We start from the raw sequence: 251,934 nt of genomic DNA, 5'->3' as shown, positions 1-251,934 counted from the left end.
TATCATGAAAAGCCAACACCATTTTCATGAATTTCAAACACTTGTGGGAATCCTGCTTTGGAGCACATCTGCATAAAATATTCATATGAATGCCAATCCAGTGAGGCTTTCATATGACAAAGAGCATAGGAAATTGGCTAACTGAGCCACACGTAGTCAAAAAGGAGAATTGTCTGCAAAATATTCAATAGACTGCACATTTACAGTACAAAGACATCATGATAATACACAATATTGCTATGAGTACATTAGACAATTCAAAAATCAAGCTACCATGAGCCCCTTCCCATATTGCCAAGACTGCCTTAATGGTTTCACCAGCTAAAATGAGTTCATGCGTACTCTTCTTTCTTGTGCTTCTGGAGGTTCCTAAGAGGTAACTGGAATCATTAAATGTCGCCCCATGATGAGATCAAACCCGACCAGTGGGCCCTTGAGGGTTCCCGCTACCTGCCTTCTTCATGTCACAGACAAAAGTGTCTGCTCCTGTCTGACTAAACGCTCACAGCTTGGCCACAGCCGCTCAATAAAAAACGATATGCTGTGGAGTGCGTGTTCTTTATAATCTGCTTCATTGGCTTTGGAAAGATGTTATCACAGTATCTGTCCATTAAAGTCAATAGATTAGCTGATGCAGTTAGTCGTGAAGAAAATAGAAATAAAAAACTGGATACAATCTTAATTGATGCAATAAGACAGAGACAGCTACTTAACTTTATGTTTGTTCACTGTAGGCCCCTTCTTCTTGCTCCGTGGGTAAATTAAGCGGAGGAGCCGGTGGGCCACAAGCAGTCCTTCGTACCGTGGAGAGTCTCTCAAGCTGTGCTTCAGCTCAGTGGCGGTATGTAGACACCAGTTTTGTCTTGAAAGGTTTTTCTGTGCTCCCTGACCAAATGAAACCGCATGGTGCCTTTTGACTACACAGCACAAGCACCTACACTTCTTCCATCCTTGAAATGCAGCTTCCTTTTAGACATCATTACCTTTGTTTTCTTTGACAAATTGGAGTCAAGTCACACTTCAATGGGATGATGCTTAGGGAAATAGCAAAGCCTTTTTATATATACGTATATTTATCTTATACAGAATAAATAAAAATGCCTTCCATTAAAGTGAGAGGCCTTTTCAATTGTAACGTGTGCTTTATCTTTTGCACAGATTTCAAGTCTCAGAAAATCTCCATGTCCCATGATTCCAAACAACCTGTATTGTCTAGGAATCACGTCTTTGATAAGGCCACCTCCATTTAAAACGTAGAGTACGTGCGGTGGGTGTGTCGGGATTTTGGATGGGAGAATATACATACGTGAAAAGGGCGTAAGTTCAGACGCTTACAAAAGAAACCATGCATGAACGGGAGAATCAGGCCCGAAATGCTTATTCTCATGTGTCACTGACACAAAGTTGGCCATCAGTAAACTATAACAAACCATCGGGAACGCAGTCATACGGTTCTGTCATATTTAATGCTGACATAAATAAATTTAAGCCATGTGTAGGAAAATGAATATGTGGAAGGTTTAAACACAGGCTCAGACAAAGATCTCAAACACAACGCAGATGGATAGATGTACCAAAAGCACTTTTGTACTTACCTTACTACAAAACAACGAAAAAGACACAACAATGCCAAATGGGCAAAGGGCAGTGCCCCAATGGATCCACCGGAGGGCGCTGTATTTCTTTCCAACATGTATTTCATGTTTAATACAGAATAACGATTTAACGGTAACATCATGTGCCTCATAAGTCTCATATCCCTAATAGTTTCTTTTACATTTATACCAACAATAATTAAGTTACAAACAAGGCCGATTTTCTCAAGATGGCCGTGATGACATCAGCATTTAGTTGTCATCTGATTGGTTGTTACTTCATGATAGCTAGAGAAAGTTTCCTTTTTTAAAATAATGTAAAAATAAACTAACTGCATTGAAATTATGGGAAAAGTAATTTTCAGCGCAGCCATTTTCTGCGCACAGTATGCATATGGTGGCCATGCCACAGTGGCTTACTGTGGTTTTTGTGAATGCACACACAGCATGCACTGGCGCAATGATTCTCTTGCAGCTTGAAAATACTACAATAATAGATACAGTTGGGTCTTAAATCTGCACAATTTTCTTGCATAGAAATATATATGGAGCCCAGTACTGGGTTACGGGTCCGACCACACTTCTAAGTGAGCGCGTCAGTGCAGGAGGTGTAAGGTTACTATTGTTTGTGTTTCTGTGTCAGTGAAATATGCCAAAAGCAGGCCAGTGTGTTACTCCTGGCTGGGTGTAAAAGAAGCAATTTGTGTATTACTCAATGTTAAACAAAAACAAAAGTTATGACACGGAGCCACATCTGGGAAATAAAACACGCAGCATGGGACAGTTTCTTGGTTATTAAGGCCTTGATCGAATGATTGGGAAAAAAAGACAAACAAAATGAGAATCCGTGGGTGCTAAACTATGAATATCTCGGAGTCGACTGTAATTTTTAGTTGTAATATCACTAATCACCACTAAATGGCAGACATGTCTTACACCGCGTCTTATACTTTACTATTCATGAGTAGAAGTAATATTTATTTGCGGATTTGGAATGAGTAGTTTGCATACATGCAAGTATTTTGTCCACATTTAAATTAGCATTAGTCATATACCGTAATTTTCGGACTATAAGTCGCTCCTGAGTATAAGTCACCCCCCCACCCAAAAAAACGCGACTTATAGTCCGAAAATTACGGTAGCTGGTTAGGAAGTGCGCAGCATTGACTGAAAAATTGCGTAACCTCTCAGCATTAAAGTTACCCATCGCTAATATAGATGAACAACAAAGTGTAGAGAACAAAGAAATGGAGTAGCAAATCCGAAGAGGAAAAAGAGAGGCGCTTTTAACTTTCTGGAGAACTGGAAAAGGGGCCCTTTTTGGCAGCGTGCAGTGGAGAAACCGCAGAATGGTGCGACGCTAGAGTTAAGGGTTGAAGGAGGCAGGGGGGTGGAGGGGGGGTAGAGAACAGGGAAGCAGGGCAAAAGAAAAGAAAGACAGGAGAAAAGGGGTGTGTGTGTGTGGGGGGGGGGATTCAGACGGCAGGTTTTAATCAGCAACAGGCTGCTGGTAATGAGATCACTACCCCGCTGCTCTCGGATGGATGTCATGTGAAGCTGTGCGATGCCCAGAGAGGCACGCCGAGGATGACAGGCATGCATGACAAGCCCGCGAGCCGACTCGGACACGCGCTAACATACGAGCGCACGACAGGGCTACAAAGGAGGGGTTGAATCTGTATCAGGTCTAGCATATGTGTACGGGCCAATAAAGTAAGACTAGAAAGTGCACAAAGAACCTTTAACACACCAAATCTCCCTGCTGTTTTTTGCCTCCTTTTATTTCTAACAAGCAAAAGAGCTGACACAAACAATAATCACACCCACACATTCACCATAAACACTTTTCGGGTCCCGGGGCTCCTTTATGTCTCGTCCTCTAAAACGGCCAAACATGGCGACACACAAAGAACATACTGTACCGGCAGGCAAATGTTGGCGAGACGTGCGGGCGAAAAAATAGACCGAAAACGAAGGGGGGTGGGGACGAGGTAAACGAGGGAGCGAAAAGGAAACGAGTGACACTCTGGGTAGCCATTTTGGGGTTAGCAAGTTTACCTCACATTGCGAAATGAAAGGGGTCCTTTCAGTGAAGACTGGAGGCAAAAATCACAGTAAATCATATGCGCACATGGAAATACAAACGAGCTCAAATGAATATTAAAGCACCAAAGCGTATTTGTTGTTTCTGTGTGGGTGAAAAGGGCGTACATGTGCATCCAATGAACACTGAATAGCTCTTCCCGTACAAATGTTCCCCAAAATTCAACCATGATGTCACCATGAACCTGTTGTGAACTCAACACTGTCAACTACCATTACCGTCTCATCCCTCCTCCCAACTCCCCCTCCACCGCACTACCTCTCCGTCCCCATCTTGTTTTCGGCCTTCCGCTCTTCATCTTTCGCCATGCAACATTGTCTGGATGCATTTTTCTTTTTCAACACAAACAGGCGCATGTGCTCCCCCTCCCTCGTAACACCGCCCCCCTCCCACCCCCAGCCACCACCAAACCGCTCACAGCCATTTGGACTGTCTCTACTCTAACAGGGACAGTTTTAATCAGAACAAGCTGGCATATTTTGGCCAGGACCTGCACTTATGGTAATTCAATCAGAACGAGAGGGAAAAGAGGGGGGTAGTGTAAAGGGGCACATAGAGGGTAGAAGAGTGTGAGACGGGGAAATAAGAAAAAACAGAGGGAGGAAAAATGGAGACAGTGGGTGGATTGGAGGTTGGGGTGATTAGAGAAGTTTGATCCACATATGGGAATGATCGTCTCATTACGGCAAATACGTCGAAGTGTTGCCGCCTGGGGGACAGCGACTGATTGGAGGGGCACACCATGACAAAAATCAGATGATTGGATGAGAGAGAAATCATGATGGGTAATTGGAGGAGGAGAAGGACATGAAGACTGGTGGTTCCTAACAAGGAATTTTCCAAATTGAGGTCTTGGAAATTTTAAAGGCTTCCTGCCTGGCGCTGAAAGCCATTTCAGCCCGCGCCGCATCTCCTCACATGGACAGGAAGCATTTAGATGGTCACTACGTCATTTTGCTCAAAAGCTCCATTATGGGCAATGTGTTAAACAGTATTCTTATCTTCACAACAGAACCCATAAAGCACAACTTGTGAAACTATCTACATTTTCAAATATTATTAAACACTCAGGGGGCGTGGCCTGTATACAGCAAAAGAATATATTTTTATTATTTTAAACTCCTAATAAACAGCTCTTCTTATTTCTTCAGGATCAGGGTGTTAGACATTCTTGAGAGGAATTCTTACAGTCTGATTAACTACATTATAGAATACGAAGCGTGTTTTGTTTCTTGATCGTTGCACTTGCTGAAAAAGTACAGGTAAGCTAGAAATGGCTCGTGACTGACTGGTGACCCACATGCGCACAGGAAACACCTGGCAATGACGTGTACATTCTGTTTGTTTTTTGTTTTTAATTCCAACAGGTTGTCTTTTTAAAGATTTATTAGCTCAATTTGGGATGTGGGCGAATGCAGCCCTTGAGGGCCACAGTCTGCTTGTTTTATTGTCTACATTTTCATGGACTTCAAGAGGCTACTGAGGATTTGTTTGGATCTGGTTTGTTTAGATCAGGGGTGAGCAAACCGGCAAGGGACCGCGTAGAGAAAAAAATGACATTCTTCACTGTTTGGACCCTGGGCCCTTTTGGATGTGCTGTGCTGTATTTTTGTTGTGCTCTTGTTCCTCCCTGCCTGAGAGTGATGCTGCTAGCTTCGGTCCCTCATAAGTGGTGATAGCTGATTGGTGAGAATCCAAATTCAGTTCTATTTAATGCAAGACGAATCACATGAAGGAATGAAAATATTGGGAACAACACATGACGTGATGCCACGTCGAACACTGCATGACAGAGTTGAAGTCGTGCACAAAAATGAAGAATGATTCAAGCTGTAAGGTTTTGCATAAAGTTACAGTGAATGAATAATGGATGGTTCCCCCCTGCAGCTTCACCAAATATTAGAATTCCCTATCACCCTTTTGGGACAAAAGTAGATCTGTCAAAATGCTCCAATGTGGCGCTTCCCTCTCGGGATAATATGGCAGCTCATCACAAGAGGCTGCCTGTCAACAGATGTCAGCTTATTTTAACTACCTAGTGGGAAAGTCTGTTTGCCTGCCTGAAACCTTTTTTTTAATTTTTTTTTTTTTATTGAGAGCAAACAAGGACATCAGGCATTAAATATGCTGCAGTCACACTACTATTTTCTTTTTTTGCATGAGACTAATGTCCTCATGACCAACAGGCCTCAAAAGCAGTAAAAGCACACTGTTTTATTGTAACCATCTGTTCAATACATTCTCTTCATATTTCCTTCGGCATGCTAAATATACACTCACAAATCACAACATTGGGTACGATTGCACAATCTAATAAGATCCAAAACAACTTTTTTTTTTAATTGACATAGCAGTAGTAAGCAAATTTAGTATTTATTATTGGAGTGATAGAACTACAATATATCATACGAAGCAATGCATCTTAGGGCCGCATAATTTGGCTACACAAGGTCCTGAACAAAGATCCTATTTTTAAAAAAGCCCATTAACTTAATAACTGCAGAAATATCTCTAAATGATTTGCATAAAGAGATTTTTTTTTATATACATTTGTGACATTCCTGGCCTATTTCTTAGTGCGTGTCAAATGCTACATTACCAAGCTTTTGAAATTTAAGTAAACCACTTTGCTGACTTACATTGCCATTCAGCTCTACCACCAGTGTTATGCAAATACTCAGAAATAATTGGCTAGAATTAATAAGTGATAAGAATGCATTCATACATGACACAAGATTAAAGTACATGACATTACATACAGTATATGCCGCCTCACAAGGCCTATACTTTCTTGAAACATCAGACCGCTGGCCAATATTTGACTTGCTCTCAGAGAGCCTCATGAACATAAGAACACTTCTAATAGTCCCTCAGGGGAATACCTTAAAACCTATTTCTCCATCATGTGTGATGAACCTGCAATCCAAGCAAGGAAACAATGTGGCTCAAAGTAATATAACAAGCATGCATTGTTAGAACGGGCCAGTGACATGCGTATGACCCTTTTTTATAGGAATGATCACATTTTCATCTGTAATGACAAACAGACGAAAAAACGTATGCGAGGCCAAGTTAACGATACACCTCAAACAAGCACACACTGACACCTTGTGGACATAAATTGAAATGACACATTTGGGCATTTTGTGAACTTGCAGTGTCTTAATTTAACCACACAGAGGCGCTGCTGTTTCACTATTGCATCGGGGAAAAAATGTCAGTTTTGGGTTTACAGTTTTCACACAGGTCATTTTCAAGAAACCATTCATTCTGCTACAAGTTAAGTTACTTTTGCTAAATATAAATATTAGTGAACACGTTTGATAGAAATGAAACGGTCACAGCAGTCTTTACACATAAACACTTACGCTTTATAAATATAGTACAAAGTACAAACAAAAACAAGAAGCAACATTGGGATAAAATTGAAATGAAAGCAAATTTACTCGGAACACGAAAAACAGGATTAGGATGTTGCATGTTGGGATTGGTAATTAATGAATATTGTCTCAACAGACAAGGCTTCAGGATTTTTTCCCTCAGGGCTAAAGGGGTGTTTGTGAAAATGAATGTATTTAAAATATGAACTAAAATGCTGGATGAACCATATGGGGTTACTCCGATTTCTAATGGGGCTATAGCACCCCCTAGCCCTGCACCATCTCGGAGTCGAAAACTGCTACAGTAAAATTTGTACAATGACTGCTAAATCCATCCATCCATTCATTTTCTATCCCGCTTGTCCCAATTTAAAATATTGGAAGCAATATGACCCATATATGTAGTATAAATAAACCCAATTAGTGGATGATTTTTTTTATTTGAAATACCATTATGTCAGGGTGTCCACTATAGCCCAATAACGTTGGAGTGACCTTTAAACCTATTTTTTTTAAATGACCACATTCTTGATTGACTTCATCTATCAAGAATACATTCGAGCAGTTGAGAATAACATCACGCTTTGATACAGCCCGGCCATAAAATATGACCCACATTCAATCTCGATAAGCTTGCCGCCAAAGGGCAGCGTTTTCATCTTTTATTCTTTTTTTTTTTTCATGCGACGAGCCCACAATTTTGAGCACATTTGGTTGGTTTTTTCTTTCTTTTTTTTTTCCTTTATTCTTCAGCTCATGTTTCCGCAAGCAGCTTGTGACCTACATTCGGGCGGTCCCAGCCAATCTTGTGCTGATAGCTTGGCTGTGTGCAAACACAATCTGCAGAGAGCAGGAACGTGAGGAGGGTGGGGGAGGGGCAGGGGAAGTCACGCTGAGCACCGCCCACAACGCACGTGCAGAGTGTGACGAAGAGAGATCGTCCAAATGGAAACACACCGCTCACTCGGCCAATCTGCGGCGGACTGTTAGAGCACGGGAGGAATGCACGCAAGGCTGGAAGACATCCGCATTCACTGAAGTATTCAACCCATTCATAAACCATTTGAGACTGTTTTGGTGTGTGCTAACTTGACTTTTGTCACCTGTCCTTATTACACGACACAAGGGCATCGCATTGTTTCTAACTGAGCGAAAAGTGCTTTTTGCTAAAGAGCCAGTGACTCTAATTACCAGAGACACATTTCTTGTGTGTTTTAAAATCCTCAGCCCATAAAAAGGATTAAACTTTTCTGACTAAAGAAATCAAATTTGCCACAGTAAACCTGATGATCTCCCACGACAACACGAAGTGTTTGGGAATCACTGCTCTAGTGTGAAAGAGGCTACCTCCCTGCCCTCCAACAACAGATGGAGCGTTTCACACCGAGTGGGACATCTTGTCAGCTCTCGCTCGCCTCCCTCCATCTTGCTGCGAGCTCAGGCAGCCTATTTGCATAAAATGTGTGTCAGTAGGGCAGCGTTGGCTCACATGCCATGTGCACATGCAGCAGAGCTTTAAGCAGCATTCCAATGTGCAAACAGCCCAATGAGCCGTCTCCGACCGGGGGTTCTCAGCCAATGAGAGGCCGAGCACGAGCGAGCGGAGTGGGGGCGTGAGGAGGAGGCGGAGGACCAGGAGGGTGGGGGCGGAGAGAGAGAAGGAGAGAGACGCATCAACAAACGGACGGGCGGCGGAGGGGACACGAGAAAAGGAGAGAGGGAAAAAAAACGGTCACATTTGTCAGGCACCTGAAAACGTGCTGGTTATTTCAGGACGCGTGTTGCTTATTGATGAGCGGGGTGTGTTTAAACTACTTGCACTCTAATCGTGTTTTCATGGTGACTGTACATGGCAAGCAGTTCAGTGTGACAGAGGAACTCCTTTGAGCCGCACGTCCGTAGAAAGCCATTCACCTCGGAGTTTTTTTCTGGATTGAAGACAGTATTGCTCTATTCCTCCTACTTAAGAGTTTTTGCTCTGCTGACCGGATTTTCTCAAGAACCCCCCAGACCAATGCCCTGTGCACATCCCTGCTCTTTTGATTTGTGGGATACACTCTCTATGCCTTGGCAGTTCAGGACTCTTTCACCTGTTTCACCTACCAAACTCCTCGCCAGCGGCAAACTGAGGCTCTGAACAAAACCAGAACAACGGAAGCAACGTCTGCCTATCTACTAGGAAACATGGAGAACAGCCCCGGAGGTAAGCCGTCTTCTCTATCAACCCATAGCGACATAATGTGTTATAAATGATCGTAACTGTCATTAATGCGGTTGAAAATTGGATGTTGTGCGTGTGTCGTTGGTTTATTTCAAATGTATAAGGTGCTTTACGTGGATACGAAAATATGTGGATGAATAAAACTTGCAATAGTCTTTATTCATGTCCAGGTTCTGTTGCTACTTGATGATCAATCTGACTGACAGCTGCAAGCACAGGAAGCTGCATGCTCTCCATAAGTGACCTTTTGACACTTGACTTTCGAACAATTGCATGTAAACAAACTCACGTGGAGTAAGACCTAAAATGCCCCTCAAGAATGAGGATGCATCTCGCCCCTCCCAAAATGATGACCTTCTTATCGCTTATTTAAATGCATGCATGACACGGCGCACCCAATATGGTGATATCGCCTCTAAAATACCGTGGAAATCCCAACGGAGGCCCTTCTAAGTACGTCAACTTCCCCTATATCGTTTCAAGTGCCATGTCTTTTCCGTGCCCAGTGCATCATGGGTAGAGGCGGCAACGATAATACTTGCCGATCATGCGGCCGGTTTCCTACACGCGGCCCCGCCTCGCCCCACCTCGAGCACACAACACGTGTAACAACCTCGTTGTCCACGTGCCGCGCATGTTTCCTCTCAGCCTCGCCCCTTACGGATGCTCCTCTCCAAGCAGGCTCGTGCACGCTTGCTCGCTCCCGGGGGCCAGCACGGGGATTCCTCTGTGTTCTCAGTGAGTTTGGTCAGTGGGTCAGAGCGGTTTAAAAGTGTCCTTCAATAAGGATGCTTTGCAAATTACTCATTAGCAGTCACAATCAAGTGTACTTCATTGTATTCTAGTGAATTGAAACATATGTTCATCCGGTAAGACCAGCTTTTCTGGCCAGCCAGAGTCCTTAACACGAGCCTTTAATTTTCTTTCATTTAATATAATTTCATGAATCAGTTCTTTTGTGGCTTGGAGGGATGTTTTCCAGTACTGATGCTCATGAACTTTCTGGTCAGAGTCAGCAGGAGGGTTGACTAAGTCATGCAGCGCAATAGAAAAATATTATTTGTAAAAAAAATGTGTCCCCAGAAGTTAATTATTTGCTCTTTACAAGTTGAATATGAAAAGATGTCCATATTATCAACTGGATTTTCACTTATCCGATTCAGGGTCATAGTGAAGCTGGAGCTTAGCCCAACTGACTTTGACCGACCGACTACCAGGCAATCGCAGGGCGGGTGTTAACATGTGCGTACGCATGTCTGAATGCGTCACAAATGTACTTAACACCACGAGGAACATTCTTCTCGATTTCTGGAGGAGTTAAGATGACGCAGATATCAAAACTCTGTGAGTCACATCTGTGGTCTAGGTTACGTTGACAAGTAACGAAGTTATAGTACATATCGCTGGTAATGAAATTGGTACAACCCGCCTCTACCAACCGAGGTTTGTTGTTCATGAAGTTCGGTCGATCACTTTGACCTCCTTTGCCAAAACATCCCGTTCATAAAACATACAAGGCCAGCCTTTGCACGTGGGTTAGGGCTTACCACCCATGCACAACTGTAAATGTTCACACAGAGGTTGGGGGGGGGGCGGGTGTCTGTGAGTCATGACATGAGATTGATGTTTATACAGTAAGCTTGCCAGGGTCAGATGCCTAGGAGGCGGGAGTACACGAGATGGGAAGTCATAGAGAACTGGCAAGTGGGAGGGGGGGTGGTTTGTTTTGTTTATTCTATAGCTCTTCGGGCCCTGTGCGAGTCCACAGATCACGTGTTTCAACTTGTGCATGACTACAGCGCTGTATTCTCAGAGTTCACTGTGACACCCAGTCAAACTAGATTCCACGAAGTTGTTAGGGGGCCGACTGAATAGTTTTCACTGGAGAGGGCGGATGAGCAGCGTGTTGCTGAATGAAGTGAGGAAGTTTGTACCATGTGACGCCGGCTGTGACTCAGATGGTACACATGTTCATAAAACCTTGTTCACACACACACACACACAAACGAACAAGCAGCACATGGATCATCAGTGTGTCAAGTCACGGCTACCTCAGGCTCACTCGTAGTTGACACGTGTGAGGAAGGACAGGAATTAAGAAGGGAGGCACTTAAAGTCTCCAAGAAACACAGCACGTTTTTTCAAGGAGAGCACTGGAGCAAGAGGCTAATCAGCTTTTCGTGGCTGATTCAAGGTCATTAATGGGAAACGTACACAAAAAGAAATGATAGTGGGAATGAGCCAAGGGTAAACAGGCTCTACTAGTAATCTGGTAGACCAAATAGCAAATTATCTGTGATTAACACAGCAACGTGACAAGTTTATCTATATATCCTTTTTGACAACCTAACCCTCTCCAAATAATCTAACTGCTGCTATAAAGCGATGTATACTTGTGATAAAAATAAATCTAGTCTTAAAATTATTCAGTTGGCCCACAATTTAACACGAACAGTATTCTAAATTCACTGATCCAAAGTATTATATATTGAAAGCACAGTGACAATGTGGACTGGAGCCAATCAGTTAGCTTCAGTATTCCCAACGTGATCTAGGCCGAGCGCCGATTATGGCACTGCTGCTGTTGTCTACACGAGACTGCGCAAAAGGGCCTTGTGAGCCGGGCGGGAACTGTGTCAAGAGTCCATGTGAGCTGGCGGTCAGGTGGCTGGCGGATAGATGGGTCTGCGTGCTCAGAGCCAAAGAGAAGAGGGAGGGTGGGTGGCTGGTAGGAGGAGAGGAGGATGGAGACGAAGGGAGGGGTAGCAGGAGGCGTAAGGATTGTGGTGAAGCGAAAGCGGGCGGGCGGGGAAGGAGGGAGGGAGTTGGCTGGCTCAGGCTGCACGTGAGAGGGAGTCTTTCATCTTGTGGGAAGAAAACTGTCTGCAAAACAAGGGGGATGGCTGCGGGGGAGTTGCATTCAGGGGTAATAGGGCATTTCCAACTTGATGTGACATCTTTGAACAAAGGCCACGTTTATAGCTCATATGAGGCACATGGAGTAACAAAAAAAAAGCTGCAGATAGATAAATGTAAGAAATATTTATGTTGACTTTTTTTTTTTGCAGCACTATTATATTAAGACAATTAAATATTACATGTAAATGTGAGGATCTACTTTCATGGAGCAAAAGAAAAACAAATGATTAAAAATGTCACTCACCATTAGCTACGCTTCACCGAGCCGTGGCTGTTTGGCGCATTCGAACAATGATTATGACCCTGATTGAATAACAACTCACTTGGCAGTTTGTTATTGCAAAATGAATAAACTTGTTGGCATGCAATAATAATAATAATCCTCCAACGAAGCATCACTCTATTAAATCTATTCGGGGTCGAGTCAAGTCGTTAGCTTTCAGCTAATTCTGGACGTTGAATTCAATATTTAATTTCTCTGCATGTTTTTGTGTATTCCCCAGGTGGTGTCATCCTTTATGCCGGCTCCTCTGGCAGTGCCAGCCCAAGTCCTGGCAGCCCATCCAGTGGATACCAAACCCAGTCGCCCTCCTCCCACTCGCAACCCTCATCCCCAGAGGGTATCTCCTTTCAGGAGATTGGGGCCATGAAGCAGCGAGGGGAGCAAAGGGGAGGGACGCCTTCCCCGAAAATGGTCTTCCAATTTCCAGAAGTCAACAATGCTCCAGCTGCCCAAGTTACAACTGTGTCATCGGCCACCTACAGCCATCCCACAGTGGCCAAAAGACCTTGTGGCTTTACTAGCACCTTCCCAAGTAAGTACATACATAGCCTCTCGTCTCCCACCTGTCGTCTTCTTTTTCCGTCTACCTGCTAGCAGTTAGCTATTGCGTTCCTCTCATAAATGGTGTGCTTACGTCTTCACAGAAACCGGAGGGATGGTGCTTCTATGCAAAGTGTGTGGGGACATCGCATCCGGATTCCATTACGGCGTCCACGCCTGTGAGGGCTGCAAGGTGAGCTCGCCAAAGCGTTATTCCCTTTACCTGGCAAAATCGTATTTCTGCCGGAGATATTGAACGCTCCTCTCATTTGTCTGCAGGGTTTTTTCAGACGCAGCATTCAGCAGAATATCCACTACAAGATGTGCGTGAAGAATGAAAACTGTCTCATCATGCGCATGAACCGAAATCGCTGCCAACACTGCCGCTTTAAGAAGTGTCTCTCCGTGGGCATGTCCAGAGATGGTAAGAGATGTGCACGCACTATAAATGGAACGTGAGGCATTTGCATCGCAGGGCGAGTTGTTCAGTGGATCACAATGATCAATTACGGTGGATTATAAATCCACAGTCATCATTTTAAGAAGCATTGCTGCTTTTCACTGGTTCTTTCACTCTCCTCTATCCTCCCTCCCGCTTTCGTTTGCAGACTTCAGTTTCCTCACTCGTTGCCTTCTGATTTATGACTAGAGGAGCTTAAGAGTCCCAGTAGTCATCAATCACCGAGAAATTGCGACAAATATAGTTTATTTTGGGAAATTGGGACACCAGAATTGGTGATCATGCACTCAGCGTGATGCAGAGCCTAACCTCTGCTTTCAGGCAATCTTTCATTAATCATGCCAAAAGTGAGTGTTCCACTTTAGGTGTTATACATGTAATCTGGCCTTTATTGAAAATGTTCACCGCAAGGGGCTCCGGCCTCTTGGGAGATGGGCAAACTAGGTGACGATACATCATCTCTTTTTGGAGCAAACATTTTTAGTTGACCTCAAAAAGCTGGAATATAATGTAGGACTGAAAAATTGCCAGATAATTCAGTAGCTCACAGCAAAGGCAGAATTATAAGTAAGAATATTATAAAGGTATGCTTAAGAACCGGTTAATCGTTGGGATTTATGTTTGTTAATCTGCCGGAATCATTTTTATGTCATGTATTGATTGGCAACATTTGAAAATGTCTTTTCCTCACCCAAACTAATTTCTACCTCCCCTACCTGCCTCTTATCTTTTTTAACCTTGCCCTTGGTCAATTTATAAAGGACATCATATTTAGCACTGTTGACCCAGTGACCTAGTTCTTCAGCTCAAAAGAAAGGACGCGTTCAAATTTGAGACAGAATGCGAGGAGTGACGGGGGGGAGGGGGGCATTGTGAGAGCACGGACGGAACTATAAATAGGGCTGTAAGAGCAGGAGCGGTAAAAAGAGGGGAGGGCTGACCGTAATGTTGGAGGGAAGGAACGAGCTGTCCGATGAGGTGACGACTTTAGAACAACATTAATGTCGAGGCTTTTGAATTTCTAAACTGTGACTGTTTGTAAAAGCATCAAATTTGGGCTTTTGCAGAGTGTGCGTTCTAACAGAAGGGCTCTCTCTCTCTCTCTCTCTTGCTTCCTCAGCTGTGCGTTTTGGTCGCATTCCCAAACGGGAGAAACAGAGACTCTTGGATGAGATGCAAAGCTATATGAACAGTCTAAATGAATCCGCCTCCATGGAGATGGAGATGTCACCTCCCTCCGACACCCACTGCAGCCCAAAGAACCAGACCAACGAAGGAGCGGGCTCCGCAATGCAGTCGTACCAGAGCGACTTAATAAACAGCGAGAGGAAAACGCTCAAGAGACCCGCCAGCAACAGCAACATCGGAGCTACTTTCCACAACGCTCCTGCGCAGGTGCAGGACGCGGCCCCAGCACAGGCGCGCCACACGTTCCAGGGAGACCTGACATCGGGATACGGCGTCCCCTCCAAGTGTCCCGTCGCCCACAGCAACAACGACAACACATCCAATAATAACGCCAACACTTCCAAGTACAACTTCAGCAATCAAAATCAGTGTCCCGTTCGTGGCGGCCTTTCATCTCAGCACTTTGCGGGCAATCAGAAGACTGATTCTCAGAACCAAAATTCCTGTCCTTGGAAACTAAACGGTGGAGCCAAAGTCTTGGTGAGCCTTGAAACATTCTTCCATTTTTTTTCACTCCTCATAATGTCAGTACGAGGGAGCTCATGTATCTGGTCGTTTTGTCTTCTCCTAACAGGCATGTCCGCTCAACTCTTGTCCGGTGGCTCCGGCCAGTCGCTCCAGTCAGGAAATGTGGGAGTCCTTTTCGCAGTGTTTCACCCCTGCCGTCAAAGAAGTGGTGGAGTTCGCAAAGAGCATACCGGGCTTCCAGACTCTCAGCCAACAAGACCAAGTCATGCTACTCAAATCTGGCACTTTCCAGGTACATTGTGTAACCTTGTATGGCTTGTTTACATGCGATAACGGCGGCAGCCTCCGAAGTTCGTCCAATGACTCTTGTATTGATTTGCAGGTGCTGATGGTGAGGTTCTGCTCATTATTTGACCCCAAGGAGAGGACCGTGACCTTCCTCAATGGGCAGACATACTCCCTGGCATCGTTACGGGCGCTGGGCATGGGTGTTTTACTGGACGCCATGTTTGATTTCAGCGAAAAGCTCGCCTCTCTGGGTTTGGAACCAGACGAGATGGCTCTTTTCATGGCCGTCGTGCTTGTTTCAGCTGGTAAGACACAAACTTATCAAGGCGCAACACGTTCCCATTCCGTCCATGTTTCTAACTTATTTCCCTCCCGTTACCTTTAGATCGTTCCGGTATCGTGGATGTGGGAGCGGTCGAGCAACTGCAGGAGAACCTAATCAAAGCTCTGCGCACACTAATTACGAGTCGCCGGCCGGACGACAGCACCCTCTTCCCCAAGCTGCTGCTACGTCTGCCGGACCTGCGAACCTTGAACAACCAGCACTCTGACAAGCTTTTAGCGTTCCGCATTGATCCGTAAACGAGCACGAGGCCCGCTGAGATATCTGCTTCGGTGGGTGGGTGGGGGGGGGCTTCTTGGCTTCCTATTCAAGCCGGGCCCGCCGCAGATGTCGGCCCCTGCGTGACGGATGCTTGTTGTTGGAACTTGGCCGAGTGCGATGGCGTGAGAGAGGGGACTCTTAAAAAGCTCAGCAGGGGAGGCGGAAGCCCTTGAACTCAACCGATTGCTTGCTTCCAAGACTGTCAGTTAAACGACTTCAAACTATGTTCTTCCTGGTTGGTTCACCAAATGCTGACCTCTCCTCCCTGAAGTTCTCTGTCGGTCTATTGTCCTCTAATCCAACTAGGCAGCAAAGCACACACACACACACACTCCAGGAGCTTGTACAAACCTTCACCAATGACGGATTTTGACTGTACATTCTCACCTCACCTGTAAATGGCATGCTCCAGACATCAACAAGTCCTCCAACCCAGAGTAGATGAGAGCAATAGAGATGAAGCCAAGCTAAAAGAATGGTTCATATGTGCTCCCATCAGCTATTTTCACATCATGAGTAAATCACCTTATTGTGGAATGAGAGATATATAATGATGTATTTTTAAGAAATGGAAATAAGTTGTATTGTGTCGCTATGTGCTAATCAGGGAGAAATTATTGGTCGCTCAGACCGAGTCTGATGGGTTTTCACTGAATATGTTTTTTGTAAATTTTTGTAAATATTATGCTTGGTTGGTAGTATGAAGAGTCTTGGATATGTTAATGAAGATGTTAAGTATTGCATTAAGCCAGCATCATTAACAATATATTATAAATTGCTCCATAAACTGCATTTGAACCATGCACTCTGAATATAAACTTTTTATTTGAGAATATATGAACGAACTAAATGTCTTGTCAATTGACTGCATCACTTGTGTATATTTTGTAACTGTTTTGTGGTTACACCATAGAGTACTATTATTAAATAATGTTATAGAGAAATTCCCCCGTGCTCTTTTTCATTCTTAATTTTCCGAACAGGATGTTTTCATCAGCATTATCAATGCCAAGACACGACATGCACAGTAACCTAGCAACAGAAGCAATGTCTCCACTGGTCTAAAAGGCACGACGGCATAATCAACAAGGGAAATCGGAATTTTCTAGGGCGTGCTAATAAGTAAATATGCAAAAACAAATACGCAAAATAAATATTTGGGGTTGCCAAGCATCTAGAAGGAGCTATTTTCCCCACGTAAAATGATCATGGACATGGCGATTCCAAAATTGAAGAGCTCCCCAGACAGGCTATGAGACAGAACAAAGAGAATCGCCTCATTCATAAAAGTCCTTGGAAATTTGTACTTGGTTACGTTGAGGAATAATATCTGAAAACAGGAACTAATCTTTATGACCATAAAATTTGCCCCAATTTTAAAACCAGCCTAGAGTGGACTCATATGACCTCTGCCCAATTGTGATTGATGATAAAATGTCAAGATGATCTCATCTAGCACAATTTAGCAACATCCTGTGGGTTCCTTTCTATTTATATAATTATTATACTTATCATGCTCCCTAAAAGAGGAATGGAAATTCTATTTTTATTCTTAATGTGCCATTTCAAATAACAAACATGTGACAATGCTGAGGCAGCAGTGCACCATAAAATCATGAATTTGAGCAAGGGTCAACAAATCCAAAACGAGCAAGCCTAGTTCACAGGACCACACCTGTTTGGGAAGGAATAGCAGAAAGGCGGAGCAGGTGTTAAGTTTGACATTCAACACTTGCCCTGTGGTGTTGAAAGCAAATGCCACTGTCTAACAAGTTTTCGAAACGCTACAGCAGACAGTGACATCACACCTCATTTCGTAATTAAGTATTATGAAGGCATACATATGCTGTTATATACTTTGCTTGGTTTTGCATTAAAGGCACAGGCTGATAATGCATTTAAAGTTTAAAGGTAATCTGCTGGAGTTTCTTTGGAGGCAATGACAATAGGGGAGGCAATGGAGGTTTTATACACTATTCAGCATTTGTTTTCCTGCAGCCAATGGAGTGAATCTCACTTAAGGAGTTCAAAACTTTGCAGAAAAAGGCAAGAGGCAATGTGATCTTTAAGAACCCTGAGGATGTCTGAAATGCAGACACCCCCTTATTATAATCATATTAATGAAAGAAAAAAGATAATAAATGGCCGTACGTGTTTCACAGGTATTCTCTTTCACTTCCGGGTCTTCAAATAAATGAAGTAAACCAAAGCATCAGCTCAGCTAATGTTTTGATCCAAGCCAAGCCACTTCAGGACACCCTAATGTTCTGCTGGATCATATTTCACAGCTCAGGTTTAAAGGGAGATGAGCTCCAAACATAGCTGCAAACTGGTTGTTTAATAAATTGTGGATAAAAAGGGCTACACGTCACTATTTGTGACCATGACTACTTTTTGGGCAGAGACGCGCAAAATTTATTTGAAAATGAAACATTGAATTTCTTATACTGTCATCTCCTGCCATCTGGCGGAGAGACGATGGCATTGCATGCAGAAATATTAAATCCCAGAAATATAAGATTAGCAATAATTCAATCACTAGTCAATGCATGAATCAAATACTTGGCTCACATATGCAACAATCCAATAATGTACACAACAAAATGTTTCCTCACAAAAATAATAACTCAATTTCAAACAGTGATGAGGGGCTTTTTTCTTTCAATTTTGCATTATTGGGTACTTAGAATAGAACGGAACCACAAAGTGGAGAAAAAAAAAGATTGTTGTGATTTCCCATCATGCTCAGGTGCTTCACAGTCCAATGACTGCCAGACAAACGGCAGCTATAATTGCAAAACCTAAAAAATTAACTTGTGTTATCTCTTTGGCATTGTTATATTGGATTTATGAGTTTCTACTCATGTGACTTTAGTACTGATCAAGAATGACAGTGCTACGTGCAAGCAAGCCACCTAACTGAGCCCGCTACCTGCTGCAAAACGTCATCTTGAGGTGATTGTAACACAGATCGGGAATGCTATTTGTTGGAAAAGTAAAGTTCAGGATTGAGTACGTGCTAAATTGCACTTGCATTCGTGCAGGAAAGGGGAGGATGTGAGTCGATCGTCAACTTGCGATGCGATGGTGAGTCCAACATTTTGTCGAGAAAGTACATAAAATGTTTTGTTAAACATGCAAGTATTTCGCCTGGAGTTGTCGTTTTCACAAAAAGCATTATGCACAAGACAAAACAAAAAACACACACAAACAAAGTGGCTGTGAGTTGTATTTGTTGAGTTGTTTTTCCTTTAATTTATTTCACTGATTGAGGCAGAATTCGCCGATCTAGTGCTGTTTCATTGAACCATCGCACAAATATTATTTACATCAGAAAAAAATCACAGCATGTCACAGAACATGAATGTCACAGAATTGTCACAGTATATTGAAATATAGTCGATTCGTAGCGTGTATTTGCTGCTACAGGGTTGACACCAGGAATAGGTTTGACAGTCACTTTTTTTTTTCTTCAACTTTTAAAAATAATTGTACATCTTTGTTGGTTTGGGGTATTTTTTCCTTTTTTTCCTCAATAAAAAAAAAAAAAAAACATGTCTTTTTGTTGGCTTAGGATACTTTTTTAGGGGGACAGTTTTTCAATCAGAAACCCTATATGTGTGCCTGCCAAGGGAGTGATGTAAAGCTTGCCAGTAAATCTCATTATTAAACCATGTGACGGTCATAAGAGCATCATAATGTTCTTAACTTTCATCTTATTAGTCAGCAATTACCAAACCAGTCTCTTACACTAAGCATGAGGTCATAGGTCACCTGGTTGAAGATGGAGTTGAAATTAAGGATCATGTTTGTACTTTACAGGAGAAATGAATATTGTCTGTGATGCCAATGATGTTTATGGTCCATGATCTCAGAATTATTGAAGAAACCCAATGATACAATATAAATGCAATTCAAAATTTGAGTGATTTATTGTTTGCTCTTCGATGATGGAGCATCTCAAATGAAGGAGAAAGGCGTCATTGAGAGAATTAAACAACACATTTATTTATTTAAGAACAATGGTACAGTCTGGCTTTATCTGGATGTTTGGAGACTACCTGTACTCTTCTAGAACACGCTCGTTAGAAAAAGAAAGAGGGGAGGTGGATCGGGGTTAGAAAGAGATTAACCACATGGAGGATGGACGGTAAAGCTGCTACGTAATCCGCAGCGTCCAAACAAAATCAGGGCAACAACAACTCGCATACTTTGCATGACATGCAAGCGGTCAAGTGAGGAACACGGAGCTGAGAGTCTTCTGATTTTTGGATCTTTTTGGGAGAAACAGACTGACAACAAAACATCTTCCTCCTCCTCAACATCATCATCACCAAGGGAGAACCATGAAAAAGGCAAAGGTATGTTTTAATGTTGAACCACCGATAACTGTTTAACGTTGTTGCAAGATAGTCGTTAATCTGTAACCGTGATATAAAAAGTGTTCTCATATATTAGTGTAAAAGAATAAATGTCTTGATTGTACATTATTTACATTGCTAGCTTCTTTTAGATGTAGAGGCCGCACATTCAATGTAATATTTGTGTTTGTGTTAAATGCGCTAGTGACTTTGGAACATTGGAAAAATAATTCACTTCTCTCATTGTTGATTGTGAGCTACTCATTGTTAAAGTTAGACTGCTACGGGAACATCGTTTACTTCACTATGACACCGACATTGAAACAGGAGTTCAGAACAGCTAAAGAGAGCTACTTTCTTGCAGTTCAAGTTTTATTCCAGAAAAATCATCCACGTGTGTAGTATCAAACTCGATCTGGGCCACCACATCTTTTTTTATTTTAATTTTTTTTTGCTAACCACAGCAAAGTCAAGGTATACTTCCTATTGGACAAAAATTGGAACTTACTTAATACAGTAAACTCAGTGTGAAGTTGAAAATATATAAGGCAATACTTAAATGCAGGGGAAATAGCGTCTTTTGCAATATTAGTAATATGATGAGGTGATTATACAGTACCAGTCATAAGTTTGGAAACCCCTTCTAATTCTGTGTTTTTTTTCATTATTTAAAAAATCCTCAAATTGTAGATTGATCATTAATACTTTTGGAATTATATGGTAAACATAAGATGTTAATCAAAGCCAATAATAGGTAAATCAGAGTCTTCGAAGTAGGCACGTGTCGGTATTTTCTCACTCAGCTTTATGATGCATGCTTTATGATCTGGATTTACTTTCAGTTCACAGCGGCACATTATCAAGAGCTTGAATTTCTTAGCTTGAATTGTTTCAAAACTTTTGACTGGTACTTCCACATATGATTTCCACAATCAGGACGCCCTATAAGGTAAACCCAAACTACGGTTTGGTCCGTGATGACAAAATATTTTGACACTCTTTTTGACTATACGTGCAGTTCAAGTGATTTCAACACGGTTTATTTCAGCAGGTCGACAATGGCAATGAACCACCAACATATCAGGAAACGGTGGCAGGTAAAATGCTAAAAACATCTCGTTAAATTATTAAAATACACTTTTTTAATTTTTCATATTGTGACAATGTTAAGATCATATCTGTGTTTTCTCTCAAAGGCATTGAGGAGATGCAGGTCCAGTTTTTGTGGGATGACCAGACCGTCAGGCGGACCTTCATCCGGAAGGTAAACGTATTATTTTACCAGCAAGAGTAATACTTGTATATGACAACTATTTAGAAAGTAAAGGTGCTTGATGAAGACACAAACTTTCTTTGCAGGTCTATGCCATTCTCATGGTCCAACTCTTAGTGACTGTGGGAATTGTTGCCCTCTTTACATTTTGGTAAGATCTCTTCCATATACTAATACAATTATGCATACTGTGAACTCACTGACCGCAATATTAGCAAAACTGGTGTGCCGCTAGTCACAAGCAACCCCCACCTGATCATATCAACAGCTTTACCTAGACAAGTGCTATTTATCTCAAGATAACATGTCCAACAATACTAACTGCAGCTCTGCTTACCATTTGGCTTTGACATAAAACACTTGAAAGAGGCGGATCTTCACCCAGCCTAGTTCCCAAGTCACGGGCAGATTAATTTCGAGTGAGGGCCTTTATTATGTAAATGAGCACAACTGTGATGTCACCAGCCCAACATTAGGTTGTCCCTAATTAAGTGGCCAGTGATTGCTAGATGTCATGCACTCTTAACGTTCTCTCCATTTTTCTGTTTGTTTTTGCAGCGCACCCGTCAGGTTCTTCATCCAGACTCACCCCAGCTTGTACATGGCATCTTAGTAAGTGCAAGCGCATCAACTTGTATTCAAGTGTTACATTTTGTTTTTAATCTTGTTGTTTGACCTTTGTGCACAGTCTCCTGTTCTTTGTCACATACATCGCTCTGTCCTGCTGTGGGGACTTGAGGTAACGCTATTTTTCAATTATTAAAAAAAGACCCAATCCTGAGAATCTATGAACGGAATCATAATCTTTTTTTTTTTCTTGTTCCTCAACAGGAGGCAGGTTCCCTGGAACATCATTTTGTTAGTTATCTTTGTGAGTATTCCTCATTGTTATTATGAGTGTGTGTGTGTGTCTGGCCAGCGTGAAATATCTGCTTTCTCTCATCGCACAGACTTTAAGTATGGCCTTCATGATGGGATTTGTGTCGAGGTGAGTTCATATTTGGGTCACATGGACACTGATTTTGATTGCGTGTTCCGCTCTGTAGTAAGAAATATGCGACTGAGCTAGCTCGTCCTTTCTCCAGCTTTTACAACACCAAGTCGGTGATGCTGTGTTTGGGAATCACCGCCATTGTCTGCTTCTCTATCACCGTCTTCAGCTTCCAAAGCAAAGTGAGTCAAAGATGACTCTGGATAGATAGATAGATAGATAGATAGATAGATAGATAGATAGATAGATAGATAGATAGATAGATAGATAGATAGATAGATAGATAGATAGATAGATAGAGCACAATATGAGCTTTAAATGTGGTATAATTCTTTTTTCTTTTCCTATTTTCAGGTTGACGTGACTTCCTGTCAAGGCATCCTGTTTTCGTTATGTATGGTCATGTTGCTGGGCGCCATCGTTCTCACCGCCGTGCCGTTTGGATACGTACGTTCCCATAACGGCTCGAAAATAACAATGTCGTAAATGTGATGCCCCCGTGTGTTAACCAAAAGGGATTAGCGTCACAGATAATCTAGTCGTTACCTAAATTAGAAGTGCGCTATCCTTCTTAGCAGTGTTTTGTAATTAATAATGACCTAAATTAGAAGTGTGCTATCCTTCTTAGCAGTGTTTTGTAATTAATATCTTTGTTCCAGATTCCTTGGTTACAAGCCATTTACGCCGTCTTCGGAGCCATCCTCTTCACTCTGGTGAGAAGCACATTTACTATTTCAATTGCCAGCTAGACACAAAATCCACATTTGGATCACCAAAGTTTTGACACGCGTGTCTGCCCTGTGCAGTTTCTGGCATTCGACACGCAGATGCTGCTTGGGAACAAGCGCTTCAGCATCAGTCCAGAAGAATATGTTTTTGCCACACTCAGCATCTACCTGGACATCATCTACCTGTTCAGCTTCCTGTTACAGCTCGCGGGAGGAGGTCGCGACTGAAGCGCATCCTCGTATGCGAGCTCTGGTCGTCTTCGCTGAAGTCTGGCGGTTTGCAAATTTACAAAACTTTACCACGCTTTACCTTTGTGTCAGCCTTTTTAGAACGTGTGCACGTTGTGGGGATTTTGACTGGTGTGATTTGTGACATAATACCTGACTGTAATACTCCTTTGGTTGGACAGGAGAAGGAATTACAGTAATCTGTGATGAGCTGTCCTTTCATTCCATAAGGACAGTATGGGAGTGAGGACTGATGAAAGTCTGGTGAACAACTTGCACTTTTTAAATCTGGCGCGGTTGAGTTTGTGTTCATGACCATTTGTTGTATTTGATGCAGATCTTTTATACATGTTGTGACCGTTTTATTCATAAAGAGCAAGTGTGTGTCACCAATTATAGTTGATGTGATGTGTATTAATAATTAGTATATAATATAAACCATATAAATTAGTAGAATGTAATATTTTTCTATTTAAAAAAAAAAAAACTGATGTCGGGATTAAAAGACTTAAAATCTGAATTTGCTAGCCTCAGTTCATGATCTCGTTGTATGGGGTGTTGGACTGCTAACAATAATAAAATGGAAAATAGTTGGAACAAAGCTTTTTATTAAAAAAAAGTACAATGGACATTTTCAAATCAAAGACAAATCCAAGACAGAAGGAAAATATTAAAAAAAAAAAAAAAAGGCAAGTTACAGACAATTTTAAAAACTCTGGCACAGGAAGACAACAGTAGCCAAGTGGCTAGCAAAATAACCACATATCAAAAGCTCTTTCCTCTAACAAAACTGTACAAAATGAGTTCTTGTATAAATAAGAAAACTGTTCACAAGCAGGAAGCGGGAGGCAACCAGTGCATTTTCAAAATCTGATTCATGTTTTTTTTTTTTAAAAGATTACACTTTTACCAGTGAATATGCAAATGATAGCTTTGTCGATGTAATACCAAAACTAAAGATTCAGAAAATGCAGACAGGGCAGCAACCTACAACCTGTTGAGACGTCCTGTTTTAGCAGCAAAACATTTTGAAGCTATGAAATAAGCCATCAATCTCTTTTCAGATGACCATTTATCAAATTGGTGGAAGGACTTTTAAGTGCATGGAGAGAAACTGTGGACCATCCATCAGAATAGAGTTTGACATACTACCAGTAACTTTTCATGATGCAAATTCATTTTCCAGCATCAAAATAAACTTAACGTTAGGTTTGCTTATAATTTGGTAGAAAAACGATCAAATAAATAAACACTGCATTGTAACAAAGTCGTCATTTCATAGTTCCAAAATCCTTTTGAGTGTATGTGTGTGTGTTCAAAGTGGTGGCTAACACATCGAATACAGTATACCTTGTCTCTCATACGAACGTTTGCCATGACATAGTCCTTCATGGTGCGATTGATTCGGACCAATTGCTAGCCCCCTGTGTGATCTGGACAGTTTATCCAACAACAACAACAACAAAAGTCATGAAAACAAATTCACACGAGAAAAAAAAACAATGTCAAGAAAAGGTGTGGTACTATGTACAAAATGTGCTCTCAAGCTGCACAATGTGCTCCTCCTGGAAGCATGCTAAGCCCACTTTCATTTGGAGCGTGTTGACACGCACTGCAGCCTTCTCGCATATGCTTTATACAAAGTATGGTACTTTCCATTTACTTTCTAAATGAGAAAAATAACCCTACTTTAGAGTCAGAGCAAATGCTTTACAGAAGTATGGTACTTTCCATTTACTTTCCAAATGAGAAAAATAGCCGCACTTTGGATTCAGAGTGCATGAAAACGCCATCGTCCTTCTGAGTCATTCACTATCGACAAAAGCAGTTTGTCCGACTCGCATCGCACGTCTTGTTGAGAGCAACATATGAGCGTGAATGTGTGGGTGACGACAACATCTTTGGTAGCACAAATGAACAATATAGCAAACAGACAGGGAACAAATAAACAAAAAATAAAGTCAGCGGGGTTTTTTTTGTGTGTTTTTTTTTTTTGCTGGAGCCAAACCTGACGAACGGCTTTGCTCCGGCCAACCAAAATAATTGTTGACTCAATGGCTTCCCAACAAGTTGGTTGCTGTCATATGTAGTGACAATCCCATGGAATTTTGAGGCAGTTCACACAAAGAAAGAATATTAAGATTTCCAGATTACTTTGTATCACTAATTGAAGGTACTAATGCCCCTTTTCAACATGTTAACATTAACAGTCTTTGGTGCTGCAGATATATTACGCACTTTGATGAAGCGATTGCGTCCCGTCCCATCTTTGAATAAAAACAGCCAAACGCTGTGATGTAAAAAGAAAGCCTTGTGCTTCTTTGTCAGCAATTAGCATGTGTTGCTTCAACTGATGTTGCCATGTTGTTGTTTTTTTAAATCTTTTTTTTTCTTTCTGATACAGTGCAGTGGAAAAGGGGCATGAATACCCTCTCGAATGGCACTCACGGTCTAGTGATCAATCTTGTAAAGATGTTTACAGTTTGTAATGTGTGCATAAATGAAAACTTGTTTGGATACAATGGCTTGCAGTAGCCTCATTTAGAGCTACGACACTGATGCAGCGTCAGTATGAATGTTTCGAGTCAGCAAACAAAGTCAAGAGTTTGGTTCAGCTGTCCACTTGCAAAGGTTTCTATTTTTCGTTTTTTCCTTTTTTTTTAAATTTTTTTTTTACAAAAAGGCTCAACGGCACAAACACGGGTACAAAAGGAACAGAGATTCTCGTGAATCAAATGTTGAGCAAGAAAACGGCAAATCTAACACCTACAAACTAACATCTAACGCTATCGCGACAGCTAAAATGTCAACTACTTCTAAGATAATCAAAAATAAGGCAAGTTAGCTTAAAAGGTTTTCAAATGACAGTCAAAAGGAAAAAAACTTTCTACAACAAACCAATCAATGACTTAAAATCAGGTGACAACAGCAGCATTAAGAAAAGACCTACAGCTCCCTTTGCAAGCACTCACTCGGAAATCTTCGAGTTCCCTCAATTTAACAACTGCGGTCATTTCACTGATGCACGTCCTCTTTGCGGCAAGAGAACCAATCGAATGATGCTCGAAGAGTTGCTTCAGCAAAACCGCTTAAAAGCACTTCTCAATATGGCCGTGAGGAGTGTGAACAGGTGTCATGCTGATCTACAGCCTGTGCGCACCACATACACAGTACACGGATCACATTCAAACCTAACAAACCACCAAAAACAGTGTCCAATCCCTTTTGACCGTAATGTCAGAACCGTATCTTCTCGGTGTTAGCCTCAGCTCCACAAGTTAGAATGGAATATGATATAAATAAATGAATAAAAAGATAAATGTTTTTTTTTTTTAAATATCCTGCAACTACAAAGAAAATATTGTGGCCATAGGAAATTAGGCAATTTCACGTAATTTATTATTTTTATATCTATATTTTTGCAGATCTATGACATATAATGATAGATGTGTCAGCCGGTGAGACGGAAAAGCTGCTTTGTAACCGTTAGCTCGTTTAGCAAGCAAGTATGCGAGCAAATCCTCAATCTTCGTCGAATTAATTAAAATTATTGCTGAAGTCAACGCTTGTTTTTTTTTCACACAATTTGCTACTAAATTATAGATTACATGCTCAGCAGTTTTCATGAATACAAACACCTCGTAGTTTGAGGAAAAGCGAGGTGAACACAAGACAGCTCTCCAACCCCCAAGACGAGCTGGAGGCTGATTAATGCGCTACAATGCATCAAGAATTCTTAATGCTTGGGGAATTTTACTACAATCATGAACAATGAAGCATTCCACATCTCACTTAATATTCTTTTGTTTACATCTTATTCCATTAGTAGCAGAAATGTGGAGACGGAAGTGGTCTGACTGAAACGGGTCAAAAGTACAGATCCCAAAATGTCAGTTTATCACTCTGTGGCTTCTTTATAGTCTTTAGAGACGCCCCACTATTAAATAACGTCTTTTGTATAAAGGTTTAAATGGTCTAAAAATTCTGGAGAGAAAAAAAAAGTCAAATATAAATAGAAATAATTGATTGTCTTTTGTTCATTCATGCTTTAAAAAAACTAAGGATTAAAAAGTATAAATAAAATGGGTTTCTACCATCTGTGCATGAATAGAAATCTCTGCAGCAGTTAGATGAAGAAGTTAGCTTTAAATGGTTTGCCTCTCGCGGTTGCAATGACTTGATATCCAGCAAAAGTGTTTTTGTTTTTTTTATCCTGTACAAACTGTTGTCCCACTGCTGCAAATAGAATGTCAAACAACAGACATCGGGAAATAAAAAGTTTGCATATTTTACAAAAAAATAAAAGACACATTGTGTTTTAACTCTTTTTCCTTGAATCACTCTGAAACATCCAGAATGCACATTTTAAAAATAAGAATTTGTTATATTACGTGCATAAAAATAACGCTCTAAGTTTTTTTTCCATCCTCACGATTTTTTTCCCCCCCCTCTCCAACATTTTGTCGTGTTCCTCGTTTCAGTTATCAAAATAGATCAGATCTTCTCTGGAGAAGATTACCTCCTTTGGTAGTTCAATTTGTGAGCAGAAACTTTCAATGACGGACGTGTTGTATTGTTTCTTTAAAATGGAAGAAAAAACAAACAAACAGACAAAGAAAGACACACAAACACACACCCACAGCCACACCCACACCCACACACACACACATTCTCGCACACATGTACACGTTCCTTTTGTCATCCATGTTCAAGTTCGGATGCTTAGCGACGGTACGCAGTTCTCGTTCAGTAGAACCCTGATTGGTTGGATTCATCACATGACCTAGGCCCCACCCCATGGAGCTGGAAGAAACCATGCAGAAAAGTGATGTGATTTAAAAAAAAAAAGGGTTGACTATTCTATTGTCTTTATGATATTGTGCATTCAAGCTATCACGAGTCTTAGGTTAACATTTATTGGAGCCCTTTAATCGTTATTGAATTAACAAATTTTTGCCACATCTCTGTTGACCACTTGGCAGCAGCAAATTAATTCGTTCGGATATCTTCCATTAGATTGCAATCTCCCATGTGTCAAAATCCGTACCTTAGCTTCACTTGGTGTGTTGGTATGAGTAGTTTGTGTGTTCTGCGGGGGTTTCCATGGCAACCTGTTGCTGTTGGCCACCATTCTCCTGAAAAACAAATGACTAATGATTTAATGTGCAAATGCTCAAAAGCAGAGCTTGTTGATTACTGATGTTTACAATTCACACCCTCCCACCGTGCTACCATCGTGCTGCGCCCCATTAATAAACACGGCCCCCCCTTTTTTCCCCCTCCACTGTTGACAACGTCGCTCATTCTCCAGGTTCCCACCAGCATTTACACTGAATTAGATCAGTGACGACTCCCCGCGGGCACAGACGGCCTCATGCAGAGAACTTTTGCCAAGATGCCTTTCATTCAGCAGTTCATGTCTTGTTTTCTTTTCATACATTTGAGAAATGTGTTGAAAATGGACTAAGTAAGAAGTACGGAGACCTTGCGTGGGACAATATACAGAACATAAATTAAACCGATAATTCAATTCACATTTTCTTCATTTTGTACCATTTTAAGCCATTTGAAATGTATACAGTGCGTGTAAATCCATTAACCAGTATGGAGAGTGTTTCCGTAAATACCTCTACTGGGACATTGGAGGGAGGCACTGGGGTGTACTGAGGGATGTATGTCCCTTGCATAGTCGTGTTGGCCGGAATATACTGTACGGAAGAGGATAAAAAAATGATGTTAGTACCCAAACGGAATTATTGTAATTGAGCATTTTTACAAAATCTCAAACTGACCACGACCATATATTATCGTAAAGTATTACAGCATAATTTTGGAATTGTAACTAAGTTTTATTTCCTTGACTTGATTCTTGTACTTTCGTCCCTCTAAAAAGTGTTTGTTCAAGTAACATTACACTTTGTTTGATCAAAATGGGCAACGTTTTGGTTCCTATGGCATCGAGGAGTACATAAATATGGTACTTGTGTTCAGAATATGATAGGACTTTTGAAAAAAACTCTCCCTTGGAAGGGGTTCCTGGAATTGAGAAATTTGATAATCCCTTATTGCTATCACTGAGTAGAAGAAAAGAGTGTGTGTACTTACTGTGCCCGTGCTGCCCAGGGACAGGTGGCTTAGCTGCTGGGCGAGAGGTCCCATCATAGACGTGGGCTGGATGGACATAGCGTGATCCATTGCTGGGGTAAGAACTGTACCCTGCGGATGCGATCAGACTCTAGTTGCAAACACGATCCATGCTGTAAGGCTCAAAAGGATGGATATGTTCAAAATGGCTACTCACAGCTGGCTGCATGAGGTATGACTGATGGTGCATCCAGGACGGGCTGTGCACCTTCACGTGATGGAAGAAAGATAGCAATTGAGTTTGTGTATTTGATATTTGTGAATCCAAAAGTTGACATTTGAATAAAACACACCACCTGGTAGGATGAGACAGGAGAATGCATGTAAGGTGAGAGCGACGTCTGGGCGATCATCCGGTTGGGAGTCAGACTGTATGGCGACGACGAGTAGAAGCTGCCGAATGGAATGAGACGAAAACATCAAGCGTATCCGCAGTGTTCGTACTTCCACACAGGACGAATAGAAATTTCCACAGAGGTTGTAAAGTTCAGTTTGATTTGAGCTCATCGAAAATACATCACCTTGAAGCCGCAACGTAAAAAAACTCAACATAACATCAACATCCCAGCAGGGGGCAGTATTGCAGCAAAGTTGAGGCGCTGCTTTTATTTGCGTGTGGGTTGGGACTGTTTTTACTCAGGGCCTGCATACCACTCACCCATTTTGTAATGCTGTGGGGTCATACGCAAGCGTCATTCCTCCCTGGGAAAACAATGTGGGATTCAGAACCAGTGAGGTCATGCAAACAGCACTGCATTCACCTCAAAACTTTTACTAGTTTGGATAAAAAGCGCCAATGCCAGCGCTACTTACGGTTTCTCCGTCTCTGGCCCAGGGCCTTCCGTTGGGGAGGTACTTCCCCTGGTTCTGTCTTTTTTTCTGACCTCCGTCTGCAAACTTACATAATAAGGGCTCTGTGGGCACTGGGAAAGCAAAAGATTAAACAGATGAACACTGAAACAGACACCAAAAGTATTAAGAGCGTGTTGTATGAAAATCAAATTCCACATACCTGGAAGTCCCGGTGGAGTCTTGATGAATTTGCCATTGAAATGTTGAATTATGGCCTCACACTTCTCTGTGGACTCCATTCTGGAATTAGAATAAACAAATATTTTAAAAATATATACTCATATGCATTTTCGCTTTGTGTTTTTTGGTTAGTTGACATCTGACCTGGCGAATCCCACACCGCGGCTGGTCCCGTTGGCGTCTCGCAGAATGCGCGTGGAAATGACCTGGCCAAAGGACTTGAGCATGCTCTCCAGCTCCTGCTCGTCCATGGACACCGGCAGGTTGGAGATGTACAGGTTGGTGGGGTCCTGCTCTTGTTGCTAGTTGGAAAGTACGGGTGCCAAAAAACGCTTTTAGTTGACCTATTTCTTTAAATATTCATAGGGGAAAATCCCCATTAAAGTCTGAGCTCCAAACTAGAATGGCAAACTTATTCCAAGTTTAAACCACAAACAAAAACATTGCAGAAAAAAAGTAGAAATGTCAGAAAATAATGACGTGAAAAAATGACAGTGCTGGACGGGAGGAGTCCAATTGCAGATGAAAACAATATCCTCAAACATAAGTAAAAAAAAAAAAAGGGGGGGAATTCCACCAGAGGGAAAAATGAATCAATGGCTTGTATCCACAACTTGATCTCTTTAATGTAATGTGCCATCTCGCCATCAAGTTTTGTGAGAATTGGTGGTGATTTTGCTAACATTGCAACATGGAAGTTTGGCTTGGCTTACCGTCCACATTTCCAATGAAAAACTCTGGCCAGTTCTCCTTTTATGGATTTCAATATTTGCATCTGTGAACTTTTTAATGCATAAATACCAATGTGATGTGACCTAGTTTGGATGATTGTGGCAACCGTCTTGACGTATTAATCCTTTGCAAAGGATATTCAGTGATAATGCCCAATATGACACTTTTTTCAAAAATCTGCCAGATGTAAAAAAAAAAAAAAAAAAAGTGTAACCCTGACTAATTTGTCACTTACGCTAGTGGTGCATCACTGACTTGACTGAGCATCCTGTCACTTTTAAATACTCACACATGCAAATAAGAATTTGTCAACTCACAAAACGTCTAATTAGCAAATATTGACAGCTGCGAGTGCATTAAAGCAGAGAGATTATACATAAACACACAGTTCTGAGACTTAATTTTCGTGGCGCTCGCCGGAAAGTGAAACCTTGTGAGACTGCAGAGGAAGACAGGAAGTCAGGCATGAAGTTTAAGAGTTCACAGAGCAAGCGAAGCCTGGCAACTGGGAGCAAAAAGAGGCTGGGCGAAAAAGGAGGAAGGGGGAGGGTGGGGTGAATGAGTGTCTTCCAGCAGGATTTGGTATTGGAGGAGGAAATGACAGGATAAGAAGCAGTGGGAGGTTGGACTAATATTAAAGCAGCATGGCTGAAAAGACGATAGATGGCTCTTTTATCTATTTGTCTCAGCCTAATTGATTACGAGTGTCGAAAAGCAAATAACGTTTCTAATCGGATGCTGTCACATCAAAACAAATTCCATGAAAAAAAAAATCTTCATATTTGTTGGATTCGTTTATCATTTATCTCAAACTCCATTGCTGATAAAGCTTGCTCCTATTGTCTGCCATCTTTTCTCAGTGATTCTCATCGTTCTGGCTACGGCAATTCAGCAATAAGCTGATTGTGTAACCCGGCGGCAGAATGTTGGAGGTCATTGACAAACTGCCATTTAGTCAAAGGCAAGCTGAACAAACAAAAGCCCCACCTCCCTTTTCATATTTTATTTACCCATCGCCTCTGCTAATTTCATTTGCTGAAATACCGGACCTGTGAGGGACAATACAGTTGGCGCCGGTCCATCCTCTGTCGAGCGTCAGCTGAGGAGTGTCGCTCTATGTTGAGCCCATTTGCGCAGGGAGGGGCAGCACACTAAGGCTTCTGGCTTTAATTGTCTCATTGTTCCCCAGATCCTTCAAAATTGTTTGTGCTGGGTCTGCACCCCGGAGACCTACTTGGATGAGCACTCTGGGGACATTTAGGGAAAGGTTTACCTCTGGAAAAACACCACAAAACCTGCCACGGTGAAGGCGAAATATTCATATTAGCTTCTTCTGACAACCTGAAGTAACCCGGTCCGCTCTGAACCAGTTGCGTATATTTAGGTTTTTATTGTGGTTGTCATCACGTCTGCCGGAGCACAAGCTGTCTGGGTGAGTCACGGCGAGGTGTCCAGTTGCACTTGGTCTGGTATGGAGATGGATGTATGATATTGCGTGAAGTTAGGGTGCAGATCCTTTACAGTGCAGAGGGATACCCTGGTGTTGCATTACAGCGGATTCTGGGAGGGGGCGGAGCCAATTAAGTGCGGGTGTCAGCCTCAGGGCTTGAGCCCAGACGCCGGACAATGCCAAGCCATTGTAACTGACCCATTGACAGTGGCTGTAGTGGCACCCTCCCCCTGTGTTCCATCAATGGGGGGCCGGAGAGCCAGGGGATCAGCTTAATAGGCCGACAAGAGCTGCTTTGACTGCGGCGGACACCCGTACAAAGAGCTCGGAGCAAAAGAGCAAGTGCGGAGAAACAAGAGCGGCAGTCGTGAGGAGGCAGTGAAGACAATACAACACGTGACTGTACACGGGTGTTGTCAGGTAGATTTGGGAAGCTAGAGCGGTTTGCACTGAGGTGGAATTTGGAAGAAAGTTGATGGAATCTTACTTTGGCCATCTGCGCCTGGACGCCACTTGATTTCAGAGCCGTAACAGCTTTCTGAGCTGCTGCCGGACTGTCAAAGTCCACAAAGCCATAGCCTGTCAAATACAAAATGCGTGTTCATGACCTTGTTTCATAATTAAGGTTACAAGTAATGGTAGCATCCAAATTGTTTGGAATATTGGTAAATAATTATGTGTAAAATGTGCTGGCCAGGGACTGTGACAACTTACCTTTACATTTATTGGTAGTTTTATCCAAAATGGCTTTGGTCGACACAATCTTGCCATACCTTTAGCAGATACAGAAAACAACAAAAACAAACAAACATCCTGTCAGTGAGTGATGAGAAGGAATCCGCTCCTTCCACATGCACAACGATTCTCACGCATTTCTTCAGACCGCGTACCAACATAAACACATGTATCGCTTTTACGTCAAAGCCAACTATGTCCACATCCACCCTTCCTGCCGAGGGAGGATTTCTGGCTTTGTTTTTGACAGGTGTATGTTGGCCTCTCTAGACCAAAAGACTATTTGTGTCTTTAATATCCACGCACACACTTCCCCTGGAGACAAGTACCCTCTTGGGTGTTGTCACTACCAGAACTGGGCTTTCAAGTAAGCACAGAAACTAGAAAGATGTGTGACCAATAAAACGGTCTAAGCAGAATCATTTCCAGCTTGATTCATATTTTAATATTGTGGAGGGTAATGAGTAGCGTATCTACTTTACAGCATAATGGATTGTCCCTGCCTAGGTTATTTATCCAAAGCAGGAGGGCGGTCTTCCTCTGTTTGGGCGACATGGTGTCTGGGCGGATTGTAACCTGATGCTTGGCCCCTCCACTTGGCCTTCCTTCCCTCCATGTCCCTCCTCCTCCCTTTCTTTTTTTTTTTTCCATCCTCACATCAGAGCACAGCACACAGCTGGGTCTTACACGCCTGCCTTCTCTTGGTGGCCAGATGATTTGGATGTGTTCCATGACGTGTCTGGTAACACCTCAGCGAGGCATGTTCTTCTTGTACTACTGGGTCATGGCTCAATGGCGTCCGACTACGTTCGAGCAGTGTATGATTACACACGTCGTAGAAAGAATTATAGCTACGCTATAAAATTCTTTTAGTGCCTCCAATCATATTTCATCATCATGTTTGTTTATGACTTCTCCACTGTCATCAGTAAGTAGTGCGTGACTAAGAGCTCACTGACCTCATCATTAGCTACATCTGAGCATTGTCTCTGCCAGTTTTGCATTTTTCCCTACACCTAGGTTTAGTTGGTTTTGTGTGTGCGTGTAAGAAAGTGAATTCTTATTTTTTTCCACAAATGAATAATACATTATCACTTATATTACAACGGGGGCTCCCAATGACTCCCAAATTGAGATGAGATTATTTCATTATATTTTAATATTTCAGTATTTCTGTTTGGTGGTGTGCTGTGGGAATATTTTTAGGTAAAATACGTGCACCGTAATACTTTATAATGAAGTGGAGGGGGGCTGTCATACTTGCATCTATTAGATATTTTATGTTGCATGTATAGCGCAATACTGAAAAAAATGTGACCAACTTGATTCCCCCAAATGCTACATGCCTTTTTTGACACAAGCAAAATATTAAACAGATCTCAGTTCGAAACATTAAAATATTTCAGAATTATTATGAATGAGCAAGAACAAAAAACAACCCCTGATAAGTCTCAGTTTGAGGAATGACAAGAAAAACAAAAGCAACGTATCACGTGTTCATGTTTGCCGTGTCACGAACACCGGAGCAGTTCAAAAGTCCGAAGGCAGTGCTTTTGTGACCTCCCACTTAACCCGAGACCCCCTCGGAAGGCTGACAACACTGTCGAGGCCACACGCACACTTAAAAGACAGTCACGGGCTGCTTGACATTCACATTCTTTCCCAGCAGGCGGGCGGCCACTACTCTTTTCCCACTCATTCATGTTTCCCCCTCCTAACTCAGGGGGAACCGTCCCATCACGTCAGGCCCCCTCTCCACATTTCTGACGCCACACAGTGCCTTCTCTGTCGGCCGTTTTCTTTTACAATCAAAGTTCCGGTGTTTCACATACCTACCGCCGATTTCTGCTTGGCTTTGATTGCCGCGTCTTTGACATGCTGTGTTAAGATGACTCTGATGGTGAAGGCTCAAAATCAGGTCAGGTAAGGGGGTGGACCTCCTGAGGCCCATATATGTTGACGCTAACATTTTTTCAGGCTTAAAGTTGGCAAACAAGTCCTGTGACATAAAAGCATAGCCTTGAAGTTTAGCTTCACTCATGATGCTTATTGATCGCTGGGTGTTTGTCAAGCTTTCACGTCACTTCTGAGAGGAACGTGTGTTTTGAAACGATGGTTAGGAACGGGTATTTTACCTCGGCTGTCTACATGACGCACTCAAACAGAAAAGTGTTATTTGTTGAATATTCTAGTGGCGAATCATCAAATCTACTCAGTATTCTTACGATTGCTTGTCTTACTTGGGTTAAGGTTTGAGACGCAGTCTTTGGGTGACACCAGTTCTGGTTGCTCAACAAAGTGGACAAACAGCCGTTCAAACACACACAACAATGGGCAATTCAGCGTTGTTAATTAGTAACCCAACATGCATGCTTAATGAATCTGGAAGGAAACCAGCACGGGAAGAATCTGTCCGATGTTGTTTGGGCAAGGTGTGGTCAAATGTCTTCGAGCGTGTGACAGGCGTGTGTCATAATTATAATCAGTTTGTCAGAGTTGATTGGATCCAATCAGTGAGTTTCATCATTGCTTCATTCGTCACTGTACGTTTGGATGTCACAATTCACATGCCAGCTCCTCAAAACTGGATCCGGTTTTGTGTAGACAGAAGGCAAAATCCGGACTAAGAGTCATGCAAAGGATGTTCAAGAGAGTTGATAACATCTGCTCTGTGTTGAGCTCTGCTTTTCGTCTGTTGAAAACATGAAATAAAATTGTTCAGGCTACACTTTGATGATCAGAAAAAGGCTGTCGCTGGCCAAATGAATCATCAAATGAAATGCAATACAGGATTGCTTTGATTCAATCAACAGCCAAATTTATTCGTAAGTAGAATTTGTGTTAGGAAGGTGTACATTTAAGGTTTATTAATTCAGAAAGAAAAAAAAAATAGAGACACAGCAGTGAGCCAGAGAAAGATGGGTACAGCCAGTTGCTGTTTGTCCTCATCTAACCTTCCAATTCTGTAAGACTGGAAATGGCTCAGCGGTAAGCAACCGCAACACTAATGCATCTAGAGTGGGATGTACAACACGTACACAAACACACTTTGTCATGCTGGGTGATTCAGCTCATTGAATATTTCCCTTTTATATTAACCAAGGGGGTAAAAGTATCCCAGTGTTCCTGCGAGAACTGTTACCATAAAGTTCTAAGAGTGGAATCCACCAATACATTTGCAGACAATAAAAAACTCGGATTTGGAGTAATGTCACCCAGCTGGCGGTAGATTTATTCCATTTATAATAACCAAACTGCAATAGTAATTCCAGTGGTGAAAATATTCTGCATTTCACAAAGACCAATGGCTGCCATTTATGTCTTGTGCGTGCTTGTAACATTGAAGACAGATGGTCAAATATTGAAACTTACGGCTGGCAGAGCTTGACCAGGTCTTGGTCCGTAGTACCCGGATGAAGGCCGCGGATATACAGGTTGGTTTTACTTAGCTGTTCGCCACCGCTGTTGCTGCTGTTGTTGTTGTTGGGACTAGGGGGAGCCATCTGGTGGCCGAAAGACGCATAGGTCTGCTGTGGGAAAATCAGAATGTCAGAATTGAACAGGTTTTTTTTCGGCTTGACAAACAGATCATGGGTTCTTCCTTGAACAGTGCTAATTTCAGAAAACTGTTTTTAGATTTGTGCCTTGGTTCCGCTCTATGTATGCATGAAAATAGTTCATTTGAGCAGATATTAATTGGCCAGAGGGTATCGCTTTGAATCTAAGCGTAAAGAAAAGAAAATTACATGAGGTTCCTGTTTCAAGTGTGTTTATTAAGAAGGCAAAATCGGAGCCAACATGGCAGACAGCAAAGGGGTGAGCAAGAATGGGCGAATCATTTTGCTTGTTGTTGTTGTTGTTGTGTAGGTCTGTGCACCGTGAAAATAAAGCCAATTACCCCGAGGAAACCACTGCAGAGTCTCTGCACCATTATTTCGGCCTTGATGGGACAAGGGGATTAGCTGAGTCAAAGCAACCCTATTTAACCCGAACGTTTCTCCAACTGTATTTGTATGCATACACTGCAGTAGATATTAATAAGCCTTTAAGCATTATTAAGCCTAATATTTATAATAAACCAGTCAGTACCTCCACCACACGTGTCAAACTTAAGGCCCGGGGGCCAGATCCGGCCCTCCACATCATTTGATGTGGCCCGCAAAGGCAACTCGTGTGTGTCAACTCAATGTTTCTTGTTAAGAAACCAGAACTGTAAATTATCTTCCTTTTTAATAACAGTGAGATATTCCAATGATTTCTAATAATTAATTAGTAATTATTACTAATTAGTTAATACGACCTCACTTTCAAAATAAATTTGAAATTGTTGAACTAACCCTTAATTGGATTCTGTTGTGTATGCGATATGTTATAGTAAATATAATAACCCCCTGAGACCCTGAGAAAGAACTTTCTGAATTTTTATTTTTTTACACCACATAAATCTTTGAGTGAAAAAAACATTACTATAGCAAAAAAAACCCCCGAAAAAAACCCCCTTTTTTTTCCCTACTCTATGTCCTTTGGCGAGAACATTGGGACAAATGTGAAAAGCCTAGGATGCCCTCTGTAAGGACCAACAGGAACTAACTCAGTGGCATGTATGACTTCAGAGATACAGGCCAAAAAACTAAGTCCTCTACAGAGGACAAAAATGATTTGCTGGGTCTCAGGAGGTTACGTCATTAATGGCCCCACGAGGGAAACCATAACTACGGCGTGGCCCGCAACAAAAATAAGTTTGACACCCCTCTTGCCTAACTCTTCTTTTCTAAACCGTACACAGACAAAAAAATGCCTACAACTGTACCAAACTGAACCCAACCGCTTGATTTCAACAGAATCTTAAAAATGAAAAGTACTGTCGTAATTTTTTTCCCCCTTTCTTTCAAACACCTCAGCTACTTATTTGGGCAGCTGCGGTGCTGTTCTAACCGAGTACAAGGGAATGTGCTTTTATGAGGAGATAAAAAGTAAATCTGCAGGAGACAGATGTGCACTCTCTTCAGTGAAAAATGATATCACACAGCGCCCGTGTCAACACTCACCAATAATGCCTTCTGAGGGGAATGTTGGGCCTCTTGGCCGCTTGCGCCATATATGGGGGAAAAGGGGCCTCTGAGCTTCACTCCATGTTGGATAACTCCGACTTTACTTTGGAAACCACGACAAGTATCTTGCGGTGCAGAGCACAACCAGAAACTGGAAGACTAAAGACCAACATTTGGGTCGAGTGCGATTCGTGTTTTGTGATACTTGCTTTTGTTCTTTTCGGATCAAATCATCATAAAGAATAAAGCGCTTCAAGTAGTCTCTGGTTTGCAGAGGTTCGAGTGCACACCAGGGATTTCTTGCGGTAATACTCGCTGATCAATCCCTCTTGTTGTTTCCAACAACAATTGCCACCGCAAGTGACTTTACGAACTACGGCGGCCGACTCGTCATGACTCACCATTCTAACAGGATATTGCGCAACAACCAGTGAATCATGGATTGTGGCTCTCCGCGGAGATTGCGCAACCATTCATCCAAAACCATCTTGAGGTGAACAAGGTTTCATAATCTTGTCAAGATGCTGTGAAAAAAAAAAATGTCTTTCCAAGAATAGATCAGTTGGTGCTTTTATGAGTCAGGCGATAAATAGCAACACAAGGATTCACCGCAAACGACTTGTATTAAGTTTATTTAGCCAAATAGTTTTCGACATGTGAGGAATAGGAATAGATGTGGCTTCCTACTGGTCTCGCAGTTGGGTGAAGTGAGACTCCTGTCTCATTTGCGAGATCAATTGGATGGCGACGACGCGGCAACAATGGCTTCTTTTTAGAGACGTGAATGGGTCACTGATTAAATTGACGTTGTTTGGGGAAAGCCCAGCAGGCCGACAGATGCACCCGCCACATCAACCAATCATGCTAATCAGAGTCTTCGGAAAGGCACGGCGCCCCTTGATGACGCCCGACCCTGGCAGCATTCTCTTAACCAGCTGCGACAACAATGAATGATATCTCTTGATGTCGAGATTCAAAACTAAAACGTCTGACCTATCTGGTGCATATTTTTAGGATCCAGCTCAAAATAAAAAAAATAATTTCTAATTTAATTTGCAGCATGTTGGTGGAAAACCTCATAGTGGGGGTGTTTTAAAAAAAATATTTTTTGTAAAGGCAGAATTTTCAATGCACTGGACAGATTAGAGATCTCATTAGTGTCCCTAATGAAGTGTCCGGTGATCAAGCTTTTTACTGCACCACTTCCCAGCTTGTTCCTATGTCCAAACATTTTATTAGTTTCACTTCAACTCCCCTGTGGGGGTTCTCTAGTTGACCCTGGCTCGACCCTGAGAATTTCCTGGATTCCTGGCTGTTGGGGAGTTTTCCCGCTTTTCTGTGTCATGGCTTCTTTATCCTGACGGGACTGCTTGTCTTCTCGTCAGGAAGGAAAGCGACCGACCAACTGAGTGACGTACATGCTGATTCATGGATGGGCTGTCTCAAACAGGACCTTGGAGTAAAGCTACAGGAACACTACGTGACAAAATACGGTCGTGTCGCTCGGTGTGCGTGATATTTTGATCTTCAGATTCCAGGGAAAATCAATTTTAGCATTGAATATTTTTTTAATTCTACAAATTCTACTTTGCACGGGATATACTCATTTTATCACATTTTATTTGGGCCCGAATGACCCAAACATCTACAAGGACACGTTTGTTTGTATTTCCCACTCTTGCAAAAGATCAGACAAACAAGTTTCTGTTGGTGAAAGAGGTTTTATAGCCTATTATTATCACACACCTCTCTTAATTACTAGTCACGTTTCCTGTACAGAGAGAAAAAAAAAGTGGCAATATGAAAAAAAGCTTTCAAATTAGCTGAGCGTTGTGCGAGGAATGTATCTCGGATGAAGCTATAAAGTAAAGACGAGGACAGGAAATCCTGTGTGCCCGCTCTTGATCTTATCACGCGGCAATTTTTACGAAGCACTCCGCATTCCAACCAGGTGAGAGGGACGCAGAACACGCATCAAGACCGGTTTCTAAATCGTCCTCCTCGCCCTCTTTCTGCTTTTATAGGCGATGCGGCGCGCATATCACTCTTCAATCTGTCTGTCTCTTAAGGTACGATGGCACCTTGATGAGCAGATGCACAGGCACGTGTTTGCTTTCAAGCAGTTTCGGATGGCGCGAGGCGAGGGAGCTTTGAAACGTATACACCCACAGAGACGCTGGCCCACGGCCCAGCTGGAGATCTAACGAGAATGAGAGGCACAGCGAGCGTCTGGCATCATCGCCGTCGCGCTACTTTAGACAACTCTCCGTCTGGCCCCCGCCGCTGCCTGCTCACCTTGACCGGATGGCTCGGCGGGCAGACGCTTTTGGGACCGCCCCAAAACATCTGACACGTTAGACCGAGAAATAGATACACATACTTGGGCCGGAAGGTGAAACTCGAGTCACGGCGAAAATTCAAAGTAGCCCAGCAGACATCAAAATTTGATGTCAGATATTTCCCATTGTTAATACTTAATATGCTTGGTGTTTTTTCTGGTGCAGGCGCACAAGTGAGGACACGGATATTTAAGCTGAGTTCTTTTCAATGTGTCGACCAGACAGGTGAGGTGAGCTATGCTTAATCCCCACCCAGCCGTTTCAGGACATGAAGGGCTGTTGGCAGTCTGTCAGTGTGCCGTGCTCCGAGCTTAAAAGGCTTGCTTGGACTAAAAAAGAACCAAGTTATGATGTGGCGCATGACCGCCATTGCAGGAGGGCACACTTTAAGGGAAGCAATCGGAAAGTGTCAAAGATATTTCGTGACCCAACGTCATGTTGCGTGCGCTAAATAAAAGGCGGTATGGGTTGCATTTTAATTTATTTGACTTTTAAATGTGACCGGCCTCAAGAGTAACTAGGATTTAGCTTAATTGAAAATAAATCATTTAAATGATTTTAATTGTATTTTTTGGTTAGTTAAAACCATATTTCAACAATCTGCCTTTGTGTAAGACTCTACCTTTAAGTCCTGTTGAAAAATGGCTTATGATAACAAATAATATTCCATTTCAGAAGTCATGTCAATTTTTACAATTGTTTTCCTACAATAAACATATTGCGTATTTGCTAGAACAATTCCAATTAAATTAAAGGCGTGCACAAGTTACAGATTGTAAACATTCTTGTGGCACAGATTTGTGCACTCAAAAGGCCGTGTTTTGGGTGGGTGCTATCTGATGGACTGGCGCTGAGAATGCTTGAGAACAGCTGTCCGGTCTGCCTTTTTGACTCTGGCTAAATGTCTCGCAGACAAAGAGAGGAAGCATTTCTGCTCTAAGTGCACAAACAGCCCCTGTGTGCCCTTCTGAAATTTGATCCAGGATGGAGCAGATAGCTGTTTGCTACCCCCTTCTACTTCAATATGCTCTCACCAACACGTCATTGGGTACATTTGGAGCATCTAACAAGATCTATACCGATGCATATATTCTGTATGTATATGCATATATATATAGTACAGTCATAGATGCCATCATTTTGAGCACAGAGCAACAACTTCAAAAGCTACACATGGATTTGAGACATGCTGTATCCTGCATTCATATGAATCTAACATCAAGTATTTAGTCGCTAAAAGCGCCAAGCTTCGACATTCCATTGCGCGATCTTGAATATCGGAGCAGAACTAACTTGCAAATGTTTGTAACGTCACAAATTCTGTCCAAACCTGCCGCTTAAAATTAGGCTGTTGGATGAGAGCTGACAACGTTGATCAATGAGGGCCTTGAAGTCCCTTGACGCAAATACAATACAAACTGGAGGATTTTATTTTGGGGTTGATTGATGTTTGAGGTGGGAAAAAATAGGTTAGCGTCAAATGCTCAGTATTTATAACAGACTCCCATATAGCGTTCTACAATTAAATCCACAGGCAGTTTAAATGAGATCAAATATCTTTGGCTACTTTGTTGTAGAACTACTAAATGTTCCACTCCCCAAAACATTTTTTATGTCAGAAATCTTCGAGGACTTACACATGGCAGTACTGTAACTCACAGCCCGAATAACAATCGAGAAGACAGAGCTGCTCTTTTGTGGCGTGCAAATTAGCTTAATAAGCACTTAAGTCGATATTTACTGTGACCAAGAGAACCATCAAACCCCTAACTCCAATTCTCAACCTTAAAATATGCAAATGTACATTGTTACAAATGTTTAAAACCGCCACAACAAGCCATGTGTGACTGGACCTGTTTTTTTTTTTGTTTTGCAAGCACCGTGTGCACAGAGATTGTTTTGACAGTGTTGGCTGTAGAGCAAAAATGGGGGAAACTACCTCTGAAGTTCACTTTGCCTTGATTTCATCCCTCCAGTATTAAACCAAGATCAGCGGCACAGGGACTATGGTCTGTAGACTAACAATATGATAAGATGATACAATATAGCACACTCTGTGGTAATTAGATATTGGGGGAGGGGGGTCATTCAGATGACCCCTTTCATCCTACGCTATCCTCTTCCCGTATAAACATCTAGCCGTTCATTCCCGTTCTTATTATCCATGTGGGCCTGACAAAACTCGCTTGTATATAATACAAGTACATACATGTACTTAATACAATATTAAGACTTGAATTAATATTGTGACGACTAGACTCACTTTGCTAAATAAGTGTTCCACCAAAGTAGTGCATACCCAAACATGCAAGCGCATGTCTTTTCTACTATTTTTAGTCTTGGATGGAAATGATAAGGCTATTATTTTTTGAAAAATCTCCACCATAAACTTTTTGCAAACGTTTAAGATAATAATAAGCCTTTTGATTACCAGAAGAGACATTCAAAAGATTTAAACAAATAAATAAGCGCTTGTAAATAATTGTGGAGCATCTTGATAGAAGAAAAACACGGCTTAGATCTTCACAGAGTAGTGCCATAAAATTACAAGGTATTTTACATGTTAAACGTCATCATTAAATTCAAATGGCACCGATGCAAAAAAAAGAGAGGTGCATAGATGAAAAGGACTTTGCTCATTACAGGGTGGAGTGCAAGGCAGAAGGAACCGGCTCGAGTAAAATGACTCAATGAGCCTTTAAAAGTTTCAACTTAAAAGGCTCTGCTGTGTGAGCTGATTTTTTTTTTTTTTTCCTTAGTCTATCATATTCAGTTTGACGACGGAATTTAGTTGTGTTGTGATGCTGTTGAATGTCTGTTGGCTCATCTGGACAATTAAGTCGGCGTAATAGACATTGACATTTTTTTCCGATGAGCTCATCGCGAGATGAGAATTAACGTCTGACTGAAAAGAACACAAACAAGCCATTGGACGAGGCCCTGAGCGAACGAGACCTGTGGTACCTTGAGAGGCGACAGCCCGTCTCCTGTTATTTTTCCTCTCAGGAAGCCTTACGTGGAAAATGACCAAATTTAATTTGAGAACATTAATTCTATTTATTCGAAGGAGGAAATGAGGTGCTGAGTCAGGGGAGGAGCCGGCGGCTTTGCGCGCAACAGAAACCAAACACCTTGGAGCTGCCTGGCTCTCTAATCGCCGCCCCCCACAGACACACACAAAGAGCTTTTCTCACCCCTCTTTGTGTTTATTTTGTGTTCAGACATTATTTTTGTGTAATCGTGCGACTCAGATATGGCAGAATGTGAGCAGCGGAGGGAAACTCTACGAAGGCGATGGGAGGGGGGGAACATTTACACAGTCGCCTGACCTTTTGATGAACCTTTTCTTCACTAAGTAGGCCAAAGGAGGTTTGGAGATTCTAACAAATGCTTCTATTTTCAATGTTTGGCCTATTCCGAATCCTTGAGATTTGTTCGACTGCGAGGAGGTTTATAAAGACCAAAGGGGTCTCCCAAATATTCTTTCAATTGTGTCTGCATTTGATATACCACATCAGTTCCAAACCTATCTTGGCGGTATTCCGATACAAGTTCGACCCGTATAGTGATTTTTCCATTTGTAAGTAAATTAAGATGACATCATTCTTAATTATTGCATGGTGATATTCCTGGAGATTTATCTCGTGTAAAATGGGTGCCTTGGCGCGATAACAGTTGTCGTAATGCATCACTGTTTTATGTGCTGGATCCTACACATTAGCGTTAGCATCCTGCTGCATCATACTGCGGTATATCATCTCTGCCATTTTCTATGCCCACGGGGGTCACGTAATGCGTAGAAGAAACAAAATATTCATATAACCTTCTCTATTTTATATGTCACGCTACATACGTGCCTGGGGTACTTAAACGCCGCCCACTCTTGTGTGTTTGCGTCTCAATAGCGGCCACGCCGTAAGATCATTAGCTCCATCAATTTGAAACATGAATCACATGGGCCATCAACATAAACATCCAGATTATGACTTGAAAAACTGTACTTCTGTCGACTGTACATATATTGAACATGGCCCAAGTGGCTTTCAGACTCTGTTACAGAGATTATGACGCAATACTATTTTCAAAGTAAGTCGGCAATAACAGCACTCGGATTGTTGACACGGACTCTTATCTGTGCTGACGAATTGCGGCGCCATCCTTAGTATTTTCCATGAAAGCACGTGCGTCAAGAGCATCTGTGTTTTGAACAACAATCTGTTCTGCTGTTTTAATTGTCCCGATTCAGATTTGAATGAACCTTAAGTAACTCGTCATCACTCAAAAAGCAGCTTCGCTTTCTGTTGACTGCGCCAATGTTAGTTCAAAACCAAAGAAATTACTTGTTAACATTGATACTGTTATAAAGTGGGCATTATCCCAAATGAGCTTTTTTTTTTGCGCACAGATTTTATCATGGCAGACTGAACAATACATCTGATTGTTATTCATTTGGGCCCAGTCCATTTTCTTACAGTACATTGTCGACGGGATGTTTTGAAATGTGACCGCAGTCTGATTGACCATGTCGCATTCATCAGACCTCCACATCAAGAAGGATTTTCTCCAGTCAGCACAGCCCGACTCCGACGCAAAAGCTTAGCCATATGCGGGGCACTGTGTTGTCAAACAACTCTTGAGGAAAGGCGCTGACAGATGTAATCAAAAGTCAAGAATAAGATTAAATTGTTTCAATACTGTGCTTGTAACTCAAGACCATATCAAATCTTCTTCCCCCACTAAAATAAATTGAAATGACAATAATCAATTCCGTGTGCCCATAAAACTCCAGCAGGTTTTTTTCTTTATAAGAATACCACTCCACAGTATAGTGCTTTATAGAAACAGAGTAAATAAAATTGAACAATTTGTGTTACGATTTCATTATGGCACACCTTCTGGTATGTGCACCTTGGACACCAGGGGGCAGTATAGTGCACCCACAGGTGTATGCACAAATAAGAAGGTCACAACTGCTCAGTTAGCTGCAGCAATTAGTTAATACTCATTTTTTGCAAAGGATAAAAAAGATATACTGTCTTTTTTTGGCTGCTTCCATTTAGGGGTCGCGACAGCAGATCAATTGTTTCCATCTCACTGTCCTCTGATCTGGTGACGTTCGAGCATCTCTCTTCAACAAATGCATTTAACATTGCTTCAAACTAGTGCAGATTTTCTGTGTACATTACCCTTTTAATTCAGTTACAACACGAATATGCAATATTGCAAGCAGGAAACTGTGGAAGAAGTTAATCTGGCAAGTAAATGACCCCGTTTTTCAATGTGTTCTACTACAAAGCAGCTATTTTTAAACAAGACGTGACAATGAAAATCTGAAAATAATTCACTTTAATCATTTAGGGAAAGAAGATTTATGAGTTAACAAGTCTCACAGTGACGAATATTCAGTACAATATGTTGCGAGTGTGTGTGGAGGGGAAGAAGAAGACAATTGAAACCTAATGCTCATGCAGACGCAAATGTTGATATGAGTAGCCAGGCGTTGGCCTCTATCGCAGGAAGACAAAATGTCACTGTACATAGTACATGATAGGATGCATGCATTATGAGGGGAAATATTTTTTCCCATAAATATGGTCGATGGAGACAGGATGTAAGCAGCCTCTGGCTCAAGGGGAAATGATTCAAAGACTCCACAAGAATCTATCAAACAGAAACAGCTCGGCTTTCAATAACGTTTTCACACGAACGTCGGTGACTGCTGTTTTTGTTTTTTTTTTGTTAAGGAGTGGGCGTCTTCAAACTGGTTTCAAAATGTGACAATGTAAACAGTATCCACGGGTTTCTCAATTCTGGGAATAAAGCAGTCACCGTGGGCTTTTTTCTTTCCAAAGGGGTGGGGCATATTCCATTTCCACAAGGGAAACGCACGGAAAACAAAGTTTGCCAACTTAGCCAGGTTGTAACATTCGATGGAAAGAAGGTGAAAAGAGAAGTATTTATTTGCGATCATGTTAAACTCGCGCATCAACTCCCACTTTCACGCACGGCGTCCGCACACAAGTTGCTCTGCGCCGGGGACTTTTTCCCCCAAGAGCGTCAAATCCTCGTCCACAGCGCGCCCGTGTAGCAACCGCACGCATAATATACACACAAGGCTCGAGACGGCCGCCACTGAACGCCATCCCGCGATCGACCGATTCGGACCCAGACGGCTGTGAATAATGTCGGCGGTCCGCTAAAGTGCAAAAGTTAAATTCAAGTGGCCTCTCAAGGACACTGCAGCCAACTCACTGTCACCAACCAGCCTCTCCGTGGCGACGCGCGCGAGCGGGCGGGCGTGTTGCCCCGCAAGCTGAAGTCGAGTCAAAATGGTAGAAAAGCGAGAGAGATTTTACCTTTTTGCTGTTTCTGCTGTTAAAGCCGCTGTACGGGTTGATTCCTGCCCTTGGCGGTACGGAGAGCAGCATTTTTTCTCGGCGCTATGTCCGGAGCGGCGAGCACTGCCCAGGCTGCCAGCTGACGTCAGCAGCTGGGGAAGTAGTGCCTGGAGTCCCGCTGCTTGACTGCGAGTGGTGCTGCTGCTACGGGACGCGGCCGGAGGAGGGAGAGAAGGGGAGACGAGAGCAGGGGACAGGGGAGGGCCGAGATCGGGAAGGGGTGGGCAGTGCTGCTCCCAGGTGGGTTCCCTTGCAGCACAAGGTGGGATTACAGTGTTCCCTCGCTCCATTGTGGTTCGGTTATTACAGTGTTACTCACGGGGCTATTGTTTGTCACTATAATTTCTTTTATTGTGAGTTTAAAGCACTATTTTGCAGGCTGACTTGCTGTTTTTCTTCCCTTTACGTTGGACCAGTAAAAAAAAAATAATTCTAGGTGTCACAAACACTAAGATCATCAACATTCGAGATTGTCACCCTAGAAATACGCTCCGAGTACATTGCTGCACTTCACTTCAACTGAAATATGCATGTTTGTGTGTCAGCGAAGTAGGACAATGATGTAACTTGACGTTCAAGCTCTTGTGCAATGAATGCGAGCAATTGATAGCCAAAGGTCACTCATATGCTTCCATCTCCTGTCACCTTAAAATTTAAGGCTTAAATGAACCAGCTGCCATTCTGACTTTTTTTTAGCAATTGGTTATACAGCACAAATTGGATACAAAGCATTTTCACAGTGAAACAGCTCATGGGCGCTTGAAATTCATTACTAGAGGTATAACATTTTTTCCCAAATAATAGATTATGTCTTATTGCATCAATTGAATCGCCATTGTACTGATTTTTATGGTGTGCCCACCTATGCCACCCGAGGGCAGTGTAAAACATCGAGACATGTCAACTCCAATATTAGTTTATTTTTTTGCCAAAGATAAAGACAAGAGTGCATTTAAATTGTCTGCCTACATGTGCTACTGTACCATTTGTGTACGGTTAATGTTAGCAATGCCTAGCAGACTGGGAGGCTAAAGCTATGTGGAGGTTTTCCTTGTTTATCTGAGCAACATTTTGTTGTATTTTTCCACTCTCATTACACATTTATCATGAGAAGAATCAGTGAAGAACGTTTTTTTTTGAGAGGAAGAATGTGGTTGAGTGCATCTGGTGCCAACTCTAATGATGCCCTGTAGTTCCCTGTGAAGGTCACAGAGAAAGGTCGTTAAACATCAGACACACACACACATGCGCACGCACACACACGTACAGGGTACTAAACCTAAAAGACTTAGCGTTGGCTCGTGAATGTCCTCAAGTCACCTTTCCCACCGTATTCAAGATGCTTTTGTCAGAGACTCTGGAATATACTTTTACTTCTATATTTAAACGTCTTTTCACTTTCTCCTGTTGCTACAGATTGGCTGAGAAATGAATCCCTGGGCAGATGGCGGCAGAAACCTGATGCCTAAAATGCAGTGGCATTCAAATGAATGACCACAAGGCAATTAATTCACTGCATTGTAAAGACTCGTTGCTAGTTTGACCCAGAAAGCAATTTAAAATAATCATACGTTCCATCCGCATCACATCATAGCGTCTTTTATGACATTATGACGGCGCCATATGAATATGAAATACGCAGAACCGAGACGCTAAAAGCAGGAGATGGGGAAATTACATCTGCGGAACATCATTTTACGCGTAAATTAGTTCTTCCATAAATGCTGGGCATGACGCGAAACCCTGCAGCCTTTTTTACACCGTAGGTTTGACGCGGAACATTTGCATAATGAAGAAATATAACTTTTACAGAAACTAAATAACCTCATTCGAAAAGCATTTCAATCATTCCATACCACCGATTTATAGCGTTCATAAAAAGCCCACTGGCATCCTAAACTGCCTGATCTGCTGATGGGCCAACACATTTCCATGTCCACGCCCCCGACAATGCAACGTTTGATGAGTACAGTTTTGCCATGTAAGCAGTTTTTGTTGGCTTGTGATTCCTTCAATGTGTGCGTTGTTTATCATCTGTGTGCTCTGGAACACACCAATGACATTGCTGCACTGAGCACAATTTATAAGTCAAGCACAAGTGGCCTCTTTGACATCAACATTGTTTGCGTATCAACAGGCTCGTTGCTATGGAACCACGCCCCCTCCAAACTGAGTTTTCTGGTTTGGGAATCCATACATATTGCTGTTGAGATAAAGAGCTACAGTAAAATAACTCAGTACCGTTTTTTTCCGTGTATAGTGCGCAAAATTTTACTAATTTATTGTCCTAAAATCTGGGGTGCGCATTATACATGGGTACAAAAAAAAAAAAAAAAAATTTTTTTTTTTTAATTTTTTTTTTTTTTTTTTTTTAAGTCCCAATGATCGTCACACACGCAGGGAGGCAATGGGTCCCATTTTTATAGTCTTTGGTATGGTCTTAACTAGGCTGGATGTAATTTTTTTTGTTGGCGTTGATTTCTCCGACTGCCCGTAAACGCACCACCGCGCTTCGTGCGCGCACGGGACAGCAAACGAGCAGGTGATCGAGCAAGCGTCTGATACGAGAGCATTGCGGTCGCATGGAGCGTGTTTGAAGTGAACAGCAGAGAAGAAAGGCAAAGTGTTGTGAAATAAAATGCACAGAGCGGATGCGCAAGACACGTCAGCTATATAAAGAGCGAGAGTTGTTTTCTTCCTATTAGTTTCAATTCACAGTTTAATTAGCAGTTTCAATCAGCAAATAGCAAAATGCGTATTACAGGTAATATTTTATTTCACAACACTTTGCCTTGTTCCTTTGGTCTCTGCTGTTCATCCTAAAACACAAAGGCGCTCTTTAAGCAATGCGACAGTGAGCGCCCGGCGCGCTGCGGTTGCGCGACCGCACCAAATTAAGCTCCCTGCGCAGTGCGCACTGAGGTCCACTTAAATTTTAGAAAGTACATCAGGACTTTAAAAATATCTTCTAAATTTCAGCGACGGCTCTGTCACACTAATCGACCAGCCCGGTGCAGTTGGGCGGTCGGCGGCGCGCTACGGTTGAGCGTTCTCTCGCACGCTTTCTCTCTCGCTCTCTCTCGCTCTCGCACACACGCAAACCGGATATCATACGGAGGCCGCCATTACAGATGCGCAGAACGGATGAGCAAGACACGTCAGCTATATAAAGAGCGAGAGTTCAGTTCTCTACCTAAATCCGTATTACAGGTAATATTTTATTTCACAACACTTTGCCTTGTTCCTTTCTTCTCTGCTGTTCACTTCAAACACGCTCCATGCGCACGGAGCGCGGTGGTGCGTTTATGGGCAGTCGGAGAAATCAACGCCAACAAAAAAAATTACATCCAGCCTAGTTAAGACCATACCAAAGACTATAAAAATGGGACCCATTGCCTCCCTGCGTGTGTGACGATCATTGGGACTTAAAAAAAAAAAAAAAAAAAAATTCATAAAAATTGGGTGCGTATTATACATGGGTACAAGCTTTTTTCCAGCATCAGCATGCCATTTTTAGGGGTGCGTACTATACATGGGGGCGCACTATACACGGAAAAAAACGGTATTTCTTTTTTGTAGTTATTTTGTCCTGGTTGAAATGAAAATTTGCATCTTATCTCCAATAAGTCAAAGCCTGCACAATTTCAACTCCCACATTTTGCGCCCATCAACCTCAAGGACAAATGCATATGCACCGCGCCAAGTGTCGATTCTGTAGGCGTGAACCTTGGTGATCAAAGTGGACTATTGTTTGGGTGGGAGGATGGGAAGCTTGCGAGTGTGTGCGTGCGTGTGTGTGTGCGTCTGTAAATCGAACAAAACTGCCGTGGAACAGTTCAACAAGTTCATGTGTGGCTAATGAGACTGTCAAGTTGGGGTTCAAGGTCAAATGAGTGGAAAGCGCATGAAAGAAAGCAGAGTTCACTGGCGTAGAAATGAAATGAAATTGGGGAATGTTTTTTGAAAACTATTTCAAAAACTTCATGTGAACTTCCAAATCATACACAAATCATTTCGGGGCGCTGGGTAACTTTCAAATAGTTCAACTACAGGAATTCATTTTTTTCCAACCTTAAACTGGCACGATCATAAATATTGTAAAGCAATGTTTTAAATCTCATTTTAACAATGTATAAAAATAAATTGAAATCGTATTTCAAGAAGAAAACAAACAAAGGACGTTGCATGTTGTGTATGTTGCCGTAATTAATCGTAAACAGACCACAGGATTCTTTTCTTTTTTTTTCTTGTTCCACAAAGTATCCAAAAGTGTGCCAACGGCTAAACATCTGCCTTTGTTTCAAGGTATCTTAATATTTAGATGAAGTTGCGTTTTAATGAGAAACATCTGCAGTCGAATCAATAGCGAGGTGCAATTTGCGTTTCCCATGCAGTAAGTATGGCGCGTTGGAGATGTGTGCCAGCAGTGCACCGATAAAGTGATGGATGTGCTGGCTTCACACCAGAGTAGTCGGGTTACAAGTCTGCCCACCAGACCACACGCGTGCACACACTCACTCACTCACACACACGCACACAATCACTCAAGCCTTCCCTGTGGCTGGAATGTGTTTTGGAAGGCAAGTGTGAAAGAGTAAGTTTGAGAAGGTTTGTTGTAGAAGGAGAAAAGTATGCAGCTTGTGTACAAATGCAGTATTTGCATGTGTTTGTTTGCACAAGGAAGAATTCCAACATCATCTCCGGTTTTGTTTTGTTCATTTCATTTTACTCCTGACGTTTCTTGCAGCACAAGAGTTTTATAGTTCAAAGGTGTTAGTCAGGTGAAGAGAGAAAGAAATAATTTTCAAGGCATTAGGAACATATGACTGTTATCATTCATATAAGAAAATACCACACAAAAGTGACATTGCCAAGAACATATGTCCCATCCCGCCCAAAGTGATACAATAACAAGGAGAATATTGGCAGACAAGCCAAGAGGCAGACAGCACATTGATGGAGTTGCAGGAATTTCTGGCAAGTAATGGCTGTTTAGTACATGTGACAACAATCTTCCTCAACTGTCCGGGCAATGGCAGAATTTAGGCTTTGTCTTAAAAAGAAAAATATCCCCATCAGGGTTACATTTTGCAAAATGGAATTTAATGTTTTGGGGAAAACAACACAAGACAAAGACAAGTTCAAAAAAAGAATAATCCTTTTGAGTTTCACGAATCTGTGAAGCGGACTATTTAGTCTAACTGCAAGTAACATGAGCGGTGGATTTGGGAAGGCAGAAAGAAAATCCCAGCGAAGGAAGAAGGGAGGGAGGGAGGGAGGAAGGGAAAGGAAGGGGGCAAGGGCAGGCAAAGGAGAGAGAGACAAGCAAAGCGGATGGGGGATGGGCTGTTTGTGCATGCCTGGAATTCTTTAGGTGTTATCAGCATATCCCGCTGCATAATTGCTGGCTTCAAGGAAGAAGAGGAGAGAGGGACAAGAGTGCAACGGGGAAACATGGTCAAGCTTCCTCCCTTCAATCTGTCGACCACAAAGGGAGTCGGGGGCAAAGGGGGTCAAGATCTTTGAACTGAAATGCTGACATTTCCGACGTTGCTATTCTTGTCTCATTAAGACGAAGGACAAATTTTTCAGCTCCATGAAAACAAAGCCAATCCTGAAAAGACAGTTTGAGGGTTGAGCCAATAGCTATTTTCCTGCCTCTGTTATACATCGAGTTTAAAAGCTTTGCTATAAATTATTTCTATCTTATGCATCTGTAGAATACAGTGGTGTCGCTCTGGTTGAATACAGAATGGAATAATGAAATAATAATAATAATGTAGATAATAATGTAATAATAATGTAGTGTAATGTAATAATGGAGATGTAACTAATTAGTTCCAAGGTCAAACTAGCACTGTGCTAGCATAATAAACATTCCAGACTGTTTTTAATTGTCTTACAAGTGTAGAATTAAGTTAACAATACTCAATGTGTATGTTAAAAACAAAACCTAAGCGAATATTGTAAAGAGTAAAAATGAATTACCCATTGGCCACTTTTTTTCACTTAATACTTCCATCTACAAGGGCTATACAAAGTCTACACACCCCTGCTCAAATGCTAGGTTTTGTGAAATAAAACAATGAGACAAAGAATAGCCACCTCAAATCTTAACCAGTAACTTGTTTGACGCGATTGGAAAAAAACAGAATCCTTTTAAGTGGAGATAACGTATTTGCAAAAGTGCGCACACCTACTTATAACTGGGTTGTGGTTAAGTTTACAATTATTTTACAATTATTAACGTATTTTAAATGCATTAGTGCACAATTGCCACTATTTAACCTGCCCAAAAGTGCCACCTTGGTTTAGTCTTTTCTTTATCATTCTTCACAATCTTCTTCGCGCCAAAAGATAAAGAAAAAAATGTTTGGAGTTACACGAGGGCCATTTGAGGTTTTTCTGTATTTGCTCCTTCCCCTATTTCCAAACTACCATGATTACTTTCTTTACTGATTATTTTTCAATCTGAGTCATTCCTGCTGTTATCCAGAAACATTCAAATTGCAGTCTGCTCAAAGAGCACACTTTCGTGCCGGCGTAAGATTAGCGGTTTCCTGTGTGTTCCCCCCTTTCACAATGAGCAGATGGATAGGTATGAATAGTAAAAAAAAAAAAAATCCTTTTCCAGCATTAGTTTGCATTCCTTGCAAAATGGCTGCGGTGCATGAGAGAGTAACTGCCTCGGTGGGACGCGCACACACAGGATGTGATTCCAGGAACTTTGATTGATGAGATAATCCATCTGGCTCAGAGGCAAAGAAGAGGAGGAGCTGGGAAGGGCGGGAGAAAGGGAGAGTGTACAACATGAGCCATGGTGTTGCTCCAAATCATGATGCCGTTTAGAGATTTATGCATGTGCTTGCTTACAGCAGGCACACTTGTGGATCTCGTCAGTGGAGGGGGGGTGGGGGGCTGTTCAACAAAGTGACTGTCTGGATCTATCTTTTCCAATTACTATGCTTTTAGTAAACACCATATAAAGCTGAGGAGGGGAAGAGGGTAGGGGGGCTCTTTGTTGATTGTCTGCATTCAACAAATTGTTCCTGGCTTCTATCACAGCTCCAACAAAGTGGGTGGAGGTGCGTCGTGGATGAGAGAATGACAGATGAAATACTCGTCCCAGTCATGACATAAGCCAGATGTATGGTGTTTTCACGTTTCCATCCTGGACAAGTGGCCCAGTAGAGCAGGCCCAAGGATAATATCTAGCAGTGCAATTCAACATGAACACTTTTTCCCGCTTGTGATTTCCCAATGGGAATAGTGAACTTCTTGGTTTAAGATGTCTGTAATATACCTTTGTCACACCTTTGCTAGTAACTAGTGTTTATTCTAACACAAATGCTGCCTAAAGTCCTCTCTGGGAAAAAAACATCTTTCTATTATTCTGTATGGCATTAATGCTGGGCTGCATGACCAACTATGATTTCAATTTTTCTTTTTAGCAAACTAGGGGGGCAAAAGACTGCATGGTGTGCGGACTGCAGTACGGGTTGTGCAAAAGGGCATTGAGCTATTCCCCTCAGATAGAAGTATCATGTTACAACATGATGCTGCAGAGGCACAAATCAATACGCCGCAGCTACTCATGAAAGATAAATTAGCTCAAAGATGAATTAGAAGAGACATTTAATGGTACGAGGAAGTAGAGATGTATGCATTTCTTGGATTGATTATTTTATAATGATTTTTTGCAAGTATTACTTACACTGTGATGCGAGACTTGCTCTTTGAATTTTCTGAACTTTGAATGTTCTCATTGTTTTGACAGATGCGAAAAGAAAGACTTTTTGAAGTTAACTGATTATGAAAAAGGGATTTTGCCTCTTTTTTTAAAAATGTACGTTCCAATTGCTTTTACATTTTGAACAACAAAAGACTGCTACAATACTCAAAAGCTGCTTGACGATTCTGTTGCTGTCCAAGTTGCTCTCGTTCAGTACAACTTGGGCTTTGCTGCTCTCTGCTGGTGAACTGTATACGCTAAAAAATATTTACTGCCTATGTCGGTTCGGGTTAAAACAAAGAAATACAGTACTTACAAAAAAGAGATGTGTCATCATAACTCTGTGTTTGTGACAAAGGTACAAAATTATTCAATTGATACCCGATTTAACTTGAAATCAGCATTTGGTACACTATAATACATTACACTCGACATAATGGAACTTTTAAATCAGATAAATAAAACTGTGGCAGTGTAAAGCAAGAAACCAAAAGTACAACTATTCTTTTATCGTAAGATTTAATTTATTTGATCAGTATGTTTCCATTGCACAGTGTGTAAATGCAGCTTTCCTGTCTCTTCCACTGCATTTCAGATCGGGCAAAAACATCTGGCATGACCACATTTGCAAGCACCAATGAAAGTACTAAAATAAGCAAGCCAATGCCTGAGAAAAAAAAACACAAAGTCAAGAATGTGACGAGAAAGTGAAAATGCCTACATAAGCTAGTCATTTTTCTTTGTGTGATAGAATAACTGGCCACGGTAAAGTGGTGGGCTGGAGACATTTTGGTGGTGACTTACAGTATGCTCTCCAGCCAACTCTCCAGCCCCCTCACACAAAGAAAGAACCCTTTGTTCCTCTCCACATTGACATTAGAAAACCTGTAGATGTCGCTGTTGGCCCGCTTTTCACGGATCTTGAGCATATTTGCACGTGTAGTTTGTGCCTAAAGAAAATCTAACCATAAATAAGCGATTGTGTTCACTCTATTGGTACACACAGATTTTTTTTGTTAGCAACCTATACAGCGATACTAGACAAAGTGTCATCTCTTCACACTGGAAAAGAAACTGCACTGCTCAGGATAGGAATCTCTCGGGCATGTGAAAAAAAGTATCCAGCACGTCCCTCGAGCATCCTTCCCTCACGACAGGACATTTACAAAAAGCAGGGTCATCAGACTTGCAACGTCACCATCACCACATTCATAGAACATTGTCTTCACTCTGCTTCCCTCAGGGAAGTGTTTCAGGAGCGTGAAATGAAATTTGTCTGGAAATGATCATGTTTCCTCTTCGTTAGTCTATGCCAGTGACGGAACAATTATTTTTTTCCTTCAATTAACCTGCGTATATCTATCTACTGCCGTGATAGCATTATTTTTCAATTAAAACGGTTCAGATTGCATCATCATCTTCCTCATCACCAAGATGATGTCATGAATATATGAAGACAATAGTGTTATAACTGCACTTTCTGTTTCAGTTGCTGCAGAATTAATTGATTTTGTTTTTGTTTATATATTAAAAAAAAGGTGCCGTACAATATGTCAATTTTTTTGGATTGATTGAGGAATGTGCCTGGAGGAGACGTCAAAATATAAAATGTCTATATCGATTTGGATTTATGGGCTTGGAAAATGGCAATTATAGTGGGAATTTGTGGACTGGAAAATACTTTACGATAAATGTCACAGTTTGATGTTGTAATGGTTTGAATCAATATTTAGTGAAATAGCAAATGAGCTAAATCAGGAATGGCTATGAATGAACAACTTGGGAGAAATAAATGATCTCTCAGCTCAACATTCAAAGGAATTTGTGATTATATATGAATGAACAACTAATTTACTCAGTTCAGAGTTTTGAAATGGCTGGGTGAGGGCGGAGGAAGAGTAATATTTAACTCACCATTCTGGATTTGGTTATTCAATGAGGGAATTGATTTCTCAGTAAAAAGTTTTAAATTTCACATAGGTCTGCATACAAAAAATACATGGAACTGTCATGTGTTAATATTTTATTTGAACATGGATTGTTTACATTTTGTATACCGTTCCACTAAATCACCCAAAATTTCCGTAAACTCTCCGGAAAATTACCGTAAACACACACCGACCTGTGCAATATTCAATTCGAAGAATGTATGTGGTAATGAGGGGGGGATCGGAGGAGGAGGAGGAAGAAAAGGAGGAGGAAGAAGAGGAGGAGGAGGAAGAGGAGGAAGAAGAGGAGGAAGGCAGCCGACGTCACTCATCAGACCGCTGGCTGACGGCGCTCGGAACCTCCAGCTCGTCAATCTGTGGCCAGCGGCGACAGAGGCGACCGGCAAAGTGCTCCCAGCTTCTTGACGCACTCCACTGGCCTCCCTCCGCTGCCAGAACGAAAAGCACACCCGATCACCCTCGCCCACCCCGGACGAGTTGCAGGCAGCGGCGCAACTCGAGCGCAAAATCCAGGCTAGCTGCGCCCGCTAGCCTTTCGGGAGGGTGGCCGGGCTGTCCATGCATCCGGGGAGCCCCCGAGGCAGCCCCGGACTGGCTGGGTGAAGACTTGAGCCTTGACACTCAGCGCGCTGTTTCGCACGCAGCGGCAGTGGATGCCCTGCGAGGAGCATCTTCTCGCCTGCCTGCAACCAACCAGGGTGACAGCTCCAAGGGGCGATTGATGACTAATTTTCTCTTCGGATAAACCACAACAATGTTGCGCACAGCGGCCAACGTGCTGGCAGCAGGATTGCTCGTCTTGGGAATGTTGCACAGCTCGGAAGTCGTTTCACCATCCAGGGCTGTTGATGGTAAGCGATTTTGTTATGCATTCCCTATCACCTGTTTTTTTTTTTTTTTTTTTTTTTTTTTTACTAACGGTGCACGACTGCTTGCTCCAGGTTGAGGCAACAATTAAAATGAGTCTTTTGTTTGGGTTGTGAATATTGCAGTGTCACAGTGCAGCCTTCCTCTTTTTTGTGAGAGGAGGCACTGACATTCATTGAGAAAATGATGGCACAGGCCCCAGGAGCTTTTGCTTTTAAGTAGCACTTGATGTGTGTGTATTTTTAATGCCAGTGAGTGCTGGTGGTATGTCAAAATTAGAGGTCTCAAATTGGGTACCTTGAACCTTAGCTCCTATATTCGGGGTCCACAGTAATCATTTGCATTAAAGTCTTTTTCTTCACAGTTTTTAGTATAATCTGACATTTCTGTTTTGGAAAAACCTTCTTGAAATGTTGTTGCGGAATCCTGGAGGATTCCAGAATTTTGATCATAAATTCTAATTATTTGTCAATATATTTTAGAAGATCAAATCCGCTCTCATTTTCAATAGATTCAATAATGGACTTTCCAGTGGAACCAGTATGACTTTTGTGTTGCCATCTACAGACTAAAAGAGCCCACTCCCTTCTTCCAGCAACTGACCTTGCACACCTTCACAGTCTGGAACAACTTCTGGAAGCCATTAAAACCTCCCAATCTTACTCACGCACACCTCGCTGCGGTGGCAGGAGAAAAGTCTCAATTCTGCTCAGTTGAAAAGTGGAATTTGTTGCTTTTAACATTGAGCTATGTCTTTATTCAAACTTTTCATGAATACAAAGCGCTTCTAAAACTAATTAGCATTTGCTTGTGATATTAAATTCTGGAGGTCTTTCAAGGCTTGTCTGTTTTAAATCACAAGCTGGATTTTACGAGATTCATCGTCCAGCCAAAAATCTTTGAAGTCTTGTTGTTGCACTCGACAAAATGTAGCTCAATTACCACCTTGAATGTAGCCTGCAACCACCAACAAGTCTGTAACAAGCTTACAAATCTCACTTGTACAAGTAGATGTAGACATTTGTCAACACCTTGACTATCGGGAAAATTAACAATCTGTTCATCTGTTTTTAAAACCAATTTTTTTTTAAATACCCAATTCAACATCGTGTCATAATGATGTTTAATTGAATTAACTGTCTAGTAATTGTACAATACAAATTGCCTCATGTCAGCATGCCTTAAATATCACATTGATAATCACTTTTGCTTTCAAAAAGGTTCCAAGGAAAGTTGAATGTTTATTTCAAGAATAATCTGTTTCACAACAACTGTTTTACAATTAATTTGCAATAATGACAACCGACAGAAAAACAGTCAGACCTGAGGGCCCAAATAAGTAAATAAATAAATAAACTCCACGGGGTGTGCTTCAATCCTGAACTTCTGTTTCCTTGCCAGTATTGTTTGAATGCTGCCTGGAAGATTTGCACCATATTGGAGTGTATAGCTCAAGTCCCCATCATTGATGTCATATTGTTCGTCTTCATGCTGCAAAGTAGTTGCGACTGAATCTACAGCGCCTCTGCTGGTTGTATCCCAGTAGTGCATGCTCTTTTAACAATCTTACTTTTCCAAATTTGGCTTGTGGGCCAGAGTTTAACACGCCTGATTTAAGGTCACTGTGACTGAATTTATTTTTCCCCCTGAATAGTTTTATTAAATTTGAGTCATTATTTCCCATCAACTGAATACCAGCCCCCTTGCCAGCCTGGTCACGTTAACCTTTCTCAAACGTGGTAAATCAGATTCAAGGATTAAGTGGGGTTTTTTTTTTTTTCCTTTCTCCTGTCATGCATAGAGTTGTTTTGCCATGTGCCGAACCACCAAAGACTCTTAGTAGTGTAGCCAGGCCCCAGGTCACCAGCAAGCCCTTTGGTTTAATTGGGTCTAAACTGCCCTTTGTTTCACAGAGGAGACCTCAGCGAACAGTCTCAGATTGTTCCGAAAACTCTGCTAATTGGGGGCTTAGTGGAAAAGGCCCTAATGAAGGAATTCAGATTGCTTCACCGTACGACACAATGTCATTGCAAAAACACCCCAGCCAACTTTTGTCTGCTTGCTAAATTGAACTCTATAGTACATTTGCTACCTCTTTTCACAAACGTAATATTCATTATCCCTATGTGGCCTCACTTGTAACATTTGCTTCGAAGCTCAACGGGTTGGCCAACATCACATGGCCAAAAGGTTCCCATTTGACAGTTTGCTGACAACTCTAAGCAAGATGGCAAACGGAGTGCATTTGGCAGTTTAGTCTTGCTCACTCAAGTTGAAAGTGCATGTGGAAAATGCATTTCCAATTGTGCATATCTCAACTTGTTCTGTAGTTAAATATCGAATGCGACGCTGTAAAGTAGCTGCAATGTAATCCAGTCCTTTGCTCAGTGGATTTTGGAAGGAAAATAACAAGCGAAGCTCATTGAAATCCAGCCACATTATTGGGCTAAGAAGTATCATCAAATTCTTCACAGTTTAAGCTGAAGATTAAACAAGTCCATGGAGCGAGCCATGGATGTAATATTTTTCTATCACTGTAAAATACTACATTGCACCATTCTAATTCATACTCGCATGCATACATATATTATTTATACTTCATCAAAGCGCTTCAGCGTAGTTGTACTTAATGGAAAGCGTTGTAAATTGATTTCTTAACAAGACAGTTTACCACTATAAGCATTTGTTTGCTAACGTGGTTTGTATCAAGTGGGACTAGAATTTTAAAGATCGAATGGACTTACCTTGGCAATTGAATATAATTGGTTTGGTTGATAAGTTGTACCTCTGGGTAATGGTAGTGTTTAGTTTTAAACTTATTGACAGCTGGTCTCTTCTAAAATGAATGTTTGGTCCCTTTAAAAACAATATAGGTATATACAAACTAGATAAAGTATGATAAATATTAAAATAAATATGCACCGTATTTTGCGGCTCTGACTTATCTATGGATTTTTCATGATTTTTATGATATTGTACGATTTGCGCATATTCTCTTATGTAAGAAAATTGAACATTAGAACACCCGCGGCTTATAGTCCTATGCGGCTTGTATATGAACAAAACAGGATTTCCCTCTAATTTTAGCTGATGGGGTTTATATTCGGGTGCGGTTTGTAGTCCAGAAATGACGGTAAATGTGATTGGGAGAGGCTTGTCCATCTGTGCCCTGTGATTGGCTCGTGACCAGTCTAGCCCGCACTTAAAGTCAACTGAGATCTGATCTCGCTCACCTGCAACGCTAAGGATTTGTAGAAAAAATCAGAACACATTGAAATACCCTAAAACACATTTTAGTGCCGTATGATGTATTTCAGCTCGAGTTTCTTTTGTTGCAGCATTTGAATTGGAGCACAGGAGCCGCGTAATGTGTTGGCTTCTTTGGTGGCAGCTTTCCGAGACAAATGGCCTCTGCTTTGTTGTCAGGCTCCGTTTTATCATCCGGACCCAAATACGCCCAAATGGCGGCGGAGGCATTTTTCTTCTTTACAAGGCTTGTAGCATACTCACCTCTCATTGTTGTGGTCTTTCACTGCCTAGAGAGCAAGACAGAATGCTGCCATTGCCCCATGTACAGTATGTGGCCAATTAATTCAAGACAGCGGCGATTTGTTTTGTAATCATCTGATGATTTTGTTAAGAGATGATTCCTTTCCCCTATTGACAGTAAAATATGTTGTACTTTAAGCTCCGGCCCACGCATCTCATACTTTCATTGTCATCCATTTTACTCTTCAGTGGTATTTTCGCTCGCCCGACGTCCATATTTTCAGTGGCAGTTATGTGAGGGAGCCTTTGGTGGTGGCCTTTGTAGATGAGCATTCGCTAAAATCGAAGCAGACACATCTGACAGGTTGCGGCGATTCAGCACCCTGATAAAACCTTGTATTATTATAACGATATGTATTATCTGTCTGAATGGAACAACGAAAATGAGAATGGTTTTCACATTTTTTCACGGCGGCGCTTGTGTGATGTTTGTTATTTTGCCTGCGTGGCTTAGTAATGTAATCCAAATATCAACAGCACATTAGGACACCATTTGAATAATTGCTTAAGTAATTGTTGACTGGTGGACATAATTCGTCCTTCTGTAATTGTTTGAACGCACATGTCCACCTGTTTTAGTTTCTTAATAGGAATCTGAACGGTAAAACTCACAATAGATGTTTGATCTGTGAATCAACCAACTCATTCCTTGGTTTAATTACGATTGGTGTGTGAAATATGTTTGAATGAAAATGCCATTAAATGCCTCCTGCGTCACACATACAAACTTGAAACTTGCACTGATCTTGTGGAAAGGCACAGAAGAATTTTGTATAATCTCCTTTAATGTTTCCCTTGAGCGGCATATTAAGTAGGCTTAATTGTCATCGTTCTCCCTCTGCAGTTCCGTACAGCGTGCGCTTTTGCAATGGCAGCATGGCGGAGGGATTTGTCTAAACTGACTGTTGGTAATTGAGTATCACACCTTGGGGTTCTCTTAAATTTACCATCCTTACTCTCCCCCCACTGAATTTTATGTTGTCCTCATGTGGAAGTTAAAGACGCATAGTCGTCTTCCTCGGGGTTCCGATGCTGACCTGTCTTGGTTGATTACAGCTTTGGGCTTCAGTCGTAGCGAAATCTTAGCCAGACATCCGAGATGTTCTTAATTAAGCGCTTTTGTGATTACTCGGCTTTGTTAAGAGGTTGTACCTTTCAGTACCACTATGGCTTGTTTAGATCTACTTTGTGCTCAGAGCTGACCCTGTAAAAAAAAAAAAAAAAAAAAAATCCTAATTCCTTTGGCAACCGACGTCACACACAATGACATTCTGTATGTTAAGTCTCCTTCTGGGTTTTTGTTACACATTCTTATGTAGACCTATTATACACTACGGATCTGAGTTATGATTGCTTAATTGATGATTGAGACAATGACCAAATGTTTGGAATTGATTATCGCTTCCTTGTATTGGTAAGCAAAATAAGATTGCACCACATGGCTGCAACCAGCAGAGGCGCTGTTGATCTATTGCGTCAGTAGTAGACGCCAAAGCCTACGTCACAATATGGCATCAAAACAGAAGTTTTAAACATTCAGAGAGAATTATCCATTCTATAACAAATGATTGAGAGAAAAAATAATCTTAATCCACATATTGAGTTCCATTGGCGCTATTCAAACCATTGAAAGTCCCATATTAATCCTTATTTGCAATCCGCGGGCTCTCATTTCTCCATCTTGCGCAGTTCCTCCAAACTCTGTTGAAATGGTTTATTTAACAAGGAAGCACAGCTGGGGCCCCCTTCTATGTTTGCAACATGGCAAATTGGAAAACTTTTCCTCCCCCTTCATCTTCTCCGCTCCTCTATTGCAAAACCTTGGATGTCTTCATGCCTTTGTTGTGGTGGAGGATGAAACACTGCTAAGACTGTAACCAATCAGGTTTTCCTAATTTTGGCCCAAACCCTTAAGATTGTTCTTTATAAAATGTGATTTTGTTTGAGGTAAAAATACAAATAACACATTTTGAGTTGACTTCCTCATAATGGATGTCAGGATATTTATGAGCAGCAGTGTTGTCATGTTGTTTATCTGCTTCCCCTCAAATACTTGTGAAATCGTAATGGACAGTAAATTTAAGATGGCAGGATTATAGTCTCTTCTTGAGAAACTCTGTGTTTTGCTTGTGAAAGTACACCCTATCTTCACTAGACTAAACTCTGTGACTTTGTAACCCCAGGAGACATCGCAAGTGTGTGTAAATGTTTTGAATAAGCACGCTATGCAATTACCTCAGCCAACACGCCCACCCGGTGTTTTTGTGTGCCCTGACATTTTTATTATTCTCAATACTTGAGGCGGAGTCATTAAATCTTTAGTCCAGAAAGGAACGTGGACATAGTAGTGGTTAGCTCAGATTGTTTATGCTGTCGTCGTGGCGTCAAGAAAGGTTGCGGTGGACTTATTATCTTTATGTAAACAAAAGTTTTGTGAGTTCTGCGTGATTGTCCTCCATGATGCGGCCAATGCAAAGCTTTGTTATCTTTCGTATTCATGTCATAGACTGATGAATCAGAGTAAGTTTGCTACGACTTAACTTCGCCCTGCGGGAAAATTCAGTTTCCTTTCTCCTCTTAATATGGAGGTCAAAGAAAAGGGTCAGGAACAAATCCAGCCCCCTGGAGCGTTAGCTCTCAAGGCCGTATGAATGGGGATCATCTGGGTTGAAGACAGGTTTTCCTTTTATAATATAATTTCCGCAGTCGACTTTGAAGAGTGGACGTTCACCCCTGTTGAGTCTCAGCTGCAACTTTGGAGTGCCCTCGCTGATCTCCAAAGGCAGACGTCCAACTTATTTTTAGCCTTGTCGTGGGCACAAGGAAATGGGGCTGTGGCTGGAGGAGTGGGTGGTGTTTGTCTTTGGAGAAGACGTTTCCTAACTCATCTTGTCGGTAGCGCGGTGAGTGTGGGGCGGCATATGTGATGCTGCTGCCCAAATGGAGATGACCCAAAAGTAGCTTCTACTTTGGTAAACACACGGGCTAGTCATGTGCGACATTCCTCCATCTCATCTCAGTATCCCACTTGAGCTCGGGAAATTGTGAAGGAAAGCTGAGAAGTCACAACGCCCGAGTAAGAAATTATGACATCGATTTCAAGGTACATCCTTGAAATAATAAGCTACTTGATGATCTTCCACAGAGATTGCTGAAGGCTTGGCTAACCATCGAGTGCGTCGTGGAGGGCACACTCACTTTCCAGAGCTTCTTGATAGCACAATCAATTGTAATTTTCACTTTCTTGGGAGCCGTGATGATAACTACAAAAAATACAAAGACACCTGAAATACGTGGCGTGGAAGCAAATGAATTCGCATGAGGTAGAGAGGTCCAAATGGTCTTCGGGCTGAGGTTCAGACATCTCTGTGTTAGAAGCGTTATTTTGCAGCTTGAACAGTAAAATGTAAAATAAAAGAATTCTGGCAATCACCTTATACAGATTAGTTGCTTTAAAAATAAGTTACTTTTATTGATTTGATTAAATGTACCTAAGTTAGCTTACCAGTTATAATAGTTACATCCGGCTGTTTCCGACAACCCGGCCTCACATAAAAATGACACCCGGGCCTTTTAACAAGAGTCAAGTTTGTTCTAGTTTAAAAAAAACAAAAACAACCTTTATGACTTACCATAATTACTTGGGCTTAAAAAACAAACAGTATTTTATGGATTTTACTTAAGTCTTTTTAGACTTCATTGAACATTAATACACTATTAAATGAAATAAATAAACAGGCAGTCTTTTTACTTAACAAGGTGCTATAATAGTGGCACGATGCCTCCCTCAAACAGAAATGCAAAGTTAACGACTCCAATATTGCCTCATTATATTTCAATTCAAATTCACCACCAGTCTTTCCCTTGCCTATGTGCTCCATAACGTGCAGTCATTTGTTGAGTGCACATTTTGGAGTAGCGTGTTACTTAGCAACACGCCATCAACATAAACAATAAAAAGTCACACCGTGCATGTTTGGAGACTGACTTCTCCACTCTACAGTAACTCGCACCTCCATCTCTCTAACCTCCTGACCTACTTCCTGAGCTCTGTGATATGTTTCTGTCACCAGCCCCTCGTGCTCCACCCACAGTTTGTATTGGAAACAGAGTATCCTGCCAAGCTCCAGCATTGAAATAAGCTGTGGACGGAAGACAGGCGCTGCCTGCTACAGATGTTCTTGATCTCTCCAAACATGCAAACAAACAAAGACCTTTGAGAAAGGAAATAGTGATGCATCCTGAGTGTAATCCTGGCTACCGTTCATGAATAAATCAAAACCTTGTGACTTCTCAGAGAGAAATTGTGCCATACCATGTATACACACACACACAAACACGCACGCACGCACACACACACACGTTAAGTGGAGTGCGGCAACATGTCAGGATGGATTCTTCGTTTTTAGGTTGAGCTCCGTGGAGGCTAGCTTTAAATGTAAATGCCGTCACACTGCTTAGCTGCCTTCATTCCATCATCTGTGAACGATGATAGCGCACTTTCCCATCGTAGTGCCAAACAATCCCGAGGTGACAGCGGTATTTCTTAGTGATTTTTTTTTTTTTTAATATTCTGCCCATGCCGTGTGAAACCCATTGAAACCTAAAGGCTCTTATCTAGGGGTTGACATTGTCATTACCCACGGAGGTCATTCAGAGTTCCAGAATGATTGCGGTCCACTTTCGGACCGCAGTCAGGAGTGGCAGTAAAATCTTGGGCTTTTAAGACCGGCTCATGGTTTAATTCTTGCTTGTAGACAAAGAACTGACAGGTTGCTGTTGGAAAAATGCTACGTTGCTTCCTGACGACTACTGAAGTCCCCCTTGAGCGATTATAAAAAGTACTATATCACAAAGAAAAGGATTTTTCACTGTAATGGGTATGAAGATGGCAGTGACGAGGAGAAAAAAGAGAAACTTTCATAAGACTAGCTGCCTTTTCACTGTCAGAATGGCCTTCATCAGTCACTGACAACGTCTTATTAAAGGAAACTCACTAAACCCCCTAATGACTTACTGTATGTAGCCAGTGTGTGCCTAATAATTACTTCATGATTAATCATTCAAGAATTACGCTAGATATCTCACAGTATCTCACTGCAGTAATGTAGTATGGATCACTGTTCCTAAAAGTAAAAAGATTTTTTGATTTGATTTCCATTCAACACAAAGATAATCCGTTTGCTTTCATAAAGGACTACAAGAAATCAGATATTTACTGTTGTGATGTTGAAAGATGTAACAATGATCAAAAATGATTAATACATGAATTTGATAATCGACGAGTTGTCGATTAATCGTTGCTTCTGTAGTTTGTATAGAGTTTAAATTACACATGAAAGATGTAACAATTATAGAAAATAATAACAAAACTGATTAATACATACATTTGATAATCAGTTAGTTGTCGATTAATTGTTACATCTGTAGTTTGTATATAGTTTAAATTACACATTATGATTCATGCGAAACCTGCTTATGTTTCTGGTTCCGGTGACCCCTGATCTAGTCTCTCTGCTGGTCCACGAGGATTTGTCTACATTGTGTTTGATTGGAACTGGAGGGGATGTTATTTGATCTTATCTTTGCGTTGTACCGTTGGAACCACTGACCTGAATGCAGTATATGGGACCTTCAAGTTTATGCAAAGCTTTTCCAAGATGCTTTGATTGCAACCACTTTTCTTTTTCCATCAGCCAGCAACTCTCCAATGGTAAAGAATGAAACAGACGCTTTAAACTAATGAGACCCCAGAATAAATATTATTGACTCCAAAGGATTTTTTTCTTCTCGAGTGTTTTAACATATTCTGATCTGTTGCTTTTCAGCTCCAAAGACCTGCAGCCCGAAGCAATTTGTCTGTAAAGATGGCGTGACGTGCATCTCAAAGGGATGGCGCTGCGACCGCGAGAAAGACTGTCCGGACGGCTCGGACGAGGAGCCCGATATTTGTGAGTGTTTCTAAAAAAAAAAAGTCTACAGTTTTTTTAGATGTTGTTATTGTTGACTCTGATTGTGTGGATCGTTCTCTATTTACAGCAAACCTTGGCTGACATTTAAAGTACATAATTGGAGCTTTGGTGGAAGTGAATGCTTCTTCAGCTCTAAATACACGCATCATGTAATTTACAGACATTGAGACGGTTCAGGATGGCTATTTTTGATTTTCTAATCATTCAGTGTGATGCGTATTTACCTTCATTTATTTCCAGCGTATTGCGTTACAAATGAATGTATGAACAGTTTGAAAAGGAACATTTAAAGTTTACGCAGAGATGGATTTCAGTTGACTTCAATATTTCATCCCCTTAACACTTTGTGATTGACTTAGATTGAGAGCTCTATTCGATTTATTTGGCGGGACGAGCGAAAACAATCGGGTGTTTTGTTTGCTGTCCATTTAGGTCATTTTGCAGTAAAGCTTATGATCATGGAGATTTACGATGTTTTTTTTCTCATCTGGGATGGAAGGGATATCCTTTTTTCTTCCAGCGCTACAGTAGATGCAGTTAATGAGTCAAAATGAATGTACTAAAAAAAGACAGCCTTGTTTTCAAAGTCTACATTCGAGATTAAATGCTCTCAGGGTGGATCCCTGGTGAGGGAATGAGAGCAGCTGTGTCTCTCTTTGGTCAGCTTTTAGTTTTCCAAGAGGACAGGAAGTTTGGACGGAGGGGAAAAAGTGTGTGTGTATATACGTTTGACATGTTTTTGGACGGTTGGCCTGGGTGAAGCTTCGAGCTGAAGTCTAGACGCCGTAAGAAAAAAACAAAATGCAAGCGAGTCGGTCTGGAAGTCATTAAAGACGCAGCCACAGCAATGGAGAAACCTGCTGTTTTGCACAACCTGCTCCTTCCTCCTCCTTCTCAACTGTGGGCGAGCCTGCTTCCATGTCTCTATCTGGGACAGAGACAACAGTGACTGCATCCCTTGTCTCATTCTAAGTCTCGCTTCTGCCAGTACCTCTGAAAAACACTTACGAGAATAGCGCACCCAAGAAACTTGGCTTCACACTGTGGTAGTGGAAAAGGTTGTGAGTCAGAGAAAGGCCTTTCACTAAGATGGCAAAAAGTAATGAGAAATATTTTTTTTATCAGTCAGAAGTTGCTTTGGACCTCTGAAAAATGTCTTCAAAAGTCATTCTGGACAGTAATCTGCGGACAGTTTAAGGAGGAACCCATCAAGTCTATCAAACACCAGAGAACAGAACAGAGAATGCAATTCAACATCAGTGGATGAATGTACCAAAAAATCCTAAAGACACATGAAAAAGCTATTTTAGATCACAGGTGTAACGTCGAAGTGACTTGCGATAAGAATGAGTTTGATACCACCGTCACTTAAAAATTGTTTGGCAGGAAACTGCGGAAAGCGCGTCACATTGAACGCATCCGAAGGAGACACACTATTAAATCACAGCAATGGAGCTTGTCCTTGATTTAATCCATTTAAGCCACAGTAAGGAGACTAGCGTGAAATTCGGTGAGGAAGCCACAAGATTTAACTAGCAACTTAAAACGCTAACAGTTGTCCAAATGAAAGGCAGAAGGTTAAAGTACTTTCAAAATTGCATTACTTATTATCATTAGCCTAACAAGTTTGCTGCCTTAATTCTAACATACTGTAGAATGCAAACGACAGGTTAACGGAAGTCAGCATCTCATCTGTTGTGGTCATTTTAAGCCATCAAACACCTCATGGTTTCGAGTAGCTACATCCAAAAGAAAATCGGCATTAAGTTTCACATCATTTGATAATTTTTCTAAATAAGACTGTCAGTGAAGGTTATATGAGTTAGAATGGACTGTAATTGCGGTTGTCTTTGGAATTGCAGACTACCATCGACGCCTTCCCCTCATCATGTTTTTGTCCTTCTGGTGCAAGGCCTGTCTCTGACTCACGAGCTTTTCCACTACCACAGTGTAAAGTCAAGTTTCTGTTTATAGCGACGGTGCACTTTGACGAAGCTTTCGGTTCAACGATGCAAAAGGAAGGTTTATTGATTCCTTACGTGGATGCGGTTTCACAGCGGCCCTTGTCGGCGGGGCGACTATTGCCCGTGAAGTCGGCCACTGTCCACTGCAGCTGCTGTATTTCTCCCACAATGCTGTCCTTTGTACCCCAGGGTGCTAAGTCACACTGGAATAGAGGCATACTGACAGAGGACAACAAAAAACTCAACGGTTGTTTGCCCTTTTCTAAAGATCTACATTCACAATCAACAATCAGCCAAGCTACAACATGAGAAAGTCCAAAGGTCGGTAGATCGCGAGGCGTGTTTCTGAGCTCCTCGGGCTGTGGAATTCATTTTCTTTCCTGCAGTGTTCCCACGTCGAAAGCAAGGTGGCCTTGGAATCGGAAGAAGTGTAATGCCGGCTGCCGCTGGCCTGTAATAAGAACACTTTTACAGTCTAGTTCCCCCTAAGCAGCAATTAGCCTTTTAGGAGATTGACAGCCCTTGTAGAAAGGCTGATTTCTATTGTTGGAATTATATACATTGTAAGCACTATAAAGAATAAAAAGAGTCTCGTGCAATAGTAACGACCCCTCGTGTCACTTCCGAAAGAAATAATGAGGTTTATTTTAGTTTGTTCTGCATTTACGCTGTCATGTACTTGACACTTGACCCCAGACGATGATTACGATGCTCCGATATGAGCAAGGAAGTGAACTGTTTGATCTTGACACTGTCGCCTTAAAGCACCCGGCCCAGAAAGCTCATCACGGACAAAAACCTTGACATGAAAGAACATGTTGAGGATCCGAGGAAGGAACCAATTGCAGGTGTGCGGAAATACACACTCACAAACATGCATAGTTTTGCTAAGTCATGTATTTCTTTCAAATCTGTTGAGATTTTCGTTTGTTAATTGGTTGGTTAGTCTAAAAAAGTGAACAATACTTTTAGTCAGATGCCTACTGCTCGTATGATAATTACTACTAACATCCAAGCAGGGCTAACTTCTCCTCACATTTATTCCAAATCACATTCCTAAAGTTCAGGATATTTAATTCCCTTGTTTGCATCCATTTTGCAAACAGCAGCTTCTAAATGTCAGCATAAACAACAAACTATATATTTAAGGGTGTTCTGGTCTGCCAGCCACTAGTTTAGGCCAATTTTAGATAAGTCTGGCAGAAGCTGAAGAAAGACAAGAGGGCCCATACTGTGTTCAGCCAAGAAAAGTGCGCCAGGGGTTTAAATTGAAGAGGGGGAGAGGGCTGTCATTATGTAATCTCAGCAGGGCTTCCCACAGACAGCGTCGGTCGGAGAAGGCCAGAGGCACTCCAAGGGGACTCAAGAGACAACAGGAAAGAAATAATGTATTGAAGGCATTAACATAGACGCTGAACATCTGGTTCGGACTGGTGGTGCGATCTTTTCCAGTGACGTCAGCTGTTGGTCTTCTCTTGCCCCTACCTGTCATGAGCGTGGCTTTTTATGGGATGTCAGCCACCTGGTTCTGCTGAAGATCACACGGTCAAAAAGACATTATCATTCCACATCTGTTGTGAATAATTCCGCGTGGAGAGCCCGGATGTTATAGTAGCAGATGGCCTCTAGTGGCTACCCTTTCCCAACTTTGATCAAATAAAATAGTGTCAATTCCAATAGCATTTTTTTTTTTCAGTGTACTGGTTTTAATTACTGTAGATTTCTAAAATGAACACGAATATTTGTTTGGCCCCTTTTCACTTTGCTAATTAGGATATGCACAATCGTTTGGCGTTTCAGCAATTATTCATGAGGTAAATAAATGTGTCCTCATAAAAAAAAAGTTTTGTTATGCTAAATTAGAACAGTACATCACAATAGCAAAGCTAAGACATTAAAAGTTTTTTATTCTTCCATAACCTCCGCTAATATTGTACAGCATGCTTGTTTGCTCGGGAAATTGTGTGTTGTCACAAAAGTCTTGACAAAATCTTGTTTACCTTTGCATGATAGAAGTGTTTGCTCAGTGGTTTGTCCCCCCCAAGGAGCAGTCGGGCAGCTACATTTGGACAAGTTTGTTATGCTATGGAAGGCTGGATTTGGGCTTCCTGCTTAGCTTGTCACCTTGCCAGCTCTCCCAGGAGCCCCCCCCCGTGAAGGATTGCAAATGCACTGTTGATATTTCTGAAGAGCAGCACTGTGAATAAAAAAGTCTGGCCTGTACAGAGGTTACGAAATATGAAAGCTTCAATCGGTCTTACGCAGTTTTCCAAATAATGTGATCCTCTGTTTTTCCATGCTATGTCCGAACTTTGGAGTCTCAGGTGGACTGGACTCACAAACTCATAACACTTGCTTCTGAATGAAGAAAACTCCTGAAGATCTCTTTGTAGACATGCTGGTTGATTGGCCAATTCTTTTTAAGCTCAGGTTATATTTTTTGACACCTCGTCTGGAACTTTCCCGACACATTTTGTACAAGTACTCGCACTTCCAGTTGTATCCTGTCCTTTCACAGCCTCGCTGTGTTGTGATTACTTTGCTCCAGTTGTATAAAGGCTTCATTTTTTTTTTTTATTGGCTTGGCAGACGGTGAAGACAGGTCAAACAGTTCCCTTAGGGTGCCAGGTCGACATTCACTCACTTCATCCAAGAATGCGTCATTCAGGCCACGGGCGTCATAGACAGTGCCAGCTGGTCAGCGAGATGGCCTGCTCCTCGGTGGTCAGAAAAAATATTTTAATGTGTCATTAAGGGCGTTAAACTGGTGCAACACTATTTATTTATGAGGTATATTTACGGATCAGCTTGTTTAATTATTCATCGTCATCTGGTTGGATGGATTATATTGGATAATCCAAATTTGTTGTTAGAGCATATATTTGGGAAACTTTCCTTTGATATGGATTGTTGTTAGCGAATCCAGTGACACTTATTGCCATGGCGACTATGGTTACATCACTGTCAGGCCTAATGTGTGGGTGGTATTGGAAGAGTGGCGTCTGAATGACATAATCCATGACTAATAAAGTCATCTTGTAGTTGGAAGAAGTCATCTCCTTATCAATTGACACAGTGGTAATATTTTGACAAATGAAGATGAAATCTGCTCATAATGAGGAGAAGTGAATTGACTAGTCAGTCACTTGCCAGTTGAATTCAGAGTTTAAAATGAGGAATAGCTCAGGATCAATTAGAGGCGTCAGTCTGTAAGGCACGAATGAAAATAAGGAAATTGTAATTACTGAAGTAATTCTAACTATAAATGTGAATTTAAATTTTAAGAATGACCCCTCACCTCGACGTGACGTGAACGAGTGTGCCAATAGTAATCAATCACCCGCCCGTCCCCGCTGCGTCTTGTGGCCATAACCCCCTCGAGTCTCTCCTCATGCGGCCACAGTTCAGATCAAGGTTTGCACATGACACCGCTTACGACACGTCAGCTCAGTGTGATTTGTATGAGGCCACAGCCGACTTAGGTGATCAAACAATGGCTTTATTTCGCCTGGCCCCATGGAGCATGTGAACCACCTCTGTTTGCTGCGACTTAATGACTCCACGCGTGTGCCGTGTCTGCAGTCCTGCATGTCTTGTTTTGATTGAAGAAAGGTTTCTTTGGCTAGAATAGTAGATTGAGAAACTGCTAAACAATATTTTTGTGTGATAAAACTATGGCTATCATGATCGAATATTATAGAATATTTTTAGAAACCATTATTCCATCGATTAATCGAATGGTCTAAAATGTAGAAGAAAAAAAAGAAAGAATTAAACAACTGTGAAGCAATAACACACAAGAAGGTTTGATGGTCATTGTGTTCCAAAATAAAAATGTAAACAATCGAGTATTAAAAGTCAAGGTGATTTGTTTGATAATCGATTTGTTGTCAATTCATCAATTAATTCAAGTTAAAACATCTATGACCTCCAAGGGACATAAGGCACAAGCACAATGAGTACGGGTACAGTAGAAATAGACCTCATTTAAAAAAATGAAAACAAAATCACTCTATTATCACCGGTTCAACTTTATCATTAACATTTGGGTGACATGTTTTTCAAAGAGCGAAGGTTTTTCCAACAATTCCCGGATCCCCATCGGAAAATATTAGTCAATTCAAAACAAGAATATTCCTGCCAGATAGCATTGTTTCACCACCACAGGGGAATATTGAGTAAAAAGCGGCATTTACTTAAAATGAGTAGCCATTTCCATTGCAGTGCTACTATCTGCTGCCAGCTCACTGAAGAATGGGGCCTTGTGGGACTTTGGAGCGCTTCCTATGAATGAGGTGTTCAATTAACTGCTGCGAGGCTCCCCTATTCTTTCTCTTCTCTTTTTCCCTCACTTCAATTGTTTTCTTTTTTTGGTAATTGACCACACATTTATTCGACGCAACACATGAGGCATGACAAATCGATTCCATGTGTCCTCTGAAACATGAGTCTCGGTGAGGTTACTTCAGGCCTCGTCAAAATAGTTTGATTGTTTTTTCGCATGTCATTTCATTTGGGGCATTTCTTCTTGAACACCTTCCATTTGATTTTTCCTCATATTTAATCTCTTGACCAAACATGAGTAGATTTGGGTCAGCTGTTTGATGGCAAGGCCGCGGCCCACTTGTTATTATGGCTCCCTGTTCTTTATAAAACGTATTAATCCAGAATGGGAACCTTTGTTGTCCAGTGTTAAGTCGGCAGCTTAGCGATAAGAGAACCAGCACGGGGGAGAACGTCACACATCACCCTGATACGATTGTGTTCACATACCCGCCCCCTTCTCGTATTTTATCTTTTGTTTGCTCTGAGCATGTAGCGCCTTTTAAAGTCACTTTCAAACTTGTTTCCTTTTCAGTTTGCTGTCATTATAAAGCAATTCAGTTCAGCGTTGTAGTCGTCATTTGTTTTGCCAGCAATGATTTAATGAACATGATTCATGGATTTGTTGCTATGATGAATCAAAAGACAGTAAATAATTTGTGCTTTTGTTTCGCCCATTAATCATGTCGCACCGCCCTTCTTCGACTTGGAAAATACGTCGCAGCCGTTGGGAGAGGCTGCACAAAATGGTGGGCAACAGGACAGACTTCTTGCTGAGTCATTTGTCCTTTTGTGGATGAAATAACGGTTGGAGTCACAAGGCAGCAAAACCTCATTCAGGAAAAAGAAGTCGAAAAAGTCCCTGCGTTTCAATTGTGCCAGTCAAGTCACTTGTTTCTTAAATTCAAGCAGCAAAAAACTTTAAGGAATTTGAGAATGTCTGCCCAGACTGGTGTTTACTCGAGATATATTTTCTCCCTGAGTGATCCCAAAGATATCTCTCGGCAAACACCGCCGTGCATGCATGCATGCCTGCCGGCCACTGCACTGGCATGCTTATTGTGGGTGTTTGGTCTCTGCGTGGATGTGTGCATGATGTCAAAGCACTGAAGGGGAAATCATGTGTTTCTAGTTCTGCTGCTTTTCCTCTATGGCCGCACTTGCATTGCATATGTCGGCCTTGTGGTTGCCCCGTAAAGTTGTAGATCCCTAAAGGAAGAAAATAGTATGTGCCTGTTTTTTAACCTACACGTTGGGTAGTTTGGGATTTTGAGCAGATTGGGTTACTTTTAGGTTAAGGTTAATAGCAGGTTGGGTTAATTATTTCGACCAGGCAGTGTGGGTGGATGATTGGATTTTGGGTGGGCTGATGAGATATTATTTTTCAGTTTGGGGAGCAGAATATGTTTAATCTAAAATTCTTCAAAAACGTTGGTAGCTGCTGGATGGCTCATTTGGTAGCACCGTTAATGGGTTTACTACTTAAACCAGTTTGTGTTATTTTGACCCGCAAAAAAATGAATGAAGAATTGATTAATTATTACTGTTTGATAACATTGTAATGGACAACATAACGTCTTAACACACATTGACAAAGTTCCACCAAAACCTGTCATCTCATGATGTCTCATAAAATCTGAATTGAGCCAGACTGCCTAGAATGTTGCAGAGGTTCATCACTTTTTCATTAAGGCTGTGTGAAACTCGTCATCCCTGGGACAGAATTATCGTCTCACTGGAATCACTTATAGTGGAGTGCTGCTGAGCTTAACCAATTTGGAAAAAACTTCACATTTCAAACTTCTAGTCCACACAGGAATATCCCGAATTTGAATTGATGACATTTTGGCTTGACCACAATTGTGTTTGTCTCCATCAGGCCCGCACAGTGCCGTGTTAAAGTGCCCGCCGAACGAGTACCAATGCGGCGGGACCGAGCTTTGCATCCACATGAGCAAACTCTGCAACGGAGCTCCGGACTGCACCGACGGCTGGGACGAGGGACCTCACTGCCGAGGTATCGGCCTTTTCACTTGTCACGCTCATCTTCACCATGCGGCGACGCTTCATCTTTCTCCGCTATGTTTACGCTTATAAAATATCGACCTTGTCAACATCTTCTGGCAAACTGAGATTGTCTGTGTACGTGTGTTGTTTTCATTCTCTGCTTGGCTTTAATGGGCGGACAATTGAGTGGCTGTCAATCAAAGCTGCAGCCAGGAGGAGATTCTTCTCCCATTAATCTGACATTATCTGAGACGAGCAACCATTTAGTGTCGACAGATGCTGCAAATGTAAGTCGATCAGGTACGGGCAACTTAAATGTTAGAGGAGGCAACAGTTTCTCATCAGCGCTACCTTTGAATTTAAGTATGAAGAAATTTCGCTTTGAACATGTGATTGACACGTTATCTTCTATTCAATAAAAAAGTAGAGTGTTGTGAGGATACAAAAACTTCTAATCATCACATCAATGTTAGCCGTCGTTATTCCGAGTGGGAACATGATTTCTTTTTTCCACAGCAACTATTTGTGGTATGCATCTGATGGGGTTGTTTACATTGCTGCCTGTGTCGCTTCACCAAACACTTTTGAGTTGTCGAGCGCTCTGGCTTGTTTTGGAAAATTCCACCCATATCTGTAATTTCAACTGCAGCTGTGAGCCTCCGAAGCTCGCACAAAATCTCATGTGCAACTTACTGTCGTCCGGTCTTCCGATTCAGCGCATTGCATCGAAAATTGGCCATGATGCATTTTAACCAAGTTACTCATCAGACACATCATCAAAAATTTCCCGGTAGGCTGCTGGAAAGAAAGACCAACAAATGAGTTCTGTTCTTATGTAATTATGTCGGAACAGATTTGTTTTTGTAAAATGGTTCCTTGAAGAGATGGTTTCTATCCAAGCTCCGCCCACTATTGCTGCAACAGTTTGATGGGATTTCTTTTTTGGGTGAAGTGATTCAGAACGAAGTGCGTGTGAGTGTGCACTTATGTATATATATGTCTGTATGTGTGCGTGAAAAAAGAGATGAGTCACGATGATTTATAGTCACGATTCTATCTTGAGATGGTCAGCAGACATGCATCAATTTTACATCTGTGCATGGCTCTTTGTGCTACTGTTTAGTTTGGAGCAAAAAATAGTTGGTTGTGAAACATTCCGCTTAAATTGTTTGCGTAACTGAACGCTGGAACCTTGATGATGGTCAAACAGTCTGTTCCCTACTAAAATGTTTCCATAATAAAAAGGCATTTAACAAACAATAACACAAAACTAAAGTCACGAATAAAAGACAATAGGATTATTCTTTGTGATTCCCAGAAGGGAAGTTCAGGTCTTGCAGCAGTTAAAAAAAAAATTAACAATATTATTATTTTTTACTGGGATTTCAAATCCTATTAAAGTGTAGTAGCAATGAAGACAGGACAAAAATTCAAATATTGAAATAGCCAACATTTTATTGTTGGAAAGGGGAGAAACAAATGAACGTTTTGTTAACAACTTAATTTCTCCCTTGACTGCCTCGTCCTCTTTTTGTCTCTTCTGTCCTATCTAGTCAAATAATGAGCCATTTAACTGAACCCCAATTGAAAAAGTGTAACTTGTTGGTGCAATTCAATCTGCTTGACTTGTTTTTATTCAAAGATTGCATTTCAAGTCTTAGTGACTTACTGAACTGACTCTGGATCTTTTATTCTTAAACCTATTATTTGCAATCACTGCACTGTCACGAGAAGAACCCTGGCCACATGCTGTAGTTAAGTCCAAACACACACACACACAGACACACACACACACATGCACTATGTACTTAAGCACACATGCTGACTTGTAAATATTGCCCAGAATGTGTATACTGGCAGCTTCAAGTGTTCCAAGTCCCAGCAGAATGAATTAAATCTGACTTTTAGTACATTGAACAAATTCTTGTACAAATTGAAGCCCCAATCGTCTCGCCATCACCGCCACAAATGACTTTCATCTTCACACAAATGATACTACGTCCTGCTATGGTATGTCTTTGCACTTGTTCCACAATTGACACATTGTCATATCATGTCTCCCTTTTCTTTTTTTTTTAATTCTCTCCACAGAGTTTATATCCAACTGCTCACTCATGGGCTGTCAGGATCATTGCGCAGTGACTCCAGCAGGGCCGGCTTGTTACTGTGAAAGAGGTTTTGCGATCAGCTCAGATAGAAAAACATGTGAAGGTGAGTGATATGTAGAGTTTATGCAAATTTACTTGAAAATAAGTGGGCGTACACTTTGTTCCACGTAATTTTACGTTAAGCGGAATGAAATGAAAAATGAGTGGAATAAAAGTGTTTCGTTTCCCAGCTAAGCCCAATCAAATAAAAAATACTTCAGGCTGCAGTTTAAAATTGTTAAACGAGTCAAAGATTTAATCATGAAAGAGGAAAGAAAACGAATCATCTCGTTGATGAAAAGTGTGAATGAAATCAAGAAAATCATTTCAAGTAATCCTTATCAAATATTGCTGAGGTCTTTTTTTGTATATGTAATTAGAAATACCAGTGTGCTTGCTGAAAAACATGTTTATTGTTTTTCAAAAAGGATGAAATATGTTCAATTTTGTATACAACGTATACTCGCAGGACACCTCATTAGATGCAGTTGCAGAATTTAATACAAAATGTTTACAAAATATTCCAAATGCTTATTCGTGGATTCCACGATGTGTGTTGCAGATTTCGATGAGTGCACTGTGTACGGGACGTGCAGTCAATCCTGCACCAACACTAAAGGCTCTTATTCTTGCTCCTGCGTGGAGGGCTACCTGCCACAGCCGGACAACCGCTCCTGCAAGGCCAAGAATGGTAAAAAGTCGCTGACAGCAGCACTTTGCCCCAGACGCTATGAATATTCTTTTCATGTCCCCATCCCTCGTATTTATGTTTGTTCTGCCCAGTCCCGGTGGACCGTCTACCTGTTCTGTTGATCGCCAACTCCCAGAACATCCAAGCCACCTCCTTGAGCGGCACCACAGTCCACAGCCTGCTGTCCACCAGTACCAAGCAAACCACAGCCATGGACTTCCTGTACGCTCAGGAAACGGTCTGCTGGATCCATGTGGGAGAATCCCCCTCGTCCACGCATCTTAAATGTGCCAAGATTCCCAATCTTAAGAGCTTCACTGAGGAGAGAGTCATCAACATCTCTCTCAGCTTACATCGTGAGTACAGCCAAAAACTCTTAAATCACAATTAACATGCTTTGACAGGAGTGCAGGTAATTTATTTAAATTAGTGAGATCTAGGCAAAGACTTATAACTTGCAGCTCTTAAAATGCAGTTTGCATCTCAAATCATCATTTGCATATAAATGAATGGAAAGGTATCATTCTAGTTTCCCCCCCAAAAAGTTTGTTATTTCAATAAGGAAAATAGCACGCTATATTCTACTTTCGAAAAACATGTAGTAGTAACTAGAGATGTTCGTTACTAGTAGTTACCATTGTAATGTCATATTTCACGTCATTATGATCATATTTTTATCTTAGAAGATTTATCCAATTACATTCTCTGCAAAAACAAACAAACAGCCACACTATTTCTTTTGTACTGCATTCAATGCAATAAGTCAAAATGCTTTCATTCTTTTAGCTAATTCTGTAATACTTTTGTTTTTTAGAAAAGGATCGTGTAATTCTATGATTATGGTTTTTCATGCAGGTCAGGCATAAAGGCGGCTTGAGCATGAATAATACATACAGAACAAGATTTTAACATAAAACTGCAGCGGCCGTTCTGTAAGATTTGTTTTCTACCACGGTCATATCTGGAAACAGCCCAACAGGAATCGGAAATCGGCCTGTGTGATTAATTAGATCAGAAGTTTAAGTCAGATTTAATTGTTCTTAGTCTCCCCGCCGCGTGCCACTGCCGCCACTGCCGCCACTGCCGCCACTGCCGCTACTTCTCAGATTTTAATATCAGACGTAAACAAGCCAAGGACACATGGCATGTCTGATAGTAAAAAAAACAAAAACATACGAACACTGAAATGAAATGTTGGTAGTTCCGGACTCATTTCTGTTCTGAGTGCAATTCAACACATTTTACTTTTATAATATTTTTGATGATTATCACTGTCATTTGGCAACTTCTAAGCTTATAGTAATTTTAATAATTATAGTATTTTATATTATAAGTATACCCAAAATAATGATTATTTGTATACAAAGAGTCAGCTTGAGTGTGTTTGTAATTGAAAGCGTATTCATGAATAGCTATGACATGACACATCAGCCTCATATGATACATAACACGAAGAGAAAGAAACAGAAGTTGTGTAATACAATTCAAAGAAGTCACGTCTCGGAGCATCTGAGGGTCGTAGACCCGGCAGCACATTTGGTGTCAGCGCCACCCGACCTCCTGAACGGGCAACAGAGTGCAAGGTTTTTGTTTACAGTCGTCGTGTGAAAGAGGCAGCACAAACCAAAGGCAGGCGGGAACATTCAGGAAATGATGCACGTTTGGTTGGAGTGACTCATGACCTTGGTACGCCACAGATGGCTTGTCCAGATGTGACTTCACCACTCTCTCTCTCTTTTTCTCTCTCGCTGTCTTTCTCTCTGCACGAAAGTCTCAGTGTCTCCTTCAAAGTCCAATGAAACCTGCAGTTTGTAATCACTCCCATTTCATTGTATGCCAGAAAAACACATATGAAGCAAGATGATGTAACATCTGAAATGCAAAAACAACAATGTAGAATATTAAGTCTGGCTTGATGATGAAATCTCATATATGTATGCACATTTATGTATAGTTACATGCCATGCAGGGGCATTATGTTTCCCTGACAGTCCATACCGTCCATCTGACTCCTTCTCCTTAGATTTATATATGCAAATGTAACTAATACGAAGCCAAAAAATGACAAGATAGTATTTCCCAAGTAAGTAATGGCCGAAGCGTAATTTGTGGGACCGACGAGCTCCCCTGTTGAGAATCCTTGGAAGGAAAGCGATATGGGTTAAGCAGACACAAGAGCGCTGATCCCAGAGCTGTCGCTAAGCCTTCAGGATAGACCTGCCATGTTCTGATCAGCACAAACACAGTGCCTTGAAATCTCCTTACGGGGTCATGTGCTGCAAAAAGTCAAGCCAGCACATTACAAATTGTTTCTCCATTCACACACAGGCACAAGTTAACCTTCAATGGCGTTGAAACACTCGACATACGTAAACACTTTCTCCACTCTCCCTTCCTTTCTGATGTTGACACGTTGACCAGTGCATCTTGTTTTCCTTCCAAGTACATCTTACTTCCAGATGCTGGCATAAGATGAAGCATTTGATTGAATTATTTTAATTAGGCTGCTCTGAGTCTTTATTGTGTGAGGTTTTCATCATGAATCCAGAGCCGGATGGGGAAACATGATGAATGCAGGAGGAGAGAGAAGGTCAATGATAGGAGCGTGTAAAGCTCCTTTTAGACCATTGCGCAATCTGCTTCTCTCCTACCTTTTGTTTATACACGGTTTAATCAGTGAATCAGTGTGTCGCGGGGCAGCTGGAAATATTTAAACAGAGCACTGTGTGTTAAAAATTAAAAGCACCTCTGGGATTATGGCCGCTGACTCCCATAAAACCTCAGAAATGCGGCACAATGGCCAAGTTTCCCTGGTGGAAATCAGATCTGCTTTTCCCCTCCCAGCTTCTCTTCTATTTTCCTTCACATTTTGTTCCTTGCTGCTTTGCTCCTCTGTCGTTTTCGCTCGCACCTTTTCGCCAACAAACCAAAACATTTGCAATACTGACAACTGCAACAAGCGACTGATTTATCGTTTTTGGTCAAAGTTATTTTTCCACCCAGAAGAATCTGCTGGGTCATTTCCTCCCTATCAAAGTTTTTCCAGTCTTGGTTGAGAAATGGAGACTTTGGTGACGCAGCTGACCAGGGAAAACAACCTCGTTCGTACTTGATGACCCGGGACCCCCTGCCGCACGACTGCAGCGCCATATCTGGCATGTTTGTGTTTTGTGTGAAGACACTTCTGGGGCGAGCAGAGCTCACGGCAGCTGTAAAAATAAACGTCTTGTGGTTTTGTGAAGCCCTCCTCTCCATTCCACTCTCTATCTGTTGCTCACACGCTTGGTCCACCACGCTGTTCAAATGCAAGCAGGCAGGCGTGTTAGAACTTCAAGCTTCTCAATTGAACATTTTGGTTTTCCTCTTGAGGTGTATCAAATGCTCTGTAAGCAGTCCGTTTATTTATTTATTGTCTAAATAGTTGCAGTCCAAATGTTTACACATCATTGTTTCATGAGACGTGAAAAGCTAAAGTGAAAAAAAAAACACAGATTTGTTTGCATTGCTGTTGTACGAATGCTTATAAGACAGTTTCCTGCAAACATTTCTGTTGTTCAGCCCTAGTTTGCATCCACGCTATTGCTTGGTCATCTTCGTCTTTGCACAGCGTCGGCACATTACGGCCGTGGGGAAAGCATGGAGCCATTGTTCGGCCGGAATATTGCATCAGCCGCATGCAAAACAGGGAACTATTGACAATGTGGAGGGATGGCAGAGGGTCCATTTTTCCTCATTCATGTATAAATAGCATTAAATAAAAAACACAGATTCAAAAAATATATACGCATATGCTCACAACATAACATCCTAATCCAAAAGTTTTGCATTCGAATGAATTGGAAACATTCAACATCGATTGTCATCGCGTTTCTTCTGGAAAAATCAATTATCTGGTTATCTCGAAAGTGTCAAAAGAAAAATCCCTTTGGCGCTTTTTGCAAGCAGCAAAGTTGTTCACAATGTTATCATGCCTGGCTCTTATCACACCCAAATTTCTCCCAAACATCTGATTTAGTCTTCATTGACAATCTGGTATTCCCCTCTAGTCGGTTTGTCTTTAATGGTCTTCAATATGAGAGGGCTCAAGGGCTGATTTTCACGGTGTAAGTAATTTTGCCTTGATAAAAATGATTTGTTTGAGTATTATTTCTTTTCTTTTTTTTTTTTACATCTTGAAAAACAAATATATTTCTGTGTTGTTCCGGTTTCTTTCCCGTGCTTGGATCATTTTCACCTATATGCCAAAAGCAACAAGTATCGTTAATGAATTTTTTTTTACGGATGATGCAAAACCATTTTTGCGTGGATGTGAAATTCTTCTCTTTTTGACATTTAAATTTTAATTTGGTTGGCCTGGAACTGACACATGCCTGATGTTTGCCAGCTTGATGCCGTTCACTTGACAACTCATTTGTCAGTCGAGCAACCCCCCCCCCCCTCCCTCCTCAGTCCAAACTCAAAAACATGGACCGCTTGTGTTAAGAGCAATTTGATGGTTCATTGAGTTCACGTCAACCTATGATCACGACCTCTCACTTGCTACAAGTATTTACAACAACATCACAAGTTCAGCTTCTTTACAAGTCCACAGGAATGTAAGAACTAAAAATAAATTTGGCTTTTCCTCCCCCGACCCTCTTCTCTGTACAGATGTGGAGCAGATGGCCATCGACTGGCTCACGGGAAATTTCTACTTTGTGGATGATGTGGATGACAGGATATTTGTGTGCGACAAAGATGGACAGACGTGTGTCACCCTTCTGGACCAGGAGCTCTACAACCCCAAAGGCATTGCCCTGGACCCCACCATGGGGTGAGTGTGGTGGCTTTTCATACAGTGATGCCAGTCAAAGTCTTCAACTTCAATTGGGTTTGTCCATTTCTCTCCTCAGAAAGGTGTTCTTCACCGACTACGGTCAGATTCCCAAGGTGGAACGATGCGACATGGACGGCCAGAACCGGACCAAGCTCGTAGACAGTAAAATTGTCTTCCCGCATGGGATCACACTGGATCTGGTCAGCAGGCTGGTATACTGGGCCGACGCCTATCTGGACTACATCGAGGTGGTGGACTATGAAGGGAAGAACCGGCACACCATCATTCAGGGCCTTCTGGTAAAAGCATCTAATGCAATCATCATCTCAAAATGTCTGGCGTCTGCCTGGTGAAAAATGGGCGCGGAAAAGATGGAGGACGGGAGCACCTGATTAATCGCGTCTAATATCAAGGTGGCTAATGTTCCGTGCGGTTTGGCTCTGAAAGCCGTTACCATGACGTTTACTGTGATCTGCGGGAAGTAATGGCTTTCATTTATAGTCAGTAAGCCTCAGGGCACAGACATGCACACATAAACACAAGCCCCATGCTGTGTGCATGCACGCGCGTGCATGTGTGTGTGTGTATATGCGCGCGCATGTGGACTTATTCTTGTCAGTGTCCTTGAGCCGACATAATATTAGAAGCATTAGAGTGAATGGTTGTCTTAAAATGTAACTCATCTAAAATATAGAGTGGCGAGAAGTGATAGAAGGAAATCAAAACAAGCCCAATAGGACAAATGATTAGGTACACCCTAACACTGTGTACCAGTATCTGAACTGATTTACTTGACTTATGTTTACGCCACACTTGTTTTTCCGAATTTATCATACGCGCTAAAAAAAAAAAACTTGGGAAAATCAACAAAATTTTTTAGTTTTGCTAATGTAAAAATGGACTTTGCTGCATGTCTAACAAAGAAATATGAGTTTTGTATATATCTCATATCAGAGCTTGCAGGGGTACCTAATGTTGTGGCCATCCTGAGTATTTCAAAGCTTGTCCAGTTCTTTGTGTCAAATCCACGGCGGGTATTTTATGATAACGTAGAAAAAATGGTGTCCTTAAAATCATGGAGTCGCAGTCCCTGTGTCACCATAGCAGCACTATGCCCATGATAAGACGATAATAACGCTCTGCTCGAGGTGTGTGTTTGGCCGCACCGGTTTCCTCCAACCATCACATGCTTGCATTGAAAGACGAGTTGTCCTTCATTTCTGTCCAGAGAAATCAGAAAAAATCTTAACTTAAAAACAGTTGGAGTCGCCGAACCCCTTTCCTGCGTCACTCGGTTGAGTTCAGCAGGTTACCATAGCAACAGTACCTCTGCCTTTACCAGCAAATTACCATTTTTAAGGAGACTATAATTGTGTGTGAAAGATTTACAGTTGATTTGAGGTGTGTTTTTTTTGTGGCTGTTGAAGACGCCCTTATCTCTGGTCACCACAATATTCAAATGTGCTTTCAGTATAATGCAGTAAAGATGTTTATTATTGCAAAACGGTCGGATTCATTTGAGGAGTTTTACTCACATTTAATTGGATTTCTTACTTTCCTATTTCAGTCGTGCATTAAGAGAGCTAGTTGTGGTGTTTTATAACATCCTCGGCTCCAACAGTAATGTGGTTTCACTGAGCATTAGTGATCACCCTTGCTTAAATCAACATATTGTGTCCTCAGACAGGTTTGCTAATTAGTTTTGTCGGATGGAAGTTGTTCCACAACATTAACCGAGTCAGTTTTATACATAACAGGAAGGAAGCATCAATTTGCTGATGAAAAGTGAAATGTCATACAAAAAGAAAACATTGGCCATTTCAAGAAATATGTCATGCTGTTAAATAATTTGTGTATGGCTCAGAAAGAAAATGGGTTCTATCTTCAGGAAAGATTATGTCAGCTAAATGAATTATGCAAGAGCTGTGGAAAAGTCACAGATGAGTAGCTTTTGGTGTCTCTGAAGTCCAAACAACATCTTAATGGAGGAACCTTCAAATTTAAGCATCATCAAATAAAAGTTGTATTTCGCCCACCCCTAACAAAAAGAGAAAAATTTGCAGTAAATTGCAACTTTATCCATAAACAGTCAATTATTTATTTTATATAATGCATATTGTTTATGGCTTGAGATACAAGTTTAATATTACTCTGAAGTAAAATTAGACATTTTTTTCCCATAGCATAAATAATATGACTGTGAGTTGCTATAGTGTCTAGTGAGTTTATAACTTGTCAGTCTACATGTGTTGCTGCACCGTTTGTGTTCAACATCCATTCAGCAGGAAAGTTATGGGCTTGTTCTAAGTATTATGTTTTGTCTCTACTTCTCATCCAAGATCGAGCATCTGTACGGGCTGACTGTGTTCGAAAACTACCTCTACGCCACCAACTCGGACAACGCCAACATGCAACCCAAAACCAGTGTGATACGGATCAACCGATTCAATAGCCCAGACTACCAAGTGGTGACACGTGTGGACAAAGGAGGCGCGCTGCATGTCTACCATCAGCGGCGCCAACCGCCAGGTACGCACTGCATTTTGTCACAATCTATTCAAACGCATTTGCTTTGCCTAACATCTTCCCGCTCCTGTGCAGTCCGAAGCCACGCGTGTGAGGTGGACCAGTTTGGAAAAGCGGGAGGTTGCTCCGACATCTGTCTGCTGGGAAACGGACACAAGACCCGCACGTGCCGCTGTCGTTCCGGATTCAGCCTGGGAAGCGATGGCAAGTCTTGCAAAAGTAAGTCGTATCATGAAACAGTTCAATTTCACCTTCAACGATTAAATAAAGCAAGACAAAATTTGGACTTAGCTTGTGAGGGAGCGCAGGTCAAGTGACCGGTACATTTTGACAAATTCCAAAACCAAGCAAACAACCCGATGGATTTTAAAGGTTATGCAACTCAAAATATTTGAAGTAAATGTTTTTCGTTCAATCGTCCTCACTGAACAAAAGTCTCGTCTACTAAGAAGCTTTGAAAAGAACCGATGGTCTCTGACCTTGTCACAACTATACTGCCAGCCAGCCTGTCATTTTAGCGTGAGCTCTGTTTTTTTTTATTCAATTACAGACTAAAATTTATATCCTTATTTATCTCCCCCCTGAGGTCAGACTGCCAATGAAAATGTTCGTAACGATTTTACTGATGAAGAGTCTCTCGAACGCTACATAAAGCTGTCTCAAGAGTGAAGATCTCTTGCTGTTCATTTATTATCATGAAAAAAAAAGCAGACCGCAGTTAGCATCTAATTTGCTCATTTGTTCTCACAAACAGATGTGTTCAAGTGATTTCCATTTTTAAGCGCTGCTGTCAATTCCTTGTTTCTGCTTCAGAGCCCGAGCATGAGCTCTTCCTAGTCTACGGTAAAGGTCGCCCGGGGGTCATCAGGGGCATGGATATGAATGCCAAGGTTCCCGATGAGTACATGATCCCTATTGAGAATCTAATGAAGCCCAGAGCTCTGGATTTTCACGCCGAGAGTGAGTTTATTTACTTCGCCGACGCCACCAGCTATATCATTGGGCGGCAGAAGATCGATGGGACTGAGAGAGACACAATTCTAAAAGAAGGTAGGTTGCGACAACACGAGGAGGAAAAATAAATAAAAATAAGCAGCAGCACTGGAGACTTAATTTTGATTTTTTTTCCCCAGGGATCCACACGGTGGAAGGCATCGCCGTGGACTGGATGGCAAACAATTTGTACTGGACCGACGACGGGCCCAAAAAAACCATCAGCGTGGCTCGGCTGGAGAAAGCCTCGCAAACTCGCAAGACTCTCATTGAAGATAAAATGACTCACCCTCGCGCAATCGTGGTGGACCCTCTTCACGGGTAAGGCAGATGGTCGCAGGTTCCTCCACCATCATCAATGTTGCTGCTTTTTTTTTTTTGTAGCCTTGGAAAACACTTTTAGTGGTAATGAAGGGTCATTATATTATTTCTGCTCTCTTCCAATCATCTTCCATTATCCCTAATAATAAGACCGCTCACAGACCTCCACCTAGGTTGATATTAATTTGAATTGATTTGCGCGTTTGCCTCTCACACTGTCATAGCGAGCCTAACCTACCTGTGAATGGATGAGTCTTATTACCGTGACCTCTTGAGCTCTGTCTTGAGAAATAAGTGCTCAAAAATACACACACGCACACGCTGACACACACACTCGCTGCTTTGCTACCATGTGAGTTGATGGCGCGCCCCGAGGGAAAGGCACTAGCCTGCACTAATGCCTGAAATCCATCAGGCTGCGGGAGAAAAAAAGGCAGTTGCAGAAAGGAGGGAAATTAAGACAGATGGGGTATCTTCCGTGCAAAAATATTGAGACAGACTTTTTGATCAATAAAGAGGTTTAACTTTATGTCTTCTAAAGGTGGATGTACTGGACAGACTGGGAGGAGGATCCCAAGGAGAGCAAACGAGGAAAAATTGAACGCGCTTGGATGGACGGCTCCAACAGGGACGTTTTCCTCACGAGCAAAACGGTGCTGTGGCCCAACGGCCTGAGTTTGGACATCCCGCAGGGAATCCTTTACTGGGTGGACGCCTACTATGACCGCATCGAGATGGTTTACCTCAACACCTCAGAACGCAAGGTTAGAACTATAATTGGAACACTTTAACATAGCTTAGCTTGAACTATATCTCGATGCCTTTGTTCGTTTTTATGAAGCCGATACAAATGAATTAGGAAGCTTTTAATTTGCAAGTGTTTTAATGCTTGTTCGGTAATGAGCCCCAAAATGTCAACTGCCTAAATTTCTAGCATCATTAGCTGGAAACAGAAAGAAGTTAAAAGCAAAGGTCACCACTGACACATTTTGTCCTCTTCCTGTGTTTTTCTTCACATGGCTAGACGGTGTACGAGGGCCAGGAGCTGAACCACGCCTTTGGTCTCTGCCACTATAAACACTTTTTGTTCTGGAACGAGTATCGCAGTGGCAGCATATACAAGTTGGACACCACCACGAGCATTGCCACCCTACTGCGCAATGAAAGGCCGCCCATTTTCGAAATACGCATGTATGATGCTCAGCAACAGCAAGGTAGACAATCCACTTCTCTGTTTTTCCTCTCCTTTGTGTTTATGACACTTTACGTTCTTCATCTTCCAGGTTCGAATGCGTGTCGTGTGCACAACGGAGGCTGCACCAGCCTGTGCTTGGCCATACCGGGAGGTAGGCAGTGTGCCTGCGCAGAGGACCAAATACTCGACCCCACTGACAACACCAGCTGCAAAGGCGAGTATCAAATGTTAAAAAAAGAATACATAATGGAACCACTGTACACAAAATGCTGGCCCATGCTACATTCATCAGTTTATACCTTTTTATTTGTTTTCCCTCCATGTTACTATTTTGCTTCTTCTTGTCATCCACAGCCAACCCGTCTTACGTGCCGCCTCCTCAGTGCCAGGCCGGAGAGTTTGCCTGTAAAAATAATCGCTGCATCCAGGAACGCTGGAAGTGCGATGGCGACAACGACTGCCTGGACAACAGCGATGAGGCTCCCGACTTGTGTCGTAAGTTAGCAAACTCATTTGCATATCTCTCCAGGCTGTCTCTTACTTTTTTTTTTTTTTTTTTCTCTTGTCTCCAGACCAGCACACCTGCCCTACTGACAGATTTAAATGCCAGAACAACCGTTGCATTCCCACGCGCTGGTTGTGCGATGGCGACAATGACTGCGGCAACGATGAGGATGAATCCAACACCACCTGTTCAGGTAGTCCGAGAATCAGGTTCCCCTTCCGTGCAGTTCTGGTTGTAATCCGGTTGCCCTTCCAGCTCGCACATGCCCGCCCAATCAGTACTCGTGCGCCAGCGGGCGCTGCATACCCATCTCCTGGACGTGCGACCTGGATGACGACTGCGGGGATCGGTCCGATGAGCCTGCCTCTTGTGGTGGGTCAACCTGAACCCCTTCCTCACTCAGGAATGTTCAGTATCCAAAATGATCTGATTTGTTTTGTATACACAGCCTACCCCACGTGTTTCCCCCTCACCCAGTTTACATGCAACAATGGACGTTGCATCAACATTAATTGGCGCTGTGATAATGGTGAGTGGCATTTCCGCATTTCTCTCTTTTTCAGTGTGTCTTCTATTTCCACGTCTGAGCTCAATCTCACTCACCGGCTGTGTCACCATGCAGATTTATGTTTGCTCTCCTATCTCTTGGTCTCCTAGTTCCGTGCTATTCGCCCATTTTGGTGTCTCGCATTGATTCTGTCTTTCAGAAAACGATTGTGGCGACGGCTCTGATGAATCGCATTGTCTGAACCTGGCCAGCTAGTCCATAGATCAACATGCACCGCAGCAGCAGCCAAGACGCTTGGCCGGCTTGTAGATTAGCCCGGCAGGCTAACAATAATTTAAGGGCCGCTTGGCTTTAAACGTGGCCACGCGCCGATGCCAATATCGCTGCCGCTGCACGAAAAAGATTTCGAGTTTAATTAGATTGGGCAAATTGCAAATGCATTATCGAGTCATGCAAAGATAATCTAATTGGCTGTTTTGGAGTGACAGGTCAAATGATAAAAAGAAGCGTGTCGGCAGAATTAATTTTCTATTCAAATCAGATTCTGTCGCGATAAATGTTATAAGGGACGGACGGGATTGGTATGGGGTATAAACTGCTTATCGTGCTTTTCTGCCAAGCTCAATGTATCAAAGCTGGATACGTTCCCTCATGGTGCATGGTTTGATCAATGCAGTTTCTGTCATTAAAAAAAAAAAAATCTCTGGACGCTCTATTCAAACACCTTTCGTTTGTTGCCGAAGACGACGCTTTGTGATGTGACTGTGAATTTCCCTTTCAGACAATGACTGCGGGGACAACAGTGACGAGGCCGGCTGCAGTCACTCGTGCTCCAGTGCTCAGTTCAAGTGCAACAGCGGTCGATGCATCCCCGATTATTGGACTTGTGACGGGGATAATGACTGTGGGGACTACAGCGATGAAACCCACGCAAACTGCACAAATCAGGGTCGGTATCTCAGACTACTTCGATCCCAGACTGTTGATGGCCAAAAATAAGAATAATAGGAGAAAAAAACATTAGTAGAATTTTTATTAGAATTTGAATATCATATATGAATATTAGATTAATAAAGAATTAAGTGAATTTTATATCTCAGCCTGCCTATCGGTTCTGAAGTGTAAAATGATATCCAATGAGATTGCTCTTATGTCACTTAAGTTGAATCAAATCTTATGTCCTGCTTCTAGGTTTGTTTTGTTCTGTTTTATTAAACAAATAAAAGCATGCTAATCTAAATCACGCTTTACTAATAGCCAAAGTACAGTCCGGCCTTGAAGAAAGTAGGAAGCTTTGAGAGATAAAGTCTGCTGCCTGCACCAAGTGGCGCTTTTCATTTATTTATTTTAAACGTATCAAAGAAAAAGCTGTGGCCTTTGGGTAATGACTGAATCCCAATAGACTCCTCTTGATTGATAAGCGCTGCCATTTTCACGTATGCCTCAAGTCCACATCATGGAAAATGTTTCATTGGCATTTTGCCACGCAAAATTGGTAATTATTGTATATAAGTGCTTGTTTGGAACACTTGTTGGTGTGAAGGGCTCTTGTTTGGACATGTTGGACAGGATCCTTGGATCTGATTGGTACGCAATAAAATATGAATAGCAATACCGACAATCAATGAGCTTTTTTCAAAAATCACTTGAACATGAGATGAGTGATGCGACGTCCTTTCCGTTTTCCCCCGCAGCCACTCGTCCGCCAGGAGGCTGCCACACGGATGAGTTCCAATGCCGCATGGACGGCCTGTGCATTCCCCTGCGTTGGCGCTGTGACGGCGATACCGACTGCATGGACCTGAGCGACGAGAAGAGCTGCGAGGGCGTCACGCACATGTGCGACCCGGCAGTCAAATTCGGTTGCAGGGACTCCGGTGAATAATCTGACGTTACTGCCGGGGAGCCGATAAGGGATGATTTGCTTGACGAGTGACATCTCTTTGCAGCACGGTGCATCAGCAAAGCTTGGATGTGCGACGGAGACAGCGACTGCGAGGACAATTCGGATGAAGAAAACTGCGAAGCGCTAGTGTGTAAACTGTCTCACCACGTGTGCGCCAATGACTCCACCATCTGCCTGCCTGCAGAAAAACTTTGCGATGGCACGGAACACTGCCCAGATGGCTCTGATGAGAAACTCTGTGGTAAGCACCGACGGAACCGAAGATTTGTTTTGGGTGACGGAAACATGACAACAAATAAAGCGCGGCGTCAAGATGAACAATTTGATTCGGCTTGCAGAAATTGCTGGAACCACATTAACTCGAGTCACACATTTATTAGATACTGATATCCAGATTTTCTTTTTTTTTTTTTTTTTAGATTTGTGTTCACTGGACAATGGCCACTGCAGCCATAATTGCACAGTGCTCCCCGGTGAGGGTGTGATTTGTTCTTGCCCGCTTGGCATGGAGCTGCATTCAGACAACAAGACCTGTCAGATCCAGAGCTTCTGTGCCAAACACCTCAAGTGCAGTCAGCGCTGCCGACAGGACAAGTTCAGTGTGAAATGTTCTTGCTACGAAGGTTGGGAACTGGAACCCGATATGGAGAACTGCAAGAGCACCGGTAAGACAAAATATCGGAATGCTTGATGAATGATGCACAGGGGAGAATGAATATAGAAGTAGCCCAAATCCCAGCAAAGAATTTAAAAAGGCTAGCCAAAAATGATCAATAGTGAGTTATGCAAGCATACTTGAGAGACAAAGGTAAAATACAAAAAATCTCAAGCGCTTTTATTACTTGAGATGAGTGAAGATGGTTTTAATTCCACTTTAAATTCAATAATCCAGATGAAGAGCATCCTCTTCCGACACAATTCTGGTGATGAATGATCCTACCAGGTCTTTCATCCATTCTGTTGCTTGTCACAAATGCACAGTTTTATTTATGCTATGTCGTAACCGGCCAGACTTTGAACACGTTTCCATCAATGGGTAAATTACGTGGAGGTGTGGAACTGAAGTGGCCCTAGTGAGGCTTAAACACTTTGCCATCTGTGTCCTTTAAAGCGTGCCCTGTGACTTTTACTCTCCATTCCCACAGATCCTTTTAAGCCCTTTATCATTTTCTCAAATCGACATGAGATACGCCGCATTGATCTCAATAAGGGAGAGTTCAGCGTGCTGGTGCCCGGTTTGAGGAACACCATCGCTTTGGATTTCCATCTGAGCCAAAGTGCTCTCTATTGGACCGACGTTGTGGAGGATAAGATCTATCGTGGGAAGCTATCTGAGAATGGGGGTGAGATTTGTGTGATTGCAAACTTTGATATGATAAAGTGCATGAAATATTATGAAGCAAGCAGTACCATGACAAAAAACTAAAAGCAGTTCAAAAACCATAAAATTATTTAAACGAGTATGATTTCTCCCAAACATTTAAATACTAGCATTGGAGTTAATGTTATGCAATGTTAGCTCAGAATAAAATTTGGTGGATTACATTTACATAATTCGGTAAGCCTGAAGCAAAGTAAACCACCGCTTTGGGGTGCAGTGAAATTTGAGTGCCATTATCTATAAATGTGCAAACGGTTTAAGAAAACAAGTTTCCAATTGGAATGTGAAGCAATATTAGGTTGGATTTCTTTTTCTTTGCACTATTGTAAAATAATAAGTACGTCTTTCTTTCTCGAGGGACTTTTTTTTTTAATTAAGACTTCAATTTGTGCATAAACGAAGCAACTCACACAAAATGGATTAGCGTTTACTTCCGTGCCTTTTTCTGAAGCTTTAACCAGCTTCGACGTGGTAATCCAGTACGGGCTGGCGACCCCCGAGGGCCTGGCGGTAGATTGGATAGCGGGAAACATTTATTGGGTGGAAAGCAACCTGGACCAAATTGAGGTGGCCAAGCTGGATGGCACCATGAGGACCACACTGTTGGCCGGAGATGTGGAGCATCCTCGAGCGATAGCCCTGGATCCTCGTGATGGGTACTTAACACTTACACTGCAACGCACACAATGGCAAACATTTTCTTCAACACAAACTCTTGTCAGGATCCTCTTCTGGACCGACTGGGATGCCAGTTTGCCAAGAATTGAGGCAGCATCCATGAGTGGCCAAGGCAGAAAGACGATCCACAAGGAAACTGGCAATGGCGGCTGGCCAAACGGACTCACTGTGGATTATCTCGAGCGCCGCATCCTTTGGATCGATGCCAGGTCAAACACAAGCGGCTTTTTAGGTGCTTGGAGTAAATCGAAAACCCAATTAAACGTTTTTGTTCATCGCAGGTCGGACGCTATTTATTCCGCCAAATACGACGGTTCTGGGCTGATTGAAGTCCTGAGGGGCCACGAGTATCTGTCCCATCCTTTCGCTGTCACCATGTACGGCGGTGAAGTTTACTGGACGGACTGGAGGACAAACACCTTGGCCAAGGCCAACAAGTGGACCGGGAGCAACGTCACTGTCGTCCAGCGAACCAACACGCAACCTTTTGACCTCCAGGTCTACCATCCGTCCAGACAACCTGAGGGTGAGCAATTGGAACGTTTGTTTGTTTACATTCCAAATAAGCTAATAGCAATGACATCATGCACGCTGCGATGGCCAAATTACAATTTCATTATCTTTGATCCAGACTGGAGACTTCAATCTTGCTCCCCTGCTTCATCTACTAACATCTTCAAACTCCCCCTATGGAGCTCTAATGATTAAATTATATACCCTGCGTACTGAAGCCTTTGATCCCCAAATGATAAAACTTGTAATTGCATTAAAGGCTCTTTCTTCTTTTTTTTTTTTCCTCCAGCGCCGAACCCGTGCGCAGATGTAAATGGCCAGAAGCCCTGCACTCATCTATGCCTCATCAACTACAATCAGACATTCTCGTGTGGCTGCCCCCACCTCATGAAACTTGGGCCTGACAAGCGTACATGTTATGGTAAGCGTGAACACACACACACACACACGCTCCGCAGCTACAGCACAAGACAAATTCTCGACTCACTCTCGCTAAGCTTGCAAGTAAATCCCTTCCACTTTTTTTTAAAAAAGCGGAATGTAATCCCTCTTCTTGCTGAATCGTTTATTTTTGTTTATGTATATATAAGTGTGTGGGTGACAGAAGGGAGTTTGGCATTAAACAAGACTTTTTTTCCCCCTCATCACTTTGAGGTGCCATTTTTATGACGGCTTTTGTGTCCATTGAAGTGACTTTGTGTGTAGTCGGCGGCGCTTGAGATTAGTATTCAGGGCAGGGTTTGCTATTCTCTTCAGGGGTAATGGAATGGAGAGGCTCGCTCTTGTCTGATGCGGGCATCCACCGCAGCCCGCACCTCGCCTGGCTGAGCTGATCCAGCTCGACATTATTATTCCCCTCCTTCTCCCTTTCACACTTTCTCTTTCGCTGTCTATCAATTGTCGGCGACCGCGTCAGTTAAGTGATAATAGGACCGGCTAGACGATTACAAAAGTAATGGATAGCTTCTCACTGCATTCGCTCGCATGCTCACAACCGAGTTAGCCAGACAAGCAGACGTAATTGATGCAAAAGCCGCGGGAACACAAACTGTTTATTCAAGCGGACGTAATGATCGAGGAATCGTTTACGTAAATCTCTGGAGGCGCAATCAAAGAAAACAATCCCCCCCCCTCCCTCAGAGGATCGTCAGTTCCTGCTCTACGCTCGGCAAATCGAAATCCGAGGAGTGGACATAGACAACCCCTACTACAACTACATCATCTCCTTCACCGTGCCTGACATTGATAATGTGACCGTGGTGGACTATGACGCTCTGGAGCATCGCATCTACTGGTCCGACGTCCGCACTCAAACCATCAAGAGAGCTTTCATTAATGGCACTGGAGTTGAAACCGTGATTTCTGCTGGTATGACTCATCATATAAAACAGGATGTCATCAAATATATTCAGTATAATAATATTTTCTCCATCTTTAGACCTGCCCAACGCTCATGGCCTTGCGGTCGACTGGGTGTCCAGGAATCTCTTCTGGACCAGTTATGATGGCAATAAGAAACAGATTAATGTTGCCAGACTGGATGGCTCTTTCAAAAATGCTGTCATCCAGGGTCTGGAGAAGCCCCACTGCCTGGTGCTGCATCCCATTTTGGGGTTAGTCACACATCCAACCCGTCAGTCCAGTATTCAAATGTCGAGATCACCTTTAACCTGCCACATGTCACATCGCTTCATTCTCAAAGAAGTTTCCGCGCCACTGGTTCCTGAATTATTTACAGTCTGTTTGTCCTTATTTCAGTTTCCTTGTTTGTCCTCCATCTTTCGTCTCTTTTCGCAAATGTTTTCCTTCGTGTCTTGAAACCTAACTCCCCAAAGCAAACCTACCCGACCGACCTCTCTTCTCGCCAGCGCAGCAGAAACCGTCCATCTGTATTTATATCCAGGCTGCTTTTGTCCTGCAGGAATTTCTCTTTTTTTTCACTATTTTTGAGGTAGATCAGAAAGTTCCTGTAGCAAATGTTCTGGTTTTTATTTACTCCTTCGTCTCTTTCAGAGAGTCATCCCGGCTTTGAAGCACACTCAAATAGAGGAATGTTTCCGACGTGAGCATTGTTGGCGTGGCGTGGGGGGGGAAATGAGGACCAGATGCTGCCTCGATGCATTTGTCCTCTTACTGACACTAACGTAGCAAATGCATCAGGGCCTGTGTCGAGGCGGAGTGTGGAGCAAAAAATCTGCTGCATCCTGTTGTTATTTGAATTGAAGGCATTTTAGCAATTAAATCAATGGTGTGGTAGAGACTGTTTGTTTGAAACATTCTACCCAGGCAGACGCTTGATGTGTTTTGGAGCCAAATTTAAAGAGCTGCGGTTTTGTTGCTACGCTTTCAAAGCCACCTTATTCAGTCATCTCGGGTTTCCGCCTTTTTTTTTTTGTGTGTGCCACTCTGAATTAAGGCACGTTTTTCGCTGCTGTGGCTTTACTGATTCTCTCCGCTTGCCTTCTTCAGAAAGCTCTACTGGACAGATGGGGACAACATCAGCATTGCCAACACAGATGGCAGCAACCAAAGTGTCCTATTCACCAATCAGAAAGCCCCCGTTGGTGAGTGATTGAGCGTGTTTATTCAGGTGTTCCTTGGGGGTTCCCTTCAAAGACGCCATTGGACCAGGATAGATAACACATTAACATCAACATTTGTTGAGCTGCTTTATTTTAAAGCTTTTGTTTCGACTCATTGCACACGGCTGAGGTTATTTGTGAAAAATGTACAGGCAGTTATACTCAGATGTATTTGTTTTTCCATTTATGTTTTTGTAAGAAAGCACTTGAAGCTGGCGTCCTTTTTATGGAATAACCAAAACAGCTCAAGTTTGACCTTCATGCATTATCTGCATCGTTGCGTTACATTGGCTTGTTTGATTATGATAAAACTTTGAGCAGCAGATAAATGTTCTATTACTTATATTTTATTTATTTTTCTCATTCTGGCTCTTAATTTCTATCATTTTTGTCGTAGGCTATTTTGTGGTTATGGTTTCCCTCAGAGTGCTGTTATCTAGGTGAAACCAACTTAAGGGTTCATCTTCTCATCCTTGAATCAAACGTCAACTAAAGCCAAGAGCTGTTTTTGTTTCGCAGGGCTCTCTATTGACTTTGATACCAAGCAGCTTTACTGGATCAGTTCCGGAAACAGCACCATCAACCGCTGCAAGTTGGATGGCTCCGGGCTTGAAATACTTGAAGGAGTCAAGGGCAAGCTGACCAAGGCGACTGCTCTGGCCATCATGGGTAAGTCTCAATTTCTGTATCGTTCTGAAATGGCAATTCATCTGTTGAGGGCGTTTCTAATTGTTTCTGAATCTGTTTCGTCTTGCAGGCGATAAATTATGGTGGGCCGACCAAGGAACTGACCAGATAGGAACGTGTGACAAGAAGGACGGCGGCAATTGGAAAGTCCTGAGGAACAGCACCTCCCCAATGATGCACATGAAGATATACAATGAAACTGTACAGAAAGGTGCGTAGCCCTTCCCTTTTTTTTAATCTAATTTTAAAGTCAGTTCTTTAAACGTCATTCCATGTGTTGAAATAATGTTACCCACTTATGGTCGGTTCCTCTCGCGAATATCCTGCTGGTTTATCTCAGTAAATGCACATCTGTTTAGATTTGGACTTTTCTATGATCTTATTTGTTGGCACTTGTGGTTTTTTTTGTTCCTAGGCACCAATCTTTGCAGCAATAACAATGGTGACTGCTCCCAGCTGTGTCTCCCCACCTCCCCGACCACCAGAGCCTGCATGTGCACTGCAGGATACAGCCTGCGTCGAGGCCAGCAGTCTTGCGAGGGTGCGCCATGTTACATTCCCTATTACGCATTTTTAAAGAGCGTGTTAATGGGATCAAGCACTTGTTAAAGAACAAGCGTGTGTTTGCTGTAGGTGTTGGCTCTTTCCTCCTATATTCTGTCCACGAGGGTATCCGTGGTATTCCTTTGGACCCGGCGGACAAGTCCGACGCACTGGTGCCAGTGTCAGGAACTTCCCTGGCCGTGGGCATTGATTTCCATGCTGGTAATCCTCTCACTAAGAAAATAGCCACCCTCTTTAAAAAGCACGGTGGACAGAAATCCTGTTCGGTTGAATCAATGTCTATTTTTGTTTTTCAGATAATGACACCATCTACTGGGTGGACATGGGCCTGAGCACAATTAGCAGGGCCAAGCGGGACCAAACATGGAGAGAAGATGTGGTCACTAATGGCATCGGCAGAGTGGAGGGGATAGCTGTTGACTGGATAGCAGGTGAGAAAAACCACCAAGATGGTCATCAATACACACACATAGAAATTAAATATTTTCCCCCCCTCTTCTTCCAGGAAACATCTACTGGACAGACCAAGGCTTCGACGTGATCGAGGTGGCCCGTCTGAACGGCTCCTTCCGCTACGTGGTGATCTCGCAAGGCTTAGATAAGCCCCGTGCTATCACCGTTCACCCTGAGAAAGGGTAAGACGGCGGCTATCTTCAATCAGCGCTGTGATTCGGCTCATGATCGATTCCAAGGCGAGTCATCTGTGTGCTTGTGTGTGTGCAGCTACTTGTTCTGGACAGAGTGGGGCCAGTACCCTCGTATCGAACGTTCCCGACTGGACGGCACGCAAAGAGCTGTGTTGGTAAATGTCAGCATTAGCTGGCCCAATGGAATCTCCATTGACTATGAGGTAGGCCAACAAACTACTTGCTTGCATAGTTCATTACTCCTTTTTGTTTTGGATAAAATGACTGCGGGCCCACAGGAGAGTATGCTGTACTGGTGTGACGCCAGGACAGACAAAATCGAGCGCATCAATCTGGAGAATGGAGAGAACAGGGAAGTGGTGCTGGCTAATAACAACATGGACATGTTCTCTGTGTCCGTCTTTGAGAGCTACATCTACTGGAGTGACCGGTGAGAGAGACACTGTTTTTTATTTTCTCCTTCCCCTTTAGTTATGGATTATGAAGAGCCACCGTCCTTTTGTTTCTTGCTCTGTTTTCGAGCAGAACTCACGCCAACGGCTCCATAAAGAGAGGCAGTAAAGACAATGCCACAGACTCTGTGTCTCTGAGGACCGGGATCGGGGTGCAGCTCAAAGATATTAAGGTCTTCAACAGGGCCAGGCAGCAAGGTGAGCAAGTCTTTAAACCGTCAAATAGTACATCAATTAGATGATGGACAACTTGAATTATATTAGTAGTTTGAAAAAATTGAAATTACATATTGAGTCAATACACTCAGGATTTAATCACGAAATGATCGCAATAAAACGCAACAGCATGCATAAAATATTTCCTCATGTGTTTAATCAGTGACTGTAATATACGGTTCACATTTGGAATTGAGCACAGATGAATGAACCTGTCTACAATGTTCTGATTTATGGAGATGCACCCGAATATGTGTGCACGTAGTCTGCAGCCACAATTTGAGGTACATTTGTACTTGTCATAGAACCAAATTATGCCTGAACAAATATAATACTACTTACAGATTTTCTTTTTAGTCACAGGAGATGGGTAAAAAAATTATTTCATCTGTTTTACATTATTATCAACATATTGGTGAATGATTACCATTTTGACAGATTAAATGGAAACTGAGCATTATGTTTACAGAATTAATGCTAAACTTATATCGGCACTTATAAGACTGATCCAAATGAAGGTACCAGGAGTGTAGTCAAATGTCTCATTTTCAAAATGCTGGCAATTCCAAAAGAATGTTTCTGACCATATTCTGTATGTCCGTGCAGGAACAAACGTGTGCAAAGTCAAAAACGGCGGATGCCAGCAGCTTTGTCTGTACAGCGGCAACGGCCAGCGCACATGCGCCTGCGCTCACGGCATGCTGGCCGAAGACGGATGCACCTGCCGCGACTACGACGGCTACCTGCTCTATTCGGAGCGCACCATACTAAAGAGCGTCCACCTCTCGGATGAAAACAACCTGAACGCGCCCATCAAACCGTTTGAAGACCCCGAGCACATGAAGAACGTCATAGCGTTGACCTTCGATTACAGAGGGGGAGGAGGGAAGGGAGCCAATCGGGTCTTCTTCAGCGACATCCACTTTGGCAACATCCAGCAGATCAGCGATGATGGATCAGACCGCAAGACTGTTGTCGAGAGTGAGTATTCCTGCTTCTTGGTGATCTCAACATTCCTTTGGGGGGTGTCGTCACTGATTTCTATGCATGATTTCAACCAAGCAGTGAGATTCCTCCCAACTTGAGTAATCCTCTGGAGTGCCCGTTCTTTCCTAGCAGTCTTTCAAATGATTAATTGTAATTACAAGTGGTGTGACTCAGCCCCGTGTTTGCGTAGCCGCTGAGTAATTACTGTCAATCAGATGGCCCCACCCCCATTGGCTCGCTTCCTTTCCCTCTTGAACAGCCTCAGCAGATCCTGTCGAAACTTTTGGGAGATGAGCACATAGAGGATGGGGTTCAACACCGTCGACGCGATGGCCATGAGTCGTGCGAACACGCTGAACGGGCCGTAACGTGGCGACGAGCCGGTGGCCCCTGAGCTTTTGTCAGATAGCAAGGCCAGTGTTAAGCCGTAAGAAGGCAGCCAGCACAGAGTAAACGCCAGCACCAGTATTGCTGACGTTTGGGTGACCTTGCTCTGGTAACGTTCGACTTGAGGAGCCTGAACGGCGTTCCGAGTCCTCCACAGGAACAGGTAGATATTACCGTAAGCGATGGCGATGGTGACCAGGGGGAACAAGAAGGCCACCAAAAAGTGGACCAATCCATAAATGAGCTGATCCTGGTGGTAGAGGAAAGCAAAGCAAGCAAGGGCGTCCGGGTTATCTGGAGAGCTTCCTACAAAACGAAACACCAGCTGGGGTGCCGCCAGAGCGCAAGCCGGGACCCAAAGAAGTGCGGCCGTCATGGCGACGTGGCGTGGAGATAGGAAGCGGTAAGTTCTGGTGGGGTGCACCACCGTCATGTAGCGCGACACCGCCAGGTTGGACAACGTAAAAGCGCTGGCCGAGGTGCAGGCCGATCCCAAAAATCCCGCCAGACGACACAGGAATTCCCCGAAAGGCCATCGTTGCAAGGCGATGGCGGCCGTGTGGAAGGGAAGCGTGGAGAGCAGAAGAAGATCCGCAAAACTCAGGGCCAGCAGGAGGATGTCCGTACCTGTTCCTGACCGAGCCGGCCTCCCCCTGTTCCTCCTGCATAGGATCACCATCACCGTTGTGTGGCCCCCGACACCCAAAACCAAGATCACGGCATCAAAAATAGGGACGAGGACCCGTTCCACATTTCCGACCCCATTGTCACTGCTGTTCCCGTGCAGATCCTCGACTGCAGCAGAGTTCCACAGCAGCATTTTTATATCTTCACTTGAGTCACGCTTGTCACCGCAGTCATGCTCAAAGTGCTCGTAAAACTGCAGATAAGACAAGTGGAAAGAATTGCTCACATTGGGAATAAATGGCACTTTAAGCGTGACAAAAAATAACAATTTCCAACCTTTTTCTTCAAAACACCACAGGGAGCCTGTTATGTTGTTAAAATGAATCCACACATCCAAGGAATTCAATTTATGCTTGTCGCTTCTGAATGAACAAAATCAATCCTTCAGGAATCCCGGTAACTTTTTCAATATGGCAGTTTGTTTTGTTTCTCATCACCTCCAAGTCGCTCCACATGACATCTTTGCCAGACCGGTTCGCAGCAAGCCATATCAAGCCTTCACTTCTCTTGGGGAGGAAAAGAAATGTTGCATAGCTTTACAGCGAGGCAAGATAAAGGCGAGCCATCGGCCGGTGAACTCTGGACTGATTGTCACAGGGCAGCATGGCCATTGGCTAACCCGCTTGCTGCGGGCGGTCCCTCGGAGGCCGAACATAGTTTTTCCCAGGGTCTGTTGAATTTCTCAAAGGATGCAATGGTTTTGAGGTTTTTGCACACCTATTGATGAAAATTAGACAAGATCATATAAATCAGCAGATTGACTTGAAACTCATCTATGCGTAAATCTGAGTCAGTCTGACTGATTATAATTGTAAACGGTAGAGTGAAATTCTACTGCATCATCAGCAGATTCGTTACTTTTCAATTCTAGCTGTTTTGTTGTAGTGTGTGCTTGTATATGTCAACTATATTGAGAAATCATAAGTTATTGTTTGCTATCAGATACCTGGCTAATAATTGACAATCAGTGACCTGCGATCTCGTTTGCTTCGACTAACATTGTGAGCGCAAGAAAGAATAGTTCATAAGAGTTTTGTCACCTTTACTTAAAACTGTGCTATGTGTTTGTGTGGGTCAATGCAGAGATCAACTTAAGTGGCCAGCAAAAAATTTAGGAGGCAAAACAGCAGGGAGGATTGATCTCCTCTAAGTGGGTGGAAAATCCTTCACTTGGCTCTCTAGTGGCTTGTGCAGAGACAAATGTTGACTCATGTTCAGGGAATTGCACGGCACATATTGAGTTTTTGTGTCAAGTGTCTCGCCTGGTGGCGAAGCTCGCCATCGGTCCACAGCTGTTAAAAGGCAACAGCAGATTTAATCGAAGCACCTTCACTCTTTGGGACGATTAGCAACGTGATGTCTGTTAACTGCTGTGATTAATGAGTGATTTTTTTTTTTTTTTCTTTGTAAATGACATTCACAAAGAGGACATTGCGTTTCTGCATTTTAGCCCTTTAATAGCCTCTGACTCTTCCACTCTGTTGCCCGTTTCACATGCTTCCTCTTTTTCCGCTTCATTTTATCCCTCATTTGTTGTTGTGTTTATAAATAGATAAAAAAAAAAAAACTTTTTTCTAATTAGCAATGTTCTAAACTGAACAGATAATAATGGTTGGCAGTTTCTAACAAGCGTCTACTAGCTGTTGAATGCCTTGTGTGGTGTTTTTCTCACAAGAGTTTTATTCACAAAGCATTTAAAGCACAAGGAGAGTTAATGATAATAATAATAGTTTGGGTAATGCCACTCAAAAACAGGTTTATGATCTAAATGTTGCTTAAATGTTGATTACGACATGTATATTTTGTAATGTTTTTCCACCAAAACGCCATCTGCTGTATCAGGTGGTGTCGTTGGCTGTAACACAAACGCCCCTGTGCTTATTTGTCCTTTTGCTCAACTTGCTCTCTCCACGTTTGGTGTGTTTTTGTAGGTGTGGGCTCAGTGGAGGGTCTGGCATACCACAGGGGCTGGGATATGCTGTACTGGACCAGCTACACCACTTCAACCATCACCCGCCACACTGTGGATCAGAGCCGTTGGGGTGCTGTTGATCGGCACACCGTGGTCTCCATGTCAGGAGACGACCACCCCAGAGCCTTTGTACTTGACGAGTGCCAAAGGTCGTCATCTTATACTTCTCACAAAATGTTTCACTCCTTACCACCTTGTTAACGTTCCAAAATTATCCCACCACCACAGCCTGATGTTCTGGACCAACTGGAACGAGCAGTCCCCCAGTATCATGCGCGCCACACTGATTGGGTCCAACGTGATCGTGATCATCGGCACGGACATCCGAACCCCCAACGGCTTGGCCATCGACCACCGCGCTGAAAAGCTTTACTTCTCCGACGCCACCCTGGATAAGATTGAGCGCTGCGAGTACGACGGCAGCAGACGCTATGTGAGAGACACCCACGCATTGCTCAAACACAACGCAATATTTATACTGCAGTCTGATTGCATATTATGATCCGTGGGTTTGTTTGTCCTCTCCCAGATTGGAATTTCCTGCGGCAATCCATAAGTGTGCTTGTGCTTCCCCCTGTAGGTGGTACTGAAGAATGAACCTGTGCATCCGTTCGGCCTGGCCGTATACGGAGACTACATCTTCTGGACGGACTGGGTGAGGAGGGCTGTGCTCCGGGCCGACAAATACACCGGAGGAGACATGAAGGTTCTGCGTGCCGATATACCTCAGCAGCCGATGGGAATCGCCGCCGTGGCCAACGACACAAACAGCTGTGAGTATTTTCCGCTGCCTTTGTGGGAGTTCTTCTTTTCTTCAAAAGCTCTCAGTCTGCTGCAGCGATCTGAATCCAACCAAAGGTACTGACGGGCCCTCGTGTCGCGGTTGACATAAAATGTTCCCCTGTGCACAGGTGAGTTCTCTCTGTGCCGTGGTAACAATGGAGGATGTCAGGACCTGTGTCTGCTGACTTCGGAAGGGAGGGTCAACTGCAGTTGTCGCGGTGACAGGAAGCTTTTGGAAGACAACACTTGCATAGGTAATGCAGTGCTATATTGAATGACAATATCATTTTGGACTAAAGGAATTGAATTTCCCCTGATTAATTCAATCGTTTTTCAAATTATGAATGATGGTTTTATCCTCCCACTGTAGCTCTGAACGCGACCTGCAATCCCATCGACGAGTTTGAGTGCGGTAACGGAGATTGTGTAAACTACACGCTGACTTGCGACGGCATGGCCCACTGCAAGGACAAATCGGATGAGAAGCAGTCTTACTGTGGTAAGACTCTGGTTTAATGAGGCGGTAAAGCTCCAATATATCAATTCTATTTTTGCGCGCTATACCATACCAAATTTTGTTCCAGCCAACCGTTCATGCAAGAAGGGCTTCAGGCGTTGCGTGAATGGCCGCTGCGTCGGGCATCACTCCTGGTGTAACGGACAGGACGACTGTGGGGACAATTCTGATGAGCTTTTCTGCAACAGTAAGTCAGTCAATACCATTTTATGCTGAATGTTGATTCACAAAGCAAATTACTTCTAATGGGGAGATGGTATTTTCTATTAGCTTAGGTTCACTCAGGATGTTATTGATGATCACAATCTGATCTTCCATCTTTCTGCTTGTCAGCCACACTGTGCTCAGCTGAACAGTTTCAGTGCAGAGATGGAAGTTGCATCACAAACTCCAGCAAGTGTGACCAAAAAGTGGACTGTGAAGACGCCAGTGACGAGATGAACTGCAGTAAGTCCAAATTAAAAAGCCTGTTGCGGAAACGAAGTGGAACAAAAAAGGGCGGCGACCCCAGACCGAGCTGTAAAGTCATTTGTGCGCTTCTCGCTCTTTTTTAAAGCTGCCACAGACTGTTCCAGTTATTTCCGCTTGGGAGTGAAGGGAGTGACATTTCAGAAGTGCGAGTTCACCACCCTCTGCTATGACCCGGCGTGGCAGTGTGACGGGGCTAACGACTGCGGAGACCTCTCTGATGAAAGAAATTGCCCAGGTCCTGCAGTGCACATTGATTTTCACCAAATCTGAAGGCAGTGATCTATGAATGCTCGTTTTCCATTTAACAACAAAAACATAACGTCCACTGTTGGATTGTTCCGAATGGCAAACGAGAATTATTGTTCTTGGAATGATATTACTCCTGTTGTTTATGATAAGCGGCTATAATTAAATTGGCTATGTCTGTGCTTTTCTAGGCAGTGGAAAAACCAAGTGCCCGACGACTTTCTTCGCCTGTCCCAGTGGAAGGTGCATCCCCATGAGCTGGACGTGCGACAAAGAGAACGATTGCGAGAACGGCGCCGACGAGGCTCACTGTGGTAAGTCTGCATACTCTGAGCCGAACGACGCTGGGCGACGTCACGCTGTTAACCCGCTCCATCTACAATATTCAGGTAAATTCTGCTCGGCCTCCCAGTTTGAGTGCGCCAACCACCGCTGCATTACTAACTCATGGGTGTGTGACGGAGCGGATGACTGTGGCGATGGCAGTGATGAGGACAGTAAATGCAGTGAGTAAAATTCCATTTTCAGCAGAAATTACAGAGTCACTCCTGCAGTGCCTCTTTTGTGTCTTCAGAACAAATCGGCACAGTACTTACTATGTTTGCCGCTTGCTATTCCACAAGCGGTAACTGCCCATAGTTCATCTTGTCAACTGAATGATTAATGGAAGACTGTGGAAACACAAATCTCCTTTCTCCCATTCAGTCCTCTCTCTCACCTTACTTTAGTGCCAGCTCTCGTCATACAGTATTTCCTCCGGGAGGTATTCTCCGATGCCGCCTGGAAACATATTAGAGGCAAAAAAAAAAAGGCAGCAGTTCCTCGTGGTTGTAGGTCAAGCATTGTAAACGAGAGCTCCCTTGGACTACTGATTCCTTTTTGAAAGTTGAGTGAGGTTTTAGCAACATATAATTGCACAGCTCAACATGTTCATGACTTGCTCCTTAGACCTGCGATGCTAAGTTCACTTGCCCCTACTAAAATGTACGCCACGTATGCCCATGCATTTTTATGGGAACATCGCCACTGCCAACATGGCCACCATGAAAACAGTGCAATCGGAAACAGTGACCCTAGGTTCTGATGGTTTATTCTTCTTCTTTTTGACAGAGACCAAAACGTGCAGTCCCGAAGCTTTCCAGTGTCCCGGCTCCCACATGTGTATCCCTCAGCGCTGGAAATGTGACGGAGACAAAGACTGTCCCGATGGGGCTGATGAGAGCGTCAAAGCTGGCTGTGGTGAGTACACAGTAGGCAAGGCTTGGATATAATCAAAGTCATTCGTTCACTGATATGATATATTTTATGTTTGTTTATGGCCCAGTCTTCAACAACACATGCAGCAACAACGAGTTCATGTGCCAAAACCTCCAGTGCATCCCGAAGCACTTTGTTTGCGACCACGACAATGACTGCAGCGACGCCTCGGATGAGTCGCAGGAATGCGGTAAGCGAACCTTTTTTTTTTTTTTTTTTTACAAACCAAGTTGGTGATACCTACACCTCAATTCCCCTTTCAATCGCATGCTACAGAATACCCAACGTGTGGACCCAATGAGTTCCGCTGCGCCAATGGACGCTGCCTCATTCAAAGCTCATGGGAGTGCGATGGGGACTTTGACTGCCACGACCACTCGGACGAAACCCCCAAGAATCCACGCTGCACGGGCCCAGGTTATTATTTTCATCGTATTTACATCAACACGGTGTATTGTCTTATTTGTGTCGTGGCGTTCAACAATGATGATTCTTCAGAGAAAAAATGCAACGACACGGCGTACGCCTGCAACAACGGGAAATGTATCAACGAGACGTTACTCTGCGATCACAAAGACGACTGCGGCGATGGCTCGGATGAGCTCAACTGCTTTATCAACGAGTGCCTGAACACCAAACTGAGCGGCTGCTCTCAGCTTTGCGAGGATCTGAAAATAGGCTTCAAGGTAAGCCAATGTCACGAGAGTGACTCGTGATGCAATGTAGACCGGGGGTTTTACGTGCCGCTCGCTCCGTCACCTCACAGTGTAGATGTCACCCTGGATTCCGGCTGAAAGATGACGGCAAGACGTGCGTGGACGTGGACGAGTGTACAAGCACCTACCCCTGCACGCAGCGCTGCATCAACACACATGGCAGCTTCCACTGCATGTGTGTTGAGGGTTTCCAGCTTAGTCCAGAAAACCCCACCATATGCAAATCCACATCTGGTAAGTGACGGCGCATCTGTTCATTCACTCATCATCACAGAATGACAATTCATGACATGCAAAGTGTCTCCCATCCTTTGAACGATTCTAAATAGTTGCCCTTTTTTACACAGATGAGGAGCCCTTCCTCATCTTTGCCAACCGCTACTACCTACGTAAACTCAACTTGGATGGCTCCAATTACACGCTCCTCAAACAGGTGAGCTCTGCAGATTTCATGAAGCTTCTGCGAGGACTATTGTCCGTGTCTCGGTCCTGACTAATATCTGTGTCTTGACAGGGGTTGAACAATGCTGTGGCTTTGGACTTTGACTATCGGCAACAGATGATTTATTGGACCGATGTGACCACGCAGGGCAGCATGATCCGTCGGATGTATATCAATGGCAGTGATGTTCAGGTCTTTTTTTTTTTTACACTTATTTGTTAAGTTGTGCAGCAGAAACCCACTGTCTATGAAAAAAAAAATTGTAAGGTGTTTTCAAAGTTGCCTTTTTTTTTTTATTGACAGGTTCTCCATCGCACATCACTCAGCAACCCGGACGGTCTTGCAGTGGACTGGGTAGGAGGAAATCTGTACTGGTGTGATAAGGGGCGGGACACAATTGAAGTGTCAAAGCTGAATGGGGCCTACCGGACAGTTCTGGTCAACAATGGCTTGAGAGAACCAAGGGCTGTGGCTGTGGACGTACGCTATGGGTAAGTGCATTTATATCATGAAGATTTGTTTTTTTTTGGTGCAGACTGGGTGCTCTTGTTTATTTAATTTTCTCTCTTGCTCTGATGGCCGCTGTCTTTTTTGACAGGTACTTGTACTGGTCCGATTGGGGTGACACCCCTCATATTGGAAGGATCGGCATGGACGGCACTAACAGGACAGTCATTGTGGAGGATAAGATCACCTGGCCCAATGGTCTTACTCTGGACTTTGTCAACGATCGCATCTACTGGGCCGACGCCCGCGAGGACTACATCGCCTTCGCCAGCTTGGACGGAACCAACAGACACACGGGTAACGCACATGTGGTTACGCGGGTGTGCGGTTGCGTAGTTTGTTGAGTATTTTAATTTAATGAAATATTTGTGTTTCCTTCCACGTGTAGTTCTGACCCAGGATATCCCCCACATCTTTGCCATGACGCTATTTGAGGAGTACATCTACTGGACAGACTGGGAGACCAAGTCCATCAACAGAGCTCATAAGACTATGGGAATCAACAAGACCTTGCTGATTAGCACCTTACACAGACCAATGGACGTCCATATTTACCATCCGTACCGCCAGCCGGAGGGTATGCCCGAGTCATCTTTCACTATTTGCCGTGGGGTGTCTAATTTTCTTTCACCTTTGTTGTGCAGTGGCGGAACATCCCTGCCAGACGGAAAATGGTGGCTGCAGTAATCTGTGTCTACTCTCACCGGGAGGGGGCTACAAATGCGCCTGCCCCACTAACTTTTATCTAGCAGCAGATGGCAAACAGTGTTTGTCCAACTGCACCGCCAGTCAGGTACGCTTTTTTTAAAACTGTGTCAGAGGGTTGCGTTATTTGGAAACTTTCCATGTGAATGAAATGGGTACATTTGGTTAGTTAATAAAAATGATGTCGATTTACAAAATGATTCCGTTTTCTGATTTTTCAGTTTGTTTGCAAAAACGACAAGTGTATTCCATTCTGGTGGAAGTGTGACACAGAAGATGACTGTGGGGACCGCTCGGATGAGCCCGAAGACTGCCGTAAGTGGCTAATGCTTCTTCGCCGTGCTTTCCGTCATACATTATCGTCCGGAATAATATGATTCTTTGTCACTTTAGCTGAGTTTAAGTGCAGACCAGGCCAGTTCCAATGCGGTACAGGAATTTGCACAAATCCCGCCTACATCTGCGACGGGGACAATGACTGCCAAGACAATTCAGATGAAGCCAATTGTGGTATGTTTCCACACACTAAGCAGTTATTTTTCTCACTCCAAATCTCCCAAGTGATTATTTACCTGCCTTGCAGACATCCATGTGTGCCTGCCAAGTCAGTTTAAATGCACCCACCCCAGTCGCTGCATTCCCGGCATCTTCCGTTGCAATGGACAGGACAACTGCGGAGAGGGAGAGGATGAGAAAGATTGTCGTAAGTTTTACCAGAACAGTACTCACTGTACATAGATGTAAATATATTATCAGTCAGAAGGACTAATGCTCTTTTTTTTTTTATAGCGGAGGTGACATGCGCCCCCAACCAGTTCCAGTGTGCCGTCACCAAGCGCTGTATTCCACGGGTGTGGGTGTGTGACCGGGACAACGACTGCGTGGATGGTTCTGATGAGCCTGCCAACTGCAGTAAGACCCATTTGAATATATAGTTTGGATATCTTTGCAAAACAAATACATCTGTAGGAAACTGATTTGATTACAGTTGCAGTAGAAAATGATCTGATTCGTCTATAATGTATGAATGTTTGAAAACATGCACTCTTGTTTTGTATGACTAATCTAGCATATGTGAAATGTATCTACCTGTTCCTCACGGTGTCATCTGTGCTGCAGCTCAAATGACATGCGGCGTGGATGAGTTCCGGTGTAAGGACTCGGGCCGCTGCATCCCAGCACGCTGGAAGTGCGATGGCGAGGATGACTGTGGCGATGCTTCGGATGAACCCAAAGAGGAGTGCGGTAAGTCAACTGTTTTCACAAATTCATAGAATATGGTAAATGCTAAAAATATATATATTTTTTTTGCTCAGATGAGCGGACGTGCGAGCCTTATCAGTTCCGCTGTAAAAACAACCGCTGCGTGCCCGGACGCTGGCAATGCGACTACGACAATGACTGCGGCGATAACTCTGATGAAGACAAGTGTGGTAGGTTCCCATTCTGCACGTCGCTCATCGAATACAAAAACATCCACAATCCGAGACTTGACCAGGAGATTCCATTTGAATGGGTCTTTTTGCGCATCTCATCTCATCTCATATCTATCTTGTATTTCACACTGGCCTGTTGCTGTGAGCCAGAGGTAGGTGTTGTCATCGTTTCATTTTAAGAACCTCAGTTACTTGGTCCTTGTCCTTTTTTACCCTTTTCAGATCCCTTTGACAAACCCCCAAAAATCTTCCGTCATGTTGCATAGTATGCAGTATGCTGTCCCATTCCCACCTTTATTCCCCATGAGTCATTCCTGAAACAACTTTATTATATCAGCTTGATGCTCAGCAGACAGCAAGCTGTATTATTTGTTGCAGTGCTTCCTCCTTTTTTTCCGTCCTCCTCCTCCTCCGCCTCCATTTTTTTCCACATCTGTCATGCATTGCTCTGCCTCTAAACTGAGAACTCTCTTCCTCCAGTTCCTCGCCAATGTTCAGAGAGCGAATTTGCCTGCACGAATGGCCGCTGCATTGCCGGGCGCTGGAAGTGTGACGGTGACCACGATTGCGCCGACGGTTCGGACGAGGTAGCACTTGGCAGCCCCTTGTGTTTTAACGCTTGAAAATTAGCAACACCAATGGAAAGGGATTTTTTTTTTTTGCTCCAGAATGGCTGTGATGTGAAGTGTGACAGCGATCAGTTTCAATGCAAAAACGGCCACTGCATCCCCATCCGCTGGCGCTGTGACGCCGACCCCGACTGTATGGATGGTAGCGATGAGGAAAAATGTGACACTGGCGGTGAGAAACACTTTCTATTTTTTTTTTTCAATCTTATGAGCAAAAGAGCAGATAATAATGATACCATGGGTTAGTTGAAGAGATAGTACATGATGTATTTCAGCGGGAAGACACTGCCCCCTGGACGAGTTTCAGTGCAACAACACTTTGTGTAAACCACTGGGCTGGAAGTGTGACGGCGAGGATGACTGCGGAGACAATTCTGACGAGAAGCCAGAGGAATGTGGTAAGAGGATCGCATCGACAGCTTCCCTGTGGACTGCTTGCAGACGGCCTCCTGCTTAGAGCTGCTCTTTTTTTCTCTCCAAGTTAAATTCCAGTGTCCGCCCACGAGACAGTTCCGCTGTCATAATGACCGTGTGTGTCTGCCAATATCCAAACACTGCGACGGGATCAACAATTGCGGGGACAACAGCGATGAACTCAACTGTCGTGAGTTGTTATTTATTGTCGGGTTGATTATGTCTGCATTTCTTGGCGCCAGATATTACGGTCTCACTCTCAGAGTTCTCCAAGTAAGAGGCACAGTGTGCATGCTTTAAGCTCTGGACTTACCAGTGAAAATTACTGAAACGAAAGACAATCAAATATTAATATATATATAATATATATATATATTTGTGAAGGCTGCTAGCTTAATTTTCGACAAGTGTAGATTAAATTGGGAACCTTCTCTGTCTTTTTTTTGTCATTATTTATGATGCACCTCTCATCAACTGTGCTACTCCAGAACATCATCCATCCACACCAGTCTGCCAAAAAGACGAGTTCCAGTGTTCCAATGGCCGCTGCATCAGCTCTGTCCTGCGCTGCAACTTCTTTAACGATTGTGAGGATTACGGCTCCGATGAAATCAACTGCAATAAGAAAGGTAAGATCATGTTAGAGTGGCGATGGCGCTCTGCCTGCTTCTCCGTTCAATTCTAACCCTGCGAATATTGTCTTGTAGACACGGTGTTGAACGACTGCCGCAACAACAGAACGGTGTGCGGCGACGGCGATGAAGCGCACTGCGTGGTCAACGGGACAAGTTCTTTTTGCTCTTGCAAACCGGGCTTCCAGTCCTATGGCCGTAATAGATGTGAAGGTACGTTCTTGCTCTGCTCTCCTCCCATGTGATGATACATCAACTTCTTTTTCTTCTTCTGTGACTCCCAGATAAGAACGAGTGCAGGGAGTTTGGAGTGTGTTCCCACATTTGCAACAACACAAAGGGCTCGTACAAGTGCAGCTGCCACAAGTACTTTACCAGAATCAATGATACTTGCAAGGCTGACAGTGAGTACCAAATTTAGCATTTGAGCTGAATCGTGTAGCATTGCAGTTTCACATTCCCACAATCTTATCCGTTCATTTCATTCTTAGCTCAGAGACAGGTGCTGTACATCGCCGATGACAACGAGATCCGCGGCCTGGACCCCTCCATGCCAAACTGGCGCTATGAGCAAATCTTCCAGGGCGACGCCAACGTGCGCATCGATGCCATGGATGTGCACATCAAGACAAATCGCATTTACTGGACCAACTGGCACACGGGGCGCATATCTTCATATGAATTGCCTTCTTCTTCCTCGCCGTCACCTAACAACAACCGGAACCGACGCCAAACGGAATCACGGGTCACCAATGTGGAGGTGAAGACACACAGTCAACAAATTCACTTTTGTTGTTGTTGCTTAAGTGGACTTTGGTGCTCTCTGTGTTTAGATCCCCGATCTGAAGATGCCCCGAGGCATTGCTGTGGACTGGGTGGCGGGGAACCTGTATTGGACCGACTCTGGTAGAGACGTCATTGAGGTGGCTCAGCTTAGCGGAGGGCACCACCGCAAAACTCTCATCTCAGGCATGATTGACGAGCCTTACGCCATCGTGGTCGACCCTCCGAGAGGGTAAGCTGGGAAAGGGAAAGTTGATTTGTATTGGAAGGGTGTTAAATCTAAATGACATCATTCTCTAGGAAAATGTACTGGGCAGACTGGGGGAACCACCCCAAGATTGAGACAGCTGCCATGGATGGAACCATGAGAGAGACACTAGTGGAAGAAAACATTCAGTGGCCAACCGGTAGAACATCCACCAAGGCGTCTAACCATTGAAAAGCATCTTTAGTAACTTTGCTCTGTTTTTGCACAGGCCTTGCCGTGGACTACTTCAACCAGCGCCTGTACTGGGCCGATGCTAAACTATCGTTGATCGGCAGCGTGAGGCTGAATGGAAGCGATGCAGTCGTGGCTGTGAACATCAAGAATAGTTGAGTGGCACGTTTTACTTTGTAAAGAAAAAACTGTGTATTGTCCTTCAGCTGTGCTTATATCATCATACTGCACTTCTTTCCTCAGAGCTCCATCAACCCTTCAGTCTTGATATTTTCGAAGACTACATCTACGGCATCACCTACATCCACAACCACGTCTTCCGAGTCAATAAATTCGGCAAAGGTGACGTGGAGAACCTGACGACGAGAATGAACCACGCCACTGATTTGGTTTTGTACCACCGCAACAAACAACCAGAGAGTGAGTTTAGCGTGAAGCGACAGCAGTAAGAAGAGAAGAAGAAAGTGTGGTGTTATTGTGAGCCATTTGTATTTTCTAGTGAACAATCCCTGCGACAGAAAGAAATGTGAATGGCTATGCCTTCTGAGTCCAAGTGGCCCAGTGTGTACCTGTCCCAACGGACACACATTGGACAACGGCACATGTGTCAAGCAGCCCGCTCCTACGCTGTCTCCTATCTGTGAGCGAGCATAACACTCACACATTCAAAATGTTCAAATGGAACCAGCGCATTGATCATAATGTGATGATAATTGCCCGCAGCGCCTCCAAGTGGCCCCTGCCTGGTCCAGTGTCTGAATGGTGGCAGTTGTTTCCTGAACGCTCACAAGCAACCTAAATGTCGCTGCCAGCCCAACTACGGAGGAGCTCGATGTGAGATTGACCAGTGCAGAGACTACTGCAAGAACGGAGGAACATGCGCGCCTTCGCCAACAGGTAGGAAACAGAAACTGATCAAAACATCACTTATGACCTGTTCACTCACAGTGGTGCAGCTAGAGGTGGGGCCATGTGGGCACTGACCCCCTTCCTAAATGCTTGGACCCCCAAATGCTAGTATTCCATTTTGGATCATTTCTGATTTTTATGGAAATTTGATTCCAGATTTCCACCACCCGTCTGGAAAGAACTTACAGTGTAGATTTTTGGGGATTTATAAATATTTTTCTTTGTTTATTTTTCAATATTTCTTTTTTAAATATTCAATATTTTTCAGGCGCCCCGACCTGCCGATGCTTGCCAGGGTTTACGGGGCCCACCTGCAACCTGCACACATGCAAGAATTACTGCATGAATGGAGGCAACTGCACCGTCAGTGCTGGCAACCAACCGTCCTGCAGCTGCCCTCATGACTTCCTGGGTGACCAGTGCCAATATCGTGAGTAGTGCTCTCTAATAGCTTCAACATGCGCATTTTGTTTATAAAGCAGCACGTAACCCGCTTGTGTGTGTTTGTGTGTGCAGGAAGCTGTGAGGGCCACTGTTTGAACCGAGGCACGTGTCTACAGAGTGCGAGTGGCTCCAAACTGTGCCGCTGTCTGCCTCAGTTCACTGGCAGCATATGTGAGATTGACAAGTGTCATTATTGTCGCGACGGAGAGTGCATCCCCAAGGACAGGTTTACATCCACAGGGGAATTCACATGCCGGTAAACAGCTCGAACACTAAGTGGCTGACATAGTCACACTCTCTCACCGCCAATGCAAAAGATCATAATAGGAAATAATGTACCATTACGTAGGTGTAGGTCAAAGTATGGCTCGTGGGCACATCTATTCTTTCATCTGGCCCATTATGCATTTATAGTAATAACCAAAAATTCAACATTCTGTCTTCAATAGATGTGCAAATGGAAGAATCCAGCCCAGCTGCTACACTTGCGATACAAATGAATACTGCGCAAACGGCCAGTGCTCCATTAATCCTCTCACCCGCCTTCCAGAGTGCAGGTGAGTAAATTTTGCGTCTCAGGTTTCATCATGGAGTCTGGATGTTAAAAGCACCATAACGGCCCCTACTTGCACTATATGTACTGTATCTCGTGCATTTATGTGGCCGTGTAGATGTTCTCCTGGATGGGCGGGGCATCGCTGTGAGTCAGTCACCAGTAGTGAAGGTTCCACCACTTCAGGAGGGCGTAAGTGAACCCATATGCACTTGAACCTGCTAGCACGCTTGACATGTCACTTCAATCTATTTTGTGTGTGCAGGCACAGCCTCCATCGTGGTCCCTGTGCTGCTCCTTCTCCTGTTGGTTCTGCTGGCTGTAGGAGCGTTGCTCTGGTACAGGAGAAGGATGAGAGGGTGAGTCATACTGAAACGTTTTACACTTCAGAGAGGCCTTTTCTCTTGGATTCTCCCCCCCCCAGTTTCTTTCTTCACTTCTCTCTCCTACACTGTAATGGCATTTCCTCTGCTCCTCAGGTCTAGCCGGCCCTGCAAAACCGGCGCCAAACGTTTGCGGTAATAGTTGTGGGGGGAGTGGGAGGGGCTACGCTTTTGCCTCCATTACCCTCATTCAACTCTTTCTACCTCGCCCCTTACCCATGAGTCTTAGTTGCTGTGCAGTGTTTGGTCCTGTGATTAGTGTCACATCATTCTAGCTCTTGAGTGTCCCTCCTTCAGGAGCTGTGGCACAGATCTGCAATGAACAGATCTGTTTGTGTACTGTAGTCCTCTAATTGTCTTTCATGCTGTCACATTGTATTGCAAAGTAGGGATGAGCATTTGAAAAATGACCATAATGGATGAGCATCAAAATCTTATATACTATACTGTACTGCAAATATTTCAAAATAAATTTTTATGGGCCCCACAAGTATTTGGACGCAGTGATATCTTTGGAAGTGGAATATTATTTGAAAATCATTTACTGACATTTAAATGAAGTGAGCTAATTTAATGAGCTAATTCAATGTTTTTGTCTTGGAGATGCTTTTAGAATGTCACAAAACTCATATATTGTCCATTAAAATATTTAAAAGGTTGTTCAAATACATTTCCAACCTTGAAAATTGGGAAAAATTGAAAACTGGTAGTTACCTCCTTAGGAAATTTCTTCGAATTAGAGCTGAAAGTCAACACTTCATTGAATCAATGTCTGAATGCATTGTGGTGTTCTATAAACACAAAATCATGCATTTACAATCCTAATTTAAATTGAAGATGCTCATTCCTACCACATTCCAGTGGTGATTTAAATGGTAGCAATGTGATGGAGGACTCACAGTGGTTCATTTTGTGCAATGAGATCTGGATCAGTTCTGGAGTTGACAGAATGCTGAGTTTGTGTTTTTGCTTGTGCTGTGGCTTTTTCTCAGTCTGGTTGGACGTGACGCCATGATCCGCCTCTCTTCATTGTATGGATGTGTGCGGCTGCCGTTAAAAGCGGCTCGGTCTTATTCGTGACCTTTCTGTGTCGTGCAGAGCGAAGGGTTTCCAGCACCAACGGATGACCAATGGGTCCATGAACGTTGAGATCGGAAACCCCGCCTACAAGATCTACGAGGGCGAGCCTGATGACGACGCAGGGGAGCTGCTCGACGCGGACTTCACCCTCGATCCAGACAAGGTAAACAGTGAGCCCTCCCAAATTTGAAGTTGGTCATTGCTCAAATGTGTCAATGCCACGAGATGGTGACAAAGCACTATTTTTGTCTAAATGAAGCTCCTCAATAATCCTAGCTCTGCCTGTGGGCGCCCAATACCCACTTTAATTTTTTTGACCTGAGCCCTAAAACCGACAAAGCAGCACTCATCCAATTTACACGCCAATCGATCGATTCTATTTGTGATGTCATTTTACCAGCCTACAAACTTCACCAACCCGGTGTACGCCACGCTGTACATGGGCGCCCAAAACAGTCGCAACTCGCTGGCCAGCACGGACGAGAAGAAGGAGCTGTTGTCTCGCGGAGAGGAGGAGCCCCTCGTGGACCCGCTGGCGTAGGCCCGCCAGGTCACGCTATTCCAAATACACCGCATCTTCTTGCCTTTTAGTGAAGAAAAAAAAAAGTGACCAAAAAAAAAAAAAAAGTGGGAGAGAAAAGGACAAAAAAAGTGTGAACACTGTATAAAATGTACAAAAATGAAGGACTACTTTTGTATGTGATTGCAGTATTATATTTTGTTCTTTTGAGATTCCTCCTGTCAAAAACAAGTAACATTTTCTATGAGAGATTTTTAATTTCCACATGTCCCTTTCCCTTTTACCTAAATAGCCACTACCTCTGTGCAAAATGAAATGGAAAATTAGAAGTCATTATCATCAGAGCAGTTTTAATTTTTGTCCCAATATTTTTTTATGACTTGTATAGAGAGCAGGAGAGGAAAAAAAAGAAGATAAAACCAATTTCCATTTCACCAGTGCCAATTGTTTGTTGTTTGTGTGGACTTTGAGAGGGAAAGGCAAAACTCAAAGTTGTCCCAATTTGTGCGGCTGTTGCCTGCCTGGCCTCATGAGGATCTTTGCAAGATTGTGAGAAACATGTCCGCGTTTGTGTACAGCAGCCGATGTTCTTGTAACGATTGTGTCGTCTTCCTTGCACAGAATTCCGATTCAATGGTATTTTGTAGGCTTTATATGGTCACGTGTGAAGCCAGCGTTGGCTTTTTATGACTGTTTTGACACGTATGTTGGAAAACTTTGCTCCCAGGTAAAACATTCCAGGCAGATGTTTTGAATGTGCTGACGCAAAACATGATCAGCTGGTCAATACTGGGAGGACCAAAGCACAGCCAGTCTACATGGCCAGATGGTATCACGTGATTTACAGGGTCTTCCTTGGGTTGAAGGTGAGATAGGCTTCACTTGAGGTTCTTTCAGATGAAACCAAGATCCTAATGGACCTTTTCTAAAATGTCAGTCATGAGTAGATTTTTACCTTAAGTGGACCGTTTTGTAACGACTGTCTTTAAGTGCATTAAGGTCATTTGGTATTTGTGTTGTTGAGCTGTGTCTAACCTCCCGTATCTAATTGGTGTGTCACGCCGCTGCTAATGCTACCACTCTTGTCCTTACGCTCAAAATGCTGCTTCTGTCAGAAATGTGTCAGCCATAATCTTAGTGCATGTAACACCAATCTTTAATATCGGCAATTATTGACAATGCCGCAATGTTTTATTTTGACATTACCTGTCAGCAAGTGTTATTTTACGCAGCTGTATATGTTTTCTATTGTAATTGAGAGATAAGTACAATCATTTTTGTTTCCCCTGAACAGCAGTTTTGCTGAAATTCATTCATTTTCCAATTATTGTTGAATCGTTGTTTTTTTTTTTTTTTTTTTAAATGACAATTAGCTTTTATAGTACACAATGCATGGAGGCTCAGACTTTCTTCTGGAAAGAGACTATTGTTTAATTTTTGCTGGAGTACTTTACAAACTAAATAACAGATATTGTTATAAATAAATTGAAAATTGTACAGACAAAAAGGTTTTTGTGAGTGTGTGTTTTTGTGAGTGAGTGGGTGAATGGATTGGGTGGGTGAGTGGGTGAGTGAGTGTGTGAGTGTGTGAGTGTGTGAGTGGGTGAGAGTGTGAGAGTGTGAGAGTGTGAGTGTGTGAGAGTGTGTGAGTGAGAGTGTGAGAGTGTGTGAGTGAGAGTGTGAGAGTGAGTGAGAGTGTGAGAGTGAGTGAGTGTGTGAGTGTGTGAGTGTGTGAGTGTGTGAGTGTGTGAGTGAGTGAGAGTGTGAGAGTGAGTGAGTGTGTGAGTGTGTGAGTGTGTGAGTGTGTGAGTGTGTGAGTGAGTGAGTGAGTGTGTGAGTGAGTGAGTGAGTGAGTGAGTGAGTGCGTGAGTGCGTGAGTGCGTGAGTGAGTGAGTGAGTGAGTGAGTGAGTGAGTGAGTGAGTGAGTGAGTGAGTGAGTGAGTGAGTGAGTGAGTGAGTGAGTGAGTGAGAGCGAGTTCTTGTTGTGATTACTTGGGCAATCAAAAACTCCAAACAACAAATGAGATGCACAATATATATTTAAATGTTCATTTTCCAACACACTTGTGTAATCATTGCAAATATACACAACCCAAATAAAACTTAACATTTGCAAAACAATGGTAATCTTATAAAAAATATATATTAAAAAGGCAACGTCAAACACAAGCAAGCAAGTTTCTAATACTGAAGTGGCATTTAGAAGTGATACAAGTGTAATCACGTCTTTTGATTTTTTTCCTTCAATTCCTTCAGTTTTATGATTATTAAATTTGAGTCAAGCTCTCCTCTTGTCCGTACCGAGTGCATGATGGCTGCGTTATATGAGCGTTTCAAGTGCCTCAACTTATACAGCCTAAATTAGCGCAAAGCACTTCCGAGTTTCCTGTTACAGCAAAGAAGAAGAAGGCATCATGTGCAAGCTGCAGCCATGCCACGTTTGAGACATGACATCATCGGCGTGTTTGTTACTCTGCTTCATCTCTCAGAATGAACCTGGAATAAATAAATAAAGGGTTAATTGCACAATAAAAGCACATCTACATACATTCTCTCACCTGGGATCTAACCAAGTTCTTATCGAGCAAGAGCCCGTGACAATAACCAGTCAGCTATTTCAACCTGGCAGTCAATGGTCGTCTGCACTGTTTTGTACTAGTAATGTGCATTCCAGTGATTAAGTGAACTGAATCTTTTGAATCGGTTCATTCAAAATCTGTTCAAAAGAATCGTTCACCGAATCGTTCACTGCACTTTTAACCTCGTGTAGTGGATCTATCATGGTCAAAGGTCACAGGTGTCAAGCTCTAGTCCTCAGGGCCGCATTCCAACATGTTTTTCAAGAGTCCCTCGTTAAGTGCACCTGCGTGAAAAGTTTTTGGTCATTTTCACGTCTACAGGAGCTAAAACTTTTCACGCAGGTGCACTTAACGAGGGAATCACACAGACACTCCATTAGGTACACCGCCATTTTCAAGTGTACCTAATAACAGGCCACTTTATAAGGGAAATATCATGGTCAAAGGTCACAGGTTGTCAAGCTCTAGTCCTCGGGGCCACGTTCCAACATGTTTTCCAAGTGACCCTCGTTAAGCGCACCTGCGTGAAAAGTTTTAGCTCCTTTCACGTTCCGCAGGAGCTAAAACTTTTCACGCAGGTGCGCTTAACGAGGGAATCACACGGACACTCCATTAGGTACACCGCCATTTTCAAGTGTACCTAATAACAGGCCACTTTATTAGGGAAATAGCATGGTCAAAGGTCACAGGTGTCAAGCTTTAGTCCTCGGGCCGCGTTCCAATATGTTTCCCAAGTGACCCTCGTTAAGCGCACCTGCGTGAAAAGTTTTAGCTCCTTTCACGTTCCGCAGGAGCTAAAACTTTTCACGCAGGTGCACTTAACGAGGGAATCACATAGACACTCCATTAGGTACACCGCCATTTTCAAGTGTACCTAATAACAGGCCACTTGATAAGGGAAATATCATGGTCAAAGGTCCCAGGTGTCAAGCTTTAGTCCTCGGGCCGCGTTCCAATACGTTTCCAATATGTCCATTGGCTTGCTCCGCCAACTTGGGGGCAGGGCCACTTTATGTATTTACACATAAAAACTTCCATTTGTTTGCATATGCATACAACGCAAGGTTCCAATTCTAAAAGCACATAAGTATATGCTTACACCTGGACTTGAACCAGGTCCTAACCAAGCAAGAGGTCATGTCATTAACCTGTCGGCTATTCTGACTTGAAAACCCTTGGCCGTCTGCATTCTTTTGTACTAGTTCACTCATTAAGTGAATTGAATCTTTAGAATTGTCGAACGATTTGTTTGAATGAATCTTTTGAATGAACTTATTCTAAAAATTCAGTTCACTTAAAAGAACTGAAATGCACATCACTAGTTGCTGTGTGCTTTTACGAACAGTGACACTATGACGGCTGTGGTGCGTTTTTTTATTCAATTATTGTACTCTCCATACATATATAGGAATAGAACTTTACGTCTTTTGTTGTAATATAACTGAATATATTTAATATAGAAGCTGGTGTAACACAACAGATTTTTGTTGGTGGTGTGCCTCGAGATTTTTTCCAATGAAAAGGTGTGCCGTGAATGAAAAAAGGTTGGGAAACACCGGGTTAATGGTTCAAAAAAGCAACAAGCAAAGCTGAACCAAGCAATTATGGAATCTTCCTTTAATCCATTAAGTTTAAATCACATTTAGAAAAATATTAATGAAATGAACATGTTTTTAATGACTTAAAATGTGTTTAAATTAGTTCATTTGCATGCTTACCACTCAGTAACACCAGGCACCAGCTCCACCTCCGCCAGCTCTATCTGCACCTACAGAACAAGATGAACACATTTGTTGAAGCACATTTAAAAAGTCAATGTACTTAAGTCAAACATGGAAAGTACAGTAAGTTATAACCACCTGTCCAATGACGTCACGACTTCTGAATGAGGCCGCGTTATTCTTCACGGTCACGCTGAGGTGCCTTAACTTCAATTCATCCACCAGCAAGTTATATTCAAACCTGCGTGGAAAGTTGGCAAAGACGATATGAGGCAATAAATAACAATAAATAAAAAATAAAGGGCAAAAAATAATCTAGTAAAAGTAAAAAATAAGAATAAATTAAATAAAAAAATAAAATAAAAAAATACAAATAGATAGAACAATAAATAAAAAATAAAGAACAAAAAAGTAATAATCTATTACAAATAAAAGTAAAATTAAATAATAAAAATAAACAAATAAAAATAAGTACAATTAAAATAAATAAAATAAAAAAATTAAAATATACTAATAGATATAATAATAAATAAAAACTAAAGAACAAAAAATAAATCATCTAATAAAAATAAATAAATGGCAGACTTTTTAGTACCTTTCATTAAATTCGGGGTTGAGATCTCGTTTCTTCACAGCTGTCTTCCTCTTGGTGGCCTTGCTTTTGTCTGGCAGCAGCATTATGGAGACGTAGCTGTCGGCAGCGTCCTTACTGGAGCACAACAGACCTCTGTGCACAGACACCAAAAGCATTCATTCAGCAAGTCTCAATCTTCCTGCTCATCACAGTACAAATAAGCCTCTCAGCAACAGTATCTTTTTGTCTGTGTCGTTCGCATTTCCTCCATTTGAGGAGAAGTGGCAAAACTAAAGGATCGGAATGATCCCATTGTGAGCGCTTACCTGCAGGCATGTACAATGATGACCAGTTTTCCCTCTCTCGTGTCATACGAAAGTGATAACTTCACCTGCCCATTCCCAGATCCACTACTTGGGTCAGCACAAGGCAGAGTCCCACTACTCATCATCTCCACCATTTTGGTCTCCAGAACCTAGTCAAGAGTCAAAACAAGGAACAAGAGATGTCGACTAGTACACTACTTGTTCTGACGTGTGCACTTGAACTCTTTTCATTCCCACCTTGAGTTCAAGCCTCATCAGAACCTGGCTGTCAGGTGCCGCTCCATCCAGATGGAACCACTGATCCAGGACCAGCTGTGGCTCTGCCAGCAACTCCTTCACGCAAACCACCAGAGAGCCCATTGGCTGGTCCCAGCCGCTAGACAACTGCGATGCCAACAAATAAATTTGTGAGCTACTGCATAATATCTAAATGCATAATGAACATCAATGATGGACTCGGCCTTACCTTGAATACAAGCATCTGGTGTTGAGGGTCACGCACAAGGAAGTAGAAAGACTCACCCCACTGAGGATTGGTGCTGCGGTCACATAGCTTGAGAAATGTGGAATAACAAATACAATGAATAAATGTATCATTTCAGGATACGTTGTGTCACCCTTTTAAAAGTCTCACCTGTGTTTTGTAGGTTGTGTCGCCGAGAACAAGCTCAGCTCCCGCTTTGGGTTCCTTTCCGCTCTTCTTCAACTGGAAAATTTTACACATTATTACTTGTGACAACATTCTGTGAGTCATTCTGAATACACGAAGACGATGGTGGCGACTTACGGGTAATGAGTACGCTCGCTCCAAATGGACAAAGAGCAAAGCAGCGGAGGGGATGGCTTTGTTCTTAAACAACTGGAGAGACTGAAGCTGCAGGACCTGCACAAAATAGATTAGACATATATTCATAAAAATGTATACTATATATTGAAAGTATGTACTAAACAGCAAATGTTCTACCCGATAAAAATCCAAACCTTGTCAAGTTGGACGGGACGCGCTACTGTAGGAACCCATTCAAGGATCAAGTGAATCCGCCCGGACTTGATATCATTCAATGTGTACCACTGCAACACAAGTTATGTTAGCTACTGAAGAAGGACAAGTGGAAAAATTCATAATAAAACTGAGCAAAAACAAAAACAAACCTGATCTATGTACTGTGACCTGATGACCTCTCCGAGTTTAATACTGAACCTAAGAAACATGACAACATACAATATCATCTGCTGTACTGTACTACTACATCATCACATGACACGAACCTTCCCAGGAAGTCATCAGAATCTAAATCTTTATCGAACGCTTCGAGTTGAATTTCCTGGACACTGTGACTGCTTAAAACTACCTGGAGAAGGACAACAGCAATGAGAAACTCAACAAATGAAACATGACCAAATCATTAAAATATCAAATAAAACATCTCAGATATTTGGGAATAACTTTGTTGCTGTATCTGACATTTTAATATCGACGAGTCTTCATTACCAAGTTTAACCAGATTTACCTCGTACATCTCGTTCCAGGTGGGGTTGAGGTTCTCCTTGACAACATGGCTCTTGAATGTAAGCCCTCCAACATTGATCTTGACATAGGGGTCGCTCTTGCCCTTCATCATCATCATGTTGTCCTTGGCAACCAGACTCTGGGCCTCCAGCAAATGAATCCTCAACAGCCCCTGCAGTCGGTGAGATAAGGCCACAGCGGTCAATTAGATAGAAATATGTGGGGGGGTTAGCCAAGAGTTCATTGTTATTGTCTATTGGCCATAGAATGTCACTCAGCAGAGTGCGGATAATTGCTAAAGTCAAAAGGGGGGGGAAAAAAACCTAAATTATTAGTTCATTATTTAGACAAACTACTTCCTGGTTCACGGAGTATGACTGGTGTTTTAATATAGTTATTGTTGAATTGTTATTGCCTCCTTTTATGAGAAAAGTTATCTTAAACCTTTAATCTTTGCCCTATATACAGAAGATTCAGATCAGATCTCAGTTTCATAATAACAGTTAAAGAAAACCAGAAGTGGCCCATTGATTCACAGCCATTGGGGGAAAAAAACTGGTGTTGATTCATCATAAATGCGGAAGGGCTGTAGCATAAATGTCATCATATCCTCATTTAAATCTGTACAGACACACACGCAGCTTTGATGGCACCTAATATTTGACATTCTGATTATATTTCAGCAATACCCGAGCCACTCTTTGAAAAGACAACTACTGTATGCGACTGGCTAATTATTATAGACACTACTGTTGACCCACCTCAGTGCCAAAGTCCCGGCTGGGGGTTGTGTGTTGTGGAGAAACATCAACTTTGGGCTTCAAGGGCTCAGCGGGAGGATCAGGCACTGTGACGTAAGCCTGGTCATCTCGTGTCTCCATGTCCTCTGTATAAACTTGGTCGACTGGTGTTTGATGCTCTTCCAAACCCGCCTGTTCCTCCACCAACTGCGTTAGATCAAACGTATCAAGTGTGAAGGTGAAACTAGACAAACTTTAGATGATGATGTAGTCAAACTAACCGTAGCATCAGGAGGCGGAATTGTGAAGGACTCTGCTTCATCTTCTGGGTACTTCATCTGGCCAAGACTGACAAGACACACTCTGGTGAGCAAGCTCTATTTATTTGTAACCAGCGAAATGTGAAATAAAAACACTCACTCATCTAACGGAAGCCTCGAGCCAGTTTCTTCCTCCTCGGTGGAAACCGTGATTGTTTTCTTTGAAGTGAGACCACAAGGCTGGGGGGCTTCCGTCATCACCGAGTTCAATATCTGTCGCCAAAAAAAAAAATACACAAGTTGATGTGTTGCCAAAGTTGCCACAACATCACATATGATTTTGGAGTCCAATTGAAATCCATACAATTTCTCATAATGATGACATTGTCCCACCTTGAGTTCAGCCCTCAGTAAGATCTCACTCTCCGGCAAGGCTCCATCCAGAGACATCCACTGATCCAGGACCAGCTGAGGTTCCGACAGCAGCTCTTTTACAGGAACCACCAGCGAGCCCAGTGGCTGCTCCCAAGCGCTGGATAACTAAAGACAAAATATCCCAAAATTACACTTCGATAGAGACCACATGCTTTCCGTGCGATGAGTATCTACCTTGAGGACAAGCATCTCCTCAGTAGGGTCATGAACCAAAAAATAGAATGCCTCGTTCCACTCAGGCGACCTTGTGCGATCACAAACCTTCGCACAGGGAGGCAGGTCAGAACATGAAAGCGTGTGTGAACATGATTTAAACTTACACTGAAAATAATAATACTGTAATTCAAACGACTTTCCATACCTTAGTTTTATAGGTTGTGTTACCCAAAGCCAGCTCAACTCCAGCTTTTGGCTCCTTTCCACTTTTCTTAAACTGGACACACAAAGAAAGACATTGTTTATAAAAAGAAAAACACACACACATTAAATTTGAATTAAGTATAAGAAGGTATTTGTATCACTTATGATTTAATTTTGGAATTACAAAAAAATATTTGCCATGTTTTTCCACATTTGTTCCATTAGTAGTATTTTTTTCTGTTATGTAAACAAGTGTCTTACTGGCAATGAGTGTGCTCTGTCCACATAAACAAAGAGCAAAGCTGTAGAGGGAATCGTCTTGTTTTTGAACGACTGCAACGACTGCAGTTGCTTCACCTGAAAAACACAGACATACGTCACACTATACAGAATATCGGAAGTAGTCATATAAGCAGTGTGTAGCGTGTTCTCACCTTGTCCAAGGTGCCATTATGGGACACTGTCTGGACCCACTCCAGTATGAGACGAACACGACCAGACTTAACATCCTTCAGAGTGTACCACTGCAAAAGAAGCAAATACTTCTTGAGCAAAACAAAATATGAAAGTTGCAGGCTGGGTGTCAGGAACTCACCTGGTCTGTGTACTGGGAGCCAACGATGTCCGCCACACTGATGGTGAATCTGTTGAAAAAATCGATATGGTTATTTTGCGTGATTGCTTTTAAAATGTGCTGAGGGCATCATTCGGGCCTTTACTTGGACAAGCTCCAGCACACCCTCACCTTCCTAAAAAGTCGTCTTTGTCCATGTCTTTGTCATACAGCTCCACGTTGACGTCCTGTCCAGACTGAGGCTTCATCACCACCTGTTGGAATCCAGAGCTGATAAAATGACTGTCCCATATAAAGGAAGGATTTTGTATTCTCCACAATCTATCTGATCTGAAATCATGCTAAGCACCTGATACATCTCATTCCAGATGGGGTTGAGGTTCTCCTTGACAACGTTGCTTTTAAATGTGGCGTCTCCAACGGTAATCTTTGCATAGGGGTCACTCTTGCCCTTCTTCAAACCCCCCATCAGGTTGTCCTTGGCAACCAGATCTTGAGCCTCCATGAGGATAATTCTCATTAGCCCCTACAGAGACAAGAAGGGTGGATTAAAAAATCATAAACCTTTGTATCAATTGAATGTTAACATTGTCAGCATTTTGGTAAAAGTTATTCCAGAATTCTTTGTCTTAATACTTTTCCTCATGTTTTGTAATATCTTTAATATACCTCATTGGCAAAGTTAAGATCTGGCGAAGTATGGGGAGGTTTCATCACAGCTGGTGGTGCTTCTTCTTTCATATCTTCATCCACATCAGCTTGAGACATCTTTACATCACCTTCACCTTCTTCATGCATCATCACTTGCGGGACAATAGTTTCTATAGGAGGATCCACTGAACTGGACCTAAAAATGCATTACTAGGCATCAGAGACGAAGAAAAACTAAGATCGGAGATGAGACGTGATATGGTGTGCTCACTTTTGGATGAGATCACCCTCTTGTTTCTGCTGATCGGGAAAACGGATTGAGTCTTTCAAAGTGACCTTAGCTTGATCACTGGGACGGCGGGGACACTTGCTTGGTATCAGCATCTGTGTCCGAAAAAAAATGATTCAAACTTGAAGGATTTATCTGAATGAAAGCTTTCCTACCTTAAGTTCAGCCCGAAGGAGAAGTTGACTCTCAGGGGAGGCTCCATCCAGATGGAACCACTGATCCAGGACCAGCTCTGGCTCAGTAAGAAGTTCTTTAATTGGAACCACTAAAGAGCCCATGGGCAATGTCCAGCTGTGGGAGAGCTAGGGAAATACAAGTGTTAGCGTTTAAGTTACAGTGAGGGAGGAACGGCTCTTGAATTGCGATTTACTGTTTGTCTGACTACCTTAACAACAAGAATATCTTCTCTGGGGTCACGGACCAAGAAGCAGAACGCCTCATCCCACTCGGGTGATGTCGAACGATCACACACCTGCAGCAGAGATGAGAAGGTTCACTCAGGGATGTCATTCAACTTGTTATTGCACTCTCTACAGCTTTTTTTTATTAAAAAAAAAAAAAAAGAAAAAAGGAGTCTCACTGTAGTTTTCCGGGACATTTTTCCAAGAATGAGCTCTGCTCCCACTTTTGGTTCTTTTCCACTCTTCTTTACCTGTTGATGTTTAAATGACAGGTAATGATAAAAAATATATAATGCGTATTTAGTATTATGGGATCCATTACGCAGCAGACTTACTGGTAAACCATCTGCTTGTTGGATGAAAACAAACAGAAGACCGGCCGATGGAACTGCCTTGTTCTGGTAGGACTGTCTGGAATAGAACTGAAGAACCTGAAAGTGGACAATAGATCAAGAAAATCATCTTTTTTTTTTCCACGTTGGCACTGGTTTTGTTCAAACCTGATCCACTTGGTCTGCTTCTGGGACTGTTGGAACCCATTCCAGGATCAGATGAACTCGACCCGACTTGACATCATTGAGAGTGTACCACTGATATCACACACACATGGAATTATTTGAATGTGGGAGTGGTGCCTACAAGGGCAAATGAAGAAAAAATATATACTTGTACCTGATCAGTGTATTGTGACTCAATGATGTCCTTTAGATTGATCTTGAGCCTATTTTGGGAATAAAATGAGATTCATAAAATGGGCAGTTTACTCATTTAATGAGCATCAATATATTGAATATCAAACTACCTGCCCATGAAATCATCCTTCATGTCCATATCTTTATCAAACACCTCCAGCTGAAGCTCCTGACCAGGCAACTGCGTCAAAATCACCTGAGGGGGAATAAATTTCAAATCGTATCCGAGATATGATCACGTAAGTCACCTTCGAGTGATTACGGGCCTTTATTTACCTCATACATCTCATTCCAGGTGGGGTTGAGGTTTGCATTGATGGATTGGCTTGTGAATGTTTCCCCGCCTATATTGATCTTCACATAGGGGTCACTCTTGCCTTTCACCATGCCCCCCATCATGTTGTCTTTGGGAACCAGGTTCTGCCCAGCCAGCAGGTGGATTCTGAGCAGCCCCTGCAAATACGAGTGATTTACAATTAGTGGAAGGAGGGTGAGAAATTGGACCAGATTTCGTTACCTCAGTGGCAAAACTGGAGTGTGGAGATGTCTCCTGCGGTAACTGTTTGCCTTTGGATTCCAGGTTAGACGACACATCGGCTGTGATACGCTCTTCATCTAACCACAGCATCTACAACAAGTGAATCAAAAACAGAATGGGGGCCAACTCTTGAATCTGATGACCAAATTCATAGTTTGTGTAATTCTACGAGTGATTTACCCTGAGAACTGCGTTGATATAAATACGACTGGCGGATCCGGAGTTGTCCAACTGGAACCACTGGTCCAGAGAAAGGCCAGAAGTGGACAGCACGCGAGACAGAGGGATGGACAGACTACCCAATGTCTGCACCCGGTCGACATCCTTCACCTGGTGACGCAGTTAAAAGACGCGATTACCTTTCTTAAGTCTCTTGTATTCATTTTGCAGTCCCACCAAATATTGTGAGGATAAAGCAGCGATTGAAAAGTTACCTGAATGTCAATATCCTGTTTGCGTGGATCTTGGATGAAAAACGTAAAGGCTTCTTCCCACTCTGGATTGACAGTTGTGGAACATGTCTTTAAACAATAAGAAACAGAATAAGTGTTTACATGACAAATAAACGGTATATAATTTATAAGATTGTAATTTGGATCAACCTTGCTCTCCCTGGTGATGTCCTGCACAGATAGCTGCACCATGGGATTGGGCTCTTTATTCCCCTTTTTCATCTAAAGTATTGCAGGAAAAAAATGTTTTAGGAATAAATAATAGAGCATGTGACTTGTAGCAGAAAAACTGGTGAAAAAAAAGTGTGGAAATTCACCAGCAACTAGCATGCAGCAAGCAAGCATATGAGTCAGATTTAAGGAGGAAAAGATCTACAGCAAGACCGCAATGAGTTCCACACATTTTGTCACGGAGTGGGAGGGGCTAAAAATAGCCGTGTATGTGCGTGTGTGTTAACAGGGTTAGAGGCCACGGGAACAAATGTGCAGAATGCCAGATGACAACCACACAGGAAGCAACGGCCAGCTCGTTGACTCACTGGCAGCGATTCAGCCTTGTCAAGGTAAACCACCAAAATGGCGGACGAGGGCGGGTCGGACGTTTTACTGGTCACACTCTCGTTCCTTTTCAGGATCTGGGAAGGGAGAGAATTACGGTGAATGTTTTGTTACAGTGAAGAAGAGAGATGTTTAGTCAGGATATAATGGAAGCACACCTGTTCAAGTCGATCAGAGGTCGGCATCAAGGCCAACCACTCTAGTTTGAGATGGACCCGACCTGAGGGCGTATCCTTCAAAGGGAACCACTGAGGAGAATAATCAGACCACTTAACACAATCTAACAAGTGAAAAGTGAAAATCTGCTTATAAAGATCAGATGTTAAACATTTGCAGTATTGTTTTTGGAGTTTGCAATGGTGGAGAGAATTTTCAACATTCATAATGTCAAGTCAAACTTGTCCAACTAAATAGTTCCAAATTGTCTGACTTCAATTTTCCAGCATTTTTCTTTTCTTCCATTCAAACATTTTCCAAAAACAATATTTTTCTTACATTATCAACGGCTATGGACTTCTTCACAATGCCCAAATCCAATTTGGTCCTACATGGGAGAGAAGAAAGGACATCAAATCAGTAAACACACCTTGGGGGAAAAACAAACAAATGATTACTTCAACGCTGAGTGATTGAAATGTAAACACACAAATGACGAGAGAGAATGACGCAGATGTACCTTCCCAGGAAATCATCCTGGTCTGGATCTTTGTCATAAACCTCCACCTCCAGTTCCTGACCAGGCACTTCATGGACTATCACCTGGTGCAGCAAGACACATGTACAAATGTAGACAGACAGAATGGTTGGAAAATGGCTGTGGACTCACAGGGAATGAATGAAAACGGAACATTCAAAGTCAGTCCGACGAGTGATTGTCGCACATAATCATAAGGATTCATTGCTCCTTACCTCATACATCTCCCCCCACTTGGGTGAGTCTGTGTTGTCAAAGTGGTGGGAGGTGAACATCTGAGGCCCCACCCGCAATATGGCGTAGGGGTCTGACAAGCCCGCCATGACGCCTTTCACGTAGTGGTCCTTTGCTGCTAGATTCTGGGCCTCCACAAGGTGGATGCGCACCACACCCTTGGGATCATAATGACAGAATTGAATATGACACACGTGGTGAGGTCGCGAGTTGCTGCGTATGGCATCATTACCCGGGGCAAAGGGGAGCGAAGATGTGCCAAATGTAGGTTTGGAACCAGGGGGACGACCAGACGGTTGGGCAGCACCAAGAAGGAGGCGATGGCGTCCATGATCATGCTGTCAGACATGACACTGAAGAAGACAACAATGAAGGAGACATGGCAAAGTCACATTATGACAATATAAATCTTGATGTTCACCTGAATTACCACAGAAGATAAATTGCATGAATTTAAATAGTTGTGTTTCAGCAGTTTCTACCCACTCATCAAATGTGAAATTAAAAAAAGACAGGCAAATCTTTTTTAAGATGCTCATTTTTAAAAAATGGCGTAAAAAATATGAGATTATCCGAGCATGACTCACTTCAATCCAGGGATATCCAACAAATTGGTCAACCCGGTCCAGTTGATATTGAGTTTCTGGAATGACATAAATATCATCAATAATTGTCAAACAATAGGAGACACACAAGAGAGTTTTAGGGGAGGGGTGTGCAAGGACAAATAAAGGTGAATGCAGACAGATCAACCTACGGGTCTACGGATGAAGAACATGGTGACGGCGCCCACAATGGGCACATCTCCGATCAGAGGCTCCAGAATGACTCGCATCATCCCATTCAACTACGCCCACACACAGAGGACAGAAATGTGACATTTGCACGGAGATTCCTTCCTTCATGTGACACTTAAGATGGCGACTCACTTGCATTCCTTTGACTCCAGCTTTGCAGAAGTATCTCTTTACTTCCACGTTGATCTCCACATTGCCTACAAAGCTAAGAGGAACACGTGACCCACATTTTAGCATTGTAAAATAGCAAAAAGCGTGAGGTAACATTCTACCTGATATACAAATCAAGCAGGACTTGTCTTTTGTCATTCTCTGTGTGCGCCTTGATCCCGACCACCTTCATGGCCTGCGAGGAAACAGAACACGTTACGTAACTGCGTTCAACATAATAGCATTAAAGCTAAAATGACGTCACCTTGTCGCCCATGTCCACTTTGGTGAAACTGAGCGTCTGGAGGTGGCTGCTCGAGGCTCGGATAGACGGAGCGATGGTCTCCACCAGGAGCTTCTCCAAGTACTGACCCACAAAGGGCCATACCTGCTGAAGCACCTACAAGGACACATGTAGACCCAAAATTGTGTGTGGCCTTTGGGTTAAATAAGCAGCTGACTTATAAATAACAAGGCAACTTCTCATTTCTCCACTGTTGTTTCAGAGACCGTTGCCATGAAAACACATTCGAGTCCCACGGGGGGAAGAACGACAAGTAGGCGCAGTCTGCTTGATTTTATAAAAGGTTGGCAACAACTGGCATAAGTGGAGAGTGAGTCATCAGATTCCTGCTCACATGGAGGCCTGAATGTCCCAGTAGCAGATTCATAACTCCACTCTGTGCTTTCGAATATCTTGTGATCCTTTTAGAGTTTTGTTTATCTGTGACTTTATAAAGTATAAACGAGAGGAGAGAGAACCAAACCAGCTGTTTCTTCATGTGTGTGTGTGTGGGGGGGGGGGGGGTGCTTCTTCCTCTTCCTGTGAGCTGGGCCGCGGTGAAGTGGAAATGTTGAGTGGGTTGACTGGCACGAAATGTGTACTGCTGCGTTTGCGGTACAGATCGTGCGACTGCAACAACGGAGGGGGTGTTGCCCTCGCCGCCTTCAACATGGCTGCAGCTATAAGCGAGCGGTCACATGTCGATGCAGAAGCATCAGTCTGTCAGCATAGCGGCTGTGTTTGATCCCGTGTGCGCTTCAATAAAAGGCCGAACAAAGAGATTTTTGTTTTACCTTGTTCAGCCATTCTACTTTCTCAACATCTGGAAAGTTGACCTGTGGTGGAGAAGAAAAAAAAAAAAAGGACATTTATAGTTAAATTGTGTTTAGGTACGTTTTGCACTGTTGAACGAGAGCCTGTGTCAAAATGAAGTTTGGACTCAGTTTTGATGGACTCTTTTCCATCTTATGTCACTAAACAGTAATAAATAAACTACAATACATGGGGGAAATTGATTTGTAATAAGCTTTCAAGCTAATTAAAAAACCTGATTATTATAATAATCCATTCTAAAAAGATTCAATGGCAATGCTTTAATACCTTTGTGCTTTTAAACAGACATTTCATAGAAATGTTGTGCTTTGCATCACAGAGAACTTTTAAAGGACAGCTTGGTTAACAGTTTTCTCTTTAGGCATTTCATGAAGTCTCTGCACATGTCCATACATTTGTTAGTATCCTTGATGCATTCTGTCTGTTTGCCAAGACCAAAGTGGAAAAGCACTCAGACAGCAAGAATTCTCCAGGGCCTAGAGCTAAACTGGGTGTGGCCTCACAGAAGAACTTGTGGCAAATCACATTTCCATTTTGGGCTTTTGCTGTCGGGATGCACTGGCAGATACATTGGTTTTGGGATAGGATTGCATTTCAAATGTAGCTTCCATCTAAACTATTGAAACGACTCACTTGTTTAGAGAGATGCAAACAAGTATTAACAGTCTATGCAATAATTTGCATTGAATGTTTTTCTTTGGTCTGCAACTGCATTTCGTGCATGTCAATAAAGCTGATGTTAATGGGCCATGCATGTCTTACCCACGCAGGTAGGTCTCTCTTTATTTTGGACATTTTCAAGCTGCCTAGCTCCTCCTCGTCGCCGAACAGCTGCATGGCCGATCTCAGCCTCTCTTCTTTGGCCTCCCGAGCATGCTTCCATCCCGTATACACCATCATACCGCACACCAGCAGGCTGGTGCTGACCCGGTAATACCCGGCCAGGTAGACGGGAAGCAAAGCTCCCAGGCACTTCCCAAAAGTCCATAACACCGCCACGGCGTTCATCCCCTTGGCCCGGGGAAGAGGCTGCACTTCGGTGCCGTCACTCGACGCGCTCATCTCGGGATTGTCCGGGCCCGAACCCTCGTCGACTTTCGGCTCCGATTTCTCGCTCTGCATTGTCCTTTTAAGTCTTTGAGCTCGCAGACGAATCCCTTAATAAATATGGTACAGAATGAAAAAAAACCCGTAAAAATCCCTTTATACTGACTTAATCGGCCGACATTTCAACGCGTCAAGCAACCGTTCAAGAAAAAGTAAAGTATCAAAACACAGATTGTAGCTGTGATTAGTTCAGGATCCGAACCGCATATTTAAGGTGATTGCTAAATCCGCCTGGTTGACGTGGTTTTGCGGTTAGGTTTGCACAAGTCGTTCGCTGTTGAGTTCTGTTCCTCTGTCTTCCTCCGTCCCGTTATCGCGCAGAAAACACGCCCACTGGAACAAAATGCGTCCTTGACTGCTTACGACCGATCGACGATCATGTAAAGAGCAAATTGGCATCACTCAATTCAGAATCGTCGAGACACGGATGTCGTGCTGCTGTGAAAGTTGAAAGTATTAAAGCAAGTTTAGACAACGTGACTCCACCCTTTTAAGTCAAAGAGATGTTGAAGAAAGCTTTGCTCCTGGTTATCACATCGTGTTTATTTTGTGTGCGCATGACTTCAGACAAACCACACCACTTGCTTTTGAATTGTCGTGCAGAGTTTAGGTGTTGATCAACTAATCCACAACTAGTCTAGTGCAAGTGTAAACAAAAATGCGATGATCAGTTTTTAGCATTTTAACATTTTTTTGTGTTTACAATAATCAAGGGGGGGAAAAAAACGTCCGTTGCGTCATTAGCTAAAAGTCAAGGGCCAAATGTTTCTTTACTGCTCTCTAGAGGGTAACATAGGTTTAACTTGATCCGCAATCGGATTAAATGCAATCAGTAGACAATAAAGGGAAATGTAAATAGCAGAATTATAAGAAAAACGTTTTTATAATACGAGAATAAAGTCATTACCACAAGAAGAATAAAGATGTTTTACTAAATAAAACAACAAAACAAATCAACTCCATGTAGCTACTATAACTGGAGACTTTCAAAATGACTCTGCAAGTCTGAAACCAGCAGCCAGCGTAGTTGACTACTGTACATATTCATCAATCATGAGTAGCTCTTAAACATTTTCTGTCAGATCAGACTGAACAATCAAGAGATGAGCCAATTTAGTTCTTCTCGTATTAGTTGAACTTTATTCTCGTAATAGAACAATTTGAAACTTGTATCCATGTATTGTTACATTTTTTTTTTGTCAATGTAGCCGTAAAACAGTCAGTTTGAAGATCTGTTTTGGCTTGAGGGTCGGATCATTACCACTTATCAGGTAATATGAGGCAGAGTGGTGATCCTCATGCTCTGACTGGCAATGGGATAGGACACCATGGGCGTTGTGGCATGGCTCATGGTGATGCCCGGCAGAGGCTGCGTCATGGACATAGACACGGCCACCGGAGCCACGGACACCGCCACCGGTGCCATAGAAACTGGAGGCGCCATCCCCTGGGCGATGGTCTGCACCAGAGCGGCCGACAGCGGCGTAATTTCGGGGTTCAGATGTGGGGGTGGCGCCGCGTTGTTAGGGGGCGCCGCGGAAGCACCGGTGGACGCCACCAGATCTTGCTGGGTGACGGGTCGAGGCTGCAGCCCGGTGCTGCTCAGCGTGGTGTGAGTCTGGGCGATGCCGTGGTTGTACGAGCTGATCGCACCCACTGGAGGTACCAGGGTCTGCTCAGTCTGGGCGGCTGTCATCACTGTTGCCTGACCGCGGAATTGGGCGTTCTGCTCCAAGAGAACGTCATTGGTAGAAATGAGGTTGGCAACCTGGGGGAAGGAACAGGAGCCAGGTTGTAGTTCTTGTTAACGCTCAACAAGTCATCAAATTCAATTCAAAATTGCAATGTAGTGGTAGACTTGATGTATTTATTGTAAACTTTCAGGGGACTGACTTACTTCATTAAAAAAATACATTTCTTACCAATTTGTTCTGATCTGTTTTGTACAGAATTTTAGCTTGCATTTTCTTCGTCGCAGTTCCAATTCATTTTGTAAGGAACTACTTGATGTCATACTTAAAAACAATCTTTCGACGGTGATCTCAAACGTGTTCTCGTTCTGACCTGTTTCTTCAACTCTTCCACTCTCTTCCTCAGCAGGTTGTTTTCCTCCTCCAACAACCTGTACTCCACCGGGCGTGTGGGCAAGGTAGCCTGGACCCCGAGGTCATAGTGGCCACCGACGCTGCTGTCTGCGAGTCGCAAGCTTTCCAAGCGCCGCCTCTTGATCTGGAGGGCGGTCTGTTCAAGCGGGCTGTCCAGGCTAGCCGAGTCAAAGACGCCGCTCTCGACTACGGGCTCGTAGACCGACATCGGGGCCCTGTCGAAACGCCTCTGTCCTGACGGGCCTGCTGGCGCACTGACGCTCACTACTGGCGCACTGACGCTCACTACTGGCGCACTAACGGGCCCTACTCCCGCACTGACGGTACCTACACCCGCACTGACGCCCGCTACTCCCGCACTGACGCCGACTACTGTCGCACTGACGCCCGCCACTCCTGCGCTGACGCCTACTCCTGCGACGCTTGCATCTCTGCAAGCACTCATGCCTGGGCAGGTCACCCCTAGAATATTATTTCCAGCCACACCTCCCACAAGCCCCGGAATCCCCACACTGGCTCCTCCGCTCACTCCGGCTGCACCGATGCCACTTCCTGCAGATACCATTACACTCGCAGCGGCCCCAAGCAAACCACTCACGCCAAGCCCAGTGAGATCATATTCATAGTCTTTTTGGACATGACGAAATTTACACTTACTGCCCCTCTGGCACTCCCCTTTCAAAAAGTCTCTGCAGATTGGGACCTCCCCTCTACTATGCGGCAGATCTGTGGGTGAGAGGCCAAGTCGTGCTGCAACTTTTGCTCTCAGCGCAAGTGGCAACTCCCCATTTTTCTTGTAATATTCCTCATCTTCTTTCGTGCCGTGTACAAAGCGACAGTTGATGCGCAAGCATTCTTTATTCTGGTAATCGTGGCAAAAAATGAATTCATTCTTTTGCACCCCTAAGTCTGGCACCTCATTAAAATCGGGATGCTTAAAGCGACAACGTTTGCCTCTCTTACAAACATTACGAATAAAATCCCTGCACACCCCATCTAGCATTAATCCAGAGTTTAACATTGCACCTCCCCCAAGGCCAAAACTAATGCCATTGCCGAGTGAGCCTCCCCCGTCCATGCTTCCAACACCCCCTTCTGAACCTACTCTGCAATCTATAGCGCAAGCAGAGCCCAATCCTCCCTCTTCACTTAGATTGCTACCACTCCCACCGCCACCTGACAGGTAGGAGCTGTCACGATCAGGCATGGCGCTGGGCCCAGCTCGAGGAGAATACAGCACTCATTGGTGTGCACTTTGTGGCAACTATATCTGCGAGGAATTCAGTCACGGATTGAAGACCTGCAAAACAGACATTGAGGAACTGAGAACTGAAATTGACAATAAAATTCAATATCTAGCCCTCCACAAATGTTAGATGTACCCTGAAATATTCTAGTACTTTTCATATACATAAAGGTAAGAAGCTGGAAATGTACCTGCCATGAGCTGTAGCCAAACATTTACTCTATGAACAATGTGCAACTCAGCTTCTGACTAGCAGACGTCAAAGTAAAATGTCAATCTTTAGATGGCGAATTGGATCATTAGTTGAAAACATTGCATCGATCAGTATTTAAGTCTCTACGAGCCACTTTAGATGGAGCTAAAATAATAACATGTGCAAGTAATGTTGTTGTTTTTTTACTATTATAACCGGCCGCGGAGAGGACAAACAAGCTTACAAGTATGACGTCTAAAACTAACAAAAAAAAAACGTGACGCAAACAAATCAACAAGGTACACGGCTATCAATAAGGGTTCGAACAAGTTAAATTCATAGTGAAATAAAATCTAGCTAGCATGCAAATTATTGAATTCATCTCGTCGAACATTTGACGTCCGTTCTTAAGATCGTGCTCGCTAACCTTAGCTGGCCACGGCTAGCTGCTAACACGCTAAGTACTACAAATGCCACCTTACCTAATAGATACGAGCAGAATATCAAAGCACCACGGCGAAACACGCCACTGTGGTACACGCCGAACTAGTAACGATGATTTTACTTTGAGATGATCACGTAGGTGTTTGAATTCATTTGAGGCCTACGTGCTGTTTTGTTTTCCGTTTCTCTTACGGGTTCTTTCACCACGGAAAAGAAAGCTCTTCTTCGGCGTCCGCAATCGCCGTACATTTCTACCCCCTAGCGGCACGGATGACGAACTGTTCTCAAATAAAAATTTCCTGAGTTATGCGCCCGATTGTTTACCAAAAAGCCTCTGAGGTTTTGAATAACGCCGAGGCACACGTTGGGAGTGCACAGTCGAAGTCACGTAGTTGTTCGTTTGTAAAGCATAAGAAAACGTTGTCATGTAAACATGCTTGCACAAGCATACGTGCTCCTGCTGTTTGCAGCCACCGCACATGCAAAAAAACCAACAACAAAAAACTACAAAATATTGGACGTACAGCCACGGGCAAGTGAGGGCCAGATAAAAAAAAGACTTTCCGCAAACTTACCGTTGGGCACCACCCTGATAAAAAAATAATAAAAAAATACGGGCGCCGCTGCAGAAGAGACATTCCGAGATGGTTGAACAAATGCTAAATAATTTGCACTCATGGTTGATAGTTGAGCTAAAATAAGTGTTTGGATAAAGAGAATAAATCAACAGCCCTACTATTTAAGAGAGATAGACAACCCTGGTATGAAAAAAATGATGCGCCATAAAATTGTTTAAATGCTTATATACATTAAAAAACTTTCTGTGACACAAATGATATTTTTTCTATTCCCTAGAGATTGAGTCAAATAATAGTGAAAGGTATTTCAAAAGGACAAAATGTTTTAAATGTCCTTCTGGTGGAACATCTCTCACGATGGAGAGAATTAGGATATGGTTATTAGTTTTGACCTGTTTGGGAGAAAAATGATGATACTTTGAGCTGGTTTTTATTTTTTAATTAGCGCAGTAGCTATCTGTACTGCTTTTTTATTGGCTATCTTGTAAATTCAACCCTTTTTTTTATTGGTCACTGATTGGACTGTCATGCTCCCTTCTCCTATGTGGGTGTGTCAAAATAGGTCCGAGTTACTGACTAACACACCATTTACTCCTTTTCCCCATCGGCCAGCACTTTAGATTTAGCACAGTTGTCCTCCATTTCTCATCAAGGCAACGTGCACTTTGACCCAAAGGATATCCTGTGCCTTCTCAGCAGTTGCAGCTCGGGCTCATTGCAGCCAGCTGACAGAAGACCTTCAGAGATTGAATGCACATTTTGCCCTGAACAAAAAAGGACTTATTCACATTCTTTGTAGCACAAAAACAAAGCAGACTGAACATATTGGCTGGCGATGATGGTAAGTTCCTGGAAATATTCTTTATGACAACAGTGACTGTCATTTGCACACTTGCAGGCGTCCATGGAGCAGAAATGAGCTTTTTTGTAATGTCAAATGCAATTCTAAAATATATCCATTTACTCTGGAGATCTTGACCCACATTTTTTATTTTACAGGAAGAAGTGAAAGAAGAGGCACCTTTGAGTGTTCATGGACATAGCATTAAAGTTGCAGAGGTTCTACAAGATGGAGACGCACTTACCTTTCTCATTGTCTCTCAAAAAGTAAGAAAGATCACATCAATTTGTGCAAAAGAAACTATAGAAACTATAGAATGTGAAGCAACTTCTTCCAAAGACAAACTTCTTCTCAGAAACAAAAACCTCAATAGTGTTGATGAATAAGTAACCAACAACCAAATGAAGTTGTGCTAACTCAGCACATTTCAATGTGGTCATGCGCTGCAAACCACAAGCTACAACTACAATAACAAATATATATCAAATCAGTTGACTGGGTGTCATAAAACACAACTCTCTGGTCTCTCCTGTTGGTGTTAGCTGTCCGGGACCGGGGAGTACCACGTGGATCGGACCTATGAGGACTTTGAATGGCTACAGCAGAACCTGTTCAACCAAGAGGATGTCCCTGGGATACAGGGAGTCATAGTGAGTGTTTTGTGATTTCCAGACTCTTTAGGAAATATTTAAATGTAGAGCGGGACAGGATGGCTAAAAGGCCTCGGCTATAAATATAATCAAGATCATGTCAATGAAGCAGAAAGATACCAAGAAATATATTTTATTTGTGTAACACCTTTTGGAAATTGACATTGTTGATTAAAGGGGCTTATGTTCTTGATGTACCACTGAAGTACAAACTGTGCATTTTGTATTTGCCATATGCATTTGTCATTTCTATGAAATGTTTAAACCAACATTGTCTTTGGAAACAATGAGTCATTGTAAAAGCGTTTTCCTATTTTCCCTACCAAGTTTCCTCCTCTTCCTGCAAAGGCTCAGATGAACACAACACCAAAGGCCACCAGACAGCTTGGTGAGCAAAACAAAAAAAAACACTCAAATCGTCCTATCATTGCTGGTCCTCATGAGTCTGGTTTTAAGTACAATGCTTTGAAACAAGGGACTTTTCTTCCAGGTTTCCTTGGTTTGGAAGAGTTTAAGCCATATTGTGCAGCACTGGAGAATTACCTCCACCAAGTGGCAGCACACAACCTACTCAGAAAAAACAAAGCTTTGGAGATCTTCCTCACCAGCTCTGATGTGAGTTCTTCATCTGTAGACGTTAACAAACAAACACATCTTTGACCTCCTGAACAATGCAAGCAGCATTAAAACAAATAATGTATTCGGGCCATTGTTGGTGTTCCATGATTTGAAAACAAAATCCATTTAATTCTGTTTTTATATATGTACAGCCGCCTGGTCGACAGAAAGCCAGGAGAAACATTTTCAATCGCTTGAGTCAAGCTGTGGAAGAAATGAGAAAAGAAGGCCACAAGGTTTTTAATTTGGAGTCTTTATGGAAATGACAGCATCTCGTACTGTGTGATTCTCGAAATGTGATCTCCTTTGCAGGATGTTGACGAATTCTTTCAATCTAAACGGGACGTCAATCTTTCTCTAACCGGCTGCATCAAAAACACGGTGGATGTGAGTAGCACTCCTCGCTTGCCTGAAACTCAACATCTACACATCCATTTTTCATTTGTTCATGTTTTTTTCCTGGCAGAAATTCCTGGATCTGGTGCAAACTGAGCAAAGTAAGATCACGCCACATATAAAGTAAAAGATAGCTGTAATATATTTCATTCAATTGACAATAACTTAAGGGTTAAGGATATTCTATTGACAATATGATTATTGTGTAATTCATCCTGAAAGCAGTTTTCACGCTTGATACCCTCGTGTGTTTGTACAGAAATAGCAGTGGCCTGTGAGCACTTTGCAACTGCCCTGCATCTGTGTGTGGAATCGGATGATGATCCTGACAAAGCAGCTTTTACTAAGTATGTCTGTACAAGTCTCAAGACTGTCATTTGGACATGAAATGGAACTTTGTATTCATAAGTTTGGTTTAAAAAAAAAAGAAATACTAATTTGGTGCTTTTCATTTTATAGGATTTGTGTAAAATTATCAGACGTCTTTGAGTCAATGAAGGTAATTTGTATTTTTCCAGATTAAAAAAAACACCTAAATCCTCAATGCATTATTATTAATTATTTTAACGTTTTAATATTTATTATTTTTTAAAACATGCAGAATAGCATGGCAAGTGTTGCTGAAAATGATGTGAGCACTCTCGGACTTGGCCTGGATTTGCAGTCACGCTATCAGGAAGCAGAAAAAGTATGTCAAGTTTTTAAAATTACCAATTTTTTATTTTATCTTAATAAGTTGCACTGCTTTGTTGATTCTAGGAGATGCTTTTCAGAAGGACCTGTAAGCTAGTAGAGTTGGAAACTGCCCTAAAGAATGCTGAGAAGGCCAAACCAGTCAAGAAGGCTGCTGTGAGTGCATTAATGTAGGACAATGACAGCTTTTGGCCAGCAAGTGTCAGCAAAGCATTTGTACAAAAAACGACATTTTATAAATTTATTTTTAAACAAACATATAGGCTGTTTATGCTAAATGTGCAGCTGCATATTTACGACTCACTCTGTTCATCAGTTGGAGGAGGTGAAAAAAACAGTGGAGACCGAGTTTAATCACGTTTGTAAAGTGGCGAAACAAGAGGTAAGTCACCTAAATTTGACCTGTTGCGTATCAGAACTTACGTTAATGATAATTGAGTGACGTTGTTTTACAGATTGAACACTTTGAGGATGCCCGTGTGAAGATGTTGCAACAGGCTCTGGTGAAGTGGTGCGAAAAGCAGCTACGCACAGCCCGGGAAATCGCTGAGCAGTACGACCAGCATCTCCAGGCCTTCAGAGCCATGTGACAACACACACACATATTCACTTTCTGTATGTTAGAACATAACATGTCACTAAGTTGCATTTAATGAAAACAGCGATAGACATTTGAGACAAATTCAAAACTACATAGAATAATGATTAGCTTTCCGTTTTATACACTACATTCATGTTTGATGTTGTGATGACTCAAAATAAACTGTGACAAATTGAAGCTCCTAAAACTTTGATGTGTTACTTCTTCAGATCTGGAGGTGTCAAGCCCCAATCAACACGTTCTAAAAAAAACTGGGAAAGTCTAGAAAAGTTGAGAAATGTAAAAGAACATTGCAGCAATGAACTCTTCTTCCCCTCTCACTTTTCCATCCACTTATGTGTGAATGATGCATCTTAAATTTGTTGCAAATCCACCAGTTTCCTTTGAAAGCTCAAAGTAAGGCACGCTTTTGCTCATAAGACATTCAAGTTTGCAAGTCCATGCCTCAGAACCGCTGCCTGCTCCATCTTATCCGTTCTGGGTCTGTAATTTCTCCATTGGGTGAATTAGGTAGAGTAGTGATCCATTTGTGGGAGTGAGTGTGAGCAAGGTAGATGGCTCCTCTCATGAGAAGAGAGGGCAGAGAGGAAACTCTGCTCATATGACAGTAAAGCTGGAGATAAAGAATTATTATCTGAGTCCCAGAGTGTTCTTATCCCTTGTTCACCACACCTTTTATACAAGATGTTTGCAATGCTGATAGAATATGTCAAAGTGGTTCCGCTAAGGGATCTTAGGCTAAGTAATCAACAAATGTATTGTTAACATTACAGGAGCGCAGAGGAGATTGTTGATAAATTGTGAGTTGATGCCGTTAAGGCAAAATAGAGTGCAGTACTTGACCACAACCAGCAGAGGCGCTGTTGAGCTCAGCTATAGAATTTGGCATAACACAAAAAACTCACAATAAGTGATTAAAATTGGGGTTAAAAAAATCAAGTGACATTTAAAAGACAAACAAAATGTTACAATTATTTTTCACTGATGTTTATCATATATATTATTTTTCAAATGTCCATTGTACTACAATTTAGTATTTAATAACTTGGGAAGGGGAAATTCTCCACAGTAATCTAGCATGTCCTCCCTGTGGGCAATAACACATTAAATGACACTTGCTCCTGACTCAGCAAACTATCATTCCTTTATTGCTTTGTTTCATGTAGAAGGAGCAACTCAACTCAACTCACATCGTCCTTCAATTTATTGGTCACTAAAGTATAATTCCCCCCTGAAGGTTTGTACAGTTTTCATTAAATTGGATTCAATGTTAAATCTGTGGAATTTTTGTGAATCTGAATTTTATAGCACTCTTTCCACATAATTGGTAAAATTATACTTATCAAGGTCATACCCATAGGCACTACTTTTGTAACATTGGCTTTTACTACTCGAGAACACTTTTTGAACCTAATAAAAGTACCAACAGTTGCCCTGGAGTACAGTAATTACCGTATTTTCCGGCCTATAAGGCGCACCGGACTATAAGGCGCACCTTCAATGAATGGCCCATTTTAAAACTTTATCCTTATATAAGGCGCACCGGACTATAAGGCGCACCATTAATGCATCATGTCAGATTTCTAATCATTCTCCATTTTATCTTTTTTATTTCAACTTCAGACGGAACAAATTACTTTATAATCATAAAATAATGATCCATAGTCTTTTTGAGTCATGATTCATAGTCTTCAGCGGGCCACTTATGATTGATTTCATGACACAATACTTCGGGCCAGTTTGAATTTAGGAATTTGGTCCATATATAAGGCGCACCGGACTATAAGGCGCACTGTTGGTTTTTGAGAAAATTTTAGGTTTTTAGGTGCGCCTTATAGGGCGGAAAATACGGTAGGTTTGTGGTAGTACATATTGTGGAAGTTGCAAAAAAAAAAAGGCTCTGACTTTACTCTTTAGATGAGCAAAGTGTGGCTCCCGGGCCACATACGGCCATCTCTGTTTTTTAATCCAGCCCACAGAAAATTTACATTGTTACAAAACTGGTCATTTTCTGTCGCCATGTGAGAAACATCGTTCGTTGGGATGATGTCAGAAATGTGTTTGCCTCATGTTATTTTAAGGCGACTCAATCAATTAAATATACAGTCGGCCTAATTTCATCCAATTCTATATCATTGAATTACAGTCATTTTACGCATATGAAATTATTACTAATTATGCGTTAGATTGAAGTAAAAATACAAACAATATATAAATTTTTGAGAGTAGAAAATGGAAGATTGGATTTTCGCGAAAGACAATAAAGGCGACACTGTGTGTCTGGGGACCGCGTAGTTCTCACAAGATAATTCACTTAGTTCCACGAGGCCGATCTCAACCAGTTGATGGCAGTGTCGTTGAGTCCAAGTGACTTGTTTTTGTTCTCGTGCGTGATGGCAGCAAGCGTGACCCCTGAACAAGGACGAGGAGAGCTCATGATGGCAACGCCGCATGCGTTTGAGTTTGCTGAAACATTCACTTAGCGCCGATATGCTGAAAGAGCTCATTATAGACAAAGAGGCAGCACTCAGCCTCCGTTCATCCCTCATGCTCTGACAAAGGCCCACTTGTGCAGGTAAAAATGGCTTGTGCGAACATATAGCCGGTTGCTATTTCGTTGATGTCAGTCTGTGAATGCACAATGGAAGATTTATCAACAGTATTCAACATGAATATGCAATAGAGCAACTCTGGATAATTCATCTGCATGTCTTTCTGCAGTTCCATGAAAATTTAATGCTAGCAGGCCAATCTATTTTGATGAGCCTATAGACAGCTAATTTGCTCTGTATGGGATACTTGCTTTGTCTTTTTTGCGTGTCCCTGCTACCTGGATTCACCCTTAGCCGTTCCTGTTCTGTCTTCACAAGTGGCTTTGATATCCTGGAGGAGCTCGGGCTCTCGGGAATTGAAAGAACAAATGTGGACTACGCAAAGCGCAATATGAAAGGCTGGCACTTTTTTTGCATTGTCCCGATTCAGTCTTGCCGGGGTTTGAAATGAAAAAAAAAAAAAAAAGGAAAACGCAAGCATGAGTGTTTTAATCTTATATTCACTTGGATTCGAAGCTCCGTCTCGGATGAGTGTGTGCGGAGCAGCTGACTTGTGCCAACTCAAGGTTGTTGGCACTTCATTAAATCTAATCACTGCCATGACTCATTAAAAGTTTGGGGGGAGCAAGATATGAGGAGAGAGCGAGGAGGAGGACATAATGTAATGCAGATTTGCTACCACCTGCAGCTATTACACTTTCATAAGGCACATCCCAAACAGAGCTTTGCAAAACCTGATCCAAACTCCCAACCAATATTTTTAATACAGTTTTCACTTTTTTTTTTCTACAGCACCGCAAAGCATTAGACTTGCAAATTCACACTATTTGTCAGTTCACGAGTGAATGGAATCCATAAATATTTATACTTTCCCACTAACGCCGCCGCCTTTCATATGTTGGAGATGATGTTATGATACAGTTAATTAGCTTTGCGGGAATAATGTCAGAAGCAGGTTGACATGCTGAGCTGATGACTTTGCTGCCATTGTCAACGCGAAGCAATGTTGCAACATTGTACTGACAACGCAGACAAAAAGCCTCATTTGAATATCAAAGAAACCACTTTTGAAATAAATGTTGGTCAAGCCGTACAGTATGAATAACTAAATAGCATTTCCACAGCACGTTTTCACACACAAACACGGCCGGTAAAAGCCTGATCAATTATTCATCAATATTTCCATCACACTGTTGACCACAGTAGCGGGACATATGATGTAATGGTCAGTATGGATCAGCCCAGAGGGCAAGTGGCCATTTATTTTCTCCACGTGGACACCGGTGTTATTGTCCGGTGACCATCCATGGCAAATCTCGGACCCAATTTTGGTAATTTCACAGATGAACACAGCTGGTGGATCTGTCAAAGGGAAGGCTGCGCCGATGTGGGTGTGGTCACAGCTCATCTGCCCAACCTCAATATTGCCAGTAGCTATACAAGGTTAAACTAACATGACTGAATGTTATCCCAAGCAGAGGTTGAACATCTGCTGCAGAAAAATATGTCCAAGACCACTGCTGGTTCTCATGATGAATGTCACCTCTACTTTATGCTCTTGTTCACAAGCTAACGATTTAGCAAGTGGATAGTTATGCATGGCTTTGAAAATGCCTCCTGGTTATATGCGACTACAATTCAATTTGAGATAATGAAAGTCTCATTAATCCCAGTCAGCTATAAAATATGCTAACTCCCATTAAGGTTTGATGATAAGGTGTTCGAGCTGCCATCTTACTGATTGTGTTGTTTATCAGCCTGCTGTTGGGAAAAAATAATAATGTAATGATGCAATAATACAAAACAAGCTGACCAAGCGGTAGCATTTTTCTTTGCCTCTAACAATCTTCCCAGTGTTTATTGTTCAGGCCATAATGAATGTACTATTTGACAATAGTTCTTAAATAGCTACCAGTGTGCTGAGAGAAAAAATGTTGGAAAAGAAATCCAATTATTTTCACTATGTTGGTGCTTTTAAAATCCTCAAACAATAGCGATGATAATTCCCACTTTGATTGACGCTGTCATAGAGATAATCTTTCGATGATGCCTTTATTACTTTGCTTGAGCTTTGCAAATAAATATTACACTTCTTTTTATGATGCCATGCAGCCCACTGAAAACTGCCATCACAGTAAAAAATCCTCCAAATTGATGTATTGTCCTATCAAAATTGTGCAAGTTTATTGCATGAAGGATGCCAGTTCTACTCCTCGCCATCTCCGATGATGTGCAGAAATGTACAAGCACCCTAATCTGTGCTCTGTAACCGCTGATGAATATGAATGAATTGATGAATATAGATGAGAGGGATGAATAATGACGAGTGTGCTTCATCAACCATGTGGGGGCACCGAGCTCGAGCAATCAATCACCACCACTACCGAGTCCCGCCTTGATTGACAGGCAGCGGAATATATATTTTTCAAAAAATAAAAACCGAGCTGTTTGGATGCTTTTCGTTTGTTTGCTGCTAAACTAACCTTGCACGGCGTCCGCCGCCTCGGTGCTTAATGCCGACACGTCGCGGCCTCATTGTAAATGAATCCAGTGAATCACCATCACAATGTTTGCGAGGGTAATATAAATAACAAGCAAAACAACTGCATGCATTTCCACTAACGGCTTCCATGACATTAAACCAATTACAGTCGGGTTCAGTGAGGCGCGGCGGTTAAATGGCCAGCGAACTGAGGCTGGTTATTGCGTGAGGTCAAGGGTCATCTATTCAAGCAGACCTTTGATAATTGGAACCTCTTGAAGCAACAGTTACATCATTTCCAGTGTGGCCGTCTAACCGCAAAAAGCTGCCATCTCTCAATGCTCCATTACGGGCCTAATGCGGCGTTTCCTGTTCCTACACCTGTGGGATCGTTTAACACCTATTTACCTCGTGTTCCTCACCATGTACCCCGGGCTTCCCATTCCGTGTAATGGCTGCATTGATCACACCGCCCCCTCACCCCCACCCTACCCCCGAAAAGACATCAATGGGATATTGACTCTGCAGCGTTGGTCGCTCGCACGCTGTGTCTGCAAGGAACATCTTTAAATGGAGACAACTGGACTAAACAGATAGCAAGTTCAAACAAAATACTCAGAGGTCAAAGTTCACGGCCACCGTTGAAGTGTTGCGACATCATTCCGTGCTTCTTGTCTCGGCACACAAAGTCCCACACACTGATAGGGGCAGATGTTTGCATCCAGAGACGACGCCCCGCCGAAGCCTGGGAACTTGTGAAAAGCCTCGCTCGGATCGGGTCTGTTCTGGCGTTCACACGTCTCCAAATGCCTTCAGTCGCTCAGCTGTGCAATGCAAGCGGGGGCAGGGTCGCCGGCTGCGATGCTTCTCCCACTGCACTCCTTCATACTCTATTGATGCCCTAAAGAGTCCATGTTAGAGGTCAGCCCTTCAGCGCTGACAGGGTCAAACTTCATCTCATGAATATGGAAGGCGGCCCGGGCCCGGGGGAACCATCTGCTCTACTCTTTTGGAGCCCAAACAAATGAGCCTGCTGAGTGGGTGCCGTATTAGTGTAATTAATGTTGATTTCCCAGGCCTGAAATGGAGTGTCAACCCCCATTTTAAGTCACCATTGACAGGTGCAAACAGATATAGCAGAGTTAACTTATTCATCATTTCATCATATTTGTTCTCTCCATCATCTGTTATATTAGGCCATATTTATTATTTGCTAACCTAACCCAATCCCCACGTGCCCGTAATGACTGCAGTTACAGGACAATATTGAGGTTCTGGATTGTAATTGTAGAGATTACATAACTTGGCCATGTGCCTTCACTGCCGACACAAAACAATTCTGGGTCATTGCTTTGCGGGGAATATTCTTCATTAGGAACGATTGTAATATGTAAATAAAAGATTTTGAAATGTAACGAAATGTCTAATATATTTTAATATGAAGATTTAATCGAATATTTTTTTTATTGACAATTAAATAGAAGGCTGCACTTTAACTATTATAATTTCATTTAACAGCTGTACAAAAATTCTCCCTTTGATGAGAATATGTAATTGTTTTTTTTTAGTGGCGTAAAACTGCAGGCAGAATTTCTTATACCGATAGAACATAACAGCAATAGTTAAAGCTAACAGCAATAGAAAAAAAAACAGCAAGTTACTTTTCGCAAACTTTCACGACAAAGCAAAGCAATGTCGACCTCTCCTCTACCATCATATTCAACTCCCACAAGGGAATGCGATGTGTATTTGTTTTGATCTCGTGCTTTTCCATCGCATGCTCAAATTCAGCGAACAATACACCTTTTCTTTACGCATTGATGTAGCTGAGTTGGAACAGATGGAAGCAAAATGAGCAGCTTGCAAGATGACAGACTTTTTGTTTCCAGAATCATTTTGACGTCTAAAATACAATGTTAATTTTAGTGTTTTAATCTGAAAGGAAGTAAAAAACATTGCTGCGCAGGACACCTCGCGTATGTGACTAAAACGTTATTGCCATATGGATTATATTTAAAGCAAATCACATTTATGTTCAGTTGAGGCTAAGCTTAGAGCTTGCCTGTCAAGCTGAGTGGCACTTAAGACTCAGAGCATGAATAAATCACTACAGTTTGACCCATTTGAATACCAAATGGAGTCATAGCCACTGGGTAACAACAGGCATGCTTGAACTCACAGGCTCATTTCCATCATACCGAAGAATCACCACACGCAGTTGTGGTGTTAAATACCGGTGACGTGATTTTTTTCGATTTTAACCAGACGATGGCCCGAGGTGTTTAATCAAAAACGTTTATGACCGTGGTGTGAACTCAGTGTCTCTCAGATGCGACACTAAGATTTTCATTGACCTTTTCACTGTACCAACACCAACTCAAGAATCATCCCAAATTGGGCTAGCAGGACAATGACAAACTCCACTCACGATTATCAACCATGCAGAAATGATTCTTTCACTTACTGTCAACTTTCAATTAGTAAAAAGAGAATACATCAATTTTTCAGTATGCAGGCTTTCTACACGGACATGTTTTTCTACTCAGTGATGTTTGGATTGCTGGAAGTTTAGTGGCAGGCATACACTCGGGTTCAATTTACGGCCACTGCAGTAATACTTAAACGTGAAATGAGCAGGAGAATATTTGACTTTCTGACATGTGTCTCTCTGCCTGGAAACTTAATTTAATTCCCAAAACAATTCACAAAGCAAAACAAACTGCGTAGAATGCAACAAGATGGCCGAGGTTTGATCACAAGAACACAATGTGTCTGTCAGACAGCCGGTTTACACCTGCCGTCAGAATCTGCTAAACCTCTCCCAGAGAGGATGTCACTACTTGTCTGAGAAGATGATTAATTTTTAAACTCCGTGTTTGTCAGGATGTGACGACTGACAGGAACCACAGCGCTGGGAGGACAGGAAACAAACATGGCTGGCAGAATCAGAGGTTGGTCACCGATACCTCAGCCACTCTCTCTTTATGAGCTATATACGTAGCCGGATGAGTGTTTTTAAAGAGGCCGTTTTGGGCTTTGTTAGCTGTGGCGCCAGAAGGAGGAAGCAGAAGATTGATGATGAGAGCACATCTTTACTTAATGTAAGCATTCTGTAATCGCTGTTAAGATTAATAGAGTTCAGCCAGAAAACAATAACGGAGGAAGCGAGAACCAGACTGACCGCCATTCAGTCAACTTGTCCTTCCTAAACTAGAACTGGAGAGAATCAATAGATTGATGGAGAGTAGAGATCATCTTCAAGGTTGAAATCTTCAGTAATATCAAAAATGTTTACAATGTGGCAAGGGAGAGTAAACATTGGGTTTTGGAGGAATATCAAAAAAGTCACGTGGCTGATAATTCAAAATTGACATGATTTTCATCATGCCAAGGGCATACAACAGCAGCCACATAAGTGAGCTCAAGAATACTCAGTAATCACTTCCAGCATGTTAAAACTTAATCTGATCATGTAAGAAATAAGAACACTAAATTACCGCTTATCATTATTATTAGATTTTAAACCTTTGGAAAATAATTTTTGTTCATGGCATGGTCTGACTCTTGTATTGTTGATTTCCTTAAAAAGACTTAAGAGCAATAACACAGCCTCACAGTCACTTTGATGCACACTTTCATTTGCTTAACGAAGTGAAGCAGCCTAAAAATAAAATTTGTCTTGCAGCTGCAAATATGTCCTGAAGCAGCACGTACATGAAAACAGCTGCCCATTAAGACATTTGGATTTAAAAAACAAAACAAAACCGCAAGCTTTTAAATTCACAAGTCACTGAATTTATTTGCCTGCTGTCTAAATTTATAATCAATTTTCATCTATTTTTTAAACACAGTACATTTGCAACAAAGAACACAAAGACGAGCAGTGTTTTGAGAGAGGCTGAGGAATATTTAATACAAACTAAAGGAGGTTACCCAGCCCACTTCTCCCCCACTCACGCCCAAATAATACCCCTCAGAGAGCAGACTACTAAACACTCCAGCAGCCTGCAGCACATCAGTCCTGCCATATAAGGACAAAATCGGGTTGGGCTAGGAAAATTCCATCACTCTCCTCCTAATGCAAATCCTCTCCCTCACTTGTTCTTGACACTCCAGCATGTTTTTTATTCACCTGCTTCCCAAAAGGGAAAACACAACCTGTCCTTCCCAACACAGGCTTTTTATTTCACACCCTGGCAAAAAAAAAAAAAAAAAAAAAAAAAAGAGTAAATAGCATCTCATCCAACAGCAAAAGAGCAGCACTTTTTGGAAGTGCTGTCAAGGACAAAGAAGTGTTTTCAACAAGAGATGTTGGCCAAAGAGCTTTTGTGAATACAGCTGCCTCTCCAGCTCTTGACACACTCAGTCGCCATTAAAAATGTCTGAAGAAGGTGCAAATGCTCCAAACAGAGTATTATTGGCTTTTGGATTATGATTTGGCCGCTCCGACGTCTCTGTGCTAAAAGCACCACAGAAGCAAGATATGGATAGTGTGATTCTCAGGCAGAGGCAACAAAGAGTAGTTGTCTTTGTTCGTGGCAGTACAAGAGGGAGGGGTGAACACGGATGGGGGAGATTTTGCACTTTTGAGCACAAAAAAGAGCTGAGAAGCAAAATTTGCCCCACTAATCATCCATGTATTAAATGTCTGTTAAGGCCCAGGTCCTCCACTGCATGGTCTTAAACTCTTCCCTGCCAACTCAGGTGGGTCGAATAGAATATTAATAATATATTAGCACCTGCATATTAATGCATCTCAGCAGCAAAAAAAAATATCAGGAGCTTTTCCCGAACCATGTAAGCAAACACACTAAAGTTGTTAACATCAAAAGGAAGGTTGTTTAGTGTCTACTTTTTAAACACTTTTTTTTAAATTGAATAACTAGCCATACAATTATGATCACAAAGGGCACAATTAATTGAGGAAAATAGTATCACTCTCTACTAATTGGTCACCCCCTGTTTATAAAAATGCCTGCTCTTGATTGTACAAATCCTCAGAGATCTCAGAAAATGCTGACTCCTGTTTTAACCTGTCAATTAAATATTAATGCACCCTTTAATATGGATGGAACAAGAGCCTGTGAGTTGACTTTAGAAAGGCCGACTTGGAATGAAGCCTTACCTCTCATTCGAATTGAGTTCTTATTTTGTAGACGGACAATATTAGGGATTATATTTAATAAAGTCAGTGTAAAAATGAAATTCAACTCCCAAGAGGCTGGGAGAAATTGCTTTGGTATTTTTTTTAATTAAAAAGGCGTCTGGTGATGTTGTTAAGTGACTCTGATTGGTTGTGGGATAGCACACCAATGCGCACGGTCGACTAATATAAAGTGACATGCGTAGCAGGAGTCGGGAACTCATCGCCTCTGTGGCTATTACAACAAACTCCCATGAGGCGGTCGACACTCCAAGTCATTTTCAGGCCCCACAAAAACCGGTGTGGACATTTGCCTCCATTTTGTTTTTTTAATGACAAACAGTTTACAAACAGCTGAGGACCAACAGAAATGTTTTCAATAAAAAAAAGTGATTAAGTTCCACTGCAGCACAAGATGCAATGTATGACTTATGATTAGCTGAAAACGACACACGGGGTACATGAATGTTATAAATCAATCCCGTAAAGACGGCTAAAAGCTAACAGGAGAACAATGAACACACCAGCTTCAAACTATGTTGCAAGCTCATGGAATAAAATCAAAGTCGGCAAAGCTTATAAGCTTCAATAGTACGTGCGAAGATGCTGATTCAACTCAACTGGGGCGTTGTGTTGTGTTGCAGCTGTTGTGTTGTGTTGCAGCTGTTGTGTTGTCGGCTTGGATTTCATTAGCCGGTAAGGTGAGACTCTTTCGGCAACAACATCTGCAACATTTGTCAAGTGCGTGGTTTTAATGCCCGCTCGAGGGTACGGGGAGTTAACAGGAATACGATCCCAGCGACTTTATCAACATGGTGTTACATTTTCCAAGGGGCAAGCATCTGCTGTAGTTGCATCCGAGAACAGCCTGAAGCTGTTTTGATGCACGGCAATTAAGATGGAGCTTAATCAGATCGACAAAGAAAGAGAGCTTGTTGGTTTTATATGTAATGTTAAACAGTGTGTTCTTTTTCACTATATGAAAGGAGTGTTTGTGATTCATGTTCCGGCGATATTCATCCCCTCCCGACTCAGCTCATGAGGCCCGACGAGGAAAACGACACCAATTGTCTTTGCGTCAAACGGGTGCCAAGCTGCAAAATGATGAGAGGCCGTGCGAGAGGTAAACCAGGGGACACGCATTTCGATCTAACTCCTTTTCCCAGATGGCCATGTGGCAGGAGCTGTGTGATCAGAGATCTAATAAAGAGGCAAGATACGCTGCAGAGCCTTTCCTGGAAGGGAGTCGTTGCCGTGGCAACCGCACCCTTTGCATCGCAGGTTAATAGTGGGAAATTAGGATTTGCCCGGCTGCTACTCAACTTTGAGCTGCACTCCTGTTGCAGAAAGATAGGAGTTGCTCCGACTGGGCCGCCGTTACGCATTGGCAGAACACGATAGGACTGTTGGGTTCCCTTTAGTACGTATTTTTGTGCACTGTTGGTCTGCAATATCATTTTGTAGGTGTTTCTGCTCATACTGCCGACGAAATGAGTTTGAGGGAGAAATAAAGTGGTCAAATATAAGGTACAGTACATATGAATTATATTATGACATAAGTAGGGCTTCGGCACCTGCATGCAAGAAGTTGCTTTTTCAATATAAAGCAGTGCTTAACTAAAATAAATTCAAAAAGATCATTGACAGGGACTACTGGGAAGGTAAAGATGCTGAGTGATGATTTTAATCGGGTCTCGACTGATAAGAAGCATTGCAGTTAAGAGAACGATATTGCCCTTATTTTGATGACAGCAGTGCTTTAAAGGTCAGCGTATTAACTTTATCGCTGCATCTGCATCTTAGTGCTTAACCACTCATCCATGCAGACTGTGTCTTGAAGTTCACCTTGTCTGCATGGGATTCCATGGTAGTTTGAAAAACAAATGCAAACAACATTGTGGCTTTATGCAATTGTAGAAAACAAGTCCAAGAAAATTTGCACATGCCACTTATTCCCCGTCTTTCTTCTCTGGCATGAAAAACGCAGTCGGGTTGCTCCCAAAGCTGCAGCTCAGGCAGGAAATGATAAAACGCTGTCATTTCTCTGCTCCCCTTAGAGATGAGGAAGCAGAGGAGGAAGAAGCCAAACAAGTGACAGCTTCAAGAGAAAAAGACATTTCTCTCTCTCTGCTGTCTGAATGTCTTATCGGGGCGAAAATCTGTTTGCTGTCACATTATGTAGGCCTGACTGCTCGTCCATTGACACCGAACATCACAAAACTACACTGCCCACAACACTTACAATCGGTAACTGTCACCTTAAAGCAACAAACATTGCTGGAATAGAGGCAGGAGTCACACCCATGAGCAGAAACGGTGTGTGGACCTGAATAAGCTAAGCGGAACCAATTTTTAAAACAAATGCAAAAAGGTAAACAGACATATTCACTGCTGTGAATGTTCATGTCCGTCAATTGGAATACAACTGTTTACTGCCACTGAGTTATGGAAGAGGTCCTTGCCCTAGGTCGGCTACAAAATTCAAACTGCTACATAACTGTAAAGATGAACAGTCGATGACGACATTGCATCAATTCAGTTTAGCTATGGTTTAGGGCTCAAAAAATACGTCTCGGGGGCCACATTTGGCCCGCCAACAGTCACTGACCGGCCCTCAAACAGACAATGAAGTCAAAATAAAATGTAAATATAGCATTTGTTATTTATGTACACACCTGGAGACATTGGTCCAAGCAAGGTATAGTGAGCAGCGCTATGACTTGTGTCTGCGGAGTTGCCAACTTTGCAATATTTTTGCTATAGTTAGTGACTTTTCCAACCTGACTTAGCAAGACTACCTAAAAATACAGCAGTAGTTCTTGTGCATTTGTCATCCCCCAGCCACTTCTGCAATGTATTTCCAATGTGTGAACTTCACTATCCACAAAACCTAAAAATAAAGCCGCATTTTTTAACCAAAATCCAAATTATTTCTATGAACCATAAACCAAACTTCACTCATTTCCAACTCAAAAATAACAAGTTGTTTTGAAAATACTGTGATGTAATTAAATCTCAACAAAGACCCTTTAGCAAAACACTAACATGAAAACTGATCAATAAAATGAACATTCCAACAAGGACATTTACTGTATGTAACTCCATGTAAGATACTCTATTGGCTTGTCTTGCCAGTGGCTCCGCTAACCCTCCCTGAATAAATTCTCATGCTCGGACGGGTATAGGGAGGGACTTTTCGTTCCCATGGTGTCGGGAAGAGAGCAGATGGTGAGGCTTCACTGGTACCGGTGTCGGTGTCAGACGCGTCTCAGTGCGGCTGACCTGCAGCGTGCAGATGCTCGTTACTGCAATCTCGCTTTACGGAGGATCTATTGAGCTGATTTGTGTTCTTAAAACTTGCTGAAATTTGTGCATCGCATCGCGTACCGTCGTCATCGTCAGTGTGGAGGAGCTGCGGATGCTGTTTGGGTCACACGGAGTAACATCGTTCGTCTCAGCGTTACGTAGGTGAGACCAATGCGCGTATTTATGCTCAGAAATGTTAAAGCTCATCGGTGAATAAAGTTAGATATTTTAATGTCTGTATTTTTTTTTTAATACGTGTAAAAAATTCACAAGGCGATCTAGGTGGTCCTCGTGCGCGATGCATGGACGCTGCAAATAAAAAGAATTTATTTTATATCGGCACCAACACAACTATCGGCTATTTGGGAAAAAAACTGCTCATAAATTAACAGGAAGATGAAGAAATTCATTTCTTATAAATGCATGCAGTCGTCTGCTGCGCAACTGAGTGAAAAGTCTATAAAACATATTCAAGGACATTATGTAGAAGATATGATTGTTATGAAGCTTTGCATTCAGGGGGAGCAAAACAAAGGATGTGCACCTGCAGTGTTAGTTTATGTCATCGTTTAGAGCCACTCACATGAATTAGGTTATCCACCAATTTGCCTTATCTACATTCTTGACAATTTAATTGCACTTGACTCTGTGATTACAGCAACAATACACAAACTGCAGTGTCAGAATGCTGCTAAAAAGATTTGACCAGCAGCAATTATGCTGATCATCACAATCATTTGGATGCCCATGAGAACAGAATGTGGCTTAGCTCCAGATTTTGGCACAAGTGGGATGAATATCGAGTGCGGACATTTAGGGTGTGTGTATTTTTTAGGGGATCACCTTTGTCAAGTGGTCCATTGTTTCATGAGCTGCTTTACACCTGCTCCAAAAAACAATAAGAGGACAGAGAGTGGATTGCAAACTTAATGGTTATTTTTTGATCGAAACAAGATTTTTTTTTTTTTAAATCCTCTAGACTTTCACCAACTTGGTGGAGTTGACTTTGTCTATAGACAACAAAAGGAGACCCCATGTGTTGGGGGGGGGGGGGTCACCCAGTTGTCTCAATATCCATGCGTTCAGTTAGTAACATCTGGAGAAACAAAGGAATAGTTTGTGTGTTGGTGTGTATTTGTTGTGCTTAACTTTGTTGCCAAAGTTAACAAAGAAGACACACGACATTAAAATTGTCTTCTTTTCCCCCTTTCACTATGTCATATTTGATCCCGGCCAAAAAAAAAAAATAATAATAATGAGGAAGCAGTTCTTAATTTTAAAGGAATTTCAAACACACGCAATAGTTGCAGGGTCTCCTTTCATTTCATGGTGCGGTATTTTCATATTGGTCCATCTGTCCTCTCCTATGACCTTCCCGCTTGAGCAGTATCCGCCGCCGCCTCCTTTTCGGACTCAGAAGAAGACATGCATCTATATCTCCTGCTCGGTCGGCTCTGCAGCTCTGCCATCAGCAGCTGCACCAAAGCTCTGTGTGATGTGAAGTGAAACTCTTGCATACTAATAGAGCACCAATAGGATGTCTCTCAGGGCGGCCAGAGCGGAGACCGAAGAGTGAAAACATCAGGCGGCGCCGCTCAGTTCATCCATGATCGGCACGGAAAACTGCCATGTTGTGTCTTTATTGATTATGTCAATCATGTGTGTTTGTGTTACATTAACTCGTAAAAACACTCTTTGGCAAATCCATTTTGGCCCACTTTGAAGCATTAATGGCAGTATTCTCTTTTGGTTACAAAACACATGATGGTGGCATAGGCGTTGCCATGGTGACGGCTTGCTAGTGCGGCTGCTGATCCAGAAAAGGCTGTTTAGATTTGATGCCCAGTAAAAAGGCTGCTCAGAATTGGGGTAGGAGAAGCAATAACATGAAAAGGGGACATCCTTTTCACATAACTCAAAATCAAGTTACAAATAAGAATAAATGATAACAAGCTGTGAGTGGTCATCTGTGAAGCCCGTTTTGGAAAATTTAAAATAACCTATGATTGCATTGCTAGTATGTGGCATGAATCAGAGCAGGCTTATTAGCTCCCCACAATCACATTAGGCTGTCTTGTGTTGTGGTTAATATCAGTGAAATATTTATTGGTGCATGTTATTATTTGAATGGGTACTTGGATTAAAACCTCATCAGGATTGGCTAAGCAAAGAGAATAAATCCCTCCTGCTGGAGCTTTCAATTCAAACAGTCAGTTAGATCATGTCAGGCTGTTGAGGGATTTTGCTGCCTCTTCCTGTTGGTTTGTGTACACGTCACGATGTGTGAGGCAAAACAAAAATATTCTGTCAAGATATTGCAGTGTAGTTAAAAAATATAATGATGGCAACTAAGCTATACATTGCCGTATCTGTCGGCTGCTTCAGCCTGCAGATTTAATAAAGGCTTCTCGGGATACAGTTGCTGCTGTGTAGGCAGCGGAGGGAATTAATCTCAGACCTAATCTCTCTTTTCCCTCAGAACAGGAGTTCACAAAGGTGTTATTCCACCAAAGCCATTCTCGCAGTCTTTTACTATATCAGGCTTCACACCAGGAGAAATCATCCTTTGGGGTCTCACATCTCCCTCCACCCCATTGATATTCTTGTCAGGTCATGAGACAAGTGTGAACATTTTGCTCCTGTTCTGCTTACAAATTTGCTGTAATGTTTGGGGAAGAAACCATTTTTGTTCCAATGGTAAACAAAGTCATTTTTAAATTTGTTTTTTATATAGAAGAACTCAAATCCCACCAAACAAAGCCGTAAGATTAAAACTAGTTTGCTATGACCTCACAAATGCTCACATTTCCACAGCAACGTCAGGTAAAATAGCTTCGGAAAAGAGCGGAAGCCGTTATGACAGCAAAGGGTAAACCGACTCCATATTTCCATCAATTTTTACTTCCTGTGTCGTAATGGCCACAAGTCCCATTAGGTGCAAATGTGCTGCAGTGATTAGAAAGCGAGGCCATCAGTGAAATGGACCAAATGTGCCCAGCAGTGCTTCCTTGGATCAACAAGGTCAACGCAGCAAAGAGAAAAAGAGAGAGAGAGCAAAAGGATGCAGACACCCACCGCGCTGCCAAGCTGCCAGAAACCCGACTCCAGGTGTCGGAGATTCATGGCCTCAGCATAACAACAACAATTATTCTGGCTCTCTCGTTGAATTTCATACCTGAGCAGCACAAACACATAACTTATTGTATACCTTCACATTGAACAATAAGCAGTGGACATCACGGAGCTTTTATTGGCTTAAGAGGCGAAGATTTCCCTCAGGGGCTAAAGCTATTTCTACTGCTGGATGTGTCAATGAGAGTAAAGTTTGTTCATAAATTGTTCGGATCACCTCAGCGTTTATAGTAGCGCCAGCTCGAGAGTAGCACTTGGAGTAAATAAAAAAACAAAACTAGTATTATAGACCTTCTACTAGATCAAATTTGCATAACTTTTTCTACTTCAAATTGCTTTCTCCTTGCACGTCTTGCTTCTGCCAACTACGGATTAAGACGCCGTGACCAAAGCGCAGCACTGATATCCCCCCAAAATGCTTACGCTTCACATTTTTTGTGACTTTCTGACATGAGCCTGCATCATGCGTAGAAAGTGATTAGCAGTGACGAGCACACGTTTTGTGTTTATTAAACCTGTTGTGTAATGGGTTTACTGCCAGAGCTGCTGACTGTGCCGATCACACAAAAAACACACACACTCGAGTGGATCACTGGCGGGTAATCCACTTCACACTAGAAGAAAAACCATGGTAATCTCTCTAGATTTGACTGTAAAAATCATTCAAAAACCTCATCATCTGAGGTGGCGTCATGTTAAATAACAACGGTGTTATTTATTAATGGCGATATTGTGTATAAAAGACAACAAGCTGACTGAACTTGTGGATGAATTGGTTGCCACAGCTCTTAGAAACAGAAGGGATGTCAATTCAGATACCAAGCATGATCTAATTCACCATGTTTTGATAATTAGTTGGTTGCCATGGACAAGCGATTCAAACTGTGGCCTGTAACTAAAGGGATACATTTTTCTTAGTGTTAGTTCTGTTACGGGTTTTCACTGTTCCACATTTGTCTTCTTCAGGTATCCGTCTTGAGGCATCAAAAGGAAAACATCTGAGGTCCAGAGCAGATGTTCTTGAGGATTCTATCCGAAGAGATTTTATTCTGGATTAGAAGAAGGCATTCATGAGGATTGCTAATGCTGAACATTCCCTTCAAGATTTTACTTCAACTGGCTCTCATCTAACTATTGTTTGAGCAGAGAGCAGACAAGATGACGCTTGGGCCTTGGCCTCCTCTACTCTGGCTGTGCGCGGCCTCACTTCTCGTCTCTCGGTCCCCCGCACACGCCACGGACTGCCCTCACTTGTGCGTATGTGAGATCCGACCTTGGTTCACCCCCCAGTCCACCTACAAGGAGGCGACAACTGTGGACTGCAACGACCTGAGACTGACCGGCATCCCCATCAACCTTTCAACAGACACTCAAGTGTTATTGCTCCAAAGTAATGCCATCTCTCACACTGGGGGTGAGCTGGAAGCCTTGCAGAACCTGACAGAGTTGGACCTGTCCCAGAACAACTTCAGCTCCGTGGAAGCCGTAGGCCTGAAAAGAATGAACCATCTCACCACTTTGCATCTGGAGGAGAACCAGATCAGCCAGCTGCAGGACAACTGTCTGGGAAATCTCTCCAGTTTACAGGAGCTCTACATCAACCATAACCTCATTAACTCCATCTCCTCTCGGGCCTTCGCCGGTCTGCACAATCTGTTGCGTCTGCACCTAAACTCCAATAAGCTTCACGTCATTGACAGCCGCTGGTTTGTAGAAACTCCTAACCTTGAGATCCTCATGATTGGAGAAAATCCAGTCATTGGCCTTTTGGACATGAACTTCAAGCCTCTGGGAAGTTTGAGGAGTTTGGTCCTGGCTGGTATGGATCTCTTTGATGTTCCTCCAAATGCATTTGTAGGATTGGATAACCTGGAGAGCATATCTTTCTACGATAACAAACTGGTCCGAATCCCTCAACTGGCACTGGAGAAAGTCCCCAATTTGAAATTTTTGGATTTAAACAAAAATCCAGTCCACAAAATCCAGGAAGGAGACTTCCGAAACATGCTTCATCTCAAAGAGTTGGGAATCAACAACATGATGGAGTTAGTGTCGATTGATCGCTACGCTCTAGACAACCTTCCGGAACTGACCAAGTTAGAGGCCACAAACAACCCCAAGTTGTCTTACGTCCACCGCCTGGCCTTCAGGGACATGCCTTCCCTGGAGAGCTTGATGCTCAACAATAACGCGCTCACTGCTCTCTACCAGCATTCGGTGGAGGCCTTGCCCAACCTTCGGGAGATCAGTCTGCACAGCAATCCCTTGCGATGTGACTGTGTCATCCAATGGATGAGTTCCAACAAGACCTCTGTGCGCTTCATGGAACCCTTGGCCATGCTTTGCACCTCCCCGCCAGAACTCAGGGGCCAGCGCGTTCGGGAGCTAAGACTGCTAGAGTCCTCCGAGCAGTGTATCCCACTGATATGCCATGACACCTTCCCCGGCCACCTCAACTTAAATCTCGGAATGAGCGTCAGTCTGGACTGTCGGGCCATGGCTGAACCGGAGCCTGAGATCTACTGGGTAACCCCGCTTGGAACCAAAATCACGATGGACACAGTGTCAGAGCGCTACCACCTGAGCAACGAGGGAACTTTGTGGTTGTCCCATGTCCAAGTGGAAGACTCGGGACATTACACCTGCGTGGCCCAAAACATCGAAGGAGCTGACACACGGGTCGCCTCCATTCGAGTGAACGGAACCCTGCTTGACAGCGCTCAGGTGATGAGAATTTACGTGAAACAGACAGAGTCCCACTCCATCCTTCTCTCCTGGAAAGTCAATTCCAATGTCATGTCCTCCAACATCAAATGGGCCTCTGCCACCATGAAGATCGACAACCCGCACATCACGTACACGGCCCGTGTACCCGTGGATGTTCACGAATACAACCTCACCCATCTCCAGCCTGCTACAGAGTACGAGATCTGCCTCACGGTCTCCAACGTCCACCTGCAGACGCACAAGTCTTGCGTCAACGTCACAACCCGCGGTACCACTTTCGCCCTGAACCTGTCAAACCAGCACCCGAGCGCCGCCGTGCTAGCCGTCATGGCAACCGCGCTAGCCTTCCTCAGTTTGGCTACAGTCGGCATCTACACGGCCCGTAGATGGAAGAGAAAGAACTATCACCATTCCTTGAAGAAATACATGCTTAAAACCTCGTCCATCCCGCTCAATGAGCTTTACCCGCCGCTCATCAACCTGTGGGAGTCTGACGGAGAGAAGGACAAAGATGGCAGCACAGAAGGAAAACCCTCCCCTGTCGATACCACACGTAGCTACTACATGTGGTGAGGATGTAGCACAAACAGACAAGAACTCCTGATATTTTGACGCAAAAGTTGCTTTGTGAGCTTTGCTGATATGTGACAGAGTAAACAGGAAGGTTTTTTGTTTCCGTAGTATAGCGTATTGCGCTAATTCTTTCTATTTCTTGTTTTGTCTTTGAGGAAGCAGCTGTACTTAGCTTCAGTGTTACTTTCGTTGCTATGTTGTATTTGTGGTGCTTTTAAAACTGAGGTTAATAATACTGCAGCAGTGGCCAGGGGTCTTGTGGCAGCATTAGTAATGAAGAGTTGTTTTTTTCTGTTTTGTAAAACAGTTCAACTGTACGGAAGAGGATTAGGGCCAGTGAAGAAAAAAAAAACGAGGGGTGAAAGGATTCTGACTTTATTCTCAGAATTCTGACTTTAAAGTGGGAATTCTGACTTTATTCTCAGAATTCTGAGAATAAAGTCAGAATTCTGAGAATAAAGTCAGAATTCCCACTTTAAAGTCAGAATTCTGAGAAAAAAAGTCAGAATTCTGACTTTAAAGTCAGAAATTGGGAATTCTGACTTTAAAGTCAGAATTCTGACTTTATTCTCAGAATTCTGACTTTAAAGTGGGAATTCTGACTTTAAAGTCAGAATTCTGACTTTATTCTCAGAATTCTGACTTTATTCTCAGAATTCTGACTTTATTCTCAGAATTCTGACTTTATTCAGAATTCTGAGAATAAAGTCAGAATTCTGACTTTAAAGTCAGAATTCCCACTTTAAAGTCAGAATTCTGAGAATAAAGTCAGAATTCTGAGAATAAAGTCAGAATTCTGAGAATAAAGTCAGAATTCTGACTTTAAAGTCAGAATTCCCAATTTCTGACTTTAAACTCAGAATTCTGACTTTATTCTCAGAATTCTGAGAATAAAGTCAGAATTCTGAGAATAAAGTCAGAATTCTGACTTTAAAGTCAGAATTCCCAATTTCTGACTTTAAACTCAGAATTCTGACTTTATTCTCAGAATTCTGACTTTAAAGTCGGAATTCTGACTTTATTCTCAGAATTCTGACTTTATTCTCAGAATTCTGAGAATAAAGTCAGAATTCCCACTTTAAAGTCAGAATTCTGAGAAAAAAAGTCAGAATCCTGTCACCCCTCGTTTTTTTTTTCTTCACTGGCCCTAATCCTCTTCCGTACAACTGTGTGCACCACTAGGTAAATGGAGTTTGTTTAAACTTCAACAAATTAAAGCTGACAGCGGGTTTTAGACGCGTTACATTGTCTACTGAATGTTAGCGACTGTGCAGTAATGTTGTATCAACTATACCTTTCGACTTTCGGATTTAAATGCAAATAGTATTTTAGTTTGCGGGTATTTGTGATGTTAAATGCTAGAAATACAACTGCTGGTTAGGATGCTTCTTTTTTTAAAACTTATTTTTCTGATAATGGACAATATAAGGTTTTACCATCGTACTCATGAATTCTGTGGGGATGTACTTTATTTTGCTAGGATTTATGCTGATTGGCTAGTTTATTTTTCACATGTGATCATTATGTTATATTGACAATGCCAAAATAAATACTTTTCTGATTCTTTTGCATATTTGGTCCTTGTTTCCCCTAATACTTCAATTTTAGTTTCGGTAATCAGACTGAACACAATACTGATTAAAGATTTTTAACTTCACAAATATGGTGTCGGTTAATGATCATGGGAACTATTCATCACAGATTGTCAGAAGATGATTTTTTTCTTTTTTTTTATAGTTCCAGTCTCTAGCTTATGTTTGGTTTGATAAATCTTAAAGTATTAACTGTTTTGATGCATATGCTTAAACGTCTCCCTCAATGACATGAGAGAATTACTCTCTTATAAATACAGTAGAGATGTTACGCTTGTGCTGTTTGGAACTGTACAGGCAACTGTGATTAAAAAAAATGTTTTTATTTTTATTTTTCATAAAAACCAGAGAAAATAATCCATAAAATCCCGAGTTCTTTGAATGCAGTATAACAACATGGAACATTATGAAATATTAGAGTTTGATTTAAAAAAAAAAAAATAATAATAATATGAACCAGAGTGAATTTCAGTGCGGTGCCTGAGAGACGCAACGAAAACCAAGATTGGAGGCAGAGCTGTCCGGCGTGTTCTGGCTTCGCGCTGCACAGCGGTAACGGTAACAGTAAGACTGAGAAAGGGAGAGAGAGTCGAAATTCAAGACAGTGACTCATAAATAAATCTCATAGATTAAAAGATAAAGTCATCACTTTACCTTGTGACACATGTATGAGCCTCCCTTCTTTACTCTGTCAGTGCCTGACGGAGGACCTGTCTAAACCAAAAAAGTTATTCCTATTAACGACGTGTGATATTTTAGGAGTTTTGCGCTGACTTTGTAGTGTGGTGCCGTGAAGTTACTGGATTGTGCTGATGTTCGGTGGAGTGACGCACAGTCCACCAGTCGGACGTCCATTCCCAAGCATTGCCCACCATGTCAAACAGACCAAAAGCATTGGCGGGAAAAGACATCACCTGCAGACATTACATTTACATCTAACCACCTGAATAGACTCTAAGGTGACAGAATCATAATCGCCAGCCATAAAAAAGCAACATTTCATCTTAATTCAAAGGTTGAGAGCTCCCCCTATAGCAGCTGAGCTGGAATTAAAGGAATATTGGAAGCTCAAAAAATGCCTTTTTATTTATTTATTTTTTTTAATCAGCATTTTTGTAATTTTTTTAAGTCCATAAGTCAATTATTTCCCCCCCCCTTCAAACCTCTAATACAAAATCTGTTGTTAGAGCATTAAATGTAACATTTACTTTCTTGACTTGCACTTACCGGTGAAGTTTTGACATATCCATCTTCTGCAGAATTATGGTGAGGGAATTCTCCTTGCCAGATGTTGGCATAGTGTTGCCCTTTTGGGTTAAGTCGATTTCCCCACGGATAAAGTCTGGAAAAAAAAATCTAACATTCATATGTATAATAAGAACATCTGGAGCACTTACATATCTCTGACAGGTTTGAAGGAAAATTACTTAAGGAAGTTATTCCACATTATTAATGTTTTATGCAGAATGGTTGAAAAGTCTTTCTGCTCACAAAGGGCTATGTCTTGCAGAATGAATAAAAACACATTTCAAATCTCTGTACTGCTAAATAATTTCCATATTCCTCAGAGTTTCATTTTCATAATGGTGTATGAAGGAAGGTTTCTGTCCAAATGTGTTATAGTACGAGAGTAGGTGTGAAAAAGCAGCGAGCAGGCATTTGAAGCTGCTTGGGACATTAGAGCCCTGAGGATGAGTGAACAGCCTACCTGTCTTTTAAATTGCCTCTGCAGGCGTGTTCCCACTCTGCCTCCGTTGGAAGCCTCTTGTTGGCCCAGGCGCAGTAGTTAACAGCATCACCCCAGGATACGTGAAGAACAGGATGATCCATCCTAAAAGGGATTAGCTTTGATTAGTTTTGAGTCACCATTGTGAAATAAACTATGGTTAAAAAAAAAAAAAAAAACATGAATCAAGAGCATTTGCTTGCCTTTCTTGGATATTGGAGTCAGAGCCCTCAGGTTGTCTCCAGTTTGCGTCTTTGACTGGAAGCCACCAGGGGGCAGCAGCCACCTACAAATTAATAATAAAAAAATGAAATAAAATAAAATGCAGTCTAATGCTTGACATATAATTTATCTTAAAAGTTAAGTCCATGTTTACAAGCATTTAGCAGTGGGTTTAAATCAAATGATTACAATGCTTAATTTAAAAAGTATAAAAAATTTGTGTTGATTGGTTTTCGCCTCTTGAAGACAACTAAAAGTAATGTCAGGGCTCTTACATTAAGCAAGACAGTAGCAATATTAACATTCTTCTGTTTTAATTCTCCTTAGTAAATAAATAAATAGCGGCAATGATGCCCACAGGAAGCAGTGGGGAAAAACAAGGCCTGTGAACTTCTCCCCCTGGCGCTGACAGCTGCAGGTTTCCATGACAACCACTATGAGAGTGCACCCATCTGTGAGCCATTACATACTCGAGTGGTCGGTGTACAATATTACGAGTTTGTTTTCAGGCTTGCGAACAAGCACAACGGTGACAAAAAGACAGAACTTACCGCTTGCGTGATTTGGCTTTTGACTGCCTCACTTAGAATTTCTTCAAAAACAAACGAGTCCCCAAATCTCTCTGCCTGAAAGAATAAAGCGAGTGAAGGACCCATATCATAAAAGAGGACATAAACAGGCATAGCTGTATTGATTGATAAGTACCTCTGTCACATAGCCTGTGGCATTGGCAAAGCTCTGGAACTGTTGGTTGGTGACTTCCTGGATGTCCATGTAGAAGGAGTCTACGTGGACCTGTCTCTGAGGGCCCTCACCATCAGCAGGGATTCCTGGGTTGTCTGTTCCCATGAGAAATTCTCCGCCAGGAATCAACACCATCTATACACATGACGTTAATTTTAGTGCAACGTGAATTTGGAAGAATATAAGAATACAACAAATCAGGGAGAAAATACATAGATCCATTTTAAGAACTAAAATATAAGTTTGATCACTTTGACGCATGAGCGATGTAAACAAATAAACAGAAAGACAGGTTTACCTGACTAGTAATCTTCTCGCCTCCCTTAGTGTCAGACAGCATCTCATTGGCGTCTCTGGAATATTTGACACTTGCCTCCTCCGACGCTACAACAGCGTCTCTCTTCAAGCTCTGACAGCCGCAACTTGCTAAGCCCGGCTCGGAGACGGGCTCGGTGTGAGCCCTGCATACAAGTGCATTGCCCAAACAAGACAAGATGATCAATAAAAAGGCTAAAAAGTGAAGCATCGTTGCTTACACGTCGCTCATGTTGTTGACACTTCCGTAAAGTCACGTGGTCAGTCAGCTGGTACGGACTACTTCTCTATTGGGCCTCCAGCGGCTGACAGTGGTACTGCCAGTTTTAATGAATTTAATTTTTGTTTATTTACTTATTTCCTTAATAGTTATTATAACAATGTTGTATTGATTCGATTTGAATGCAGTCCCTGGGTAGTTTAATGGCATAAGTTGGTCTGATGAAGTGTGAAAAAGAAATAATTTCAGAGATCAACAGTGCCTCCACGCGGTGTAAAATGGCAGTGCGCCCAGCTCAAACTCAAGAGTACCGCACAGCACTGCACAGCAGAGCACCGCCTGTCCTTCCTCTCCTTACTGGCCTCCTCATAGTTACAAATCCTGGCTTGTCTCACGCCGCTGGCTCTCACTATCGCTCGGCTGGACGAGGAGAGACCGGAGCCGCCGTCATGTTCCCGTAGCTGGCTCTCGGAGAGCCGAACATCCGAGCGTTCCCCGCCGCCGAGGTAAAAGTTGGGATCTTCAACTTCTTTTCCTTATCTTCATCCTCTTCCCTGCAGAGAAGATTGGGCGCTCCATAAATGGCTAACGGCGTTTCCCACTGCTGAAGTTCACCAGTGCTCTTATCGTTACTTCAAACCATGTTTCTTGATTTTCAAATGACAGTGATGTCTCTGTTTGCTCACGCAGTTTTTTTTTTTATATTTAGTCGCAAATAATGAGATTGCTGGCATAATAAGCTGGCTGTTTGTACTAGTTTGAATGTTTTGGTTCATGTGCAGTGAAAACCAGTATGTTTTAGGTTTCTTCAGTAAGATGTTTGTCAGATGGAGCAAAGTGGACCTGTTGCAGGTGCACAACTTCCTGTTTGCAATCATAATTATTAACTATTCAGACTGCAAACAGTAGCAATCTATTGCTGTATCATGAAACGGAATTTTCCTGCAAATCTATGCAAATGCATGGAGTTGCAGCAGCTTCACATCTAAATTTGACCCTAAATGATCTAATTGTCAGAATAGGCAAACTAGCATTGGCAGAATGCTGGATAGAACTATTGTTTTTCCTATTTTTGACCACAGCTATACTGGATAAACACTTGTAATATTGAAATGTTTCTTGAAATTGATTTCCTGTAGGTGTTCCATAGTGTGCATCCAACATGTCGGATAAAATGTCCAGCTTCCTGCACATCGGGGATATCTGCTCCCTATATGCAGAGGGGTCCACCAGTGGTTTCATCAGCACCTTGGGGTAAGCACACTCAACTGGTCCACATTACACTTGCAAGGGATGTGATCAGAATTTGGAACATGTATGACCAAGACAAGGATACAGGATTTTTCTCTCAAATTGTCAATAATAATGAGGCAGCTTCTGAGTCAGAACCAGATGATGGTGAGAGAGCTGAAATGAAACAAGTTGAGCACACCAGGGAGCGTGTGAGCCAAGGGAATTGGGACACTTGCATTTTGACAGCAAGGGCACAGAAACAGCTGGAGAGCCTGAGAGTTGAGCTCCAGACAGCTGTCATGTGCATCCACAAGCGATGGGCCATCAGCTTTCTGATGTTAAAACATTTGCCTGCTTCATCTGAAGTTAATTTTTATCCAAAAACTAATAGCAAGGGATTCACAATATTTCAGCAACCCTAGTATGTAAATAAGGCGAGCGTTGTGTGCTTGCTTGGTTTTGTGGTGTGGGAAGATTAGCTAACGTCAGCTAAAAGTATGCAATTAACTCAAGCCGACATTCACGCCTGGTCTGACAGGTTGCTATTAAAATTGAGACGTTTACCCTTCAGCATGTCAACTTGTCACAACAAAATATTGATAGTAATCATCATATCTTGCTCGCTCCAACTGCCTCTTGTTGCGTGAATAATGATAACTTCAGGTTTGTTGGACTATAGAAGATAATATTGTCTATTGTGGAATCACTATCAGTCATGTTCTTTTAGAGTCAATCAAAAAGTAAAATGACCTCCTGTATAAAGACCAAGTCATTATAGAGGTTTTGCGGCATTTGCTGAGTTCCACAACGGCCCACGCACATAAAAGCGCATAAATTTGCAAAATTGTCATACCAGTTTTGACCTGCTGCTATTTTCTCCATGCGTAACCACCAACTCATCTGCATTCTTCACATGATTGGCTACATTCTTCACAATGAGTTTCAACACTCATACAGTGGGAACATTTTTGTTTGTTTTTTAAATACGAATCAAGAAGTTGCTACTAAAGGAAATAATGTAGTTAAGATGAATCCTTTCTAGCATCAAACTCTCACTATTCAAAATACTGTACTCCTGTTTTAATGCTAGTTTTGCCAGTACTAGTCTTCCAATCCAACTACTGATTACTGATTAGTTCCATTAGTTTAAATAAGTGTTAAATTGGTTCAAATTTTACTTGCAATGTTCCAACTATTTTGAATCAATTGGTACTACTACTCATGAGTCAGAGCGAACAAAGATCACATGTGGGGTTCCACAAGGGTCCATCCTTGAACCACTTCTATTTAATATCACCATACATTATTGATTAGAAAATTACTATGTACAATATTACTTAACAGTGTCATAATACGCTTCATTCTGCAGCTTGGTGGATGACCGCTGTGTGGTCCAGCCCGATGCAGGGGACCTCAACAACCCTCCGAAGAAGTTCAGAGGTAAGAGGCACAGAGAGTATCCTCCTGAGTCTGACATCATCCTCACTAACTGCTGTGTGTTTATACTAAGAGCTCAGTGATAGACACCACTCCATGTGTTGTGCTGCGTTTCTTTGGTGACGGCCACAATACGTACCTCGGCCCGCCGGACTTCAAATAGGCATGCCATTGACAATGTTCGAGCTGCATCCATCTCACCTCAGAAACTGAGCACCCGAGGAAAAGTTTTCATACAAAAAAAAAGCCTTGAGATGTTTCTGGGTGTAATTGCTATAAATAGTTCTCGTACAGGAAGTAGACTCATGACCCTCGGTTCTAATGCTGGAGGCTTGTCTCTGTGGGGGCCCCACATTGCACAGAAAGAATCTGATCTTGCGCAATCTTTACACTCTGTCAATCAACTCAGCAAACAGCTGATTAAAATGTGTCCCTTAAGGAAGGTCATGTTTGGTAGATTCAGATGGCTAATGTTTATACGAGAGCATTTTTTGAGAACAGTCCAAAGCAGCAGCGCCATTCCCAATTAGCCCGCTTGATAACCATCTACAAATGGAATTCTCCTCGTTGCTGTGGAAATGGAGATTGCAGTCGATTCTGAGCCGAGGCTCAATCTCACCCGCATATTGTTGAGCATGTTTCACAATCACCGAGGCACAAATCATTTCAAGACTTATTGATGTCCCAGTGATTTTTACGAGGATATTTTACAATCTAAAAGTAGGGCAGGCATTTTAATTGTGTTTAGAATCTTTGGTGTGCTCTCAGATTTATTTACACTTGCCCCAGTTTACATGAATAGATGACCGGGAAAGATCAAACTATTATTTACTGTGTGTGGTTTTATTTCGTTTATTATATTCACATTGTGAATATAATATGGCTTCAATTGGACTCGGCATTGTAAATAACCAGCAACTCTGTTTGAAGAGAATTTTTTGGCACCAAACATGATGTCTCACTTGTATAGAAAGATTTGGCTAATCACTTTTTGTCCTTTAATCCTCCATGCTCCCTCCTCCGTCACCTTATTGACTCGTCAGGAGCTAGACGGTGCGCCAAATGTCTTTCCACCAGAAACAAGATGCTAAATTTTCCCCATCTTTATTTTTTCCAGATGGATCATACTAACACACAAGGAACAACCTGTGGTTGAGTTAAGAAATGAATTAGTTGTAGTATATTTGAGCTGTGCTTGTGTAACACTCTGAGTGAGGTCGAAGTGCTTTGTCAGCTGCTTCTGATGAGAAGAGGCCTTTATGTCAGCGTGCAGTGACTCTGGATGACAACCAGAAGGTGTTAGTGTCAATGAAAGCAAACAACATGTTGTCTCTTCCCCGGCCGATGTCGGTGCAGAGGATTCGTCCAAACTAAATTGTGGAACTAAAATCCAGAAATGATCAAACTGATGCTATCATCAATATTAACAGTGTGACGTTTGTGCTATAACAGTCGATAGCCTCCAGGTCTTGCTAAGTATGTCATCTGGGTCGAGTACTGTCACTGCTGAGGTATGCTCAACATTTCCCTCGAATGTAAACACAAGCACTCTTAACGTAATCAAACTTTCACTCATGCAGGCTATATTTCACACTGACACACAGAAAAGAAATTTGATTGGTCGTCAACGGAAGGCAATGTAAAACCAATAATCAATCACTAGTTCTGATCAAGATCTTGGGCTTTATCTGGTTTTGTTTCACATCAGGGTCTTTTTGTTAGTATGTCTCTGACTGCAATGCAGAGCTGTATTGTTCAATGACCTTAAGTCCTTCCCAACACAAATCAATGTCTCGCTCCAAGACCGCTGTCTGCTGGTTAATTACCCAAAATAGACCTAACTTTGGTGCATTCCTTTCCAAATAAGTCCAACATACCGGTAAGTGCATAGTTTTAGTGCCAATGGAGTTGGCGACACCTTACCGGAAATATCCAAAGCTGCTATTGTGGGACATGGCAGAGATGCTGTGCACAAATGATGAGATGCTTCCTCCATCTCTTAACTTTGGAGCGAGTTTGTACAACCCAGATCATTGAGGCTTTTGTTGACTTAACACAGAATAGAAGTCTTATGCAATGTGTGTATTTAGGTCCTTGCCAGATGTTGCGTTCACTCCATGAAGATTTTGCTCACACTTTACAGCGACAATAGGAAGCATTCGTATCACGTGACGTTTTTGATGACTTGAAAATTTTTCAATACTGGACAAAAGCCAAATTTCCTAATCTATATAGCTACCAACTTTCCTTAAAGGGACAGTCTGTCAAAGTTTTTCAATTTTTATTGCCGTCAAGTGGTGAACTAATAGAATGCAACAAACTAATTTCGACGCATGCACACTATAGTGACCATTATGATTAAAAAACAAACCTTAAAGTGATCATATGTAAATGCAGTCATTCACTGAGGTCAAATTTGATATTCTGATCAGTTTGTTGGACCAAATTTTGATTTTGTCATCTGTTTAAATACTGGAAAGACAATAAATATATATACAGTATAACACAGTGATGTGCCATACTGTAACTAGAGTGTTTAAAAAAAGATAATTAGCTAATAAAAGATTGTTTTACATGCCAAGAATGTTAATGATTTCAGGAGATACAAGGCTCCGGATTACTCCCAGCAGTTCTCCTGCCTAGTGACCCCAGAAGGAATTCTGAGCTGGGTTTCAGTACAACTAAAGCAACATGTGCTCTCACAGTTGCCTTTAATTAAAAACAATTGCGGGCTGATGCATTTCCCGAGCTTGCATGTTGCATTACATGACAACTGCACCGCAATGTTTACAGAAAGTGTTTGAAAGTGATCATATGGACAAAATATATAATTTAAGTGTACATTTGTTAGTGGAAAGATGTATAATGCACATTTACCAGATGCAAGTTTTAGATTTTCTGTTCCTGCAGCCTGTCTTACTCTCGCTCTCTTTCTCTCTCTGCTTCGCATTCTTTCACTGTCTTCCTGTCTTCCTCATTTTTCGGCCACTTCCTTTCTGTGTGTTTTTTTTTTTTTTTTAAACAGTATTTTGAGTTCTGCTTAAGTAAACCATATCTGATGTGGTTGAAGAACATTTTGCAGAGATGGGGAGAGCATTGACCTGATGAGATTTGTGGAATTTCTAAAAGCAAAGAACGGATGAAAGAATAAAGACGTTAAAGATAGGGAATCCCCACCCTCTTTTTCATCCCACTCCTCTTCACTCGCTTGGCCTTATTTGGACATGTTTCTGCAACCAAAGCTGGTAGAGAGAGTGAGAGAACAGGGAAAGGATGGTTCAGCTTTTTTTCTTTTCCTGCTCCTTCCCTCTTCTCACACCCTCAAAATAGAAGATTGGGCCGAGGAGATGCGAAGTCACTTGTAGATCAGCCGAAGAAGAGGAACTTCTCTAGGCTCAAAGAGGAACTGCGTTAAGTTCAACTGTGTCCTCATGCAAACGAGACGACTGCTTTAACTCTATGAAAATGAAGTGAAGCATTCACTGATAAGAGCCTCGCATTACTGTTCTTTCGAAACTGACCTCACCGCTGTAGCTTTGCACTCCCTTGGGTTGTCAGAAAATGCTTGCACGCCCTACGCAGATCGGGACCAAATGGTTCTTCTCTTCAAAATGACTGCATGCACACAGACTGACACGCTTACAGTTACCTGGTAGTCTTCAAACCCGGCTGAAGAGCTGCCATTTTCATTCATGAATGCGTCTGTAGTGGAACTCGAGTGATAACTTGATCAAAATATGTTGAATGTGCTGATGTTAGAAATGGGCCTTCTCGTTTAAACAAATATTTAACATTTGGAAAATGTTCTGCCTCATACTGCTGTTTGTTTGTCTTCCTCTGTCTTTATTTAAAAAAAAAAAAACTCTGTCTGGAAGACTGTCTCTTCAGACTGTGTCCCATGAACCGCTACTCAGCCCAAAAGCAATTCTGGAAAGCGGCCAAGCCTGGAGGGAACACAGACACGGTGCTCCTCAACAAGCTCCACGTAAGTGTGACAACACCTCGGCCTCGCCGTCTTCGCTCAGGTCGAGGGCACTGGACACAGCTCAAACACTCAACACAAAAATGTGAGATTGAGAAATGTCCGCACATTTTTATTCTTCTGATTTAGAAGAAGCTTGTCGTGGATTGAAGGAATTTGACATGTTCTGCACACCCAAAGTACTTTTGCTGAGGCAGTATTTTAAACATTCTTTTTATAGCCCATTATTAAGAGTTTTACTTCCAACTTTTTGTCCTCTACATTTTCCTCCTTACCCTTCAAGCTATCACAATACCTTTTAAAGCAATTGGTTATCTGACTACATTCTCATAAAAAAAACAAAAAAAACATTGAATCTCTACTTTGTTACCTTGGTTAGTTTGTGTCTAAAGTGTGTCTTTCCCCCCCCCCCCCCCAACTTTTTTAGTGCTTTATAGTCACCGTGTTCAAATTGACAAACTTGTGTTTAATGCAGTGGATACCTACCTGAGTGCTTTACCACCTATGCTCACCCCCTCTCTCCCTTTTTTTTTTTTATAGCATGCAGCTGATCTGGAGAAGAAACAAAATGACTCAGAAAACAAAAAGCTGCTTGGAACAGTAATTCAGTACGGAAATGTTATACAGGTTTGTCATAAGATATGAAAATAGCCCCACTCACTCGAGTTACAATTCCTGCATTGTAGGAAAATGTGGTTATTTTTGCATTCCCATTATTTCTTTAATTAATTCTAAAATAAGATCTAGAATGAATTCATGAAAGTGTACCATCTTAACCACATCCACAACTTTTTCCCCTCTTAGCTCCTCCACCTAAAGAGCAACAAATACCTGACAGTGAACAAACGCTTGCCTGCGCTCTTGGAGAAGAACGCCATGAGGGTGATGCTGGACCCTGCAGGAAATGAAGGCTCCTGGTTCTACATCCAACCCTTCTACAAGCTGCGCTCAATCGGAGACAGTGTGAGTCACAAATGATCATATTTTGTGCTAGCGATGACAATCTATCCCATAATATGGTGCAGTAAAAGCTGTCAGAAAGCCTTTAAGAGCCATTTAAGTCTGCAATAAAAGCACCAACCTTTTGAGTCTGATGACGAATAAGTGAACAATGGCTAAAGGAATTCCAGTCTTTTATTTTGTGGAAGTCTTATGATGACACACGTTCTCTCGCATAAAAGATACAATATGTTGGATTCTCCTGTTTCCTGTTTCCTCAACGGGATAAGGAGCAACTGGCTAACATCAAAATAAAAATATCTGCTTTGTCTATTCAGATGGCAAATTTCACACTGACAATAATTACATTTGTCTTTTTGAAATACTGCAAATGTACCCCAGACCACCATTCCCGTTGATTAAGCACATCCATATGCAAAACTGTGTACAAGTTTTGAAAAAAATCTCAAACATTTGAGAAATATGTAGAAATGTAGAAATATGTTTTCATGAAAGGACACGCTGACGTCATACAAATGAGACAAGCCCAAATAAATGTCAGTAATTTCCCGGGGAAAAAAAACAAACTTGTCCTTGACATAAAATTGACCCATGAGGAAAAAACAGTCTCACACACAACAGAACAACAAGCTTTAGTGTACGAGTCACCAATCAGATTGCATTGACTGTATCCATTGAGCTCTGCCAGCCCAGTCGGATTTGACCTGGGTCACCAATCTCTTGTTGGCACTGGCACGTTGTTGTCGGCTTGCACCCAGTCAATAAGTACCTGGCGTAAGCTCCTCATAAACCCGTTTTAGCTATTGCAGGAGGACTGATTATCAACTTGAGTTTCACGAGGGACTCATTGCTGCTTTTAAAAAAAGTCCATCAAATCCACATTACCGTCATAAACAATCACAATCGCTGTTATAGTTAGCATACTAGCTGTTGGCAACAACTACGACTTTCTTTTGTTTTTATTTTATGTTGGTGGTGTTTTGTGTGATGGCAGGTGGTGATCGGCGATAAAGTGGTCTTGAATCCGGTGAATGCAGGCCAGCCACTCCACGCCAGCACGCACCAACTCGTGGATAACCCGGGATGCAACGAGGTCCGGTGGTTCTGATGATTTGATTTCTCCGTGGCCATGTTTGGTTGTGGAGTGGCGAATCAATTCAAAACACTACAATGATACTTCAACTGTGAATACGTTTTAGATGATTCCTTCAGTGACATTCTTTTTTTTTTTTTAAGGTGAATTCTGTCAACTGCAACACAAGCTGGAAGATAGTCTTGTTCATGAAATGGAGCGACAATCAGGAGATCGTCTTAAAAGGGGTTTGTCGAAGCACATCATCTTTTTTTCCGTTTAATTTACGATCATTATTATCATTGTCATATTATTTGAATCACATTCAAAGATCCAAATATGGGCCAGCACACTATGGGTTTAATCCTTTCTCAGTTATTTGTGCCATTTTTACCCCCTCACAGATAATAGAAAATAAATTGTCCTAAGTCAGTTTTATTATTTTACACCATCACCCAAATATTTTTAATTTTAACCATGTGATCTATAATATCAGTCTTTGTTGACAGAATTCAAGTTCAGCTCACAAATTTTATTTAATTAAAAACGATGACACATCTTTGAAATCCACACAGTACATGTTGTCCCTTTAATTTTAAGATGTAGCTGGTAAATTAAAAAAAAATAAAAAATCTTTGTGGTTCTTCCCAGGGCGATGTGGTACGCTTGTTTCACGCCGAGCAAGAAAAATTCCTCACTTGCGATGATCACAGAAAAAAACAATACGTGTTCCTTCGCACCACCGGGCGGCAGTCGGCTACCTCAGCAACCAGTAGCAAAGCCCTTTGGGAAATAGAGGTGAGTAGAAAAAGTCATTCCTGGGCAATTGTTCCAAACCGCCTGTAACAGTTGAACTGTGCCCACGTCAGGTCGTACAACACGATCCCTGCCGAGGCGGGGCCGGCTACTGGAACAGTCTGTTCCGGTTTAAACACTTGGCCACTGGACATTACCTTGCTGCAGAGGTCAGTCCACAGTAAAATAATTTGTCCGATTGGATTTTGAGAAGTCAAACCTGAATAAAATGTGTTTTGTGTATTTATAGGTGAATCCAGAATATGAAGAGGAGGGCCTGGAGTCACGAGCCTCAGTAAGCACATGAACTAGTTTCACTCCCACAACAAGTAAAACTATCTTGATATTTCAAACAAATACAAAATTAAATAAGGGCAGACATTTTGGCTATTTCAGTACAGCATAGTATACACAATTGTGGTTATTTATGACCAGCAGATGGCACTCATCCACTGATAATGCTACTTCAGTGTTCGACTGGAGGCTCTCGGTTTGGCTTTGACTGCGTCCACCAATAGATTTAAAAAAATAATAATAATGGAATGAAATAAAAACAAATCAGATATCAAACATGATAGCATTTATTGTTGTTTTCATAGATGTATGGCTTATACATTTATTTATCCACAACATTAGGCGCACCTTCAAATTGTACTGAGTGAAGAAAGACATTCAAGAAAGTCATTAAGATGTCTATCTGATTATCAGATTATACAAGTTTCCAATTTAATGCAGGCGATTTCTTGTAATTAAGTTTCTTAGCCTCATAAACACATTATTAAAGTAATCAATTGACTTTTAACTGGGGAAATTCATTTTTATTTAGTGAAGCATTTATTTTGTTGTCAGAGCAATAATGCTTTTGCCATCTACATTTCCTGCTGCCCCGCTCACAATCAATTCCTAGAAATCCCCTCGCTGTATGTAAGACGGCAATAAACCCTTCTTACTCTAACAAAGCTGCTTACCTTTGTTTTCCATTAAATGCAGGATTACATAGCAGATTGCATTTGTTTTGAATGTTGACACTGCATGTTTTCTGCTTCCAGCATGATTCGGAGCAAGAGGCCTTGCGGACCCGTTTGAGAAATGTCCCCGATAAAGTCATGTACACACTTGTCTCCGTCCCCGATGGAAATGACATTTCTTCGATATTTGAGTTGGACCCCACCACGTTAAGAGGAGGGGACTCGCTCGTACCCAGGTACACGTGTAAATTGGCTTCATGTGCAACCTGATGGCCTGACCTTGTTTCTCCATCTTGTTGCGCAACATGCACCTTTGTTTATATTCGGCTTCTATTTCACTTGCCCTAAGACTCACTGTATGAGCGCTTTTGACGATACAATAATAGCAAAACTATATATATGTTAAAAGTTTGGAAATGTGATTTCAGGAATTCATACGTGCGCCTCAGACACTTGTGCACCAACACATGGGTACACAGCACCAACCAACCCATCGACAAAGAGGAGGAAAAACCCGTCATGCTTCGCGTAAGTGTGCGACAAAACGTTAGCGAGCAACTGATGTGAGTTTGGTGAGTTCATATTTGTCTCTGACATTCCTTTGCAAATCACAGATTGGCACGTCCGCACTGAAAGAGGACAAAGAGGCCTTTGCGATTGTGCCCGTTTCCCCGGCTGAAGTGCGAGACCTGGACTTTGCCAACGATGCCAGTAAAGTGTTGGCGTCTATCGCTGGAAAGCTCGAGAAAGGCACCATCACACAAAATGAAAGGAGGTACTGAGTCAAAGCTGCTATTTGTTCGTTGAAATTAGGTTGATTTTTTTTTCTCTGTCTCGGAAAAACCAGAGCAGTTACAAAACTTTTAGAAGATCTGGTGTTCTTTGTTGTTGACATTCCCAACAATGGACAAGATGTTCTCGAGATCACAGTCAACAAACCAAACCGAGAAAGGCAGAAACTCATGAGAGAACAGAATATTCTCAAACAGGTAACAATATTAGTTCAGCACGTCATAGAAATTCTTGTCAGACTTTTGTAGACATGTTTGCCCCCCTTTATTGCATTTAGATCTTCAAGCTGCTTCAAGCCCCTTTTACTGACAGCGGCGATGGTCCAATGCTTCGATTGGAGGAACTCGCCGACCAGCGCCACGCCCCCTTCCGGCACATCTGCCGACTGTGTTACCGGGTTTTGCGTCACTCCCAACAGGACTACCGCAAGAACCAGGTAGAGGTCTAGCGGTTCTTGATTTGCAAGTGAAATAACTCACATGTGTAGCGGCACTAACCCAATCTTGCAAATCTTGATGTCATTATCTGCCTGTTTGCATCCACAGGAGTATATTGCCAAGCAATTTCGCTTCATGCAGAAACAAATCGGCTATGATGTTCTGGCAGAAGACACTATCACAGCTCTCCTCCATAACAACCGCAAGTTACTGGAGAAACACATTACTGCTGCAGAGATTGACACCTTTGTCAGCCTGGTCCGCAAGAACCGTGAGCCCAGGTTGGTAAAACTGCTTTGCGTGACAAACCATTGATTTGATTCTAATAAATGAATGATTGATGTTGTTGATTGCTGAATATCTTGTGCTTCTGTCTAGGTTCTTGGACTACTTGTCGGACTTGTGCGTGTCCATGAATAAATCCATTCCTGTGACTCAAGAGCTGATTTGCAATGCTGTGCTGGATCCTACTAACGGAGACATACTAATTGAAACTAAGTAAATGCTCTTTCCTCAAAAAGGGAGTCCAAAAAATCCCGGCTTGATCATTTTCCAGGAAATGTATCTTTTTTTCCTTTCCCCAAACCTTCCTGCTGCAGACTAGTGCTGTCAAGATTTGAGATTGAAGGGGAAGCGCTCGGGGACAACTCTGAGGAGTCTGAAGAAGATGAGGAGGAAGTGTGGTTATTCTGGAAGGACAGTAATAAAGAGATCCGTAGCAAAAGCATCAGGGAATTGGCCCAGGATGCCAAGGAGGGTCAAAAGGAGGACCAGGAGGTCATCAGTTACTATAGGTACTTCTGGCCTTCTGATTAAAAAAATTAATAAGAGCTCAGTTTTATTGTCATTGTTGTCCTTTGGCAGGTACCAGCTGAATCTGTTTGCCAGGATGTGTTTGGACAGGCAGTACCTGGCGATTAACAAGATCTCCGGCCAGCTGGATGTCGATTTGATCTTGCGCTGCATGTCAGACGAAGACTTGCCTTATGATCTGCGAGCCTCGTTTTGCCGTATGATGCTGCACATGCACGTAGATCGCGATCCCCAGGAACAGGTCACACCCGTCAAATACGCACGACTGTGGTCAGAGATCCCATCGGAAATTGCGATCGACGAGTGAGTTGATGGGCAAAAATGCGCACGTCGTCATGTCTTTGTGTGTATTCATCATGTTTTCCATGTAGTTACGACAACGACGGCACATCCAAAGATGAAATTAAGGAGCGATTCTCACAGACGATGGAGTTTGTCGAGAACTACCTCAGAGATGTGGTTTGCCAGAGTTTTCCTTTTGCAGATAAAGAAAAGAATAAGCTCACCTTTGAGGTGAGTTTGATCACATCATAGGACACATTCTGATTATAAAAATAAAATGGTCACTTCCTGTTTGTTTGTTTGTTTGTTTGTTTGTTTTTGCTTAAGGTGGTAAATTTGTCCAGGAATCTGATTTATTTTGGCTTTTATAACTTCAGTGATTTACTAAGACTCACCAAGATCCTTCTAGCTATTCTAGATTGTGTCCATATGAGCACAATTTTCTCTTTCAACAAGCTGGAAAAGGGAGATGAGAGCAAAGGTATGAAACCCGGAATGGGTGAGTATCCTTACGAGGGCAAATTAACTAACAACTATTTTTTTATTTTTTTTATTTGTATGTTCTTCCAGGCAGTAATGTGATAAGGTCCATTCATGGCGTTGGGGAGCTGATGTCACAAGTGGTCCTTCGAGGCGGCGGCTTTCTACCCACAACATCAAATAGTAGCGCCAACGGAAGCGCTGTCAAGACTCAGACCGAACCGGAGAAACAAGACATTTTGGTCATGGACACCAAGCTGAAGATCATTGAGATCTTACAGGTACATGACAAGCAATGACGATGACCTCCAAAAATAAAAACAGCTCATTTTATGATTTGCTCTTCCACGCAGTTCATATTAAACGTCCGCCTGGACTACAGGATCTCCTGTCTGCTGTCCATCTTTAAAAGGGAGTTTGATGAGAGCAACTCCCAAAGTGAGTTGTCTATAACTGGAACAGTTGAAGGTCCAAACAACATGCCAGGTGAGATGAGATGAACGTTTGTCTCGAACACACGTAGAAATCAATGGCGTCACTAGTTGTGCCATTTCAGGAGCACTGGATTTCGAGCACATAGAAGAGCAGGCCGAAGGGATATTTGGTGGAAGGTAATTACAATTTGAGGATCGCAATCACAAATCAAAGCGGTAATTTTGTGTAATTTTGTGCGAGCCAGTGAAGAGAACACTCCTTTGGATCTGGATGATCACGGCGGACGGACTTTCCTGAGAGTCCTTCTTCACTTGACCATGCACGACTATCCCCCTCTGGTTTCCAGGGCCCTCCAATTGCTTTTTCGGCATTTCAGTCAAAGGCAGGAGGTCCTTCAGGCATTCAAGCAGGTATTGTCGTACATCATACAAAAGTGTCTGTGTAGCTCAGGTTGTCTGGTCTTCACAGTCCTCCTCTTTGAACTTGTCACCAGGTCCAGTTGCTAGTCACCAGTCAAGATGTGGAGAACTACAAACAAATTAAGTTTGACCTGGACCAACTGCGTTCCATTGTGGAGAAGTCTGAGCTATGGGTGTACAAAAGGCAGGGTCCAGATGAGGTCTTGGATACAGGAGAAGGGATGGCGACTGAGTCTCAACATAAAAAGGTAATAAGAAGAAGCATGGATAAAATTCACGTGATTCTTAAATACCTTGCTCTTTTGTGTCTTATTTATCGTAGGGAGAGTCTGGAGGAGCCGAAAAGCCAAACAAACCAGAGAGCACCAGCAGTTACAATTACAGGGTGGTAAAAGAGGTAATCCAGCAAAAAAAAAAAGAAATTTTTAAATGGTGATCGCGTCTTAATATTTTTTGTTCTTCGTTAGATCCTCCTGCGCTTCTGTAGGCTTTGTGTCCAGGAGGGTCACTCAGGTAAGAAGAGCAGGAAGCAGCAACAGAGGTTACTAAGGAACATGGGGGCTCATGCCGTCGTCCTTGAGCTGCTACAGATCCCATATGAGAAGGTGAATTTCTACCGAGTAATCTTCTGCTGGAGTAAATAAAAAAGTCCAACGTTTTTTTTTTTTCATTCCAGGGTGAAGATTTACGCATGCAGGATATCATGCGGTTAGCGCATCAGTTCCTACAAAACTTCTGTGCCGGGAACCAGCAGAACCAAGCTCTGCTTCACAAGCACATTAATCTCTTCCTCAACCCCGGGGTGGGCTATTAATGCACTAACGGAAAGTCATGGTTTGAAATCATGCAAGCAGCAATGTTGTTGTTGTTTTTTCAGATTTTGGAAGCCATCACCATGCAGCATATTTTCATGAACAACTTCCAGCTGTGCAGTGAAATCAATGAACGCGTGGTCCAACACTTTGTCCACTGCATCGAAACACATGGACGCAACGTCCAGTACTTAAAATTTCTGCAGACAATCGTCAAAGCAGAGAATAAGTTCATCAAAAAGTGTCAGGACATCGTTATGGCCGAGGTGATGCGCCGTTTGCAACTGTTAGCATCTGAGTTGATGTTTTGTCCTCAAGTCTGTTGTTGTGTTTCACAGCTGGTGAATGCGGGCGAAGACGTTTTGGTCTTCTACAATGATCGCGCCTCCTTTCAAACACTGGTGCAGATGATGCGGTCGGAGCGGGATCGCATGGATGAGAACAGTCCACTGATGTACCATATTCACCTGGTGGAACTTTTAGCCGTCTGCACGGAGGGCAAGAACGTCTACACGGAGATCAAATGTAACTCGCTGCTCCCGCTGGATGACATCGTGCGAGTGGTGACCAATGAGGACTGCATCCCAGAGGTGAGTGGAATGCAAATCTAACAAGTCCTTCTCCCGCCAATTATTAAACTGCATTGTCTCATTTCACATCAGGTCAAAATTGCCTATATCAACTTCCTCAACCATTGCTATGTGGACACCGAGGTTGAAATGAAGGAAATTTACACTTCCAACCACATGTGGAAACTCTTTGAGAACTTCCTGGTTGACATTTGCAGAGTAGGTAACGTGATTGAATAGATCGGGAAAGCAATGGTGCATCAATTAAATGTGAATTTGTTTTTTTTTTGCAGGTTTGCAACAATACAAGCGATCGCAAGCACGCCGACACCGTTCTGGAGTGTTACGTGACTGAGACGGTCATGAGTATTGTCACCACGTTTTTTAGCTCGCCTTTTTCTGACCAGAGCACCACCTTGCAGGTATGAAACTAGAACCACGCAAACAACGTGAATGTTTTCATGTACTTGAAAAAAAAAAAAAAGAATCTCTTTTTATTTTAATCTTATTTTCCAAATTTTACAATAGAAATAAAGTGCTGCATATTGATATGAATGTTTCCTAAAGGAAATAATCATATGAAATGTCTTGAGCAATAAATCTTGTTAGATTATTTTATTTCACGTCATGATATGGCTGACTGTTAAAACTGAATGGTGAAGTCCCTGCTGTCCTGCGCTAACCCACGGATCCTCCTGCCCGGCATGTCAGACATTGCTCTCCTGTTTCTCCCAGTCTCAGATATTCATCATTAAGAGGGGTGAATGACTTTTCCAAGAAGCACGGCTAACATGAGACGCACTGCTAGATTAGATTTATGTTTTTCTCTCTCTTAATAACGGTTGCACAACCTCCAGTCTATTAATGTCTATGCTGTGCTCCAGACAGCCATCAGACAGAATGGAAGTATGGCTGCAAGTACCTGCCCATTAGCTCCCCCTCACGTAATTGCAACTGAATAGCCCCCCGCTCTGATGTTTAGATTAGAACAGTGCAGTCCGTTGAAGTTATTTTAAGTAATCGCGATGTCAGGCAGATTGGAGAGATTCAAGAAGTCCAGCCAATGTGTTTTTTTACTTTAACTAGCAAGCACAGGTGAGCAGCCTTCACCTACAGGCACCTATTAGATAATTGTGCAGAATTTACCAATGACTGTATTTAGAACGTACTGCCATATACTAGCATCTGCATGTCACAATTTGTAATATTTCATTTCTTTCCTGCTTGTATTCTCTGCCACAGGCTTCTCTATTGGGCAAAATATTCCAGGTATTTGTTTGTCAATAAGGGTGGAGCGCACGTACTGTCGGTGTTGAAAATGTTGTTAAGAGGCGTTGATTTGACAAATGTTCGTGGTTCTATGAGCGTCTGTCTGTGCATGGCCATGATTTGGGGTTTTAGGTGTGTGCTTTCTCAGGAATTCAGGGCCATGTGGAACACTAGCATAGCGCCACTAAATTACCCCCCCAAATATTATTATGGAATACAAATAGAATGTGTGTACTTTTGCCCAAAGTCAACTAAGATTAGCAACCCTAATGGGGACAAGTGCTATAGAAAAATATTGATCATCATGTGAAGAAATGACTTGTTTCTTTTGTTTTTCTTCTTCTTCTCAGACCAGACAGCCAGTCTTTGTGCAGCTGTTGCAGGCAGTTTTCAGGGTCTACCACTGCAACTGGTTGTTCCCTGTCCAGAAAGGCTCCGTGGAAAATTGTATCAAAGTCCTGTCAGATGTTGGTAAGCTGAAAAAATCCAATTGCCTGCCATGAAAAGCAGTTACCCATTCACATTTGTGCGTCCCCGCCAGCCAAAGGTCGAGGCATCGCCATCCCCGTGGACCTTGACAACCAAGTGAGCAACTTGTTTGTGAAGTCCAACAACATTGTACAGAAAACGGCAATGAGCTGGAGACTGTCGGCACGTAACGCCGCCAGGAGAGACTCTGTAGTGACAGCGTCACGGGACTACAGAAATATCATCGAGCGGCTGCAGGTACGGCGGGTTTATCGGTTTGACCCGATTCGAACGAGTGCTAACAACGTTTGTGCGGGACGCAGGATATCGTGTCAGCGCTGGAGGACCGTCTCCGTCCGTTGGTCCAAGCCGAGTTGTCCGTCCTCGTGGATGTGTTGCATCGGCCTGAGCTGCTTTTCCCAGAAAACACTGAGTCACGCAAAAAGTGTGAAAGTGGAGGTTTCATCTGCAAGTAAGACAGTCATAGCCATTACTTTGGATTGAAGGAGAAATCAAAGATGTTCATTATTGTATTTGTGTAGGCTGATCAAGCACACCAAGCAGCTGCTGGAGGAAAATGAGGAGAGACTGTGCATTAAAGTTCTGCAGACACTTCGAGAGATGATGACAAAAGACCGTGGTTATGGAGAGAAGGTAGGTCATATACACTACACTCACCAGATACTCTACTCGGGCACTCGAGAATTACTGTCACTTTTTTTCTCAAGCTGGTCTTTCATATATATTTTTTCAAAATGTCGCAATGTAGTTTGAAATACATTTGAATTTTTGCTATAGATATTGTGTTTTATTGTCTCTCTCTACATATACATACAAATTTCCTGTTTTAAAAATCCATGCAGGCCAAGGGTTACTGTTTGTCATATTAGCTAAAAAGTCAATGTTATTCTGACAGTTATTCAAATGCTTACTAAAATTTAATAGCTCCGACAAAAAAAGGCAATGAAATCAACAGTTAGCGGTGGCCTAGAACATTTCTCTGGTGTTATGTAATGATGCACAAAAATGGATCAGTTTAGGCCCCAAAGACAAGAATTATTCAATTACTCAAATCCGAATGAAACAAAACAAAAAATACCATGAAAAATATATATTTGGTTTTGCGTGCTGATGTTTCTACAAAGTATATTCCAAATCGCTGTGTACGTATTAACGGGTCTAACAATACAATGGTTTTGAAGGGTTTTCTGCCCTTGGATTTTTGTCACATACCAAGACCCTCTCTGATATCTTTTCAGCCAACCCTCTGCCAAATGAGACCAATTTAAACAGCCGGTCGCATGCCTCTTTTACGAGCGACTAGATTGGAGGACCTTGTCCAAATCACTCACTTAACTAACATGTCACGCTGTGTTGTTGACCTCTGCCTGCGCTTCCCGGCCTGTTATCTAACCCCGCAAACCTTCTGTTTTCTTTCAGCTCAGGGCCTTTGATGATGAGATGGATATGCCTAAGGTTATTTCTTTTTTACTTATCTGTTTGTGTCCTCGGTTCTTGTAGCTTCTTTTGTAACCGTAGTGACTTTAGCTGCTTCCGTGGCTGAGTGCTCGAGTTAGACTGATTTCAGGGATGAGCGCCAATGTCGCAATAGTACAAAATGGTAGGTGTGTGTACGTGTGCTTGCGTGCGTGCGTGTGTTTAGTAATTTACTTGTGTGTGTGGTTTACTTGCCAGATTAACAAACATTACATACGCAAGTATGTATCCACTGTAAACAGTCATTTTATGTTGGGTTTTAATTAAATCATTTTATTGTTGTGTAAACAATCACATAGCCCAATACTTGCCGCCAAATAATGGATGGCTATAAAATATGATCAAGCAAAGTAACTGACGTGCAAAATTGTATTGATCAATTTATAAATGGAGGTGCTATCAATTGATAATGGTGAAGACGCAATAGCTCCCATAGGCCTTCATCCAGGTGTTTCTTTTCCTTGCCCGTGTTCAACCATGATTTGGGTGTTTCCCCCTGCACGTCCTCTCAGTGCCGATAGGGGACACTATGAACGTGTGTGTACGTGTGCGTGCTGTGCTATATGCACGTATTAATGTGATGTGTGCAAGTGTGACGACAGTAGCAGTCATTGAGGTTGTGTCCTAGTTTCCCTGCCGGCAAACTGCATGATTCCTGGGCCCCTTCCAATTCTGGCCTGAGGTTACATAAGAACCCGGCATCTCCCCCCACCTCCCCCTCTCTCTCTCTTTCCTGGAACTCAGCCCTTCTGCTGCTGTTTGACCTTCAGCTACAATTGTGGAGGATAGAAGTGAGCTGGAGCCATTTAGTGTGTCTGTGTGTGCATGTGTGTGTGTGTGTGGGGGGGGGGGGGGGGGCTGTCTCTAAAAATGGGTTTATGAGGATGTGCAGGGTATGCGGTTGGGCATGAGAGTTTATCCAACACACACCTACACACACTACCACATGCACACCTGTCATGTGTTGTATCTCTTGTCACGGACATAAAAATGGCAGTGGTGCCGAAATGTATTTGTCCCTCCATGTGTCAGTCTGCATATTTGGAATCTCTTCTTTCACATTCAGCCTGCTATTAACCTGTGACACAAGTCTTTATTTAACTCTGGTATACTAAATTCTCCCTGCTGCTCCTGCACAATTGACTTCTTGCATGTAGTGTTGTAAACGGACTATGTGCATGTGGAAGAATAATGTCTACATATTATTTTCAGAAAGGTTCAAGGACTGGTTTTACAAAAGGCATTTCAAACACAAACAAGTTTTCAACTAGCAAGTTTAAAAAAAACGACCCTGCAGCAGGTCAGAGGTAGAGGTGCCACATGGCTGGACAAACCGTGCCTGTCTAATTCCTGGCCGAGAAGAACGGACCTTTTCACGACGACGGAATTGCGGAATATCCCGGAAGAATTCTTTCAGGAACGCATAAAAACATGGCAGGGAAAGTTTGATAAACTCACCAGGGGGATTTCTTCCAAAAGGGAAAATATGTCTTTGTGGTACCACTCCTTAAACTTTCTTGACTCACCATAAAAAATGAGGGCAGAATTGTGTGAATTAAAAAAAAAAAACATTTATGTAATACTATTTAATATAAAGTAATGAAAGATTTTGGGAGTTTACAAAGCTGCCACAGCAACATTGGCGGTGTTGGTGCACCTACGTCATTGCCAAATGTCACGGGCATGGACTCTCAGACTTATATAAGTAAACTCAAGTTTTCCTCGACACTGTCTGTGTGTGTGTGTGTGAGTGTGCACGTGAGCGTGTGCATGCGTGGTCACGGTCCTATTACGCAAGCCCTCATTTAGAGTAAGTCCTGCTTCATGCCTTTCACCTCCCTTCTCCCTCCCAAACATATCATGGGATCTGGTTTTCAAAATTGTACGAGATTTTCGCCGCATTAAGTTGATTCTTCCACTTTGGCTTTTGCAGTGCAGGTCAGCTGCAGTGCCCATAGGAAGCAGGCTAGCTGTGAACACCAAGTGCCTCTGTGTCCCAGCCCCAGCACACAAAGATGTATTTGTTTGGCTACTTTCAAAGGCCTATTTTGTACATGCTTGTCACATGTACGTCATTTTGTCAAACTGAGTGTTGTGATTGTAACCAAAGAGGGTTTGTCCCGGGGAATTTCCAGTTTGGTAGAATGTGATGCAGTCAGGGCGGATGTGGCAGCTGTCAAGGGGTTTCTCCGTGGTGTTTGTGGTCTGACTTACGACCATCAACTATATAGTATACGTCTTTGCTACATTTGCTGCTCCTGGGTTTGATGTGGCAGCCATTGACTTGGTTTTGCACAAGTTAGTTGCTCGTAACATTTAATATAACATTGCATATGAGACTTAAACATTAGCAAGAACAATAGTGTTTATTAATTAAAATATTGTTTTCACATCTTACTTTCTGTATTTATGTGAATGCCCTTAGCCCAATAAGCTTTTTCTAGTTTTTATGGGGTGTCTTTATTATATACTTTGGTATATCTGGTGCTGATGTGTGTTGACCTGTGAATGAACTTCCAACTTAATGCTGCTGATGAGATTTGACTGGGATGAAGCGGAATACCTTCAAATGGAAAATTCTAAATTATTGTGTTATACCACCACGGCACAGCTCAAGAAAACTCAACAGTGGCATAATTGGCTCCTGATTTTGACTTGGACTGACTTGAGTTGTGAAAGTGTCAGTGTTTGTTGTTTTGCCTTCTACTCTGTGTTTTGGTGACAGATGGCTTCTCTAAGCGGCTCCGTGTCACTGGTTTAGTGACCTGGTTTCTTTTGGATTGATTATGTAACTCTAACCCCTTGTGCCCCTCGCCTAGCCTAACTCCCCTGCCTGCCCCTGCTTTTTAACTAAACAATTTATGTTGAGCATTGCCTCTTAGAACTCTGAGTCATGTTATTGTACCTACTGCATGGTAAATAATCATACTTCTGAGCATGTTATAATCCGAATCCCCCGTGTTTGCATTCGCAAACAATGCACAATGCAGAAAACACCGAACCTCTATTCATCCAGCCGTTCTCTGAACTTTGTGAGTCATGATCATTGGATTTACTCATCCTTGACTTTTAAAGGTGACGTTTGAGTCAGTGTTAGTTCTTATTCTCTAATTCTTGTAGTGTTGGCTTTGTAGACGTCCGCATTTTTTGTTGTCCCTGTTTGCTGTACTTTTGTTATAGTATCAACTAACTTCACCTTTTTTGAGGTCCGTGCATAGATAGATGTCAATCAGAAATGTGTTTCTGGGATTTAAAATAACCAATAAGAGTTTCTTTGCGTGAACATCATAATTTTGTCTAAATGGCTTGTGGCAGTGAGCTGGAAAGTAAAGTTATGGGACGTTCTTTTTGTGGGTGGTGTTTTCGTTCTTTTAGCATTTTCCTGGAAGGGTGCAGGAGCACATAGGCGTTTGCGCCGTTGTGGGTGTGAACACAGCCCACTTGATTCCCTGGTTCGCAAAATAGGGACCACAGTGACTGATTTGTCAAACGAGATAAAAGTTATTTTTTTACATTTTATTTTTAAGTCGTACATATTCCTGTAGTTCAGCAGTGTCGTATATAATTTTTAGTACCATACGCATGACGGCTCGCTCTCAGTTGACCTTTGCATGGCCTTTTGCATGGACTTTCTTTTTTTTGTGCTGTGTCTTCTAATTAAATGCATGTGCTTGCATCTGTTTGGCCTAACTTCCATCACTGCACCCAGCAGCTGGATCAGAACCAGCCTGAGAAGTTGTTGGAGGACCAGAAAAGGGTACGTACACGTAGATGTAGCAAGATGTGAAGAAATCATCAATCTCAAAAACGCCACACAATTTTGATTTTTTTTCAGACATTTAGCCAAGGACGTTCTGTGCATTGGCAGCTTCTTTTTGGATAAGCTTCAAATAAAGCCTTGTTGTGAAGGCGCCATCATCCATAACTAATTTCTTCTCCGAGAAAAGAAGAGGTCAGGCAAACTCAACAACAAAACAAAATCATGAGACAAGTTTGTGAGAGTCAGCAGCTGCACTCCAGCTTGAGTCAAGTCAGCTAGGACAGTTTCATCCGCAGCGCAGCAATTTGGTAGTATGTCACTAATTAAACTCCAGAGAAAAATACAAAAACAAAACACTTGCTAACAAAATCTGGACCATTTATATTAGTGAGAAAAGTGACTGGAAAAAGTTGCAAGACGATAAGATTGATTGTCACTTGATTGGATCTTAAAGCATGACTAACCTGTGTTGAAAAAGCAATAAATTCACAATTTAACTTGAGAACCAGGTCTCGCGTAATAATCTATCGAGGATCGCGCAATTTGACAGACCTGTCGCATAATCGCGCACACGTCATTTTTCATTTCCGTCACGTCCCATGGGAGGTCTCATCAGGTAGCTACGAGCTGCCGTTGCTATGACAACAGCAAAATCGTGCTGCTTAATGCTCAACAGTTGATGAGTCACAGTGTGAGAGAGAGAGAGATGTGGCCTCGGGTCTATCTTGGTGAAAAGCGCATCCTTAAATGTCATTCGACTGGGTCACTGATGTTAGCAATCATCCCTTTTAGTCCAGTGGGTGGTAAATGACGTGAGTTTTGATTATGTTGAAACCTTCCTGTTCCTGTGTTGACGATATTGTGTTGTGATGAAGGTCCAGTCCACAAAAGGGATGATGACTGTCCCCTGTTACCTAACCAGCCACACTCCTGCCACATGGCTGCAATCATGTTATTGCATTTTTCCTTTTCTCCGCCTCTAATAGGGCGAGGCACTGAGGCAGATTCTGGTGAACCGTTACTATGGCAACTTCCATCGCAGCGGTGGGCGGAGGGACAGCTTGACGTCATTCGGCAGTGGCCCCCTCAGCCCCGTAGGACCCAGCAAAAAGCAGTCAGGTGGTTAACACCCAAATCCAATGAAAGCATTTTGATTCCGCCGTCTGTCGTGTGATCGCCCATCGAAGCCATGATGAATGTTTCCTTATCTTCAACCAAAATATGTACGCCTGATGTCGTTGTAGTAAAACAAATGTCTCTTAGCATGTTAGGCAAGGATGGCGCTCGCTATCTGTCTGACCCTGAGCTCTTATCACTCTCAAAGTTGTGTGCAGGCCTGCCCTTTGAGCATGAGCAGCGCCACACACTTATCACAACCACACTTTGATAACACGGTCATTGTTTTACAGGCTGCAGTCAAAATACCAACGCAGGCCATCTCGACATGACGCGTATGACTCATTTTAGAATAACCTACCGATGTCTTGTTTTGGGCAGTCACAATAAAACGGTGTTTACAATCACTGGCATGTGATCCGAGGTGAATGGTTCTGGAAATATCACTTGCGTGAAGTGCTTTGTTGCACGTCTATGCACAAAACCTGTGTAAACTTGCTTTCCTCCTGATACGGAAATACCCAGTGTTCTCTCGCATGTGTACTGGGACAGTGGGAATTTTATCGTTGTGTGCATTTTTTGGGGGGGGGTTATTTAAAAAAAGAAAAAGAAATAATTATTGGTTAATATATGTCTTGTAATTAGGGAAAATCCTCCACCTAAAAAAATGTAAACAACTCCTATTACCATTGGCCAAGAAGTGCTTCTGCAGTTTTACAATAATACTAAATAGATTTTTTGAAATAAAACCTGTCTTATTTTTGATGAACACTTAGGCTTGCTATGAAACTGTATTTCAATTATTGATCGTGCTGAATTTTATTGATCTGATCCTGGAGTCTTATGTTATGACAGGGGCCTCTATTTACACTCATACCAATTTGTATAGCAAGTCTTAATGTAATTAACTGTGGGTTAACCACAATTATATGTGAATTAGTCAAAGTGGCTTCTGCGAAAAATTTGCTAGACTTAATAGATTTCCTCTGAGGAACTGCAGTCACATGCCTGTTTTGCCCGTATTGACCTGAACTATTTTCTAGTGCTGGGTGGCCCTGGGGGCCTGAGTCGTGGGGAAATGAGCCTAGCGGAGGTCCAGTGCCACTTGGACAAAGAGGGAGCCTCTGATCTGGTGATTGACCTCATCATGAACACCACCAGTGACCGAGTTTTCCAGGAAAGCATTCTGCTGGCTATTGCTCTGCTGGAGGGCGGCAACACCACCATTCAGGTCAGTCCAACCTTAGTCCACAAGCCAGTCATGTGACCAAGATTTTCACAACTTGTTGATCTGCAGTCTAATGCATAGTTCTTGGAGTATATGGGTCAGTGTGCATCCATGAATGTTACATTACGGAAGATCCCCCCCCCCCCCCCCCCAATACCTTGTGCGATTTTTTAATTCTCCAAAGCCACTTCATTACATTTGATTATATATGACATTTAAGTTTCCTCTGTATTTCAGTAGTGCGCTTCTTGGTTGTCTCTTCGTTGGTTTTTCCCAATTAAGTATCTGTTTGTCCGTTGGAGTGTGTCTTGTGATCAGTCCGGCCATCTATGGGGTTGTTGTGCAATCACGGGGCTCGCATAATCAGATTAGAGCAAAGAAGCCGCCGCGGTGGAGATAATGCTTTGGCTTCCCACGGCTGCGGCACTGCTGCATCACGTGATGGCCTTGTTACATAAAGCCTCCGTGAATGAACAATGAGGAATGTCTCAGGCTTCAAAACATTCCGCCTCGCTCTCCCACTCCCTTGACTTCTCTTGCCGGTCTAAAGTGGGTCATACTGGGCCTCCGGAAGTGGGGCAGTGGGGAGAGAAGGTGGAGGTTGGGAGGGGGACACAGTTGAGGGATTCAAGAGTCCTACTTTCTTCCATCCAGTCAACATTTATCATGAGGTAGCTATTTAATTGTAAAACCTCCACTCAGTGCAAACAGTGTGTCGTCACGCAACCACATCAAGTCTACCTAAGCCTCGCCTGTTTTCACAATCTCACATTATTTCCCCGAAAGAAAAGTTCCAGCTTTGGTTAGCCAAGGTTAACCTTTGGTTTCAGTTGACCCGTCACGTTGATCACGCTTCTTGAATGGTGTTCTCCCGCGACACAGTTAACTATTTACTCATGACCTTCAGAGCACACCGAAATAAACGACCGACCCGAGTACTCCTTCAGCAAATGTTTTCATACAAAAGCTAGTGCGCTTGACAACTTTTCAGACTTGTTTTGACACATTCCAGCTTTGATTAAATTTCCTGGATTGTGAAGTGTCGTGACAAATTGTCATTTCTCTTCCTGACCTCCTGGCAACAACACGCACTGCAGGTGTGTGTTCGCCAGTGTTGTGAAAAGTCCCCAAAAAATAACAGTTGTGCTGTCATTTTGTAAATACTCAAAGATGTCCGACGGAGCCAAAGGAGAAGGCAGAGCTGCTCCATTTTGGTTTGCATGTGGCGCTGCATGCGCGACATCAGGGAGGGGGTGAGGGAACGGGAGTGCGAGTATAAATAGCTGTTACATAACATCCCTTTGTTGATGCCAAATCGCAGAGCGGAAGGAGAGAAAGGGAAGCGCTATGACCTTGTTTTTCAGCGGACCGCCTCCACCTCGCACCTCTCGTCTCTGTCTCATTCCAATCAGACTTTGTCTCCATGGATACAGACAGACTGTGTTTTCCCAACACCGCACAAGGCGGGGTCTGGGATGCTTGTCCCGCTCCTCTCTCTCTCGCTTACCATCTTTTTCTGCTCTTAGTCTTTCTCCATCTTCTCCTCGACCGCTGTTACTTCATCCATCACGTCACTTCATCTCATTGGGGTATCCTTGTCATTGCTATGCAAACACAGATGGGGTCCAGTGCAAGTAGTTAGTATCGCACTGCGCTGTACAGAAAGCCAATGGAGTATTCATTCACCTTGAGGTCCTTGGACGAATACACTCCTCATCCACTTTTACTCATGTTTTGCAGTTTTTCATGACACTTTTGCACGAGTAGGAAAACCTATTAGTGTACGTACTAGTAGAACAACATTTGCATGAGTAATGCATGCGAGTCAAATACCAAGTGCTGATGCCACTGGTATTTTTACACATGAAATTTCTCCTCCCATAAAAACAATGACAGATTATTTTAAATAAAAATGTATATATTCAGTACAGCAGTTTTGTTTAAAATTGCATAAAATTAATGGCGATTTCCCGGTCTCTTAATTTCTAATTCCTGAATTTAAAATGACCACCAAAGGGCGGATAATACAGGTATCGGCCACCGTCGAAAGCACCGATACCTTGAAATAAGACCGGTATCGGTATTCGCCTTTCAGACAAGTACACGGATGCTAGATATCAACAATGTTGGATGAATGCACAAAGTCCCCCCAAAAAATATCGAGTCTGCTTCTACATATGAAAACTATTGGTTGGATGAATTAAGAATTCTAAAATGATGTATGTATGTATACCTCTCCGATCACCATCTGTCAAATAAAAGCTATTTCAGCAACCCGATTAGTTACCCTGACTGACGTGATGTGCAAGCAAGATGCCGGACCGCATCTTCGTCTGCACATAGTGTATTTCGACTGTGACATTAGCACGCGAATGCAACTATGATTACATAACTTTGCCAAAGTCTTTCCGAGCGCTGGTGTGTCTTTTAAATATGGGCATGTGCCTGTTCCGGGAGACAGCTGACCTACTTTTGTGGGTGTCTGTAAACGTCAGTGGGTGTGGAAGAAGTGTGCACCCTCTTGCTTGGGTGTGCTTGTGCTGGAAAATGTGTGTACGTGACTTAGGTAATTTTAATTGGTGTGGCTAGGGTGTAGGCATGTGTAACGGCGAAGGCTTCTGCACATTCTGGTTCAATCGATGCCCAGCTACCCCGCTTGAGCTGGCTAATTATAATGAGCAGAGAAGCGCTAATGCCGCAAATATGCTGCAAGATGCAAGCTGGGCGTTAGGTGCGTGCGGTCGCTCGCGCGCTTGACTCTCCGTCATCAGGTTGTTTATTGGATGACGGCTTTGCTCAGCAACTCACTCCCCCTCCCTCCTTCGTCTGCTATCTGCTTGTCCCTGAGTGTTGACGGTGCGTACGTGCAGGAGAGCTCCTGCTTAGTGGTGGAGGCCTGGGGTGGGGTGGGGCATGAGGAGTCTGTGGAATCTGCTTTAGGGCACAATCACATAGTTCAGCGTTTTAGACGGCTGCAGGAGAGATTTGATTGCAACTGTGTGTTTACTTTGCGTTCAGTTACTTTCATTTGCTTTAGTACTGAATTGCTCACAGTTGTGCTTTTTTTTTTTAACAGAATGGGTATGTAAAGTCATCTCACAAGATTATTTGATGACCTCATGCTTGACACATGCTTGATTTTCTTTTTTCTTTTTTTCCTCTACTAGCCCAGTTTTGCATACAACCTGGAAAGACGGGTGGTTACATAATAGTCACTGGCCCAGATTCCGTCTAACAGAGTATTGTCTGTCTCTTCCTCATTTTCAATCACCTGATTTCCAAACCCCGCCTCTTTTTAATTTTTTCCTACTCCTTCCGTCTTGCTTTTCATCTCTGGACTCTTTCACCCTATTCTCCATCGTCTCTTTTTTTGTGTAAGTAGGCCAGGCTTCTCCCGCCTGTGTCATTTTTCACCATGCATGTGCGGTGAGTTGGCCTCTGCTGGGTGAGGCCTTTGCAAAGGGTGCTATAGATAAGAACTCTTACATAATCAAAACAACAGTCTAGTAGGCAGGCCGGCACACACTGTACATAATGTAGAAGTGCTCTAATTCGACATGACCCCATTTCTGAGTGCCACCATGTCTACCTAATCCACACTTCGGGTCTTGAAAAATTCTATTATTCTCTGTTACTGACCAAAACTAAATAAGGGCATGAGTTAAAAAAAAAAAAAGTCTGTCTAAATGCATTATTCCAATTTGCAAAGATCTGCTTTTTCTGTGGAAAACGTTTTACACTCACTCAAGTATTACTAAGTGCAACTTTGTGATGCTTTCCCCCATTTTGTGTGTCCAGCGTTCATTTTTCTGCCGCCTGACCGAGGACAAAAAGTCTGAAAAGTTCTTTCGCGTTTTCTACGACCGCATGAAGCTGGCGCAGCTGGAGATCAAAGCTACTGTGACAGTAAATACCAGCGACCTTGGAAATCGGAAGAGAGACTATGACAGCCAGGACAAAGACACCCCGGTCCGCAAAAAAGGTTTGTGTTGGATTTAATCAAATGGGCAAAAAGAAAATATGGGTTCAATTTTAACAACAGTGGGATTATTTTTCTAATTGGAATAATTCTATTTGTTCAGCAAGAGAATCATCAGTGGTGATGACCGAAGAAGTGCGCGAGCAACTACTCGAGGCCTCGTCCGCCACCAAGAAAGCTTTTAACTCTTATCGGCGGGAAGCCGACCCAGAAGACCACTTTGCCTCAGCAGATGGTCAAGCAAGCACCGGGGAGAAGAATCAGGATGACGGCGAGATGAGCTACGTCATCATTATCATGCAGCCTATCCTTCGTTTCCTGCAGCTACTTTGTGAGAATCACAACCGTGACCTGCAGGTTGGTCCGTCCAAGCGGCACAATCGCTTACTCTTGACTTCACTTCTGCCTTTGAACTGGTATTTGATTCACCTGCTTGCTCTTTGGCTCGTCACACCATTTCTTTGGAATGGCCTGGAATGATAAAACCGGACATTAGCGTAATGATGATGATGATTATAATGATGGTAATAATATGGCATGCGCCTCTGGCTTTTCTGATGTGTTTTATTAGTTGCAATTACTGGATAGGAAAAAGACGCTCTTGGCACATGAGCTTTTCTTTATGAAATATTTTTTTTTAAAAAAGGCACATCACCTTTTCTGTATAAAATTAAAAAAATGGCATATAACCTTTTCTTTATAAAATCAAAAAAAATATTTTAAAATATTGTTAATAATATTGTTCAATATAATGAGAATCTATTTCTGATTATGACTTTTATCTCCTCAGAACTTTCTTCGCTGTCAAAACCACAAGAACAACTACAACCTGGTGTGTGAGACCCTTCAGTTCTTGGACTGCATCTGCGGCAGCACCACAGGAGGTCTGGGCTTATTAGGGCTGTACATCAATGAAAAGAACGTTGCCCTCATCAATCAAACTCTAGAGAGCCTCACAGAGTACTGCCAAGGTCCCTGCCATGAAAACCAGGTAAGACAGCAGATCACACCAGATGTGACAACTCTTCAACGATCAAATTTCCATTAATATGCAACGTGCCTCAGAATTGCATCGCCACTCACGAGTCCAACGGTATCGATATCATCATTGCTCTGATCCTTAATGACATCAACCCGCTCGGAAAGAAGCGGATGGATCTGGTGCTGGAGCTCAAGGTACTTTAGCGACTACGGTGAAAGTTGAGCAAAGGGAGACGTTTGTACTTGGAGTGAAAGTGGATTAAAGCCAAAGTCTTTATTACTTTTTAAAAGTCGTTCCTTACTTTTAGAACAACGCGTCCAAGTTGCTGCTTGCCATTATGGAGAGCCGTCATGACAGCGAAAATGCTGAGAGGATCCTGTACAACATGAGACCTAAAGAGCTTGTGAGGAACTTTCATAATGGCCTCGGCTCAAACATCTTGAAGGCAACTGCTCCCCACTCTGTCGTAAAAGTGAGATTCATTTGTTTGATAATGTCTTTCCAGGTGGAGGTGATCAAAAAAGCCTATCTGCAGGGAGAGGTGGAGTTTGAAGACACAAAGGAGGAGGAGGATAATGGGGAGGATGATGAGGAACATGATGCAGCATCTCCCAGAAATGTTGGACACAACATTTATATCTTGGCTCACCAGGTCTATTGGAGAACTCCGTAATTGTCACATTAAATGTCCTCACCTTAACATTTTCTGCTCGTGTGTTCGTCATCCAGCTGGCCCGTCACAACAAGGAGCTGTCCATAATGTTGAAGCCTGGAGGAGCCAGTGGCGATGGAGATGAGGCCCTGGAGTTTTACGCCAACCACACAGCTCAGATTGAAGTAAAAAACGCACAACAACAAGCGGATTGACTCCTGGATGGTGATTGTCAACTCTGGTGTCTAGATTGTGCGCCACGACCGCACCATGGAAGAGATCGTGTTCCCAGTGCCCAACATTTGTGAATTCTTGACCTCCGAATCCAAGCTCCGGGTCTACTACACCACTGAGAGAGACGAGCAGGGCAGTAAAATCAACGACTTCTTCCTGCGAGCGGAGGACCTCTTCAGTGAGATGAATTGGCAGAAGAAGCTTAGAGGTATAAAGTTACCAGCAACAAACTAAAACATATGAATCATCAAGTTTTACTTATCAACACTGCATACCATATCTAATTTATTTCTCAGCCATCTGCCTGAAGGCCTCAACTCTCCCACAAATGGGCTTGAACAAGTGTTTCATTAAAATAAATATTATACTTAGAAAGCGCAATAATATGCCTTAGCCACAGTGAAATTACATGAAATTTTCAGTTTTGTTTTTTTCCATTCATTTATTTTACACCCTAACCCTAAATTTATTTTCAACTTTTTTTTTTTTTGTTGAATTAATTTTTATTTAAATTTGAGTTAAATTTTGAGAAGTATTTGCCATTATTTATGAGTGAGTCACGATGGGGGTTTGCACATACATTTCTGCAAAAGTAGTCCAGTCCAATTCAACTGTTGCGATTCTTTACCACCCCTCCATTATTTCTACTGAAAGGGTTCACTAAATGTATGACGAGCGGAATCGCAATTCGATGGACTGGATGGATAGATGTGTCCACACAAGTCTGAACAGGCCTTCTCGTCTCCATACGCATTTTGCACATTTCTACCGTCTAAAATTGAAACAGGGACTTTCCGAATTCTCTGTGCCTCAAAACAGTTGTGAATCACTCTTGTGATATTACTTGGGCATCAACACAAACAAATACAAGCCTTCTCCCACGCAGACGCATTTCGAATCCGCCTTCAAAACAGCATACCACGTACAAAGATGTGTTTTGTCTGTCACTCTCGCTCACAATGCGAGATAAAATTACTTGCGTAGTAAGAGCAAATGCACTTTTATAGACGAGATGGTGAGAAGGTGCGATTCCTTCCGAGTTATGTATCACTCATTGTGGAGGGTGAAAGGCCATGGTCCAATAGCTATCTAGAAACAGATTAAACGGAGACAGTACAATAACTTTATTGACAATTGATTTAATTTAGTCTCCATTATAACGTAACTATTGTGTCTTTCCCAGCCCAGCCGGTGTTGTACTGGTGCTCCAGAAACATTTCAGTTTGGAGCAACGTTTCCTTCAACCTGGCTGTGCTCATGAACCTGCTCGTCTGCTTCTTCTACCCGCTGGAGGGGATACACGGAGGTCAGTCCAACCAAAGTGTAACCGCTGACCCTGCGTAATGTTAACTGATGTCATTTTGCATTCCTCGATGCTTTGGAAGAAGAAAAAAAAAAAAGCGAGATAGACCATGCCCGGTTAATTGACGTGGTAATGGAGATTTAGAGAAGCTTTTAATATTCACTTTTGGCCGCAATCCAGGGTCAAACTGAGGTTGCGTCCTCAATAATGCAAAACAGGAAGGACAGCTGCTTAGCGGCGTGCTTTTTCTGCCACAACCTGCTCTCGCTAGTATGAGGAGTGGCTGAATGTCAAACGATGACGGCAATTCAATGTTTTAACTCTCCCGTGAAGGCTTTTCTGAGAAAGAATAAAAAAGATTTGGTGTCTGAAATGGTAATGCAGAGAAAGAGTAAACAGATGAAGACTTCTGAGCAATTAATCCACTGATCTGCTTCCCCCCTCAAGTTCTGCTGACTTGTATCACCTGACCAGGAATTAAAGAGCGTGACCTGCCAATAACCCGCTCTTTGTTTGAGACTCACCCTTTTGCACACAGGCAAAGTTTCAGATCACTTCCCCGACGGCTTTGAGTCACAAAAGACTCGTCGTCTTTGGAACCGGTGAATGTCTGATTCTCTCTCTTTTGCTTGTTTTGATCTCGGTTCAAGAGACTACTTAGCATGAGTAATGTCTGACTGTGTTTCTCCTCCGCACCAAGCGTCACGTGAATTGACAATATCCCTTTGGATGCTTTTAATGAGCAGCTTTTATGGTATTACGACCTTTGCTCTCCTGCTCCTCCTCACACATACACACACGGTGTCCTCCTTTTGAATAATGTCATAATAGCAACAAATGTAGGTCACTGTGTTCTGCCGCTATACATGTATATGCATAGAGTCCATACATGAACTGCATAACACGCGTGTAAAGCATTGCGTGCTTGCCACATTCTTCACTGACAGTTTGATTGAACGTTTGAACCCAAACAACCTTCCAGAAACGCACAAGTGAGCAACTGTAGTTCGAAATGGCGTGTGTAAAACGTCCTTCTTTTTTTGGTCTATCACATTTTTGGTGCTTTGTGTTGCTCCCTCTTTTTTTTTTCCCTGATGAATCTTTCAGCCAAAGTATTTTTAGAGATGCCTGTTATGTAAGTGGCACCTGTCATATGATCTCCACATGGGTTGGGAGAGAGAGCGAGAACTAGAGGAGGGGAAGGCGGCCGAGCGAGCCAAGGAAGGAGGAAAGGAAGTTAAGGGGGAAATGTTTTTGACCATCCTGCATTTGAATTGTTTATTCTTGTCAGGCATGCCCCTTTTTCCCCCGTGACTATACAAATATTAATGAAGTCCCTGCAGGCTTGGCAAGGTAATTCACAGAGGTATTAAATGAGGTGTGGCCTTGTTTTTTTTAACTCTATGCATTGTTTTTTTCTATTCCATCTTAGTGACACGTCGCCACATAAACTCCTTGAGAGAGGTTCATGTGACGACGTGTCAGGTTTTCTCTCACTCAAGGCCAGCCCACACGCTCAAGAAAAAATGTATACTGTACTGTCCCTAAAACTACTTCTACATGTTATGTAAGGGAATCTTGTCTGGTTCAGTCCCGCTAATAAAGGCCCCGGGTTTTCCCATTTAATATATTAAAGAGTCCAGTCGCACTAGTTTCAAGCTGCTTTGTCATCCTTACGTTGTGATGACTCTGCACATTTAGGGAGTCAGCAGTTTCAGTGGAGATGTGTGTTGGCATGAATCCCATGCAGGTACGCTGGACACTCACTTGTCTGCTCTGCTGTGGATGGGCGTCTTGGCAACACTCATTATCGTGATCATCATGCCCCAACCGCTTGGCATCCGGGCTCTCGTCATCATCACCATCCTCCGTCTCATCTTCTCAGTTGGTCTGGAGCCCACGCTGTTCCTCCTTGGGGCCTTCAATGTGAGTCTGTCTCTTACTAATTAGTTTGTGTGGTTTATAAATAGGGGTTGCTTTATTTGCCATGTGAAATAGTTTAGTATTTATTTATATTTAAAAAGCACAGTCCTCCATGTTTGATTCTGCGATATGGCAATTGCGTAAGGTTTGATTTTGCACAATTTTAAAGACTCATTTTGTATACGTGACGATTTTCTTAACTTTTCAATTTCCCGGGCTTGTTCTCTGTCGTGTGTCAAATTTAGAGACACACACACACACACACTCTTTAAAGGGGCTTTAAAGAATGCTTAGCAGTGTTTTTCTTCACTAATAAACTTTCACAGCCGTGTGAGTTCATCATGATGCTGTTGTAAAATTCTCATTAACTCTCGTGACTACATGAAATAAAACTAGCATCCATCTTATGATCAAATCATTTGTAATCTAACCGAAGCTATCCATCTTCCAGGTGTGCAATAAAATCATCTTCCTGATGAGTTTTTTGGGAAACTGCGGCACCTTCAGTCGGGGCTACAAAGCCATGGTGATGGACTTTGAGTTCCTCTACCACTTCACCTACCTGCTCATCTGCAGTCTGGGGGTGTTTGTTCATGTCTTCTTCTACAGTTTGTTGGTGAGCAAAAGAAAGAAAGCCATGCCGATGCTTTGACGTTTGGGGAAAATGAAAACATTGCAAAAGCATGATTTGAACCATCTGCGTAACAGCAGAATCCAATTCTGGAGTTTTACCATCTGAGTACATCACAGTCCAGGCCAGATGTTTCTGTATTGGATGGCTTAATGCTATCATGCTGACTTTACATTTTTTAGAAGCCATTGCTTTACAACAATATTGTTGCCAAAACTTCATGTCAGACAGATTGACACAAAACTGTTCCAAATAGTCATCCGAAGAACTTCATTTTTTTTTTCTTCTTTCTCATTTACATTTCCTCTGTTTTGTCCTTGTAGCTGTTTGACCTGGTGTACCGAGAAGAGACGTTGCTGAACGTCATCAAGAGCGTGACGCGCAACGGACGCTCCATCGTCTTGACCGCCGTGCTTGCACTCATCCTCGTCTACTTGTTCTCCATCGTCGGCTATATTTTCTTCAAAGATGACTTCATCCTGGAAGTGGATCGACTTCCCAATGCGACACTAAGTGAAGATAGTCTCCTCAGAATGGCGCCGCGATTTCTTTCCAAGACTTCTGCTAACTCGTATTTGTTGTGTGCAGAAAACGGAGCCAGCATAGCCAGTGAGTTTCTGTCCAGCAGAATATGTCAAGGTGGAGTGAATGAAAACTGCACTGCTGGGAGTTTGCAGGAAGGTAAAGTTAGCATTTTGAATTTGAAATTTTGATTTCTGGCCATTGGGTGGATTGTTGTGTTTCAGATGGAGTACGGTCACGAGTAAGCAAAAACCGTGTGATGTCGTAAAAGTGGAACAGACATGCTCTGTGTGTTTTATGGCACCATGTTCCTTGATCCCTCTCGTGACTACATCTACATAGCATAGTGGTTGACCCGAACCATTTACATTTGACCTCGGTGACTCTCATGTGACATTGACTTATTCATGCTTCAGCACGTAGGATTGGAATTTTGGGCTGCTCGGGAACAAAAAAAAACTTAGCAATGAGTCAGAGGTGTGAATAAAATACAAATGAAAAAAAAAGTTAAAGCACCTGTGCTTTTGGTCACGTATCATAATATACATTTAGAAGTAGCTAAAAAAAACATTTTGAACGGCATTATGAAATAAAAGAAACATGTCATTTCTGAGCTTTCACCATTTGACCATGCGTTGAAATTCAACTTGTGACCTGTCAACGTTATCAGTTAAGATAAACCCTTTAAAAAAAAAAAAAATTTGCTTGAAAATGCTGACTCCGCAAAAAAAAAAAAAAAAAAGTTTTGACTTTCTCCCCATTATGAACCAAAATACTATAAATTTGAAACTAAAATATCAAGTCTACCAAGAAAACAACTCAAGATTTTAATATTACTTTAGAATGATTCGTATGAATGAGCCGACATTTGTTGATATTGCGTCAAATTCATTTCTTCAGATTGTTCTGTGGCTCTTTTGTGTTCCCTTAGATGCGGACAGTGACGATTCACAAGACAGCGACATGGAGCGAACGTGCGACTCCCTCCTGATGTGTATTGTCACTGTTCTGAGTCACGGCTTGAGGAGCGGCGGAGGTGTAGGCGACGTTCTCCGCAAACCATCCAAAGAGGTACGCACAATTGAATTCAGATGGCTTCAATAACTTTCAGGCTCTTAAATGTTCTCACTTTCTACCGCTGCAAATATACAACCACATGAATTTCCAACGCTAAAGAAGATGCATGTACTACTCATAAAATACAAACTAGGCCGTTAAGTGTTGACCCTCACTTGCACAAGTTGCAACTACATATAACTCACCCATCATAGTAGATTAGATTATAATAATAATAATATATATAATAATAATAATATTATTTTTTTGTCCCAAATTTGTGGGCAGCCAGTGTGTGTTTGATCCTGCACACATATTATTTCCGAACCTTTTGGCTAAATAACATGTTGGCATCATGTGGCTTTAAGAGATTACCTGGCTTTCCGCCATCTCTAGCATCTGGCTGGTTACATCTTGGCGCTTATGTTTCAACGTCCATAACAACCAAGGTCAACCTGGTTTTAAATTCATTCCCCTGAGTATGCTTGCATAAAGGTTTGACCTTTGGGTCACACACTAAGAAGATACAGTCTTGATAAAAAATGTTATCGTGATTGCAATTGTCCAAATAAGCAGCATCAACATCTCGTGGATGCTCCATCTAAAATATTTTTTGGGCTTTTTGTTTTCATAGGAGCCACTTTTTGCAGCCAGGGTGATATACGACCTGTTGTTCTTCTTCATGGTCATCATCATCGTCCTAAACCTCATTTTCGGTGTCATCATCGACACCTTTGCCGACCTGAGGAGTGAAAAACAGAAGAAAGAAGAAGTCTTGAAGACCACCTGCTTTATTTGTGGTGAGCGCACACAAACCAAGTTCTCCACTGCACACGCAAAGAGGAAGCGGAGCTCAATTGCGGCTTAAACATTTGTCACCTGAGTAATCAATCAGTGAACAGCTGGCGTCTAAAACAGCGTTTCTCAAAATGGGGTCCAAATTCCATTGGTGGTCCCCACCAGGTCCACAAGTAACTTACTAGTCCAAGTAATATTTTAGTGCTGGTAATTGTTCAGAAGAGACTTATACAACTGTCATTAATAATTAACACAACTTAAAAACACTGTGAAATATGTAGCGATTTTTTTTTTGTGACAAGGTAGCTCCCTTTTGAAAATTCTTTTTTTGCTATTCATCACTGATAAAGACAACACACACATTCACAAAGCCTTTAGCAATCCAGACTAAAGGCAAGAGAGATAAGCTGTCTCGCCCTTCTTGACTCATTTTTCTCTTAAATTGTTCAACTTGTGAGCCTGTTTTTCCGATTAAAATTCGGAATTGTTTCAAGGCTCCCCTTGATAGTGCTAGTTAAAGTTGAGGCTGTGACAGGAAACATGCTTGACAACATTCAAATGTGATTTAAACCAGAAAGCAGCTGTATGTAATGACGCAAGCTGCATTCCAAATAACATTTTCTTTTGTCTACTCTGCACAAATATACCATTTGTACTCAGTGACATGTATGAAAATGAAGCACTCAAGGGGTTTCTTGTGGCCGATCAATCAGTGGCTACAGACTTAAATAGCTAATGAGGGATTGTGAGCAAGATCGATGTCTTATAAAACCAAGCGGGACGACTGAGAGGCACTTGAGCGTGCGGTGCTGGGCTTCATTCGTCTCCTGTTCCCGCACGGTTCCTCTGGAAACCGTAGAGACGGCAGCTGCCCCTGTGGCCTGGCCTTATTTAACATGAGTGAGTCAGAGCCGATGGCTGCCTTGGTGACATAACACCGTTCTCATTCCATATGCTTACCATTCACCCCGGCTGCCTGACCTAACATGCACACACACACACGCACGCACGCATATTATTGGAAGCGATCAAATCTTTTCTGCGTGTCAAATATATTCAAGGGATGGGAAAAAGACATGACCAGGTTATTGGGGATTTTGTTGAAACATATGATATGAAAATCAAGTGAGTGGGAATGTGAGTGCGTACGCGTGTGAATGTGTGAGTGAGACTGGAGGTGCTGGAAGGAAGCCTTCATGAGTCAGCCTTCTCAAGAACCAATGCAAAAAAAAGTGAAAGGAGTTACATTTTTGTAGACAGATTTACTACAAACTACATCCCCCCCCCCTCCTCCAAAATCAAACATACCAAAGGGTACATTTGGGAGTCAGCCAAACTCACATGATTTGGATTGCGGTGGTGCTCGGATCAAAGCAAAGTTAGCTCGCAAGTTTGGTCAAAGGTCATAGACGTTACATTTTTTTCTTATCTTAATAAATTACAGGTTTCCTTCACCATATTCCCTCAAGTTAAGATCATATTATTTGCATGTTTTTTATTTATTTATTCATATTAGTTTGTATTTATTATTTTATTTCTTTTTTTTTTATTTGGAGGAAAAGCACTGGAATCGATTCAGAAAAGAATTTGACAAATTTCCTCTTTTAGACACTCAGTGTTCACTCCAAAGGTGTTTGATTGCTCATGACTCTTTTCCACACAAAACTCATCCAAGTGCAACTTGCTCATTTTGCAGCAGAGAGGGGTAGAGTTGTCCAAAGTACTTTGCTAAGATGATGAATACAGAGTGAATAAATGGCTCATGGCCAACTCTATTTCTTATCCATTAGCCTTTTTGAATTTTATTAACAGTTTTTTTTTTTTTGGTCTATTACTCATGGAGTTTTTTTGTTTGTTTTTTTAAAATAAATAAACACTGACGATATAGATTTTCCCCATAAAACACAATTAAATTGACCTGAGATGGTTTTGGGATGCTAAAGGAAAAGGCTGTCCCCATCCACTAACCTTATGGCTCCCATCCACAGGGCTGGAGAGGGACAAATTTGACAACAAGACTGTGACGTTTGAAGGGCACATTAAGGAGGAGCATAACATGTGGCATTACCTCTTTTTCATCGTGTTGGTGAAAGTCAAAGATTCCACCGAGTACACGGGCCCCGAGAGCTACGTGGCTGAAATGATCAAGGTAAACAACTTCCACATCTTGTGTTGTCTGCCAAGGCTATCTCAATGCTTCTTGCTGGCATAGATTTAAATAAATGTTGTTTATGGCATTATTGTGCTACCTAATGAAGTGACCTTTGAGAGTCAAATCCAATTGTTTTCATCCAAATAGGAGCACAATCTTGACTGGTTTCCGAGGATGCGTGCCATGTCTCTGGTGAGCAGCGACGCAGAGGGTGAGCAGAATGAAATCAGGAGTCTGCAGGAGAAGTTGGAGTCCACCATGAGGCTGGTGGCCAACCTGTCCGGACAACTGACTGAGCTCAAGGAGCAGGTATAAAACAATTCCTATTCATGCTGTCCATGACAATAAAATTATTACTAAATAATAATTCCAAAACCACAAATGCCTTATGATAAATACTTTTCAGCCACAGATCAACTCACCAGGCTCTAAATATAACTGTGGGAAATCACTTGTGAAATGTACAACTATAGACGTGTAGACTAAACAATATCTGTGCCAAAAGAAGTCAAACAACCTCTCAGTGGACCTCAGCTCACTTTTACGTAGAGAACTATTTAAAAACAGCCATAGCTGATAAAGTGCTTGCACGTTTAGAATAGAAAAAAAAAAAAAACATGGAGAGGCCTGTTGACGTATTTCAAATCATTTCTCCGTGCAGATGACAGAGCAAAGGAAGCAGAAGCAGAGAATCGGTCTTCTTGGGCACCCCCCTCACGTGAACGTCAACCCCCAGCAACCCGCTTGAGGACATTTTGCATTGCTCATTTGTTCAAATACCAAATTGTGCCAATTAGCAGGTTGACCAAGTGCAAGGATGGTATGACTTGACCAAAGCACTCTCGCACATCAGTACAGTTACAAATGTGAAGCGAGCATTAGCGGAGTATATTACTCATTGTCTGTCGAGTCAGCGGGACTCCGTGAGTAGTGTCCATCAAGTGCCTCAAGACATGGAAAGCCAACCATGTTTATTCAGGAGATGAAAACACTGATTTTTAGCTGCACTACCATAACCGCCTTTGGCATCGTACCACACTGACAACATGACAAAGTTCGTTCAATTGTTGCTAAGGGAGATTTCTTTTCATGTGTCCTTATGCCAGCAAACTCAGGTCATGTGGAGTTACAGGTTGGCTTCAATTTCACGCACATCAATAAGAGAACTTCACAAAACGCAATGCCTGTATTGGGAAAACTCTTTTTGGGGGGTTTGGGATTTACCTTTATATTTATTATGGTGATATCTTTTATTTAAAAAAAAAAAAAAAATCAACGTTTTTTTTTTTATTATTTACAAAAGACGGTTATAAATGCTAAGTTTTGTGTTAAACAACTCCCCTTCAGAGCACTTTAATAAGACTTTGTGCTCTTAGAACATTCATGTCATGTGCCTTCTTTACAGTTTGTGATGCTTAATACAGGAACCAAGCTTCACCCCCCCCCCAAAAAAATTGCAATGTTTGTTTTGATCTATTATATTGTGCACATAATTACTTCACCTCCCCTCTAATTAATTTTCATAACACTGATGTGTATTACATATTTTTGTTTGGACACTTTTTGATAGATCCACAAAGGAATGAATGATCTTATTTTTTTTTGGGGGGGGGGGGGGGTTAATTTTGCAGTGCTGCTTAACCAAAAACTTTTATAATAAGTGTTCTGTTTCTGTATTGTACATTATTTGGAGTTTATTTAAATAAAGCATGAAAAATCAGTGGTGGCTGATTGGAAGAACAGATTAAAAATAAAAGTTTGCAGGTGTAGGTGTGTCAAATTTAATTTGACATCACAGTGGAAAATAATTTCTTTCTTAAACTAATACCAGACAAAAAATAATGTAACCATGCCATGACTGGACCCTACATGTAAAGGTCACAGCACAGGATGCAACATTTCTTCTGTTCAAGCCATTTGAGTTTTTAGTAAAGCTTAAATTCTATAAGTCTTCAGCTGACACTCAACCATTCTGAACTGTTAGTCTTCCGAAAGCTCTTTTGTGCGTGGCATCGCTGACGTCAATCAACGCCTCTTGTTTATATAGGACAAAGCAGCTTTAACCAACACTTCCAATCTCATTACTTAGATTGGCCCTTGACTCTTAGAGGGGAGTCGTTATTAGTGAAATGGTTCACATAGAGTAGTCTTTTAACCCTGGACTGTGAATATTTGCACATTTTTATTTTTTTTATTTTTAATTATTTATTTATTTATTTAATTCAGCTAACGTAGACTGTGTTTGCCCATTATTGTAACGTTGATGACAAGCCGATGAGATCTTAGTACACATTTATGCAGAAATTTAGGTAGTTCGCAAAAGTTAACTATACTTTTATTGACAATTGCATACATGTTTGCTTTTATATTTAATTGCTATATCATTATTTCATGCCACCGATTGTGCACGTTTATTTTATTTTTCAGGTTCTTGCAGCAGTGCATAGTGGCTGTGCTAAAACGTGACAGCAATTTAGTCTTACTCTTCTGACCGACCTTTTCTTGTGTGTGCACATGCAGGATCATGATGGTCACCTGTTATTTATTTGAGAGAGGGGGGTGTTGGGCACGGATGAATGATGTCCTGATGCCTGAAGGCAGGTGCCGCCGTGTGCTGAATGTGCTCAGCCTGTTCAACAAGCTCGGTGTACTGTACACCATGAGGAGACCAACGTGACAGGCTGCACGCACCGCTTCATAACAACACAAACGCACTGGTCCACGCACGGGTGCACGTGTCTGCACGGGAGTTGAAAGAGCTTCCATTGGAGAATGAGGATAAAATGACCTTATGATGATGCGTTTATGGAGAAAGAGGAATTGAGAGATTAGAGTATTAATTTCTCCAACCTTTTGTTATTAAAAAAAAAACAGGGAGGACTTATACGTGTATATGTGGCTAAAGATTGCACGCATTTGTATCCAAATCGATCACAAAAGGTGGACAAGCGAGCTCGCCAGATGCTTGCACGTTTCATTCGTCGTGGTTCACCCTGCCTTGTTTCCATACACTTCAGCATGGTGGTACACGGGATAGGCTTAGCTCCTCCCACTCCCCTGACGTCAACCGCCTCCGCCCACTCAGGCGCCTTGTCCGGGGCGATTGGGCGGAGTTTGCGCCGAGAAGACAGCGCCGCTTGACACGTGAGCCTCATGTGACAGAGCTGGGTCAGGCTGAGCGGACAAGCGGACAGAGTTTATTTCTCTCGTGGATCCCTCTGACACAACTTCTTGCTCCCCACACGGCGTGCAAGACCCGCCGAGACAGCTCAACGCTTAGGGGGGGGACAAAAATATCATCGGCGTTGAATGACATAATTGACAGGATTTTTTTGAGAGGGAGAAAAACTTACTGCGTAACTTTTTTGTTTCCATTCCAAATTGGCTGCAGCGCATTTGTAAGTGGAAAAAAAAGAGTCACGAAAATGGAGCGAATCCCAAGCGCGCAACCTCCTCCTCTGGCCAAGGCTGATCTAGCAGACATGCACGGGTGAGTTTACTCAAAAAACAAAAAAAAAGAACTGCCATGTAACTTGAATGCAAATTTTGACAAATATATATTTATTTATCTTCTGCAGCATGGATTTCCCTATGTACGCGTATAAACCCAGGCGAGGAATGAAGAGAGGAGAGGACAGCAAGGTATATTGTTTAATTATCATCATTATTTGAAAACAATAGTACCACAAGAATAATATAGTGTTACTTTTAAGGGCGTGGGAGAAACCGGTCTGGCAGCAGTCGTGTACTGTCGTGCAATAAAAGCTTGACCTAATTCATACTATGACATAACTGCTCATGAATCTTAGGGTGGTGCGAGTGGGGGGGGGACTGAACAAGTCGCTTACTTTGTGACGTTTTCTCCTAGGAGACCTACAAACTGCCTCATAGACTCATTGAGAAGAAAAGACGTGATCGGATAAACGAATGCATTGCTCAGCTGAAAGATTTGTTACCGGAGCATCTAAAACTTACGGTAAGTTTCAATTTTTATAATGCCTCTGCTTGTTGGTAAATGGATTAATTCTGTTAAGACGCCATCTAGTGGGCCGGCATTGTCATTACATGTCTGTGCCGCGTGTCTGCACATATTAGGCACAACGGAGAATAGGCCTTTTGTTTCAACGCCACATGATTTTATGGAGATTTAGCTCCCCCCCCCCCCCCCCCCCCCATCCTTGCAAGAATGTGTTGACAATATTGGCGTATGATGGTGTCTCTGCAGACTTTGGGCCATTTGGAGAAGGCCGTAGTTTTGGAGCTCACACTCAAGCATGTGAAGACGCTCAGCACGCTTTTGGAGCAGCAGCAGCAGAAGATCCTTGCCCTGCAGGGTGGCATGCATATTGGTAAGTAAACTGCATTTGTCTTCATCATCATCCACATAACAGTATTTTAAGAGCAACCGATAAACGAATTCAAAGAATAATAAATTACCTACAATGTAAATGAATCTGTGTAACGAGAATGGTAAATGAAGCCAAATCTTAATTTTCAATTGCTAGTAAATGTGCAGAAATATTTAGTAATGTTTGCATTGGTGAGTAAAAAATGTGAAAAGCTCCAGCAGTGGCATAGGTGTCCAAACTATGGCCTGTGGGCCATTTGTGGCCCACATCTTACACTGAAAACAACGTTTGACACAGCCTGTATCAGTGTTTTATTTTATTATCAAATGGCCATTTTTAACGTTTTTGGAAAACAGTCTATAAAACAACAAATTAAAACCATCTTTTGGCGATGATTATTCAAATCAACCACACTTTTAAAACACTTTAGAGTGCTACCTCATTTTCCTACCACAGGATGCACACACAATTAGGTGACACTTACCAGTCAGGTGAATCGATTCTGTGGTGCTTGGGTAATATTTAGGGTATACAGAGTACATAAAATATGACATTTGACTTAATGATTAAATTAAAGGATGTATTGCACAATGCACATAAACATTGAACTAAATATAAATTGTTTCTAATCCATGAATCCATGTTGTGCCGGTGGTACCAAACTTCACTCACTGTTTGAAATGTGCATCAGCATGTCTAACAAACATGGCTTCTTGCTGTGTTTATAGAGCAACCTATTGTCAGCCAAGAAAAGTCAGAGGAGATGTTCCGCTCCGGTTTCCACATGTGCGCCAAGGAGATTCTTCAATATCTGGCCGGTCGTGAGAGCGACGGCGACTTTGCGCCCTCGCACGTCATCAATCACCTTCACAAGTTAGCCGCTGACGTGCTCCAAAGTCCAAGGCGATCGCGCTCACCCCTGAGCCCTCCACCCGAAGAAACGCCCACATACAGCCAGCACCAAATCCACAAGGAGGCACCTGCCAGTTTACCGGCTAAGCCCAGCGAGGGCTACGGGAGGGTGCCGGTCATCCAGCGTGCGCACGCTCCTCCCAGCGGCGAGCAGAGCGGCAGTGACACTGATACAGACAGCGGCTACGGAGGGGAGCTGGAGAAGAACGAGTGCGGCGCCCCGCAGAGGCATCCCAATTACTACAGCCAGGAGAGCAAGTTGATGAAGCGCAGCGCTGCCGAGAGGCGGGGCCCCGACGTCAAGCGGGAAGACGACGAGCCGAGGCACAAACGAGCCCGGGCGGAGTCGTCCGAGGATGAGATGCTGTCGGGCGGCGAATCGTCAGCTTCGTCCTCCTCCAGCGGTTACGGCAGCTACATGAGCGTGTCCCCCAACCATCCGGCCCCGCGGCATCCCCTCTGCATGCCCTTCTACCTCATCCCCCCTTCTGCCGCCACCTACCTGCCCATGCTGGAGAAGTGCTGGTACCCGGGCGCCATGCCCATGCTGTACCCCGGCATGGGCGGCTCCGCCACGGCCGTCCCCAGCGAGAGACCACCACAGATGGTCATGTCTCCAAGGGGAGGTTCTCCCGCTCCAGCCATGTCTCAGACCCCCATGGACTCCCCGGCTCTCCTCCAGGCACTAAAGCAGGTCCCCCCCCTCAACCTGGAAACCAAAGACTGAGAAAACATGGCCGCTGAATTGATACATTAGGAGGGAGTACATGACCGAGCCGTCCTGTAGTCCATCAAGTCATTTCGCTACTTTGTTTCTCATCCTGGAATTCATGTCGCAAACAAGAAGAGAAGAGGGCTGGCGTAATCGTCCTCGTGTGGACGACGAAATTGGTTGAATGTCAAGTGCAAATGGACCCGCCCGATACACACACGCACACACTTGGTTGAATGTAAAGAAAGACGTTTCAGATGCTGCTGTACGCTGACAACACTGGCGCATTTCACTTGGAGCTTTTGTGGTAGAGACATGCCTTTTTCTTTTTGTACACAAAAACCAAATGTTAAGATTTCACCCAAAGTTTGTCGCCTATCGTCCGTCACCACCACCACCACCACCGCCGCCGCCATCATTACCGCTTACTACCGTGATGACCGTGCTGAATGCAAAAGTCATTCATTCACACTCGCTGTGGATTTTCATGTAATTATTGTGGATAGACTTCATGTACATTTCTATTTTTGATACACGTTCGCGCACTCTTGTCGTCGGAAGGAGTGCAAGTGTGGCGTACTCAAAGAGTGTGTACATATTGTAGCGCAGTGCTGGACCTTGTCTGCATACTCGACATCTGTTTCTGCTCAAGTCAAACCTGGCGTTTGTTCTTGCTGTTGCCTTTTTACTTGTGAAAAGCTGAGAAGTCTCAGATGTTTATGCTCCGTAACGCATATGAATCCCAGAACGTGGCGGTGAGGGGAAGAAGAAGTGAATGTAAACGTTTTACCAGATGACTAGTTTTCTAATAGAGAGAGGTACTTGAGATTTTATATTTTGGGACCTACGTGAAAGACGATTGCTGTTTGTACATATTTTGTCTATAAATGTTGATATACATAAGTGTATTAATAAAGTATTTTTTTTTCCTGTGGAAAATGACTCTGACTCAATGTGCGGCGGCAGATAGTGATGCAATTCTGGTGCAGCAGGCCCAGCACGTTCGTGTTACGCTTATGTAACCGTGTGTTTCACAGCCCGGATCGCTTTCTGATAAATCGTGGCCCCTAATAGAAGTGCAAGAGAACACATTGCATCGAAACTGCAGCAACGGCCTTGTGTCTTCATTCGAGGGAAGCGCCCTGGAATGGCAATCAGAGTACTAGTAACGAAACGACTAGGGCACTAGTAGAGGTGTCCTAGCCCTTCTACTAGTCCACTGAACTATCCATGTACTACTATGCTCATTGTCCTAACTTGGCAAACTGGCTAAATGAATACGCTCTACTAGTGAGGCAACCCTGTGCACTAGTTGACATCTGGGGATTTCCACAGAGGTCACTCTCTTTTGCTCTGGCACGCAACATCATTCGAATTTAAATTATGCACTGATTGTAATGATCATTTGATGTTTGATTGCTGCCATGGCAACAGAGGCTTACTCAGAACCAGCAGTGTTTGCAATTAATAATTTATTTTGAGTTCGTTTTAGATTTTATTTTGATTGCATGCCAGGAATTACTGTATGAGTTTCAGTTTGCATGACAACTTTGTAACTATTCATGAGATTACTCTGCCGTCTTGTGTACTGTCAGTGAACGATGAGTGTCCTGGGTTCAATTTTTCTGAGATTGTAGCGCCCTCTCGTGGATATACTCACATCTTACAGTTTGTTTCCCAATCTCGAATACGTAATGCAGTTAGTTTCCTTAATGGTCTCAAAGATCTCAAAACAACATTTTTTTAATACTTCTTTCATTAACTCTGGTTTTTTTTTAATAAAAAAAAATTCAAGATGACCTTTATGACCTAGAAACAGGTTCTTTTCAACTCCATCTACTGTAGTCAAATTCACTGACATTTTATTAGCATATTCGCTTTTTCACCACAGGACGGGGAGCTGATCTGCACTGAAAGAAGTTGCATATTTTGGGGCCGGTGACAAGGCTCGGAAAGTTCCCAGGAAGGAAGGACCTCCGCAGATTTGGTTTAATTGGAGATTTACATACAGGTGAAACACTGCAAGGGCGGGTGCTGCGTTGGGCAAGTGGGGTTCCTCTGCTGCCATAATTCCGACTCAAACATTGGGATCTCTTCCTGGCTTCAGGGTGGTCCCCCACCGCATGTTGTTCTGACACCAAATCGGCACTGTGGACCGCCTCTCTTTCCTGATTTTCTTTTCTTGGAGAAGGGGTCTTCTTTTTCTCAGGACGGGACTTCTTCTCTTGTTCCGTCTCGCATGACTTCACTTGCTCTTTACTCATAATTTCACTACCCTTGGAAGACTGGGTCAAGCGAGACCTAGTAGAACTAAGCCTTGATCTGCGCTTTGTAGATTTAGGTTTCTTGATGTGGTTTCCTTCAACTAGAAGGCTCACTCCACAAAACTTCGGGGGTTCAACTGCAGGCTGACGGGGTGAGAATTCAAAACACAAAGAAATGCACAAGGTGTGCTCAGTGATCAAAATATTTATAAATATCTTTGTCTATAACTCACCTGTTTGTAGATCAACTGGAAGCCTCCCGTAAAGGCGTTGGGGTTGTTCCGTCTGTCCAGCACCACCTTCAGAGTGTCCAACTGCACGGCGGGGCATAGGCGAGCTGTGACGATGCTGGTGCAGGCCATGGTGGGATTGGTGTTGACTTCAAGGAGCCAAGGCCTCAGATCATTCCCCAACATGAAATCAGCACCGTATAACTCAAAAGTCGCTTTGCGGTGCTCCACCAGGTCCTGCGCCGTCTGTAAGACGTGGACCACAGCCTGCTGCATACCCGGGACCACCACTGTGTCCCACTGTTCCCCACGGCCCTGCTTCTCCAGAAAATCCTCAAAGTCGGAGCTGGACCACATGTTGTCCATGGGGACGCTTGGATGCCGTTTATTTGATGGCTGGAAGTGCTTCTGGATGGCATTGTTGCACAAATGGACTGAGCTGATGAGACAATGATGATGAGTTTTGGTCCTTATTACTTTGGTCGTTACAAAATTTTAGAGCAGCTCTGAAGCCTCTTAACACATGCCATTTATAAAAAATTGAAGGAAGAGAAATTCCAATAGTATCGATATACCCCCCCCCCCCCTTATTTTTTTTTTAAATTGACCAAATTCACACAAAGAAGTTTCTTGGCTGACCTATCAAGTTTTTTTGTCGAGTAGGGCTGAGTTGAGAACCTCAGGTAGCACTCCTTATAGAACCACACAGTCAGGGGGTTCCAGTCAGTGACGAGAAACCACTGACGCAGATCAAACTTGGTTCCATTGATCAAGAGAGGACCTTCCAGGTACTTCTGAACCACCCACTTGCTATCTTTCACAAATGCTCTGTCTGACTCTACCAGAGCTAAAATCTGATCTAAGCGATTCATGCAGACAATACCTAGATGTGCCATAAAGAAAGTAAAGATTATTCAATTTGATTAGATGACCATGCAAGACCTTGAGTAAATAAAAAAATAATGCATTATAAACTATTAATATGAAGGAGGACAGAACCCTCTCACCTCTTCCTCTGGACATTGCACCTGGTTTTATAATCCAGATGTTATTGACTCCATCAATGTCCGTCTGAGGACAGACTTCCTTCATTCGGACCAACATGGCTTGGCAGCGTTCCACAAAAGCAGCACTACTTCTGATCAATGCTCCTTCACTACACACAAATGATCATTATTGGAATCGGATTGATACAAACAGGATATGATTAACAAGATTGAACAAAAGAGCTGTGCCTAGCCCATAAATCGGTTTCAAAATGCACTCACTGCACAACCAAGTAGTAGTTTTGGAGAAAGCAATTCCATTGATTTTGCTCCATGCAAGGGGGAGGTTTCCCAATTACATCAATGTCGCTGTGCGCTACGACACTAAGATACTCCTGACACCTCTGCAAGGCCGTATCGATCACTTCTGCACTGACAGTGGGGATAACAAATATTCACCACCTTCTCCATGTCAAATTTCGCACCCAGCCTCCCACCTGGCCCGATGACGGCTTTATCCTCCCCCTCCTCGTTTTGCGTCTCCCCTTTTGTCGTCATGCTCATCTCCACCACGTGCTTCAGCAGACTGCTGCACGCTGTCCTTCTGAAGTCATCTTTTTGGGGAGAGCACAAGGGAATAAATGTCGGGATAAAAGTGAAGTCTGGTTGTGCAGGACAAAATGGCCGCAGTGTCAAGCAGACCAATGAATGCAGCTCTTTCTTCATCAGCCCCAAGCCTGTAACATCTCGGAAAGAAGGCGTCGGGGTCTTCGGTGTCATACCATTTTAGGTTACGCAGGTTCACGCAGAGGCCCACCTCAAAAAGCAAAACAAAATACCGTCACTGGCACTCTACAAAAGAAGTCGCACGTCTTTAAGTGTATGTTTGAATCAATTAATGGGAGACCTTGGTGGTGAAGGTTTGAGTGTTGGCATAGTGGTTGGTTATTTGATCCCGTCCAAAGGAGCGACAACGGCTGGCGTCGTAACAGGAGCTCCAGTAGAAAGAAATCCTTGCATTCCGAACAAGGCGAGACTGCAAACAGACAAAGACAGAATGAAAAACATTTCGCACGTGCATGAAAGGAACTAGAGCCTTTACCAAAATTAAAAACAACAACAACCTATGTTCTATGTCAATGTGTTCTTACCATAAACTCATACATTTTGTCAAGGTCATCTTGCTCACCGCCATCGCCTCTCGCTGAAAATTGATTAGGAAGAAGAATAGTTCTATGTAAAATGTACTAAATAAAACCCTGCATTGTATAGATAAATGGCTGGTTCAGGTTTGCTTGTATTGACCCGTGAAATCAGTAAATCAAGCGCCATTGGACACTTGAGTAATATAAGTGATCTTTCGTTTCACCATTATTTTTTGCTCCAATGCTGCCGTCATCTTCATCCTTGTCCTTATCGCTCTGGCAGCGAGGCGAATCACAGCCTACGTTGGGCAAATAACGTTCCACCCACCCTCTGGCACGTAAACCGGCACGAATCACAGGATAGCACCCCTGCACTGAAAACACTTTCTGCGCCTAAAAACCAACAGCGGTAAAGTGCACAAAAGGCTGGTTAATGAACAGAAAAGTTTGCACGTCGTCTATGGATTCAATTATTTTGTCTTTGTAATGACCTTGATTGCTTTCTCTACGAGGGCTTTTGCTGCTCTCATCTTTTCCAGCTTGGTAGATGGATAGCTACAACGTACATTAATCTCAACTGGTGCCATGTCTGAAACAAAATGTAAAGATAATGATTACCATTATGAGCTAACATCTGATTTGGAATTAGATCAATCAACCAATCAATCAATCAATCAATCAATCAAATCTATCCATGCCGCGTCAAAATCCTTGATCCACTGAGGCATCTTCCTCAGACAGTAACCACAACAACCGCGCATGCTCACACTGTTTTAGGTTACCATGGCAACCGTACCTCGCATCCACGTCCACCACTCATATACACAAACAGCAACTATCAGAAATACGTCACACACCGTGTCAAGTTAATGGAGCTTCAGTGAAAGTCAAGGGGGGAACGAAACAACCTGTTATGCAATTAAATGGGCCGAACCATCGGAGGTATCTCCTGGCAGCGAGATCTGCGCGACACAGTTCAAAGTTGACAGCCTTCTGATTCAATGTCAACTCTTCATTTGTGACAACAAAATCCCGTCTAATCGTTTAATAACGCACAGGACGTATTCATGACTAATATTTCTCGTCATCGTCAAACACGCACTTGAGTTGAATGAGAATGTCCTCTATGTAATTCTAAATATTTACACATGATGGCGCTAACACCCCGAGTGTGTGTATACCTCAGGCTTTATTTTGCGGTCTTAGCTGTAATATTTCACATTGTAAAAATAATCATGAAAAACTATTGGAATAAAACGGTAAAAATATGGAATTCATGTTCAGTTAATATTTATACATTCCGTTAGATTACTCTTAAATCCAGAGATTTTTTTTTTTTTTTTTTTAATCAGACTGTCAATTATTATCGGCCAAAATATATTGGAAACACCCCTCAACATGATGTACCACAATCAAACAGCAGCCACAATAAATACATAAATATAATATTCATTTATTAATAAATAAAATGCTTGAACTTGCCAGTCATGCAAGTATTTTGTATTCTGATGATGGCATGTGTGTTTATGCATCTCGTTTTGCATATAGTTAGACTGCAGGCGGAGCTGATGAAATAAGTTCAGAAAAATTGAAGAATAATAATAATACTAATAATAATAATAATAATAATCATAATGTATAATTTTATTGTAACCCAAATAACTGTAACGTGGATGAATGACTTAATACAAGTATCGTAAGTGGATGTGATATACAGGAAGTCGACTTTGCGACAAGAATCGATACATTTCTATACGTCTCTATTTGCCTGTGTAGCTGCAGTCCAATTCGTCCGGCCTTTCATTGGCTGAAATGTGGACCCCTTTTCTCTGATTAGTTAAGGTTGAACCATCCTGAGCTGTGATTGGCTGGTCCCGCACCAACGTTCTGCATCCTGTTCCCACAGCCAGGACCAGGACCAAGCACGAGAGCGCAGGGAGGGGGTGCTGGAAAGCGCGGCCGGGAAAGCATCACACTTCGAGGATGTGCAGTATCATTTCCCTCATCCGGAAGAGATGTTGACGCGCGACATGTTTGCAGAAACCAAAGCAGCTGCTGGGACCAGCTCTCGATTGTTTTTTTCTTAACGTCCTGTGCAACAAAGCGACGATCTAAGCCCAAGTGTCACCTTTACCTCGTTCAGGTCAAAGCAGAGGCCACCAGCATGCCCGTCCAGGAACCTGACAGCATCCTAAGCTACCAGGTAAAATAGCGCGGGCTGTCTTCTGCTTTGCATGCATGATGTGTTGACTGCTAACCTGTATTTGCGCTGCACAACTATCCCACTTGAATTTGTCATTTCACACGAATGTTTTTTTGGGGAACTTTTTATGGACACTTCCTAATTGCTGAATCTTAATTCGGGTCACCTTTAAACCTATAATGTCAATGGTCCACGTGATAAGTTGAAGCCGGCTGTGGATGATAAGTTGACATTGTTATTGTGATGTGCAAGCACATGTACTTGAGTCCTTGTGAGCGGTGGTATCACATTGCAATACGGTGACGTCATTGACGCTCCTTAATTATGTGCTTCTGCAAAAGTGGGTGGCAATGCAAAAAAACGCAGATTTCCCATAATGGCTCTCGTCGTGGTATTTGTCAAATTACCCTCAAATGACCTTGACGCCATTCTCTCCCGCCGTCTGCATGTGCGACCAGATTATTAGTCATTACAGCAATGGGAAGTGATGAAGGGCTTCTTAAGCACACTGCCGCATGGTGCATGTTCTGATGCGTGACGTTTGATCAGAGCGTCAGTATGATGCTGATGTGAAGGATGTTCTGTAAGATGAGGACCAATTGAGTAAACATGTTTGGTCTAATTGATTTTAGCAGGCACTCAGTGTGGTCAGATCGTGAATATGATCAATAATGATGTCAACATCAAGCCTGGAGTCGAGAGATGATTAAACTATAGGTGAACTCATTCTTTGGGTTCCCACTGAAATCTCTTTGTGGAGCAATTTTACAAAGAAAAAAAAAGAAATCCTGGATTCAACCCACCTATTTAATTCTATTCTAAAGTTGTATGAAATATTTTTTAATGAATAATTCTTGCCTAAATTTAACAATATGTTTGTGTCAGTGGTTTGTGGTTAAGTAGAACTAACATTTATTTTTCTGACGAACCATATTTGGTAACATATTCTTCAGTCCAGATTGCTGGGAAGGAGGTAATTTCCCAGTGGGAACCTCTCTGAGCCGACCAAAGACTTCCAATCTAAACAAAACAACAAACATGGCCGATGACATCGTTGGGCGTTACAGCTACATTCCGTCAATTGTGCTGAAAACTAAACGTAGAGTATAATATTGCAATAATAAAAATATAAATGTTCCAAAGGGAGAAAATTTAGCTGTTTCGTATGCCGCGTTCTGATCATTTATAATGTGACATGATGCATCATAAATTTGTCCCACTTTTAATTACCTCAGCAATCGCAGTTCTTTGCTTCTTTTAAATGAGCTATTTGGCATGTCTCCCAATAAACTTTCATTTTAATCAACTTGATGACAGCGAGCTAGGTTAATGCAACCGGTTTGAAATCAAAAGCATTGCTGTCGCTTTGGACGATCCCACTAATGACATTCCATTTGTATACGACACCCTACCCCAACCATGGAGCTTCTTCACCTGCATAATTTGGCATTCATCCAGCCATAAATTCAAAATTCATCACCTTCTCCTTGCAGGAATGAACTCCACAATGATTGTCCAGTCCAGTGAAACCATAAATCATAGCGGGCCACTAGTCATGTAAAATTCCATTTTCTTGCAGCTGAGAACACAACAATTTAAGATGTTACGGCATTTTATTATTCCCTGTATTGATTATCTTTACTTTAAAAAAAATCAAATATTGTTATAAAAACATGCTCAGGATCCATAGGCACCAAGTGCGCAAATAACATCTGATATCCTATAAAATGAAGTGTATTTTAACACCTCTCCAACTCTTATTGATGGCTTCAATCCATCACGCAGCCACGAAATCCCACTAAACTAATCTTAGTGGAACTAAAACAATTAGAGGTGGAAGGCCGGCGAGTGAAATGGAACACGAGGCATTGAGCGAGGTGCACACTGTATGACTCATTACGCCCGTGGGCTGAAGCAGACTCGTTACAACGGCAGCTCTTTCCTTTCCTGTTTCATCGTGACATCCTGTCATGTATTGATGAGCGCGAGCCACTGTCACATATCTTTGGTTATCAAACAGTAAGTGTGTATTTGTGTGTGGCTGTGGCACGGAGAGGCAGGCCATCATGGCACCAACTTCAATCTGGAAGTGACAGGTCCAGTTGTTTGAGTCAGGATTTGTGTCCCCGCTGTCAAGTCATGGTGCTTCGTTGAGACGAGAGGGCTGGAAGGAGTCCACGGTGATTTACTTTAAAAAAAAAAATTTGACAAGTGCTTAATTCGACATGTTCGGACCTGCCAATTAGAGTACAGAAGAGTCAGCCTGTTGCCAAAAGAACTTTTTATAGTACAGTCAGTCCATTGGTTTGGTTATCAAGTTAGCTGCTATTCTTGCTTGAATCGCAAAAAGATGCGTAAAAACAAAGTTAAACTGTAATTTTATGTGTTACTGACTCGTAATGGAAAACGTATTTTATGTGCTAGGTTACACAAAATCAAACAAAAAATGGCGTCATGGATTTTTGGGGAGAAAATTTAATTAAAATACACCAACTGGGAAGCAAGTTTGGACGTGGCACATAAAATATAAAGAGGAGGCTAAATTGGGGGGAGAAAAAAGTGACACAGATTTATAGAAGATTTGTGATGCTTGGTAAAAGTGGTCATAGAAATTTTGATCCATGGTGATGGAAATTTGATGAATAAATCTCCGTTGTTTTTCATCAGCCCAGATATGTAGTTGGTCATATATTGGGTGGATGGATGGATGGATGGATGGATGGATGGATGGATGGATGGATGGATGGATGGATGGATGGATGGATGGATGGATGGACGGACGGACAGACCCAACCCCCCTCGTCCCACCACAGTCCTAATGGAGTGAAAAGGAAAACACATTGATTGACCTGCCTAGTCGAGGAGAGTGGGGTGAGTGCGACTGAAATCAGTGCTGCTCTATTTGCCCTGACCAATTGGATGTCTTTCAGTGACAAGAACATTGTCACAAATTCACATGTGTGACAAACATGCTTCTGGTCTATTCATTGCATTACAAAAGAATGAACATACACGCAGCAATTGCTAAACGGATTTCACGTTTTAATACAAATGCACGCATTACATAATTTTATGTTGATCTCTTTCCACTTCCTGTGGCATTTGAAGGAGACGCAAGGACAAGGCAGCCATTTTTGCATCTGGCTGAGAACAGCTTTCACGTAGGAGTGTCTAATCTGCATGGAAAATGAGTTTGCAGAGTCATAAACTTCCCCCAGCTGCGTGTCACTCTAGTTCAGGGCCAAGAGCATCGAAAAGGGTCACTCGGTTGCCAGGAGATTGAAGCAGGCGGCACAAACACAGGTGCGCCCGTGTTCACAGAGGTACGTGCACTCACCTGCAGAGTGTCTTTGTGAGCCTTTTATTATGCCGAGCACAGATGTGACACAAGGGAGCTGAAGGCTGAATGACCAGGAACCATTAACCTGCAAATAGGAAAGAAAAACAAAAACGCTCACATGAATATGCGAATCCGGCAAAGAGAAAGGACACGGACGAACAAAAAGATCTAAATGGCAATGTGATCACGGGGCTTTTCACAAGTGTGCGTTTGAAGCAAATAAATCCTCGATTGACGATCTGATGCTGCGTTGCTATTTGCGGGACAAAGACCTTTCATAGTCTCGCACTGATCATGTTGGCTTGTTTGGTGTTTATGTGTTTGGGAAAGCTCCAAGTTTAATGGCGCCTCCAGCTTGAGCTGCAAACCCACACGCTGCATCGGGCTTTCGCTTCACCAGCCGCAGCTGCAATGACTGATAACGCTGCGTGTGTGTGTGTGTGTGTGTGCGTGTGTGTGTGTGTGTGTGTGCGTGCGGGGGGGGGGGGTTGAGGGAGAAAGGGAGTAAAAGATATTCCCATTAGAATAGTGATAACAAGATCACAGCCATTTGCTGAGGCTTTACTAATATTTCTCACTTACAAAAACAATCAGTGAACTTCTGTTGACTCAAGAAGGAATTCTGAATAAAACTTTGAGGCATGCAGATTATACTTAACATCAACAAATTATAATCTGAGTTGACGTACTCTGCATAACACCCGGATAGATATAGCAATCTAGATGTAACTGAAGTTTAGATTTGCAAATTTTAATCAGAGACTCCTAAATGCCATTTAAAATAGCAGAGTATCATTTTATGCGCTTTATTTCCGTTTTCAGGAATCAAATGTGTGTGAAATTATTAATTGAAATAATGTCGCAATAAATTGCCGTCAGTGACAAACTGAAGCTCATGAAAATCAGCAACCATATTTAATAGCCTGTTTTTTATTCTGTCCTCGCACTTCCACCTCCCACTTTCACATACTACAATATTAAACTCAGAATCCGTGGTTGGTCTCAGCATGGCTTCTTCAATTAAAGCCTTGTTTGAACAGACTATTCTCTTGGGATGAACGCATTCCTAGTACAGACTGAATGAATTGCTGGAGAAAAGATGGCAAAGTGAAAAATGACACATCCAAGTACAGCTAGCTGTCCGTTAGGCTTTTCCATTATTATCTTAGCCATTAACTTTCATTATTGTGACATAATTTGTGTTTTTCCTGACATTAATGACCGTGTTTTCCACTGAGGTTTAAAGCAGCGTCCTAAATCTTGACGTGGAAGCTTCAAATATTCTCATTTCCTCACTAATTCAGACCCACAGACCTCACTAATGACATTTGAGGAAGATATATTGCAAACGCAACACCCTGTGAGCTTTGCATTAGCGACTCATTAGCTACTCATTAGCTACGACTACTCATTAGCTACTCATATCTCTTGTTACTTCTTAAAGGTTATTTAACTTTTTTCAATCATTATTTAAATAATAAACAAAGATCTCCTGAACCTCCCGCTCTCAACTATATTCTGAATTTATGGTCTCAAATGAGCTTTTCTATGATGTGTTGCAGCACAGAGTCGCTATAAATAGATCGCATTGTTTTTCTTGTGGTCGGATGGATTTCTAAATTCCTGTGAGAACATGCTGCACTCACATTTGAGAGTTGCATTTGCTCGTGTGTGATCAGATTGAGAAATATTGTGGAATTGGAGGGCAGCTATGTATTTGCTTTTGTTTACAAATGGTGTTTTTTTCCGTATCCACAAATTGCATTGTCAGAGAAACTCTGGGTTCTAGTACAATACATTTAGATATTGATTATACGCTTTCACCAAATGGAATAAGGCTCAGTTTGGACATGATGACTTGGAGGATTTTTTCAAAAAGCACTGAGAAACATTATTCTTAACAATGTCTTTGTTGTGTTTGTCATCCAGAGGCAGGATGAGGAGGTGGTGATAGACCAAGGTGGGACCAGCTCAGTGCTGAACATCCACTATGAGAAGGAAGAACTTGAAGGTGGGTGTAAAGAAGACTCGATTAGTGCCCGATTAATTCCTATGATTAATTTAAGTATTAAATATTTGAGTCCTTAAGTCATTCCTTCATTTGGCCCTTTTAACTTAGCTAGAGTTCCTGAAGGAAATGCTATTCCTTGAAGGAAATGTGTTCTATTCTAATGCTGTTAAAGTGCATCTGGACCATTTCCATTCCAGTGAAACTGACTGCTGCCACCGCGTGTAATGATCTCGGCCGCAAATCAAACACAAATGCTGACACTGTATTGTAGCCTTTCCAGACTTCAGCAGATGCCAAATCAATGAACAATGTTATGATATGCATGTATCTATATATTTATTTGTAATATAATAAGCATTGTCATTATTATCTTTCTGAAGTGAGAATTATTGATACAGCTTGTATTGGATTTTGTCATGTCATGTGTCTGATGGTGTACTTTGCTTCCTTGAGTGTAATAAATATTGAATGAATAACCTCGGTCACCTCCTTTTCAGGCCACAGGACTCTCTTTGTGGGTGTCGGCCTGCCGCGGCAGAGCCATCGACACCACAAAGCTCACAGCTCTCGCCATCGTAAGAAAGACAGGCGGACGGGAAGCATAACAGTGCCACAAAGCGACGGAAACGAGAAGGCGACTTGTCACGGTACAAACAGGAACACGTCTGGTTCGTGTTGATATCAATGACATCACACTGAGGTTTTAATGGCTGGTCTGTCATGGTTATCAATACTGTTGAGCACACCCACATGTGCAAGCATACACACACGGATGCCCCAAGGTCGAGATTGACAAGCCTGCTAATTAGCAGTTTGCATGCATGATTATGTGTACAACTACACACGCTCATAAATATGTTTGCACAAAATCTACTCATCTCGTTTCCAAGCAAGTAGAATTAAGTAGGAGACATTGCCATTCACATGTTGTCACTTTGTCCAGATACGCCATCCCAGCGGGTCCAGTTCATTCTTGGAGCTGAGGAAGATGCCGAGCACGTGGCCCACGAGTTGTTCACCGAGCTCGATGAGATCTGTGTGAAAGACGGCAAAGATGCTGAGTGGAAGGAAACCGCCAGGTCCGTCGTTTCCTCCGGGAGCCATTGGCAACAAAGCGGGCTAATAAAAGCTTCCGGCGAAGTTCACGTTTAGAGCCTGCTGGGCCGTTTCTTGATCTTGTTCTTTGTCTGACTCTGAGATGCAAGATACACATTTTATATATTAAGCTGTCATTTTGATGTTGACATTTTTATCAATTCCTAATCTCGGCAATAACCTCATCTAAGATATGGTGTGTCTTGGTGAATCCTAATATTCATAAGCGTACAACAATGTCTTCATGTGTCCTCAGGTGGCTAAAGTTTGAGGAAGATGTGGAGGATGGCGGCGAGAGGTGGAGCAAGCCGTACGTGGCTACGTTGTCTCTCCACAGTCTCTTTGAGTTGAGGAGTTGCCTCATCAACGGCAGCGTGTTGCTCGACATGCACGCCGATTGCATTGAGGAGATTGCAGGTGTGTTTTTAGGTGCTTGTTTTTTGGGTGAGTGGGAACATTTGGAAGAAATCAACATTGAGTTTCAGTGAGTAAATTTGGTGATTCGACTTCTAAGGTACAAAATAAACCAAAGTGTGAATTGTGTCGTATTTTCACCCACGGTTGGGCTGTCCCCTCGGTGGTGCAATTAGCAGGCCTGATCGTACTGGCGCTGAAGTCAACACGTCAGCAATGGCCTTGAGATGTGCTCAGACTTCATGTGTAATGTCTCACTGTGTGTCTGTCTGACAGTAAAGCAGTTGAGAAAAGTTCACTTAATGACTCAGCATCTCAGAAAGGGCAAAGTGGAAGACAAGGCGATCGGATTAAGACGCGCTGATGATTGGTTGGACAATAAAAAGATTTAACAATGTCTTAAGAAACGTAACACTCGCAACGGAAATAAAAGCAACCGACCTTTGTTGGAGGATTTATAGGATTCATTAACTCGGTGTGTCCCAGATATGGTCCTGGATCATCAGGAGGCGTCTCATGAGCTGGATGACAGCGTGAGGGTGAAAGTGAGAGAGGCCTTGCTCAAGCGGCACCACCACCAGAATGAGAAGAAGAAGAACCTCATGCCCATCGTGCGTTCTATCGCGGAGGGGACTCGTAAACAGTCCGAGCCCCATCTGACAGGTTTTTATTGGACATTTGATTTCTGCCGACAAAGATTTTTATGAGCACGGTACTGCTAACAAGTTCATTGAATACATTTTTGGTGTGTTTCAAACGATTGTTGAGATGTCAAAATTGTCTCATTTTGTTAAAGATGAACTTTCTTTTCATAATTTCTGATTGAAGCCAAATTGACAAAACGGCTAAAGCATTGCACTATAAAAGTTAAAATAAAAATAAAAAAAATCTGTGTCCTTTTCCACTCCACTTTATGCTCACCCACAGCTGCATCAACTACATCTCTCCAGCCTGCTCCCGTTGCAGAGCCATCCAAGAACGGCGCAGGACAGGAAGGGCACCAAGTGGACCTCAGCAAGGTAAAATAGCATTTAGACCATATTTAGCTCAACAAATCATGTGGTGCTGAAAAAAAAAAAAAAAATGATGCAAAGTAGCCTTTACATAGAGTTTCAATTGTCTGTTTCTCAGGTGGACCTCCACTTCATGAAAAAGATCCCAGAAGGAGCAGAAGCATCCAATGTACTGGTGGGAGAGCTGGATTTCCTGGAGAGGCCTATAGTGGCTTTTGTTCGCCTCTCCCCCGCCGTGCTGCTCACGGGTCTCACTGAGGTCCCGATCCCTACCAGGTAGAGAGCAACACCTCCTGACAAATTAACAACACAAAGAGTGGATGTGATATAGCGGATGCTGTCAACTCAACCTTTTAGATTCCTCTTCATTCTCCTGGGACCAGATGGAAAAGCTCAGCAATACCATGAGATTGGACGCTCGATGGCAACCATTATGACAGATGAGGTAAGATTTGCCTTCAAAACATCTGATTTCATCTGCCAGGGCTGATGAAATCAAAACATGCTTACTCTTCGGGTCTCACTCCAATTTCTGGATCTAGTTGGTCATTGCATTGGATCACATTGCATGGCAAAGATTTACTTTACTCTAGTGCTCAACTGTTGCATTTAATGGGAATGAAAGCAGATTTGATTGGCCGTGAACGAAGTTGGCTGCAACCACACCCACAGCGGCGCAACCTTCCCTCTCATTTGGATCACTATATCTTGCGATGGCAGACCATCCATCATGTCATGTGGTTTTTACATGTGTGTGGTTCAGATCTTCCATGGGGTAGCCTACAAGGCAAAAGACAGAGGTGACCTCCTTGCTGGGATAGATGAGTTCCTGGATCAGGTGACTGTCTTGCCACCAGGGGAGTGGGACCCTTCCATCCGAATTGAGCCACCTAAAACTGTCCCATCTCAGGTACACGCTTTTTCTGCTTTGATGTGTCCACCACAAATGCAATTTGCTGAAGATAGTTAAACTTGTTTGACTGAAGGAGAAGAGAAAGATGCCGGGTGTCCCTAACGGCACAGTTTACCAAGTCGAGGAAGAACAACAGCATGAACACCATGGACCAGAGCTGCAGAGAACTGGAAGGTAAATCCATGTCAATATCATGAGTCACAACTTTAAATCCCTCTTTTAAACAGAGGGTTGAAGATGTTCTGTTCCAGCACGGCCGGCAGAAAGCACGTTCCCAAAAGGCATGCTTAGCTAACTCCTTTAGGATCAACTAAAACTAAATGATTCCCTCAGAGACTTTCCAGAACCTTGTTAAAAGTCTTCCTCAAAGAGTCCATCTTTCCCTTTCTGCCTTTGTGATGATCACTTGTCCAATTACTTTTACCCATATAATGTCCTCCAAATATCAAACTCGTATGTCTTAAGAGGTCTGAAATGGAAAATCAGATGTATGATGTATGATGAGGTATAATGTTCTCTCTGATCACTCTTTCCCTTTTGTGTTGTGATCAGGTTGTTTGGTGGTCTGATAATGGACGTGAAAAGGAAGGCTCCCTTCTATCTGAGTGACTACAAAGATGGTCTGAGTCTGCAGTGCGTGGCCTCCTTCCTCTTCCTCTACTGTGCCTGCATGTCTCCTGTCATCACCTTCGGAGGGCTGCTCGGAGAGGCGACAGAGGGACGCATCGTAAGGGCCAACACAATGTCTGCAAAGATTCGAACATATTTGCTAACGAGATGCATTTTGGATTCCAGAGTGCCATTGAGTCCTTACTTGGTGCATCCATGACTGGCGTCGTCTACTCACTCTTTGCTGGCCAGCCTCTCACCATTTTGGGCAGTACTGGACCTGTGTTGGTGTTTGAAAAAATCCTCTTCAAATTCTGCAAGTAAGTAGCAAATAAGTGTCACGCTTAGTCGCGTGCTCTGCCTGACATGTCGTGTGACTCTTCAGGGATTACAACCTCTCCTACCTGTCGCTAAGAGCCTGCATCGGCCTGTGGACGGCGCTGTTGTGTCTGTTGCTCGTTGCCACAGACGCCAGCTCTCTGGTGTGCTACATCACTCGCTTCACCGAGGAGGCCTTCGCTGCCCTCATCTGCATCATCTTCATCTACGAGGCCTTGGAGAAGCTGTTCCACCTGGGAGAAATTTACCCCTTCAACGCTCACAGTGATCTGGACAAGCTGACGCTGGCATAGTGAGGAAAACTCTTTGTGGAGGTCTTAACTTGGACTGAGGAGAATTTAGTAGCGCACACGATGAATTGCTCCTACCTAGCTTAGCTTTGGGCCAGTTAAATGCTCGAATATGATTGTGATATCAAATACATTGTACAGGTGAGGCGAGGGGACCTCGGTAAAACACCGGCACCTTGAAAACGTATACCGCCGCTTATAAATTGCCAATAAATCCCCGCTTTCGTAATGTTTTATTATTGACTCCGTGGACCTCCTGTCTTGTAATACAGAAAACGATAATAGTTGAAGAAATATTACTTTGGAGTCTCTTTTCACATTTTTTGAAAAATAGTCGCTAGAAAGGTCTGAAAAGTCACTTTAACATGGTTACCAAAGAAACAAGTCAGCAACACTGATGATGATGGAGAAACTAAAGAAAGCACGACTTATGTAATTTAATAATTTTTAGAAGTGGTTAACTGTCACTTTTAAGACGCAGGGGGAATCATGTACATATAATTCTTGTTATTATTGTGCTCTTTCTGACTTTAGCTGCCAGTGTACCGAGCCTCAGAGTCCCAGCAATAAAACTTTGAAACTGTGGAGCGAGAGAAACATCACAGCTTCTTTTGTTCCTTGGGCCAATCTCACCGTCAAGGTAACCAGATCATTTGTTCCCGCCTGTTTGCATTTGTTAACTAGCAACGGCTCCCTTCCTCTTCTCTCAAGCGGCTAATCTCTCTGGAGGTTAACTCTGATAAGGACATTTCATCGATTAGCTTTTCTTCACTGAGCACAACCATATAAGTTGTCTGGTGAATGCTCCTCCAGTCACTCATTCACTCACTTGCATGCCTCTCTGGGGCAACTCGGTTTCTGGAAAAAGTCAAATCACCTGAGAGCAACCTGTCCTTTTTCTCCAGGAATGTGTGAGTCTGCAGGGGCACTTTGTCGGAACGTCTTGTGGCCATCATGGCCCCTACACCCCGGATGTCCTCTTCTGGTCCGTCATCTTGTTCTTCTCCACTTTCTTCATGTCAGCATTCCTCAAACAGTTCAAAACCAGTCGCTACTTCCCCACCAAGGTAATTCGCAAGAAGGTGGTAGAGCTTGTATGAAATTCAAGGCCCGTCCTTCTGGGCCATCCTACTAAAAATGTCTTTAGATCATATTGATCAGACTCAGGCACACATTGGCAATTCTTTAAGTTGTCTTTCCGTATGCAATCAGGTGCGATCCATGATCAGTGACTTTGCCGTCTTCCTTACCATCGTCTTCATGGTATTGCTCGACTACATGGTGGGAGTGCCCTCGGAGAAGTTAAAGGTGCCCAGCAAATTTCAGGTAAATTGGGAAAATGCTCGGATGGGATTATATTTGCATCTCGTGACCGTGTTCTTAAATCAGCCCACCAGAGATGACAGAGGATGGCTGATCAATCCGATCGGCTCTAACCCCTGGTGGACCCCCCTGGTAGCCTCGATCCCTGCTCTTCTCTGCACCATCCTCATCTTCATGGACCAACAAATAACGGCTGTCATCATCAACCGGAAAGAGCACAAACTGCTGGTCATTAAACTCATTCAAATTTTATTCGGATCATGTTAGTTGTTGAACAACAAGCTGTTTTTCTTATTGTTTCCCAGAAAGGTTGCGGGTACCATTTGGACCTCCTGATGGTGGGCATAATGCTGGCTGTGTGCTCCATCATGGGTTTGCCGTGGTTCGTAGCCGCAACCGTCTTGTCCATCAGTCACGTGAACAGTTTGAAGCTGGAATCCGAGAGCTCGGCCCCGGGAGAGCAGCCTCGTTTTCTGGGTATCAGAGAGCAGAGGCTCACTGGCCTGGTTATCTTCTTGCTCATGGGATGCTCTGTCTTCATGACTGGAGCTCTTCAGGTGAGGGCTGCCACTCTCTGGTTGTCACGGGGTATTACATTACTTTCTTTTTTTATCTTTTCTTATTCAGTTCATTCCAATGCCGGTTTTGTATGGTGTCTTCCTCTACATGGGAGCCTCATCTTTGAAAGGCATCCAGGTAGTGTATTGTATGATTTATACACTCAGAGGACACCCCATTAGGTACACCTGCATAATGTATGGATCAAAAGAGTTGTTGGAAAAAATATGGCCTTCACAATGACAAGGCAGGCCACACTATTTATCTCTTTGACAGTGTCAATAAAACCAAATCTTTGGCAGAAAGTTTATACAGCTCCACTATTGGACGTCACAATATTGCGACTGTTGATTGTATGGCTCAATTAACTTAAGTGTTAACAGGAACCGCCTCTTGCTCAGCCTTTGGCATGCACACGTGCATAGACTGTAAATCTTTATTGCTTGGCCACAGTTCTTTGACCGTCTGAAGTTGTTTGGCATGCCGGCCAAGCACCAGCCGGACTTCATCTACCTGCGGCACGTACCCTTGAGGAAGGTTCACCTGTTCACGCTCACTCAGCTGACATGCCTTGTGCTTCTCTGGGTCATCAAGACCTCACCTGCCGCTATCGTCTTCCCCATGATGGTGAGCTGACCAAACATGATGAACAAAATGATGGCCTAATTTAGTTTATTGTTTTACTTAAACATGTTTTTTTTGCCTCCTCTGTGTGCAGGTTTTGGCTCTGGTATTCATCCGCAAACTGCTCGACCTGTGTTTCTCCGATCGGGAGCTCAGCTACCTGGATGATTTGATGCCGGAATGGAAGAAAAAAAACCTTGATGATGCCTCCAAAAAGATTGAGGAGGTTTTTGAAATACAAAATGTCAATGCTTTATTGGGGAAAAAAAAAAAAATACATACAACTATTGATCATGCATGTTCCTGTTTCTGTTGCAGGAGTCACAGGTTATGCTCAGTACAAAAAGCGAAGACGCTCCAATTGTTCACATCCCCCTGGAAAGCAGTAGGCCAGCGCAGGCCTCAAAGGCCCATGACCCCCGGTGAGTGACAAGCCATCTAGTACTGGCCTTATTTTAACATATCGAGTAATCCCGGATGCTCCCAGTCACCGATACAAAAAATTATCTGACATTGATTAGGTCCTCCTTAGCAGTAGTTGGCGCTGTTTGACACATAGGCGAATCATAATCTGTTTCAGAAAAAAATATTTGTGTTTTATCTTTGTTGATGTCTTATTCGTCTTTCCTTTCCCCTACGTTTATGTACAATACATTTCTGGGTACACCCCGTTTGTACTAACATGCACCACTCCCTCTCCCTACATCAATTTTGAGCTTCTTCTCTCCTTCTCCCCTCCTCGCTCCCCAGGTGTGATCCCTCTGATATTAATATATCTGATGAAATGTCTAAAACCACCATGTGGAAATCTCTCAACTCCAATCAAAAGGACTCTCGTCCTGTGTCTGCTAAGAAGGCAAGGCTAGACCGACCCTGTGTGGAAAATCTGTTCCCTGTCCCTGTCCATGTTGTTTTTGCAGCTCCTCAGCCGACCTGTTCATGCTGCTCTCTAAACTTCATCTGTTTACTTTTGTAGGATTGAAGAGATCGCCTTCATTGATGAGTAAAGATTTCTACGGTGCACACAGATGTGCCATGTAAGTGTCCACCTGGACCTCAGGATGATTTGGCAGTTTGGGACCACTGGCCATCTGAGTGATTTGGGAACGTCTCTTTAATTACTACCAGCGCCACACAACACTTTGAAGTTACGGGCCATCGACACGCACAAACACATGCAGACACATGGATACACACACAAGTTTGGGACAGAGTCTTTTCTGTTTGGAATAAAAATCATATGTCAGTCAATAGAAACAATGACTTGGCTGCCTGCACTTATATCTGGATGTAAAAAACGAATTGGGTCTTCCTTAGCCATTGTGCTACTTTTAACCTTTTTAGAGAAAAGCCTAGTTTTAACCTGATCCTGCTAACCTGATAAACACCAATGAAAGCATAAGGAAAATGACACTGACTAAAAATAGGACACACTAAATTATCACTGGCGGTGCTAGAGGTGAAGGCCGCAGGGGCACTGCCCCCATCCTTTGAATATGGTTGGACCACCCAGGTGCCAGTCCAAATAATTGATGTTCTGAAGTTCCCTTTTTTCACATTTTCCCCCATTCAGGATCAGAAAATTGCTGTTAGTTATTTGAATATTTTTTTAATAGATTAAAAAGTATAATAACTGTAAATAGACTAAAAAGTATAATCATTTTAACTCTTGATGGGTCAAATCGCTTGGCTGTATGAAAGAGACGGACAACAGAACCGTTTTGTTCATCTTCTGTTGCAGTGTCATCCCTAATTTAACCATCTAATGTGAACTCAATTTTGTGTAGTGATATAAACTTAATAAGTGTGAATATTCCAGAATCTACATCTACGGAAACAGCCAAAAGTTTAGTGTCTTATTTCTTTACCTCAGACAAGTTTGTAAAAATTCCTGCAAGGCACTTTGGATGGAGGACTTTGGATGTGTTGGAGCAGTTTGCTAATGTTTGCTTTATTTTTAAGAAGTAGGGGTGGGGGATGTGTGGGAGGCTTATTTAGGCAATAATTTACCTAAAGTCCATCTCACCTGAAATGTAAGAAACAGAATAATCTATTTTTGTTAATCAGGGATCCTTTAAGATCAATCAACCCTTGATGAAACACGAGTGCTCGATAAATCTTTACATTCTAAAAGAAGTCAACATCCAAACAGTGGCACATTTTCACTCATTCCACTAATTCTCCAGTCACATTCAAATCCTCAGTTAAGGATGGCGTCATACTTGATCTGCACTCAGACTGAAATAACACTTTATTCATAGTAGCACTTTCTGTAGATATGTGTGATGTTTCTTCTTATTTTTAAGAGATCTATTGAAAAAAATTGCTTTTGGCTAATGATATTCCCACCAGTTAGCTTGACCTTCTGTATATAGCATATGGTAGCTTGTTAGAAAAGCTGAGAAAAGGCCTCCAAATGTCCTTGATTTCAATCAACTAGAGGAGTCATGTCAAAGTGATATAATGTTACATGTCCTTTATTCTCCAGTAAACATTATCTGCATCTTTTTGATTGCAGTAACCGCTCACTGTATCATGTTGTATTTTTTTTTTCTCTTGGCTTATATGATCCTTTTGTCTGTTCACGTCCTGTACTTTCACGTATGCGCAAAACATTTGAATGTTAATATTCGGTGTGTCTACTGTATGAGGACCAATAACTAAACTAATCGATGGCATGTTGTAATATTGAAACCAGTGTACGGTACATAATCAAAATTACGATTGAGCTGAAATCAAAGGAGAAACGAGATAAGTATGGATATAAAGATTTTAAACAACAAATGAAGCCATTCTCTGATGTGCGTGTTATGTGTCCTAATTTGATACACAATTATGTATTTGTGAATGTATGGCTGATATACAGCAGAATGTCGTCCGATGTACTCACTGGAGATTATACAGTAGAAGCGTCGTTATCGATTGTTTTAGAGTGTCTTAAACTAAACCTTGTCACATTTAACTGGACTGTTCTTTTTTTCTGCATATAGTACAGTAGAGTAGAGTAAAAAAAGACCTGCTCATGGGACTAAGCGTTAAGGTCAAGGGAAGGAGCTGGAGAGTGATGTTTTCAGGGAGATGAGTTCTGCAGTTGAAATGGAGCGTGTGCTGTCTCTACTCAAAGAATGTCTGACTTAATTGTACATGTTTTATATGTAATCTTGATTTTTTGGGATGATATAAACAGAAAAATAAACTATTACATGACCACAAAAGTTCACAAAATTTGGAGGAATGAGTTTTGATACAGGTCAGGTTTCTTTTGTACCACTAGAGGGCAGACACAATCCTTTCATTTGTTCCTGGCCTGTGAGAGGTCACATCATTCCCATCTACCGAACCTACAGGCTCTCCTGCCATATGCCCCCCTCTCTTGTCCTTGTGGCACCCCCTTCCCCCACATTTGATCCTTGAGGTGAGAGCAGTGCTCACATCTGGAGGTGATCCTCGCTGCACAGGAATAGCCTGTGGGAATGCAGGCCTATCGGGTTAAAGATGCACAGCACCCTTTATGTAGATCGAAATGTGCACGCTGAGCCCGAGGGTGTCATGTGATCCCCACTCCCAATACTGATGATTACAAACAGCTGGCGGGCTGAGGCCTCAGCCAGTTAGCTACGAGGTCGGCTGTGACATCACGGCGGAGAGTGGGGTGCATGGGACATTTTACATGGCTTTTCACCTCTTGAGCTTAAACAGACACCGGCAAAGTGATGTGACTGACACTCTTGTTGCTGACATGCCCCTTGCATCTATCCATCCATTCTTCCATCCATCCATCCTTTCATCCATCCATCCATCCATCCATCATTATCTTAGGCATATTATTATTTTTGAAAAAGGTTTTCAACTGCACGCTGAATGACAATTTTGCAGCATGTGTGTAAGCTTCAACCAAATTAATCTTATTTGCCTCTTGTTCAATGTTGGGCCCAGTGAGCTGTAGTGCTCCTTTTTCAGTGAACAGAGGCAGCTCTGCACTGGCCCTCCCCTTCATCAATCTCTGTCATAAATCTGTCATGCAGAGAAAAAAGGAACTGCTGAATACAGATTTGTCAGCAATTAATCTAACCTCTATTACCAGCCTGGGATATTGTGTCCTCTATATCGGAGAACAATAAGCCACTCTTAGCTTGAAGCATGGCAATGCTAGTGTGTGCATGTGTGTGTGCGTGCGTGTGTGTGTGTGTCTGCGTGCACGCGCGTGTGTTTATGTGTAACTTCCTTCGGCGCCGTTTTTCCTCCTCAACACAACTCTTTGCACATAGGTCTGCTTGTGCGAGTCTGCTGTCGTCTATAATTGGAAATCATTGAGACAGAGCGGTGCCATTAAACCTCGAGGAGACACAGAGGACTTGGCAAGTGAGTTCAACTAATTGACATTGTGCACTTGGTGATGGGGAACAAGCACAAGAAACACACGTTGGTCCAAACCCTACTTTGAAACCCAAACCTTAGTTTAAACCCTACAAGCACTTTAAATCCCAAACCCTCATTTAGAATCCTTCCTTGAAACCCTAATCCCATTTTCTAACCCTAACCTAACATTCGGACCCTTGTGTTTGTGACCTGCACCGTCCCACCTTTAAGCATTAAAGCATCGTATGCATGTAATAATTTTATTAAAAGTCATATCATGATATTAATATGCTTTTAAGAAAGCCTTATCAGTTGCGTGCAGAGACACACTGGCGCATTTTCCAATGACATTTCCTCATCTTTTATCAGGTATGCTTTTCCTGTTTTCTTCCTTCTTTCCTTTTGTTGTTGCGCATATCACCCTTAACATCAATTGATGTACAAACACCGAGCTGGTGGTCATGACATTTGGATGCCAGCAGCCCAGTTTAAAAAAGATTTGTGTGTGTCGTGTTTAACCCCCGCCTCACCCGTGCGCATGGACACACATGCACGCACACACACGTGCCTCCTATTATAATTACTGGGACAGTTCAGTGGAGCAGTCGGCCAGTGCTCAGCTGCTTGAGACTGAATTAGAGTGGCAAACAGCTGAGCTTCTCTAGGGGGCTATCATGTGACCTGTCCCACCCATAGGGCCAAAAGGACCGAGGCTAGAGTTACCATGTGCACTTTCCACCATGGCCTTATGTGTGTTCCAAAGTGCAATTGCAGCACAAGATCCACACCAAGCAAAGGCAACCTGGTCTGCTGATAGGTCTATCTTAGACAGGACTGCACACTCCTTTGTTGCCTTTAGCCCCCCACCCCGTCCCCCCTCCCCTGTTTGTTCCAATGACCCGCTTTAGAGCCACATGGCAACACGCGGAGGTGTTTCTTGGGTAACAAGAGAGCACATCTGGAAGCTTCAGCTCAACGCTGCCTTATCTGTGATGAAAAGAACAGCCCCCTGCAGCACATTGTGGGATTGCATTGTTTCCTTCCCTGGAAAACAACATTGTAGTGCTTTTTTTTTTTTCTCCTTGTTTTCACTGTCTGTCAGCAAAGCACGTAAACGTGAAAAAGCTGAGCACAGCATGAGGTATTAGTCATCCGAGGCACCTGATGAAAGGTCTTACGGTAACCCAATACTTCCAAACCTTTCAAATGGAGTCAATTCAAGTCAAAGTGCTTTTGGACAAAAGCATGACATGACACATTGAACAAGCCACCAATCAGAATGTTGGGAAGACGACTGTACCTTGTAATTTGCACGTTGTGGTGATTTAAGATTTAATTTAGCACCAAACACAAAAGAAGAGTATAAATACATCCCCCGCACAAATAGTAATGAAACAGCACCCCCACAATTGGGATTTATCCAACTGAATCATCAATCATCTTCATAAACACATCTCAACTGTGTGTGTTCGTGTGTGCGTGTGTGTGTGTGTGTGTGTGTGCGCGCGTGTGCGTGTGTGTGAAGGTCATTATAGTTAATGAAAACTGATGAACAAAAACTGAAAAAAACATTTATCAATTCAATTAAATATATCAATATAACTAAATCTAACAATAGTAGCATTGTAGCAAAAAAATTCTGCAAGTAGGAGAAGAAAAGTCTGTTGTTTGAGAATCGTAGTTGACTAACACAGTACTTAGCGACCTTTTTTTATATCAATATTTAAAAAGAAAAAAGAAAACTATCTAACCCTAACCAATATAAACACAACTACAATGAACCCTGCTCCAAAAACTACAGCATTTAAAAAACAAGAGTCAAAACAAAATCCAAAACCCTTACAACACTAGCGTGGGTGTGCATTTCTGTGCGTGCATTTGCATGTGTGTATTGACTGAGGTCCCAGTGTTGTGTGTGTAGTGTGTACTACTGAGCCCTGACTGTTTACAGCGCAGTAACATGAGGAGTTGAGCGGCTTGTCCCGCCTCCACCATAACTCTAAATGCAGAAGCACAGCTGTGTTTCCACGTTTGAGTCGCTAAGCAAAATAAAAGACGGCAGAATGTGAGGAAGACGAGAACAAATGCAAACCAGTGTGTTGACGTGAATGAAGAGGAAATGGCTGGTGAGTTACAGGTGAGGAAATTAACCCACATTCAAGTCAAATGTTTGAGGCCAAAGCTGGGGTCATTAGCTTTTGCCCGTCCGTCCATGCATGTGTGTAGGGGGGGATGGGGTACATCAGGAATTAGGTAATATTGACATGCTTGCTGCGGGCCCGCCCACCCAACAATGCAAAGATCGATGCAAGCGATCAATAAAAGTCATTGACAATAACTGAACTTCTCATATGGTCAGCAGAGGAGAAAATTTACTATTTTTCAGTCGTGTGTGTCCCTATTCATGCTCATCCATCAAAGTGTTCCAAAAGACATGCATGCATGCATGCACATATTTATGCACAGCAGGGGAAATTTGGTTCTTCTCTCTCTCTCTCTCTCTCTCTCTCTCTCTCTCTCTCTCTCTCTCTCTCTCTCTTTCTCTCTCTCTTCCTGCTGAAATAGTTTGAACAAAAGAGGGGGAGGGGTTGTGCAGTTGGGGGAGGGGATGTATGTGTTGTCACTAGGCCAGAGAGGGAGGGAGAGAGGGAGGGAGAGAAGGAGGGAGGCTGAAGGGCGATCGAGGGAGTGGAGGAGAGAAAGATATGGTCCCAGAAGGTAGTGCACACACACACAGTCATACGCACACACACTTCACACACTCTCTGGCTCCCCGGCTCGTTTTGTGGAATGGTGGATTAGTTTTCAAATATTTGGCAAGCAGATGCAGGCATGATCAGGTGAGTAATCATTTGCTAACTTTGAGACGTTAAAGCTCTTGTCAGTTTGGGAATGTTCTGCTCATGCGATATGATCCGTCCCATGTGTTGGAGGATTCCTCAATTATTCCTCCAGTAGTGTCTAGGTCAAGCCAGGGGAGGGAAAGGAGTCCAAACTGTAACACCTCGTTACGGTTAATACGTTCTTCAAAATGTCATTTCTATAATTGCTTGGAAAAAGGGTTACACGTGTGAACGTGTTGTGATCTTGTTGTGTGCTTTGCGGTTCTTTTAAAGGATTAAAAACTCACCTGCTGGGTAAGCGTGTGGTTTTGTGGTCAGTGTCCAAGTCTTCCGTCTGTTAGAGCATTCAGCAGGACAGAATTGACAGAAACTGAAAGCCCTGAGAGGGCAAGCAAGTGTGTTTCTTTCAACCAGCAGTTTACAAAAGACAACGTTGGACACTTTTTGAATAGTTTTAGAAAGCAGCCAGCATACGTATCTCCATCCCCTTCTTCCCCGTGGGGTCAGTCAGAAACAATGTAAATCACTTCATGTCCAAAAACTGGGGTCCATCAATATAGTCATGCCCACTTCAACATCTGAAAATATGAAAAAGATTACACCAATATTTGGGGTTTGTCTGTTTTTTTAACCCTAAATCCAAACATTAAACCTTACCCCTAATCCTAAACCCCAACACCAACCCTAAACTTTAACCCTAACCCTCAACCCTCAAGCCTAAACCTCACCTTACCCTAAACCCCAACCCTAAACCTTAACCCTACCCTAAACCCTACCCTAAACCCCCAACACCAACTCTAAACCTTAACCCTAACGCCCAACACCAACCCTAAACATTAACCTCTCAAGACTAAGGTTTAGCCTGATCCTAACCCTAAACCTTAACCCTCAGAAAACTGTGATAATTTTTTTTCAAAATTGGTGTGGACATCTCTTACTATGCCAACAGCAATTGTTGCAAATATTAGTCTAGTCACCCTAATATTGAGGATTTTACGGACAATGTCCTTTCCATCGGCGCTCACTACATCTTAATTGTACAGGACGATCCCGACCGTGACCAGATTCATCGTTCCGTGCGTATGACATGTCTGACCTATGCACGTTCCTCAGGTGTCCCAGCTGCCCCCAAGTGTGAGATGAACCATGGAAAGGTGCAGAGGTCCGCTCACTAGCCCAGCTCGCATCTGCCCAACCGACCGGGGGTTCTGCGGCATGCAGCGGTGCTCTCACTAGCACCAAGTGGACCCGGTCCTGTCCTCCTTACCTGGGGCCAGGACTGCAGAATGCTCAGTCCTGTCGCCCCTTACAGTAAGTTTGCATGCTATTAAGATTTGTGTCCAAATGGGCAGAACAAGAAAAAAAAGCATACATTTTGCACATCATCTGTTTTTTTTTACCGTTATCTCATCCTGTGCCAGCAGAGGACAACAAGGGGGTCATCTGGGAAGTTTTGTAGACTGGACAGACATGCTAATGGCTTTTACAGCTCAGTCTCCAGACTTTGCTTTGAGGAATTTCACAGAAAGTCTGCAGCTTCTCCTCTTCTTTCAACCCCTCCGTGTGAATGTAGTGCAAGTTTGGAGACAATAAGATGTCTGTCCTCACAAGTTTTTTTTTTTTTTTTTTTTAAATAGAAATCCTAATTATGGTTCTTTATGAAACTGACAAAAGCAGAAAATACAAATACCTAATTTAAACAGCACGGTGCAATACTCCCTTGGGTTAATTACAAGAGGTTGCTATCCAGACTGATGAATATGCTTATATTGATTGACTGGACTATTGATTAGCGTTAGCTTTAAGAGGATTACGCCGCTAACCTGATTGGAATAATGCAACAGGAATTTATTTCAACATTTTTATCAAGTCAAGCCAAGGAGAGGTGAGAAATGTAAGATGGCGGAAGGCTACTTCAGGGAGGAGGGCCCTTTTTTTAGGTTAGACACAAGTAGTGCTAGCGTGCATCTGTCACATTCCGCCTTCTCAAAAAGACTCACGTCTTCTTGCTACATTATTTCCATTTTTTTTTTAAACCACCACTGTTGTAATTGTGCTTCTTGTTTGCAGCACCGTGCCGTCAATAATTTGATTTTTTTTTTTCCGTCACAATGTGACATCAATAGCGTGACGTTACAGTCACCCTTTTTTTAGTGGCCAGTTAGCAGAGTTAAAGCGATTGTGTGAATGTAGCTGGATTGTTAGTAAACTGGTGTCAACAGCCTCTCATTAGTCTTGCATTGAAGCGCACATTAACATGCCCTCCGCCTCCACACACACACATTAGGCTTCCATTACAATTAAAGCAGCCTTGTTAAGCAAATTGTAGCACATCTTAGGTCCTCATTAGATGTCATGGCAAAGATGTGGCGGAGAAAGGAGCAAAAAAAAAAAAAAAAAAGAGCACAGTGAAGGGCAGATGGAAAGGACGTGAGGAGGGACTGGTCAGCTGCAGCCTGATATATGAGTGGACACAATAAGCAAAAGGGGGCCAGGCCGCCCTCTGCCACATGTGAGGGTGTGTGTTTGTGTGAGAGAGAACTGAAGAGATGGGGGAAGGGAAAACTGACCACACAGGCTCGGACACAGTCGTCTTTTACAATAGTGCGAAGACAAGGAGGCTGCTTTCAGAAAGGAGGGAAATGAAGCTCAAGTAGAAAACCAAAGTATTGTTTGCTGTAAGATTCATTTGGGCTTGTTTTAGTGCAAATGTTGAAATGTTGTAAAATCTCATTATGACAATACAGTCAATTGTGGCCTGTGCAGGGTTGCAGCAAAAGAGGAAAATAGATTGTGTGTTTTTCTTTCTTTTCTAAAGCAGCTCCTTCACTTATGTTGGACTCTGCCCACTGCTTACATAACAATGCAACCCCCCCTTCCCTCTACAAGCAAAAGATATTGTTGCATTAATATCTTCTATCAGGCTCCTCACAGCAGCAGCAGGGTGAAGGTTTTAACTCAAATGACCCAGTAATGTGCAAAATGGGGCTCATTTCTCAGCACCGTGTACACGTACAGTTCTTTCTCTGTAGAAGTGGACAGTACGTGTGCAGCGCACGGACGGACACACAGAGGATATGTGCTGTGTAAATAGATCGCAGGTTAGATTCTTGGCATTCCAGCAGCCTGACTCATCTGAAAGATGACCAGGAGTCTCTCTCTGGCTATTTGCCGGCCGAGCCGAGAGCTACGCTGTGCCAAAAGGCGCTCTTCACTCTGTGCAAATGTCCGTCCCGTCAGAAGTGGAAGACTTTGTTTATTGGGAGTGGAGCACAAGCAACAACAACTCTCACCGGGTGTTTTCTCTCCCCCCCCCCCCCCCCCCCCCTCCCGTCTTTCCACAGCCACCTCTGATGCTTCACAACCCCCCAAATCCCATTCCCTCTTGGACCCTTCCCCCACATCTACTTTCATCTAATTAGCCCCTAATTACTCAAACTGACCATGCAGTGGACTGCGGGTCCAGTTTGCTCCTGCAAACATCCACAAGTTGCATAAGTTATGTTCTACTTAAAGCAAATTGTCATTTTGATGGGCGTAATTACCAGATTGTGCTTGAGTCACTCTCACGCAATCTATTTAATTGAATCAATCACACGAGTTGAACCATTTAATTTGCTTTTAATCATGAATGAATTGTACCGAGGGCTATCATTCCCGCTGAGGTCAGCCTTCCAACAGCACACATGCAATCGTTCATGGCAACTCTTTGTGCTTCTCCTGCCTCGACATGCTCTGTCATCTTCTGTAATGCTCTAAGGGAGAAGTCTGCTCGTACTATTTGTACTCGGAGCCTTTCATAATTACATAAGGGTTGACAGAGAAGACAAACTTATTGAAATACCACCTGTGAAATTAATTTTTCAGGTATTCATTTTGGAAATAGCATGCAAGCATTGGATCCAGCTCACCTGTAACACTGCAAGAATTCATTATCAACGATCAAATTGTTTAATTCACCAATGCTATACTGACCATGTACACAAATATTTCTAATCACAAGTCTGAACAGAGGTGAGCCAGTTTGTCATTCATCAGCGTCCGGGCCAGGCTACCCTTGCGTCATCGTCAATCCATCATAATTTAAAGCCGAAACTAAACTGTAACTGTCAGTCAGTCGTTCCGTCATGGTTATTTTAACCGCCGTTCTGTCATCTGTAAGTTACGTTCACCGCTGCTATTTTAGGACCCATAGATCTTCTTCCTTCTCCTCCTTCCTTCTTCTACTACTTACGTCACACACATTTGTGTTTACCACGTCACCTAGTACATACGGTAAGAAAGAAAACAAAGATGCTAGATGAAGCCATTACAAGACTGAACCACAGAAAATGATCAAATTACACAATCATAAACTCCCGCTTGGAGGCCCTAGATCCAATAACTGGTAATGACCACAGAACCTCAAGCACCATTTAGGTCAAGTTTGCTGAACCACGAGCGGCTATTTCCCATGTAGGGGTCATCCGTGCGCTCATAGACGTGTGATGTACATCAAACTGGCAGTACGACTGACTGTATGATGATCACACTGATTAAGGAAAGCTGTCACAGTACTTAGTTCTCGTCTTTGTATGCTGCTAAACCAAGCGTGGCCAAGAATGGAGGGCTCTCGATAAATTCCAAGCCAACACCAGTTGCTAGATTAGGGCTGAGGCTGCCTCGCTCATCCCTCCTAATTCCTGGGCTACCCCTCCAACCCAACACCCATACACACCCTCTGACACAGATGTCTGATGCTCCAGCACACATCGACATTTTTTTAATGGGTCACTGAAATGCAACGGTGTGTGATCGAAAAAAACCAACGTTTTCCAATATTTGTCTTAATTTTCCATACATTTGAGGATCCCTCATTTTCAGTGTATGATTTAATTATTACTTTTTCCTCAATGCATTTCAAAGGGCGTAAATGATTTTTACCATTCGTTGGTCGGTCCCAATCCCTCACGTGGTCTACTGTATAGTAAATAAACAAGTTGTTTAAATAAATAGAATGGATTGGTCCATCTCCTTATTGGATCTTAATCAGTGTCCAAGGGTCATTTAACACTCTTAACGCTGATCACTCCAATCAATCAGCATATGTTGCCTTGTACTGCTGCATGATTATCTAGACGGACATATCTCACAATTACTCGATTGAGCTGTCCAAGAGGTGCTGGCGATGTCTTCAGTTTGTCTGGCCGAGTGTCAGATTGCGACACTACGGCGATAAAACCCGTGTACGCTAATCCTTCATTAGTCTGCTTTCCCAATGTGCACACACATCTCTAAATGTCTGAGATCTGTGATCCACTCCCAGTTTTTACATTCCATTCTGTTGAATTTTGATGAGGATTGCAGGTCGTACGAGATTACTGTGCTCAGATATGTTTTTGAATCGATTATGGGCCATCTGCCGAAGACCGGATGAGAGTAGATTTAAAGTACATGTCTGCAATCATTGACAGCGTTGATCCTACACTAATTAAAATTATGGATGAAGTGCTTTGCTAAATTTTTGTACGCGCAGTAGCTGCAAAGTGGGATACGGAATGTTAATTACTCAAAGCAATATCTTTTTTTTTTTTGGAGGAGATTTTTATTTTATACGACGGATGATACGTAAAACACACTCATTTTTCTCCGTTTTTTTTCTACAAATGCATGCGCATGACACGGGGAACAAAACAACGAGGCCCAAAAGGCTTTGCTGGAGACTATCCCAGCAAAGTCAAATCCTCATGTTGACCCAATCAATTCATGGTAATAAAATTGCGAGGAAAATGCTGACCATGATTACATGCATGACTTTGTGACGTAACAAACGGAAAAAGTTACTTCGGCTTTTGTTTGTGTGCGTTTTTGAGATTATAGTGCCCGTGATTGGATCAGCGCCATGATCGGGCATTCCCTAGAGTGCAGGGATTTTTCCCATCCTGGGTGGGGTTTCTGATGGCCAAGAGCGCTTCCATGCCTGGATTGGATGAGCAGGATTATTGGGCTGAAGGATCATTTAATTTAGGAAACAACATGTGGGCCGTTTAGAGGCCCATCTGGTGGTCCTGGTGGACATGTGACTTTCGCGGCACTAATCTGCATGTCGACCGTGTCAAAGTAAAATGAGCAAGTTAGTGCTTGAGTGTGTAGCATGTGTACTTTTTGTCTTTCAGATGTTACACTAACCCTGATTAGACTTTTCCAGTTTTAAAATAATAATGACCACATCATCATCACAACTGTTGATGAAATGACCATTTAGAACATGCTCTTCTGCAGAGGAAGCTTTTACAAGTCAGCTGCTTCTTCTTCCTCTTGGCCCAAGCCTGGGGTCAGTACAGATTAAAACGCTCCACAATGCATGGAATGTCCACCTAATGCTAGTCATGGAGACTGAAGAAAGCAGTCCGCTTGTGGAAGTGCGTATAATCACATAGGAACACTTTTTGGACTGCTGAATCAAGTGCTACTGTCAGCATGCGGCATAACAAAGTACTGTGGTTCCCCGCTACAAATGACCCTGCCCACGCCCCCCCGCCCCCTCTTCGTCCAGCATACCCCTGAGGTTTGGGCTGAATTAGATCATACGCTCGGTGGGGGTGGTTTTGTTGACTAGGAGAGTCGCTGAGTGACTACAATGGCCCCAATGTGAGTGAGGCAAAGGCAGAGGACAGAGCTGTGGCCAGTGGAGGCTTATCGCCGTGGATACCGGGCTGGGGGCTATGTTGGCAGCTTCTCATAAAGATTAGGACAGTTGTCCCCCCTGCCTCAACGAGATGGTGTGGAAGAGCGCAGGCTAAGCGTTGACATGATGCTCAGCTAACCAGGGTGACTCTTTGCTTCCTAATCTCCTTGAAAGCAAAATATTCCCATTTTAATCGGGACAATGGAGTCCTGCTAGAATACATTTACTGACATTTTTTGGGGTGCATCGAATTCACGTGACTGCTTGATGTGGTCCATGTTCATTTTTTGCAATTGTACGCAATTTACATACAATACCAGGCAATTACGGCAAGGTTGGAAAATGTTCATCTTCTGGTTTTAGTTTTAGACAAGCAAGTCCCAACTCCTAAAATTGTCTATTTGAGTCGGACTCAAGTTAAGTCATGCGATAACTTTGGCAGCAATGACAAATTCATGCTTGTTGAAGTGGTCACCAGCAGTTCACTGAATATGACTTGCCGGTACCAAAGTCAGGCAAGTCAAATGTAAAGGAACGTAACTGTTGTGTTCTGGACAGGTCTATTGAAGATGCACTGGTCTCCGGAGCACACCGCCCCTATATCTCAGTGGCCTGAGCAGCACCTTGACGTCACCTCCACCACTTCGCCCCCGACGCTCCACAAACATGAGCCCTACGCCTCCGCCGCTCGCCGCAATTACGCTCACACAGGTTACCCGTGGGCCAGCGATGACATATCAGCCCTTACCGCTTCTTCGCTTCTCAAGCGCTATGCCGAGAAGTACTCTGGACTGGAGCTGCCCTACGAGCGTCCCGCTTCGGTGGCCTACCCAGAGCCCGGCGCTTTTTTGAAAACTGAGTCGGAACCCTGGGCTCTCAGCCAGGGCATCGAGTGCTACCCCGGAATCGAAGCGCTAACTGGCGCCAAAGTGGGCTCCGGATCCGCGGGCGTCCCCACCACAGGAAGCGTGACCGTCGTGAGCGGGAACTTAGCCTCGGACCCGAGCTACGGTGCCGCCGGCTCCTGCGGTGCCCCGTCGTCCCAGGACTTCCCTCCTGCCTACAACAGCACCTACTTGTCTTCAGGATACTGCCCGCAGCCAGGCACAGCACTTCCCCCTGCCCCTCTTCACTCTTTGCAGGCCGCACCCACTCTGGTGCCCAGCTACAGCACCAGCACTCCAGTCTACAACTACCCGCCGGGCTGCTACCCCCATAACAGCCTCTCTTCCAGTTACAGCCACCCCAGTGCCTCCTACTTACCCCCGGGAATTAGTGCCCCTACCCCTTTGGCCCCCAGGCCCACCATGGTGGGTGGCAGTTACAGCTACCCGTCGCACAGCCTCGGAGGGGGCGGCGAGGCCAGCGCGCCGCTGAAACGCAAGGCCTTTGAGATGGGAGAAGACGGACAAGAGGGAGCCGAGGTGGAGGGATCGCGCTACAGAAAATACGGCAACGGCCTCAGCAAAGGAAACGGGCACGGCAACGGCTACGACATAAGGGGCTCCGGTTCGGATCCGCAGCCCTACAAGCCCGGGAAGCCCCTTATGTCACCCCCTTATCGCGGGACAGGCGATTACAGCCCCCCATCCGGCCTGGCAGTGGAGAATGCATCCGGGGAGCACAGCTTTCCTCACCAAAGGATGCCTATGAAGATACCGGCAGCGCATGCGCGAGCTGAGGATCCCTCCGCCGGCCACTGACTGACCCGCTTGGCTTTCCGAAAAAAATCCCTTGCGCTTGGAACCAGAGGTTTGAACCCCCAAAACATTTGCAAGTATCCACAAACATGTTTGAATATCACTTGCAACCACAAGAGGGCACAATTATACTAATACCTCATCTTTTCCATTATCCATGTTTTCCCAAAGATACACACAGGGCCATTTTATCACGTGAGTATTGTTGGAGTATTATTGGAGCATTCTCTCCATAGATAAAGAAAGTCAAAATGTATGCTTCTCTCAGGATATCTATTTATTCCTTTCTGCTACTGTGGCAGCAGCACCGTGGAAATGTTGCTTTGTTTTTTTTTCTCTCCAGAAAGTGGCGTAATTGTATGTGGCCGCGAGTGTTACCTGGCCTGTGACTGCAATGTCCTCAAGCAGCCCCACAAAGATCATTTCTGACCAAAAAGTAGGCAGAGCAATAATTCAGAAGGGGAAATTGCCGTACGACTTCAGCACAATCATTCAGGAGCTGATTCAGAGGCGATGGGCAATTGAATGTTCGGCTACTGTATGCCCCCCCCAAGCCCCTCGCCCTCTATTGCTTCCTGCCTCTTGTTTTCCACCTGTTCAATGCTACTGTTGTCCTGTTTATACAAATCATGCTGCTTCTTTAAAGCTGGCCTTTACGTCGTTTTCGTACAGGGCCTCATTCCTGTACAATTGAAAATATTTTTGGCAGTATACTTGATATACGCAACAATGGGGCACGTTGTTTCCACGCAGATGCTTTTTGTAAAACTTCGACAAGAATCCAACTTCTACTTTGTCTTAACTACGAGCAACAATCATGCAACATACTGCTGAACTTAATGCAATTGAGCGCATGTACACGCGCAAAATGGGCCTGCTTGGATTTACTTTGCTGATGTTCATTGTCTTTATTTTTTTGCCTCTTGAAAGGAAGATTTATCGTCATGTTATTGAATACTCAGGAAGAATATTGTTACCTCAGAATGATGATGATGATGATGAATTAGAATGTATGTTATTACCTTTGGAGTGCTTGTTGGGAGCCATTTGCAGCTAAACTGGAGCTGTTGAAAAGCAAAACATACTCTGAAATCTTCAGGGAATTTACAAGGCTTTTGACAATAACAGTGAAAATGCGCAGACACGCACACATGCACGCATGCACGCACACACACAAACACACACACATTGCTTTGTTGCTCTGGGAATAAAAGTGGCGATATTTGTACCAGGGCCTGAAATGTTGAATGTAATTCAGATCTCTATTTTTTTTTTTCTTTTTTTTTTAGAAATGACAAAACATGCCATAATGTACATCAATGACATTTTTAGATATATGAAACATATTTTCTTCATGTATAGATTTCCTTATAGATTTTGGCGGAGAGATGAACAATGTTATGTGTTAGCTTATGTAGTTTGCAACAACCCGAATGGTTTGATGGACAAACCACGCATGATAGAAAAATGAATATCAAACACGCTTCACTATGTTATCAATATGTTTTTCAAAATGTCTTAATGTCTCATTCCTGTTCTCTATAGCATCTGATTGTTGAACTGGCACCACAATGGAAGAGGTTTATTGTGACAACATTGCTTAGTGCCATTTTGTTAATCAGCAAAATCTAATTTCGGAGCACGACCCTCATTGATTGTCAGATTTGGGTTCAAGAGAGCACAAAATGTGGATTAGATTCAGTGTGGAAAAAATGATATCCCAAAGCAGTTTTTGCTGCATTAAGCAAATACATGCCAATCCAAGTGTGACCTTGTCACACATCTTCAAATTAAAATAAGAGATTAGAAAGGTGATAAACTAAACCCCAGTGTTTTAAAAAGTATTTAAGCGCTTAGCTATAAGAACTGAATGCTCTTCTGTGTCACACAAGCAGCATGCTACACAAGCTGTTGTTCTCATTTTATTCAACCCAGAATGGATTTTAGTGTTATCTTTTACTCTCTCTCTTCTTCTTTTTTTTTTTTTTAATTTTCAATGTTGTATCTGGTGCATTCTCAGTAACCATTTCTACCTCATCTTGAAGACATTGTACATGGAAATATTTATCTCATGTCCTTTCATTTGCCAGATTAGGAGCAATGTTTCACTTGTTTGACTTGTTATAGTCTACCTCAGTAAAACTGTCATGTCATAAAAATGATATTGTAACCGCACCCCCCAAAATCTAAATTTGGACTTTTCTGTCTATCAAACCAAAAATGTTTGACGTTTGAGTGTTGTCTGTCACTAAAATGTACAATGTTGACAACTACACGTGGCACTGGTGTTTTCTGTTCTAGAGCTTCTTATACAAACTATCATAACGTGTCATCACAGAGCTTTAATTGATCTGTAATTTGTTTGTATTCCTTTCATCTAATGTTAACATTTAAAGGATGAACCTCACAAATAATAATGATAAAAAAACTAAATTGCTTTAAAAGAGGGTTGTGTAATATCACTGCCCACATTTTTTTTTTTTTTAATAAAAAATTATTAATTTGGTCATTGGTCTGTCCTTAAATCATCATTTACTCAGCAGACGCTAGCAGATAGATAGATAGAAGATAGATTGCAAGTATCACAGCGACAATTAATTGGTGTAATTGGTGATCAAGCAGCTACGATTTATTTTTGATAAGGAGAGAACCAAATTGTCTTAAATATTGTATCCCTATGCAAAGATGACTTGATATTACTCCAGTGAATCGTATATAGCGGTTTAATAAAAAAAAATATATATATTTTTTTCCCCATTCAACCTCATGAGAGGATGTTCATCTCTGTAAACATGTTACGATTATTAACATTTTAATAACTCTCTGACAATGTTAATCAAAGATAAGCATTAGTCTTTTAAGTGAGTGTATTTGTTTAGAACAGCCACTAGAGGGCGGTAAAAGCCTAGAAGATAAATGACGATCGCTCTCCTAAATGGGCATGTTCTAAACCAGTGGTCCCCAATTTTTTTTGCGCCGGTTACGTGTCAGAATTATTTGACAAATATGAATAAATAATACATTTATATAAATAAATAATACATTTATAATAAATATATAAATACGATTAAATAAAATGATACAACTATTTCTTTCTTTTAGTAGTTTTTTTTTTTTAGTTTTTCCTTGCCCTCTTGGGAGCTTAAGATCAGGGGATGCTTTGATTTTTCATATTATGTATTTTAAGTGAATTTTATGTTTACTCATATAAAGCCCGGTCCGCGAAAATATTTCTGTCACGTAATTTGGCTTCAGCCACAGCAGATGCCTTTACTCAACCTGCAGATAAACAAGCTTATTTTTTAACTTTCTTTTGCAGATGACAATAACATGACAACACATAGAAGATTAAATCTGCTTGGAGAAAACAAAAAACGTTTCATACTCACTTGAAAGTGGGCTGCCAAAACACATGCTGTGAAATCAATACAATGGACTGTTCCTAATGAATTAATAAAATTTCAATCTCTGTTGCAGGCTACTGTAAATGTAGGACACATTTCCTCCTCTCAGTCAAGCCCTCTCATAATCATGTCCACAATTTTACAATAATCTATAGACATGTAGGTGTGCATCTTATATCCATAGCCACATACAGATTCTTTGTATACATTTCTGTACCATTTGTCCGCCCCATCATCTTGACCAGCAGTTCCCTCTGCATGCCGTGGGAGGAAGGGAGCGTTAAAGAAAGCACGCAAGCACAGTACAGTGTGAGGCTGCTGATTCAGCCCGGGCCACTGCATTCATACATCTGCACTGCAGTGCTGCCTCTGTTCAGCCCCACGCCTTCCCTCAGTCTCTCCCTCCCTCGCTCGCTCTCTCTTTCTCTTTCTCTTGCATGCACATCTTACCACTCAGCCATTTTGGTGGTTGATTCAACGGCATTTCATAAATTTAAGCAGCAACAAATACAACATCAGCACCCCAAAAAAAAAAACACACTAGTCACAAGTCTAACTGGAAGGCTGCTTTATTGTTTGGAAATAGATTCGTGCTCAAATGAAGACATTCTTTCACTGATTCTCACTGAATTGTCTCGTGGTTGTGCAACATGTTCCTCTCCCTGGCTGCATTAGTGGTAAGAGATAATGACATTCAAAAATTGTCCCCCCCACCCCACCCCCCACCCAGTCAGCCTATTTTCAGCAAATCATCCCAGTCATGCTAAATCAAAAATACGGTCCATATCGTGAAGATCCAACATTTGAAAATGACAGAAACCTGCAAAACAGAAGGCAAGCCTTTACCAACTCAAAAGCTCGTAAACAGAACATAGGGGAGAACGATCAAGAGTGAAAGCGAGAAAGAGGAGAGAGAACTTGTCATATTTTATGATTCTACAATATGAAGTTAGTCCAGATTACATGGCGAGTTAACAATATACAAGTTCATTTGGACTCTGTACATTGCAACTATCATGCTCTGGTTTGATTCCCTCCTGGTAGTTTTGGAGCTCCGCGTCGCCGACTGTGCTGCGAGACTAACTAGAAAGCTAAAAAGGCACGTGCCGTTTAGAGATGTTGCACCAGAAACAAACACACAGGCAACTAAGACGACTTTACACATATCGCCATGGAGGTGATGTGAGTTTGTGACAAACAATGGTGGTGGGTTGTAATGCTCAAACACTTCACACACACGTGATGCCAGCATTAAGAATGTGGGGGAAAGAAAGCGGCAAAACATTGTTGAAAATGTAAACGAAAAGGGTATGCTGGTTAGTGCAATCCTCCCACCAAGGCAGGCTCCTGGATTCTCAGCAAGCAGCCAGTGCAACAGCATGCAGTATGCGCCGGCACCTTTGGGTGCTGGCTGGATCAGAATTTTTGTTATTGACCCAATATACACACAAAGTAAGCTCCGTTGATCACTTGTGAAGAAGAAAAAAAAGAAAAATAGACAGGCGAGGTGCATCACATAAACTGTTCATATATATATATATATATATTATATATATATACATATATTTGCAATATAGCTCTGTATATGAAGGTATTGATTTGCAATATAGATTAT

At 42.6% G+C, this 251,934-nt stretch overlaps 15 protein-coding genes and 1 long non-coding RNA gene across 28 annotated transcripts; 10 read left to right on the top strand and 6 right to left on the bottom strand.

Moving 5' to 3' along the window:
* The first annotated feature begins 8,731 nt into the window (after nt 1-8,731).
* Nucleotides 8,732-16,994, top strand: nr1d4b (nuclear receptor subfamily 1, group D, member 4b). The gene is made up of 8 exons (XM_061291719.1): nt 8,732-9,282; nt 12,723-13,034; nt 13,147-13,235; nt 13,322-13,466; nt 14,623-15,170; nt 15,265-15,450; nt 15,541-15,751; nt 15,832-16,994. The coding sequence occupies exons 1-8, from the start codon at nt 9,264-9,266 to the stop codon at nt 16,026-16,028; spliced, it is 1,707 nt and encodes a 568-aa protein (XP_061147703.1). The 5' UTR covers nt 8,732-9,263; the 3' UTR covers nt 16,029-16,994.
* Nucleotides 16,995-20,331: 3,337 nt separating this feature from the next.
* Nucleotides 20,332-23,983, top strand: faim2b (Fas apoptotic inhibitory molecule 2b). 2 transcript variants are annotated; one of them, XM_061290612.1, is made up of 12 exons: nt 20,332-20,411; nt 21,463-21,508; nt 21,608-21,675; nt 21,771-21,835; nt 22,243-22,296; nt 22,373-22,423; nt 22,516-22,555; nt 22,635-22,672; nt 22,770-22,857; nt 23,030-23,122; nt 23,335-23,388; nt 23,482-23,983. In XM_061290612.1, exons 1-12 carry the CDS (start codon nt 20,397-20,399, stop codon nt 23,629-23,631), a joined length of 762 nt encoding a protein of 253 aa, XP_061146596.1. In that variant the 5' UTR covers nt 20,332-20,396; the 3' UTR covers nt 23,632-23,983. The 2 variants fall into 2 exon arrangements, with proteins under 2 accessions (XP_061146596.1, XP_061146595.1); XM_061290611.1 differs by having other exon boundaries at nt 21,460-21,508.
* Nucleotides 23,984-24,219: 236 nt separating this feature from the next.
* Nucleotides 24,220-47,660, bottom strand: LOC133161893 (RNA-binding motif, single-stranded-interacting protein 2-like). Its single transcript, XM_061290610.1, has 14 exons — nt 47,471-47,660; nt 37,097-37,254; nt 33,704-33,762; nt 33,477-33,568; nt 30,952-31,109; nt 30,788-30,867; nt 30,589-30,698; nt 30,434-30,477; nt 30,072-30,168; nt 29,933-29,983; nt 29,737-29,847; nt 29,259-29,339; nt 28,679-28,766; nt 24,220-28,434 (listed from the first exon to the last, which is right to left on the bottom strand). The coding sequence occupies exons 1-13, from the start codon at nt 47,540-47,542 to the stop codon at nt 28,686-28,688; spliced, it is 1,194 nt and encodes a 397-aa protein (XP_061146594.1). The 5' UTR covers nt 47,543-47,660; the 3' UTR covers nt 24,220-28,434; nt 28,679-28,685.
* On the top strand, nt 40,548-44,603 carry LOC133161895 (uncharacterized). Its single transcript, XR_009716143.1, has 2 exons — nt 40,548-40,726; nt 40,845-44,603. It is a non-coding gene; the product is annotated as an uncharacterized LOC133161895 (long non-coding RNA).
* Nucleotides 47,661-57,479: 9,819 nt separating the features above from the next.
* Nucleotides 57,480-118,609, top strand: LOC133162468 (low-density lipoprotein receptor-related protein 1-like). 2 transcript variants are annotated; one of them, XM_061291677.1, is made up of 89 exons: nt 57,480-58,044; nt 67,438-67,560; nt 75,748-75,885; nt 77,967-78,086; nt 78,585-78,713; nt 78,806-79,069; nt 83,364-83,526; nt 83,606-83,828; nt 85,869-86,058; nt 86,131-86,274; nt 86,869-87,105; nt 87,189-87,369; nt 87,911-88,133; nt 88,394-88,583; nt 88,653-88,778; nt 88,919-89,059; nt 89,137-89,262; nt 89,325-89,441; nt 89,518-89,598; nt 90,359-90,526; nt 91,272-91,454; nt 91,527-91,724; nt 91,903-92,148; nt 92,629-92,826; nt 93,316-93,520; nt 93,587-93,751; nt 93,824-94,068; nt 94,345-94,476; nt 95,196-95,423; nt 95,494-95,668; nt 96,525-96,619; nt 97,157-97,306; nt 97,395-97,535; nt 97,740-97,865; nt 97,958-98,089; nt 98,185-98,319; nt 98,394-98,523; nt 98,612-98,738; nt 98,814-98,965; nt 99,061-99,185; nt 99,810-100,184; nt 103,196-103,385; nt 103,465-103,669; nt 103,817-104,009; nt 104,148-104,273; nt 104,390-104,518; nt 104,604-104,723; nt 104,870-104,983; nt 105,093-105,242; nt 105,445-105,567; nt 105,643-105,759; nt 106,364-106,492; nt 106,578-106,700; nt 106,787-106,927; nt 107,009-107,196; nt 107,277-107,460; nt 107,574-107,659; nt 107,741-107,860; nt 107,972-108,159; nt 108,267-108,472; nt 108,564-108,752; nt 108,820-108,968; nt 109,102-109,195; nt 109,274-109,390; nt 109,464-109,583; nt 109,670-109,792; nt 110,000-110,125; nt 110,197-110,313; nt 110,797-110,903; nt 110,985-111,117; nt 111,221-111,343; nt 111,427-111,549; nt 111,848-111,988; nt 112,067-112,204; nt 112,276-112,395; nt 112,483-112,751; nt 112,825-113,006; nt 113,075-113,181; nt 113,251-113,367; nt 113,457-113,633; nt 113,713-113,853; nt 113,937-114,110; nt 114,391-114,552; nt 114,639-114,822; nt 115,016-115,123; nt 115,238-115,311; nt 115,385-115,478; nt 116,601-116,745; nt 116,983-118,609. In XM_061291677.1, the coding sequence occupies exons 1-89, from the start codon at nt 57,948-57,950 to the stop codon at nt 117,121-117,123; spliced, it is 13,671 nt and encodes a 4,556-aa protein (XP_061147661.1). In that variant the 5' UTR covers nt 57,480-57,947; the 3' UTR covers nt 117,124-118,609. The 2 variants fall into 2 exon arrangements, with proteins under 2 accessions (XP_061147661.1, XP_061147660.1); XM_061291676.1 differs by having other exon boundaries at nt 105,445-105,759.
* On the bottom strand, nt 100,183-101,776 carry LOC133162471 (delta-type opioid receptor). The gene is made up of 2 exons (XM_061291680.1): nt 101,541-101,776; nt 100,183-101,457 (listed from the first exon to the last, which is right to left on the bottom strand). The coding sequence occupies exon 2, from the start codon at nt 101,395-101,397 to the stop codon at nt 100,402-100,404; it is 996 nt and encodes a 331-aa protein (XP_061147664.1). The 5' UTR covers nt 101,398-101,457; nt 101,541-101,776; the 3' UTR covers nt 100,183-100,401.
* Nucleotides 118,610-119,123: 514 nt separating the features above from the next.
* esyt1b (extended synaptotagmin-like protein 1b) lies at nt 119,124-134,235 on the bottom strand. Its single transcript, XM_061291678.1, has 51 exons — nt 133,517-134,235; nt 132,715-132,756; nt 131,903-132,037; nt 131,760-131,833; nt 131,620-131,692; nt 131,448-131,537; nt 131,278-131,333; nt 130,923-131,043; nt 130,672-130,848; nt 130,439-130,521; nt 130,258-130,306; nt 129,921-130,010; nt 129,744-129,839; nt 129,355-129,426; nt 129,187-129,273; nt 128,933-129,082; nt 128,732-128,842; nt 128,491-128,667; nt 128,325-128,410; nt 128,195-128,243; nt 128,023-128,112; nt 127,858-127,953; nt 127,702-127,773; nt 127,507-127,593; nt 127,277-127,423; nt 127,104-127,216; nt 126,851-127,028; nt 126,531-126,707; nt 126,353-126,435; nt 126,203-126,251; nt 126,042-126,131; nt 125,869-125,964; nt 125,609-125,680; nt 125,422-125,508; nt 125,206-125,352; nt 124,973-125,085; nt 124,834-124,900; nt 124,574-124,759; nt 123,814-123,984; nt 123,572-123,654; nt 123,455-123,503; nt 123,284-123,373; nt 123,090-123,185; nt 122,937-123,008; nt 122,769-122,855; nt 122,540-122,686; nt 122,303-122,451; nt 121,998-122,129; nt 121,541-121,643; nt 121,400-121,449; nt 119,124-119,598 (listed from the first exon to the last, which is right to left on the bottom strand). Exons 1-51 carry the CDS (start codon nt 133,874-133,876, stop codon nt 119,571-119,573), a joined length of 5,385 nt encoding a protein of 1,794 aa, XP_061147662.1. The 5' UTR covers nt 133,877-134,235; the 3' UTR covers nt 119,124-119,570.
* A 738-nt stretch (nt 134,236-134,973) lies between these two features.
* zc3h10 (zinc finger CCCH-type containing 10) lies at nt 134,974-138,080 on the bottom strand. Its single transcript, XM_061291679.1, has 3 exons — nt 137,888-138,080; nt 135,926-137,266; nt 134,974-135,629 (listed from the first exon to the last, which is right to left on the bottom strand). Exons 2-3 carry the CDS (start codon nt 137,171-137,173, stop codon nt 135,129-135,131), a joined length of 1,749 nt encoding a protein of 582 aa, XP_061147663.1. The 5' UTR covers nt 137,174-137,266; nt 137,888-138,080; the 3' UTR covers nt 134,974-135,128.
* A 1,047-nt stretch (nt 138,081-139,127) lies between these two features.
* On the top strand, nt 139,128-142,413 carry si:dkey-28n18.9 (sorting nexin-6). Its single transcript, XM_061291209.1, has 14 exons — nt 139,128-139,268; nt 139,427-139,534; nt 139,811-139,918; nt 140,246-140,306; nt 140,409-140,533; nt 140,689-140,772; nt 140,849-140,923; nt 141,003-141,033; nt 141,192-141,279; nt 141,392-141,431; nt 141,534-141,620; nt 141,692-141,781; nt 141,942-142,007; nt 142,081-142,413. The coding sequence occupies exons 1-14, from the start codon at nt 139,263-139,265 to the stop codon at nt 142,213-142,215; spliced, it is 1,104 nt and encodes a 367-aa protein (XP_061147193.1). The 5' UTR covers nt 139,128-139,262; the 3' UTR covers nt 142,216-142,413.
* Nucleotides 142,414-155,618: 13,205 nt separating this feature from the next.
* Nucleotides 155,619-162,451, top strand: LOC133162868 (leucine-rich repeat neuronal protein 1-like). Its single transcript, XM_061292349.1, has 2 exons — nt 155,619-155,871; nt 159,808-162,451. Exon 2 carries the CDS (start codon nt 160,000-160,002, stop codon nt 162,139-162,141), a length of 2,142 nt encoding a protein of 713 aa, XP_061148333.1. The 5' UTR covers nt 155,619-155,871; nt 159,808-159,999; the 3' UTR covers nt 162,142-162,451.
* A 1,589-nt stretch (nt 162,452-164,040) lies between these two features.
* On the bottom strand, nt 164,041-167,010 carry sumf1 (sulfatase modifying factor 1). Its single transcript, XM_061292409.1, has 9 exons — nt 166,724-167,010; nt 166,387-166,560; nt 166,233-166,307; nt 165,663-165,745; nt 165,442-165,564; nt 164,961-165,075; nt 164,534-164,647; nt 164,388-164,447; nt 164,041-164,303 (listed from the first exon to the last, which is right to left on the bottom strand). Exons 1-9 carry the CDS (start codon nt 166,949-166,951, stop codon nt 164,202-164,204), a joined length of 1,074 nt encoding a protein of 357 aa, XP_061148393.1. The 5' UTR covers nt 166,952-167,010; the 3' UTR covers nt 164,041-164,201.
* Nucleotides 167,011-167,255: 245 nt separating this feature from the next.
* On the top strand, nt 167,256-207,457 carry LOC133162892 (inositol 1,4,5-trisphosphate receptor type 1). 4 transcript variants are annotated; one of them, XM_061292404.1, is made up of 60 exons: nt 167,256-167,466; nt 168,100-168,214; nt 169,563-169,633; nt 173,506-173,615; nt 174,153-174,239; nt 174,417-174,575; nt 175,567-175,665; nt 175,809-175,892; nt 176,296-176,442; nt 176,514-176,609; nt 176,690-176,734; nt 177,489-177,643; nt 177,836-177,935; nt 178,022-178,182; nt 178,255-178,396; nt 178,477-178,635; nt 178,745-178,917; nt 179,015-179,134; nt 179,236-179,430; nt 179,501-179,752; nt 179,821-179,962; nt 180,059-180,212; nt 180,302-180,492; nt 180,565-180,697; nt 180,768-180,822; nt 180,891-181,056; nt 181,140-181,313; nt 181,388-181,462; nt 181,533-181,670; nt 181,742-181,867; nt 181,943-182,143; nt 182,216-182,467; nt 182,540-182,665; nt 182,740-182,868; nt 184,066-184,186; nt 184,257-184,441; nt 184,507-184,655; nt 184,726-184,837; nt 185,624-185,659; nt 189,390-189,437; nt 190,427-190,559; nt 191,600-191,787; nt 195,583-195,766; nt 195,867-196,120; nt 196,554-196,754; nt 196,829-196,939; nt 197,053-197,148; nt 197,251-197,397; nt 197,475-197,582; nt 197,647-197,839; nt 198,815-198,937; nt 200,685-200,860; nt 201,309-201,473; nt 201,812-202,001; nt 202,077-202,169; nt 202,942-203,081; nt 203,701-203,866; nt 205,853-206,013; nt 206,164-206,325; nt 206,678-207,457. In XM_061292404.1, exons 2-60 carry the CDS (start codon nt 168,123-168,125, stop codon nt 206,762-206,764), a joined length of 8,238 nt encoding a protein of 2,745 aa, XP_061148388.1. In that variant the 5' UTR covers nt 167,256-167,466; nt 168,100-168,122; the 3' UTR covers nt 206,765-207,457. The 4 variants fall into 4 exon arrangements, with proteins under 4 accessions (XP_061148388.1, XP_061148390.1, XP_061148389.1 ...); XM_061292406.1 differs by lacking the exon at nt 185,624-185,659 and having other exon boundaries at nt 189,393-189,437; XM_061292405.1 differs by lacking the exon at nt 185,624-185,659.
* Nucleotides 207,458-209,144: 1,687 nt separating this feature from the next.
* On the top strand, nt 209,145-212,928 carry LOC133162894 (class E basic helix-loop-helix protein 40-like). Its single transcript, XM_061292408.1, has 5 exons — nt 209,145-209,506; nt 209,595-209,658; nt 209,885-209,992; nt 210,242-210,365; nt 211,094-212,928. Exons 1-5 carry the CDS (start codon nt 209,442-209,444, stop codon nt 212,002-212,004), a joined length of 1,272 nt encoding a protein of 423 aa, XP_061148392.1. The 5' UTR covers nt 209,145-209,441; the 3' UTR covers nt 212,005-212,928.
* A 943-nt stretch (nt 212,929-213,871) lies between these two features.
* On the bottom strand, nt 213,872-217,207 carry LOC133162384 (tubulin monoglycylase TTLL3-like; the record flags this gene model as incomplete). The annotated part of the gene is given in 13 exon segments (XM_061291536.1): nt 213,872-213,918; nt 213,921-213,941; nt 213,944-214,397; nt 214,487-214,922; nt 215,123-215,366; nt 215,491-215,639; nt 215,752-215,911; nt 215,973-216,083; nt 216,172-216,286; nt 216,377-216,505; nt 216,621-216,673; nt 216,809-217,007; nt 217,106-217,207. Coding segments are annotated over 13 exon segments (2,220 nt in total), but the record flags the coding sequence as incomplete, so codon positions are not given.
* Nucleotides 217,208-218,532: 1,325 nt separating this feature from the next.
* Nucleotides 218,533-234,546, top strand: slc4a8 (solute carrier family 4 member 8). Of its 5 annotated transcripts, none has more exons than XM_061291985.1 (25): nt 218,533-218,817; nt 224,087-224,168; nt 224,666-224,815; nt 225,112-225,247; nt 225,520-225,680; nt 226,164-226,340; nt 226,605-226,696; nt 226,809-226,966; nt 227,048-227,135; nt 227,454-227,600; nt 227,677-227,777; nt 228,156-228,330; nt 228,399-228,532; nt 228,598-228,843; nt 229,376-229,481; nt 229,747-229,908; nt 230,054-230,167; nt 230,231-230,392; nt 230,470-230,721; nt 230,792-230,860; nt 231,176-231,349; nt 231,441-231,572; nt 231,665-231,768; nt 232,097-232,202; nt 232,323-234,546. In XM_061291985.1, exons 1-25 carry the CDS (start codon nt 218,779-218,781, stop codon nt 232,326-232,328), a joined length of 3,273 nt encoding a protein of 1,090 aa, XP_061147969.1. In that variant the 5' UTR covers nt 218,533-218,778; the 3' UTR covers nt 232,329-234,546. The 5 variants fall into 5 exon arrangements, with proteins under 5 accessions (XP_061147969.1, XP_061147968.1, XP_061147970.1 ...); XM_061291989.1 differs by lacking the exon at nt 218,533-218,817 and adding an exon at nt 222,048-222,140; XM_061291984.1 differs by having other exon boundaries at nt 230,054-230,392.
* A 3,157-nt stretch (nt 234,547-237,703) lies between these two features.
* On the top strand, nt 237,704-249,424 carry si:dkey-195m11.8 (fidgetin-like protein 2). 4 transcript variants are annotated; one of them, XR_009716265.1, is made up of 4 exons: nt 238,393-238,545; nt 239,662-239,859; nt 245,774-247,110; nt 247,259-249,424. XR_009716265.1 is itself a non-coding variant. In XM_061292119.1 (3 exons), the coding sequence occupies exons 2-3, from the start codon at nt 239,835-239,837 to the stop codon at nt 246,916-246,918; spliced, it is 1,170 nt and encodes a 389-aa protein (XP_061148103.1). In that variant the 5' UTR covers nt 237,704-237,842; nt 239,662-239,834; the 3' UTR covers nt 246,919-249,424. The 4 variants fall into 4 exon arrangements, 2 of the variants coding, with proteins under 2 accessions (XP_061148103.1, XP_061148102.1); XM_061292119.1 differs by lacking the exon at nt 238,393-238,545 and adding an exon at nt 237,704-237,842 and having other exon boundaries at nt 245,774-249,424; XR_009716266.1 differs by lacking the exons at nt 245,774-247,110; nt 247,259-249,424 and adding an exon at nt 241,893-245,765.
* The last annotated feature ends 2,510 nt before the right edge of the window (nt 249,425-251,934 follow it).

Source organism: Syngnathus typhle, linkage group LG11 (genome assembly GCF_033458585.1).
Source record: "Syngnathus typhle isolate RoL2023-S1 ecotype Sweden linkage group LG11, RoL_Styp_1.0, whole genome shotgun sequence".
Lineage (NCBI taxonomy): Eukaryota > Metazoa > Chordata > Actinopteri > Syngnathiformes > Syngnathidae > Syngnathus > Syngnathus typhle.
This window is presented reverse-complemented; position numbering and strand designations above follow the sequence as displayed.

What these genes read in the sequence shown, in the direction of transcription:
- nr1d4b (XM_061291719.1), top strand. An exon ending in ACGCCTGTGAGGGCTGCAAG is followed by an intron (nt 13,236 to 13,321) that starts GTGAGCTCGCCA and finishes ATTTGTCTGCAG; the next exon opens with GGTTTTTTCAGACGCAGCAT. An exon ending in TCAAATCTGGCACTTTCCAG is followed by an intron (nt 15,451 to 15,540) that starts GTACATTGTGTA and finishes ATTGATTTGCAG; the next exon opens with GTGCTGATGGTGAGGTTCTG.
- faim2b (XM_061290611.1), top strand. An exon ending in ATATCAGGAAACGGTGGCAG is followed by an intron (nt 21,509 to 21,607) that starts GTAAAATGCTAA and finishes TTTCTCTCAAAG; the next exon opens with GCATTGAGGAGATGCAGGTC. An exon ending in AGCTTGTACATGGCATCTTA is followed by an intron (nt 22,297 to 22,372) that starts GTAAGTGCAAGC and finishes CTTTGTGCACAG; the next exon opens with TCTCCTGTTCTTTGTCACAT.
- LOC133161893 (XM_061290610.1), bottom strand. Translation starts at nt 47,542, where the DNA reads ATGCTGCTCTCCGTACCGCCAAGGGCAGGAATCAACCCGTACAGCGGC. An exon ending in CTCCTGTCTCATCCTACCAG is followed by an intron (nt 29,984 to 30,071) that starts GTGGTGTGTTTT and finishes CATCACGTGAAG; the next exon opens with GTGCACAGCCCGTCCTGGAT. An exon ending in CATACCTCATGCAGCCAGCT is followed by an intron (nt 29,848 to 29,932) that starts GTGAGTAGCCAT and finishes TCGCATCCGCAG; the next exon opens with GGTACAGTTCTTACCCCAGC.
- LOC133162468 (XM_061291676.1), top strand. Translation starts at nt 57,948, where the DNA reads ATGTTGCGCACAGCGGCCAACGTGCTGGCAGCAGGATTGCTCGTCTTG. An exon ending in CAGTGACGAGATGAACTGCA is followed by an intron (nt 104,984 to 105,092) that starts GTAAGTCCAAAT and finishes TCTTTTTTAAAG; the next exon opens with CTGCCACAGACTGTTCCAGT. An exon ending in ATGCGCGCCTTCGCCAACAG is followed by an intron (nt 114,111 to 114,390) that starts GTAGGAAACAGA and finishes AATATTTTTCAG; the next exon opens with GCGCCCCGACCTGCCGATGC.
- LOC133162471 (XM_061291680.1), bottom strand. Translation starts at nt 101,397, where the DNA reads ATGCTGCTGTGGAACTCTGCTGCAGTCGAGGATCTGCACGGGAACAGC.
- esyt1b (XM_061291678.1), bottom strand. Translation starts at nt 133,876, where the DNA reads ATGCAGAGCGAGAAATCGGAGCCGAAAGTCGACGAGGGTTCGGGCCCG. An exon ending in TCGAGGCTTCCGTTAGATGA is followed by an intron (nt 124,901 to 124,972) that starts GTGAGTGTTTTT and finishes GTGTCTTGTCAG; the next exon opens with TCTTGGCCAGATGAAGTACC. An exon ending in GTCCCGTCCAACTTGACAAG is followed by an intron (nt 123,186 to 123,283) that starts GTTTGGATTTTT and finishes TATTTTGTGCAG; the next exon opens with GTCCTGCAGCTTCAGTCTCT.
- zc3h10 (XM_061291679.1), bottom strand. Translation starts at nt 137,173, where the DNA reads ATGCCTGATCGTGACAGCTCCTACCTGTCAGGTGGCGGTGGGAGTGGT. An exon ending in TGGAAGAGTTGAAGAAACAG is followed by an intron (nt 135,630 to 135,925) that starts GTCAGAACGAGA and finishes TCCTTCCCCCAG; the next exon opens with GTTGCCAACCTCATTTCTAC.
- si:dkey-28n18.9 (XM_061291209.1), top strand. An exon ending in GCTATCAGGAAGCAGAAAAA is followed by an intron (nt 141,621 to 141,691) that starts GTATGTCAAGTT and finishes TGTTGATTCTAG; the next exon opens with GAGATGCTTTTCAGAAGGAC. An exon ending in GTAAAGTGGCGAAACAAGAG is followed by an intron (nt 142,008 to 142,080) that starts GTAAGTCACCTA and finishes GTTGTTTTACAG; the next exon opens with ATTGAACACTTTGAGGATGC.
- LOC133162868 (XM_061292349.1), top strand. Translation starts at nt 160,000, where the DNA reads ATGACGCTTGGGCCTTGGCCTCCTCTACTCTGGCTGTGCGCGGCCTCA.
- sumf1 (XM_061292409.1), bottom strand. Translation starts at nt 166,951, where the DNA reads ATGCTTCACTTTTTAGCCTTTTTATTGATCATCTTGTCTTGTTTGGGC. An exon ending in GACTCCAATATCCAAGAAAG is followed by an intron (nt 165,565 to 165,662) that starts GCAAGCAAATGC and finishes AATCCCTTTTAG; the next exon opens with GATGGATCATCCTGTTCTTC. An exon ending in CCGAACATCAGCACAATCCA is followed by an intron (nt 164,448 to 164,533) that starts GTAACTTCACGG and finishes TTTTTGGTTTAG; the next exon opens with ACAGGTCCTCCGTCAGGCAC.
- LOC133162892 (XM_061292404.1), top strand. Translation starts at nt 168,123, where the DNA reads ATGTCGGATAAAATGTCCAGCTTCCTGCACATCGGGGATATCTGCTCC. An exon ending in CACCCCGGTCCGCAAAAAAG is followed by an intron (nt 195,767 to 195,866) that starts GTTTGTGTTGGA and finishes CTATTTGTTCAG; the next exon opens with CAAGAGAATCATCAGTGGTG. An exon ending in ACTTCCCAATGCGACACTAA is followed by an intron (nt 202,002 to 202,076) that starts GTGAAGATAGTC and finishes TGTTGTGTGCAG; the next exon opens with AAAACGGAGCCAGCATAGCC.
- LOC133162894 (XM_061292408.1), top strand. Translation starts at nt 209,442, where the DNA reads ATGGAGCGAATCCCAAGCGCGCAACCTCCTCCTCTGGCCAAGGCTGAT. An exon ending in CGGAGCATCTAAAACTTACG is followed by an intron (nt 209,993 to 210,241) that starts GTAAGTTTCAAT and finishes GTGTCTCTGCAG; the next exon opens with ACTTTGGGCCATTTGGAGAA. An exon ending in GCAGGGTGGCATGCATATTG is followed by an intron (nt 210,366 to 211,093) that starts GTAAGTAAACTG and finishes CTGTGTTTATAG; the next exon opens with AGCAACCTATTGTCAGCCAA.
- slc4a8 (XM_061291984.1), top strand. Translation starts at nt 218,779, where the DNA reads ATGCCCGTCCAGGAACCTGACAGCATCCTAAGCTACCAG. An exon ending in GAGGTCCCGATCCCTACCAG is followed by an intron (nt 226,967 to 227,047) that starts GTAGAGAGCAAC and finishes TCAACCTTTTAG; the next exon opens with ATTCCTCTTCATTCTCCTGG. An exon ending in GACAAGCTGACGCTGGCATA is followed by an intron (nt 228,844 to 229,375) that starts GTGAGGAAAACT and finishes TTCTGACTTTAG; the next exon opens with CTGCCAGTGTACCGAGCCTC.
- si:dkey-195m11.8 (XM_061292119.1), top strand. Translation starts at nt 239,835, where the DNA reads ATGCTCAGTCCTGTCGCCCCTTACA. An exon ending in CAGTCCTGTCGCCCCTTACA is followed by an intron (nt 239,860 to 245,773) that starts GTAAGTTTGCAT and finishes TGTTCTGGACAG; the next exon opens with GTCTATTGAAGATGCACTGG.